The sequence below is a fragment of the Macrobrachium rosenbergii genome, chromosome 56 (genome assembly GCF_040412425.1).
Source record: "Macrobrachium rosenbergii isolate ZJJX-2024 chromosome 56, ASM4041242v1, whole genome shotgun sequence".
Classification (NCBI taxonomy): domain Eukaryota; kingdom Metazoa; phylum Arthropoda; class Malacostraca; order Decapoda; family Palaemonidae; genus Macrobrachium; species Macrobrachium rosenbergii.
The window spans coordinates 24,668,766-24,894,968 of NC_089796.1; the positions used below are offsets into that span (position 1 = coordinate 24,668,766).

A 226,203-nucleotide genomic window follows, 5' to 3' on the forward strand; every position below is an offset into this window, starting at 1 on the left:
TATATTTTTCTTATATTTTAAAGTGTGCTTTGAACGTTTCTTACGTTCATTTCATTCGCAAATGAACCATCCCTAACCTAATCTAACGAAGGGTATGAGGTCCCTACCCTAGTGCATGATGTTAACTTGAAAACATTCCATTAATTACCCGTAACCTGAATGATGACTATCAGTGGGATTAAGGTCCTTGTGTTTCACTCATTCTGTGTCCCCCCCTCCCCCCAAAAGAAATCCCCCTTTCCCACTGTGGACCCCCAAATTGTAGGATATAGCAGTGGGGTCTCCATTTCTGAATGTATTCATTTGCTAAGGCTACGAATGTCAGATCCATTCAAAGTACACATTAAAACAGAAAAATTATATTTTCAAGTAAAAAATGTAATGGGGGTTTAAAGTAAAATAATACCTTACAAAATAGCCTCAAGTATGAGAGTACAATCATTTTGGGAATTGACCACTAGCCTAATTAGGGCTAGCCTATTGATGTTGAGTCTGGTATATAATATATATATGGCATACAGATTTTAGGCCAAAGGCCAAGCGCTGGGACCTGTGAGGTCATTCAGTGCTAAGTGTCTGGTCTAATATGAAGCTAGGCCCAATTAAAGTTGGATTCTGATGTCAAAGAGCACTAGGCCTAGACCTAACTCGCAGCCATTGCTCAGTCCCTCCCCTAGGGTTTTCCGATGTATTTTACTTGGAAAAATAATTCATACTACCTTCCCCTACAACCTTACAAATTTCGTTGAAAATAATTCTCTTCGGGTTGGGCATGATCTTGAAATAATTGACTACGATGGGCTCACATGAAATCATATTAGCATAAATTTAGGACTTACCAGATCTCTCTGACAAAAGCAGAGCTGATCCACGTTCTGCTCAAACTCCAAATAGTTGCTAGTCTTGTCATTTCACTAAACTTTTAATCACTAAAACTAAGAAAAAGGTCGCACTACCCAGTCATAAACTGCATTGCATAAAGTGGCTGTTTACAGACACTCCCCTTAATCATACATAGGCCGCGTAGTCACTTCATAGAGCGCCAATAACACGGAGTTATGACTTAGTTGCCGAGCGTTTGACCTCGAGCGGCCACACTGAAAGACCTGGGCCAGGCAGGGTTGCCAGATGTTTGAGCACAAAAATGGACAGTAGTCATTTGAAAATAGGACATTTGAGATAAAAGACAGATATATATATATATATATATATATATATATATATATATATATATATATATATATATGTGTGTGTGTGTGTGTGTGTGTGTGTGTGTGTGTGTGTGTTTATGTGTATGTATGTATGTATTGTGTTAAGAGGGAGCAGGTGCAGGAAAACAATAGATTCCAAATTAGTATATTTAATCCAATATTTCGTGACCTTTTGTCTCATCATTAGGAACATCTGTAAAAAAACGGACTGGAGGCGCCTCGCCGAGGCGATGCCAAGTCTGACATCCATTGCAATGACTGCAAGTTGTTAACGTTCAAAGTGGTACATGTTTAGCAAATATGGTGACTGACGTATTGAACTGTTAATTCATAGTAGCATTAGTTGAATGGGATGATATGTTTATATTTTTGATGAATTTTATAATCATTGTAATTAATATTTGTGATAACATGAAACTGAAAAGACCTGGAAATAGAGATATAAGAGGAAGTGAACAAGTGACAGAAAAGGACAGTTTTTGACTGTCCTTTTTTTCTTCAAAAATAAAGGACAGGCAGGTTTCAAAGAGGACAGACTGTCCATAAAAGGGCAGTCCTGGTAACCCTGGGTCCAGGAACCAGCTCCTATACTATGCTGTAGAGACGAAGCATAACGGCAGCTTTGCTTTTTTCCGAAATCGCTCTCTCGTGTGATTATTGTCAAGATGTTATTTTTTATAGATAAATTAACCATCACTGTAAAACATATTTCGAAATATTTCTATTCTGAGGTTAGTTGAAGTAAAGAATTTTGCAATCTAATCTGTATTGTCTTAAATATTTGTAAACAAAAACGCGAAAAAGAAGCTAGCACTCATTTCTTTCCATTCTAAGGCTTTGGCCGTAGAACGAAACTGAGAAAGAAGTAAGGAATGCCATAAAGTAATTTTGACTTATTTGGAAGAATTAACAATAAAAATTCATGCAGAATCCATATGCACAGGCCTGGCACTTGCTAGATTAAGATTCTCTTCCTTGCTGTTACCATTCTTAAAGGCCACTTTTTCCTTGCCGTGATGGTTCGATAACTTTTACCATAAATAAATTATTTTTATATATGTTCAAAAACAATTTGTACTTCAGGAAAAGTTTAAATGATATAGCAAATAATATGAGGGAATAGGTCTAGCCTAGGCTATCAAATCTGCGAGACATTTGGGTCGATGAAAACATACATTAAGTCTAGGTTTGTTACACAAAAAATACGAATATTTTTCGCTTCGATTATAGTAATAGCTCTGGTAATAGTTCTTTTCTACGATTTGGTTAAGTCGTCCTAAAATACTTTCACGGTAACATGTTTAAAAGACGAAACTTGTTGACAAAACCAGTAAATACTAAACCTTTTCAATAACGGACAAGCTCGTTTTTACTTTGTATGATGTGGCATATATAAGATGAATGAATTTAAGTGTGACATTTTGACAGAAAGGATTTGCTACAAATAAAAAAAAAACAGCTATTTTAACTTAAATCGAATAACAGTTGTTTTGTTTGCGTCGACCTGAAACGATCTCCCCAGTATCAATCAACAATCAATCATTTCCTGTGGCACCCACGGTGATACATAGGGCGTCGATGAACTCACGCCACCACATTCTGTCCTAGGATAACTCCTCAAGATCTCCCCAACACTCGTGTCGTGCTTCCCGCCTTGTTGTCCTTAACCACGTCTCCTTTGGCCTACCTCTACCTCTTCTACAAAGGGCAAACCACTATGGTGTATCTCATACTATTCCCTGTCTCCTATACACAAGGCCTAGCCACTTCCAGCGCGAGAATCTAACATACTCATCGACAGGCTGCACCCCAGTTACTATTCTAATTCTGTTATTTGATATCCTATCCCTCATATTAAGTCCTAATATTCTTCTGAACGCCTTAATTTCACATGCTACGAATGTATTATCGAAAGTCACTGTACTGTACCATGATTCATGCCCATAAATCAAAATACTTCTAACCATTACCTTATAATTTTTTTATTTTTGTATGCACAGAAATATTGCTATTACTCCAAATATTTTTGAGCATTCTCATTGCCTGATGAGCCTTTTTTAATCCTTCCATAAATTCTGTGCTCAGAGAACCATCCTATCTAAATAGGTACCTAAATATTTAAACATCCACTTGCTTTTACAAGCAAACCTTCAATTAGACAATCTGTGCATTTTCAATATTCCATATTCATGATTCAGTTTTTCAATATCAACCAAAATCAATCTTTCGACCTTCACTCACTAGGGACAATCCAGCACCCTCTGCATCTTTCTGGTCCCTCGCAGATGAAAACCACATCATCAGCATAATCCAAGTCAAGAAGTTCCCACATTCCCCCCCACCAAGTGTATACCTGCATCCGTTTCTCTTTTACCTTCTCATAACGTAATCCACGACCAATACAAGTAACAGAGGGACAGAATGCCACCCTGAATCACACAGACTTGACTTCAAATGGATCACTCAAACACGCATCAACCATGACTTTACAAGATATTCCCTCATGCATGTTCATGATAACCGTCACAAACTTTTCCGGTATTCCATAATAACTCGTGATTTCTCCCATAGTCATTCTCGAGATACTGTCAAAGGTCTTTTCAAAATCAACAAAACAAAGACTCAACGGAGTTGTCATTTCATTTGTTTGTTGCATTAATGCCTAACCTATGAAGATCTGATCACTGCAACCCCGCCCCTTTCTAAAACCTGCCTGTTCATCCCTCAGAATACCATCAACCACTGGCTCCAAACTATTCAACATTACAGAAAATTTTCAAGGCTACAGAGAACAAAGTGATTCCCCTCCAATTACGAAACCTACGCAGATCTCCTTTCTTTGGAACTTTAATGATCACACCATTCTTCCAACCTAATGGTATTAATCCCGTCACCCATATCTCAATGAATAATATCTTAAGACAAATCTTAATCTATCCTCCTCCACTTTGAACATTTCCGGGCATAAACCATCCTCTCCTGGTGTCTCGGATACTACTTCTATCCTGATCTCACCTTCATCAAGTATGGTAGTATGCATTTTGTTAAACAACTCCAACACTCCCTTTGATGTCTAAAACTGAAAAATGATGGCATAGACTGTATTTTAAGAGGTGCTAAATTATGAGCAGGAGAAAAGTTACTGCTACTTTATTCAGTTGTTGTATTGTATTAAGCCAACTCTTGTGTTGGCACGGGCCTTTCCCTTGTTTGGCCCACGTGAGTGATCTGAAATTTGTGAAAGGTCATTTGTTATAGGAAAATGAAGAGATTTAGTAGTGTGAGAAAGTTGTGGATGGAGAAGGATGATGGTTAGTGTGGAGGGGGCCATCATGTCTGGATAGTAGTAGTTTGAAGATGTAAGGCCTTTGAAAAGAAAAATGAGAAACATTGCAGGTGGGGTTGTCAACCCTTTAAACCCTAGAGTCCTGCAGAGTATTCTTAGTGGTAGAGTAGTTTAGTTGGAATAAGACAGAGATGATGTGTATAGGGCCTTACGGTGAGGGGATGGGATGAGTTGAGGAGGATGATGGTGGTAGTTAAAGAGGCCATCTTGGTTTGTAGTGGTAGTATGAAAGTACATATTAAGTGAGTTGTGGCCAGTGCCACTCTGAACACACTTAACATTACAGTTTAATTAAGCTGGAAGTAGAAAGTGAAGTTTGAGTATTCTCACTGCATTGTTCTATCTTGGTGGCGGTAAATTTACCTAGCAGCTGGGCATGTGTGTCGATGTCCTCGACTGCCAGCTACCCAGAGTGTTGCTGCTGTTTAGCTACGTCTGGTGAGGTTACATCCGCTTGTACTTAGCCTCTGAGCAGTGCTGTCTCTGCATTCTAGCAGGTAGTGTAGGAGAGGCTGCTGTGTTTCTTCCTCACAGTGCTCACATGGTCTGACACTGGGGTTAACAATTTCCTAGTAATTTCCTATCCTAGCTTAGTCTGTGAATACATACAGCTAGTTTCGGTGTGTGCCTGTCTATGGGGAGGCACTAGGTCGGTTGCCCATTTGTACCATCTGGCAGTGGGGAGTGATCTGTCCATGCCCGTAGGTTCCAGCATGTTTGCTTTCATGAGCGGTTTTATGGCATCTTTGATCTGTTGTAGTGCAGGTTATGTGATCTGCTCTGTCAATGTACCTTGTGCTCTTAGCTGGATTCATCCTTTATCATTGCCTGGAATTCCTATGTGACCGGTATCCAGTTCATAGTGACTGGTCTTCCTCTTTCACTGTGCTGGTAAAGAAAGTGACTTGATCCCAGCTAGCAAAGGCCTTGTTCTCTTTAATTCTAATTTGTTGCAAGGCCTGCATGGAGGATTTGGTCAGTGTGGATGATGAGGTCCTTCCTCATTCTCCAGAGTACAGTAGTGCCTGTCTTATCGCTACTAATTCTGTCTGCATTGTTGAGGCACAGTTGATGTTCTCAGCATGCTTGGAAATTGTTTGAATATACTGCTGCTCAGTAGTTTTATTCTCCTGGATCCACAGTGCCGTCAGTGTAGTATGTTTGGAGCCCCAGGATTTCAGTGTTCCTGATAGACTGCGTAGGCTGCTCTTAGTTCCTCTCTTGACAGCCTTCTTTTGCTCTGGAAGGCCTGTTGTGTAATGGAATTTTATAATCCTTTTTCCAGGGCAGGATATGTTGCACATCCTCGCTGTGTCTGGTCTCATGTTCAGCATTGCTTCTGCCATATCTAACCTCTTGATGTTGTCACTTTGGTCTTTTCCTGTAGGAGTAGGCCTGAGTCTCTGGATGTTTATTTAGTTCTCTCTTGTTCTGGTCTTGAGATTGAGTCTCTCTGAGAGGAAGATTTTGCCACAGGTACTGGCATTTCTCTGTACTGTGTAAATCCTATCTTCTACTTTTGGCATGTTAGTCTCAAGCCTGAGTTTGCACAGTCTTGTCCACATGGTGCCCCAAGCATGAGTCTCATTGCCTTGTTCTGTATTACTTCAGAGTTTCCTTTTGTGCCTCTGTTAGACTTTATTCAGGGCCTTGAGCCGTTTAGAAGTGGGCAGAATGACGTCACACAGAGGAAAATAATAGAATCTTGGTGACCTGAGGTCAATTACTCTCGACAATAATTTCAATGGATAAATACTAGTTGAGTTAAAAGAAAAAGGACAATGGCTGATCTAACGAAGTTCTAATACATGTGCAAAAGTGACATATACAAAATAAGTTGGTAACAGGTACAAATTTACAGAGATAAGCGTGGTTGATTCAGTATGGCAGATCCTGCTTGACCCGCCCCTATAGGAGCGATATAGAAAACGGGTTGTTCATCATAAAAGACCAGCTTAGCGGGGACTTTACAAATACTGCCCCCTCCAAGACGTGGGTAATGTCTGATTAGTCCAGGTATCTGCTGGGACGTTGGAAAGTGCCGCGGCTCCGCGAAGTGAGCTGGGGGTAGCGGTGTGAGTGGGAGCGGCTGGCTGTGGGTGTGGCTGGTTGCTTTTGGGGGCGGCCCCATGTCCGTCTTTTGAGGTGGCCCGGCTGCGGAGACGACGGCTCTCGAGGAGGGCGCTGCGTGGTGCCGTCTGCTGTTTCCTCCAGGAGTGAGGACTTGAGGCGGTCGATCAACACCCAGTTGTCCTTCCCGTGCAGGGCGAGGCGGAAGGCTTTGTTGTTCCTCTCAAGCACACGGAAGGGCACCCTGTAGGGCCTGGTTAGTGGGGGGCGGACGGTATTATCACTGACGAAGACGTGGGTGGCGGAGGACAAGCCGGGAGGCATGAAGGTGGTAGACCTGTCGGTATACATCCGCTGGCAGGGGGCGAACTTCCCGACTATGTCGCAGAGCCTCTGAACTGATGGGTTGTGACGATTTTCCATGACTAGTTCGCCCGGGACTATGAGGGGCTCCCCGTAGATTTTCTACTCTGCGGATGGGTCGCCATTGGCTCTGGGGGTGGTTCTCAGCCCGAGGAGGACCCAAGGCAGCTGGTACTTCCAATCCCTGGCGGTGCAGCGGGCCATGACGGACGCCTTCAGGGACCTGTGGAATCTCTCCACCAATCCGTTGGCTGCGGGGTTGTAGGCGGCGGTGGTGTGGTGAGATGTTCCCAGCAAGCGTGCCAGAGTGGACCACATCTCAGACAGGAGAGGGGGCCTCGGCACCATGCCGCTGGCGGTGGCTTCCTGCATGGCGTAGCTTCAGGCCCACCTGGTTGAAGCGGTCACGCATCAGTCCAGGAGATATCTGGCCCCACCTGATGGAAGAGGGTCTCACGGCGTCGATGTATGTGACAAACTACCCCCCGGCTGGAGAAACACTACCGGACTTGGTGTGATGCCCTATCTTGCTGGTTTTGGCACGGAGCACTGTCTCACCAGGTCCTTGCATCCTTCCGCATCCCGTGCCAGGCGAACTTCTCTGTCAGCAGCAGCGTCATCCTGCGGGGTGGACAGCCCGTGGATGACGATCAAATACCAGACGGGTAGCGGGAGCCCGGGCACCGTGGGCGAGGCTGGCGGTGTTGGCGTTGCACAGGAGTTTTGGTCCCTGGGGGCGAGGGCCACGCCCTTCCACTTTAGGGACGATGGCGGTGCAGGCTGGAGTCTCTGGGTTGGCGGTCTGCTCCGGGCAAGGTCCTTGTTGTTGATCCAAGCTGAAACCACAGTGAACTCGATTCTGGAGGGCGTCTGCTACAGTGGTTCTTCCTGCCGGGAGGCATTTGATTGAGCAGGTGAACTCCGCGATGGCGCAGTGCCGCTGCTGCCTGGAAGACCATGCATCCCCTTGCTTGGTGAAGGCGTGGACCAGGGGGCTGGTGGTCGTCCAGATTGTGGCGTGCCCTCCAGGAGGAACTTGAGTGCGTGCCACCCGATACACTGCAGCAGTTCCCCGTCGCATAGGTGCTGTAATGGGGCCTCTGTGGTGTTGAACTTTGCTGAAAGAAGGTGATGGGCTGGGGCGCCAAGGCCGATCTGTTCAGGATGGCCCGCAGAGGCGACATTGCTGGCACCGTTGTCAGTTGGAGGGGGCGTTGGGGTCCTGGCGGGCCAGTTGTTTCGCGAGGCGGCCTCGCCAGGAAGGCCTGCTGCTGGCTGGGTCCCTACACTAGGATTTCGGCTGGCTTTCGGATCTCTGTCAGAGGGGACCATGGTGTGTGCGTGATCCCGGATGAACTTCCTGTGGTCGTTGTGCATCCGAGGAATTCCTGGGCGGCCTTGACAGAGTGTAGGGGTGGGAACCTGGTGACGACTCGACGCTGATGCGGCGGGCGGGACGCCTATCCGGGGATATCTCATGGCCTGGGAAGTCAGCTTTTTCGAAGCCGAAGGTGCACTTGTCGAATCTGACGACGAGGCCATTCCCCTGCAGGCGCTGCAAGACTGCCCAGATGTGCCGCAAGTGTTCTTTGGGGGACCTGGAAAAAATTAGAATATCGTCCACGTAGCATACGCAGCGGCGTGGAGGAGCGCGTGATTCTTGGCACAGGGGAGGGTGCGGGTGATATGTGAGGGAGGTAGATGTCTGAGTCCACGAGGTTCGCGGTTAACTGAACGTGGGAGGGAATGTCCGTGTCCATGCTCACTATTGCCCTCTTAATTGGAGTGGGATACTTGCATCAATACGCTCTTGGGAGCACGCCGTGTGAGTCCCCTAATGACGCTGGTGATTTGCCGACGAGAGTCAGCATGCCCGAACGCTGGTTACAGCACCGTCGTTAGTCCGTTAGGGGCGTGAGGTAGTTCATGGAGCCAAGACTAGGTCGTCGTCTGAGTCCATTGCTAATGGCTGGGGAACCACTCCGGGGTCACCACTTTAAGAGGTGCTAAATAATGAGCAGGAGAAAAGTTACTGCTACTTTATTCAGGACACAGGCCGTTTATATAGTGGCAGACTGACGTCACACAGAGGAATACAATAGAATCTTGGTGACCTGAGGTCAATTACTCTCGACAATAATTTCAATGGATAAATACAAGTTGAGTTATAAGAAAATGGACAATGGCTGATCTAACAATATTCTAATACATGTGCAAAAGCGACATATACAAAATAAGTTGGTAACGGGTACAAATTTACATAGATAAGCGTGGTTGATTCAGTATGGCAGATTCTGCTTGACCCGCCCCTATAGGAGCGGTATAGAAAACGGGTTGTTCATCATAGAAGACCAGCTTAGCGGGGACTTTACAGTATCAGTATCATTCAAGCCTATATACATGCAGATAATTCTTAATGACTGACGAAATACAGCAGGCGTTCTCATGCATCACAGTAACATGCTTAAAAGACGAGACTGGTTGACACATCTAGTGTTATACCTATAGGCCTACTAAGCATTTTTAATAAATATATTAAGATCGTTCTTACTTCATATCATGTGGCATGTACATATTCTGATATCAAAATTTAATTACCATTGTATTTATATGCCAAGATAATATACTGAATATGAGAAGTTAGAGAAAGCGGATCTACTGCTACGACGACATATACCAGACTAGCACAAAATTAAGGATAAATAAATCCTATTATGCTTCGTTTATCTGTGAAATGTTATCCCATTTTCTCTTGAAGACTTGTTTTTCCTATTTTGGTAACTATAAATACTTTTGTCATACTATTATTGCAATTGCAATAATTATATATATATATATATATATATATATATATATATATATATATATATATATATATATATATATATATATATATATACATACATACATATATATATATATATATATATATATATATATATATATATATATATATATATATATATATATATATAAATTCCCCAATCACACTAAGGCCCCGTTCAATTTGCGCGGTTACCAGACGTTTCAAGATGCCCGCAAGGCCCTACAAGCGCTGCCCTGGTGGAAGACCACCGAACGACGTATTAGGCCAAAAGCCAAGCGCTGGGACCTATGAGATCATTCAGCGCTGAAAGGGAAACAGGAGGTATGTTTGAAAGGTGTAACAGGTGGAAAACCTTCTAGTTGCACTATGAAATCATAGTTCGGAGAGGGTGGATAGCAAGATGAAGATAATATGAATAGAGTAAAAGGAATGAAAGGGGGTTGCAGCTAGAGGCTGAAGGGACACTGCAAACAACTTTAATGGGGGTTGCAGCTAGGGGCTGAAGGGACACTGCAAAAAACTTTAATGGGGGTTGCAGCTAGGGGCTGAAGGAACACTGCAAAAAAATGTTAATGTTTACAGTGCACCCCGCAATTAGTCACTCGGTCCAAAAAAGCTTAACTGATGTTTTGGTTCTTCGACATTGTTTTTTAGCTATTAGAGTTCACGAAACCGAATGCCACCAAAACAAAGGTCTGCAGCAAAAAGGAAATGGGATCGACATAATTTAAAAACGGATACAGCCAGTATCACTTTAATTCTTACATGACCTTTTCTAAAACTTGACGGAAGACAGAGTTCTGTTTTTCAAATATTTCATGCACGCACTCATATTCAATATATTGGACTCCTATTGCTGGCGTGCGACCACGCATATATATATATATATATATATATATATATATATATATATATATATATATATATATATATATATATATTATAATCCTTTTGAAGTTAAACAACAACTGCAACCTATAATCACAGATTTCAAACAGCTCTCTTAATCACTTGTCGTATACCGGGAAATTTTCAACCTTTTGACACAAAAGCTGCAATAGGGTCTTCTTGGCATTGTTACTGACGACCACACTCGGTTGTTAAGAGCAGCGATGATATAGTCTTTAGATCTGGCGATGATCCTTCCTTCCAGCGTCATACACAGTTAGATTCGTCTGGCCTTGCCTATCATAGCTCGTTTGTGTATGTGTAATTCTTTGTGCTAATTCACATTCATTATTGTAGTTTTGTTCTCTTTCAACATGGCTATCGATTCTTTTTTGCAGAAGTTTGTGATGCAAGTTACAAGTCCTCTGGTTTCTGTGTGTTGAGTAATTATTCAAACTATGATAGCTCTGAATATAGTACAGAATTGCGTGGCTGGCACATTTGACGCTACTGTATAAAAAGAATTTTATTCACCGACATTTTCCAATTCTTCCCAAGGGGCGTGTTACTCTACGATTCTACATCATTACTAGTGCAGTACATCTGGGTCTATTCTCCAGTTAATTTTTAAACCTTAGACATCCAGTCAACCATTGTTTGAACTATTCTACCATTACGAGAGAGAGAGAGAGAGAGAGAGAGAGAGAGAGAGAGAGAGAGAGAAAATTTATAACTTATCATGAATATTAGGTTATAAAACCAAAGCACTGGGGCACTTTCAATCATTAAGCTCTTAGGGCAGTGAAAGGAGGTGGTGGGCAGAAAGAGATCTAAAAAATAAAGATGAAGTACGCGGACCTAACGGTAGAACTGGGAGAAAACCCCACAGTTGCACTAAGAAGTAATAGTTAGAAATGCAAGAAAACGAGACTGGAGAAGGAAAGCGAAAATGAAGGCAAAACTAAAGGCTAAAAGGTGGGCCCAGCCAGGAACTGAAATATAAAATTTAGACCAAAGGCCAGGCGCTGGAACCTATTTGATCATTCAGCGGTGCAAGAGAAACTCAGAGTAAAGGGGTTTTAAAGGTGTAACAGGAGGAAAACTTGTCAAGTTACGTTACAATATGAAACAACTGTTAGGACTGGGTGGAAAGTAAGATGAAAGAAAGATATGAATGGAAGTGCAGTCAAAGGAATGAAAGGGGTTGCAGCTAGGGGCAGAAGGAATCTGCAAAGAACCTTAATTCCTACGTGTACAGCGTGAGGTGCACTGATGGCATTATCCCCTACAGGGATCCGGCTGGAGGTCGAAGGATCACTGAGCACATCCCTTAGTGGAATGGAATATAGATTTTAGGTCAAAGGACCAGAGAAAATTCAGCGCTGAATGGGGAAATTGAGAGTAGAAAGGCATGAAAGGTGCAACAGGAAGAAAACCTCGCAGTTGCATCATGAAACAAGTGTTAGGAGAGGTTGGATACAAAGATGGGAGAGAATATGAACGGAAGTACACAAGAGGAATGAAAAGGGTTGCAGCTAGGGGCCGAAGGGACGCTGCAAAGAACCTTAGGAAACGCTCCAGAAAACATCCTTTAGTAACGTCTAGTGCACAATGAAATGCTATGACGGTAATGTACCCCTACGGAGATTACGGCCTTAGTTCACGTTATCAGACGATCTACAATACTCACAATGGTATCTGTTACTCCTGTCTCACTTCCCAAAGGATTTTCATTGGAACTTTGTCATGCTTGTTTTAAAGGGATTTGGCTTGGTACGAAGTGTAAACCAAATTACTACTTACACCGAAGCTCTCACTTTGTCCCATAATGGGCAGATCTCTACTTATATCACACCATCTTCCTCCTCCACTGAACCATTTCCCACTAGCTCAACTTATTGTGGTGACATTCTACTGTGCCTCAGCTGCAGCAAGTCTTGCTACACTTAGGTAAAATATAAAACTTCCTTCATAGCTTCAAAGACCACTGCCTGCAGTTTCTCCTCCACTTGACAGTCATATTGTATATGTTATTTTCCTTTAAATATGCCTTTTCTGTTTATGTGACGTTGATGGAAGATGGTAATTTTCGCCAATACTGTTTACCCATATTATTTAACTTAGCTACCAGGTACTTATTTCACTGTTTAGATCAACTGAGACTAAGTGGTGATTCTTAGGAAATGGGCCCCTCCCACTAAGGGGAAGTTGGAGGTACAGTATTATTAACTTTCCAGCAATGTTTCATTGGAATTGGAATATGGAATTTAGGCCAAAGGCCAAGCGGTGGGACCTGTGAGATCATTTAGCACTGAAATGTACACCGACAGAAAAACGGTTGGAAAGGTGTAACAGGAGGAAAACCTCGGGGTTGCACTATGAAACAACTGTCAGAGGGTGGTTGGTCAAATGGAAGAGAATATGAACGGATTTACAATAACTGGAACGAAAGAGGTTGCAGCTAGGGGCCGAAGGGACGCTGGAAAGCACCTCAAGTAATGTTTAAGGTGTATCAAGTGGGGTGCACTGACGGGACTACGCCCCTAAGGAGATAATGTTCTATTAATCCTCTTTGAAGCAGAAGCTAGATTGTAAATGATACCATGAACTTGGATATACCTCCTCAGTGCTGCTCAAGATGTAGCCAGCAGCATGCTAGCACAGGCCCTTGGTCCTTGAGCAGCCTGTTTACCTGTCTCCAGTTGGCTAAAACTGTTCCATTTGGCAGATGGACTCTTCTCAGCAGCTCGAGACTTTTTCCTTTACAACTCTCATCTTTGATATGATTATTCTTACAGGCTGGGTCGTTCCTTGAGCGCCCTTTTGAAGTCTGGGACTTCTTAGGACCTGAGGGACTGCTAGGCGAACCAAAAGGTCGGGCCGTAGCAATGCGAAGACCCGGAGGCCTTTGTCACTACCTGGTGGACAAGTTGGTCATTATCCTCAACGCGACATTTGTGTACCGCAGTGTCTACCTCTTCTCAAGTTAAAAGCGGTAGAGCCCAGCAGCACCGGTCCAATCCGAAGAGCCAAAGCCGAGTCCGGGGCCAACATGCTTGGTGATCCAAGAGAGGAGTGTCCCTTCTCTTCAGCACGAAGTTGGCAGACAGGTTTCCCATCTGGTGGGCCAGGTAGGAGAGGGCCCTACACCCAGAATAGCACAGTCTCGCAAACATTGAGTCCTCGGCGGGGTTAAGTCCCCCTGAGGCTGCAATCTTGGACACTTTGAGAGGCCACAGGTCCAGCCAGGAGACTGCCATTGCAGTGGTTTCCAGGGTCGCTGCTGCTTGTTGCGTGAAGACTACCAGTGATGATGTGCATTTCGGTACGAGTACTACTCGGTTTACTCTGTTCCTGGATTTGAGTAATCAGTACTCAGTGTACTCGGTTTTGAGAATTTTGTAATTGAATTGCAAAATTCCATAAAACTTATTACTTCCTTTCGAGTAAAACCATTTTGTGGCGAAGGTAACAAAGACGGAGTCTTGCAAAATGGAAAATTTTCAAGTAACTGGATCTGCACTTGCACGAAAAGTTAACTTTGCCAATTAATTTCTTTCAGCATGAATAAACGGCCTCAATTGAATAAGAAAAAAAAAAAAGTGGAAGGACTTCGTGGCGTTATCTAAACTCGTGAACTGGTTGTTGACACAGCTGTACTGCTTACCATCCCCCTCTCCTCCTCCCCCAGACCCTTATCTAGGGTTTAATGCTTATGCTAAGCAACTGGGTAAAATGATTACTTTTCTGTACCCGGTTTACTCAGTTCTGAAGAGTAACTGAAACCAAATTACTCGGTTTCAGAAAAGTACTCGGTTTGCACATCACTAAAGACTACATCTTCCGCTCCAAGCTGCTGCAGCAATAGACCTGGAGCTAAGCAAACCAAGTCTGGGTCAACCTGTTTCATTGGCAGTGGACCTGTCGAGGGCAAATAATATTTCTTCTGGCGAGGCAGAGGAGGGGGAAGCAGCTTAACTAAGCAGTTCGATCGAAGGGCTCTCCTCCTCGGAGACGAGTTAACCTGATCTAATACACCCTGGGCAAGCGAGGACCAAGGCAAGCCTACAGAAGCTCTGGGTTCTTTTTTGGGACCCCAGTAGACTTCTGGGCCAGAAGGACGATCAATGGATGTTGCAGTGGTCCCTTCCCCCCCCGCCGAGATCGTTACGTTGACAAATCAACGTAACTATCTCCGAAAAGGTCCTCTGTATCACTAAGAATCTGCATCCCGGGGAAGAGGACCCTCTGGCCCTTCCGATCCACAGTTCTCCCTTGATACTCTCCCTGCAGGTGGGAGAACCTCACCAGAGCCCCTGGCTTCCCGCTCAACCACTTGGGCATATAAACAGGTAGGTCTGAGAACCCTGCCCACTTTGTAAATTCTAGCGGTAGGGCTAGGACTAGATACCGAGTCCAAATCGTGAGCCCTTCTGTCCGACTTGTGGTTCCCAGTAAACACCCAGGAAATCGAGGGGGAGTGAATACCCTTACCTGTCCTACCAGAAGCAACGGTACTGACAGGAAGCAGGCCGAAAGCAATCACCAACCCACGGTGAAGGAGGCTTCACGGGTCTAAGAGACTCCCTCCTGTTGCGCGAAAGCGAGGGGGGGGGGAGGGCTTTCCTGAGGAGAGGGCAGAGGTTCATGCGGGCACACACAAAGGCGAGCAAACCCGTTTACAGGCCGGAGAGAGTGGTTGCGCACTCTTGGGAGAGAGATTGTCCCATCCTCATGACGTACTCCAGTCATCTTCGAGGCCGAGGCCTCCTGGCGAGGTGACTGTAAGGGGGACTTCCTCGACGCAACTCCCGGTGAGCAAACTCTCACGGGACCCTTGATGCATACTTGGGCGAGTAGCAGAAGGGGGAGGGGAAGCAACTGCCTGCTTGGACCCTGTCCTCTCTCGCGTGCCTGAGCCAGAACGTGGACTGGTTGAAGAGACCCTAGGTTTCCCAGAAACCTGAGCCCTTTGAGATACACTCGCCCCCTTGGAGGTCCGCATACTCAAAGTGTCCATGAAAGCCCTCTCTGCTCAAAAGTCTGAGGAGATTTGAGTAGAGGCAGGAACAGCACTACACGTAAAGAGCCAGAGCTCCGAGCAGAAGTGCCGAGTGCTTGCATCTCCTCGGAGGTCCACACACCCTCGGCCCCTGAATCAACGAGTCTCAAAGAAACTTGTGATGCAGTCGCTCATCGAATGGACTCCTTGGTGACCAAAAGACTGCCAGGTCTCCCAAAGCTCTTCTACCTTCACGTCTGGAACAAAAGTCAAGTCGGGGGCGCCACCTCCATTCGTGCCGCGCAACACTCGTCTCCCCTCTCACAAGAAATGGAAGCTAATGAGGAGATGATCCTGGTCCAGTTTCCCAACTATGATCTCCTCCCAATAAGGCAAGAGAAGACAACAAAGGCGAAACTCCTCCCAAAGCAGAGGTAGCAAGGCAAGATAGTTTTATGGGGCGGGGAGGGGGGGGGGTGAAAGCATCCAAAGGATTACTTGCCAAGAATGTCATCGGAGGTGTATTTCCTCCTCAACGAATACTTCTTCCATTGCTCTGGAGTCCAGTCACAGCACTCCTTACAAACAGAACCAGTCACACTCAACTCCCCTGCATGTGCAGAGGAAATGAGGATCTACATCAATAAGGGGAGTGATGACGACGGCAAGCCTTAACTGCAGTGCCAGGGCATTTGCGCATGGTAACCGGCTTGCGCTCTGATGGCTTAAATGACTCGTGGATTTGCTCATGTTAAGCAAGCACACAAGGACATAAAATCAAGTAACAAAAGGAAACAATCCCACTGGGAAAAATGATGTCCCAAGAAGAACACAGCAAAAGCAATGGCAAGCAGGGCAGAGGGCAGCGAAGCATATCTACTCACAAGGATGGCCGAAAGTAAAGTGACGCTCTACTGACAAGGTGGGCAGGACTCCCACTCGGTTGTTAACTGCCATAGCACCTTGTTAAAAGTTTAATGGCCGGTTCCAGCTTCGAAGGGGGTAATTCCTATATTAAGGCCAAAAGGTTTGTACATCATGTAGGAATAAGTTTCTTGTACCCTCACCATACAGAGGTACAAGGAGGTAAATTACTTTTGCACGTGTACTGTATCTTCAAATAATTATAAACCGTAAAATGAGGCAATAAAGATGTAAATCAACAGAAGTTAAACAAGCTTCCCAGGGACATGACTCTCACAATACCAGGACTAATGTAATTTAAATAAGATGGCTTAAGCACCTGAACATAAAATATCCTAAGAAAAGTGAACAAAACCAAACAGGAAAAGTAGGAAAACAACCCCTAGTACAGACTTAAATATCATAGCCAAAGCAATACATTATGCCTGGGGTAGAAGTAAACTCGTCACACTTATTCCATAAAACAGTTGTCAGGGGCTTCAAAAAAAAATCCTTAATCAGAACCAAAACAAACATTCCAACTCAACTACAGTGCACTGGTATACCTAGGTTCATCCAGGGAAACTGACCCCTGCAATGTCTTGGGGTAGGAGATTGTCTTAAAGCAACAGTAACTCACAGGTTTCAATTTTTTTTTTTTTTTGGCATTCCAGAAAATAATAGTACAGTACCCTAATTAATGGTCTGACCCTTTTCAGTTACATACCATGATAATGTGGCATATCCCAGTCCATAGTAGCTTCAATGGTGATGCCATGTCTAATAGTAGCTTGTGATTCTTCACTAGAAATGGTCTACATTAAACAGAAAAATAAAGCTAAAGTGTCTAGATTTTCTACTCATGTCAACACTGTTTCTCATTTTGCAGACAGCTTGCTCATCTCATCAGTCAACATACAAATGCAGTATGGCAGCACTGTTGCAGGTGGACTTTGTCTAACCAATGGAGTGTTACGCAGCTATCAACATAGACCAAAGGTTGAAAGGCATCATATTTGACATGGGCTACAAAATTTGGACATCCCAACCATGGATTGTCATGTGCTGTCTTTGGCCTCCTTTAAATTCAGTACGCCTCGAGAGTGTTAGAGGAAAAATAGTCCTTACCCCATGAGCTCATCAAATCTTTTTAAATTTCCTTAGGGGTTGCACCTTTCTTACTTTATTTCACAAAAATTCTTCCAAGGCAGAGCCTTTAATTTTGTTAATTTTTAATGCACCTAGTGACTTTCAAAAGGCCTCACTTGCCTAATTATTTAATAGCACACTATCAACCATATAACTATGGTCATTAGGTTGCTGTAAATTGTAATTAACACCAAAAAATTTCAATATTACTCTTACTGGGACAGGCAAAGACCTTTTTGAATGAGCCTGGTGCTTGAGCTATTGGTCACACAGACCAGAATAATCAGGTTAAAAAAATTAAGACAAAACTATTATTATTGACTATGTTAACCAAACACTTATCAAATAACTGTCATAGGACTGGTCTAAAAGGTTTGTCTTCAATATTTATATTTTATCTATTGCAGTTCCTTACAAATTTGATAATTGGATAAAAGTTACAAAAAAAAAAAAGTGACATTTCCTTATTTCCAAAACTTGTCGTTCACCACTGGATGAAGCTTAGCCATTCCCACAAAACTACGTAGTAAAAAAAAAAATGTAATTCTGTTCACATGGGCAGAGCTGAGATAGCTTCACATTCTCTGCAGTGATAAATATTTATGAAGTACTAGACCTACAGTGGTAAATATTTCTGAAGTATTAAACTGAGGCAATACAACATATAGTATATAAAGAAAATGCCTGAACTGCAATAATTGGAATAGAATATAAAATTCTGGCCAAAGGCCAAGTGCTGGGATACAATAACTGAACTCATAATAGGATACTCTGCAACCTACTAAACTATGAACAATTTTAACTCACTATACCAACACCTTTTTGAAACTTCCATTCTATCAGCCCTTCGTAACTTCTACTTGGAAGAGAACACCAGGTACCCATTCTACTGTTTTACTTTTTAATTGTTTTCATGGAATTATGTCATCAAATTTCCACAATGAATTCCAAACTAGAGTAATGGGTGGACTGCTTCTTACTCTGCCATTCCAAAATAATTTGCATTCACAATATGAAAAACATTTGTTTATAATCACTTGAGCTTTTTGATTAGTTCTAATACTAATAGTGCACTTCAAAAATTTATTCATATCATTGAGAACCCTTCTCCTTTAGTATATTAAAGCATCAGAGGGCCTCTCACAACAGCAATGACATTTCAACCTCTCTCGACAGAACTGACATGCATGTCTTTGAAGACTACTAATTGGGTGATAGTGATGACTTATCAATTTCACTGTGTAAATATTTGTACTTTATTGTTCCAAAATTCTAGGTGTCATTTCTGCATAACAACAGAAGACATTTGGGCTTTTTATTATAAAAAAATAGGCATCAGTAGGAATGACATTTTGTCATATTGGGGAAGAACATCCTCCTCAAGACAAAAATCTTTGGTCTAAAGAGGCTTTGACTACCTTTAATTATTCAATTTCTAAAAGAAAAATACTAAAGACAACTTCCATATTAAAAGTGGTTTCCAATTCTTTCCACTTTTATTCTATAAAACATATCTAGGTTAACAAACTCTAGTTTTTTCATACTCAGGCTACTCTTAGACAATCAATTGGCTATTTGACTAACAGGTTATTGTATTTTCATGCAGTACTTCATGATAACTTATTAACCATTTGCAGTAGTTGTGTTTTGTATAAAACAAATCCAAACTACTGTATACATTATCGTACCTAAAACTACAAAAACAAGTAATCATGACATTCGTAAGAAGAGCTTTACAGTATCATCAACAGCTTTCATATACAGACTACCTTTTACACAATTAGCAAGAGCTTCCAGGCATGAATTACTGTAATTTACATTACCATAAACATTAGTTATACACTGTAAAAACAAAATAAATAAACTTTCTCCAAAGTAACCATACATTATCTTCACTTAAAATTACCAAAACAAGTACTCATTACTTTTGGATAAAGTGCTTAACAAAACTACTAAAAGCTTCCTCATACAAAGACCTTTATCCTTTACGTATACAATTACCAAGAGTTTTCAAGCATGAATCAACTTACATAAAAATCGTTACCCCTCGCTTTACTCCTGCAAAAGTTTTAAAATGTACAATTTCCTGGAATATGGTAAAAATAAAAATAAATAGTAAAAGGAAACCAAACCTCAATTTGTGTCCACAGGTGGGTGGTCAAAGCTTCTTTAGTACCAATACCAAACTATTCAAATGTTTCAATGGCCGTGTACTGAATATAAAATGAATCTTATTAACTAGAACTTTTGGTTCAAACATTTTATATTACAGCCCTTAAATTATGGGCTTATTACACAGACTTGACTTCAAAAATGTGATGACGCTTATTACTATACATAATAATTAGCGACGTGGAGGTCCACCTCTGCCTCTTCCACGTGGACCACCACGTCCCCTGCCACCACGTCCACCTCCTCGGCCACGTCCGCCCCGCCCACCTGCAAAGCAAATTCGTTATTAACAGTAATGGTAACCACAACATTTGTAAGATGTTCAAGTTGATATTAAGAAACCTTATTTCATAGCTTTATATTTTATTCATACAAACTTGTACAATAAAAATGACTTTTTTATAATAAAGTTTTATATATACTTACCAAATAATTACATAGTTATAATTTCTACTTTATATGGCAGCTCAAAAATTCAAAAGTCGTGGTAGCGCTCTCTTGTTTTGGGGTGTAGGTAGACTGCCCCGCCCATTTTCAGGGAAGAATAGGTACAACAGAGCTAAAGAGCTCAATTCGTTTATGCTCTATGTCCATGAGAGGGGAGGAGGGTTTGATCATGTAACTATTTAATAAGTTATATATAAAACTTTATTTTATTATAAAAAAACGTCATTTTTATATCAGTAACTTAACAAATAATTACACAGCTTGAATTTAATAAATGAAAGGTGGATGAATGGACATATAACAACTTCAAAAAAATAAGATATGGTGAAGAATTTTGAATAGAAAATTAGCTAAATTATGAAATGCTTGTTGTAACCTTACCTGGTGAGGGGAGCAAACGACAGACAGGTACTGCCTCTGGTCAAGCTCTCCTCCCAACCTGTAGCGGGCGTGACGGTAGAGCCAAGAGTCGCTTTTCAAAGTGGGTGCTTTGCAACGTAGGGAGTTTATCACAGGCTGCCAAAGCATAATCCAAAAGAGACACAAAATAAATGTGTGTATATGCCCCTTGCCCAGGCGCAGTACACAACGGAAAAATTACCAGATAAAATCTTAACTACACCACCACAAAATTTTAACTAAAAACCATAAAAACAAGGATTGCATGACATTTCTGCAACCCAGTGCTCACCAGATTTAAGAAGTTCAACCATCCTATTCAAGGATAGTGGACACAGGAAAAAGAAGGCATTCCTCCTATCCTTCATTCTCCAATACCATGCCACCTGTGAAGAACGGACCTAAAGTACTGCATTTTTCATAAACCGGTTTGGTCTCACGTAGGTAGAACATAGCGAACACTGACTTGCATCTCCAATATGTTAACTGAAGAGAGAGACAGGTTACGTCTGAAGGCCAAAGACGTAGCCACCACTCCTGTTTCGTGCGCTTTGACCTTACATAAGGGTCCGAAATTACAGACCTTAAAAAGATTGTCAATGCATTCTTGGATAATGGACAACTGGGGTCTTTCATGGAACACCAAAGGTTTGAGGAGGAACCTCTTAGACTTTTGGTTCTCTCAAGGTATACTTGAAAGGCCCTTACTAGACAGAGGACTCTCTCTTGGTCGGTTGGGCCCAGAACTTCAGACAAGATCTTGATCGAAAAGGATATGGCCAAGGGTTAGTCAGGTCCTAATTCTTGGCCAAGAAACCTAAAATCAGAGTATACAGCGTTACTCTGAGTAAAACCTATTCCCTTATCAATAGCATGTAGCTCACTAGCTCTCTTAGCTGTAGCTAAGGCCATCAAGAATAGTGTCTTCTACGTCAGATTCCTAAGCGAGGATGATTCTAAAGGTTCAAACAGCAGTCCTGACAGCCATTCAAGGACAATGTCCAGGTTCCAAGCAACTTCCAAATGTTTCCTTGTTTACTAGTATTAAAAAACTCTATAAAGTCGCCGATGTCTTGATTCAAAAACAGGTCCACTCCTATATGTTTGAATACAGAATTCAACATTGCCCTGTAACCCTTGACGGTGGATGTTGCTAACCCTTCGAGGTTCTAAGAAATAACAGAAAATCTGCAATCTGGGCTACAGATGTCTGAGAAGAGGAGATATCCACTGCACCACTTCCCTAAAGACTGTCCACTTGGCTTGGTAGACTGCAGATGATTGTTGCTTCAAGACTTAGCAATAGCTTCTGCAGCCTTTTGAAAATCCTTTGTTTCTGATTGCTCCCCGACAGTCTGAAGCCTGTCAGAGAGAGAGTGGATAACCCTAGAAGGAATCTGTGACAATGCAGCTGTTTGAGATTTCTCTTCTGAGGATGTAGTCTTGGGAAATCCCTCAGTAGGCTTAGATCTGGAAACCATTCCTTATGCGGCCAAAAGGGAGCGACTAGAGTCACTGACACATTGCTGTAAGTGCTGAACTTCTTCAATACCTCCCTCACCATGCTGAAGGGAGGGAAGGCGTATACGTCGAGATCTGACCAATCCTGCAGCATGGCATCCATTGCCCATGACTGAGGATCCAAAGCAGGAGAACAATACAGAGGAAGACAATGGTTCCTCGATGTCACAAACAGGTCTATCGACGGCTTCCCCCACAGCTTCCACATGTTGATGCACACCTGTGGATTGAGTGTCCACTCCGTCGGTAGAACCTGTTTACCACAACTCAATTCGTCCACCAGGAAAGTCTGCACTGCAAAACACTGACGTGAAGGTTCCTTTCGGTTGGAGACCATGTTCCTGAAACCTCCTTGCCGTTGAGAAGAGCCCCCCAGCCCAGATCTGAAGCGCTTGAGTACAACGTTAGGTCAGGGCTCATTAGAGACGCTTCCCTGTCGCAAACCTGTCCTTCACCAGCCAACACCGAAGGTCCTCTTTGATTTCAGGGGTGATGTTGAAGACAAACGAGTCCGGGAAAAACTACCTGTGCCAGCTGACCTTGAGGTAAAACTGCAACACTCTTGTGTGCAACCTGCCCAACGGAACAAACTTCTTGATGGAAGACAGGGTTCCCAGAAGACTCATCCATGCATTGGCTGAGCCGGATGCGCAAGATACAAAGTCTCGGACTTTTCTGAGACAATTCTGAATCCTTTGTTGGGACGGAAAAGCCAGACAACTCAAGAGAATCTATCACTATCCCCAAATATAGAATAGACCAAGTTGGGACTAGTTGAGATTTCTTGAAATTTATTAATAGTCCTAGTTCTTGAGCAAGTTGAAGTGTCTTCTGAAGGTCCTCCGTGCACTGAGATCTTGAGGGGGGAGCGTAGGAGCCAGTCGTCGAGGTATAGAGAGACGTTTATCCCCATTAGATGTAACCACTTCACCAGAGGGGAGAGAACTTGAGTAAAAACTTGAGGAGCGGTGGAGAGGTCAAAGCACCGTGCCCAAAACTGGAAGACTCTGTCCTGTAACATGAGCCTCAGATACTTCCTGGAATCTGGGTGAATTGGAACGTGAAGGTACGCATCCCACATGTCAATCGTGGCCATCCAGTCTCCCTGGTGGATGGCTGAGAAGACCAACTGGCTCGTTTCCATTCTGAACTTTGTTGTTTGAATGAAGAAGTTCAGAGCACTGAAGTCCAGGACAGGTCTCCATCCTCCCAATGACTTGGGAAACCAAGAAGAGGTGGTTGTAGAACCCGTGTGTCCATATCCTTTACCACTTTGACAGCTTCTTACTCAAGTAAAGCTGAAACTTCCCAAGACAGGGCCGAAAACCTCTCCGAGCCTACTGAGTAGGCCGTTAAGCTGATGGGCGAGGTTAGTACGGGAGGTTTCTTCCTGAAAGGGATTGTATAGCCCTCTTTTAAGACCTTCAGCACCCACGGCTCTACATTTGTTCTTCCACCTGGTCCAAAAATGAAGGAGTCTTGCTCCCACTAGAACACAGAGGACAGATGACTCACTTTCGAGGGGCTGACTTGGTGATAGGTTTCTTGACGGGTCTTATCGTTTGGAGGTGGGATCTAGGACAGGACTGGAATCAACCTCTATTACCTCAAAAAGGCTGTTGCAGCAACGGAGAAGACGTCCTAGCAGATGTGGCAGTTGAAGTAGCTCGTGCTTGAGAAGGTCCTGTGCAGATTTCTTCTGGAGTTCGGCTGTTACTCGCTCCAGTCTCTCTTGCGGGAATAAACTAGTCTTGTCTAAAAGGGTGAACGAGAGAGAGGAACGCTGAGAGGGTGTGACTCCCTTCACGGTAAACGAGCACAACAAGTCTCATTTCTTCAGAACTCCTGTGGTAAAGATGGTCGCCAACTCTTGAGCACCATCTCTCACTGCTCTATCAGCACAAGCCAGAACCCCCAACCAGTCCGAAGCGAAGTTTTCCTGAAGTGTGGTGCAGTCTTCTTTGCTAGAGCCCCAACTGTCCAATCAAGAAAGCTGAGGACCTCGAAGACTTTAAAAATGTCCGTAACAAGATTGCCCAGCTCCAATGCAGTAAAAAGAATTCTCACCGAGGAGAAAGCAGAGCGACGAGAAGCCTCTATGAGACTGAGAAGTCCCCTTGGGAGGTGGAAGAGACTCCCAAAGAAGGGACGGCTGGAGAGAAGAACGAAGGATAGCATACCAGGAAATATCAGAGCAGAGCCAAATAATTCGATGTAGGCTGTTCCTCTCCCACTGGTTCCCCGTCGGAGGAAACAGGTGACATCGGAGGGTCCATAGGCTCTTAAACTACAGGAGCTGGTTTCTGAAGTAAGCTCAGAACTCTATCCAGTTGGAGTTAAATTGGCGCCAAAGATGGGTTTTCCACGATAGAAGGAAACTCGCCTGAAATGTCAGGTACTGGATGCCCTACCTGTGGGACAGCACGCCACGCGGACAGCACGCTTTACTGAAGTGAGGACGAACGCCAATGGAAGCGCCTTAGCGACACTGGGACGCTCGGACACTGGGCGCCTGTGGCGATGAGCTACCCGGTACTCACACGTGATGGGCGCTGAGATCTGACATCCAACACCGAATCTTCCAATATGGAATGTTCGACACTGGCGTCAAAAATAAAAAAGCACAGACACTGAATGCCCATACTATGGCGCCAGGACACAGAATGATCTCTACTGGGAACTGCATAATTATACTTTCAGACTCTGGGTACTTTAGACACTTTATGTCATGTATGACTGGCATACACTCTTTTGGAGTCGGGACACTCGGACACTTAATGGGCGCAATAATCTTTAACAGACGACTCCCAAAAGCTACACAAAGGGAAACTCGCCTGAAATGTCAGGTACTGGATGCCCTACCTGTGGGACAGCACGCTTACGGGCAGGACAGCATGCTTACTGGAAGGAGAACGAACGTCAATGGAAGCACCCAGCGACACTGGACGCTCGGACACTGGGCGCCTGTATGATGAGCGCTTGGCTTCCGGGTACTCACGTGATGGGCGCTCGGAGATTTGACATCCATGCACTGAATCTTCCAATATGGAATGTTCGGACACTGGGTGCCCAAAAATTGGAAGCACAGACACTGAATGCTCATACTATGGGTGCTCAGACACAGAATGATCCTCTACTGGGAACTCATACACTATACTTTCAGACTCTGGGCACTCAGACACTTTATGTCGATGTATGGGACTGGCATACACTCTTTTGGAGTCAGGACACTCGGACACTTAATGGGCGCAATAATCTTTAACAGGCGACTCCCAAAAGCTACACAAAGGGAGTGGGCTACGTTCCCTCTCTAAAGCTCAATTATGAGATGGGACGAATCAACTTCCAACGATGCACCCAGCCTTTTTGCAATGGCCTATTCTTCCTCGGAAGTGGGTGGAGAATACCTACGCTCAAAACAAAAGAGCGCTACCACGATTTTTGAATTTTGAGCTGCCGGAGTAAGTAGAAGCTATAGCTATGTAATTATTTGGCAAGTTACTTATATAAAACTATTTTTTCAGTAAAGGACCATGGGCCTAGCAAAATGCTGTAATCTAGAAAAATCCCAAAGACAAATGAAAAAGGAGTAGGATGAGAGAGTTAGCCAGCCATGAGAAAAGCAACTGACCAACTTCTTAGAGGATAAGGCGTAACAAGTACCTTGAAGAAAAGCAATAGGCAAAGAATTCCAAAAGGAATTTACAGGGAGAGAAACTGTTACTGACCATAGTAAACCAAGTGATTACTGCTATCTATAGAAAAAATGTAAAGATGGCACAAGGGCTTTTACAAGACTGACTTATGGGAAACATCTCCCTTTGAAGAAATAATTATATATAGCAAATTACTGAGTAATTTTTGCAAGCTTCAGTAAAATAATCACCATCATGGCAATGTTCAAACTTAGTGCCGTACACACAATTTGTGACCGAAATGTCTATAAATAGAACAGAAGTAAAGGGCTGTCATTGGCTAACAGCTCTCCATGGTGACCAGCCAGCCAATCAGGTTTTAGCTGTAAAGTATTCTGTCTGTGAAAGAATGTTTTGCTCATGTGACGCTGATGATGACGTAAGGCGTTTTAAATGCAGTACATAGTTTTTAATGTTAAAGATTATTAAGTATATATATAAAACATTTTTTAAAACATTATGAATATACACCCTGTGTGTACATATGTGCTAATACCTATTGGGTAAAGAGACTCAAATTAGCAGTATCTTTTCCTGAGAGAGAGAGAGAGAGAGAGAGAGAGAGAGAGAGATTCATCTTATCCATTTCCGTTTCCTGTTTCCACGAGACTGGAAACAACAAAATACTATACATTTTTAAAACATTATGAACACAGAGTGAGTGCGTATGTGCTAACACCCACAGGTTAAAGAGACTCAAATTACCAGTATCTTTTCCAGAGCAAGAGAGAGAGAGAGAGAGATTATTTAGGATTCTAAGGCTTGGCAGATGTACAATTATTTTATCATCTAGAGATTTTCTATCAACAAAATGTATAGAATCAATTTTTTCCCTACAAAACCACTTTAAAATATCTTTTAATAAATATTATGAAATTAAAATGAAATTTTTGTAATAAAGTTTTATATATATTTACCCAGTAATTACATAGCTATTAATTTCTTTTAACCAGCAGCTTAAAATTTTGAAACTGCGGTTCATGCTAGTTTGTTTTGATTATGGCAACATGCCCTGCCCACTTTCGGGTGGAAGACGAGGTACAACATAGCAAAGAGCTTCAATTTTTTTATGCCCTTATGTCCAAGTGAGGGGAGGCAGGCTCTGATCATGTAATTACTGGTTAAGTATATATAAAACTTTATTATAAAAATGTCATTTTTATATAAGTAACTTACCCCATAATTACATAGCTGACTCCCACATTGAATAGAGGTGGGAAGGTTGGACATATCTACTCCAATACATTATTAATACTAATGAGTTTGAGAATAGAAATTTGCTAACACTGAATCAATGTTGTTGAACCTTACCTGATAAGAGAGCAGCTACAGGTAGATACTGCCTCAGGTTGGGGCTCATTTTACCCAGTAGAGGCAAGGAAGTAAAGCCTTGAGGGCCTACTACTACAGTGGGTGCTTTGTAGCAATGGACTAATTTCCAAGGGCTAACAAAGAAAAACAAGATGGCCCTGCCAGGGCACAATACCACACAAAATAACCAGAGCAAATCTAGTCACCATAACCACCAAAAAACAACTTAAAAACACCAATACCCAACCATTAAAACCAAAAGACTGGAGGGTACTCCCAGTATATAGTGCTCCCAAGCTCCCCAAAAACTCAACACCCCAAGCAAGGTGAAGAGATTAAAGAAAGGACATTGCTTTCTACGCCTCCTCCCTCAACACCATGCCAGCCGCATAAAACAGACCCAAGGTACTGCACTGATTGTAAGAAGTTTCGCTGCCTTAAGTAATGAGATGCAAACACCGACTTGCACTTCCAAAACGTCTATTGCACAATCAACGTGAGGGATAAATTGTGCTTAAATGCCAAAGACATAGCGACCGCTCTGATCTCATGGGCTTTTACCTTGCAAGAAGAGAGAGAGTCTTCGCTCACCATGGAATGTGCTTCCGAAATCAAAGTTCCTGAGAAAGAATGCCAGGGCATTCTTTGACGAAGGTTGAGGGGGATATTTCACAAAACACCAACGGTTCCTTGATGTACCAAGAATAGTCTTCGTTCTGTGAAGATAAAACTTAAGGGCTATTACTGGACAGAGAGCTCTTTCTTCTTCAGACGGGCCTACTATCTCGGACAAGCTCTTGATCGTAAAAAACACGAGGCCATGGATTTGATGGCAATTCGTTCTTGGTTAAAAAGTCCAGGGAAAAGGAGCAAACTGCATTCCTCTGAGAAAATCCAACATTTTTGTCCAAAGCATGGATTTCACTGGATCTTTTGGCAGTGGTCAAGGCGACCAGAAAAAATTTTTATGGTAAGATCCCTTAAAGAGATAGACTGCATGGGCTCAAAACGTGAACTGGCCAGCCATTTAAGTGCCACATCTAGATTTCAGGACAGCAAAAGTTTTTCCTTAAGCTTTGCAGTACCAAAGGACTTAGTAAGGTCAGACAAATACTGGTTAGACAATAAGTCCATCCCTTTATGGCAGAAAACCGGGCTAAACATTCCTCTGTAGCCTTTAATGGTAAGAGGTGAAAGTCCTTTAGTGGAGCATAGGAACAGAAGAACGTCTGTTATTTCTGTTACAGAGGTATTAGAAGAGGACGCATTATTTCGTCTGCACCAAGACCTGAAGATGGACCACTTAGCCCGGTAGACATATCTGATGCCTGTCTTCTGCACTTAACAATCGCGACTATAGCCGCTCATGAAAAGTCCTTCTTTCGGAGCAGTCGCCTAACAGTTTGAATCCTGTTAGGGCCAGAGAAGACAGGTTTTGGTGGAACCATCGGAAGTGAGGTTGCCTGAGTTGTTGCTTCTGTGGCAGCAGTCTCGGGAAGTCCGCAAGAAGCTCCAGCAGATCCGGGAACCACTCCTTTGCTGGCCAGACGGGGCTATCAAAATCATGGTTTTGATGAGACCAGAATTTGTTGATGACTTGTCTCACTAAACTGAACGGGGAAAGGCATACAGACTTTGCCCAACCAGTCCTGCAACATTGCATCAGTCGCCCATGCTAAGGGATCTGGTACTGGTGAGCAGAAGAGAGGAAGTCGGTGATTCCTGGAGGACGCAAACAAATCTATCATGGGTTTCCCCCCCAAGAGCTTCCACAGATCCAGACAAACCAACGGGTCTAATGTCCACTCCGTGGAAAGGATCTGTTTCTGATGGCTCAATTCGTCTGCCAGAACACTCAGTCTCCCCTGGATAAACCGTGTTGTCACTTGAGTGTTGTTCTGGTGTAACCAGAGAAGAAGACCCCTTGCTGCTTCATACAGGGAGAAAGAATGAGTCGTGCTATCTGAATACATGCTTCTGTCTTCCTGCGAACTTCTGAAGCAAAGCACTGTAGGCCCAGAAATATCGCCTGTAACTCCTTTACACTGATGTGCCAGTTTTGCTGTTTTTGAGACCAGGTACCCGACACTTCTTTTAACCCCAAAAGAGCTCCCCAACCTAGGTTCAATGCGTCTGAAAAGAACTCTAGGCTGGGGTTCAGAGGTAGAAGAGATTTCCCTTCTGATAGCCTTTTCCTGGAACTCCACCAACGAAGATCCGCTTTGATTTCTACCACTATCGGGAACACAAACATGTCAGGGTACTTTTTCCTGTTCCAGCTGGCTCTGAGGAAGAATTGCAGAGGCCTCAGGTGTAGTCTTCCCAGAGTGACGAATTGTTCCATGGACAAGAGGGTACCTAGAAGACTCATCCATTGATTGGCCGAACAAGAGTTTAGTTCCAGAATATCTTTCACTGTCTGAAGACACTTGTCTATTCTCTTTGGAACTGGGAAAACCCGAAAACCCCAAGAGTTGGTCATCATTCCTAAATAAGGAATCTCCTGAGAAGGATTCAGGAGAGACTTGTCCCGACTGATGAGGAGATCCAGTTCTTGGGCCAAGAGAAGAGTTATGCACGTCCTCCGTAGATTGAGCTTCCGAGCAGGAACGTAGTAACCAGTTGTCAAAGTATAAAGCAATCTTTATCCCCATCAAATGAAACCATTTTGCCAGGGGAGCCAACACCCTGGTAAACACTTGAGGAGCTGTTGAGAGACTGAAGCACAGAGCCCGAAATTGGAACACCTTGCCCTGAACACAAACCTGAGGTACTTTCTCGAAGTCAGATGCACTGGAATATGAAAGTAAGTGTCCTGCATGTTGATGGACGCCATCCAGTCTCCCTGCCAATGGATGCAAGGACAGATTGGTTTGTTTCCATCTTGAATGTTGTCTTTTTGACAAAGATATTTAGAGCACCTACCTCCAAAACGGGTCTCCAGTTCCCCGATGACTTGGGTACTACAAAGAGACGGTTGTAGAATCCCAGAGAATGAATGTCCTCTGCTACCTCTATAGCCTCTTTCTGAACAAGAGACTCGACCTCTAGCAAGAGAGCAGCAAGTCTCTCTGAGCCTGGAGAGTAAGCCATCAATTCGACAGGCTTGCGGACTAGAGGGAGGAGGTTTGTTTGAAAAGGGGATAGCGTCGCCCTCCATCACAACAGACAATATCCAGGGTTCCACTCCCTTTTGTTCCCACCATTCCCAAAAGTGGAGGAGCCGCGCTCCTACCTGAGTACGGAGGACTATATCTTCATTTCTTGGTGGAAGACTTGGAGGAAGACTTCTTGATGGAACGCTGTGGGAAATGGGTATATGCTCTTGTTCTAGTATATGTTCTAGAACAGCTGCTCCAAAAGGGAGTAGGCTGCAGCAGAGACAAAGATCTGGGAGGAAGAGCCGTAGAATCCTTGGGGCGTCTTGCACATTGCGAGAGCAGGTCCTGAGTGTTCTTTTTCTTCAGGTCAGAGGCAATGTCTAGAACTGTAGTCTGAGGAAAAAGATGCATCTTGTCCACAGGGGAGAAAAGGAGGGACGATCTCTGAGACAGAGTGACGCCTTTGGAAGTAAAAGAACACCAAAGCTCTCTTTTCTTAACCCTGGGTAGGTAAACAGGCCCTATGGGGACTAGTTATGCACCGGCATTTTTTAAATAACTCGATGGAACGCATTTGGTGGGTTCTTGAGGTGCGCAGCAAAGGTTCTCTATGTGCCTCGACTGTGAAGAGATTTTTTGTAATCGGATGCAGAAATTTGCCATTTTAGAGCCATTTGACGTTTTGCTGGTTACCAGGTGGGTACCATATTACCTAAATTGTTCTTGATATGGATTTTGGTATACTCTTATATTTGTTAACATATCTCTATTTGTTATTCGTGGAACTTAGTGATACTGCCTGGTACCAAACCCAGATGGTGTTTGATCTTGCATCAGTGATGTAGGTGGCATGATGAGTGCTGCCACATTTCGTCACAAATTTCATAAAACTGAAATGTGCTTTTTTCAATTTTTCCATATTTCTGAATATGGAGAGGAAGGGCCTGAAAATTGATGAAGTTCATGACATTTTGGATTGGGATAGCAATACTAGTGATGAGGAGACACTGGAAAACCCCATATTATTTCAAGAGAGTGGTGACATGCCTGAGGATGACGTCTCACGAGGGTTGAAAGTAGCAGCAAGGTGAGGCATACTTTTCACTCAACAACCTCTTCAAGCCTTTTTGCCCCACCCATCCGTCACTTCCGCCACTTTTCTGAGAGTGTTAGCACTTCCCTGTATCTTTTCATGGAAGGAAACGTTAGGTGAGGATACAGAGTGCATTGAGGAAGTTAAAGAGATATGTAGGAGACAGTGAAGATGAAGAGGACATTGATGATCCGACCCCTTCAACCCCCTCCAAACGTCCAGCAACGAAGTTAGCCAACACTCAGCCAATGTGTGCCCCATTCCAACAACATCTGCCACCTTCCATGCAACAGAGAATTCTAGTGATTCACCTCTGATTAGTTCAGAAGACATAAGTGATGATATGTCCCGGCCAGTGACCAACATCACCTTCAGTGCTAACCCAATGCCAGCAGTCAGTGGCATCCCAGTGCCAGCAAAAATTTAAAGGGCCTTTTTAGAGTGACATTTACATAAAGAACTTTTTGACACCTTTTAACTGCTTAGAATTCTTTTATTAGACTTTTTTCTTATTCTAGAATGGTAAATGCACAAGTGTACCAAATTTCATAAACATAAATTCATATATTGCTGCCCTTCAGGTAATTGTTAAAAAATACTGATTTTTTCATAAAATTCATTTTCCATTTTTTCACCCGTTACAATTTTTTTTTTTTTTTTTGTGGCCACAGGAGGCTGAAACTTCAAACAGAAAATCCCACACCATCCTACTTGAAGACTGTCAAGCTGTAATTCTGTCAAGACAATTCAAATAATTTATAAGTATTTTTGTATATATTTCCATTTTTCACTATTTTTTAAAAATATTTGTAATAAATATCATTTAATGTACTTCTTTGATTTCCTCCTAACCCTAGATTAAGAATTAGGTGTATATTAACATGAAGAAATCTAGAAATACATGTGTAAAAAATTTTTTTTATAATAGGTCAAAGTGGTGGTCCCCAAAGTGGGACCACATTACCCACGAGGTACCTCAAATGCAAGGTTACCTACGCATGGTTAAGTTCACCCATGGCGTAAAGACCAGCTAACTCCTGTGTACTGTCGCAAATGCCCGTCAATACGGGAAAATACTAAGAGGTCTGTAGGTGTCTTGGGGCAAAAAGGAGCAGTCTAATCTTGCACACTAGTGCGCCCACGATTGCACAATTAAGTCTGGAAGCTCATCACTTCGAAAACCTTAAAAATATTCTTGAGGTGTGCTAGTTCCGAAGCTGAAAACATAGTTTTGGCTGAGGAGAAAGCTGATCTCCTAGCAGAGTCAATAAGGCCTGAGAAGTCTCCCTGAGAGGAGGCAGAGACTCCCAAGGAAGGTGCTTCTTGATTGTATGTTAGTTTTATAAGTTAGTCATTATTTTATTTTCTGCATTGATGAAGTGTATGGGATTGCAGAATGTATAAAAAGAAGGCACATGTTTAATTTTATAAGATGTTTTTATAGCATAGCATTCCTTATGTTTAAAGAGCATGTTATTGTTGTGACGTCATTTGTCCCCACAGGATTTAAAACAGTGGAGGGAGAGAAAAATGTAAACAAACAATGAGCGGGAGTGTCAAAAGCATTGCGGAAAGAGGTAGAGAGAGCTCTCTGAAGGTTAGGTCGTTAATGGTTGGGTTGTAAGTCTGTTTGTGGTTTTTGTTGTCAAAAAGCTGGATTGCATAGAGTAAAAAGAACAACGTGAACAGGTGAGTGGATCACATAATTGAATAATTTAAGGATAGGTTAGGCTAGAGAAAATTTCAAGTGGTAGCAGAGCGTGGTTCAATTAAAAATGGACGGATCTGATGGTAAACTTTGGGAGATGAAATGGAGGAGAGACTGTCCGAGATTTCAACGGGCACAGGGCGATTATAAAGGATGGAGAGGACAAGTCGAAGATTGGCTTGTGGTGTGTGGAGAAGAAGTGAAATATCCGGGGATAGAGATAAGGATGAGCTTAAAAGGGAAAGCTTTAGAAGTAACAGAAGGAATAGATAGAGATGAACTTAAGGATAGCGAGGGTTAAAAGATAATCCTGTCCAAACTAGATGAAGTGTATCTAAAAGATACGTTAATGGAAAATTACAGTAAAATGAAAAACTTAGTGTTCAGATGAGAGATTTTATAATTAGGTATGAAAAGGCAGAGTCAGAGTGTAGTAGAGCACTAGGGAAAAGCATGCTTGAAGGGGAAGCAAAAGGTTTTCATGTACTAGAACAATGAATCTCACAGAAGATCAAAAACAAATGGTATTAGCAGCTTGTGGTCGGGAAAAAGTTGGAATATAAAACAGTGTCACAAATAATGAAAAGAATATTTGAGGGATTGGGAATAGAGAGGAGGGAGAATGGTTAGGATCAGAAGGTTGTGAGAATTTTGGGAAAGGGTGGAAAACCAAAGATAAGGGGGAAAGGTGAATCGAGGTAGAGGTGGAAGAAATCCTTTAAATAGAGAAGGAAAGTAACACTGTGTGCTATATGCAAATCAGAATGGCATTGGGCCAGAGATTGCCCTCAGAATTTTCAGAATAAGAAGAAAGCAGAAACTGGACAAGAAGAAGAAAAAGTTTATATAGGAAAAGTTAGTCAGAATAGAAGAAGAATCTTGGGAAGAGGTTGATGCAATTTTAGACACAGGATGTAAGTCAACAGTTTGTGGGGAATTGTGACTAGTACGCATTGTTGTGGGTTTGAATCAGGAAGAATTGAGGAGAATGAATGATACTAAGAAAGAGTCTAATAAAGTATTCAGTTTCAGTGAGTCATCATAAAAGTCAAAAGGAGTAATGGAAATACCAGTGATATTGAAAAACAAAAGTTTTATTTGAAGACAGAAATTTTGCAGGGTGATGTACCATGGTTAATAGGTAAGAAAACCATGAGTAAAATGGGGATGACCATAAATTTAAAAGAGAATTGTGTTAAAATAGAAGTATTAGGGAAATGAAGGTAAAGTTAGAGAAGACAGACAGGGCCATTTAAGAATACCAATTTTGAGGAGGAAGGTAGAAGAATTATTATTGGAGGGTGGAAGGGAAAGAGCCTAAGGGAAATTAAAGGTACAATGATGAAGTTACATCTACAATTTGGTCAGGCACGGAAGTGGAGATAAAATATGGAAGCTAACAGAAGAAGCACAGTGGAGTGATGGTTTGGGAGAGAAGGAAAAAAGAGGAAATAAAAAAGTTACTGACTGACTTAATTGCAAGTTGTGAAGTATGTAAAAGATATAAAGACATCCAGCTAAACCAGTAGTGGGATTTTCTTGGAGTAAGACATTCAATGAAGTTGTAGCAATGGATGTGGGAGAGATAGAAGAGAGAAAGTTCTTGGTAATGGTAGATATGGCAACAAGGTATTGTCAGGCTTTTGGATAAAAGACAAGAAACCAGAAACTATTATAAAGACTCTTTTTGATGGGTGGTTTGCGATATTTGGGGCACCTTCTAAAATATTATCAGACAACGGGGAGAATTTCAAAATGAAAAAGTAAGGAGGATGGCAGAAAGATGGAATATTAAAGTATTAGCCACAGCATCAGAATCTCCATGGAGCAATGGATTGTGTGAAAAGACAGTAGGCATAATCAAAGAAAGCTTAAGAAAGATGAAAGATGATGAGGAAGTAGATTGGTCCATAGCATTAAGATGGGTAGTGAGTGCCAGGAACTGCTTAATAAATAATGGTGGTTTCTCCCCTAACCAATTAGTATTTGGGAAAAATCCTTCCTTGCCTAATTTAATGGGAGAAGAAAGTTCAAGTCCTGCAAGCAGAGAAAGGTATGGAAGAAAGCATAGTAAGGGATACACTGAATGCAATGCATAAGGCCAGAGAAGTGTTTATCAAAAATGAGTCTTGTAATAAAATAAGAATTGCTCTAAACAAAAATGTCAGAGAACATAAATTTGAAGAAGCAGTAGTGGGAGACGAGGTATTCTATAAGAGAGAAAATGAAAATGAATGGAGAGGACCTGCTCAGGTAGTGGGAGTATCAGGTAAAACAGTAGTGGTTAAACATGGGGATTCTCTAAGAGAAGTAGCGAGAATACATGTTACTAGGATTCAAAGACTATCACCAGAAAAGGAGAAGATACTTAAAGTAGACAAAACACACACTGTGAAAGATGAATCCCTTGCATCAAAGGAAGGGAATATAGATGAGCAGGAAGGAAAGATGATAATTGACTGGAGAAGGAATGCTGATGTAGAAGAGACTATAGAAAGAGATTTGGCAGAGGAAACACTGGAAGATGAAGGGGAAAGTGAGGTAACAGAAGAAAGTGAGTTAATAGAAGAGATACCCAAATTCAGAAAAGGGAAATAGAGTTAGAGCTATAAACAAAAATACAGGACAAGTAGAAGAGTGGACGATATTGAGCCTTGCAGGGAAAAGATCAAGCAAATCTTGGGCTGATTCGTACAATGTAGAAGACTCACAGTCAGGTGACAAGGGATGGGTTGACTTAAGAGATTATAGTCATGTAGAAAAAATTGAAGATGAAGAAGAGGTTTTGCTAGGATTTGAAAATAGAAATGTAATTGAAGCTAAAGAAAAAGAACTACAAAGTTGGAGAGAAAACAAGGTATATGAGGAGGTAAATGACATTGGACAAAAAGCTATATCTACAAGATGGATAGTAACTGAAAAGGTAAAAGGTGGGGGAAAGGATATGTAAAGCAAGATTGGTAGCTAGAGGTTTTGAAGAAGAAATGGCTGAATGGGAAAAGATGCTCCTACATGCAATGCCGAAATTTTAAAATTTTGTTTGACAGTAATAAAACTGAAAGATTGGAATTGTTATACGTTAGATGTAAAAACTGCATATCTACAGGGTGATGAAATACAAAGAGAGGTATATTTAAAACCACCTAGTGAAGATGGTTGGAGTGGATTATGGAAATTGAAGAAAACTGTTTATGGGCTCAAGGATGCAGCAAAGGCATGGTATTGTAAGGTGGTAAAACTGGTGGAGAAGCTTAAAGGTGAGAGGAGTAGATTAGAACCTAATATATTCTTTTGGAAAAAGACAATAAATTGAATGGTATTTTATGTACACATGTAGATGATTTTTGCTATGGAGGAACTGAAGGATTTTTAAAGGAAACAATTGGGAAATTGAAAGGAAATTACAAGTAGGAGAACAAGAAAGTAAAAGTTTTAAGTATATAGGAGTAATAGTAGAGCATAAGGAAAATGGAATTTGTCTTAATCAGTGGCAGTATATAAATTGTATAAGAGAACCAGAAGCCAGAAGATTTACAGGTAATAGAGTATTAGGACAAAAGGAGTTAACAGAATATAGATCAGTGGTAGGACAGTTGAATTGGGTATCGCTACATACTGTGCCAGAAATATCATATGATGTTAGTGAATTAAGTAAAGCTTTTAAAGAAGGAACGACTCAAGATATGAGAAAGCTGATTAAGATAGTGAGAAAAACTAAGTGCATAATGGGAGAAGTGATAATAAGTGAGTTAGAAGAAGAAAAGATTTATTGGGAAGAATATGCAGATGCTTCATTTGGGAATATTGAAGATGGTCATATTCAATTAGGTTATGTGATATCATTGACAGATGGTAAAAGGAGAAGCCCTATATGGTGGAAATCCAGAAAATCTAGAAGAGTAGCAAAGTCCACCATTGAAGCAGAAGCTCTGAGTGTTGGGAGGCCATAGAAGGATTGATATATTTCAAACATTTGTGGGAAGAGATAGTAGGAGGAGAAAATTAGAAGCACTGGTGAAAACTGATAGCAAAACCCTAATGACTGCAATAAAATCAAGTACCGGAGTAAGTAGTAAGAGATTAAAAATTGATATTGCAGCAATAAGAGAAACAATAGAATCTGGAGAAATAAGTGAGGTGAGATGGATAAAGGCAAGCATCAGATAGCTGATGTATTGACCAAAGCTGGAGTTTCTGGGGAAAGCATTAGGAATTATGTAGAGGGTAAAGAATTGGAGATTAGAGGGGATTAGGATAAGAAAAGGCTGGAGGAGGAGGGAGAAGGAGATAAGTGTGATTGTATGTTAGTTTTATAAGTTAGTCATTATTTTATTTTCTGCATTGATGAAGTGTATGGGTATTGCAGAATGTACAAAAAGAAGGCACATGTTTAATTTTATAAGATGTTTTTATAGCATAGCATTCCTTATGTTTAAAGAGCATGTTATTGTTGTGACGTCATAGGAAGTGACGTCACAGGGACGAAAAATGGCGGGAGGAGAAAAAATGTAAACAAACAATGAGCGGGAGTGTCAAAAGCATGGCGGAAAGAGGTAGAGAGAGCTCTCTGAAGGTTAGGTCGTTAATGGTTGGGTTGTAAGTCTATTTGTGGTTTTTGTTGTCGTAAGCTGGATTGCATAGAGTAAAAAGAACAACGTGAACAGGTGAGTGGATCACATAATTGAATAATTTAAGGATAGGTTAGGCTAGAGAAAATTTCACTTCTCCCATTGCATAAAACCTATAACTCGACCTAGACAACTTGGAAGGTGGGAAACAAAAAACTATTTTACCTTGCTCCCTCTTCTTAGAGAACCACCCTTTTACTTCGTTCAGTGCCTTCTTCGCTGAAGACAAGAGAACCAATTTCGGTAACCTCGAAGAACCAGCTGAGGGAGCTTCCATAAAGTCAAAGCAGGAGAGGAGGGAGTAGCTGGCGAAAAGATGCTTGAGAAGGTTGCTAGCAGGAACCTCAATAACGCAGAGTACGCAGACGAAGGAGCATCTTGATCTGGAACAACTTCTTTAGAGGAAACAGGAGAAAGCGATAAGTTCGCTGTCGTCTGAGCTGTAGGAGGAGCTTTCTAAAGCAAACTTAGAATATTATCTAGTTTGCTCTGAATCGGGTCAACCACAGGAGGAACACTGTCCAAGACAACACTACCATGATGCGGTGGGGGAGTGGGCGCCAACAGGTGCTCACGAGCACTGTAGAGACGGGAGCCAATGGCGAAACTTGATGGCAAGCGGGCGCCAGTGGGCACTCATCTGTAAACGGGAGCTTGGGCGCTGTTTGTAGAGGTGAAGGTGCTGAGCACACAACTCCTGATGAAGGGGCTCCCTTACGCAACGAAGAACATCTACGCGCCACAAGGCATTTTGGCACCACTTTACAATCGTCTGATGTAGCAGAGGAGAATTGCTCCAGGCTATCCCAGTGACTGCACAAGGGGGGCGTTGAATCCTTGCCCTTCTTACAAGGAACAGGGGAAGAAATCTTGAAGTCCACTGCACGTCTTTTCAGTGGGCATGACTTGTCCGCATAGCACCATGAGCGTCTGAGACTAAAAGCTTCGGAGCTGGAGGACATACAGTGAGTACTCACTTGAAGGCCTTTTCAATGGCCTTTGGTTGCAGTCTGGGATTCTTCAACAAACTGAACTGAGATGGTGACTGCTCGGGGCAGACCCCACCGACCTCCCTTAGGCTACCAGTTTGACTCCTCCCAGGTGCTGGGGAGTATGTTAGGGACCTTGGCCTAGGAGAATTGGCATGCCAAACAGCCACCTCCTCCACTACCACTGCACTTGCACTGGGCGCCAAGGGTGCTCTGACTCACTTTTATCCATTAACACTAACGCTAATTTAGCGATTGATTGCACAATTAACTCAAAGCGAGGGTCGATTTTTGACTCAGACTGACGATGGTGTTGGAATCAGAAACGTGACAGCCAGGTAAAGGAGAGGATTGCACAGGTGGAGGAGATGGAATGGGATCGGAAGAAATCACAGGTGCAATTGCATCCGACTTAGCGGATGAATCCTGACCAGCAAAGGCTTTACTAGATCCCTTAGCAATAGCTTTCCTCTTCCTATCTCTAGCTAGTTTCTTAAGATGTGAATCTAACGTCTTCCACTTTAAATCCCAGTCGCTATATTCCTCACATCGTTAATCCACTGAACAAGTTTGTCCCCTGCATTGAACACAAATAGTGTGAGTCGTAGAATTCTTTAGTAAGTCTGGTATTGCAGCTTTTGCTACAATGCCTAATACTAGACCTACTAGTGTCAGACATCCTGGAAAAATATAAAGACAAGTCCAAAAAACGGCCAACAAGTCATAAATCAATGATCAAAACTCGCCTAACACTAAATTGTGCCAAAAGGCTACAAAAATAAATACTTCACCAATCATAGATAGAACAAACAACCAGCAAAGTATAAATTTCAAAATTCAAGCTGCTGCCAACCACAGTCCTTCAACCACAGCCGGCAGAAACAAATTGAGGCTCTTTGCCATGTTGTACCTCTTCTTCCACCCGAAAGTGGGCGGGGGACATTGCCATAACCAAAACAAACTAGTGTGACCCTCAATTTCAAAATTTTAAGCTGCCCGTTAAAAGACACTAATAGCTATGTAATTACTGGGTAAGTTACTTATATAAAAACTGTTTTTTCCAAAAATATAATTGTAAAATAGGGGTGCATCATATGCGAGGGTGTGTCTTCTACGACAGCAAATACAGTACTGCCTCCGAAACACTATCACCAGCAATCTGTTTTTTGTTTATCCATACTAACAACAATTTCTCTATTTCATCTATTATGGGAGGCCCCTGTTTTGTCAAACTCATAACCCCCTTAGCAAAAATGGTACTTTTTACTGCCTCCTTAAGCTTTAAAAATAAGTTCAATTGTGGGTCTTACTGTTTTCCTTTTCTGCTGTCTGCAATGGCTTTCTTGGGACCCATGTTTTTATCAAAATACAGTACAAAAAGCCACAATAATTAAGGAAATAGATCAAAACACTCAAAACACAGCTGAGCAGGGTTTAAAAGACACCTTGGGAACAATGCCAACTAGCGCCAACTGACAAACACAAAACACTTTGTTTACAAATATCGTGATTTATTGGGTAAGATTCTGGATTTTTGTTGAAACCCGAAAGCAAACTTTACTCGAAATTTCGCATCGGAATCCAATCATGTCGAGTTCTGATACTGTCAAGGACCAGGGTTCTACAGTCTATAATTCTCTCTAAAATTTGTACACAGCTGCTGGCTGATAAGTGCTAAAAAGTAAAATTATATCTTGATACAGTTTGGGTACCACTTACTGATAAATTATTATTTAATTTAGCATTATCTTATGCTGAAAGAGTTCATTAGTTTTAATTCCATAAAAATTAAGAACCCAGTACAAATATTGGAATATAGTGGAACTGCCCATATATTCTTTAAGGAAATTAAAGATTCTGATAAATCAGCCAAAGATGAACCCACCATGACCAGGTCAAATACAAATACAGTATTCCATCTTTAATAAATGGCATGGTTTAGGGAGCGATGAATCTGATCAATTCAAACTTATTTACCCCCATGCTTATGGCATTTAGTCCCACCTTCAAACTGATCCAACTCATTTGATCAATGAATATTTGATAAAAACATGACACAAGAACTGAATGCAAATGCAAACATTTACAATCATAGATTTAATGCAAGTCCAATTTCCAATCAAAATCAAATAAAGCATAAAGCACTGGAAATAACTTCTTTGAAGAAATTATTACTATAAATAAATTTACTGATCCAGTTAACTGGATCAGTATATTTATAAGATCTAATACATTATACTAAAGCATAACAAATTTGGCCAAGGCCTAAGAGTTGACCATAATTCACCTGGAGAGGAAGCAGTTTGATTTAGTTTGTCGTATCTGCAATGAAGCTTAAGAATCACAATATGATCTCAGATGTTAGAAAGGTGGGATGTCTAGTAAACAATTCATACAAATTAATTTCCAAGTCTTCTTTACACGATTAACAGTATGGTTTCAAAAGCACTCTATAAATTACCAGTTACATAACACTCAACTCTGCCTATAAAGTAGCATGAGTGTAAGCATTAAGTCATCACATATATAGGTGGCACAACAAAGTATGGTTTCATAATTTAATCTGAAGATTTTCAGAATCAAATATGTGTTTCCTTATTATTTAGATAACTCAACTTATTCCTACTTATATGCTTGTTACATGTTATGTAGGCAAATGAAGTTATTAATACTAGGTCAATTCAACAACTGTTCCACCATTTTCAGCACTCAGAAAATTGTGGCCCCACACAGGATTGTGCACACTGAAGCATTCTAAAATTATCAAGTGATACTGAAAGTTATCAAGTAGATTATAAAGCTCAGTAGAGGTCATAGGGTGTTAAGTCATTTTTCTGAGTTAATTCAACTTCAGTAGCTTTTCAAATCAAGTCGAGAGCCTTGAAACAAATTACTGAGACACTATGAGATATTCAAAAGTATACTGGTTCCAAGATTTCAATGTTGTATTTAAGGAGCTGTTATGTACCTGTTACTTATATGATCAATTCTGATATTTACAAAGCTTCATGATCTTGACTAAACTCTCGCAACTTAATAAGATTTCATTAGCCATTTTAAACTTGGTGTTTTGTTCCAATAGTTGCAGGCTGACAAATTTTTCAGTCACTTTTTTTCATAATTTTTAAAATTGAACTTATAAGATTTGCCTAAGCACAGCTTTCTCAATTGGGTGTCAGTTACACAGACAGCCAATTTCAAATGATCTAAGATATAGACAGCCAATTTCAGATGATCTAAGAAGTCTTTTCATCTCCTAATCTACATTTTATATTTATAGTATTTCTTTGTTAATCTTTATTACCGCCTGTCATTTTGTTATATTTCCTATTTATAAAAAATATTGCATCCAAAAGTGTTTGATATAAACTCTGAGACTAACCCTTATGGGTAACCATTTTAATTATAGACAGTGTTTCTCCTCTTTCCTCATCTTGCTTTGTGGTGGTTTTAGGAAACTTTCCTCTTCTAAGGTAATCTTGCTTAACAGGTGTGCTTTCAAACTGGCTTCTAACTCGTGTATCTTTTCTGCTAATTTTGTTTTTTCGGACATTCTTTTAGCACTTGGGAAAACCAGACATTGGTTTTACGCATGTGAAATAAGATATCCTTGGACTAGATGTGATATTCTTGTCCACCGATGAAGTTTTATTTTCCTACATATTTCTTGATGGTCTTACATTCAAGTTAACCACAAACTGAACACAAATCTAGCAACCATGTAATTTTGTCATAACCCTATATTTGGAACATTTTCTGCACTACAGTAATCTGGAACCACGGCGCACAGGTCATCAACAAATTTGATTCACAGTAGGTGAAAATTCAACTCTGTTTATGGGGTCTGCTGATAAGGATTAAAAATTTTCCCAAGTTGCAAGTTCCAAATAGTAAATACCTATAGATTTTAACCCTTAAACGCCAAGCCTCTATTTACAAAAACGTCTCCCGTATGCCGGCGGCGTTCGGGAGCTAGCGCCGAAGTGGAAAAAAAGTTTTTTTCAAAAAATCACAGCACACTTAGTTTTTAAGATTAAGAGTTCATTTTTGGCCCCTTTTTTTGTCATTGCCTGAAGTTTAGTATGCAACCATCAGAAATGAAAAAAAATATCATTATCATATATAAATATTGAAATATATGACAGCGCCAAAAAAAATTTCCATATATAATTTCATACAAATCGCGCTGTGAGCAAAACGGTTAGAGCTAGCGGGTTATTTTTTTTTCTTTGTATTGTACATTAAATTGCAATTATTTTGGTATATAACAAATTGTAAAACGATCAAAGCAACACAGAGAAAATATTATCACAAAATGATGCATGAATTAAATAAATGCAGCGGATGTAAAAAAATTTTTTTTTAAATTCACCATAAATCGAAATATTGTGCTAGAGACTTCCCGTTTGTTGAAAAATGAAGCTAATTGATTGAATATTACTAGACTGTAAGTGTTTTAGCTTACAATTGCAGTTTTCGACCATTTCGGTAGAGTTAAAGTTGACCGAAAGTCGAATTTTTCTATTTATCGTGATTTATATGAATATATTTCAAAACTGATAAAAGCTACAACCATGAATTATTTTCTCTTGTATTGTACATGAAATTTCGCACATTTTCATATATAAAGCTTTATGTAACGACTAATATAAAATGGTGCAAATATTACGACAACGTGACGAAAGAATTTCTGAGATGTTCGGTAGAGTTACCGCTCGGACGTAAGGAAAATGTTTTTTTCAAAAATTCACCATAAATCGAAATATTGTGCTAGAGACTTCCAATTTATTGCAAAATGAAGGTAAATGATTGAATATTACTAGAATGTAAGAGTTTTAGCTTACAATTGTGTTTTTTGACCACTTCAGTCAAGTTAAAGTTGACCGAAGGTTGAAATTTTGGCAGTTATCGTGATTTATGTGAAAATATTTCAAAACTGATAACAGCTACAACCATGAGCTATTTGCTGTTGTATTCTACATGAAATTGCACACATTTTCATATATAAAAGTTTATGTAACGACTAATGTAAAACAACGCAAACATTACGACAACGTGACAAAAGAATTTCTGAGATGTTCGGCTGAGTTACGGCGAAGACAAGGAAAAAGTTTTTTTTTTTTTTTTTAGAAATTCACCATAAATCGAAATATTGTGCTAGAGGCTTCCAGTTTGTTGCAAAATGAAGGTACATGATTGAATATTACTAGAATGTGAGAGTTTTAGCTTATAATTGCGTTTTTGACCATTTCGGTCGAGTTAAAGTTGACGAAGCTTGAATTTTGGCAGTTATCGTGATTTATATGAAAATATTTCAAAACTGATAAAAGCTACAACCATGAGTTATTTTCTGTTGTATTCTACATGAAATTGCATTTCCATATATAAAACTTTATGTAACGACTAATATAAAGCGGTGCAAACATTACGACAACGTGTGCGAAAGAATTTCTGGCGTGGGCGTAAGGAAAAGTTTTTCAAAAATTCACCATAAATCGAAATATTGTGCTAGAGACTTCCAATTTGTTGCAAAATGAAGGTAAATGATTGAATATTACTAGAATGTGAGTTTTAGTTTACAATTGCGTTTTTACCATTTAGTTGAGTCAAAGTAGACTGAAGGTTGAAATTTTGGCAGTTATCGTGGTTTATATGAAAATATTTCCAAACTGATAAAAGCTACAACCATGGGTTGTATTTTGCTGTATTTTACATGAAATTGCACACATTTTCATATATAAAACTTTATGTAACAGCTAATATAAACGGTGCAAAAATTACGACAAAATGTGAAAGAATTTCTGAAATTTTTAGGCCGAGTTACAGCGTGGGTGTAAGGAAAAGTTTTTTCAAAAACTCACCATAAATCGAAATATTGTGCTAGAGACTTCCAATTTGTTGCAAAATGAAGGTACATGATTGAATATTACTAGAATGTAAGAGTTTTAGCTTACAATTGCATTTTTCGACCATTTCGGTCGAGTCAAAGTTGACGAAGGTTGAAATTTTTGTAGTCGGCGTGCACGTGCGTCCCCGACCCAACAGACAATTTTAGTTGACGTATCATACGTCCAGTAGGCGTTTAAGGGTTAATTGCCTTTGCACTCTTACCCATAATCTAATTTTAGTAATATTCATTTCTGAGGTTCTGTTTATTTTTGAGAGGGGCCACAGCTTTTCAGATAGGTGTTGTTCCCTTAACAAACAAGTAACAGTTAGGAAATGGATGTACTACTCTATGATGACTGCCCCATATGAAACCACTCTTATTTGCACCACCATTCGTATCAGAGGGCCTGCCAGTCCAAGATTACATCTACCTCCCCAAGTAGATCTTAACAATAAAACTTTCCTCACACTTGCACTCATCCACCACTAGACAAGTTAGAAAGCAGAAATAGAATGGAAACTGAAGTATATATAAAATGCAAGGTAGAAAGGGGTTACAACTGGAGCACAAAGGGACTCTCCAAAACAGCCCTTTAGTAATGCCTAGTGTAATTTATGAGGCACATTAAAGGCATCACCCTCTACAGGGTGTCATGTGAGGATAATAGTTACAATAGTCATTAAGATAACCAGTACAAACGTGAAAGGGGTTATGTACAGTATCAATGTCAACAAAAGATATAAAGCTGTTATATAAAAAGCTGAAAACTACAAGACTGCTAAGATATGTAGTAGAGCTATAAGAACTAAGTTTGGCTAATGTTTATACATAACAAATGAGGATTGTGCACAAATTTAATTAGCATGTCAAGCCATAACGAGAATGAATGCTGCTTCATCTGCTTCTACAAAATTAAAAACATCGAGATTCTACCACTTACCACGGCCACCCATTCCTCTACCCCTTCTGGCACGTGGACCATCATCAATAAGGAGATTCTCCAATGGCAGAGACTCTGGCAGAATGAAATACCTAATATTGTTTCCACGGATGGTAAGTGTGTCGTAACTAACTGGTTCACTATTTTTCAGCGTCATCTTCACACTTTTTAAGTGTGTGTTCATTGCAACATCCACACCTGTAACAACAAAATATTTTTAGATTATGCAGTCAAAATGTGTTCACTTGCAATACAATTAAAACTGGTTAGAATGCTTTTAAACATTTCAAGGTCCAGTAGATGCCAAAGTAAAGTTCACCAACTAACCTGTAATGGTTCCTTGTACTTGTGTTCCATTTTTCAATTCGATTGTCACTGTCTCATGACTGAGTTTCATAAGAAACCTGAAAAGATAAATGACATGGCATTAGGTGCTAAACAACAATCAAGTTAAACTTTCTCACATGTCAGACAAATAAATTGTTAGTTTCATGCAAGAACAAGGTCTATGAGTATGGTACTCCTTTTAAATACTGTACGCAATTTCAGTTAAAACATTTTTTTCTTGCCCTACAAACTGGAAAAAGGATACAGTATTTCTCCATCCCAGTTATATTTCAAGGTTCACATCAATGCAACTATGGTACAAGTTATAGAGGAATGATATTTTGTCTTGCATACAGTACTGTAGTAGGAAGGTCCACACACAAAGTCAACACTACCTTGCTATGTATAAATGACTAATAAATTTGTGTTAAAATCAGTTCCCGTATATTTCACATTATGTTCCAGATTAGCTTACAGTCAACCCCTGGTATTTGCAGGGGATGCATACCACAACCTCCCTGAATAGCTAAAATCTGTGAACACTTGACACCCCTCTAAAAACCCTTATAACTGCTTATTCTGATGGTTCAAAAAAATGCTTATACCTAAGTATTTTAATAGTTTTATCACAAAAAGTGCATTTAGTCACGAAAATGATATAAAAACATGACAAATTTAAAGGTAATTTGTATTCTTCCTAACTATACAAACCTGAGGTCTTTATTATAGGAATTACCATCAGCGTAGCTGGAACCGGCCGTTAAACTTTTAACACAATGGCATGGTAGTTAACTACCGAACAACCAGGTAGGAGTCCTGCCCGCCCAGTCAGCAGAGCGCCACTTTACTTTCAGCCCAAGTAAACTTGTGTCAGCTTGAGGGGTAGCATGAGGCGGGTATTAAACCATAAAGACCTCAGGCTTGTATAGTTAGCAAAAATACATTTCACTTTTAAATTTGTCATTTGTTCCTACACAATACACAAACATTTCAGTCTTTATTATTGGAAGACTTATTTTTTGGAGGGAGGAAGCTGGGAAAGTCTCTGAACAGACTGGTAGTTTGTCGCAGTCAGGTCTTCTTCCTAGTCGATCAATCAAGAAGAGGACTGTGCCTCTGACAGAATGAACAAAGTATATGAACTGTATGTTCAATTGTCAGACTTTCAGGCACTTTCTTGAACAGATGGGTATAAAAGTAACATCATTCGAGAAGGAAGGCTCACTTGAATCTTATTGGAGACAATGATGCGGCCATGTATAAGCAATGGGTTCACACTGTCAGTCCCTCTCCCCAATTGCTGGAGAGAGGAAATGATCTCCTATATATCTGATAGATCATGGAAAGGATGCTCAGTTATATACCCTCTGCCAGCATGGGAGGGTAATGTTGAAAGGAAAGAGGGAGGGGAGAGGGCCAGTCACTCAAAACACATACACACACACACACACACACTTTCGTCCATAACCGTACACGTTAGGCGAGATGCCACCTGTCCTCTTAGGGGGGCTGGGTAAGGTACACAACTCGTTGAGCAGCCGCCACAGGACCCAAGGAAAACGTGTCCAGGGACTTGTGGGCAATATCCCGTAGGTAGGAGGTGAAAGTGGTCTGACGCGAAAACACCCGCACCTTGAGAACTTGTGGAAACTACAGATTCTTCCCGAATGTGAGGGACGGACCAATGCCCCAAACTTTGTGAGCTCTCGCACGAAATATACTGGAGTTCTCCTTGCCCAACATGAAGTACACCCATTTGATTGTCTCACAAAGCCCAAAAAGATATAGTGTTCTGGACACCTCTTTCTTGGTCAAGCCAGTGCTAACGAAGAGCCATCGACAATCAGGCCGGAGATGGCGAGTCTTCTTCAGATAGCGCCGCACCACTCTAACATCTCGTCTGGATATTTCTAACATAGGTAAGGAATAGCCTTCGAAGTAACTAATTGAACAGAGTCTTAGTCTGCAGTTTGTTGGGTCAATCTTTCAGTAAATAATAATTCTTAAAGAGGTACATTAGGCTAGCCTAACCGATGTGTCCCCCCTTACCCAATGAAGTGGTCTCTTGTATGTAGAATGGCAGGTCAGTCACTCAGTAATACAGAATATTTCTACCATGGGTAAAGAGTAGCCTTCAAAGTAACTAATTGAATGGAGTCTAATATGCAGTTTGTTGGTTCATCTTTCAGTAAATAATATTTCTTATAGGGTAAAGGCTCGAAGTGTGAGACACTGCAACATTCGTCCACTGTTTGGACACTTCCAGAAAATGCATTCGAACATGCCCCCATCAGCATCAGCAAGACTTGTTCCCCCTCTACACAACATGCAGAGACCTCTACTTTCCTATCAAGGTAACAGTTTTCTCTTTAAATGCCAAATAATGGCATATTTCCTATTAAACAGAGGTTCGTTAAGATTTAGCCGTGCACGGTGCTAACTTATCAGCCATGAAACTCTTGAAACTTTTACATAAAACACTTTAAAAGTGGACGAGTGACGCCATCTCGTTATTTGCCAAGTCACTTGCATAAACAAACTGCCCATTTCCTGTGTTAACTCTGCAAAATATTTGTACCCATAGACGCTGACACCGTTTCCTTGACATCAGTGGTAAATGCTGGCACGTTTCGGGACTTGGACAGGGAACTCTAGCGAATTTTTGGGACGCCAGGTCACCAGATATTAAAATAACTAGGTAGCAAAACATAAGAATTAGGTTATAAACTGAGTAAATGTATTATGTGTTCATTATAATTCATTTGAAAATATTTGTTCTCGGGGCAAACCAGATTCCTGAGACAAATTTCAATGCTTTTGCTGTGAACATTACGATGTAGCTATTTTTTATTATTTATTAACATATATTACAGTGTAATATAGATATCACATACACAGTGTAAGTTTTGTCAAATATAATGGAGTTTTAAGTAATAATTTTGGATTTAAAACCTTTATTTCAGTCCTGTATTTTGACGTCATGGCATCTTGACTCTCGTACCAGTTCTAGATAAATTGTCATACTCAACTTTCTTGCATTTTTGCCAAAGTGATAACACTCATATGCACACATTACATGTCTCAGAAGTATACATAGTAATATGGACTTAAATAAATGAAAAGTCCTAACCACAAAATACTACTTTGTTCATGAGACTTACCTGTCAGATATATATATATAGCTGTATTCTCTGATACAGTCCGACAGAATTTCAAAACTTACGACACACGCAGTGGGAGATCAGGTGGTTAGTACCCATTCCCGCTGCTGGGAGGCGGGTATCAGGAACCATTCCCATTTTCTATTCAGATTTTCTCTGTCGCCGGTACTGTCAACACCTGTTTTCAGTACCTCTGTCTTTGGATTTCGTAAACTTGGTTGTCACTTAAGTATTTGTTTGACTTTTGGTTTTTGACTTGGACTTGTGGCTAGGCATACGCAATTGTGGACTGTTTTGGATTTGGCTTTGTTTTTGCTTGGATTAAGATGTCTGAATCTAGTTCTTCTAGTTATAGAGTTTGCTGTGTGCAAGACAGTAAGGTGAGGCTACCGAAAATTTGGTAGATCCTCACACTGTATGCTCGAGTGTAGGGGGCATGTTTGTTTATTTAATGATCGATGCAAGGAGTGTGAGTCTTTGCCTGATGCTAGTTGGAGGACTTATGATTCCTATGTGCGAAAGTTAGGCGTGATAGGATCAGGAGGTCTTCCTCCAGAAGTGTTTCAGTGAGCAGGAGCCAGGGTAGTGTTTTTCACCTGCTAACCCTCCCGTGAGGCGTAGCTTTTCCTAACCCTGTGGTGTTGCCCCGGGCCCCGAGGTTGTGTTTGCGGAAGGAGATGCCCTGTCTGTTATTATGTCTTCCATTCATAACCTGGAAGCTAAAATGCTCGCTCTTCAAAGTGCTGTGAAGTGCAGTGATAGTGTCTGTCCCCTAGTGTTGTGGAGGGGCGTCAGATCGCCGATCGGACGATGGCGCTTTTTGAGCGTGAGTCGCTCCAGGAAGAGAGCTGTTGCTTCCCTGTGAGAAGGAAGAGGCATCCCCTCGCCCCTCGTCTTCTCACAGGATCAGCCCTTCTCCTGAGGAGGAGACTTCTCCTACTCGAAAGCTTCTGCTAGACATGCAGCGGCAGTTGGCTTCGTTAATGGCCCAGAAGGAGACAGATACGTGTCATCGTCGGAAGGATTCCCGACTGCAGATCAAGAGGTCCAAACCGTCCCCTTCTCCTTCTCTGCGTTCGTCTTCTTCTCATGCTTCGCCGCCCTCTAGAAGTCCTTTAGCTCAGCGCTTTACTGGTCTCAGCAGGGATCGCCAATTCCCTCTTTCTGACGCTCTCCATGCTGCTAGGCTTGACACCCCTCGTTATGACGCTCCACTTTTTTCTCGCCACGACGCTTCTCATGCTGCTAAGCATGACGCTTCTCATGCTGCTCGGCAAGACGCTCCCCTTGCTGCTCGACCTCATCGGGACGCTCGTCAGGACGCTCGTCAAGACGCTTCTTGCCGAGATTTTTGCGACCCCTCTCGGACTTCTTCCAAGCAGAAGTCCCTTTTGCGTGTTGGACTGCAAGGGCTTAGACCTCCCGGAGTTTCTCCAGTCTCTTCGGTTGCTCCCATTGAAGAAGGAGAGTTGTCAAGTGCATCGGAACCTGCAGTTGAGGAACAGTCCTCGACTTCATCAGCTTCTTCCGATTACCAGGTCTTGACATGTTTGCTGAAGGACTTGTTTGGGGACAAGTTTCAACCTTCTGCTCCTCGCCCTCCTCCTTCACAGTTAACCTCGTCAAAGTCACAAAAGACTTCAGGTTTTGTGAAAATGGCCACGTCTCTCTCTCTACAAACAGGGCCTTTAAGAAGGTTCAGGAGTGGATGGACTCCAGGAAGGCCCAGTGCAAGACTTCTTTCGCCCTGCCTCCATCAAGATTGAGTGGGAAAGCGGGGATTTGGTACGAGACGGGAGAGGATGTTGGTTGGAGAGTTCCTTCCTCTTCCCAAGGGGACTTCGCCAGCCTTGTGGACGCTCCTAGGAGGTCTCTCCTTTCGTCAGTGAAGGTGTCCTGGACGTTGTCTGAAACTGATCACCATCTGAAAGGTCTCTTCAGGACATTGGAAGTTTTCAACTTTCTGGACTGGTGCCTGGGAGTCCTGGACTTGCAGGCTCGTAGCCCTGACTCCATTAGTCTGGGAGAATTATTCAGCGTCCTAGCTTGCATGGACAAGGCTGTCAGGGATGGCTCCGAAGAGCTGGCTGCCCACTTCTGTACGGGGCTTTTAAAGAAGAGAGCCTTATACTGCAACTTCACTGCGAAGTCGGTCTCTCCTTCTCAGAGGGCAGAGTTGCTGTTAGCCCCAATGTCTAGCCATCTTTTCCCCAGTCCTTAGTCAAGGATACTGCCGCCACTTTGCAAGAGAAGGCTACTCAAGACCTCCTGGTCCAGTCTTCTAGACGTCCAGCAGTCCCTTCGACTTCTTCCCTTGGGCAGGCTTCCAAGATACAGAAGCCCTTTCGTGGAGGAGCTTCTTCAAGATCGTCCTCTCGAGGAAGAGGTCTCTCCAGAGGTAGAGCCCCTTCAAAACCTAGGGGCAAGAAGTGACTCTGTGGACCTCCAGACACCGGTTGGAGCCAGGCTTCTTTCCTTTGCAAGAGCCTGGAGAGAGAGAGGGACGGACAACTGGTCCCTCGAAGTCATCAAAAAGGGATACAAGATCCCATTCCTCGTCTTACCTCCGTTGTGCACGAAGCCCAAGGATCTGTCGCCATCCTATCAGCAGGAGAAGCAGCAGATTCTATTCGACCTGCTCGAGCAAATGCTCGAGAAGAGAGCTGTGGAACAGGTCTCAGATTTACAATCCCCGGGCTTTTACAACAGGTTGTTCCTGGTCCCGAAGCAGTCAGGAGGATGGAGACCAGTCCTGGACGTCAGCAGGTTGAACCATTTCGTTCTGAAAGAAAAGTTCAAAATGGAGACGTCCCAGTCGGTTATAGGAGCCTTAAGACCAGGCGACTGGATGGTTTCTCTCGATCTCCAGGACGCCTACTTTCACGTCCCTATACATCCTCTATCACGGAAGTACCTGAGATTTGTCCTGCGGGGACAGGTATATCAGTTCAGGGCTCTCTGCTTGGGCTAAGCACAGCCCTATGGTCTTCACGGTGTTAATGAGGAATGTGGCGAGATGGCTTCACCTTGCAGGGATAAGAGTCTTACTTTATTTGGACGATTGGCTCATTCGAGCCTCGTCAATGTCGGTGTCTGGAGGACCTTCACACGACGTTGGATTTGACAGATTTTGAAGTCCCTAAGACTTCTGGTGAATTTGAAAAGTCCCATCTGACCCCGACTTAGTCCATCGTTTACCTGGGGATTCAGATGGATTCAGTGGCTATTCAAGCTTTTCCATCACAAGAAAGACAGCAGCAGTGCTTAGACAAAGTTTCAGCCTTCCTGTGGAAAGAAACATGCTCAGTGAGGGAATGGATGAGTCTGCTGGGGACCATTTCATCGCTGGAGAAGTTTGTTTCCTTGGGGATACTGCATCTCAGACCGCTTCAATTCTTTCTTGCAGAGAACTGGCAGGACAAGGAGGATCTGGAAGTTTCTCTGAAGATCTCGCCAAAGGTGAAGGATCACCTAAGGTGGTGGCTCGATCCATCAAAGTTGGCAGAAGGCGTTTCTCTCAAACTTCAGAACCCTGACCTAGTGTTGTTTTCCGACGCGTCCACATCGGGATGGGGAGCAACACTAGGGGGGGGAATAAGTGTCGGGCACCTGGAGAGGGGAACAGGTGTCCTGGCACATAAATCTCAAAGAATTGGGGCGATTCAGTTGGCCCTACTTTTCTTCGAGGGACGAGTCACAAACCAAGTAGTCCAGATCAACTCGGACAACACCACGGCCCTGGCATACCTAAAGAAACAGGGAGGAACTCACTCTCGGTCCCTGTTCGCTTTAGCAAAGGACATCCTGCTGTGGGCACAGGCCCGGAATATTACGATCCTCACGAGGTTCATTGCAGGTGTAGAGAACGTCCGTGCGGATCTTCTAAGTCGGCAACAACAACAGCTACCGACCGAGTGGACCCTGCACCAAGAGGTTTGTCAGGGACTGTGGAGGCTATGGGGACGTCCCTTGGTGGATCTCTTTGCAACTTCCAAGACGAAAAGGCTTCCTCTTTACTGCTCCCCTGTACTCGATCCAGGAGCGATCTCAGTAGATGCTCTTCTCTGGGATTGGACGGGGATGGACGTTTATGCCTTTCCCCCATTCAAAATCCTCGGAGAAGTCATCAGGAAGTTTGCGTCGTCGGAAGGGACGAGGATGACGTTGATCACCCCGTTTTGGCCTTCGAGGGAGTGGTTCACAGAGGTCATGTCCTTCCTAGTGGACTTTCCGAGAACACTGCCCATGAGAGTCGATCTACTTAGACAGCCCCACTTCGAGAGGTACCACAAAAACCTCCCCGCTCTGAGTCTGACTGCATTCAGACTATCGAGAAGCTGGCCAGAGCAAGAGGTTTTTCAAGATCAGTGGCGAGAGCTATTGCCAGAGCCAGAAGATTCTCTTCCAGTAATTTGTACCAATCGAAGTGGACCGTGTTCAGGAGATGGTGAAGAAAGAAGGGCTTTTCCTCTACCACGACCTCTGTGAGTCAGATAGCCGACTTCCTCTTGTTTCTGAGGAGTGAAGTCAAACTAGCGGTCCCGACTATCAAGGGATATAGGAGTATGCTATCAGCTGTTTTTAGGCATAGAAACCTGGACCTGACTAACAACAAAGACCTTCACGATCTATTTAAATCATTGAAACCATGAAGGTGCCTCAGCAAAGGACTCCTTCTTGGAATTTAGATGTGGTGTTACGGTTCCTGATGTCCAGTCCTTTCGAGCCTCTTCATTCTGCGACATTGAGGAACATTACCAGAAAGACTATTTTTCTAACCGCTCTAGCAACTGCGAAGAGGGTTAGCGAACTTCAAGCCTTCAGTAAACATATAGGCTTTAAAGGACATAACGCAGTTTGTACTTTAAGTCCTACCTTTTTAGCAAAAAACAAGAACCCGTCTAACCCTTGGCCCAAGAGTTTCGAAATTAAGGGTATGGCTGAGATTCTGGGTCAAGAGCCAGAGAGAGTCCTATGCCCTGTCAGGGCTCTCAAGGTCTACCTGGACAAAACAAAGGAAAGTCGAGGCCCCTCGGACAATCTATGGTGCTCAGTGAAGAGACCGGACTTACCTATGTCGAAAGGAACACGATTAAAGAAGCCCATTTATGCTGTCAAGACACTGATTTTAAACTTCTGAAAGTCAATGCTCACGAGGTGAGGGCGGTTGCAACTTCAGTGGCTTTTCAGAAGAATATGACACTCAGTAACATTCTGGGTGCCACATTTTGCTGTAACAACTCTGTGTTCGCTTCACACTACCTGAGAGATGTGAAGACGACATATGAGAACTGCTGCTCGCTAGGACCATACGTTTCCGCAGATACAATCCTGGGGGCAGGGAGTGACACACATCCTATCCTATAGAAAATGGTTAGGAAGTGTTTTTTATGGTTGTTGGGTTGACCGCCAGAGGCGGACTTCCCACTCTTTAGCTTTAGTTTAGCTATCCTAACTTAGTTAGGCTTGGTCAGGTGGTTGTTTTTACTTCCGTTTGCCCTCATTGTATGGTCAATATGGTCTAGTCACATCGTGGTCACGCCCCCGTTGACAGATCATCTAGAACTCACCAGCTATACAGGTCACTACCTTGCTGGAGACTCTAGTAAAGCAGAAGCGGACTTGGGTGACAGTAATCACGAAGTCAGCTATGCTAACAGGTAAGGAACCAAGGTGTCAATCACCTACATGTATTATGTTTCCTAAATCCTATTCTGTCTGTACCCACCTCCAATGGTGGTATTCAGCTATATATATATCTGACAGGTAAGTCTCATGAACAAAATGATATTTTAATGATAAAATAAAGTTTGTTCATACTTACCTGGCAGATATATATATTCATAGTGCCTGCCCACCTCCCCTCAGGAGACAGTGGCACTAGAAAATCTGAATAGAAAATGGGAATGGTTCCTGATACCCACCTCCCAGCGGCGGGAATGGGTACTAACCACCTGATCTCCCACTGCGTGTGTCGTAAGTTTTGAAATTCTGTCAGACTATATCAGAGAATACAGCTATATATATATCTGCCAGGTAAGTATGAACAAACTTTATTTTATCATTAAAATATCATATTTCTATCATAAACAGTTCACTAATACATCGTCCTCTCTTGGATGTCTGTGGCAGCCAGATGTACAATAAGGCTGGAAACCTGTTCCTGCCACAGTTTCGCCACTCTGATGGAGTAAAGTACTGTAATCATACATTCTCACGTATTTTAAGTAGTATTGTGAGTGAATTAAGAAAATGTGCATAATTACAATAAAAAAAGGACTGTGGAGCTTCAGTTGTGATGTCAGTATGGAAATAACCATGGATTAAGGGTAAAAATGTGGGAATTTCATGTCTCATACTTTCACTATTACAGTCAACAAAATGTTGTTTTATCGTGCTGATTACAACTAAAATCTTGAGTAATACTTATAAACATTACATATATATGCAATCAGTGTCAGTACACCGTTAAATGAGCGCTGGGAAGGAAGTGTTCAATCGCCTCTCAATTTTGTCTCAGCATTTGGGAAGACGCCATATTGGATTCAAAATTGCCTTCAACACCTATTTTACAAAGACTTCACATGCTTATTTTAGTTCGTAAGGCAGTTTCCTATAGCTCATTTTATTAACGAAGCTTCAATCTTTTGAAAGGTTTTCTTAAAAGGTTTAATTTTTTTGTTATTTCTCCAATTAAATATCAAGTGAAAAGTGAAAATTCTGCCATGCATGTGTCTAGACCAAGATCATTTGGTATTTATTGATAACTAAGAGCCAGCCAATAGAATGACGACACCTACATGAATGAATAAAGCTCATCTTCCTGATTAATTTGATACCCATAAAGTATGCTCTCTAATTAATAATATGCTGAATAACAATTTTAATAAAAAAAACTTAAAATAAAGTGAAGCTTAGCAAAGTCCACAGATCTTTCACACGACCTGAAAACGGTCCTGTAAGTTAGTATGTTTGTCAATCCCTAACTGTTGCTGATAAATAACTCTGCCTACTTTTTCCCCCTCATCGAATGATATTAAACGTTATGACATCACAGTAGTTACCCCTCCCATTTTCTAATCACATGATTTTTTCTTGGAAAACTCTGGTGATTTTTGAAATTCACGTTTTTTTTTATTTATAAACTGACTACTCATAGCCAATCATATTCAATTTGGAAATCACTTTGAATGCCTTCGACGGTTGTAAAAATATGTAAGCCCAACTAACTTTAGATTCATTATGGCTACTGTTAAGTTAGTTGTGCCAGTTGCGATACTATTTCTCATTTATAAAATGCTTTCACTCTGATAACTTGGAATTTTTAAAATACTTGAGTCCCACGGTGTTTTACCCATTGCAGTGACGTGCCCAACTGCAATTTACCTTGTGCTTATAGTGGAATAAGGCATAAATTCAGTTGTGGACAGCGCGCACACATTTTGAAAACTAAGCGTACACACCAGTGTACTTACAGTGTAAGCCTATTCAAAGGCAGAGTTCTTGATAACATTCACCTTCCACCTTGGGAAATTGCTTTATTTGTTAATTACTGGCTTCAAAAAACCTGGAATCACACTAATATTCTTCAGTGCTTAAAGTGGGCACATTGTACTAGTGTTGACTAGAGCAGCTTCTGTTCAGAGGTTACGCAAAAGTGGCTTACCAGTCAAGAACCCATCGGCGGTCAAGGTTGTGTCGTCAAAATCGACGAGACATTATTCATTCAGAGGAAATATCAACGCGGTCAACAATTCAGTCAAGTATGGTTATTTGGTGGCATTGAAAGTGTCCAAGAAAAAAGTTTGTCTTTCCTTTCCTCTTAATCAAGAAGGACAAGAAAGAAGTGCCAAAACTCTCATTCCTATCATTGAACGATACATTCTTCCCACATCGGTTGTGATCAGTGATGGTTGTGCAGCGTACCAGAATCTCGCTAACGAGGGCTTTTCGCACAAAGTCGTTAACCATAGTGAAGAATTTGCAGATCACACAGACAGCAGTGTGCACACACAAAACATTGAAAGGCTCTGGAGAGATATAAAGGAATGGGCTAGGAGACCAGGAAACAGATCCCAATACCTAGAACAGTATATATCTAGGTATTTGTTCCTTGATCGTTATAGTCAAAACCAGTGTCACCATAATTTTTTCATCGAAGTTAGCAAGTTGTATAGACCGCATGGTGATCAATGTACTCAAGTAGAAAGTGATGCCTCATCAACTTCTGATACCGATTCGTAAGGTAAGCCAAGGTCAATGTTTTTCGTAAAACTTTACAATACTTGCGCAGCATAAATTAACAGACTTTTGGGGGTCCAGGGGGCAAAGCCCCCCAATCAGGTAACACCGCCTACTAGGTTAGGTTTGTTAGGTTAGTATGATAACCTGGTAAAATTACAATACTTCCACAGACTATATTAACCGACCTTTGGGGGGGTCCAGGGCCAGTCAGTAACACGGCCTGTTAGGTTAGGTTGGTTAGGTCAGTAAGATCGCATTTATTTCTGGTTTCCTTTCGTCCCCAGCCAGATAACGCAGCGTACTAGGTAAGGTTAGGGGGGTTAGGTTTGTTTGTATTTTCTATTCCTGAAAATGTGTTTTCCCCGTTAATTTTGATGTGCTTTCCTCAAATTTCACCCTCATTTCTGTCAGCAATTTACATATTTTAGGTATCCCCCTAAAGGGGGGATATCTTTAAAATCGTGTATTTCCAACAGAAATGAAGGCAAAATTCATGCAAAACACATCAAAATCAACTGGGAAAACACATTTCCTGTCCCTTTGGAGGTGGTTCCTCCTCCTAACCGAAATGTACCCCCTTAACCCATAAAGTAGCCTCTTCTATGTAGAGTGGCGGGTCATCAATAATACAAAATATTTCTTATATAGGTCAGGAGTAGTCTAACATAGGGTAGATTACAGTTTCGTATGCTGGGCCGCCTAATTCATTCTGCCGTGCCGAGATCCCTCCGCCAAGGTAAGTAGTTCCACCCAAACAGCTGACGACCAACGACCCGAAATGCCCCAAGTCCTGCAGACCTAACCCGACATGCCCCGAGACCTGCCTTGCCCTGCGACCTGCCTCAGTCTCGTCCGAGTTCAAGAGTTGCCAACATGGCTACGTCCGTGTCGTATCCGACCCACGTTGAATTTGCGGCTAAGAATCCAGTGACCCTTATGGATTTAGGTGTTTTGTGTCATGAAGAGCGGTCATTGCTGGTTTACCTAATGAAAAGTGGCCTACTTGGCGACTTCGGCAGGACTTGTGCATATCCCTTAAATAGAGCCGATTCAACACCCATCAAAATGCGGTCTAATTTCGCCGAATCCCAACAATCACGGGACGCCGCCATCCAAACAGATTGGTGAATTCCACGAGGTCCTGTTCCCCCAGTTCCAGTTGTCCAGATCCCGCCGAAAGCAAGTGTCCCAGCGCCAAAACGAAGAAGAATGGAGCCACCGATATCGGCCATTCCAGATTTCTCTGACGATTCCGACTTCAGTGAGGTACGTGCTATTTCGAACAGTTTACGATTTACTAATTCCACGGCTGTTCTGTTGGGGTCCGGGGGGCAAAGCCCCCCCGGCCAGGTAAGGGCACGCCATCCTATGTTTGGTTTGGTTAGTTTAGGTCATGACCTAGGTTTCTGGGGGGGTCCAGGGCAGCGAAGCCCCCCGGCCATGTAAGGGCACGCCGCCCTGTTTTCAGTTAGGTCGGTTTCGTCAGGTTAGGTCACTATCTTTTTGTATACGTCCGCCGATTCTCTAGCCGGTACCCACTGCCACCTGGTGGTGGGTCACGGCTAGGAAATCGGCAGACGGAAACCCACAGCATACGAAACTGTAATCGCCCCCTAACATGTGTCCCCACCTTACTGCATTAGCCTATGCAGCCTTTTGCATGTAGAGTGGCAGGTCAGACTGTCAAGAATGAGGAATGTTTCTTATGCAGGTAAGCAGTAGCCTAGGCTACTGCTTACCTGCATAAGAAACATAGGCTAGTGGTGTCCGTAGCTACATTAAGGTAGACTACCTTAATGTTGTACCCTCTAGTATATAGAGTGGCGAGTCAGCCGGTAGATCTAAGTAGTGGCGCCGAGGCAGCAATTTCCTTCTAATTTGACTTTTCCTACAGTTTTTTGGTTCTTAATTATGGATTTACCTTCAGTGTTTGTCGCACGTTTGTAATTAACCTGTCCGGCAAGTGCAATAACTTGTTAACATATGGGTACCGCCCCCCAAGGTCAGTACTAAACACGGCAAAGGACATTCCAATTGGCCGACAAAACACAAATGCACTGCCAGTATCAAAAGCCCTAATGGTGTAGAAAAAAACCAGTTTCCAAGATAAAAACAGGCACGGAGCTAATACTTAGAATTACCAGTCAGCCTTTTGTATGACGAGAGGCGGGTCAGTAATTCGGAAACTATGAAAGTCGTGGACATCATATACTTGTCAGTTGCCCTCCCCCCCAAAAACCAGTTTCCCAACAAGGTCACCCTTATCATTTATTGTACTGTTGCATAATCATTTACTGTTTACTAGAATTACGCCAAAATAAACGTTTTTCGTATACTTCCTGGCAAGATATAGGTTGTGCAACAGTTGTAAGTTTTACCAAAGTATGTTTCATCCTATTTTCATTTAATTTTCTTTGTGGTAGGGGAAATTAACAGCCAGCAGTCATACACTGGCCCCTACAAATTTTTTCAATTGAATTGCAAAGTTCCTATCACATATGAGAGAGATGGCACATCCAAAACCTGGAATGGGATAAAAATCACAAAATTCAGAGTGAGTTGGATTCACCCTGTAGGCCTCGTTGTAGCCCACCCTTTAGTTCTTGGCTAGGGTAGGGATATGCAACTTGTCCCTGACGAATGAACATAGGCCTAAACTTTAATCATGCATGTTTCATTTTCTTCCTAGCCTAGCCTAAGCAGTTTCAGATCGTTCTACGGTGAAAACGCAAATAACCCCGAAGTCTAATTAAGAGAGTTTGAGTTAGGCTACTTGTGCAGCTGTTTCGCTTACTTTCGTTTCCTTATAGCCTAAAACAGCAGCTTTGGACAAGAAATGATTATGATTTCCTACAATTGACTGGCCATTATCACTGACAACACCGGGTCCCGCCAATTTCACTCAACCCAAAAACTGTAAGTATTGAACTAACGTCTTCAAATATTGATTAGTTACCGAAATTCGACCTAACTACAAGCGCCGAATAACAACTCTTCACAAAATGATAAGCAAATCCCACGAAATAAAGATCTTTCACATATATAAACATCCCACTGGGAATGTAGACTAACAACTCTCTTTAGCCTTATATTAGAAAAAATACCAATCACAGCTGAATATAATGTTACAATAATCGTTTTCAAGGCATTTCAGTTACCAAACTGCGTAAGACAATCACGTAATACCTGACTAATTTCATGATGGAAGGAGATTAAGTTGAAGGTGGAGACTTTCAAATCTTGTCTCACAGACGCCGACTTGGCCGCCGCTAACATATACTGTACACAACGTCTCAAAACATCGTTTGTTTTGATACAGAAATTTTGAGACATGGAAAATATTTAACACTTTTTATTTAAGTAAGAATATTGTGAACTGACACAATTTCCGACATATGGATGGTAAATTAATATAAAAATTACATTCAAGTTACCTTGAATTGCCATGTTCTGGAAGACACTTTCAACTTACCTTATAACTCTTCGCCGCTCCCTTTTCAAACGCAGTTGCGAGCGCATTGTCCTTGTTTTAAAGTTAAAGTGTGTAACAATTTGACGTTTACTAACTCGGCAACACATTATTCTGTCTTTTCTCTATACTTGGTATATTCATGAGCTATTACCTTTTTCTCACTATGATCTGGATTTTCTGTTACCGATGCTGTTTGATTCAACACCTGTACCTCACTTATCCTTTCTCCTTTTGCTCTTTCTCCTTGTCTCATAATACTTGACAGGTTACGTTTTCCTGCTGACAATAGATATTAGACCCTAACAATTTTTCCATTCTGACCACTAACCAAACCAACTTGTAATGCTATTATAATTTAGTTGTTTTTTCTAAGTCACTGGAACCCACTCTAATTCACCCTTGCCCCGGTTATTGGTTTGTGACCCGCGTTTTTCTAAGAAGAAATCAATTTTAATCATAATTTTATAAGGAAAATCTATGGTCCCTAGGGTTATGATGATAATTAATTGCATGAGATGAAGCGTCCCATCCCTTCATTTTTTCCGGATGTCTCCCTTCAGGTTCAATATCATAAATTTAGCTTGCATTATAAAAGCATAGTGCTTTTATCTGCTGGTTTTTTTATTATTCCTTCGAAGAATCTTAGCTTCTTGTGTCCAACGTAATTTTCTATCGTTTTATTTAATTTATTTTTCATTTCCTTTTCCAATATTTGTTCATGATTTCCAAACTCTTCCTATTTTACATTGCATCTATAAGCTTCTGGTCTCACACTCTCCATTAGAGAATCTTATCTGGTCATACGATATATATTTTTAATAACGTGTTCTCCTATGAGACAACGGTAATATTACAGATTCTGTAATTGAACAGCCACCCCTCATCCTATGGATTCTGTAGTGAGCATTCTCTCATTTTTTTGACAACTGTTTTTCTTAAGTGACAGCCGGTTTATATGTGGACCAGTAATGCTGGGACCATCATTTTTTCATATATTTTGCCCCAATTCGCATAGCATCTCTCAAATTTTCCTTACATCCACATAATTTGTGATTTGTCTGTACAGACTCTCTCTCTCTCTCTCTCTCTCTCTCTCTCTCTCTCTCTCTCTCTCTCTCTCTCTCTCTCTCTCTCTCTCTCTCTCTCTCTCTCTTTCTCTCTCTCTCTGCAGCATGTATTTCATTTTATCGGTGTCTTTGTAAAGTCTCTGCTGAGCAAGTTTTCTATGGTGACGTCCCATTTTCTTTGCCTCTACAATTCGTCACACCTGGCGTGACGGGTCACGCAAATCCAATCATTTAAACTATGTATATAATTGTTTACCTGTCTCCGATTTGTAAATCATGTATTCTGCCACTATATAAACCGCCTGGGTCACCAATAAAGCAGCAGTACCTTTTTCCTGCTCGTCTTCTTTTTGCACCTCTTAAATCTTCATTTCTATATCTCTTATAGGTGTTAGATTTTTCCTACTAATGCTCAACTTACTCGTTTCTGTTTCACACAGCTTAAAAAAAGAGACAGGCTATAGTTCTAAGATGATGTCCAATAAACCTTACAACGTTATTGATCTGAGAACTGGGAGACAAATTAGAATTCAGTGATCATGACTAGATTACCATGTTTATTTATCTAAGCGTCACAAAGGGTTCTTCACTTCCGAATGCTCAGAATATGTAGATATGCAATGGTAAAATAAAAGGACAAAATTAAAACAGTAAAAAAAAGCAATTAATAGAAGTGTATGATAGAACTAGCCGATAGAAAAGGCATATTTATAACCATAATTTCAAATAGGGAATGATTGATGGGATTCAACAAGAAAATACTAGGGAAACATATACTCCTCAGGAAATTAAGTGGAATACTGAATCTAAGTGAATATGTATTCCTTAAAAGAAAAAATCACAAAGTAAATGAAAATAAAAATAATCATAATGGGGCACAATTATTTTAAGGTGGACAGGACTCTTGACAACGATGAGGAAAAAAAGTGCCAAAAGTGGGCAAAGCACTTTTAAAAATAGATTAAGCAGAATAAACTATGCGGATTAAGTAAACACTGAAATTGCAAATCCACGTGGTCTAGGATTCAAAATTAATAAAGGTCTATATTACACTATAAGAAGATTATGAAATTGGAAATAAAAATATGATTGAATTAGAAAGCACGTGGCCGTAAGGACAGTGGAAATGATAGCATCAGAAGTGAGACAGAAGATGTATCAAACAGTAATTGTGGTCTCATCACTATTTGCCAATATAGAAAGCTGGAGTAACATCATTGATAAAGGCAGGAAAGAGCTAGAGAAAAAGTATAGGATCCTCTGAGCACTGTATGGACAACCAGACTGCACATTATATTAGTGCAGCAGATAAATGTAAACTATTAATCTAAAGAAATACTGCAAATAATTAACCAGCGCGTTTTGCAAATGCCATCATCAATATATACAGTATAATAATCTCAAATGGGAAATATTTGAGCACGCCTGGTTCTAAAATTCTAAAACAATTCAGTGAAAGAGAATACTTATGGAAATTCCTCACGCAGTATCATATTTATATGAGACCTGTAATGGCAAGAGACCCTGTAGAATAAAAGTGTTCTATGTAGTTCAATTTTTCCGTAGCGTTGATTTTGGAGCCGTTATATATTCCTTACTTCCGTCACCGTGCTCATGGAAGGTGTGTTCGAGCTGCACTTAACAAATAAATAAGGGTTTATAAAAATTTTGCTTTTAATTGTATTTTAGGTGGTTTATAATAATTACATAAAAGTTTTATTTAAACATAAAAAACAAAACTTTTGTGAATTCTTTCGGTAATTTTGATATAAATTTATATACATATATTGTTTGACGCGAGGAAGGAATTCGAACACTGTATTTGTGTTGACAAGCAGCAGTTCAACACTTACATATCGTTTTTATTATTTTTATTTTTACAAGTGGATAGGCCTACAGAACATCGTCAAAATGGGTAAACGTCAACATCAGAAGGATAAAATGTAAGTCAGTTACTTTATAAACTACATTTATAGAGGTAAGGCCAGTGGCCTTGTCTTGGAGCCTAGGCCTTAGGCTACCCAAGATTGGGTAGGCTGGAGACTTGAGTGTTCAGTCGGGTAAATAGCCTATTGTAGGCTATGAATTTCCTTTATTAGGACGTTAAAGATATTCGTGACAGTTACAGACCAAAGCAAGGCTATATGCCAAAATCTGCCTGGGTAATTTTTTGGAAGACTCCAGCCAGCCGTTTTTGCATGGAAAACCAAATTTTCTGGTAGTTTTTTTGTTGTTTAGTTGTGCTCTGATGATGATATCTCGCGCAAATGTATAGTTTGCCCCCTTACTCTATATGTATGCAAAAGGAATGGGTAGTCTCGAGTACGCCGCGGCAAAAAGCGCCGGCGCCTTATTTGCATTTTTTAAAGATTGTCGCAGGCACGTATATATGGCAAGCGGTAATATTGCGCTGCGCGCGCCCGCCACAGGGGTCACAGGACATTAGCAATTAGTCAATGCATAAAAAATGACACTTCTAGACTAGATTTTGTTTCCTTACCTTACTACTGGGAGTCTGATGTTTCAGCAACACCACCAGGGTGAACGTAGAACACAATCCTTGCCACACTTGGGACACTTCACCTTCTTTGGAAGAACGCCGTGATCTATGAAAAATTGTAGATTCGTCATTTTTCTTAAAAAACCGGCTAATAGCCTCATATTCAGTTACAGCACAACCGTCACAATTGGAAGCCATGACTACACTAACTTGGTTTTCAGTCTGAACCGGCTTTTTTCCAACGACATCCTTGGAAACACGAAAGAAAAGTACTGTATAAAAAATATCTGAATTCTGATTGGACGATTCAAAATTCAACTCCAGTAGGTCAGCACAGATAAGGAACAACTGAGGGGGAACATGTAAAACGGGTTGTCGTCGTAAGTAAAACACACCAACTGAAGTCCAGCAAAAAGCAGGTGCCAATAGTAATGCTTTTACTACAGGTACTGTATTCTAATTGAAGAATCTTGTTTAGTGGGTGGAGTCATTGCGCATGTAGGCGAAAATTGTCACAATGCGCATTTATCAGGAGTGAAAACAAACATACGAACGTAACAAGAGCTACCCATCTTAACAGTGAAAACATAAACAATGGACTTAGAAAAACTCGCAACTTATGTAAGTTTAGTATTTTTTTCTCTGTTATTAATCATTTGCGAAGATAATGCATAGAGAAGAAGTTTGTAGTTTTTATGTCTTTTATTCAAGAAAAATATAAATTTTAATGTAGAAGGTGGCTGGAGTCTAACGAAAAATAACCTCTGCCTGGAGGCAGTTTTTTGTGGGGCGTGTAAATATTTACTCTTAAACCGTATAATGTTTCACAGTCGAAAATGTTGTTTTATATTATCAGAACATGGTCATGAAGTTTCTTTTTTTTGCTTTGTCCCAAGTCTCCTTAACCCTTGCAGGCTGGCCCCTCGATTAGGACACCTTGACGAGGTAAGGGCTTAAGGGATCCTGGCATTTGGGCCCGGGTTCTGACGAATCATCCTACATAGTTTTTGGTTTAAATGGCGTGGACATTTCCACATTTGCAAAATTTAATGCTTAGGTGAGTCTGAGAAGGGATTTTTTGTTGGAAGGGGTTCGTATTCGAAGTTAATTGTGGGAATTGTGGTGGTTGAGTCTCCACCCGATATGGTTTAGACCTAAGAGAAGGTGATGGGATTTTTCCCATTGCTATCTTTAGGGTGGAACCATCTCCGGGGATCAGCCCATCGGAACCCAGGGGGCTGGTTTTTGGGGGAGGGACTCCTGGCTTTTGTCCGGAACCCCACCAGTACAGTTGGAGTGGGGAGTCAGCCCCCCATTAGCAGGGGCAGAACTCCCTGCAGGCAGATTGGCTTATACCTGAACCACTGCAGGCATATTGGTGCTATCCTGAAAGGGTAGGGTATGGGGTGGAGTGTTGGGAGTCAACTCTCATTTGTGCCATTGGTGGAGAATGTGAATACCTGACTGATCCAGGCACTTTCTTGATATAACCGAGCATTTTTGGGGTGGGTGGAATGAACCAGTTTGTGTGTGGTGGTCCGATGTGTGCATGCTTGGCATCTTGGGGTCTCTTCGCGGGCTTTGTCAGTGTGTTGGGGTGGGGAAGATGGGCAGTAGAAGCTGCTTAGTTTTCCCTTTTTGATGTGCCGTTGGGGTCTGTGCCGGGGCTCTTGGGTGTCGGGTGCGCACTTTTTGTACTTCTGCATGTGGACTGGTTTAAATTTATAGATTTGGCCATTAGTTCTCCCTCCCCTGGATCCAACGACTTAACGGCACTGGCAACGACTTCTGGCATGAACATGGATATGAGCTTGGCTGTTGGACAGAACCAAACACTGAGACACCAGGGTGTTAGTAAATCTGGTGGATCTGGTTCAAATAATAGAGTCCTTTATTGCACTAATGTACACTTGTCATTAAATTATGAATGTTTATACAGTGTAGTAAAACAATTTGGCAAAGTGGAAAGAAGAAAATTAATTCAAGAAAAAGATAAGCAGTCATTTTCTGCTTTTGTTAAATTTTCCATGGCCACATTCTAAATGACCCAGTTCTCAGCACGAAAGTGTTTTCAGTGAAAAACTTAAATGATGAGCCATTTGATTTTATTCCTAAGACTGAAGAACATGGACCAGCCCCATGTACCAAAGCTCTTCCTCCTCGTTTATGGCATGTTGCTATCTACAAGGAGGGAGGAAAAATTTAATAAAAGCTGCTGAATGCATTGAGAGCAAGGTTGGTAACATTCCCATTGGAAATTTAAAACGCTATAGAAAGAACCCTCTAATAAAAGTTGGTAATGAGACTCAAGCAGTTCTGCTATCAAGTTTTAAACCTCCTGAAAGTGGAAATATTGAATGTGCTTCATCTCACAGATTCTTCAACACACTGAAAGGGGTAGTTTACTCAAAAGACTTGCATGTTTTTAAAGAGGAGGAGATTCTCCATCGATGTCCTCCTTGCGTATCTCATGTTAAAAAACTGGGTGGGGATGCAGCTATCCTTTTAACCTTCTCCTCCAATTACCTACTCAATGCCATTGTTGTTGGCCATGAGAGGATGCAGGTTAAAAAATATAAAAGAAATCCCAAACAGTGTCGCAAATACTTTGAATAATGGCCACATTCAAAACTCTTGCAATAACAATAAAAGATGTTCTGTGTGCTCTGCAGAGCACAATAATTTTGATGAGTGTGAAGCAGCCCGATACTGTTTCCTATGTAAGGGTGATCACCCTCCAGATTCTAGGGCTTGCCCCAGATATAGATTTGAACAAGAAGTGTTGGCAGTGGCTGATAACGAACGTGTCAGCATTAGCGAAGCAAAGCGCGCCGTAATGGGGACAAACAAAAGTGCCAACTCTACCTATGCTTCTGCAATAAAACTTATGAAAAATTCCAGCAAGTAAGGCCACCAACAACTGCATCTGATAGTAGATATCGTAAACCTGCTATCCCTCTGACTGTAAATAATAATGAAAATCTCCAAACTGATCAGAAACTTTCGTCCTCAAGTGCTTTGGAGTCTAATACCAAAAATTGTACTTCCAAAAGCACAGAAAATTTATCTTCCAAAGTCGATACAAATGCCACCTCTATGATAGCTGCCAATTCATCTCCAAAAATAAGTGTGTCAAAATTAACTACTGATTCAGGAAGACGTTCTAAAAATACTTCAAACAAAAATAAGCTAAAGGAATAACCCCAATTAGATAGAGTCTTTCCGCCCTAAAACAAATAGGATTAGTGATGAACAGAATCACAGTAGAAATTCTGAACATCAGGATCATAAAAAATATGAAGATCAACCAAAGACCCTGAATTCCAGTTCAGATGAAAAGGGATTAAGAAAACAATCTTTTATAAAGGAGAATTTCCCACTCCACCCTAGGAACAGTACTTCCCCTCCAAGGAGTGGGAAGTAGCACATTTTACCACTTAGCATTCATGCTCGATATCCTTCAGTGGAACTGTAAAGGTCTCAGAGCCCGTACAGAAGACCTTAAAGTTTTAATGCATGAATTCAATCCAGGGATTATATGCCTGCAGGAAACAATGTTAGGCAACTCTCCTTATAACCCTGGACTAAATTATTCAACATTTAAATCATATCTCCCAATTGGTGATCGTCCCCATGGAGGTGCTGCAATTATTATTAATAAATCTCTACAGCACTCCACAATACAACTAAATACAACTCTACAAGCTGTTGCTATTTCAGTCATTTTGGAAAAGAGGATAACAATGTGCTCCTTATACCTTCCACCAGACCTTGCTCTTAACATTGGAGATATTCAGTCCTTAATTGACCAATTTCCAACTCCTTTACTTCTCTTAGTTGATTTTAATACCCACAACCCCCTTTGGGGAAGTCGGGTTTTAGACAGTAAAGGGAAATTAATCGAAGATATTATTGACAGGAATGATGTTACCCTATATAATAATAATGGATCAGTGACCTTCCACAACATTCACAATAATCATTTCTCTGTGCTGGACTTTAGTTTTTGTACATGCAACTTACCCGTCAGATATATACTTAGCTATAGTCTCCGACGTTCCCGACAGAATTTCAAAACTCGCGGCACACGCACAGGTAGGTCAGGTGATCTACCATACCCGCCGCTGGGTGGCGGAATAGAGCCATTCCCGTTTTCTAATCAGATTTTCTCTGTCGCTGGTTCCGGCAACATCTGTTGTTGGTTCCTCCTGCTTTGATTTTCGTTTTCTCGCTTGCTGAGGATCTGTTTTGGCCTGATTTTGGTGACGTATTGGATCTTTGGTTTGGCATACGCTATTGTGGACTGTTTTTTGGATTTGCTTTTTGGATTGTTCATTAAGATGTCTGATGTTAATGTTTCGCCTGTGTTCCGTGTGTGTGCTAGGCAAGAGTGTAAGGTGAGGTTGCTGAAAGCTTTGGTAGACCCTCACACTGTATGTATGAGGTGTAGGGGGAATGATTGTTCTTCGGACAATAGGTGCAAGGAGTGTGAGAAGTTGTCTGATCAAGAATGGAAGGTTTTGACTTCTTATCTGAAGAAGCTTGAAAGAGGATAGAGTTAGGAAGGCTTCCTCCAGAAGCTCGAGTAGGTCTCGCTCTGCTGAGCACGAAGTAGAGATTAACACAGTAGACTCTCCTAATCCTTTGGTTTCAGCCCCTTCTCCCTTCATCGAACCTGTGGATTCGTCCTCTGAAATGGCTGCGATGAAAGCGGAACTTCTTGGATGAAATCGCAACTGCGTGCGATGAAGGAAGGTAAGAGTGACAGTGATATGTGCAGTGTCCCCAGTGCAGTGGAGGGGGCGTCTGATCGGCTCCGCATTGCTCCTAGGCCTAGACCTCTTCCAAACTCCCAGGACCAGTGGAGGAGGAATGTCGAAAGTCGCAGGGAGGATGTAGAGCATCCCCAACGATCAGGCGTCCCTTCGGCAGATCCTGTAGTTGCGTCCCAGGCTGCCTTGGATCGCCATAGAAAAGGCATCCTGAAGAAGTGTTTTTCGTCGTCTGACGCGTCTTCTCCGAGGCGCGGTTGGAGTTCGCTGAGGAGTCGCGCCTCTGAAGAGATCCTGGAAGGCTCCTAGAGTAGAGCTTTTGGACTCGAGCCCTGAGCGCTTCCTGGAGGATTCTCCTATAGTCAGGAAGAGAGCTCGTAGATCCCCCTCCTCCTCTCCAACAGGAGTTAAGGATTCGACGAAGAAGATTTTGATCGGCCTCCAGGAGCAGTTATCGGCACTTGTTGGATCTCTTGCAAAGGATTCCTCGTCTCGTAGGAAGGATGACTTTCTTCCTATTAAGAGTTCCAGGAAGCTCTCTTCTTCAACTCGTCGCTCTTCTCCTGCCAAGCTTCCTTCTACTAGCAAGTTTTCTTCGTCTCGTAGACGCTCTTCGCTGAGCAGGCGCCCGTCTCCCAGCAGGCGCACTTCTTCAAGGCGCTTGTCATCGGAGGGAAGCGCCTCTTCCAGGCGCACTTAAGCCGCCGCAGTACTTCTCCTTTGGACAGGCGCTCGTCGTCTTCCAAGCTCCCTCCTTCCGGCAGACACCGCTCTCCTGCCAAGCGCCCTCGCTTTAGGGCCTCCTCTCCTGGAAGACTCTCATCAGTGGACAGGACCCCCTCTCCTGTCAGGCGCCCGTCCGGTGTCAGGCGCCATTCTCCTGGTAGGTGCTCTTTGTTGGACAGGAGTGCTTCTCCATCCAGGCTCGCTTCTCCTGATAGGCGCTCTTCTTCTTTTAAGCCTTCCTCTCCGCCTGCTGCATTGGAGGAAGTATCAGAGGAGGAATCTCCTAAAGACGCTGGAGTTTCAGATTACAAACGGTTGGCTTCGGTTCTGATTCAGGAGTTTGGAGATTCTCTTTGTCATGCTGCTCCTCCTTCTCCGGGATCTTTGTGGGACAGCACCAAGTCAGCAAGACCCTCTTCGTTCGTCAAGATGCGCCCTACGATTTCGATGAGGAAAGCCTTTAAAGGAGTCAGAGAATGGATGCAATCTAAGAAGGATGCAAGCAAGACAGTTTTCTCTTTCCCCCCTTTGAAACTTTTGGGAAAGTCAGGAATGTGGTATGAGACCAAGGAGCCTATGGGGTTGGGGCTCCCCACATCAGCTGACACAGATTTTTCTAATCTGGTAGACTCCTCCAGGAGACTTTCTCTTTCTTCAGCGAAGGTGACTTGGGAATGAGCGAAATGGACCATCTCTTCAAGGGTCTTTTTAGAGTTTTGGAGGTATTCAACTTTATGGATTGGTCTCTTGGAGCTTTGGCCAACAGGACTCGGGACCCCGAATTCCTGTGTATGGAGGACTTTGTGAGTGTTTTGTCTTGTTTGGACAAAACCGTGAGGGACGGTTCCACGGAAGTCGCTGCCTTATTTGGAGCTGGTATACTCAAGAAGAGGTCAGTATTCAGCTCTTTCCTCACGAAGTCCGTGTCTCCTCTTCAGAGATCCTCTCTTCTGTTTGCTCCTTTTTCTCCCCACCTTTTTCCTCAAAATTTGGTGAAGGAGATTTCTCGCTCTTTATCAGAAAAGGCGACACAGGATCTTTTGGCACAGTCATCGAAGAGGATCAGACCTGCTGTCCCTTTCGCCAAGAAGGAGAAGGCTCCCTTTCAGGAGCCCTTTCGAGGTGGTCCTTCGTCTAGATCCTCCTTCAGAAGCAAAAGACCCGAGAGAAGAGGAAGGTCTTCCTCTCGTCCGATCAAAAGGACTAAGTGAGGAACGAGTACTCCAGACTGGGTGCCAGACAACCGCCAAAGTCTGGGCACAGAGAGGGGCGGACGACTGGTCCCTCTCCATTCTAAGAAGAGGCTACCTTATCCCCTTCAGGGAAAGTCCTCCCTTAACATCAACTCCCAGGGAGTTATCCGCCAGCTACATGGATCCCGTCAAGAATCAGGCTCTTCTTCTAGCAGTGGAGCAGATGCTAGAAAAGGAAGCAATAGAACCGGTTCAAGACCTCCATTCCCGGGGTTTCACAATCGGCTTTTTCTGGTTCTGAAATCCTCGTGGGTTTGGAGACCGGTTCTGGATGTAAGCGCCCTGAATTTCTTCGTGATCAAGACGAAGTTCAAGATGGAAACTACCTCTTCGGTTCTTTCAGCTCTTCGTCCAGGGATTGGATGGTCTCCCTGGACCTGCAGGACGCTTTTCCACATTCCCATTCATCCCTCGTCAAGGAAATTCCTGAGGTTCGTGATTCAGGAAAAGTTTTTCAGTTCAGGTCCCTGTGCTTTGGACTTTGACGGCCCCACAAGTGTTCACGGGCATTTTAAGGAATGTGGCACGCTGGCTTCACTTAGAGGAGTGAGGGATATCAATGTATCTCGACGATTGGCTGATCCGAGCTCAATCAAAGGAAAGTTGTCTGGAGTACTTGTCGATCACCCTAAATCTGAAACAGTCCCTTGGACTATTAGTAAATCTACAGAAATCCCAGGTTGTTCCAGCAGCAGAGCATTGTTTACCTGGGGATTCTGATGGATTCTCGGGATTTTCTAGCCTTTCCATCCCAGGAGAGAATAGATCGCTGCATAGAAAAGGTGACAGTCTTTCTAAGGAGAGAACATTGTTCAGCGAGGGAGTGGATGAGTCTGCTGGGGACCATTTCCTCGCTGGAACAGTTCGTCTCCTTGGGAAAACTTCATCTGAGACCGCTTCAGTTCTACCTAAAGGAGAGATGGGACCAGAAGTCTCAGGACTTAGCAACTTTGTTCCTAATTTCGGACAAGGTAAAAGAGGATCTCAACTGGTGGTTAGACCCTCGAAAATTAAGCAAAGGACTGTCTCTTCAGTTGCAGAGCCCTGCCCTAGTGTTGTTCTCAGACGCCTCAGAGTCGGGATGGGGGGCAACACTAGGGTCGAGAGAAGTGTCAGGCACCTGGGAAGGAGACCAGGTGAACTGGCACATCAACAAGAAAGAGCTGACAGCGGTACATTTGGCTCTCATCAAGTTGAGTTCTAGTCTCAGGACAAGTAGTCCAAGTGAACTCAGACAACACTACTGCCCTGGCTTATATAAGAAAACAGGGAGGAACACACTCCTTCTCCCTTTACGAAACGGCAAAAACGTTGCTGTTATGGGCGCAGGAGAGGAAGATCAGACTCCTCACCAGATTTGTACAGGGAGAAAGGAATGTGAGGGCCGACCTTCTCAGCAGGAAGGATCAGGTCCTTCCCACAGAGTGGACTCTCCATTCAGAAGTCTGCGGGAAGCTGTGGAACCTGTGGTGAAGGCCGAATATTGACCTATTTGCAACCTACTGGAATGCAAGACTGGAAAACTACTGCTCTCCGATATCGGACCCGAGAGCAGTTGCAATAGACAGTCTTCTCCTAGAATGGACAGGATTAGACGGGTATGCTTTTCCCCCATTCAAGATCCTGGGAGAAGTGGTAAGGAAGTTTGCGTCGTCGGAAGGCGCGAGACTGACCCTGGTAGCTCCGTTTTGGCCAGCTCAAGATTGGTTCACAGAGGTACTGGAATGGATAGTAGATTTTCCCAGATCGCTTCCACACAGGAACGATCTTCTCAAACAGCCCCACTTCAACAGATTTCACAAGAGTCTCCCCGCTCTCAGTCTAACTGCCTTCAGACTATCGAAGGTCTGGTCAGAGTGAAAGGGTTTTCGCACAAAGCTGCGAAGGCTATTGCAAGAGCCAGGAGATCCTCAACCCTTCGCGTCTACCAGTCGAAGTGGGAGGTCTTTAGAAGATGGTGCAGGACCAATAAGATATCCTCTTCCAGTACCTCTGTGACAAACATTGCTGATTTCCTTATATTCCTGAGGGAACAATGCAACCTCGCTGTATCCACAATTAAAGGTTACAGGAGTATGTTATCATCAGTTTTCAGACACAGAGATCTGAATATCTCTGAAAATAAAGACCTTCATGATCTTATAAGGTCTTTTGAAACGTCAAATTCATGACTTGAAACCTCCCAGTTGGAATCTAGACATAGTCTTGAAATTCTTAATGTCTAAGAAATTCGAACCTCCTCATCAAGCTTCCTTCAGGGATCTCACCAGGAAGTCACTTTTCCTCTTTGCCCTCGCCTCAGCTAAGAGAATAAGTGAAATATAAGCCTTAGACGGTAAAGTTGGTTTTAAGGAAGGTTCGGCTATATGCTCCTTTAAACCATTCTTCCTAGCGAAGAATGAAAATCCTTCTAAACCGTGGCCAAGAACCTTTGAATTAAAAGGTCTTTCTTCAGTGACGGGACATGAGTTGGAGAGGACTCTATGCCCTGTCAGGAGCCTTAAGTTCTACATAGAAAGGAAGAAATTACTGGGAGGATCGGTCGAAAGTCTTTGGTGCTCTGTCAGGGATCCTTCACGAGCGATCTCAAAGAATGCGCTTTCCTTTTTTATTAAGGACGTCATCAGGGAAGCGCATATCTCGTGCGAGGATGAGCACTTTAAGCTCCTTAGAGTGAAAGCACACGAAGTGAGAGCCATTGCTACATCCTTGGCTTTTCACAAGACGTTGTCTCTCCAGTCTATTATAGAGGCAACTTATTGGAGGTGTAATTCAACGTTCGCATCTCATTACTTACGAGATATTAGAGTAACGTATGATAAGTGCTTGTCTCTAGGAGCATACGTATTGCGGATTCGGTGCTGGGACAGGGAGCTGAATCCAATCCTATTTAGTTTAGTTAATTCAGTTGTTTTTTTTAAGGCTTGGTGATGTGTGTTTTTATGGTTGGTTGAAAGAGGGTGGTGGAGTTATGCTTCCCCTTTCAATTCTTATCACTAACAAGGTTTAGATTGGTCAGGTGGTCGGGATTGGTTGTAATGTTTCTTGTATTTTTTATGGACACCTAGCTCTGTCATATAAGAGGGATAGCCCCCATTGATACGATTCAGGTGTATGCTCGGTCATGTAAGTGGGTCAGCCCCATTTGACACGATCCGCTATAGGCTCAAGCCATGTTAGTGGGTCATCCCATTTTGATCCAGAAGGGCTGTCAGTCACAGGTCACATCCTCGCTGAAGCTCCTGAGGCAAGCAGACTCATAGACAGTATCCATGAAGTCTTCTGCCCAATAAGGTAAGAACCATGGTTTTTGTTTATCCTACAATATGTTGTTTCCCGTTTTTTAGTTATTTGCTGTCTCTTGCCCTCCTCCAACGGTGCCATTCAGCTAAGTATATATCTGACGGGTAAGTTGCATGTACAAAAATGATAGTTTTATGATAAAATAAAGCTTTGTACATACTTACCCGGCAGATATATACGATTAATGGCCCGCCCAGCCTCCCCTCAGGAGACAGGTGGAAGAGAAAATCTGATTAGAAAACGGGAATGGTTCCTATTCCCGCCACCCAGCGGCGGGTATGGTAGATCACCTGACCTACCTGTGCGTGTGCCGCGAGTTTTGAAATTCTGTCGGGAACGTCGGAGACTATAGCTAAGTATATATCTGCCGGGTAAGTATGTACAAAACTTTATTTTATCATAAAAATATCATATTTCTTCAACAAGTATCCACTTTGATTTCAATTGGTCTGTAAATGAAGATTTAAATGGAAGTGATCACTACCCGATCCATTTGAAGTATGTTGTAAATGCTCCATCTGAAGTTTTATGTAAGTGGAAGGTAGAGGATGCAGACTGGGATAAATTCAGTAAGGGTGTCAATCTAGATAGGGAGTTTGAGTTCTTTCATTCTCATTTAGATGCATATGATTACTTTATTGGATGTACTTTGAAGAGTGCTGAAGGCTCGATTCCAAAAACAAAAGGCAGACCTCATAGACCTGCAGTTCCCTGGTGGAATAAGATGTGGTATTCTGAGGAAAGTGACTAGGAAGTGCTACAGACGTTACAAAACTAGTGACTCTCCTCAGTTTAAATTAATCCACAAACGTGCTTTAGCCAAGCAGCGGTGCTTTTGTAAGGAACCAAAAGAGAATGTTGGCTTTACTATATTAATGGAATAAACTCCGAGACCCCATTAAGAGTGGTGTGGCGCAAATAAGAAAACTGAGTGGAAAATTTGTTGTGTCACCATTACCCTCATTAAAAATAAATGACTCTCTAATCACAGAGCCCACTGAAGTTGCCAATGAGCTAGGAAAACACTTTTCTAAAGTTTCCAGCCCTAACAATTATTCTCCAGAATTTCAAAGAATTAGGAATTCTGAAATGACTCTGAAATTTGATTTGGGAAAATCTGAACCATACAACTGCAAATTTTCCCTAAGAGAATTTCGTAAGGCGCCCTTCTCAAGTGATTCCACAGCTCCAGGTGAGGATGCAATTATATATGAAATGCTTAAACACCTCCCAGATGATGCCAAAAAAATACTTACTCAAGATTATAAACAAAATATGGGAAACAGGAATCTTATCCCAGGATTGGAAAATATCTATAATTGTTCCTATTAAAAAGCCTAATAAAGATGCTTCCCAAGCCACCATCTATAGACCAGTAGCTCTTACCAGCTGTGTGTGTAAGCTGATGGAGAAAATGATAAATACCAGACTAGTTTGGCACCTGGAAACCAAAGGATTAATATCGCCATTTCAGTTTGGTTTCAGGAAAAACCGCTCCACCCTTGATCCCTTACTAAGGCTGACCGACCAAATCCAGCAAGGATTCGCCAAACAATGTCAGACCATTGGCATATTTTTTGACTTGGAGAAAGCATATGACACTACCTGGAGGATTGGCTTCATGAAACAATTGCACAAGATGGGCATATGTGGAAGAATGATCAGGTTATTTATTCCTTTTTAACAGACAGATTTTTTAAGGTAAGAGTAGGAAACTCCCTTTCTCAACCTTTTATGCAGGGGGAAGGAGTTCCCCAAGGATGCATTTTGAGTGTAACACTCTTTTCAGTTGAAAAAATCTCATCCCCTGTTAAATGCCTGCTTTTTGTTGACGACCTTGCAATATACTGCATAGGATATGATTCCTTGTCTGTATGTAAACATATGCAAAGGTCTGTTAATGCTATTACTAAGTGGGCTGATGAGAATGGTTTTAAATTCTCCTCTTCCAGAACAGTGGCTGTAAGATTTACCAGGTGCTGGCATGTGGAAGAGGTTCCCACACTTAGTCTAAAAGGGTCTATCATTCCTTATGAAAATGAAGTAAAATTTCTGCGGATGACTATAGACCATAAATTAACATGGGCCAGCCACATAAATGCCCTAAAGATTAATGTTAAACATTCTTTGAATATTTTAAAGGTTGTTTCTGGATTTAGTTGGGGGGCTGATAAGAAATCCCTTCTAAGGCTATGTGACTCTCTGTGTCGATCTAAGCTAGATTATGGCTGTCAAATTTATTCCTCAGCTTGTAAAACCAGGCTAAAGGAACTGGATGTTGTACACAACATGGGGTTGAGAATATGTTCAGGGGCTTTTAGAATTTCACTTGTTGAAAGCATATACATTGATACAGATCATTTTCCCCTTGATCTAAGAAGGCAAGAGCTAGGGTTGCCGTATGTGGCTAGAATGAAAAGTGCTCCAAAAGTCCCTCCTTTCAAGTACTAAAGGAAATAGACTTGAAATTTTTCTTGTGCAAGAGCTTCTAAACCATTCCAAATTCAACTGAATGAGGATGTTAGGAATAATCTGAAATCCCAGAAAGTCCTGGAAATATCCTGTAAATCCTCCATGGCTTATTCCAGAACCATTAGTATTAAGAAATTATTAACAAAAAGGACTGCACTGAAAAGAGATTAGGGGAAAATTCTTAGAGCACAACGTTACCCATGCTAATTTTACAAAGATCTATACAGATGGATCAAGGTCAGATAGTGGTGTTGGTTGCACTGTTATCCTTGGTGATACAGCATTCATAGCTAAATTACCTGACTCTGCATCAGTATTTACTGCCGAATTAACAGCCATAGTCTCTGCCCTAGATTTAGTTGTTCAAAGTAGCGACTCTAATTTTGTCAAATACTCAGACTCTAGAAGCACAGTTCTTGGCCCAGCAGGAACAACCAGCTTGGCTTTGACAGATGGTCCTTTGTTATCTGTTGTCCTTTGGGAAGCTTGTGCTTCATGGGTGAAGCCACTTTTGTCTGCTTCAGTGGTAACTGAATCTCCATTGGTCATCTTTTAGAGATCCTCCTCAACCCTTGCCCTTGGGTCAAGACATGCGAGTTTTCTAGCGTGGTGGATGGATGACAGAAACCTCTTGTTGGGAGTTCCCTTTAACTCCCCTTCTCCAGAAATTTTTTTGCTCTCAAACACATTGGAAGAGGGTTGGGGCACACATCTGAAAGGCTAGTTCATTTCATGTTCGTGGTCAAACAATACACGTTGTCTGGACATCAATGTTCTAGAGAAGTAAGGAGTGTGACTAGCATTGCAGGCATTTCAAGGGCAGTTGATGAGTCACTCAATAGTGTTGATGAGAGATAACACAACCGTGGGGAGCAGGGAGAGACTGTCTTGGACTGTGTCACTTGGCACTGGAGATGCATCAATGGGCACTTCACCAAGTCATCAAGTTGTCAGCCAGGTACATTCTTGGCAGGAGGAATGCACTGGTAGATCAGCTCAGTCATCAGGGATTGGTGGTAGGGACAAGGTTGTCTCTACACCTTCTGGTAGCAAAGAGACTGTTCAGACTTTTCGGTTTGCGGATGCTCCATCTCTTCGTAACCAGGTTGAACAGGAAATTTGTCTTCTGTTCCCCAGTCCCAGATCCCCGGGCAGTGATGGGGGACACCTTCCAACACCCATGGGGCAACGTTGGATTTTTGTTTCCAACTTTCAGCATCTTTTGCAGGGTAATCAACAGTGTTTTCATCACCCTAGGTCTCTGGATGATCCTGATGGCTAGTCGTCGGCAGCCAGCTGAGTGGTACTCTGATCTGTTGACCCTTCTGGTCGAGGTTCCAAGAAAGATTCCCCCATAACCACCGTCCTCATCAGCCACATGTTTTCAGGTACCACCAGTCAGTTCACTCCTTGCAGTTTCATGCTTGGAGGTTACCCACTGTATCCTTTGAAAGAGGTGTCTTGCCACCTCTGTTGTTCCTCTGCAAATGTGCACTAAAGACAAAGGACCATCTTCTGTAACTTATGTTGTAGAAGGAGTATCTCTGTGGTCGTAGCATCTGTTCAGCAGACTGCAAACTTCTTCTTCTACCTTCATCAAAACAAGCTGTTCTCAGTCTCTACAGTTAAAGGCTATCACTCAGCCTTGTCACAGGTCTTCAAGCTGAAAGGGTTGGATCTCTCCATTGGTGGATTTATCCATGGTAATGAGAAGTTTCATTTGGTCTTAGTCTCTTCGGGAGCTACATCCTCTAGAGAGGGATGTCTCACTCATTCTCTGTCACCTTACCAAGGCTCCTTTCAAACCTCTGTAGCAAGATATCTTGTTCTCAAGATGTTTTTAGCTTCAGCAAAAAGGTTGGGAGTATTACACTGACTATCGTGTTTTGCTGTTTTCTTTTGTTCTTGAGTTCATGGCGAAAACTCAAAACTCGTCCACTCCATACAAGAGATTTGATAATTTCTCAATCCTCTCCCTCCAAGACTTCTTTGGTGGTTGTCCGAACAAGGTGCTTTTGTCCTTGGTTCATGCTGTAAAGTACTACTTGAAAAGGACCCATTCCCAGAGGCCAGTGTAAACGGCTTCTCAGTTGTACAGGAAAGCACAGCCACCAATTAATTACCATGTTACCATGTTCAATAACACCTCGAGCATGCGCTGAACGATATTCCTATATAAAGGCTTTGGTTTGTATACCTAGGAAAAATACAAGTTACTTTTAAAAATGTATTTTTTTATATGCTAAAAGTAACTTACCTCAGCCACCCCACATAGTCTGATTCCAAAAGAAAAAATGCCTGTTTACAGTAGGTGAGGAGCAGATTCCATGTGCTTGTTTGCCCACCTCTGATTAACTACCTTGTTGCCAAGTTTCAATTACTTTTTCCAGCTTTGCTGAGGAATACTCCCATGTAAAAGGCTCTGGTTTGTATACCTAGGAAAAATACATATTTTATATAAGTAACTTACCAAGTACAGTAATACCCCCGAACATGCACGATTTGAGTTGCGCAAATTCACAGACACATGAACTTTTCATTGGAACCTAACTAATTATCATACATGAGTTTTTCACAGACACGCGAACATTTGCGAATGCTGAGAAACCTTGCAAAAGTGTTTATGTTTAATTGTTTATATAATTTAAAAGTTTTCAAGCTAAATTAAATAACATTTAATAATAAAAGTAATAATCTCTCTCTCTCTCTCTCTCTCTCTCTCTCTCTCTCTCTCTCTCTCTCTCTTTTACTGAGATTAGAGAACTTTTATGGTACATGTATATGTTTATTTGTTTTGTATGATAAATAAATTTTTTACCTAATAATAAGTACTAATTTTCAAATAATAATAATAGTAATAATAATGATAATAATAATAATAATATAATAATAATAATAACATAACTGTAATTACAAAATTCAATGTGATATGTATTTTAAGCAAACAAATCTTTTTCCCTCATCTTATGTAAGAAGCTCGAAGGCAAAAAGCTGTCAGACATGTCACTTTAACATGACAAGAAGGGGTAGTTGTATTACTGTTTCTCTGTATGTCTTCAAGTGTGCAGTAGATAATTGTAAATTGATCTAATTTTACCTGTACCGTTTACAAACTGCAAAAGCGCCGTTCTGAAACATAGACACAGAGCATTTCAGAACAAAGAGAAAGAGACAGAATAAAGAAGTTTTTAAAAACTAGTTGTTCCTACACCAATACAAACCCTTGGTCCTTTACTTATATGGGGAATACTTTCGGCGAAGCTGAACTGGCCGCTAAAGACTTAACAAGTCATGTATTGGTATTACGACCAGCTGGGAAGTTGGTTGGTAACAGTGGGAAACCCACGGTACCAACCGCCCGGCTTCGCGCATTCACTTTTACTTTCCGGCCTCGTCTGATGCGGACATGTTTCCCTGCTCTCTGCTTGGACTTTCCTGGATGCTAAAGCTTCAACCTTTTAACAGTGTGTTTGTTCCTGTTTTTCTTTTTGGCTTGTTACTTCAGTATAACTGTGCGTGTTTGTAATTATGGACGATCTGTTACAAACCCATGATTTGGATAAGCCTGTACTCCAGATTTGTCCTGGTAAGGACAAAAAATGTGGCGCTTTCCGCTGCAGTGCAGATTCTGACCCCTACTCCCTTTGCTTAAAATGTAGGAAAGGGAGCAAGGAACCCCCCTGATTTTACTGTTGATGATCCCTGCGATCAGTCATAGGAGGGTAGTGGAAGGGGCACTCAGAGAGAATAAAGTGATAGAAGGAAACAAAGGATTTACCTCAGAAGATCCCATAAGCCAAGCTTTAATATTAAAAGCAGCTAAGATTGACCCTTCTGACCTGGATGTTAGGTCTCCTGCCCAACAGACCAATGGTGACCACTCACTTACCACAAGGGTTAATCCCACTGACCATCAGATCAGGATATCAGACCGACAGGAGGGGATTAACAGCTCTCAAGAGAATGGAAACCAGGACAGCCATCATATAAATGACAGCACAGGGAGAAGAAGTTCCAGAAGATTGCTGGGCCTTGAACCAGCCTGACCACCTTCACATCTCTTGAAAAAGGATCACAGTTAGGACCTGAAAGTACACAAGATTCAAGTAATATGTAAATATTTACAAGTAAACAAGTTATACACAAGAATCTCGTGGGTTTTTCTCTCCATCCTCAGAAGAAAACTGAAAGAAGTTTTTGTACATATAACTTACCTGGTAATTATATATATAGCTGTAGTCTCTGACGTCACGGCAGAAAATTGAAAATCGCGGCAGCGCTAATGAATGGTCACGTGATACCCCTTCCCACCGCCCTCTACAGGTGAGTGAGAGGAACCATAACCCAAACTCTTCATATGTTTCTGCCGTGTGGTACCGGTAAGCCGGTGCAGCTTAGCAGAGAATTATCGCTGATTCTTTCGTTGGACATTGTTGGTGATGTACAATTGTTTGATTTGAATCTTTGGCAGACATTGTTTGTGCTTAGCTTTTTTCATCCCCGCCTTCCTTATTTAGCTTTATGTCGGACACTGGTCCTCGGTGTATAGGTTTTGTAGCAAGGGCTGCAAAACTAGATTAGGAAAATTACCATTGACCCTCATTCTGTGTGTTCGGGGTGTAGAGGACAGGTTTGTTCGGTTTCGTTAACCTGTGAAGAATGTAAGGATTTGTCAGGGGAAGAATGGAAGATTTTAAATGCTTATCTGAGAAGGCTTCAAAAAGAGAGAGCTAGAAAAGCTTCAGCTAGGACTTCCTCTTTATCCTCCCGTGATAGTCAGGATTTATCTTTTTCGGTTACTAACCCTGATATTCCTTCTAACAAATCTCCTATCCCAGACCCGTTATTCCCGAACCCGATACCGTGGCCAGTCTTAAGACGCAGATGGATGCAGCGTTTTAGTGTGATGCTTGCTGCCATGGAGCGGATGAGTAAGTCTTTGGTAGTAAGAAGTGCAGTGTCTTGTGATAGTGCAGTGGAGGAGCTGGCTGTTCGGCCCACTCATTCTCCTAGGCCTGGACCTCTGTCAAACTCCCCAGCACCAGGGAGGAGGCAAGTCGAAAGCCCAAGGGAGGTGAGTGGGACCTGCCCTCGAGCAGTTGGCCCCTCAAGCAGTCCTGTTGCCGCTTCCCAGGATGCAGATGTTAGCCATAGAAAAGGCACATCAAGGAGGTGTATGTCTTGAGTATGTTGAGTGAGGATTCGCCAAGAGAGGTTGGCACCATAAAGATGTCTCGAGACCATTCAAGAGGTCTAGGTTGGCATCTCCTTTGGCAGTTCCCAAGAAAAGAATGGCGCTTCAAGATCAACCTCCTTCGTGTAGTTTTTGGGAGGAGCCCGAATGTTTTTTCGCATTCCGTCGATTCGGGAGGCGAGAGGCATGTGTTGGAAGCGCGGAGACGCTTGCGTAAGAAGAGAGTGGTGTCGTCTTCACCTGTTGTTGCTGCTTCTGGCGTGATTGCTGCATCTAGCGCCACGCGCCATGCGCCATCCTTCGTTTCGCCTGGCTCATCGCGCCATACGCCACGCTACGATCCTCCTGGCGCCATGCGCCAAGCGCCAAAAATTGTTTCTCCTGATGACTCTCGTCAAGCTCCAACACCTGCGGTCACCGTGCCTCGTTCAGTTCCGCATTCTCCTTCTTCCACCTTGCCTCAAGATTTGTTTTTGGCGGAAATGAATAGGAAGCTTGATAGTATTCTCGGCTTTGTGGAAAAAAGTGATCCTTCCGTGAACGAACTGCAAGTTGCTTCGATTTCAAAGGATGCTCCTTCATCGAATGTGCGGCTTCCTACGAGCGATCCTGTGCTGCATTCTCCCCGGAAGACGAATCCTCCTCCATCTAGATCCTTGGCTCTTTCTCCGATTTCTGGTGGTGATGTTGCTTCGGAATCGGATGCGGAGGTACAACCAGAAAAAGAGAAGCCTTTATCGAGCTATAAGCAACTGCTTCAGTAATTTCTGGAGAATTTTCCGGATTCCTTTTCACCAGTATCTCCAGCTTCTCCGGAATCTCTATACGCTCGTGATAATAGGACAGACACTTCGCTGGCTACCAAATTAGTTCTTTCTATTTCGTCCAAGAAAGGATTGAAGAAAATGGAGGAGTGGCTTGCAGAGAAGAGGGAACAAGGGAAGACTGTGTTTTGTTTTCCCCCTTCGAAATTGTCGTCTCATCGTGGTGGTTGGTACGAGACTGGAGAATCTTTTCGTTGGGAGTAGCTGCCTCCTCCCAAGGAGATTTCTCTAGTTTGGTAGATTCGGCCAGGAGGTCGGCTCTTAATTCAGCCAAAGTATTCTTTTCCACATCGGAATTTGATCACCTCTGCAAGAATGCTTTTAAGATTTTGGAAGTTATAAGTTTCCTCGATTGGTCGGTTGGAGCTCTTGGAAGGAAACTAAAAGCTTGCGCCCTTCAGGACGATCAGTTCGCTTCCTGTCCGGCGTGTTAGCTTGCATCGACAGGAGCATTAGAGATCGGCTATGGAACTCTCTTCTGTGATTACGATGGGAATTCTCAAGAAACGTGAACTATGGTGTTCTTTCACCACTAAAGGTGTCTCTCGGTCCCAGAAGTCAGCTTTGTTGTTCGCTCCTTTAGATAGGAAACATCTTTTCCCGAGGGAAATAGTATCTGAGATCGCCGACTCTTCAACAGAAGGCAACTCAAGACTTGCTGGCACAGTCCACCAAGAAGCCTAAACCGTTGCCTTCAACAGTTGCTCGCCTGACAACGTCGACGGAAAAATCTCAAGGTCGGCCCTTTCGTGGAAGAGCCCCTGCTAAATCGTTTCCCAGATCGAGAGGGAGAGGTCGTTTTGTACCTAAAGCGATCAAACCCTCCGACAAGAAGTGAGAGCGCCTCCCTTCACTCACCAGTAGGAGCCAGACTGTCAGCTTTCTGGACAGTCTGGGAAGAAAGGGGAGCAGAACCTTGGACAGTCTCGGTTTTAAAGGAAGGCTATTCAGTTCCATTCTTGAAGGACCCTCCTTTGTCCAGGGAACCAGTGGTCTTAATGGCTTATTCTCTAGACTCAGAGAAATGTTGTGCTCTAGAGAAAGAGGTGTCAGCTTTGCTAGAGAAAGAAGCAATAGAGAAAGTTCTCCCCCCTTTCTCCCCAGGATTTTACAATCGTCTCTTTGTAGTACCAAAGGCGTCAGGAGGCTGGAGGCCAGTTCTAGATGTGAGCGCTTTGAACCTGTTTGTCAAGAAGACAAAGTTTGTGATGGAAACCACTCAATCAATGCTGTCATCCCTTCTTCCAGGAGATTGGATGGTATCCATCGACCTCCAGGATGCGTATTTCCACATCCTGATCCATCCTGCGTCGAGGAAGTTCCTTCGCTTTGTGTTCAAAGGCAAAGTGTTTCAGTTGAGAGCAATGTGCTTCGGCCTCTCGACAGCCCCCCAGGTATTCACCAGAGTTTTGTCATCAGTGGCGAAGTGGCTACATCTGTTGGGGATCAGAACAGTTTTTTATTTAGACGATTGGCTCCTGCGTGCGAAGACGAAGGAAAGGTGTGTGAAGGATTTGGAAAAGACTCTTCATCTTACCGAAGAACTGGGACTACTGGTAAATTGGCAGAAGTCACATCTGGTGCCATCTCAAGAATTAGTCTATTTGGGAGTTCAGATGAACTCAGTAGTTTTTATGGCTTCTCTGTCGGTGGAGAGGGTAGAGTCGTGCCTGTTGAAAGTGCGAGATTTTCTGAAGAAGACCCAGTGCTTGGCCAATGAGTGGATGAGCCTTCTGGGGGAAGTTGTCTTCCGCAGAACCGTTTGTGAGTTTGGGGAGACTACATCTAAGGCCCCTTCAGTTCTTTTTTAAGAGAAGTCTGGGACAGGAAGAAGAGCCGGACTCGTTTGTTTTTCAAATCTCAGAGGAGATAAAGGCAGACCTCAGTTGGTGGAACTCTCCAGAGAAACTTCAGGAAGGAATTTCACTGTTCCAAAGAACCCCAACCTCATCTTGTGTGCAGACGCTTCAGATCTAGGATGGGGAGCCACGTTAGGCAGTTGGAAACAGCAGGCCGATGGAAGGGAGAACAACCGGTGGCACATCAATCTGAAGGAATTAAAGGCCATTCATTTAACCCTTTTAGAATTTTCGAAGGTGGTAAGGAACCAGGCAGTGATTGTCCAATCAGACAATACAACAGCTCTCGCATACATAAAAAAGCAAGGAGGGACCCACTCGCGTTCTCGCTATACCTGGTAGCGAGAGATCTTCTGTTATGGGCGAAAAGAACCAAACGGCGTTGATGACAAGGTTCATTCCAGGGAAGCTCAATGTGAGGGCAGACGAGCTAAGCAGGAGCTTTCAAGTACTCTCAACAGAGTGGATCTTAAATCAAGAAGTTTGCCTCCAACTGTGGAATCTATGGGGTCGTCCTCTCATAGATCTGTTTGCCACCAAGAAGACAACTCAACTGCATCTTTATTGCTCTCCAGTGCTGGACGAGGGGGCAGTCTTCGTGGATGCAATGCTGATGGACTGGTCAGGTCTGGACCTTTACGCCTTTCCTCCATTCAAGATGTTGAGAGCAGTTCTAACAAAAATGTTGTCCCACAAGGACGTGTGTATGACGCTGGTTGCTCCGTTTTGGCCAGCAAGGGAATGGTTCCCGGACTTGATAAGTCTTCTCGTAGACTTCCCGAGGCTTTTACCACCGAGAGTAGATCTACTCAGACAGCCTCACTTCCGAAGATTTCACGGAGGTCTATCCGCTCTTCAGCTAACTGCGTTCAGACTGTTGAACGTTGCCTCAGAGCTAGAGGTTTTTCGAGGAAGGTCTCTAGAGCCATCGCTAGAGTTCGCAGACAGTCCTCCACAGCAGTTTATCAAGCTAAGTGGTCAGTCTTCAGAGAGTGGTGTAGGAAGACTGGCACATCATCTTCTAAGACCACTTTAGAAGAGATTGCAGACTTCCTCCTGTATCTGAGTGTGGATAGGAAGCTGTCTTCGTCGTCGATCAAGGGCTACAGAGCAATGCTTTTGACAGTCTTTAGGCATAAGGGCCTGGATATTTCAAATGATAAGGACTTGTCAGATCTTATCAGATCGTTTGAAGCATCCAAGAATTCCAGAGAGAGATTGGTTTCCTGGAATTTAGATGTGGTCTTGAAATGGCTTGTGGGCAGTAAGTTTGAGCCATTATCGTCTTGCCCTTTCAGAGACCTTACGAGGAAGACAATCTTCTTGGTAGCTTTGGCTACAGCAAGGAGAGTCAGTGAGTTGCACGCCCTAGATAAGAGAATTGGGTTTTCTAGGGTAAGGCAGTCTGTTCTTCATTGTTGAGTTTTTGGCAAAGAATGAGACTCTGTCTAAGCCTTGGCCGAGATCCTTTCGATCCCTGGTCTCTCGGATTTGGTGGGACCAGATGAAGAAGAAAGACTTTTATGCCCAGTAAGAGCATTAAAAGTATATTTCGAAAGGACTCAAGCAGTGAGAGGTCCCTCTCCTAATCTTTGGTGTTCGGTGAGGGATCCGAGTAGGCCTCTTTTGAAGAATGCGCTTTCCTTCTTTTTGAGAGACCTGATTGTAGAAGCTCACAACCAGGTAGAAGATGTGCAGCTTCAAATTTCTAAAGTTAAAGCACATGAGGTGAGAGCGGTCTCAACCTCTTTGGCATATAGGAGGAATCTTTCCTTAGATTCAATTATCCAAGCTACATTTTGGAAATGTAGGTCAGTGTTAGCGTCTCATTATTTGAGAGAGATTGAGACAATATATGATGGATGCAGTACGTTGGGACCGTTTGTGGTGACTGGCACGGTGTTGGGTAAGGGAATAAAGGAAGTCGATCCTTCCTGATGCTTTCTCTTGCTTAAGGGTAGTGTTGTTGTTTTCTGGGATGTCTGGGGGTACATTGTGACTAGGAGTACCCAACAGTCTTACATTTTGGGTAATATTTTTAAGGTACAGGTTATTGGTGACACCCCTTGTTCTATGTGTTTTTCGTGTACTGCGCCCTGGGCAGGGGCATTTATTTGGTTGGTTATCATGCATAGTCCACGGTGAGCCCTCGACTGGCATGTAGCCCTCTAGCACTTAACCCTCAGGTCTATATACCTAGTTGGTGCAAGTTGAGGATAGCAGATTAAGAGGCAGTATCCATCAAATCAGCTACCTCAACAGGTAAGGAACCATCATTGTGTTTTTTATTTTCACAATTGTCTAGACTTTTTCATATTAGCTGCCATGGCCCACCTCCATCAAGGTGCCAATCAGCTATATATATAATTACCAGGTAAGTTATATGTACAAAAATGTATTTTTATAATAAAATGAGGTTTTGTACATACTTACCTGGTAATTATATAATCAAAGCCCACCCTCCCCCTCTCATGGGCAGGTATGGCATAAACATATGAAGAGTTTGTGTTATGGTTCCTCTCACTCACCTGTAGAGGGCGGTGGGAAGGGGTATCACGTGACCATTCATTAGCGCTGCCGTGATTTTCAATTTTCTGCCGTGACGTCAGAGACTACAGCTATATATATAATTACCAGGTAAGTATGTACAAAACCTCATTTTATTATAAAAATACATTTTTGTTTGATTGTATATATTCCTATATTGATTTTGTATTATAAATTGCCATCATAGCAATCAATGTTTTGGTTTGGAAATCGATTACGAGCTAAGTTTATCTCGCTTAACTCAGTTCAGAGCGCTATTATTGCTTCTAGTTAGCGTAAATGAATCTCTAGATTATTTATATGTGGCAAGGATATATTTCGTTATGTTGTACAAAGTGTTTTTAAGTCGAACTATAACATAAATATGGCTCGTGAAATTGATTTAGCTAATTTTTTTCGTTAATAGATGACGTTGGCTATATGGGGGCATTTGTTTCGTGTAAAAAAAATCAAGATTCCATTCGCTATTCACTTTATTTCATCATAATACGAGCTCTACATATTTATCGTTTATTGGCGTAAAAATTGCAGTATTTCGTTCTTTCATACCCAGTAGTTTTGATTAAAATACTCTCTCTCCAATTTTAATTACGGTCGAATTTCATCCATGTTGCAGATGCACGATAATTTAAAGTTGTTAGCAGCTTGAACATTGTTTTCTCAGCTTCAGCTACAACTTGCAGCTTACATTTAGCTGTATATTTCCTTGCCAATCTTTTATCCATAGCAAGTAAGGGTATAATGTAAAAATATATCATTCCTATTCAACTTACAGTACAGTAATTGTTTATTGCCTTACAATGGTTGAAATACCAGGTAAATGGCTGTTGTTATCTGATTCGGTTATAAGCAAAACAACAGTTTCTCGTTCGGTTGTTTATGGCTGTACGCATTTACGCAAGAGTACAATATAACGTTACTAACAATACTTTTATCATTCTCTGTTACCTTTTTAACTAGAAGACGGGAGAAAGAGATGGAGGAAAAGAAGGTGGTCTATTGTAATTTGGTCTCTCTCGCTGCCTGATTGTACACTGCTGCCAGCGCCAGTGCAAAATTTAAAAATATTTCCTAGATATTGTCGTATCGGTATTAATTGCTTCCCCATTGCAAAATTGAATTATAGTAAGGTGAATTATGGTAGCTAGAGCACTACCTGAGTGTTTTAATAGTTTCATCACAAAAAGTGCATTTAGTCATGAAAATGAGATGAAAATACAGTAATCAGTGAATATTTCTCAGTGAAAAATACTGTGAATGGGCGAATTTTCAGTGAACAATGTGCATATATGTTCCATAGAAAAATCCATGAATAGGTGAGTCCGCGAATCATGAGACCACAAATACGGGGGGTTTACTGTATAAGTATTGTATATATATTATATTTATATACATATACTGTATAATATATGTATATACATATATATTTTTTATATATATACATATATATACTGTATTGTATTATATAAGTATATATATATAAATATAATATATATATATATATATATATATATATATATATATATATATATATATATATATATATATATATATATATATATATATATATATATATATATATATATATATATATATCAGGAATTTAAAAAGTCTGCAAAAGAATGTGATGGCACTTTAATCTTCAATCTTTGTCTCAGATTGATCCTTAACCATTATTTTATATATATATACAGTTTCTAGGTTCTGTTCCTTTTATTGAACAAATTACCAAAAGAAAAAAGAAGGCAAGGTAAAAAAAGCCACTTCCTAATGAAAAGCTAAGGTTGCCAATGTTTATTTTTATATTTTGGTTATTTTACATTTTATATATTAGCATTCTTTTTGTTTGCAGGTTGATTTGGTGATGAGGGCCATAAGAAACAAGCCTCAATATTGTTCTAAAATAAGAGGCAAAAGCGGGTTAAGGGTTTTTACATATTGTACAGGGCCAAGATACACAAGCCCAGTACGTACCCAAAATTAAAATTCCCTGCCAGATAGTCCTAAGCCACAATGCACAACAACCTAAGGCTGCCTCTATTGCTAGAAAGAATATGTGCCACTGTTCTATGAAAATCTTGGGAGTACTATCCCAGTCAATTTACCCCTTGACTGGTCCAAAACATATGCAGTACGTGATGTCCTATATGTACATGTGTTCATAGAGAGCACCATGCACTCTATAGTTATTGGTCCACACATTTTTTTATACAAACATTAACTTATATTCTTCTTTTCAGATAGAATAATACAATCTCATACAGAATGTCTAAAACGTCAACTATTTGTGCTGATGTTTTTGCTGAATTATATATTGCATTCCATTATTTCATTCTTTTCTTATTGTTTAATAATATATTTATTCATTTTCACATACTGCTGCCAAATGGGGTCTGCATACATTTCCCTTTCTTTATGTTTTAGATAGAAAATTTAATATTTTCATATACTTACCTTTTTCAAAATATTCTGCATTTCTTAAAGGTAAATAAAGATTGGGGTTAATTTCTTGGGGAAATACAAGAGGCACTTGTTGTCATTTCCTATTTCCTCATGTTTATTTTTAGAGACACTCTCCGCAGCCATATCCTGTCATAAGTCAGCATAAGTCTAGCCTGACTCCAGGGCAGTCATTTGGGACTTGTGGTTCCCTTGAATACCTGGTGTCAAGAGGGAGGGCAGAGGGTGGGGGCAGGTTAGTAGAAGGGCATGCTTTATGAAAGAGAGGAGGAAGTCGATGCATCACTCTGCCTTATCAAAGGCTGTGACCTTGATCTGGTCCTGAAAGGAGGAATTGTGATGTATTGAACATCAGGTCTTAAGAGGATTAGACTATGTGAGATTGGTGATTATGGCACTAAGAAAATTGTATTTTTATATTTAATTCCCTTTTTATTTGAATATAACTGACTAATTTTTCATTTTTACATATTTGGCAAAGGTAATTTTATTTAAGGGAAATATATTTACCATAGGCTCTTTCATATATATAAAAGCATTGAGACTAGGTACATGGATATATTACTGTTTAAAAATGTTGTCTATATTTTGCCGTAGTTATAAACATTTAAGTTTATGAATTCGGAATATCACAATAAACACTTGATAATTCTCGTATTTCATGAAATTCATGAAATAACATTTAATACTGAGATTGCAAATATTTTAGTTATAATGGATTTCTAAATGGCACTGATATGTAAATCAATTATGTGAAATTTATTTGTTGATCTATTTTTATTTATTTATTTAGGAATCGTTTAATCCACATCAAAAAGAGCAAATTGCGTTGCATAATTCCGGTGTTTCATGAAATTTATTTAACATTTATTATTAGGCTATCAAATACTATGCATTGCTTATAATGCTGGTACTCTGAAATCTTTGTGCTAATTAATCTCATGTAGTTACCAGTTGTATAAGTACTGTAGAAGTGATACTCCAAAGAATAGGATACCATAATACCATGTGTCGTTGAAAAAATTTTCTAATAAAGAAAAACTATCATACTCTATTCTCTACATTTTTTATATGTAAAAATGTTTGCCTACAGTTACATTAAGTACATCTATTTTCATTATGTCTTCATTTTATTCATGCCAGAAAGTTGTTTTTTATGAAGGAAATTTAACATCAACCACATATTTTGTTTTTTTATTAACTTTTCCATAATTGTCCCCTGGAAATTATGATAATGCAGTCAAACCTCATTGAGACAGATGAGTAAGTAAAGCAATGAATGATGTCTAACATATCCAAAGGAGACTTGTGTAGCTTTAATATCATTAGAGTTGTAAGTGAATGAGTACCTAATGGACAGAGGTGCGTACACATTGGGAACTCATCATGATAGGTATGCACCAGATATACAGGCCATTTTGTCAGCATGATATTGTGATATTTATAATCTCTTTTCATCACATGAAACTACAACCATTTCATATATTGACCAAATATCATATTCTCCATGTTATTTGTGGGACGTACAGTCTGGAGAATGAAAAAACATGACTTTCTGCATACCTATTGGTTACCTTACTATATATATATATATATATATATATATATATATATATATATATATATATATATATATATATATATATATATATATATATATATATATATATATATATATATATATATATATATATATATATATATATATATATATATATATATGTATATATATATATATATATATATATATATATATATATATATATATATATATATATATATATATATATATATATATATATATATATATATATATATATATATATATATATATATTATATAGATGTATATACACAGGCAGTCCCCGGGTTACGACAGGTCCGGCTTACGGCGTTCTGAGGTTCTGACGCTTTTCAAATATGTTCATCAGAAATTATTTCCCAGTTTACAGCGCATGTTCCGGGGTTACAACACTTACGACGCCAATCCGACGGAAGAAATATGGCTACAAAATGGCAGAATAATCAAAATTTTGAGGTTTTTTGGATGAAAAACTCAATAAAATGCAGTTTACATCATTTTCAATACACCCTATGCATGAAAAGTAAGGTTTTCTTAGGATTTTCAATGATTTCCGACAATTTTTCGGCTTAAGATGCTGCATAGGAACAGAACCCCCGTCATAAACCGGGGCTGCCTGTATATATATATATATGTGTGTGTGTGTAAATCATTTACATCAAAATCGGCAGGCAAAACGGCTAAAATATCGTCAACATATGTATACCACTTTAAAGGAGTATTAATGATATTAGGAAGTTCCTCGTTGGGCAAGTCGGTAGAGTTGTGGGCTAGCACTCGCTAGGCCCGAGTTACACTGCTATTTATTTTTCTAGAAGTGGTAAGTTCATCGTCGAGAGATGGAGAAGTTAAAATTATATTATTTGCAAGTTACACTGATAAATGTGCATATTTTGCCAACCCTAATAAGAGCCTTTTCCTCCAATCCTAATAATATAAGCAAAAAACTTAATTCTGTTATGCACGGGCACTGTTCGCCTGTCACGTGCGTACGAATTTGCCTTTCCTCTCATGTGCCCTGAAAAAGATATTAACCTCTTGGGTTTGTGCAGCTGACAGCTCAAGGTCGCCTGGTCAAGGGCAATGACCAGCGTGGGAATTTTCATGAGACTAACCCCGCTTATACAAACAGATTAGTAACTGCAATTATGGTTTGTTTAGAAGATAAAGTTTTTCTTAGGCTTACCCAAAATTTCTCTGGGAACAATGTAAAGACCACATGGCCACAGTGGACTTTAAGCAAAACAAAAGATAACCACAAATAAGCAAAGAGAAAAAAAAGGTTCCTTACGCTTATGAATGAAAAAGCAGGCGGTTATTGAATGGAAACGCTTTGAAATGAAACAGAATTTATCACATGCGGTGCTGTATGGAGGAATGTGTACAAATAAAATATGAAGCAAACAAATTTTACGCTTTCTGAGATTTTACTCTACAGTGTTTGCCTAACGGATTCCTAACCTCTACAAGAGAGAGAGAGATTAAAGTCTCTGAATTCTAGCGATAGGGAAATTTGCTGATTGATCCACATGGGATCTAAAACATGTGCCCAGCTGTTCTAAGATGACAAATTGTCTGGATAACACAAGGAGGAAATACACCCTTGTTTCCTTTTTTTATTTTCAATGCTTCATAATTCCCTAGATGCCTATGTGAAAAACATGCAAGCCTTCATACAGGAACTATCAAAACTTGTGTAACGGATACTAACTCTCTCTTCTCAATGAGTGGATTGCATGCACTTGCCTAACGTTTCCCTATTTCTATTTTCAGTCACAATTTTGCTTCCTCTCCTAACATAAAATAAAAAGACTCACTGTGTGGAACTCCTTGACTGTGTGCATGTGGAATTTACGCAAAAGGTTCATTTCTTTGTCTTACACCAAGCCTAGCTTTGCTAGTCGCTGATAGGGCAAGTTGCAAGGGGGCAAGGATTTAATCTGCAATGTGTGAATTGCGAGATCTAGGTAGTCGGTCGCCATTTTTATGATTTTATCTGGGGAAATGCTTACCATGAGCCAGTTATAGACTCTAAGTGAATGATTTCGTTAATTACAGTACCTCTATTTTTGTTTAAAATCTGACTGCTGTTGATTCAGGAAATCGTAAAAAACAAGGAAAAAGGGGAATTTATCTGAGCTGAGGGCTCTACTCACAAGGTATTTGTAAGTAAACACGTTAGGGTAAGTTTAAAATTATGTGTATTTACATGAAATGAAATATCAGAAGATGAAATGGACTACTGTAATCAGGCATGCAAGGCCTGAGAGGTTAATTATAACTGGGGAAACTTGAAAATATATCCGTTGGTGTGATGATGCTAACACATGGCACAGTCAAGAGAGATTTCCACGACTAACAAACCCTCTGTAAATGGAGAAATTTACAAATTAAAAGCCGGTAAGGATGCAGTAAAATATACATAGGACAAGGTGAGCATAGAGGGTGCTAAGAAGCCTTGAACACACGATTTTATGTAATTATTTAAACAGTCATTTACATAACACTGCCCTAACAAGGCAAGATTGATATGGAAATACTGGCACTTAGAAATGGAAATAGAAAGTTTAGTATGAGAATTAAAACAGTGTGACTGACTGGTAGAACTTTGCAACAGATCACTTTACCTTGTAGAAGAGGTGGCTCCAGCGAGGGTAATAGCGGCGGAGGAAGGGCTAAGGGCTTCACTGGTAAGAAGGCTAAAGGTCCCTACAAGATAGGACCACGTGGTAGGGCAGGGCTCTCTGAAGGTGGCGTGAATGGAAGGGGAAGATGTGTCTCGCTCATGCCCAGCAGTGTCTCTCTCTCTCTCTTGTTCCTTCGGTGAGACCCTTATGTGACTTCGGTCAGGAGGTTATCCCCAGGTAGCTTGGTCATTTATAACTCAAGTTCCAGGTGTGCATGCCAGCTGTCCTTTTCTCTTAATCTGCCTCCAGCCAGGCTTAGGATTCTGAAAGCAAAGTCTCCCACAGTCATATGTTCAAGAAGAGAAAGTTGAAAGGTGATTAAAAGATTAAGGGAGGGGCCTATATTCCTTTTGCCCTTCCTTGTCAGGCAGTGCCCAAAATGAACTGTTGTATTTTCCAGCTTTCAGCGAAGCATTTGGTAGCTGGGATTCTTGGGAAAATATAATATATATAAATTATATATATACAGTATACAGTAAACAGTATTCGTGTTCTCATGATTTGCGGACTCACGCATTCGCGGGTTTCTCTGTGGAACATATCTAGCCATTATTCGCGGAAAATTCACCCATTGGCGGTATTTTTCACTGAGAAATATTCACCAATTACTGTGTTTTCATATAATTTTCATTAATAAATGCACTTTTTGTGATCAAACTATTAAAATACTCAGGTATATGCATTTTTACAGGGTTTTTCTGTGTTTAAACTATCAAAATGGGCAGTTCTAAGTGTTTTTAGAGGGGTTGTAAGTATTTGCGGATTTTAGCTATTTGCGGGGGTGTGTGGGACGCATCCCCCGTGAATACAGGGGGTTCACTGTATATGTGTATATATATATGTATATTACTAAAAGGACCTCATTCAAACTGGATGGTATCTAACAGAGTTTTTTTTATTCAGAAAAAGTTACAAGCTTTCTTGGACAAACAGTCCACATTATCAAGTAACCGTACAATGAGGTCCTTTTAGTAATTCTACTAATGCACAGAACAATTGTGTATGTGATAAAGTTAATATATAATATATATATATATATATATATATATATATATATATATATATATATATATATATATATATATATATATATATATATATATATATATATATATATATATATATATAAATTCATTTATTTATTTATTATACATGCACACACACACATCCTGTGGAGGGGTGTGAGAGGTGCAAAAGAAAGAGCAGGTAGACATTGACTGCTAGTTTATTAAGGGAGCAGGCCGCTTATAAAGCAGCGTGCGGACGTCAGTACAAAGACTTACAAGGACATACAGGTGACCCGAGGTCAATTGTTCTCGATGTGAAACAGGACAGGTAAATACAGATAACGTGAGAAATAAAATTAACAGATTAGACACAATAATGCTCTGACACATGTACAATACAAAAGGGCACAAATGAGTAAGTGATAAATGCACATTTACATAAATGAAACATGGCTAGGTATCCCAACCTAAGGTCATGGGAGAAGGCACCGTAGAAAACGGGAGGTTCACTATAGAAAACCCGTTGAGCAGGGACTACAATACTCCCCCCCCCAGACGTAGGTAACATCTGATTAAAGCTGATCTGCTGGGGCGCTGGAGAGTGCCACGGCTCCGCGATGTCAGCTGGGAGGTGCGGTGCGTGCAGGAGTGGTTGGCTGCGGCGCTGCCAGGGTCCGGGACCTTACGGGGGCGGCCACGCGACTTTCTTGTGGGTGGTGTGGGCTGGGGGGGCGACGTCTCCTGCAGAGGGCACTGAGGGGCATCGCCGACGTCCTCCTCCAACAATGCGGGCTTGAGGCGGTCTATTGACACCCGGTCATTCTTCCCGTGGATGGCCAGCCGGAATGCTTTTTTTTTTCTCTCCATATGAGGAAGGGGCCCCTGTAGGGCCTGGTTAAGGGTGGGCGGATGGCGTCGTTCCTGATGAAGACGTGGGTGGCGGAGGACAGACCGGGGGGTGTGAAAGACGACGTCCTGTCGGTATATGTCCGTTGGCAGGGGGCGAACTTTCTGACCATGTCATGGAGCCTCTGGACTGTCAGGTTGTGGCGATCCCCCGTGATGAGCTCGCCCGGGACTACGAGAGACTCCCCATAGACTTTTTCTGCTGCAGACGGGTCACCATTGGCTCTAGGGGTGGTCCTCAGCCTGAGGAGGACCCAGGGCAGCTGGTACTTCCAATTCTCGGCATTGCAGTGGGCCATGAGGGATGCCTTCAGGGAATTGTGGAACCTTTCCACCAACCCATTGGCCGCAGGGTTGTAGGCGGTGGTGCTGTGGTGAGTGGTCCACAGCTCGGAGAGGAAGGCTGGGCTCCTGTCCGTTGTTATATGGTCCGGGACACCGAACCGGCTGATCCAGCTGGAGAGGAGGGCCTCGGCACATGCACTGGCGGTGGCTTCTTCCATGGGTGTTGCTTTGGGCCACCTGGTGGAGCGGTTGACGACTGTCAGGAGATACCTGGCCCCGCCTGATGGGGGAAGGGGGCCTACCATGTCGACATGGATGTGTCTGAAGCGCCTCCTTGGCTGGGGGAAGTCGCCCACCCCCGACTTGGTGTGGCCCCCTACTTTGCTGGTCTGGCACCGGATGCACTGCTGCGCCCAGGTCGTCACGTCCTTCTGTATGCCGTGCCAGATGAACTTCTCTGCCAGCAGCTTGGCCGTCATCCTGCTAGAGGGGTGGGACAGCCTGTGGATGATGTTGAAAACCAGACGGTGGCAGGAGGTGGGTACCAGCAGGCGGGGGTGGCCAGTGCTTACGTCACACTGCAGTGATGCCCCCCCAGGGCGAGGGCCACATCCTTCCACTTGAGCGACGTGTTGGCGGTGAGGTAGGCTGGAAGCTCTGGATCGATGGCCTGCTCCCGGGAGAGGTCCTTGTAGTCGATCCTGAGCTGTACTGCATTGAGCTCGATTCTCGAGAGGGTGTCTGCTACAGGGTTCTTCCTGCCGGGGAGGTACTTGATGGTGCAGGTGAACTCCGCGATGGCCGCGAGATGCTGCTGCTGCCTGGAGGACCATGCATCCCCCTGCTTTGTGAAGGCGTGTGGTGGTCCGTCCAAATTGTGAAGGGCGTGCTCTCCAAGAGGAACTTGAAGTGGCTTACCACCCGGTACACTGCACAGAGCTCTCTGTCGAAGGTGCTGCAGCGAGACTTGGTGGGGCTGAACTTCCTGCTGAAGAAGGCGATGGGCTGGGGGGCTCCAGCAACGACCTGCTTCAGGACGGCCCCACAGGCGACGTTGCTAGCGTCCGTCGTCAGCTGGAGGGGGCCGTTGGGGTCGTGGTGGGCCAAGGCTGTTGCCTAGGCAACGGCGGCCTTCCTCAGAGAGAAGGCCTGCTGCTGGTCCGGGCCCCACACTAAGGTCTTCGGATGGCCCTTCAGGATCTCTGTCAGGGGGGCCATGGTATGTGCAACCTGGGGATGAACCTCCTTTAATAGTTGACCATCCCGAGGAATTCCTGTATGGCCCTGACGGAGGTAGGGGTGGGGAACCTGGCGACGGCTGCGACCTACGATGTGAGTGGACAGACGCCTCCCGGGGATATCTCGTGGCCCAGGAAGTCAACTCTTTCAACGCCGAAGGTGCATTTGTCGAATCTGACGACGAGGCCGTTCTCCTTCAGGTAATGCAGGACCTTCCAGATGTGCCACAGGTGTTCTTTGTGGGATCTGGAAAAAATTAAAATGTCTTCTACGTAACAGATGCAGAAGTTCAGGTCCCCCAGGATGCTGTCCATCAGTCTCTGGAAGGTCGCCCCCGCATTCCTCAGTCCAAAGGTGCAGAAGGCGAAGACATAGGACCCGAAGGGCGTGATGATGGTGGTTTTGGGGATGTCCTCTGGAGCTACTGGTACCTGGAAGTAGGATTTTAAAAGATCCAATTTAGAAAATATTTTGGCCCCGTGGAAAGAGGCCATGAGGTCTTGCATGTTTGGGAGAGGGTAGTAATCTGGTTCTGTGACGAGGTTGAGCCTCCTGTAGTCGCTGCAAGGTCTCTGGGAGCCGTCCGGTTTCTGCACCATGTGGAGGGGGGAGGCCCATGGGCTGGGGGCCTTCCTGCATATGCCCCTACGCGCCATCTCGGCGAAAGCGTCCTTGGCCTCCTAAAGGCGCTGAAGGGGAAGCCTCTGGAACTTTGCGTGCGTCGAGGGGCCCTTTGTCTTGGTGTGATGGTAAACTCCGTGTTCGGCAGGGGTCCCGGGCACCTGATGCAGTTTGGGCTTGAATACCTCGGGGAACTCCTTCAGAAGTGAGGCGTACTGGTGCGGGGCGACAGAGCAGACTGTGGGCGCGCTGGGCCCCGTCGCCAGGGGAAGGGACTGGCAGGATTCGGTGTCCAGCAAGCGCTTGCAGCCAACGTCGACTGCCAGACCGAAGTGGGCCAGGAAGTCCGCACCCAGGAGTGGGGTCCTCACGTCCACAATGATGAAACTCCACTTGTACCTCTGGCCAAGGATGGAGACTGACAGGAGCTTGGTGCCGTATGAGAGGATGGGGGACCCGTTGGCGGCCGTCAGGGAGGCAGCTGGGTCCGACGGGTGTTTGCGGCCCTCTCTGGATGGCAGGAACACTGAGCGTATGGCCCCAGTGTTGATCAGCATCATCCTGCCGCAGATGGTGTCGCGGACGTAAAACCTACTGGTGCTGGGCTCCTGTGTGCTTCTGCTGCCATGGCGGCCTGTGCTGTTGGCTGCCGCCGCCCCTTTTTTTTTTTTGGATGGGCGAAAGGGCAGGGGAGCTCACAGTTCCGGGCATCCTTGCCGTACCGCCGGTGGTAGTGGCAAGGCCCTGGCAATTGCTTCTTCTGGTGATGGGTTGGTTGCCTCCTGATGATGGCGTTAATCTCCTCTTCTGTGGTTTCCTCTGGCTGGAGGGAGTTGATGGGGTGTGCAAGCGTGGATGCCCGCTTCGCTGCCCTCGTGGAGTCCGTCAGCTGCTGTGCCGTTTTAATCAGGTCCTCGAGGGGCAGGGTGTAAGGCTCTAGGATCTGGGTCCGAACCTCCGTGAGGAGCTGACAGAGGAAGATCTCCCTCGACAGGCTTATCTCCATGTGCCTGCCGCTGCCGTCCGTCCCGGGTAGGATGAGAAGGTCCTGGATGACGTTCCACGTCTCCAGGAGGTTCTGGTCGTGCCGTGGGTTGTTGGCGAGGTCGAGGGCGCGGGTGGCTCTCTTGGAGATCGGCAGGGAGCAGGTCTCAACGAGAGAGGTTTTCAGCTTTTGGTAGGTGGCAGGACTTGCAGCAGACACCCACGGGGCGATCTTCCTGTAAACCTCCTCCGGGAAGGCATTGATTACGATGTCTGCCTGCAGCACTTCATCGGTCAGTCTTGCCAATCTGAACTGTCCCTCGACCCTGTAGAGCCATGATGACGGGTTGTTGTGTGTGAACGGTGGCAGCTTTATGGCGAAGGCAGACCTTGGTTGGTCCGTCAGGAAGGGCAGCACGTGAGGAGTGGGTACCGGCGTGGAGGAGCGCGCGAGCCTCGTCGTGGGGGAGGGCGCGAGTGGGTTTTGCACGAGGGAGGTATCAGACTCCGTGAAATTCGCGGTTATTTCTATATGGGAGGGAATGTCTGCGTCCATGCTCGCTTCTGCACTCTCACTCGGAGTGTGAGTTACACTCGCGTCAATATACGCTCGGGAGCGTGCCGTGTGGGTCCGCTAATGACGCTGGTGATCTGCCGACGAGGGTCGGTACGCCCGAACGCTTTGTTAAAGTGCCACAGTTAGTCCGTTGGGGGCGTGGGGTAGTTCATCGGGCCAAGACTAAGTCGCCGTTTGGGTCCGTTAATGGCTCTGGGAACCAATCCGGGGTCACCATTGTGAGAGGTGCAAAAGAAAGAGCAGGTAAACATTGACTGCTAGTTTATTAGGGGAGCAGGCCACTTATAAAGCGGTGTGCGGACGTCAGTACAAAGACATACAAGGACATACAGGTGACTCGAGGTCAATTGTTCTTGATGTGAAACAGGACAGGTAAATACAGATAACGTGAGAAATAAAATTAACAGATCGACACAACAATGCTCTGACACATGTACAATACAAAAGGGCACAAATGAGTAAGTAATAAATGCACATTTAAATAAATAAAACATGGCTAGGTACCCTGACCTAAGGTCACGGGAGAAGGCACCGTAGAAAACGGGAGGTTCACTAGAGAAAACCTGTTGAGCTTGGACTTTACAGGGGTAGTGACGTCAGTGCACATCATGCTGTATGTTGTAGGCATTACGTACTAAGGGTTCTTTGCAGTGTCCCTTTGGCCCTTAGCCGCAACCCCTTTCATTCCTTTTACTGTACCTCGGTTCATATTCTCTTTCTTCCATCTTACTTTCCACTTTCTCCTAACAATTGATTCATAGTGCAACTGCAAGGTTTACCTCCTATTACACCTTTCAAACATTTTTACTGTCAATTTATGATTCAGTGCTGAATGACCTCATAGGTCTCAGCGCTTGGCCTTTGTCCTAAATTCTATATTCTGTTCTATATTTTAATTTTGAAACACTTTTGAAGTAGAAAGTAATGTATAATGGACATTGTTTTATTAATTTTTTCCTATAAACCAACATTACAGAAAAGAATGGTTAAACATAGCACTACCCTGTTTTTTAGACTTTTTAGTTCCTGTAATGATTGACATTATACACAGTATAGTATTTGAAATCTTGACATTATACACAGTATAGTATTTGAAACCTTGACATTATACACAGTATAGTATTTGAAACCTTGACATTATACACATTATAGTATTTGAAACCTAACCCTCTTGCAGGTACTTGACCTCCACAGAGTGGTCAACGCTGTATGGAGGCTATAAAGCTGCATCTCATTCTGGATCAAAAGCAGATTTCCGCCGGTTGCCCCTCACGCATTGCACTTTATCACTGGTACCTTTCAATCATCCATATGTTGATCAGCATGGGAATGTTTTTGACCTTGAAGCACTACTTCCATTTCTTCGAAAGTTTAAAGTTAATCCTGTTACGGGTGAGGTGAGCACATGATTTTACGGCCACTTAAATTATGAAATATTAGATATAGCTGCAAACTTTAGGTTGTGTTTAAAATAAAACCTTAGTAAGAATACAGTAGCTGGAATTTTGAAAAAGTACATATTACTATATTGTGTATGTTGTGGTACTGTATTTTTTGTGAAATTAATTGTTGGAACCTAAGTCAACAAGATGGAGATTGTATATGTTGAAAAATGCATCAATATAATTGACACCTTTAATTACATTATGGGGTAGAGTGTAAAGTTATTTGTGATTTCTGATACTAATACAAGATACAGAATCTTAAAGCTTATGAAAAATGCAGTAATACTGTATTCCTTCAAAAAAGGAAAGTATAATATTTATGTAAATTTTAGTTTATTTTAGACAGACTTCTTATAAAATTTTTGTCAGTTTCAGGGCAAAATTTTCAGTTTATCTAGCTTTCATTGTAGGTACAGTACCATTTTTTGTAACTTTCAAAGTAATTACTTGTTCTTTATAGTTAACATATGTTTGTGTTTCACAGCCTTTAAGTGAAAAACAGCTTACAAAAGTGATATTTCACCGTGCGAGTGGTGGAGAATATCACTGTCCTGTACTCTACAAGCCTCTAACGAATACATCACACATAGTAGCTATCAAGACAACTGGAAATGTATTCTCGTATGAGGTAGGTCCCAAGTCTTATATAGCACTTCTTTTTTGTGGCAGATGTTCTCCACATGGCTGTAATAAAAAGTTGGTAAAACAGAAAGCAGTACTGCCTAAAGTACGTGTCTCTTTTCAGCTCAGGGTATTCTCCATAATGACAGTACAATATGTGAAGATCAGTATTACCAACATAAATCGGAGATACATTCATTTACATGATGATAAAGCCTGAACAATCTCATAAAAGTGTAAAGCAGGTGCTGTACAGGCAACAAAACCATAAAAGTTTTATTTTTTTTAAATGAATCTTACCTCTCTGTTATGATAGCTGTATTTCCCACATCAGGTGGGAGGACGATAGAGTGTGAAAAGTAAAAAATTAATAGGGTTGTTTAGTTTGAATCATCTATTGACCCATCCCTTTCAGGTGGTTTTGAGCGTCAACAGTTTTCCATTCAGTTTCTTATGTATTTGGCCTGTGAGGACACATTAGAGAGTGTTTACATGATTTCATTGATGATTAGATCGTTATCTAAATTTGGTCTGGTTTTTATTTGTCATTATATAGGATGTCACCCAAAAAGGAGAAAAACAAGTCATTTCAAGTCTGCAAGGTAAGAGGGTGTAATACCCAGCTTTACTTTTCAGTTTACGATGGTCACAACGAATGTTTATTTAAAATGTAAACAGAGGTGAGAAGCAGATAAGAATAGGAAAAGACAGAAAGAAAGATTCTTTTACACCCAGGATATGAGGTTAGGAGTAAGAATTTACCATCTTTTCACAATCTTTCAGATAGCAGCTCTTCCCATTCTCTGTTTTCCTAGTAATGCTTCTCCTTCAAATTTTCTTCTCCTCTCAGAGCTCCCTGTGCTCTCCGGGATATGAGGTGTGAAAATTAGAAGCTGATGTAACTAGTCTTAGGGCTGTGTTTGAAAAGTTTAGTTTATGGAGGTAACCTCGGCACATGCTGCTTTACCGGCCCAATTTAGTCGTCCTTTTATTTCAGGTTTCCCCCTTGTGGTAGAGGAGGTGCCAGTGCCCTCCTTCCCTGTTAGCCATACCCAAGCCATGTCCTGTGATACTCCTTTTGCTGTTGGAGGTAAAGGGAAGTGGGATATGTCTGGGAGTGAAAGCAGTTTGTGCCAGTTGTCTTCTTCCTCTGGCCAACCTGGCTCGCATCGTCTGACTGTAAGTTTTCTTGCTTGTCTTCCTTCCGTTTTATGTCTTTTAGCGGCTTCAGTGCATCTTGTCTCGCTTACCTTATCATCTCATCCCTATAGTTCCTCGCTGAACGAGTCGGTAGAGTTCTCGGCTAGCACTCTGCTAGGCCCGAGTTCGAGTCTCCGGTCGGCCAATAAAGAATTAGAGGAATTCATTTCTCGGTATAATGTGGTTCGGATTCCACAATAAGCTGTAGGTCCCGTTGCTAGGTAACCAATTGGTTCTTAGCCACGTAAAACAAATCTAATCCTCCGGGCCAGCCCTAGGAGAGCTGTTGATCAGCTCAGTGGTCTGGTTAAACTAAGATATACTTTTTTTTTGTATTAGGTAAGGGCCTTCATTCTTTTACTGTCGTTGCTCTGCTGGCTTAGGCACAAGGCCTTGTGTCCCACTTGCATCGGAGTGTGAGTGGTATCCCTAGCAAAGAGCCTCCAGCATTGTTCAGAGGTCTTGCTACCTAATGAATTAGTCCTTGCTTGGCGGCAGTACCAGCAGGTGGATGCTAATCATTAGGTAAGTAGTGTCTTATTCCTAGTGGAATTTTATGGTTTTCTTGGGTGTTATTGAGTTTGTCCTTGCACCTTTCCCACCTCCTTTGCTCAGTGCGGGAATCAGCTGTCATAATACTGTAGAGAGGTAAGATTCTTTTCAAAAATAGAAATTCTTTGATAAAATTTATTTTTTAAATACCTCTCTATTATGTATCACCCCCACCTCCCCACCCCTCTCATGTAGACAGAAGAAAACACTGAATGGAAAACTATAGATGCTCAAACCACCTGAAAGGGGTGGGTCAATAGAATGTTCAAACTAAACTATCCTATTAATTTTTTATTTTCACATCACACTCTATTGTCCTCCAGCCTGATGTGGGAAATACAGCTATCATTAAATAGAGGTAAGTATTTAAAAAATATATTTTGTTATGAAAATTTCTATAATTGTATAATTCATGTTTTTTATGATCCATTTAAAAGTGTTTCCACATAACTGTAAGTTTCACATTCAAGCAGTTTGCATTGGCTTTAGGGGTCTTTTAGTTTGCACAACTTGATACTGTATTTATTTACAGGCAGTTGAACAGTTAAACATTAAAGTCAACAATTGGAGAGAGCTTCTCACAGACAAACCTTTCACACGTGCTGATATAGTAGTCATTCAGAATCCTCAGGATCTTGAAAAATTCAACATTAGTAAATTCCATCATGTCAAGAACAATCTTAGAATTGAAGATGAAGGTGAGTGGTGGTACATTTAATGCAGTAAACTTTTACATGTATTTAATTCTTGTTGGTCCTGATGTTCGTAACAAAAATAGGGTGTTTACTGGTTAAAAATGTTGATTTATAAAAAAAAATGGAAAAATAGCATGTGAGTGAACTTTCATTTACAGTATTCTTTTTTATCTTTGCCTTTGAATTTCAGTTACTGTAGTTTTATAATACCAACTTCTGTTCTGGGAGAGCATTTGTTATTTTATCATGTAGAACTTCTTTGTATTTAACATATCTACAGTTTTAACTGGTAAATTTCAGAAACTGTTCAGGCTCGATCAGATGCAACAAAACGTTTGAAAAATGTAACCCAGGATACACAAGAAATCTTGGAGGAATTCAGCCGGACATACAAAGAGGAAGAGAAAAAGAATGAAGTGGAGGAACGAGTAGCTGACAGGTTCAATGCGGTAAGGAATGTTGCATTAAATTGCAGTTCAGTGATTATATTTTGATTATTATTATCATTACTGTTTTTTAGTATGGTATAGGTACTTAAAATATTACTTTTATTCCATTTATTTACAGGCTCATTATTCTACTGGGAAAGTTTCTGCAAGTTTCACTTCTACTTCAGTTGATGTGGAGACAAAACATGAGCCTGCAGTATTGGAGGATGAAGTTGTTAGATATCAGCTCGTCAAGAAAAAAGGTATTTAGGAATGTTTATTCTGATTATTAATTTTCCATTCAAACAGAGGGGTTTAGAACAGCATACTAATGGATAAGGATTTAGAAGGGATAATGTAGTGAATCTAATGTATTCTAGATACCTAATGTAGTATTTTAAGTAGATGTAATTAATTATGTTTGTATTAAGAAGTTGTTGAACCAACTGTAATTATTGCATCCGAAGATGCAAGATATATCTATTCACAAAGAAATGCTTGAGTACAATTTATGCAAGTATGTTTGAATAGTAAACAAACTTACATACGGTTACCTGGTTTTTATGCATTTTCTGATAGGTACATGCTTTACCCCTAGTCCCCAGTGTAGCCTGGTGGTAAGCATCTTAAATATTGCAAAAGTTAGATTTGAGTTTGCTTTCTGTCAACGTGTAGATCTGAGGTTTAAGGGAGCTCTTCATAATCTTCTGTTAATAGGTCTATTTAGGTTCCATGTTCATTAATAGGCTTTTAAGCATATTGCAATTACCAACTGTGGGGTAGTGCCATCAAGTACACCTCATGCAGTGCACTGTAGGCATTACTTAAGGTTTTTTGCAGCATCCCTTTTGCCCCTAGCTGCAACCCCTTTCATTCCTTTTACTGTAGCCCCATTCATAATCTCCTTCCATCTTGCTATCCACCTTCTCCTAACAATTGTTTCATAGTACAATTGCGAGGTGTTCCTCCTGTCACACCTTTCAAACCTTTCTACTGTCAATTTCCTCTTCAGCACTGAATGACTTCATAGGTCCCTATGCTTGGCCTTTGGCCTAAATTCTATATTCCTTCCTCCCCACTGTGCCAGTTACCTAATACCTAATAAAAAATTACATTTAGGGTTAAATACAAAATCAAAGACATTTCTCGTAGAAGTCATACATTTATTCTGCAATCCATGTACATGCATTGTTTGGGAATAATTTTATTTGATTTAAATAGCAGTTGTAACAGTTGTTCTTCAAAGTCACATTCCTACTTGTATGTTCATATTCTATAACTTTGGTGATTACCACTCATAAACAGACAATTTTTTGAAGTGAAACTTACCTTCTATCATTTGCTTTATCTGCAGCTTCTTGGCGCAGGTTTGACAGGTGTTAAAATTGAAACAATCATTAACAAACGCTCTCGATAGTTACCCCCACTCTTTGGAGGGTGGGGGTAAGACAGTGAATGTTTTGGTTGTCATTCTTCTCATGTTGGGAAATAAGGTTGGGTGTGTAGACAGTTGCTCTGAAATTTGGGTTTGTTTTCTTGGTTAACGAATCGGATAATCTGGTTTGTGTTTGTGTTTGGCATTATGGAGTCTCTCGATCTTCCTTATCAAAACCTGTTAGACTTTGTAAGGTAAGTGGTTGTAAGACCAGATTGGGTTAATTGTGATCATTGCAAGGATTGGGTTAATTGTGATCATTGCAAGGATTGGTCTTTGGAAGAGATAGAGATGATAAATTGCCAAATTAGAAGGGTAGTAGGTTAAATTTAATGTAATTAGATATTGACTTGGTTAAATCTAGAATTGAATTTTGTGTAATAATTTGAGTCTTTTGCATCGATAGTGTCTACAGTTGACTCCCACCTATTTGCAGTTTGGGATTTGAGGCTTCACCTATTCGCGGATTTTTATGTGGAACTTATCCCCGAATTATTCGTGAAAAATTCGGTAATTCCTGGATTTTTTCTTCGAGAAATATTCACTAATTACTGTATTTTCATGTTATTTTTGTGACTACAGTAAATATGTTTTTTATGATAAAAAATTATTTTCCAATTTTCAGATATTAATATTAAAGTAAAGACAGCAAACTATCAATAAAATATATTTTTTTCAATGCACATTGAATATTAAGGTACTGTATACAGTACTTAACTTCCCAGTGTTTCCCCATGTACTGTACAAAGAAAAGGGGAGTCCTTCAATACTGTATGAGAGAAAGTGGATGTGCTTGAAAATAAGAGTAACTTGAATAGTTTTCACACTTAGCTGTAAGCCTATATTTTTAAGGGTAATGTTGTAAGATGACTTTGAAATGATATTAAAGTGTTTTAGATGTTAGTTTAAGGTATATTCTGTGTAGGATGATAGTTTAAAGTATGAGAGAAAATGGATGTACTTGAAAATAGGAGTAACTTTAATAGTTTTCACACTTAGCTGTAAGTCTTATATTTTTAAGGGTAATGTTGTAAGATGACTTTGAAATGCTATTAAAGTGTTTTAGGTGATAGTCTAAGGTATATTCTGTGTAGGATGATAGTTTAAGGTATACATTGGGTGTTTGAACTATTAAAGTAAGCAGTTGTAAATGCATTTAGAGGGGGTCTTTGGTATTTGAACTATCTAAATAGCCAGTTATAAGCATTTTTAGAGGGGAATGTCAAGTATTTTTGGATTTTAGCTATTCACGGGTGTTTGTGGTCCCTATCCCCTGCAAATACTGGGGGTTGGCTGTAGTGCATTAGCAGGGACAGTGTCCCCTCTTTCCTTTGGCCACTCCACGGATGCAGCCTTGCATGTCACCTCGGCGTCCTTGCCAGCAGGCCTGGTAGTCCCGGGGTTTCCAGCCGAGGATTAACATCCCAGGATGGTTAAGGACTGTACCCTTTGCTTTTGGTCCTCCATGGACAGTTAGATCATGGTTGCATAATGACAGTTATTGTAGGTCTAGATCTTTGGGTTTTACAGTACATCTAGATCTTGTGTTTGACGCCATTGTCTCACGGTTATTCTAGTGATTCGTCCAAGCCAAATAACTGATCACAATCTGTAGTGAGTGCTACCATTGTGCCTGCATCCATCGCTAGGAGCCCTGAGTCTGTAGTTAAGCAGTCAGGAGGAAGCATTCATGCTAGTTCTCCCCCTTTGATCACTGATGGTCCAAGTTTTGTTTTTGACAAGGCCACTGTTATGTCCATGCCCAGGCTTTTGTGGCTTTTATGGACTGCCTTTCAAGCTTATGCTAAGCCTTCTAGATATTCGCATTCACCTGTTAGTCCATCAGTTTCCGCATCGTCGAGGCCATGTAAGGTGTTATCAAGTTCACACGAGGCATCAGTGAGTCCGCATGGCAGACAGCGAGTCCGCACGGCTGGCAGCGAGTCTGCACAGCCGCCAGTGAGTCCACATGGCTGGCAGTGGGTCTGCATGGGCATCAGCAAGTCTCCATGTGAGTCCACATGGGCGTCAGCGAATCTGAATGCGCATCAGCAAGTTCACACGGGAGTTAGCAAGCCCGCACAGCGTTAGCAAGTCAGCACAGGCGTTAGCAAGTTTGCATGGGTGTAAGCAAGCACTGACAGGTGTTGGCAAGTCCGTAAGAGGCATCTGCAAGCAGTAGTGGACCTCACCTGATGAAGAACCTCATCTGACAAGTGCTTGCCATGGGATCGTATGCATCAGGTAAGCAATGATAAGGATATTTTTAATATCTGATTATTTTAGATGAATCTTACTTACAGTTGACCTCTGCTATTCGCGGACTCAAGATTCGTGTACTCACCTATTTGTGGATTTTTTCTTAGAGCAATATTCTGTATTTTTATGTAAGTAACTTACCAAATAATTACTTAGCTAACGATTATGCTCACATGGCATCCTAAATTTAAAATTGGCGGTAACATGTTGGTTGCAAAGGTGGGTGATAGGTCCCACCCACTACAACAGGGGCGTAGGGGTGACTTACCGTCAGCGGCGTCATTCTTTTTTATGCCGCTCTGCCGACAGCACGTTGCTCTCTGCAATCCTGCCTAATTCGCTGGTTCATGATTGCTTGTCGAATTTGGGAAGTATCCGCTTTTGTTTGTCAAATTGTTGCATTTTTTTATTTCTCTTTTTGCATTAGATTCTTACATCTGTAATTATATCGGATTCATTTTGTTATGATGCATGTTCCATGTACAATAAGTGTAGTGGGCAGGAGTGTTTGACAGAGAACACATATTCAGGGTGCAAGGACTGGGATGACCGTAAATGGAAGGTGCTCGAATCCCATCGAAATAGACTAGAGAAAAATAGGATTAGAAAGGTGGCTCGAGCCGATAGTAGGACCTCTGTAAGTAGGGATTCTTCCCCTAAACCTAAGACTGATTCTAGCCTAGCTCTTCCTTCTACTCTTAGACATACTCTCTCTCCTATTCTCAGTCCTCTGTCTATTCCTCCACATACTTCTGTGCCTAGCTCCCGTGCTGCTGACCCCGATGCCATAGCCAGTCTGGAGTCCAGAACTGAGTCCAGATTCGACAAGAAGATTACTCTGGTAGTGAGTTCAGTGTCGTAGATAGGGGCGTCCCTACGTGTGATTATGGAAAAAGTGTTCTGTGACAAAGTTAGTGATAGAGTGTTGAGTGAACTGTCTGTGGAGGAGGTGGCTTCCCATCCCATCAGTGCTCCTAGACAGAGGTCACTGTCCCGCTCCCTTGTACCTGGGAGGTCCAAGGGAGGCTGGCGGGCTTTGCCCACGGGTTGCTGCCTCCTCAGTTGAGCCTGTTGCTAGATCCCAGGCTTCGACCTGACTGCTGCTGGAAAGGCATCTCAATGGATGTGCACCGCTTGTCTTCTAGCTTGGACTCAGATTCCTACTGCAGGTGTCGTAGACTCTTCCTGGATTCGTCCCGGCTGTTAAAAAGGCACACGGGCAACTCAACTCTTGCTTCCCTGTTGCCGATCAAGTGTCACAGGGACATCCTCGACAAGCCTGCTTCCATCTTGCAGCTACGATGTGGATCCTTCAGTTTTCGCCTCATTTCAACTTCTTGCACCCATGGGGTTCCCCTATTTCAATCTTTCCAAAAGATGCCAAATGCTTGAAACATTGGTCTAAGCATCTGTCGCCTGAGGCCCCATCTTGTCTCGAAGCGCCCATGCCCGAGAACCCTGTTCCAACTCCCGTGCTTCCAGTTTCTGCTCCCTGCACCCAGCTCTTGCTCCCGCGCACTCAGCACCTGCTCCCGTGTGCCCAGCTGTTGACTCCAAACTCCCGGCACCACCATCCAGACACCCGATTCCTTCTCATCAACTATCTTCTCACGATTGCCAAGTTTCCATCTTGGAACCAGACGACACTTCGTTGGCACCCATCAAGGAACAACTTTCGGAAATCTTGAGCTTCATCAGGAAAGCGCCCTCTTCTAAACCTCCTCAAGATTTGTACCTATCTCCGGTCTCTTTGGAAGACGAAGAGGAGATCGAACAAGATGCTTCTCCTCCCTCAGCTTATGCATCTCTTCTGCAATTCCTGCTGGTGAGTTTTCCTTCCTTCTTCGCCCTGGCTGCTCCGTCATCTCCTGTTTCTACCTTCCTTATGAGAAGCTTTCTGGAAAAACGCTCTCGGCTGCCCAAGATGGTGCTTTCTTCCTCCTCTAAGAAAGCCATGAAGGATATTGAAGACTGGCTCTCAATGAAGTGAGAGCAGGGCAAAGCAACTTTTTCCCAACCTCCCTCTCATCTGATCAAGAGGAAGTATCAGCCATATGTTACCGGAGAAGCTCCCTCTCTGGGAGTTGCTGCCTCTTCCCAAGGGGACTTCTCCAGCCTCATCGACTCTTCCCTTCAGTCAGCCTTTGCTTTGGCTAAAGTCTTCTTCTCTTCAGAATTGGACCATCTTGTTAAGAACCCTTTCAAGGTTTTTGAAGTTTTTAGTTTTTTGGATGGGACTATAGGAGCACTTGCTAAGAAGATAAAGGACTTTAGGGGCTTGGACGAACTCTTCGCTGCAGATCTTTTCAGTGTTCTTTGTGTACTGACAAAGGTATCAGGGAGGCTCTTAAGAACTCGCAACTCTTTATGCCTTCGGAGTTTTTAAGAAGAGAGAACTTTAGTGCTCTTTCACCACCAGACGAGTCATGTCTTCACAGAGATCTGCCTTGTTCTCTCCGTTGGATTCTTCCCACCTATTCCCCCGTCGATCGTGGAAGAGATAGCTTCTCAGCTGCCTCTTCCCAAGGGGACTTCTCCAGCCTCATCGACTCTTCCCTTCGGTCAGCCTTTGCTTTGGCTAAAGTCTTCTTCTCTTCAGAATTGGACCATCTTGTTAAGAACCCTTTCAAGGTTTTTGAAGTTTTTAGTTTTTTGGATGGGACGATAGGAGCACTTGCTAAGAAGATAAAGGACTTTAGGAGCTTGGACGAACTCTTCGCTGCAGATCTTTTCAGTGTTCTTTGTGTGCTGACAAAGGTATCAGGGAGGCTCTTAAGAACTCACAACTCTTTATGCCTTCGGAGTTTTTAAGAAGAGAGAACTTTAGTGCTCTTTCACCACCAGAGGAGTCATGTCTTCACAGAGATCTGCCTTGTTGTTCTCTCCGTTGGATTCTTCCCACCTATTCCCCCCGTCGATCGTGGAAGAGATAGCTTCTCACCTTCGGAAGAAATCCACCCAAGATCTCCTTGCACAATTGTTTAAACGCCCCAAGAGTTCCTCTTCTTCGTCGTTCATCCCCAAGAGGATCTCTCTGCTACAACAACATCCCTTTCATGGGAATAAACCCATATTGCAAGTTAGACCTCGCTCCAATCTCCGTTTCCACTCAAGACCTTTTAAGAAGAACTCCCCCTCCAAGCTACCATCCAAGAAGTGAACCTGAAGTCCTTTGTGCCCCAGTAGAAGCCAGGCTTCTCTTTTTCTGGGAGAAGTGGGAGCAGGGGAGCAGAACAATGGATCGTCAAGGTGTTAAAGGAGGGCTACTGCATCCTGTTCTAGGAGAACCCTCCTTTAGTGTCCTCTCCCATCGCCTTGACGGCCCACTCAAGAGACTCAGAGAAACATTTGGACCTTTCGAAGGAGGTATCCTCTCTCCTTTTAAAGAGAGCTATAGAAGAAGTCAAGGACTTTCACTCCCAGGGCTTCTACAATCGTTTGTTTCTAGTTCCCAAGGTGTCAGGGGGTTGGAGACCAGTCCTGGACACAAGCGCCCTCAATCTCTTCGTCAGGAAAACGAGGTTCAAGGTGGAGACGAACCAGTCAGTCATGGCCCCCATTCACCTGGGCGACTGGATGATCATCCTGAATATGCAAGATGCATACTTTCATATCCCCGGCCATACAGTTTCCAGGAAGTATCTGAGGTTCGTCTTCCAGGGAAAAGTCTTCCAGTTTTGGTCCCTCTGCTTTGCCCTCTCCACAGTCCCTCAAGTTTTCTCCCAAGTTCTCTCCCCTCTCGCCATATGGCTTCATCTAGTCGGTATAAACATCAGCCTTTACCTGGACAACTGGCTTCTCTGTTCCCCTTCAAAGGAGAAGTGCACAGAGGATCTTCAGACAACTCTACAACTTTCTCAAGATCTATAAATTCTTTTAAATCTCCAGAAATCCCAATTAGCCCCTGCACAGGAGATCCTTTATTTGGGGATGATTCTCAACTCTCGGACTTTCCAGGTTTTCCATCCCCCAAGAGAATTGCAAATTGCCTCAAGACCATTCACAGTTTCCATGCCCTATTGTCATGTTCAGCTCATCAGTGGATGAGCCCTCTAGGGACTTTGTCGTCTATCAAGACTTTCGTAAAGTTGGGCAGGTTGCACACGAGAGTTCTCCAATTCTACCTCAAAGTCAAATGGGACAGGAAAACTCTACCGGACTCTGTCGTCTTTCCCATCACTCGGAAGATAAAATTGGACCTCCAGTGGCGGCTGTCCAAAGGAAGACTCTTGCAGGGAAAATCTCTCCACCCTCCGAGCCCCAGCCTAGACTTCTACTCAGATGCTTCTGATCGAGGCTGGGGAGCCCTTCTAGGGAGTCAAGAGGTTTCCGGGACGTGGTCCCTGGAGGAAATCAATCTTCATATCAATGTTAAAGAACTGAAGGCCATTCTTGTAGGTCTCCATCATTTTGCAACTTCAATTTACAACAAGACAGTTGTTGTTCATGTGGACAGCACCACCTCTCTGTCATATATCAAGAAACAAGGAGGCACTCGTTCTTTTTCCCTCTGTCAGACTGCAAAGGACCTTCTTCTGTGGGCACACCAGAATCAAGTGACTCTAGTCACCTGTTTCATTCAGGAAAAACTAAACATCCTGGCAGAAGAGTAGAGCCGTTGGAAACAGGTCCTCCCTACCGAGTGGACCCTGGATCACAGGATCTGTGTTGACCTTTGGAGATTGTGGAGCAAATTGTCCATAGACCTGTTTGCTACCTCAAGAAACAATTGCCTTCCTCTCCTCTGCTCTCCAGCCCCGGACCCCTGGCATGGGCGATGGATGCCATGCGTTTAGACTGGTTGGGTCTGGATCTTTATGCCTTTATGCCCTTCAGCTTGGTGAGTGAAGGAAGCCCTCAACAAGTTCTTGTCACACCGCAACGCTTCTATGACTCTCGTAGCTCCATTCTGGCCCACGAAGGAGTGGTTCCCGGACCTTCTACTTCTTATGGTAGACCTCCTAGGGCTGCTTCCCCAAAGACCATGGCTATTCAAACAATCTCACTTCAAGAGATACCACCAAGGATTGTCCACTCTTGCTCTGACAGGCTTCAGACTGTCAGGAAACTCGTCAGAGTGAAAGGTTTTTCAAGAGCAGCTTCAGAAGCTATTGCAAAGTGCAGACGACAATCTACAGTACTTGCAACATCTACCAGTCAAAGTCAACAGTGTTTCGTCAGTGGTGCAACAGACATCACATTTCATCTTCTGAGACATCTTTAACCCAGATTGCAGACTTTCTCCCTTATCTGAGGACCTCTAGAAGTCTTTCCTTGTCCACCATCAAAGGATACCGAGTGATGCTTACCTCAGTGTTTAAACACAGAGGTATGGATCTTTCTTCTAACCAAGATCTTAATGACCTCATTAAGTCTTTCAACACTTCCAAGCAGAAGTCTGATGTAGTGTCTTGGAACTTGGATGTTGCCCTTAAGTGGCTTTCAAGCCCTCCTTTTGAGCCTCTCAGTTCCGCTTCCCTCAAGAACCTTACACAGACGACCCTCTTTTTTAGTAGCCCCGGCTACAGCCAAATGTGTTAGTGAGCTGCACACAATTGACAAGAGAGTAGGCTGAGATGCAGTGTGCTCTTTCACCTTAGGCTTCTTAGCCAAGAATGAGGAACCTTCTAAGCCTTGGCCTTGCTCCTTCCATATTAAGAATTTAATTGATATCCTGGGCCCAGATGAAGAAGAGAGGTTTCTTTGCCCAGTCAGAGCCCTGAGGTATTATCTGCATAGGACCAAGAAGATCAGAGGACCTGCTAGCAACCTCTGGTGTTCTGTCAAGAATCCTTCTCGTCCCCTTTCAAAGAATGTTTTTCATTCTTTATTAGAGAGCTCATCTCTGAAATGCATTCCCGGATTCGGGAAGACTGATTTCCCTTGTTTAAAGTTAAAGCTCATGAAGTTAGAGCAGTGGCTACCTCTCTCGCCTTCAAGCACAATTTATCCCTCTCATCTATTCTTCAGTCAAACTTTTGGAGATGCAAGTTGATCTTCGCATCTCATCATTTGAAAGAAGTGGAGACAGTTTTTGAAAATTGCAGTACCCTTGGACCTGGCATGGTGTTGGGGGAAGAAGCATAGGAGAGATCCTGTCTCTTCTGTCTCTTCACCTTGATGTAGGGTGTCGAGTTTTTTGGGGAGCCCGGGGGTACTTTGTGCCTGAAGTACCCACCAGTTCTTTGGATGGGTAGTGGTTTTTCATGTCAGGGCGGGTGACAGTGAATTCTGGTTGTTGATATGTGGTACTCCCTGAGGGCAAGGGCAACTTTTTCTTGCATATGTCGTCAGCGATCAGGCACATCCTCCATTGCAAGACTTCCACTGATGTGGAGGCGACTCTCGGCTCCTCACTGCGCCACTACAGGTTAAGATGAGCACCAACCAGAGGCAGTATTCTCCTGCTGTAGCTTTCTTACCAGGTAAGGAAGCGACAAGCCTTGTTTCAATGCTAGCCATTCTTTTCTAGTTCAAGTCATTAGCCCTTTAATGTTTTGTAAATAGATCAATCCATTCATCCCACCCCCCTTGCAATGTGGGATTCAGCTAAGTAATTGCTTGGTGTTACGTACAGTAAACCCCCCGTATTCATGTTCTCACGATTCGCGAACTCACGTATTCTCGGATTTCTCTTTGGAACATATCTAACCATTATTTGCGGAAAATTTGCCCATTCACAGCATTTTTCACTGAGAAATATTCACTAAATACTGTATTTTCATCTCATTTTCATGACTAAATGCTTTTTTTGTGATAAAACTATTACATTACTCAGGTAATGCTCGAGTTACGATAATTCACCTTACGATAATTTGATTTTGCAATGGGGTAAGCAATTAACACCAATACGACAATATTATTTATAAAGTATTTTTAAATTTTGCGCGGGTGCAGGCAGCAGTGTAATCAGACAGTGAGAGAGACCAAATTACAATAGACAACTTTCCCTCCATCTCTTTATCCCATCTTCTAGTTAAAAAAGTAAAAGAGAATGAAAGCATTGTTAGTAATGGCATACTCTTGCGTAAAAGCGTACAGCCATAAACAACCGACCAAGAAACTGTTGTTTTGCTTATAACCAAATCTGATAACAACAGCCATATACCTGTATTTCAACCATCGCATGGTAATAAACAATTACCGTAGGTTATGGCACAAATGATGTTAAGTAGAATAGGATTGATATATTTTTACATTATACCCTTATTCGCTATGGATAAAAGATCATCAAGGAAATATACTGTTAAATTTAAGCTGCAAGTTGTAGCTGAAGCTGAGAAAACAATGTTCAAGCTGCTAATGACTATACTGTAAATTATCGTGCATCGGCAACATGGATGAAACTCAATCGTTATTAAACTGGGAGAGAAAATATTTTAATCAAAACTACTGGGCATGAAGGAACACATTACTGTTATTTTACGCCGATAAACGATAACTACGTAAAGCTCGTATTATGATGAGATCAAGTGAAAATAGCGAACAGAATCTTGAATTATTTTACGCAAAACAAATGCCCCAAATGGCCATCGTCAATCGTCATCTATTAACGAAAGTAATAGACAAATAATTTCACAACAAAACATATTTTAGTTATATTTCGACTTAAAAACACCTCGTATAACGAAAAATAACCTTGCCACTTATAAATAAATATCTAGACTCTACAGATTCATTTACGCTAACTAGAAGCAAGAAAAGCCCTCTGAACTGAGTTAAGTGCAGCGAAATAAACATCGCGTAAACATTTCCAAACCAAAACACTGATTTCTATGAAAGCAATTTTTAATACAAAAGCAATATAAGAATATATACAATATTATTGGATACAGTGAATTAAGGCATAACATTTTAAAAGATCCATGGAAAAGATGCATATTCGTTGTGTTGACATGTGTATAATACGATATGCGAATATACTGTAGAGTACAGTATAATGTAGGCTACGCTACCATGTATGTATACAATATACCATAGTGTAGGATAAGCTAATTCTTGTTTGTTATTCAATTTCTCTTTGTATTGAATTATCATAAGTCACTTTGCATGAACCTCCAGAATTAGCTGATATTAATAATTACTATACGTGTATGTACCGTGTATGTATAGAGTATATTTTATAGTGTAGGCTAGGCTACCATATATGTATACAGTACATGTACCGAATACCCTAGTGTAGGCTAGGCTATGTTCGAGATACGTTTTGGTATTTATGTTTTTTCCAACAAACAATGGTTTTTTTTTTTTTGGAACCTAACCCCATCGTAAGTAGGATGCTAAGCATTTTTAGTTTGTTTTGTGTGTGTTTGAACTATCAAAATAGGCAGTTCTAAGTGTTTTTAGAAGGGTTCTAAGTATTCGCTGGCTTTAGCTATTCGGGGGGGGTGTGGTACGCATCCCCCGCGAATACGGGGGGTTTACTGTATATAAAAATGACATTTTTATAATAAAATTAAATTTTATATATACTTACCAAGTAATTACTGAATCAGAGCCCTCCCTCCTCCCGTTTTTTAATGGACTGTGCAGCAATAAAATGGAATGATGCCGCTGGCGGTAAGTTGCTCCTACGCCCCTGTTGCAGTTGGTGGGACCTGTCACCCCCTATTTGCAATTGAGCGTTATAGCAAATTTTGAGTTTAGGAGGCCATGCGAGCATAATCATTAGCTAAGTAATTACTTGGTAAGTATATATAAAACTTAAATTTATTATAAAAATGTCATTTTGAGTTCAGTAGTATTGTCAGCGGTGAAATTCCATTATTGTACGAATTTACAGGTATAACCATTTTAGATATAATAGATGAAAAAGTACTAATTTCAGGAAAGCTGGGGTTATAAGTTCAATAAGTCTTTTAGAAGAACGGTATAATGAAGGGTGAGTGAAATACCACTACCACGGAAATATACTCGAAAGATCTCTCCTTATCAAAACCCCGTAAAAGAGCGGTGAGCCGTTACAGCTCCCACACTCAACACCCGCCAGGACGGCGACACTCAGCGCCACCTACTACATTCCATTTTCTAGCACGTGATGTTTCGCTTCTTTTGTGTGCTCGTATTTTTTGGATTGTTTTTTACTTCATCTACAATGGTTTTGAGCACCTTTTCCATCTCTAAGTTAAGTACCATCTTCTTGTGGGGTTTTGATCTGTTTATGGCTGTTTTGGTCTCGTATTTTCATAAATATTGGGATCTTCTTATGACGCCTTTGGAGTGAGGCGTCCCAGGTCAGCCATGTCGATCATGAGGCTCGACTCCTTCTGTTCTTTTGTCGGAGTTTTCTCCTAGTCGCTATATATATAGATAGATTTTAGCGCTTGAATTCCTTCCTGGTGGTTCCGTGCGGTGGCTCCTCTCCAATTTTAGTTTTTGTTTTGCATTTTTGGCCTGTCGGCCTCTCTTTGGGAGTTGCTCCGTCCAAGTACCCCCCCTCCACCAGGTTGGGTTCTTTTTCATTTAGTCTCATAGGCTATTATGTTATACTTGAAGATGGTGCTCTTCTTTTAGTTTTAGTATTTTTATTTTTATTTGTTTATTGTTTTGGTTGTGTAGTTTACCTCTGGTGGGCCCCGAGGTAGGCTACGCTCCTGTGAACGTAATTTTATTTTGATTGTTTTTATATGATGGTTGTAGTGTGGGCTCCATCCCTTGCCCTGGGAAGGAGATCAGGTTGAGGGAGTTTTGGTTGCTGTTTCCACCGGGATCGTTTTTTAGGGTCAGAGTGAGCCCCTTAGTCCTCTTACTCCAATTTGGGGGAATCGAGTTCTTTGGATGTGTTTCCTCTAGGCTAGTCGCCTACTTATCCCCTACTCGTTCCTGGTTGGCTCTCGGCACAAAAATTTCTCTCCTGTTGGTTCCTCCTCTCCTTTTACACCCCTTTCTCCTTCCTAACCTATACTAGGTTAGGTTTATATTAGGCTACGCCTAGGAGGAGTTGGGCTTTGGGCTGTGTAGCTCCCTGAGGTAGGCTTCCCTTCCAAGTTCATTTGGAAGGAAGGATGCAGTTGAGCGGGTGTCATGTTCTCCTTGTCTCCTCTCCCCTTCCGGTAGCCTACTCCTCTTCACCCCCCCCCCCCCTCAGAATTTTGGGAGCTCGTACACACTGGTGATGCTAGATGGCGTTTTTCTCCCGAGTCAGGACTCCTCCTATTGGTAGAGGATTCGCTCCCTCCCATATCGTCCCCAGCTTCGCTGTGGTGGGGTGGGGTGGGTGGTTGTTTGTCTCAAGTCTCATCTCCCCATCGAGACATGAAGTTAGGGTTTAGGTGTGGCCCGCAATGTATGTTATGAACATAGATCCTTTACCCATTTGTTTCTCCGGCGGGGAGGTGAATGTGGGGTGATTCTATGTCACGCTAGCGTAACGGACTCCTCCGGTCTCGGAGTGTTACCATCATTGTTATTTTTGATTATTGTTATTATTATTATTTTGTTTTACCATATATCGTGATTCGGTCCCACACCCGGGCTCCGCGTTAATTTTCTGGCAGCCCTTATGGTTGGTTCCTGGTTTCGTTCCTTCATTCCCTGGAGTCTTCCGGGGTCTGAATCCTTACCTTCCACTCTGTGCATTTAAAGCTTATTGGCCCAGTTTATATTGGTAGTTCTTCTACGCGGAGTATTCCGGTTGTAGTTGAGTTTCCGGCCTTGCCCGCTTTATTTTGCTTAGAGTGTGAGGTTCATGTACTGTTACCTTTACAGACTGTTCGCTGTGAGGAGCGGGGTGTACCGCCTCCCTTCAACAACCCTACGGACACGTAGTGTGCCGGACCCACGCTGGTTGTGCGGTCCGACTGGACGACCTGGTTGTTTGGCACCCGATGGCTGTGAGGTTTGCTTTGCTCTCTCCTCAACCATCCAAGACGAGTCGGTAAGTGAAAGTCTTCTTTCCTCCGGTCCATGCTCCTCATACGTATACGTTGTTTATATTCTCCGTCTGACTTTTCATTCCTGACTAACTGCAGGTTTCCTTGCAGGCGGATGAAGCTTCCAAGAAGTCTGCCTTGGAATCCCTCCGGGCCTGGGTGGCTGGGTTGGCAGGAATTTCGGGAAGCCCTCGTCCTCGACGCCAGGTTGAGGGACTTGCTTTACCCCGCGCACGGGTGGGCGCTGCAGTGCCAGAAGAACTTGCCACCCCTATTATTCAACAGATCCGTGATGCGACCCAGCCACCTCAAGTGGACATCATGTACGCTGAGGTCTCGGAGGATGTTGCCGCCTAAATCTCGACTTGGAACCAATGAATCGGAGCAGGACCAGGTGGTAAGTGGTGAGGTAAGTGAGGATATTGGGGCGGGCCCCCCTTTGTTTGACTCCCCTGCTTCATCTGTATCTTCATTTGCAGGCTTTGTGAAGTCTTCCTCTTTGGGTGATAGAGCTCCGTCTGCTATCCCCAAGTTGAAGACTTCATGGAAGGCGAAAGGGCTATAAGTCCTCGACTTCCAAGAAGGCATTGCCCCCTTCCCCGTCGAAGGCTAAGGTTTCAGGACCGGTAGCCTCCGGGAGTAAATCTAGTTCCTCCGGCAAGGGCGCGAGTAAGAGGGCGGCAAAACCAAGCCCTCCTCGCCAGCCTCTTTTGATGAGTTAAAGCCCTGGCCACTGAACTGTACAAAAAGTTCACGGAGGACCTAGATTCTAGGTTTGAGAAGATCTCAGATAAGTTTGCCAACTATGACAATATACTGGCAGGTTTGGCTCGCCAACCTAAGGCAGAACCGCAGTATTTATCCCCGACACTGCGGACCTCCCCGCCGTTTGATGTCGGAAACCCTTGGCGGTTCGCGACTCCGGGCCATCCAACATGATGGCAAACTTACCTTGACGGTCTGGGCACGAGACGGTTGGAGGAGTTGGAGTTCTTCCCCCCGATCTCTTGCCCCCTTATCCTGGCTTCGTGAGGCTTACTGAAGAAGCCTGGATTGATCAGACAAGGTACCTAGGGAGACTGTCATCATCCCTAGAGACCAAGCCCAGTCGGCTCTCCTGCGCACTCTGACGGAGTGGCAGGCAGTGAACACAAAATTGACCCCTTTCAAGGGCAATTTCACGATGTTCACCCTGGGAGAAGATCTTCCCACTCCTTGTATGGACAAAGTTGCTCTGGCTACGGCCCGAGCATGCTTTGACGGGAATCCCTTTCCTCAATTAAGGGAAACAGACCCTACTTCACTGGTATTCCCAGGAAGTAATGAGTTCTGGGTGGACGCCCCGTCCACTTTCACTGTAGGCAAGCTGGACCCTCTTTGCGCTTCCACGCAGTTTAGCGAACAACTCCCTAAGCTGCCGGAATCTTTGTTGAAGGCGGAGTTTGAGACCCGGACTAAGTTAGCCCGGTCCTTGAGCTCCGGCTGTCTTACTGAGGCTACTGCCGTCTCCGGCTCGGACGAACCCTTTTTCCAGGTCCTAGCTGAGTCTTTCCTGGCGAGCTTCCAGTTAGACTTGCATGAGTTTGTTATGGCTAGGCTGGAATGCAGAAAATTTATTTTTGCTGACGCTACAATCCGCCACGAGCCTAACAAGCTCATTAAAAGCTCAATCTGGGGACCTAACCTCTTCCCTGAAGGAGAGGTTACATCCGTCATGTCTGAGGCTACACGGGCCAATCAGAGTCTGCGCGCTCGGTGGGGAATTCCCACTTATAAGCGCAAGACCCCAGAATCGGCCGGCCCCCAGACGAGAGGAGGAAAAAGGTTCAGGAGACATAAGAGGCCCCATCAGGCGGTAGTTCAAGCCGTCCCGGTCTCGGCAGTGGCCCAGCCATCTACCTCTAAGTCCCAACCCCAACAGTACGTGTTGGTCCAACCAGAGGCGCCTCGCCCTATGTATCCTCACCAGCATACAACCCACATATGAAGGCCGTGGATTTTTCACGGCCTCAATAGGGTTGCAAGGGGGAGGAAGGGGCAAGGCCCCCACAGAGGAAGATCTAACACCACCCCCAAGGGGAGAGGACGTGGTAGAGGGAACAAACCGCTCCCTCCCACTGAGAGAACGCTTGAAGAAGTAGGCGGTCGCCTGTATTGGTTCAGGGACCAATGGACCTTCAGCCCTTGGGCACACAGCATTGTGTCCAAGGGACTGGGGTGGAGCTGGATCAAGAATCCTCCCCCTCTAAACAGATTTTACCAGCCACCCACATCAATCCTACAGGATTATGTAACAGAATTGCTCAACAAACGGGCAATAAAGAAAGCAAGGCACCTAAAGTTTCAAGGCAGGCTATTCACTGTTCCCAAAAAAAGACTCCGATCAGCAAAGAGTGATACTGGATCTATCGCGTCTAAATCTCTACATAAAATCGACAAGTTTCGCATGCTTCCGGTAGCTCAGGTTCGGACTCTACTTTCGGCGTGGAGCCGTCACCACCTCTATCGATCTTTCAGACGCTTATTATCACGGCCCCGGTTGCGCGGAACTTCTCTCAGTTCCTCGGTTTCAGACAGGAATCAAGCCTACTCCTTCAGGGTCATGCCCGCCGGTCTGAACATTGCACCCAGGATATTCACCAAGCTGGCGGATACGGTAGTACAGCAGCTCCGGTCCCAAGGAATTTCCCTAGCAGCGTACCTGGACGACTGGATAATCTGGGCTCAACTGTTCGGAGTGTCAAAAAGCCACGTCCATAGTCACCAATTTCCTAGAGTCATTGGGTTTTCAGCTGAACAGGAGAAGTCCCGCCTGACTCGAGTCTCGGTTTCAGTGGCTGGGTCTTCAGTGGGACCTGTCCTCCCACACGTTATCTCTCCCTCCTTCCAAGAGGAAAGAGATAGCATCTCTCACCAAGAGGTTTCTCAAAAATCCGTCAGCATCCCGTCGGTCCCAGGAAAGGGTCCTCGGGTGAGACCAGTCAATTTGCCTCAGTGACAGACCTGCTCTTGAAAGCCAAATTAAAAGACATAAACAGAGTGTGGCGGAGTCGAGCAAACACCAAGCTCAGGGACAAGGTCTCCTCTATCCTCGGATCTTAAAGACAAGACTACGGCCTTGGACCACAGTCAAGGGCCTGTCCAAAACAGTTCCACTTCAGTTTCCCCCTCCGGCACTAGTTATCCACACAGACGCTTCTCTAAGCGGCTGGGGGATATTCACCAAAACAGAAAGTACAGGGAACGTGGTCCACAATGTTTCAGCAGTTCCATATAAACACCCTGGAAGCCATGGCGGTCTTTCTAACGCTGAAGAAAATACGCCCTCCCAATCGGATTCATATCAGGTTGGTGTTAGACAGCGCAGTGGTAGTTCATTGCATCAACAGGGCGGCTCCAAATCAGGTCGAGTAAACCAAGTGATGGTAGCTATCTTCTCCCTGGCGAACAAGCACGGTTGGCACCTGTCAGCCACCCACCTAGCAGGTGTCCGAACGTGGTGGCGGATTCCCTGTCCAGGACTACCCCATTGGAGACGGAGGGTCCCTGGATTCGGAATCTTTCCAATGGATTTGCAGCGGGTTCCGGGACTCCAAGTGGATCTGTTAGACAACGGAGAGCAACTTCAAGCTCCCCTGTTCGAATAGCCCCCAACCTGGACCCTCAGGCGTTCGCCACAGACGCAATGACAGTAGATTGGAACAGTTGGGAGAGAATTTATCTGTTCCCTCCAATAAATTTTGCTGCTGAAAGTTTTACACAAACTAAGGACATTCAAAGGTCAACCAGCTCTGGTAGCCCCCTATTGGCACGAAGAGCAATTGGTTCCTCTCCTTCAGGAACTGGGCTCATGGAGTCTTCGGATTCCCAAGCCCATTCTGACCCAGACAGTACAAACCAAGACTGTGTCAGCTTCCTCAAGGATTCAAGATGCCCTAGCTTTATGGACTTTATAAAGTTCGCAGCTCAAAAAGGAGCAAACATTGACCCTGTCAACACTCTGTTTTTAGAATCAGATAAAAGAGATTCTACTATTAGACAATATGACTCAGCAGTCAAAAAGTTAGCCTCCTTCCTGAAAGCATCTGAAGCCAAAATTATGACGACTAATTTAGGAGTTTCTTCTTTAGGTCACTGTTTGAGAAAGGTCTGGCTCCCGCCACTATTACCACAGTCAAGTCGGCATTGAAGAAAGTATTTCTTTACGGCTTTAAAATCGACCTTACAGATTCTTATTTTTCATCCATCCCCAGAGCATGCGTTCGTCTGAGACCAGTATCACGTCCACATTCGGTTACTTGGTTTCTCAATGACGTCCTTAAGTTAGCGTCAGAGTTGGATAACTTCCATTGCTCATATCAGGATCTGTTAAGGAAAACCTTATTTTTACTTAGTTTGGCTTCAGGTGCTAGAATTTCAGAGCTGTCAGCTCTCACTAGAGGTGATAATTTTGTTAACTTCCTCCCATCCGGAGAAGTCCTCCTCTCCCCTGACCCTAGATTTTTAGCTAAGAACGAAGACCCACAGGACAGGTGGTCTCCTTGGAAGGTGGTGCCCTTCCTCAAGATCAATCTTTATGTCCAGTCCATACACTTAAATCTTACCTCTCAAGAACTCCACAGAGTAAGTCGGGTCCTCTTTTTATCAGGGAGAAAGGTGGTACTCTTTCTCTTAATGGTATAAGACAACAAATTCTGTATTTCATTAAACAAGCCAACCCAGACTCAGTTCCTAAAGTTCATGATATTCGAGCAGTGGCTACTTCTATTAATTATTTTCATAATATGGACTTTTCAGAGTTATCAAAATATCGGGGTTGAAATCACCTCTAGTGTTTTAAACGCCACTATTTAAAATCACTCAAGCCCTGAAATATTCTACTATAGCAGTGGGAAGTGTCATCTCCCCACCTTAAATAATTATATCCTTTCTTTCCCCCCCCCATGCCTACCTCATTTGCTTCTCTGCTTATTCTCCTGGTCGTTTTTATGCCTCACTGCCTAGCTCTTCATATTGATATATTTGTATTTGATGATGGAAAACTGTAATCTGATTAGCCATAATTGTTTTTCTTTATGGGTACTGGACAGTTTTTGTTTGGCTCCACGTACCCCGGATAATTGTGTGTGTTATTTTCATTAGTCTTGTCTCTTACATGTTTAAGCCTAAGTTTACATATATAGTTTTAAGGTTGTTTTTCTTGTTCTGTGCACATTTCATGTTTCACTACTTTTAAGTAATTTTAAGATTTTGAGGTTTTTTCCCCATCAGACCGGGGACCTCCAGTGTTTTGTAGTGTTAAGTTTATTGGTGTGCCTTAAAATTAAGTTGCCTTACTTTTAAGTATTCTTGCTTCATGGAAGAGATTCCTTAATTAAAGTTGTTTTGTTACAATTTTGCCTTTTCTTCAGGTTACCCTTTTTTTTTTCCAGTAGTAGCAGTCTTGGCATGATTCTCTATCACTATTTCACCGGCTGACACGGGACTGAACTCAGAAAGGGATTTTGACAGAGGAAAAATCTATTTCTGAGGAAGGTCCCGTGTCACCCGTGACCCTCCCTGTCTAGTCTAGTACTCCCTCCCCTACTTGCACATGCCAAGTCTGGGGTTAGTGCTAGCATGGAATGAAGTAGGTGGCGCTGGTGTCGCTGTCCTGGCGGGTGTTGAGTGTGGAGCTGTAACGGCTCAGGTGGTTGGTCGTTGCTCTTTTACAGGGGGTTTTGATAAGGAGAGATCTTTCGAGTATATTTCCGTGGTAGTGGTATTTCACTCACCCTTCATTATACCACGTCTTCTAAAAGACGATCGACTGGGGTAGTAACCCCAGCTTTCCTGGAAGCTCTTTTTCTCTGGTATATCTAGCATGGTTATACCTAGAAATTCGTGCTGTAATGGAATTTCACCGGGTGACACGGGACCTTCCTCAGAAATAGATTTTTCCTCTGCCAAAATCCCTTTTTTGTAGTATATTTTTCTTGGCTAAATACTGTATTGTACATACTTATACATTTTATGATAAAATAATTATTTACAGTACTAATTTCAAATATATTAATATAAGTTTAATAAGATTGAATAATAACATTAAATAATAAAAATAATAATTCTCTCTCTGTCTCTCTCTCTCTCTCTCTCTCTCTCTCTCTCTCTCTCTCTCTCTCTCTCTCTCTCTCTCTCTCTCTCTCTCTCTCTCTCTCTCACTGAGATGAGAGAATTCATATGCATATATAATATGTATGTTTTGTTTTGCATGATAAAAAAATGGTTTACTAATTTTCAAACATTAATATTAATGTAAACACAGCAAAATATTGATTCATTAAAGAAAATATATAGTGAATTAGCAAGATTTAGTTTAATACATTTTTTCCCTCATCTTTTCCCAGTCTTGTCTTTGTAAAGCTGAAGTGAGGGGGAGGTGTAGACCTGTTCAAATATGTCAAATATCTTGACATATTAGTGGAAGGATAGAAAGATTTCTTATAAAGTGCTCTCTCTCTCTCTCTCTCTCTCTCTCTCTAGAGTTCTCTCTCTCTCTCTCTCTCTCTCTCTCTTGGCAAAGAAGAATTAGAGGAATTTGATAGATGATAGAAAGGAGAGTGGTTGATAGATATACATAATATATTCTGTATTATTGACATTTTTTAATTGTTTAACTTCAGGAGGTAGGAGAGCTGTTAATCAGCTCAGTGGTCTCTCTCTCTCTCTCTCTCTCTCTCTCTCTCTCTCTCTCTCTCTCTCTCTCTCTCTCTCTCTCTCTCTGTTATTGGCTGGAAGGGTTAAGTATTACCTTTATATTTTTAAGGGTAAAATGTTTAAGATGACTTTGAAATGATATTTATGTTATCATCTACAAAGATTAATACTCTGTAATAGGATAATAGTTTAGAGCATATTTGACAAAAGGATGATACAGAATTAAGTACAGTATACATTTGGTATTTGAACTTTCAAGATAGGCAGTTATAAGCATTTTTAGAGGGGTTGGGGTTTAAGTATTCACAGATTTTAACTATTTGCAGGTGGTTGTGGTATGTTTTTAAGAATACAGGGTAACTGTATTTATTTCTTTCTGTCTTGTTGTTAGTTGTTAGGAAATTCTGCTTTTGAATTTTGGGAGCATGAAGGTACACACTGGTATATAAGAGTGTGATTTCATTTAAACCCAAATTTTAATGCGATTTGAGTTTCACAAATTGACAGACAACGAAGAATAACTTTCATTGAACCTAACTAATTGTGTTACACAAGTTTTCATAGACAATTGAACATTTTTAACAAATATTAAGAGGGTTTGCAAAAATGTTTATGTTTAATTTTTATGTAATAAGTTCTCAATAATATATATGATAAATTAAATAACATTAAATAATAAAAGTAATAATTTCTCTCTCTCTCTCTCTCTCTCTCTCTCTCTCTCTCTTTTACTGAGATGAGAGAATTTTTATGGTACATGTATGTTTATTTGTTTTGTATGGTAAATAAATTTTTTAACTAATGATACATAATTTTCAAATATCAATAAGATTAAATAATAATAATAATAATAATAATAATAATAATAATAATAATAATAATAATAATAATAGTAAAAAACTATAATTACAAAATTCGTGTGTGATACTGTACTCATTTTAAACAAACATATCTTTCCCTCTTTTGTAAGAGAGCTTGAATAAAAGTTATTAAAGACATGTTGATTGATTATGGAAGAGGAGTGTTGCTGATTCATGCTTTGTGGTCAAAGATTTCAGAAATTCTCTCTCTCTCAACTCTCTAGAGTTTTCATGTTAGCATTTATTTCTTTTTTAAGGGTAATGTTCGAGTCTAACTTTTATGAAGAATTAGAGTAATTTATTTCATTGGTGAAGAAATTCATTTTAGCAAATAATGTGGGACCATTCCATTAGGTCATATTTAGGTCCCATTTTAGTAATTTTTGGTTCTTAGCCACATAAAATAAGTCTAATCCTTCAGGCCAGCCCTGGAGAGCTGTTAATCAGCTCAGTGGTCTGGTAAAACTGTATATCTCTCTCTCTCTCTTCTCTCTCTCTCTCTCTCTCTCTCTCTCTTCTCTCTCTCTCTCTCTCTCTTGTCCATAATAATTCATAAAAGTTTCACTCTCTTAAGTAAGGACAACTTTTATCTCTCTCTCTCTCTCTCTCTTTCCTTGTAAGGTTCTCTGACAGGTCTCACTATTACTGTTTCTCTGCATGTCTAACTGTACAGTAGATAATTTTAAATTGGTCTAATTTTACCTGCACCATCTGCAAAATGTAAATGCTCTGTTCTAAAATAGACAAGGAATTTCAGAACAAAAGGAAAGAGACAGAATGAAAAGTTTTTTTAAAACGAGGCTGAGAAGACTTCTAAAAAAGATCGTGGAATGGGAAGAGAGAGGGAAAAGGATCTTCATTCTTCACATTATCCTATATTTTAACAGTCAGGTATTTATTTCTTTTTTATACAGTGGTATTAAGCTAACTTTTAAATGACATTACAGTAACTTTTTCATTTAAACATGTTAGTTTTATACTGAATTTCATCATTTGAAATCTATGCGGAAGAATATCTCTAAAACTATCACTCTCTCTTGCATTTTATTACTCTGTTCCATAATAACTTTATAAATTGTTTAACTTATATTTTTAGTTTGCACAAGGTATTTGACAGTTAAAGCTGTCTCAATAATTTTTGATAAATAATTTTGCATTCTCTTAAATGGGTTCTCTCTCTCTCTCTCTCTCTCTCTCTCTCTCACTGTTAAGTTAGCACTCACACATTTTTCAACTTATTATTTCTCTACTTTTTACCTATACAGTAGAAAGTTTAAATTATTTCTGCCTACATCTTTATCCTAGTGCAGTGGTCTTCAAATTTTTAAGACCATGGCCCTGTTTAGGCATTTCCAAATATTCATGGCCTAAATGCCCTTCAGATTTAGCATATAAATTATGTCATAATAATAAAACATATTAGATACCAGGTCCTTAAGGAACTTTATTACATTTTCTTAACATGTTCAAACAGAATTTTCATAAATGCATTATATGGTAAATGTATCTAAGAAATTTTCAAGAAAGTTAAAATAATAATCCAGAAATCAATGACTGAACTTTGATTTTTGTAAATAAAAGTCATATACTTAACTTTTACGGCTTGAAACATGGCCAAAAGATAAACATAAAACGCAACTTCTCTGCTGTTCATGGTAACCACTGGCTTAAGGCAGCTAATGAGATGGATGTACTTGTTTCATATCTAAAAGCTTATCAAATCGGGGAGAATTTTGGACAAGGCACATCGCATGTCATCCTCCACCTCTAGTAAGTTTTTCTTGCTTTTGTTTAGATTTGAAGTATTGTACTAGAAAAGCCTGATTCACATAAGTGAGTGGAGGAGAAAGGTAGAAGTGTTTTTAGCGCACGCTTACCAATTCTAGGGTATGGTGCACTTACTTGAGCCCAGAATTCCTGTACAGGGAGCTCAATTTTTGCAAACACTTTATACCAGAATCAAATTTCACAACAAGTATTCATCTTGGTCAGGGTCTTCCACAGAATCTGGCTCAATATTAAATGGATCTGAACACTATAAATGACAGATCTATGGACTCAAGATCAGTGGAAGTATCTGGAAAATTAACTTGACCCAAATTTTGAAGGTGGTTAATTATTTCATTTTGGAAACAAGGATCTAATTTTTTTCACCTTCAACTTTTATGTGGGAACTTCACAAAAATTCTGAACATTGCAAAATTATGGCATTAATTTTCCTAACACTAGTTCTGGATCTTAGCAATGAAGGCACGCAATGAGTCAACAAAATGAATTACAGTTTTGTCTTTACACTGAAGTTTCAGATTTTTATTTCTTTTGTTTTTATTTTATTTTCTTATTTTTATATAGTTAATTTATTTTTTATTATAATCTAGTTAAATGTCCATGGCTAAATTGAAAACCAGGCCATGGCTTCACCAGTGGGCCATGGCCCACAGTTTGAAGATCACATCCTAGTGGATGGTCAGGAAGAATTTTGACAAGAATGTAAACATTCCAAGGCCACTTGGTGGGAAACAGGTGATTACATAGACAGTCCTAGCAGGTTAGCCAAGTGTTATTTTGATTTATTTTGATTTTCGAACACCAGTCACACCCAATGGCGCAAAGATATAAGGTAACTAGGTGAGTATCCAAATAATTCATTTTATCACAAGAATTTTTGTAATCTGTTTATAGGGAAATCTCTTAATCTTCTCCACCACTCTCAAATGATAGAAGGTAAGTTTCTCCCCAAAAAAAGGATTTTGACAAAGGAAAAATCTGTTTCTGGGAGAGACCTGTGTCACCCAGTGAAATATCCTTTCAGCACTTATTTCTAGGTAAAGCTATTGCTAAACATACCAGAGAAAAGCTAAAAGCTAAGCGGAGTTACTACCCCGGTGCGAGCTCCATGATATGGAGTCGTGTATGAGAAAGGGTGAGATGTCACAATCACAGGCCTCCGCCCTGTAAACATTCCCAATGTCAAAAGTCCCACCGAGTGAGGTGCCGTTACAAACCCGGCACCACTCACGGACTGTAAACAAACCGGCGCCACCAACATTCCACATTAGCACCCCACACTGGAATGGTATTTTACCAGGGGGAAAGAAGGAATCAAATGGGTCACCGGGTGACACAGGTCTCTCCCAGAAATAGATTTTTCCTTTGTCAAAATCCTTTTTCTGGGTTTTCCGACCTGTGTCACCCGGTGAAATAATAACAGAGAAATCAAAATACCATCCTGAAACAAAAGGAGACTTGTAGAGGAAAGTAATAAAACTAAATTTCCACAAGAGTTTTAATTATCCCAGTAGCAAGATGTGGTATTAAGATATAATAATGATATAATAAATATACTTAGTTTTAATGCAATATTAATGGTACATGAACACAAAACCATATTAGATTAAAGAGTACATAAAAGTGCAAATTTAGGTACTAATCATATACTTAAAACTAAGGTGGGGAAACTATGTCCCACAAGATAATACATGTAACATTTAAATTAAACAAATAGATAGGACAAAACTATGACATGGTCAGGAGAAAGGCTGTGAAGCATGCCTGACCTGGAGATGACCTAAGGGGAATAAATGAGGCAGGTATGAGGGAGGAGAGTGACTGAGTACAAAGAAGAATTAAATTGAGGGGGGAACTATGTTCCCTGCCGCCACTGTAGTGAATTTCAGAGCTTCTAGTGATTTCAGGTAGTGGTGTTTAAAAACTACGGGAGATCCTCGAAATTCATATAATGAAAATAGTTAGTGGAGGTGGCCACTGCTCTAATGTCATGTACTTTTGGGACTGAATCTGGGTTTGCATGTTTAATGAAATACAGGATCTGTTGCCTAATGGCTTTCAAAGAAATGGTTCCTCCCCCTTCCCTTACAAATAGAGGCCCGGAAGTTATGTGTGAGGTCCTGTCTAAATAGGCTTTCAGGGTAAAGACTGGGCATATAGAGGCAGGTCCTGTGGGAGGGGGATGACCTTCCAGGAGACCACCTATCTCGAGGATCTTCATTTTTAGCTAGGAACTTAGGGTGAGGAGCTAGCAACACTTCACCTGATGGAAGGAAATCAACATGATTGGGTTCTCTAGACAGGGCAGACAGTTCAGAAATTCTAGCACCTGAAGCTAAACTAATCAAAAATAAGGTCTTCCTCAATAAGTTAGTGAAAGAGCAATTATGATTATCTATTTCTGAGGCTAACTTAAGAACATCATTTAAGAACCAGGAAACCGAATGTGGACGGGTTACTGGTCTCAAACGAGCACAGGCTTTAGGGATAGACGAAAAATAAGAGTCTGTTAAGTTAATCTTAAACCCGTGTAAAAATATCTTTTCAAAGCTGATTTTGCTGTAGTAATGGTACTTGAGGCCAGACCTTTCTCAAATAATGACCTAAAAAATGAAATAGCTAAATTTGTGGTCATTACAGTAGCTTCAGATTCTTTTAAGAAGAGTGCTAATTTCTTAACTGCTGAGTCATATTGTCTAAGAGTGGATTCCCTTTTATCTGATTCTAGGAACAAAGTGTTAATAGGATCAATATTAGCATCCCTTTGAGCTGCAAACTTCATGAAATCCACAAAGCCAGGGCATTCTGAATTCTTGAGGAAGCTGACACAGTCTGAGTTTGTACTATTTGTCAGTTTTGGGTTGGGAATTTGCAAACACCGAAGCTTCAGCTCTAGAAGAAGTGGGAACCAGTTGCTCTTCGGCCAGTTGGGAGCTACTAGGGCTATCTGACCCTTGAATGTCCTGAGCTTGTGAAGGACTTTCAGTAACAGGTTTACTGGAGGGAAGAGGTAGATCCTTTTCCACTTGTTCCAGTCTATGGACATTGCATCTGTGGAGTGAGCTAGAGGGTCCAGGTTGGGAGCAACATAACAAGGTAGTTTGTGGTTGCATTCTGTTGCAAAGAGATCTACCTTGAGACCCGGAACTTGATTGCAAATCCACTTGAATGAAGTTTTGTCCAGGGACCATTCCGACTCCAGCGGAGTTGTCCTGGATAGGAGTCTGCAATGACATTCCGGATCCCTGCAAGGTGGGTAGCAGACAGATGCCACTGGTGTTTGTTTGCTAGAGAGAATATTGCTATCATAACCTGGTTGATCCGTTCGACTTGGAACCTCCCTGTTTAAACAGTGTACTACTACTGCGCTGTCCAGGACCAATCTTATATGAATCTGATTGTTCGGACGCAGTTTCTTCAGGGTTAGAAAGACTGCCATGGCTTCCAGAACATTGATATGAAACTGGCGGAACATGGTAGACCAAGTCCCCTATACCTTCTTGTGTTGGGAGTATCCTCCCCACCCTCTTAGGGAAGCATCGGTGTGAATCACTAGAGATGGCGGAGGAAACTGAAGGGGCACTGATTTCGATAAGCTCTTGACGGTCGTCCAAGGCCGGAGTCTCTTCTTCAAAATCAGTGGAATCAGAGATATTTTGTCTCTGAACCTGACATTGGCTCGACTCCGCCATACCCTGTTTATGTCTTTCAGTTTGGATTTCAAAAGAAGGTCTGTTACTGAAGCAAACTGAAGAGAACCTAAGACTCTTTCTTGGGTACGACGGGAAGCTTTCTTGTTCTTGAGAAACTGTCTGGTTGCTTTCGCTATTTCTCTCCGTTTGTCCGGAGGAAGAGATAGTCTGTGTGCACACAGGTCCCATTGGATTCCTAACCATTGAAAGCGACTCTTCGGCACTAGGCGGGATTTCTCCTTGTTTATCTGAAAGCCCAGTGATTCTAGAAAGCCGATTACTATGGCTGTTGCTTTCCGGCATTCGTTAACGTTGGATGCCCAAACAATCCAATCGTCTCAGGTATGCGGCTAGCATGATCCCCTGAGACCGGAGTTGCTGAACTACCGTATCCGCCAGTTTGGTGAAGATTCTGGGAGCTATATTGAGACCGAATGGCATGACCCTGAATGAGTATGCTTGACTTCCTAGTCTGAACCCCAGATAAGGAGAGAACCTTCTCGCAATCGGGACGTGATAATAGGCGTCTGAAAGATCTATAGAGGTGGTTACGGCTCCACGGGCAGTAGGGTCCGAACCTGTAGATTGTAAGCATTGAAACTTGTCGCATTGAATGTAGGAATTTAGACGAGACAAGTCTAGAATTACTCTTCGCTGACTGGAACCTTTCTTTGGAACACTGAACAGTCTGCCCTGAAATTTCAGATGTTTCGCTTTCTTTATTGCCCTCTTTACTAATAGATCTTTCACAGAGTCCTTCAGAGCCTTGGAGGGTGATTGATGGAACCTGACTTGAGGGGGAGGACTTCTGCACCAACTCCATCCCAGTCCCTTGGAGACTATGCTCTGGGCCCAGGGACTGAAGTTCCACTGGTCCCGAAAATGGTATAACCTCCCGCCTACCTGAGATATCTCACTGTGCGGGAGAGGGCCTGCCTCCTCTGGATCCTCTGCCTCCTCTTCCTCTGGAGGAGGAGCGGGATGTTCCTCTACCTCGGAAGTACCCTCTAGCTCTCGTTCCCTTTGCATTTTGGATAGACCGAAATGCCCCCTGGCTTTCATAAGAAGCGTTATAAGCTGGGGAGGAGACGTATGAAGGGGCAGCGAGAGGTTGATGGGCTGGTTGGACCAGCACATACTGAGGTTGAGGTTGAGGTTGGGAGGTTGAGGGATGACCAGGGACGGGGACCTGGACAGCCTGCAATACAGTCTGAGTCGGGAGCCATTTGAACTTTTTGAACTTTTTCCCTGGCTTGGGATGAGTTCCGGTGGGCTCAGACTGCTTCCTCTTAGAGGATAAACCCCAACGGGAGCGGAGACTCTGGTTGGCCCTAGTTGCCTCGGCTAAGACTGCATCAACCTCTTCCTGGGGGAAGAGGTTAGCTCCCCAGATGGAGCTTTTTATGAGCCTGTTAGGCTCATGACGGATGGAAGCTGCCGAAAAGATGTGTTTCCGGCAGTTCAACCGGGCCTTGACGAAGTCATACAGGTCCTGTTGAAAACTCCCCAAGAGAGATTTCGTCAGTACCTGGAATAGCGGATCTTCACTATATACAACTGACGTTGCCTCTGCCAAAGTCAGAGAGTTTAAGGACCTACTGAGCCTGTCCTTAGACTCCGCTTCAGCCTTCAGGAGCGACTCCGGGATTCTAGGGAGTTGCTCACTGAAGAGGTTAGAGGCGCAGTCAGGGTCCAGCCGAGTAACAGTGAAGGTATCCGGAGCTGCTGCCCAATATTGAGAATCTCCGGGTAAGACAAGAGAGATGGGATCTGTCTCCCGGAGATGAGGAACTGGTTTACCCTCTACACAAGCTTGGTTGGTGAGGGAGGCCACTTTAGAGGTGCACAGGGTGGGGAGAGCTTCTCCCAGAAAGAACATTGTGAATGCACCTTTTGCCGGAGTGAGCTTAGTGTTCTCCGCCTGCCACTCCGACAAGGTCCGTAGTAGGGCTGACTGGGCCTGGTCCCTCGGGAAGATGACAGTTTCCTTGGGGACCTTATCGGACCGAATCCATGCCTCCTCAGTGAGCCTGGCATAACCTGCGTAAGGTGATTTCAGGTTGGGAGGGAAGAATTCCAATTCCTCCAGCCTGCGAGTGCCTAGGCCCTCGATAGTGAGGGTACCCTCATGCTGAGGGGCAAAGAGGGTCAGGCGCCAGGGGTTTCCTTTATCAAAAGGAGGCAGGCTGGAAGTGTCCGGGACGGAGAAGGGTTTGTTGGCCACTCCGCCACTCATGAACCCGGAGATTAGAGTCCTTTGCGACTTAACCTCCTCTGACAACGAGAGCACTGAAGCATTTGATGAAGACAGCTGACTTGAGAGTTTGCGACAGCTTGTCGTCAACCCTTTTGTCAAACTGCTTCATAAGAAGCTCTGCAAACGCTCTCGCATCAAAGGGAAGGAGGGTGGGAGCCTCCCTTACTATGTTTGGCTCGTGCTCCCTTCCCAGAAGTAGAGGCCTTGCTCAGACGGCACGGGCTAGGGGGCCGTGACGTCTTCGAGGGAACCTCGGAGCGGACTTTCTGGGATTTTAAGGTCTTTTTCTTTACAGTTTTGACCTTAGGGACGGTAGACCTTGCACCGTCCATAAGGCAAGAGGATTTCACAAATCCTCGGAAGGAAGAAGCAGTAGAAGGAGAACTGAAAAGAAGGTCACTTGCCTCACTTACCCCCTTACCTGTCTGCAAGTCCAGGTCCACATTCATAGGTTCAAGGTTGAGGTTAAGGGCCGCAACATCCTCGGCGACAACTCCGCATGGAGCGACTTCTTCCTGGGAGGGCTGCGTCATCTCCCGGATCCCAGCGATCAAGGGGGCGGCTATCTCGTCCGCAACCAAAGCCGAGATCCAGGCGCCGGGGAAGAGAACGTTGCAGACATCCTTGGACAGGATGTAGGGCTTCCCTGCCCCGACGTTCCTCCCGGCCGCTGACCCAGGTCTTAAGGGTCGACAAGGAGGAGTCCCGAGAGCTGCGGTCAATCTGGAAGGGGGGAGAAAGTCAGGTGACTGAGCCTCCTAAAGGGAGAATATGTTACAATTATCCATAAAAGACAAAACTGAGGGTAAACGTGAATCGGAAGTGGGAAACTAACTTACCGACTCATCTAGAACCTGTTCATAGAGGGCGTAGCACACCTCACAACCATCAGGGTGCCAGACAGTCAGGTCCCCCACGTGGACTGCACAACCGGAGTGGGACCTGCACACTTCATGCTGGCTGGCTTGATTCAGCACAGCGGTGCACCCCTGCTCCTGACAATGCACCATCTGTAAGTTGACCGGTAAATGAGTATGCTAATAGGACTGCCGGAGTAGACTGCCGGAGCAGTGTCTTAGTATAATACTTATCCAAGTAGGTCCCGCCGGAGTTAACCGGGAAAATAAGGGGCTACTTGAACGTACACGATTAACTACCTAGAGGGACCGCGCAGAGTTAATCCGGAGCGACGGGGAAGGTCCCAAAAGGACCGTTAATCTACAAAACAATAAATAAATAATAAATATTAAACATATATATATATATATAAAAACAATATCCAGATAGGTCCCACCGGAGTGAACCGGGAGGTTAAGGGCCCACTGGAACATGCAAGAAAACCTAAAGGGACCATGGAGTTAATCCGAGAGACGGAAATGTCCCAAAAAGGGTAGTGTATAAACATAACATAATATAATATATATATATATAAAATGAATAAACATATCTGCAACTAGGGAAAGGTCAACTATAAAAGTGGATATTTCCGCTTGGAGCCGGGGGGAGTCCTGTACTTCAATACAGTGACGGCGGAGGAGGTGTAGTGAGCACCGTCCGACCAAACACCATACCCACCGGAGTGGAATGCGACAAGGACATCCGACCACCAAGCAGAGAAAACACCAAGATAGCTAGCCGGCGGAGAGTAGATACTGGGACTATAGGTGTTCTAAGTGAAAAGAACGAATATAAATGTCATAGTGTTGTGAACGACGGAAGACAGTCAGGTGGGAAACACTAACTGGTAACTGAACACAAATTCTCTCCACCCGAGATATTGTTCTAAGAACGACTCTCGGTTGGGAAAAAACGCGTACTGACACTAGGAGGGGAGGGGGGAGGTGGTATAGGCCATGAGTGAAGGATCCAGGGTAGCGACCGGGGGGTGGGTAAGCACACCCTGGGCGCCATGAGATCCAACCTTCTCCCTGCAATCGGACGAACATGAACGAATGATACTGAGAGAGAAGAAGACGGGGAACACTCAAGGCCAAAAGCAAAGAAAGGAATGGGAAACAGGGGTGTGGTAGCACCCCCGGTCCCCGACTGTGGTCTCAAAGGGTGTGACCGGGTAAGGTCGGGACCGTAACGAGAGAACAGACCAATCAATGCAGAGGATGGGGATATAAGGCTATGGCGAAAGGAATAGGATAAAACTCTCGGGCCTTGGTAAGTTAACATATAATATGAAAGCGAACCAAGGGTGGGAGAGGGTGGGGGAGGGGGGAGGAAGGAGAATGGGGTAGGAGAGGGGGTAAACATGAAGATGGAGAATAACCCGAAGATGTGGTTCGGATGAAGGTAGGCTACGCGAGAAACCCTCGCTATTCCAGCTTAACCTTATTTAGGACTGTAGAGTCTAAACGGAAAGGCCGAAATAGGGAGAGGGAGAAGCGCAAGCCCAACTCACTAACCAAACGCCACATAAGGGGAGCTCCAACTATGGACCCTCCTACACACCAAACCTTCTCTCCTAGCAAGGAAGAGATCGCCAAAGCAACAACCTAGGCTAGCCTAACACAGCCAGTGGCTGAGGAAGGAAGCCCAGGGGAAGTATCTACTCCACTAGCCTAAAGTTAACCTATCCTAGGCAAAAATAATAATGATCTAACTAATCATAAGAACATATGTAGAAGGGAAGACCAAGCCCAACGCGATATGAGCGCAGAGGGAAAATGGCCGACCTCTCAGATAAAAATTACAGGATATAATCCCAAATATCAAAGACATCCGTAAGCTTAGGCTTAAAATAAGCTAGATAAGCATAATTGTACCATCTCAAATAAAATATCCAAGCACTGGAGGAAGTGAAGGTCCAAATTATAACACGTATAATAATAGATAAATAGCGGATAGGCCCGAGGGGGAAAACTCGTAGCCTAAACGACAAGGACCAAAGCTTCTCCAGAGAAGGATAAAACAATAATATAAAAAACCCAATTGAATATATATATATATAATAAGCAAAAGGGTACAACAAAAGAAAAGGAGGGGGAACGAAGCCCCGACATAATCCCGCACCGACTGAAGGTCACATGGGGTCGGGAGAAGGGGATGAGACGGGCAATTAAATCCCTCTAATTATTAAATTAGAGGGAAATAAGGAGCCTCAACTGCCTAAAATAAAATACAGAGATGGTACTCAACTTAGGTGAAGAATCCAAGGAGGATGCCATAGCAAAACAATCAAATAAAGCGCACACAAGAACAGCACAACAATAGCGGATGCGTGCTAAAAGTGGAATGTTGGTGACGCCGGTTTGTTTACAGTCCGTGAGTGGTGCCGGGGTTTGTAACGGCACCTCACTGGGTGGGACTTTTGACATTGGGAATGTTTACAGGGTGGAGGCCTGTGATTGTGACATCTCACCCTTTCTCATACACGACTCCATATCATGGAGCTCGCACCGGGGGTAGTAACTCCGGCTTAGCTTTTTAGCTTTTCTCTGGTATGTTTAGCAATAGCTTTACCTAGAAATAAGTGCTGAAAGGTTATTTCACCGGGTGACACAGGTCTCTCCCCAGAAATAATGGTTTGTATGATACTGTAGAATAAAACTTTTAGGTACTTACCTCTATCATTGACATCCCTCCCTCCTTCCCTTCTGAAGAGATTAAGAGAAGAATGAAAACCAAAACATTCGCTGTCATACCCCCACCCTAGGAGCGTTCGTTAACAATTGTTTCAATTTTAACACTTGTCGAACCCACACCAAGTAGCCGCAGATAAAGCAAATGATAGAGAGTAAGTACCTAAGAATTGATTTTGCTGTAAAAATCATTATACTGTACTGTATTGTAGTTAACTTGGTTGTGTTTCACTGGTAGTTCTATAGGAAGTTGTACATCCTAGAGGGAAACTGTGTAATTATGTATTTTTAATGTAAATGTATTTTAGGAAGTTAAGGACAGTATTCTTATATTATTAGTAATGTTTTTATAACTAAGAAGTTCTAATAGAAACACTGAGTAGGTTATACTTTAAAAATTTGTGGCATAGAAATGTTTGACTCTTAAGATTTATAATTTTTCTTGAATGTTGCTTATCAAAAATTATTTACTATATTAATTTTCTTTGTAACAGGTTATGTGTCCTTGAAAACAAACCTAGGAACTTTAAACCTCGAAATATACTGTGACAGTGTATCAAAAGCCTCAGAAAACTTCTTGCGTCTTTGTGAGAGAAAATACTATATTGGAACCAAGTTTCACCGATCCATACGTCATTTCATGGTAATGTTATTTGACGTGCTGTATATTATACACACATAAGAGGGTACCACTTGCAACTTGCACTTGCACCTTATGTAGGACTTTGAGTTACATTACTTTCTACCTTTTACTTTTCATCCAGTTCTTTTGATCTCTTGCCATCAAGCTATCCAACTTCATCCCATTTCAGCTTTCATTTCTCATTTAAGAACAAAACCTACAGGTGTATCCTAGAAAAGACTAGTAGAAATGTGACTAATCTATCCTTTGAAGTATGAAAACTCTACAGAGTATTTAGGCTCTTGCCATAAATTGTAATAATGCAGCCTTTATGCCTAGATTTGTTCTTGTTCCATAGAATAAAAGGTAAAATCCCTTCTTACATACGTAAGTGAGATAGGATATCGTGTTTCATCTGTCCATGTGTAGCACAAAAAAGTAATTAGTGAGAGTTTTTATTTAAAAAGAAAGTTTTCATTTTGCACTATTCCTGAAAATTACCAGAAAAAGAATTTGCTAGATTTGGGCTTGAGCCTGTAAGCTAGAAGTGACATACTCAGCATAAATTCACTTTAGATTTTCAATATTAATTATTGCATAATTAAAAATGAGTAGAGACTAACACTGCTTAGTCGCCTCCCTTAGGAAGGTGAAAAACAGGACTTCACCTGTACTCAGTGAGTGCTGATTGTTATTATAATTATTATACAGTAATACCTCGAACATTCACGAGGTTAGATTCCAGAGCCTGTTGCAGCTCAGGAGGAATTGCAAGTGTTTGGTACGAGTCACTAAAAATGCTAATACAGTGGGTCCCCGCTAGATCACGGATCAGCAATCTCAGCTTCAGTTAATCACAGGTTTTTCTGTGGAACTTGTCTCCAAATATATCACGTCTCCAAATATATCATGTAAAACTCACTAAATCTCAAATTTTTTGCAGAGCAATATTCACTGATTACTGTATTTTCATTTTATTTTCATGACTAAATAAATTTTTTATGATAAAAAAATTATTTACTGATCTTCAGATATTAATATGAATGTTAACACAGCAAAATATCAATAAAATGCTAAATTAAAATCCCGCAAAATCACAAAACAGCTCACCAATGTTCATAAACACCTCTCTCTCTCTCTCTCTCTCTCTCTCTCTCTCTCTCTCTCTCTCTCTCTCTCTCTCTCTCTCTCTCTCTCTCTCTCTCTCTCTCTCTCTCTCTCTCTCTCTCTCTCTCTCTCTCTCTCTCTCTCTCTCTCTCTCTGTAATATGTATAAAATACTGTATACAGTATATATAATACAGTATGTATAAAAAACCGATCATCCTGACATTTGTAATTGTTTTTACTGTAGGTACGTGTTGCCATATTTTTTCTTTCTCTGAGTTACTGAAGCGTATTTCAGTACAAGTTTAGTTGACTATGATTATCACACATATTATAACTGTACACAAGAGAATATTTTATCACTGTTGATGTTTCATCTTGAATCACTGTAAAAATATTTAAAATCCGAATTTCATACATAAACAACACAAGGTTATACTGTGCTCGCCTCCCCAGACTGTCAAGTCAAGTCTTCTCCCCAGCTACTGTGCTAAGACTTTATTTGTATACTCCAGTTCTCTCTCTCTCTCTCTCTCTCTCTCTCTCTCTCTCTCTCTCTCTCTCTCTCTCTCTCTCTCTCTCTCTCTCTCTCTTGAAATACTTTATCATAAACTTTTATGTACAAAATTGAAAATAATAATTCCTTTAATACATACGTTTCTTTTAGCAGTTGAAAAATTATTTTCCTAATTCTTTCTGTAGCAGGCTCAATCAGATGATTCTCAGAACGTAAACTTCTATATAAGTAACTTACCAAGTAATTACATAGCTATTAGTTCACTTTACATGGCAGCTTGAATTCAAAATTTCACGGGTGACACTTCGCAGGTCTGTGTAGGTGACCAGTTCCGCCCACTAGCGGGGATATTAGGAATTACTTTAGCAGATAACCTCAATCTTTTCCTGCCGTGCTCGGGTGAACACCGAGTATGGCAGCAGCTGCGTTCATTATTTTCCTGATATAATATCTGGATTTCGGTGGTGTACACATCCACTGGAACGCGTATTAGCAACCTTTGAAATCTCAGGATGAGTTTTTTCCTTGTTTTTGTTATTATTAAATTGATTATTATCAGAATTTTTGTGTAAAAGTCTTTTGTTTACATCTAGGCTTGTGAGCTGCCGATAATAACTCTGCCCTTAAGTACAGTAAACCCTTCGTATTCATGGGGGATGTATACCACACCCCCTGCGAATAGCTAAAATCTGTGAATACTTAAAACCCATCTAAAAATGCTTAGAATTGCCTATTTTGACAGTTCAAACACAAAAAACCCTCTAAAAATGGCTGTACCTGGGTACTTTAATAGTTTTATCACAAAAAGTGCATTAGTCATGAAAATATGAAAATATAGTAATTAGGAATATTTCTCAGTGAAAAATACTGCGAATGGGCGAATTTTCTGCAAATAATATGTATATATGTTACATAGAGAAATCCACGAATAGGTGGGTCCGTGAATTGTGAGGACATAAATACGGGGGGTTACTGTAGTCCTTGTATGTGTTATGCCATTCCTTTGGGCTGAATCTTTTGCATTATGTTTTGTTTACCGGGTCTCTCTTACTTGCAAGCCTTCGGTATAATTTTGCCCTAAAATTAATTTTTGAATGGTGTTTTCCCAGCATAGACACTCGCAAGCTGCTGATATAATTGCTTTAAAAGTAGTTCTTCAACATTTCGTCGTTCTTCTAGGCTACTCCAGGCAAAACTTGGCTGATGCAGTTTTGCCCTCAAATGTAATTCTTGCAACTTACACGGATTACATGCAAGCCTTCAGTATAATTTTGCCTTAATATTAATTTTCAAATGGTGTTTTCTGGACATAGGCACTCGCTAGCTGCCGATTATTTGCCTTAATGTAATTAATTTTTTTTAGGCTAATCCAGGCAAACTTCTGTTTTTTTTGCCTTGGCTACTTGCAAGCAGCTGATCAAGTTTTGCTCTAAAAGTAATTTTTGCATCTTACACCATTCCTTTAGTCCAAATGTTTACATCAGTGGGGTTTACAGGGCATAGACTGTTCGCAAGCCGTCGTTATATAATTGCCTTAAAAGTAATTCTTGGATGTTTCGTCATTCCTTTAGGCCAAAGATTTGCATTTTATATTTGTTTGCCGAACCTAGTATACTTGCTAGCCGTCGGTAAATAATATTACCTTAACCCTCACATTTTCCCCTTGCAGAGAAGTGAAAGTGTAAGGACAGAAAATAGTAAGGAGAGAAGGGTGCTTATCTACGCAGCTCCTAGATTATATAGCAAGCTTCCTCTTGAGCTGAGGCAGTTTGAGGATTTGAAGTCTTTCAAACAAACTTTAAACTGGAATATCACACCGAAATGCTGTGATGATGCATGCTCAGGGCAATACATCTGATGAATAAACTTTTAATTTGGTAATGGAAGCCCTGCAAGCACTTTAGAAGTGTGTGAGACCTAGATTAGTATCAACAAGTAACAAGTTATAACAACACTATCGTCAGCCAAGAATCGGTCTCAGTATTTGCCTCGTCAGTGTATTGTGTAGAGTACTCGTTTTGTTAGCATATTTACGAAATTGTACCTTTTTTCTGAGGAGTTTCTCATTTCTCCTGTGCAAGGATATCACGCATCTAGGTTGATGCGCAGATCGTGAACGTTTCACCACTAGCACCATCTACCGGCTGGCGCCAACTCATGCTCTGAGCAGCCAAAGGCTCCCAAAAGTGCCCGAGTGCTCACAGGCGACTCCTACCATCTGGCGCCAGCTCGTGCTGTGTACAGCCAAGGCACCCATAAGTGCCCGAATGCCCAAGTGCACTCACGGATGGCAGCTGTAGCAGTCAACCAGGCATGTACAAAGCTGACATACCCTTTTTTCTCTCCTACTAGTCCTATGTGTTTATCCACTTGCATATGCGCCTGGCTCCTTAGCTTCCTTCCCATACCATCGCCAGTCTTATGTCTGAGTTAACAGAAAATTAAACTTGCAAGTGAGTGTTGTGCAGTGGAGGAGGTGATTATCCGGCTCGCCGGTTCTCCTAGACCTAAGTCACTGTCATACTCCCCTAGAACTGGGAGGAGTCATACTGAAAGTCCAATGGAGGCTGGTGGGAAGTCCCCCAGGTAGTTGCCCCCTCTGTCGAACCTGTTGCACAGTCCCAGGTATTGACAGACAGCCACTGAAAAGTCGTCTTGGTGGATGTGTAGCGGAGGAGGTGGTTACTCATCCTGCTGACTCTCCTAGACGAAGGTCCTTGTCAGACTCCCCTAAACCTGGGAGGAGGCATACTGGAAGTCCAAGGGAGGTCAGTGGGGTTTGCCCACAGGTAGTTGCCCCCTCAGTTGAACCTGTAGTACATTCCCAGGTATCGGCAAACAGCCACTGGAAAGGCGTTTTGAAGGATGTATAGTGTTAGACAGACACTGGAAAGGCACCTTGATAGATGTGTAGTGTTATCATCTCTCTTTGAATTGACATCTTCCTGAGCACCTGGTGCCATCCTACTAGTGTCTGTCGCCAGTTCCTGTTCTCTCAGCACCTATTCCCGGACGCCTGACACCAGTTCCCAGGCACTCGGCATTCTCTTTAGTACCTGGCGCCAATCGTCAGAGCTCCCATCGTCCACTTTCATGCGCCTGGCGCCAGCCTTCTAGTGTCTGGTGTCAATTCCTCTTTAGTACTTGACTTGGCGCCCGTCTTTGCTAAGAATACTGCTGTTCTTTCTTGAGCGCTAGTCTTGGCTGGCACCAGTTTCTGATCACCAGTATCAGACTCCCGCCTCTGACCGCCATACAGACCGCTCACAAGCATTTTGGCTCTCTTCAGTCTGTCCCACCTTTGCTTAGGGTTCAAGATGAGTCTATGTTGCTCCCTTTTTGTTACAGTTAGTGTCTCGGAGTCCTGTCCTTTGCAGACGGACTTTTGTGTCCCGAATTTATGAGCTTGTTGACCAAATCTCCTTCCTCTGGTGTTTTGTCTTCGTCATCCAAGGGTCTCCCAGGGAGTTTGGAGTTTGACTTTTGTTGAAAAGGGAGCATGACAAGAGTCTTTGGACTTAGCTTCGTCTGGTGCTTCAACGGAACAAGACCTCCTTGTTGCAGATCTTGTCAAGATTTTGAGGTAAAAGGTTTTTTCTTGACTAGCAGCAGAAGCACGGGCTGGCAGCAGGGGCACAGGCTAAGAAGATAGAGGACTCCCAAGTGTTTATCGAGAGACATCGCCTCAGATTGTCTTAGTCCTGTCCTGTACGAACAAGGACAGTTGAGATGGGTTTTAGAGCTTTCCACTCTTCGCTCTGGACACACTGAAAATGTTTATATCTAGAGTTTAAACCCTAAATATGACCCAAAGCATGTTCCCAAAGCACTTTAATTTCATGTAAAAGTTAGCATAATACATTACCCTTAAAAAAAGAAAAAAATGGTTGCCGTAAAAATAGAATACAATATCGCCTAATGGGTAATTAGCCGCACTAGCTCATTTACAGTATGTTATACTAATGTTACCCCATGCTAATTCATTGGCAGCCGTTTTGTTTTGCATTCACAGTAAGGTAAGACCTGGTAACAAATCGAACTGTAAACTTAATGACTGATGTTTTCTTTGTCATTGTCAGGAAGGTAAACTAGATGAACTTCATATGTCACAGAAGTCATATAATGACGGTACAATTCAATAAAATAAAGAAAACATATACGTTCTGTATTTAGAGGTTATAAGTGTTCAATCAAATTAAAATTGTGTAAAGACGTACAGAGAAATAATAAGTTGTATAAATATGTGTGTGCGTTAACTACGAGAGAGAGAGAGAGAGAGAGAGAGAGAGAGAGAGAGAGAGAGAGAGAGAGAGAGAGAGAGAGAGAGAGAGAGAGAGAGAAAACAAAAATACATATGCACATTAAAAATATAGTAAAGCATCTGAGTTACAAGCCAATCAGCAACTAAAAAATCTGGTACCCTGCTGTGTGATTGGCTACTTCCAACCCTTCCAGCCAATAGTGTGTCGTAATGGAGCATCTGAGCTACAAACCAATCAGCAACAAGGAAAGCTGGTACCCTGCTGTGTGATTGGCTACTTCCAACCCTTCCAGCCAATAGAGTGTCATCATGGATCCTGCGTCATTGCCCAAACCTGATACAGTAGGCATTTGCTGTGAACACTAGCAGAACATTTATAATTTTTGCATTGAATTTACGTCAACATTATTTACTATTACAAAATAGTAAATTAACCACAGTCTTCTTCTTCATCTTCTTTTAACGTGCTTTTATTCCCATTTTTGTATGGGGTAAGCACGATGCCTTCTTTTGAAGGACTTTTTGATTTGGCTTTGGGGTAGACCTGTGGTCTCGATCGGCTGCCCTGCCTGACATCGCTTAGACCCCGGCACGTATGGTTCATGTATCATACCCGACCCAACGCCCTTTCTTCCCAGCAGCGAGAAGTTATTGCGCTGGTATGGGGAGAGTTCGAGACGTGTGAGATGTTTGTTATGTTTTTAGAAGGTGTTGTAGTGGCTTTGTTTTGTGTGTGTATTTAGTCTGTAACATCCATTTGCTTTTAAGCAAACCTATCCGTTGATTACATATATAATCCCAGGATGTCTACATGGATAGCAAAGTGTCTGCCTCTCTGATCAGTCGGCTGCGGGTTTGAACTCGCACCACAGACCTCTACGAAGTCCGAAGCTGCTGCTGTAACCGACTGAGCCATCGAGGCTCTAGTAAATTAACCACAGTATTTTCTAATAATTATGTAACCATTGCATCTTGTAAAGGTACAGCATAGTACTTTACATAAAAAGGAATGTTTCAATAGCAAAGCAAGGTTTATCAAAGGAATTTCTTAACTGATTTCTTGTATGTCTTTAACTTCCCCCCCAAAAAACAGTAGAATTTTCATTAAAATTTTTCTTACCAATTTTACACTTAAAAGCATGAAAACTTATAAATTGTTTAAAAATTAAACAAACACATCTGCAGGGTTTTTCAAGGATTTTGCAAATTTTGCAGATCTGGAAAAATCACAGATGCAAATTAGTTAGGTTCCAATGAAAATTTCGCGAATCCAGAAACGAAAATGCATGAGGTATTACTGTGGAACTGCTTATAGGGCTGGCTTGAAGGGTTTGTTCCTAATAAATATATAGTAGTCCTCTTCACATGTGTGGATGACACATTCCAGGACATAGTGAGGATGGCAGAAATTGTGGATAATAACTACCATATATGCTGGCGTAGAAGGCAACTCAGCTCATAAGACAACCCCCCATTTTTCATGTAAAAATGTAGGTTTAAAGGTATGCTTGCTGTATAAAATGACCCCCAATTTATTAGATTAAATAACACCATCAGCTGATGTAAGTTAGTTGGTACATAAATAAAATCAATAATTATTGGAATTATTGTATAAAAAATGTGTAAAATCAGTAGCTTCAAGATTTTAAAATGTTTGGCAAAGCTCATCATTATGAAAAAATACTTTTGTATTCCGTTAGGAAACATATAAACGTCACGACAAATGCTCAACGCCTGTGACGTCATTATCGGCGGAGTAATACCCGTTGGAAGTAGATCCACATCAGTGTACAGTATGCCTTTAAAATTGGATAGAACACCAATATTAAGGAAAACTGGGGAACTATCGATATCACAAAACCCTTTAGTTTGATTATAAAATACTACCAAGGAAAGATTGGCCTTTAATAAACAACAAGGCTCGTAAATCAAGCATGACTGGGAACTATGAACACGGCTATGTTTCGTAAGCAAGAAAGTTAGACTACCCCGATTTACTCTTTCACTAACTTCAAGTGTCTATCAATGTTAAAAGGGATTGTATATTAAGTATCAATAACAAAACTGTCTAATATTATTGTTTTATAATAATGTTACTCTGGATAAAGCTGTAACAAAGTGAGAGCTCGCTCATCCTAATGTCTAATTATGGCAATTACCTACAGTAATTACTGTAATTACAGTTGTTTACAGTATTGATAATTGTGTTGCTAGCGATTCATTTGAATTACCTACGGTTTATACTGTAATTATAGTTGTTTTGTTTACAGTGTTGATAGTTGTGATGGTAATTAACTATCGACACTTCAGTAGTTAACCCATCATTAAAAATCTCAGCAGGATTTAAGGTTTGCTTTTTATACTCAGGCTGGGGAGTTAAACAGTGGGCCTAATGACACACTGGCCACATGTCATAGGCATTGGGACCTGCCCCCCCCCCCCACTGGCTGTTGGCCTAAGAAACAGAGATCAGTGCTTGCCCTATGAGCCTACAGAGGCTCAGGAGGACTTTAACTTTTTTTTTAACTTTTTATACTTGCCGTATAAGACAACATCCTATTTTGGGGGAGACTTTTTAAGGTTAAAAGGTTGCTTTATACAGTCAACCCCGGTATTTGCAGGGAATGCATACCACTACCCCCCACGAATAGCTAAAATCTATGAATACTTGACACCTCTAAAAATGCTTAAAACTGCCTATTTTGATAGTTCAGAACACAAAAAACCCTCTAAAAATGCTTATACATAAATATTTTAATAATTTTATCACAAAAAGTGAATTTAGTCATGAAAATTATATGAAAATATAGTAGTTTGTGAATACAGGCAGTCCTAGTTATCAGCGGGGGATCCGTTCCAACAACATGACAACAAGCGAAAATTGCTGATAACCAAAAGTCGCTGGTTTTCAACGCTTATTGGCACCAATAACTGGGTATCAGCACCGATAACCGGAAATCGGCATTGATAACTGGGTATCAGCACCGATAACCAGAGATTGGCACCTCTGTTAGGTATGTATTGGCACCAGTATCCAATTATTGATGCCAATAAGCGGAAATCTGTGATTTTCGACTCCGAAAATCACCGAGTTTCAACGCTAGACAAGCCTTGTAAAACCTAATCGCCGATAACCAAGTCCTCCAATAACTGGGGACTGCCTGCACAGGTATTTCCCTATGAAAAATACTGTGAATAGGCAAATTTTCTGCCAATAATGTGTATACAGGCAGTCCCCGGCCAATAAGGTTACAACGCTTTTCAAATATATTCATCAGAAATTGTTCCGCTTACGACGCATAAATCTGCGTGCACGCCAATCCGACGGAAGAAATATGGCCCCAAAACGGCAGAATAATCATAATTTGAAGGTTTTTTGATGTAAAACAATAATAATGCAAGTTTACGTCGTTTTCAATGCACCCAGAGCATTAAAAGTAAGGTTTTCTTATGATTTTTGACGATTTTCGACGATTTTCCGGCTTACGACGATTTTCGTTACATATACGCCAAGAAGAACGGAACCTGTTTACTGTGGCCAGAGAAATCTGCAAATAGGTGAAACCACAAATCTAGAACTATAGGCGGGGGTCCACTTTTATATGGTAACTGTTTACTGGCCCCATGCACGGTACATATTTTTATATGTTACAGTTTATGCAGAGTAAGCTACCCAAGTTGAATAGTTAAAGAACATTTATACTATCCCAACCCCAAGAGACTATGAAAGCAAGGTGAAATTATATTCTTTTTCCCGCCTTGTCATTGACTTCCCCCGCCTTGTGTTCTTCTGCCTCATCTTTATTTAGGAAGAAAAAGTCCCAGGTGTCTCACATGAAGTCCAGATCTTTGAGTAAGTACCTCCCCTTGACATAAGGAGAGGGCAGTGTTCATTTACCTGAGTCACCTCCACATGAGATGTCTACTGTAGGAGGTAGGGTTGACTTAAAGGTCCAAGAGTATACTTGTGACCTCTCATCTTCTCATTCTTTCTTGGGAGAAGAGTGCATCCTCAAACTCAGTCCTCGCTGCTGGTATTTCACCAGAGGTATGATTGAGGTAGTCTGGTCCTATGCAGTCATGTTTGCCAGAACCTGTTCATAGGGATCAAGGGTTCACACAACAGGTTTCTGTTTTGCGGTCATTTTAAGTATTGTGAGAACACTCAGTGTGCTTGTTTGTCTGACTCTTCCTTTGGTGTGTGGTTGTATGACAGTGCTTGTGGCTGCTCACCTAGGTCTAATGCTAGTTTGGTCTTTGCTGATCATACGGAGGTGCCTAGGTCTTTTGACTATGCTTCAGATAATGCTTCAACTGTTCTGGTATCAACTTATCATTGTGGTTCTGTGATGAGCACCTGTAGGTCTGATTGTTCATGTCTGTGATCCTCAGAGCAGTCACCGAGTTGGGTTGGTGTGTCATCTTTCATTCAGGAGAGGATACTTCTCAGTCTGAGAGAGATTGGTTATAGCTGAGGGTTCTTTTACAGAAAACATGCAGGCTGAATTGGAGAGTCATTTTTGGGAGATTACATGGCTTATTTGTGAGTGGGGTGATATCAGGGAAGATACCATGACACCTTTATCACAGTGCCTTCATCTAACTGGATCTTTATCTATCAACAAAACTTAAGGTACCCTCTGGAGGTGAGACCATTATTTTTTTATTGCTGTGGTCTCTGCCTGCTAGGGGTGTTTTGGAGCAAGTGAACAGTTTGATGTGTGGATAAGAAGGCTCCCCAGCCCCCAGGTAATCCAGTAAGCTGCTTCCCCTGCCTATTATGGCATCAACTCATCAGTCCACTGGGTACTGGCTGAAGAACAACCTCCCCCTGGAGAGAAACTGAGCAGGAGTTGGTCACCATAGACTCCTGTTAGTTAGTGTTGTAGTTTGACTTGTGGTTGGAAATATTTGCTGTCTTTGCCATCAATGGTGTCATCTTTGGATGGCAGATCAAAGTTTAAGAGGTTGTTTGTGTTGAGAGGAAAGGTGCTGACTTTCCTCTCTCACCAGTCTTCTAATCTGCAGGCGAACTTCATCCTGAAAAGGCATTACGCATTTTCTACCTTTCTCTCACGACAAGTTTTGACCAAGATTAACTTTAAAATGCAAAATAGATGAGTTCTGAATTTTCCTGTACTGCCCTTGAAGAGTAAATTTGATGTGTCAGTGAAGAAGTGTCTTCCAATTGCTAGGACACAATTCCACCACATGTTTGTTCTCTTCAACAGGGGTGTTATTTCAGATCTTTGTTGCGGGGGGAAAAGATGGTTTGGCGAGTGAAGCGAGCCTAATCAGCTTGGGGTTTTTGATTTTGAGCTGTTTTATGTGCTTTTTGAAGCCACATGAGCAAGGTATTTCAGCAAAAATTGTATACTCCCACTACTGTTTATTTATCTCATCATCACTGGTAGCTAGTAGACAGACAAGGATCAAGAAACATAACATTTCTGAGAAATTTCATGTATTTATGATTGCACATTTAAAAAGAAAACATGACTTTTTTTTTACAGTTTAATGAAAATATACTATATTAACCCTCTAACGCCGAGCCTCTATTTACAAAAGTGTCTGTTGTATGCCGGCGGCGTTCGGGAGTTAGCGTTGAAGTGGAAAAAAAGTTTTTTTCAAAAAATCACAGCACGCTTAGTTTTTAAGATTAAGAGTTCATTTTTGGCTCCTTTTTTGTCATTGCCTAAAGTTTAGTATGCAACCATCAGAAATGAAAAAAATATCATTATCATATATAAATATTGAAATATATGACAGCGCAAAAAAAAATTTTCATATATAATTGTATACAAATCACACTGTGAGCAAAACGGTTAAAGCTAACGATTTATTTTTTTCTTTGTATTGTACACTAAATTGCAATGATTTTGGTATATAAAAAATTGTAAAACGATCAAAGCAACACAGAGAAAATATTATCACAAAATGATGCATGAATTCGTAACGAGCGGACGTAAAAAAGTTTTTTTTTTTAAATTCACCATAAATCGAAATATTGTGCTAGAGACTTCCCGGTTGTTGCAAAATGAAGGTAATTGATTGAATATTACTAGACTGTAAGTGTTTTAGCTTACAATTGCAGTTTTCAACCATTTTGGTCTTGTTAAATTTGACTGAAAGAATTTTTTCTGTTTATCGTGATTTATATGAAAATATTTCAAAACTGATAGAAGTTACAGCCATGAGTTATTTGATGTTGTATTCTACATGAAATTGCGCACATTTCCATATATAAACTTTATGTAATGACTAAAATAAAACGGTGCAAACATTACGACAAAGTGACGAAAGAATTTTTGAGATCTTCGGCCAAGTTACTGCGTGGACGTAAGGAAAAAGTTTTTTTAAAAATTTCACCATAAATCGAAATATTGTGCTAGAGACTTCCCGTTTGTTGCAAAATGAAGGTACATGATTGAATATTACTAGAATGTAAGAGTTTTAGCTTACAATTGCGTTTTTCAACCATTTTGGTCGAGTTAAAGTTGACCGAAGGTTGAAATTTTGGCACTTATCGTGATTTATATGGAAATATTCCAAAACTGATAAAAGCTACAACCGTGAGTTATTTCTGTTGTATTCTACATGAAATTGCACACATTTCCATATATAAAACTTTATGTAACAACTAATATAAACCGGTGCAAACATTACGACAAAGTGACAAAAGAATTTCTGAGATGTTCGGCAGAGTTACCGCGCGCGGACATAAGGGAAAAGTTGTTTTAAAAAATTCACCATAAATTGAAATATTGTGCTAGAGACTTCCAATTTGTTGCAAAATGAAGGTACATGACTGAATATTACTAGAATGTAAGAGTTTTAGCTTACAATTGCATTTTTCGACCATTTCGGTTGAGTTTAAGTTGACCAAAGGTTGAAATTTTGGCACTTCTCGTGATTTATATGGAAATATTTCAAAAATGATAGAAGCTACAACCATCAGTTATTTTCTGTTGTATTCTACATGAAATTGCACACATTTCCACATATAAAACTTTATGTAATGAATAATATAAACCGGTGCAAACATTACGACAAAATGAGGAAAGAATTTCTGAAAATTTTCGGCCGAGTTACCGCGCGGACGTAAGGAAAAAGTTTTTTTAAAAATTCACCATAAATCGAAATATTGTGCTAGAGACTTCCAGTTTGTTGCAAAATGAAGGTAAATGATTGAATATTACTAGAATGTAAGAGTTTTAGCTTTCAATTGCATTTTTCGACCATTTCGGTTGAGTCAAAGTTGACCAAAGGTTGAAATTTTTGTAGTCGGCGACGTACGGTACGTCCACTCGGCACCCAACAGACAATTTTAGTCGACGTACGATACGTCCAGTCGGCGTTTAAGGGTTAATCAAAGTATAGTGCCATCAGCTGGCAATGCTGAGCATCAATGAAAATTATGAAACAACTGCATCATTAGTGTAATAGAATTTATATACATACATACATACATATATACATAGGTACATACATACATACACACATACATATATATAGACAGACAGATAGGCAGACAAACAAATAACAAACACACAGACAGACAGACAGACAGAGAGATAGACAGACAGACAGACAGATAGATAGATGGATAGATATAACTTAATGTGATGACACATTTGAATTTCAGTAGGAATAATGGATAACCAGCTGCTGTTACTTCTTGGGGCTTAGGGGGGTGAGGGGGGGCAAGTTAAGGCTTGGGGGGCAACTTGAGTTGGGGGGGTGGCAGTTGCCCCACCAGCCCCCCTACATGACGCTCCTGCTGTATAAGTCATCTGGCACATCATACAGAACTGAAGCCAAGCCTTTGAGCATGGCTGTCCCTAATGTGTCAGTTCAGTGAAGGCTCAGATCTTCTCTGGACCATGACAGGGAGTTCAACCTTCTCCCTCCTCATGAAAGGGCCTGGAGCCTCTGTCCCTTTCAGCCACCCTTTTATGCGCTCACCTGAAAAAGAGGCAAGTGGAAGGAGTTAGAAATTCATTATGCCATTGGGCAATGTGGCAGTTACAGGAGTTGGAGTCTTGGGTAGCTGTGTCCTTTGGGATGGTTATAGTCTGCCTTTTGAGGACTGCTGCCCTCCCCCTCTTTCCTACCAACCACTAGACAGCCAACCTTCTGGGATTGCCCAAAGCTTTGACCCAGTTGACAGAGGTAAGGCTAATGCTGGAGAAAAATGCAGTGGAAGTTATGGATGACTGTTCCCTGGTTTCTAAGGTAATTTATTTCTGTATGGGAGAATGAATGCTGGCCATCAACTCCTCTCCACTGAATGACTTGAGTCAAGATGAAGACAAGATGCACCATGTTGGACTTCGTGGATAAACTAAACAGTCCTTAAATATTGGCTACAAGAAAAAGAAAATTTTTAATTACAGTACTTCTAGGTAGTCACTATCAAACTTGAGAATCAAAATGAAAAAATAAATATTTCAAGCTTTCTTTCACAATAATACGCACTAACAAAAATAGTGAAGAAGGCAGAAATAGACTAACATTAAATTAAAATGTAATTGAGAAGGGAAAACAGTGCAAATTTTTAAAGAAAACAAGCTGGGAGACCATAGTCAGGTTGTGCTGACTGGGCAGATAATAACATTTGAGATTGTTAAAGGGTACCAGAAGGTCCAGGTGGCAATAGTATCACCAGAAAATGCTCCTCTCCTACTTTAGCAGTGTCATTGACTGTGATGAGGGCATATGACTGATGGGGTTGTTTTTAGATTTTCATTGAAAATTAGTTTAAAGCAAGTAATGTGCGAGAATTGTTCCTTCACATTGGTTTATTTTATGTTATTGTATTCTAGATACAAGGGGGTGATCCAGAAGGTACAGGAAAAGGAGGACAGTCAATATGGGGGGAACCTTTTAAAGATGAATTCCGTGCCAACTTGTCACATAAAGGTCGGGGCGTACTCTCCATGGCCAATTCTGGACCAGACAGCAATAAGAGTCAATTGTAAGTTCCTTTCTTAAAGATTTTTTATATATTTGTCATTGTCAGATGTTGCACTTTAATTGCATACTTTTACTTTGTAATTTGCTCTTACACCACATCATTAAGAGTGCAGCATAAGTAGGTTATACACTAACATATCATTATTGTTACAACTGATTGTGAGATGTGCTCTTTGGTTGTTCAGTATTTGCACTTTTATTGCATAAGTATCTTGTTTGATATGTACCTTTTTCAGTTTCATTACATATCGATCCTGTACCCACTTGGATGGTAAACACACAATTTTTGGGCGTGTAGTTGGAGGATTAGCTACTCTGTCTGCAATGGAGGCTATTGAAACTGATAATAAAGATGTACCAATTGAAGATATAATTATTGAGGATACATCCATCTTTGTGGATCCATTTAAAGAAGCTGATGAGCAGGTAAATGTTACTGTATGATGATATACATACATATATTTAATGCAGTAACTCATAAGCTGTAAGGAAAGTTTTAATTTTTCATTTTATTGTGATTGTCTTCTCATAGAATGATAAGTAATTAAGGGGAAAGGTTAGCTTCATTTTTAAATCCCTCTGGGAAGTTACTGAAATATGTAGATAGCAAATTAGTATTAAGAGTATTGTAGATTATGATACCTACTAAGATTATGATAAACCTTTACAGCTTGCTGAAGAAAGGAGACTGGACATGGAGAAACGTAAGGCTGAGGAGGATGAGCTGAAGAATCACAAACGTCCCAAAGTTAAAGATGATGATAAACTTAAAGTTTTTCGCTCTGGAGTTGGTAAATTTCTTGATCTGTCAAAAGCATCTGCCTCGTAAGTTGAAGTACTGCAGCTGAGATTTATTGTGTACTTTTCAAAATCTAAAACTTTCCATGGCACTTATTAGGTGGCTTATTACCAGTTTACCTCAACCTGTGGAGTTGCTTCATTTCATGGCTGGAGACTATCCAACGTCTTGCACAGGAGATGTAAGATGTTGTCAGTAAGCCCAAAGCATATCGCAGTTTCTCATATACTTCTACCAAGACAGCTCCTCTCTGCTTCTACTGTAAATTGCTACCACTCAGCTGTTTTGCATGTCTTCTGGCTTTAGGGCAAGGACCTGGAGTGGTTGAAGTCTCTGTGCTCTTGATGAGCTTTGAGCTGTCTTGCCCACCCATGAACTCAGGTCTTTGGCATGGGATGTGACTCATAATCTCTAATCTTTAAAGGCTCATTCAGATGCCGTATGAGTCCCATGAAGTAGACTTTGGTTAGGAATGCCACACTCAATGCTAGTCTTAGCATTGGCAGAGAGTACGCGAGCTGCACAGTTTCTTTTACCCAGTGTGGCACTCAGAGGGATGGGGATTCCTCTTGTTCTCATCTGTTCCTGAGTTCTTGGCAGACTCAAAACCCTTCAGTCCCTGATGAGATTGAACACTTTTTTTTTTTTTATCCCCTCCCCTCCCTTCAAGGTTGTGGGTGATGATCATGATGAGGTACTGTTGTGTCCAGTGAGATTTTTATGGTACTATCTCACCAGACTTGCCATTTTATGCCTGATCATTGACAACTGTTTATCAGAAAAGGGAAGCACAAGAATGAAGTTGCCAAGAACAGTGTCTTGTTCTGGGTTTTTGAGGTCATCAAATAGCTGTTTGTGCTGTTTTGCAAGAGCGACAGCTCCTTACTACAGGAGAGGGCTTGCAGAGTGAGGACCATTGCTCAGCCTTAAGCATTGGGAAGAACGCCTTGGTGACATTGCCAGAACGTATTTACCTCTTGCCTAAGGGATGTTTTCCTTAAGTCCTCAAATACTTTCTCTCAGGGAGTTTTGGTGACTTCAGCATATTGTGTGTGTCTGCCTGAGTTCTGTTTGTTAAGGCTCCATGACTGTTCAATATTTTTATTTATGGGTGATGTGAGAACTCAGGAGAAATGACAGATGTAGGTGATGGTTTATAAGATACGAAAATAGAGTTCTGAATGGAGTTTGGTAGGATGGTGTATGCAGATTGTGGTGTGGTTTAGTGGTATAGTAAAGAGAAAGTGCAGAAACTAGTAAGAGTTCTAAAATGTAGATAAAACACTCAAAAGTGTTTGCAAGAGGAGAAAGCTGAGAGTAATGTGAACAAGTATAAGGTAGTGAGGGTTAATATAAGCCAGGAAGATGGAGCCATGAATGTTAATTTTGTCAGTGAAAGAATGGAAGAACTCCAGTCATTCAAGTGTTTAGGTGTTAATATAATGAACAATAGTGTGGAGTATGAAAAAGTTGGTTTGTATGAATTAATATTTGATTTTTCTTTTATTTATATTTTTTGTGTGGGTGTTAGTGTATGGTTGATTAATCTTTTATTTTTCTTTTTTTATTTGGTTTGGTTGAGTGGGTTAGTGTAGAGTGAGGAGTTCCCTTTCACCTTGCCTGAGTTGAAAATAAAGGAAGGAATAAAGTGGAGAAGTGATAAGAAACATAGGGAGAGAATGCAAAGCTGCCAGATGGCAGAAACAGAAACATTTGGTCAGGCGTCCCTTCTCCCTGTTCCTCCATATATGACACTAAATCCCAAAAGGTGCTGATCTCGACACACCTGCAGCAAATAAAGTTTAACAGCAGTTGGAAAGGAACAAAACTAGGCGTTGACCTCTCCAGTAGGAAGAAGGATAACAACGAAATCCTAAACTGGCTGGTGTTGAGCAAGCTAGCTCCCAATTTGAAGAAGTCTCAGAGACCGTAGTTGGGGGAACATTATAGTATTAATTCCATATTCCAACATTAGGCTTGATCTGTTTTGATTTGTTACTGTAATGTTCATTTTTCCATATATTCTTTCGTTACCTCTTAAACCCATAAGTTGTTTAGAGATGTTATATAAACACCAGTAGGAATATTTATGTGTGATCTTGTTGTAGCAGTTACAGCTTTGGCTTTTATTGGCATTTTCATTTCCTTTAATGCCTACTTGGCCAGGAATCCAACATTATTTGGAATGAATATTACCTACTGTTAAAGTTAGCTTTATCTTCTCGTCGTTTGTTGCGATCTACATTTTAAAAAAAGATCAGAATACTCTTGGCTAACCCGTGAGGACTGTCACTGTAGTCATCTGTTTTCCCACCAGATGTGCTGGAATGTTTACTTTCTTGTCATATTTCTTCATGCTGACCTGTTATACTGACGGTCGGATTGGCATTTGTAATATTTTGTTGATTTCTGGCTAATTTTCTCTTGTATGGTACTGTGCTTGTTTCTATTTTTGCTTTAGGCCATCTACAACAAGCAGAGATAAAAGCATTAGGCTGTATACGAAAGACTTTGTGAAAACTCAAGATTACCTCATAGCCTATGTTAGACTAGCTGCTCAGGTATGAGGGTGGTTTGCTTGATATGTAGATTTTGAGTGATCTTATGTGAGGATGTGAATTTTGTGTAGTATCGGAAGATGTTAGAGGCTGATATTTACACAAACAATTAGTTAGGGCACACCAGAAGCATTACCCAGTACTTTCGTTTTGTCTTCCGTTGTTGCTTCTCCTTCATTAACCAAAACTGGACGGGCATGATCATATGAGGAACTATAACAGGTTTGAGTGAACACGGATGAAATTAGCGGGAAAAATGTTCATAGCACTTCAATGAGCCATAAATGACTTATGGCAAATGTATTAGCTCAGTTCCGGAGAGAGGTAGATCAGTCAGCCTTGAGATTTCATGGGGGCATGTCCTGCCTCTCCATAGCTCCAGGATGTCTTTATTTTATGTGCTCATAAATTTACCCAGGGATTGCTGTTGGTTGTAGTTCTTATCTTTTATGATAGTAGTTCAGATATACAGTAATTGTAATTTTCATAGTAAAGTACAAAGAAATGTTAGAAAAAATATGTGTACCTCACAAAAAGGTACTGCATCTCCCCATCTCAGTAAATTTAGTAAATATTTTTTGTTAAATATACAGTACGTCATATTTTCACCCGGAATTCCATGTTGTTATTGACTTCGGCGATTCAATTTTACAGCGCTTTTTCAGCGCCGCAAGCACTGTTGACAGCACTAACAGTAAGAATAGGCATCAAGTTAACAGCACTTACAGCGCTGTAACTTGATGTAACATCAAGTTACGGTGCCATATTTCAAGTTATGGCGCCGTAAGCTGCGATAACGAGAAAAATCTACTTACGGTAGAAATCAACTTCCGTTGCTGAAATGGATCCCCTACTGCAAGTCAGCACACTGTACTCAGAATTTGTTAATGCTTTAAGTTCTTATCTAATGATGTTGTGTGACCTGTAATTGTAATTTCACAAAATAAAACAAAATAAAATAAATTATTAGAAAAAACATGTACTGTACAGTATAACTTTTTTAAATTAGCATATTTTTACAAGAGTTGTAAAAGAGGCCCCACACAGCATTGTAGATAGTCACTTTCAACTTCCTGTGTATTGTACAGAAAAATGTTTAGTATTTTTTTTCTTACAGCATGTGCACTTGCATATTTTCCTCTTTCCATTGGTGTGTTTTTTCTTAAATGGGCTAATCTTAAAGTTTGCCCAGTCTGGGGCTGTGCTTAATATATATTTAGCCCATCCCGTAAGGGTTAACCTACCCAATAGCCTAGGTTAATTGCTCTCTCTCATTCTGCTCCGCCTTCTTTTGCTCCCCATGTGATTCAGGAGAAAAGTAATTATTGATATATATTTCATTAGTTAGGATTTCGATCGAAAATACATTAGGGTCAATATCGTCCCCTCCCAAAAGTTTTCCTCCCTTTTTGGTTTCCCCCAAGGGAGAGAAGGTGTCAGAGCCTTGGCATCTGTCTGTAGCACGTCCTCTGGACTGCCCTGTGTCGGTTGTCTCCTCTGACAGGGAACCAAGGCGTGTCTTGGGACAAGGTTCTGTGCCCCTCGACACCTCTCTCTCATCCATTTTTCCCGGTTTGGGTTCAGCGCCAAACTTGTGGCAAGTTTAGCGGTGACAGTTATTCCTTTTCGTATAGTGGCTCTTCCTCTGCCTATTTAACTAGAGTGAGTTAGCCTGATTTTAGCACAGCTTTTCGATAATCACCTCTTGAGTGTTGTGCAGTTTCTCAGACTGTCGTCAAGGTTATGTGGTGATGTCATACATGAATACTCTCCCTTCTCCACCCAATTACCTTTTCCTCCACCTGGTATTTTCACCCGGAATTCCATGTTGTTACTACTCACATTCCAGCTGTATTTCACCTCCTCTATCTCAGTTCCTCCATTTGGACTTGAGGAGTTTCAACTGTGTTTTGGTTGATTCTCCTTCAATATTTAAGTGATGGATAGCTCGCTTTGTTCCTTATTCTCTTCCTTTTGCCAAATTGAATCCATTAACCGGGGCTCTTTAGTTTACTTCTAGCTCGGCTCCTGCTAAAACAAGTAAGAAGTTAACTCTGATTTTGGTAGGGTACGTTCTCATGAAGAAGAGCCTTTGGGAAATGTTACTATATTTTTAATGAAAAATGTAGCTAGGTAACTGTTTAGTGTATAATAGCTCTACTCCTAACATGAGCAGTATTTTGTACTTGCAACTGTTTGTAGATTGAGCTCTTAAGAACCAACCAAACTAGACGATGTGCCGACATGTTGCTGACTTAATCTGTTCTTCAGAAGTGATCTCAGAAGTGTTCCCTTTATGCTGGTTCTCGGATGCTACTGCATCTTTTCCAGTTTTGAAGTTGCTTAGAGCTGGGTTAGGACTTGCTTACGATATACGTTTTTCACCTTCCTCTGTTCAACTTGCAAGTTTCTAGTTCTTGGACCAAGGAAGTGAAGTCTTCTGTATAGGTAAGGTAAATGGGGCTAATTGTGAGGGGAAAGTACCTTTGATTTCAGTATTTCATCCTAGCACTACAGCTCAATTACTGCAAGTGTAATACGTATAGTTTGTGATCATGGTATTTTATGTGTATTTATATACTTTACAGTATATATGTATGTATATATAAGCATATATGTGTAAAGTTTTTGCATGCATGTGCAGATATGTATGTACATGAATGTACGTATGTAGATACGTATAAGATAATTATAAATATTAGTCCTAAAGAGGCAGAGTTTCTTTATGATGTGACAGAGTTATAGTAGACCTACTGCCGAGGCTATGGGAAGAATGTCATTCCTTTTACAACTCAGTTTTTAGTAACAGAAATAGTTGTGTAAATTATATTAGGTAGCCCTGCTCAACCATTAATAGCTGTTTTTGACGGTGGCCCATCCTGTCTTCTTATCCCCTAAGTGTTTAAGGCCATCACCTAAAATGTCTCGAATTAGGAGATTAGCAATTCCTAGCACTACCTTTGAAGTCTTCACTGTAGGGTCTTGCCCCTTCAACCTTTTTTGCACAAAAGTTCCATATAGAATTTCCCAATTTACTCATGAGTTCTGCTAAAATCTTACACATATAACCATAACTGAAGTTTTGAGCTCTGTAGTTTACTGCGCTACCACCCTTACAGGTTACTTTCTTCACTTTTATATATAGCCCTCAACAAAGATGATTCCCTCTCTGGCAGGCCCTTGTATGTTTTCAAAATAAGGTGCTTCTTATATTTTGTAATTGTCTTTAAGTGTTTTCTTGTCTGTATTGTAGCTCCTGCAGAATAGGAGAGTCAGGTTCTTTTTTTAAATTTGCTTTCTTCTTGTATGATCTTCACTTCAGGCTGTATTTTGTTGTGCATTCTTGGTGCGCAATGCACAATGGCAAACATTGCATTCGTTGCTGAACTAATTCTTATGTTTGAGACGTGGTACAAGTAAGTAATGTAATAATGTAAACATTGCATTAGTTGCCTTTTTCGAATAGAGCAATAACATATTTTTGTGTTCGCTACTGGGCCGTCATTTCTTTTTGGTAGTGAACACATATCTGAGAGTTTCAGTTAATTTCTAATATATTTGAGCAAACTTACGGTAAAGGTCAACTTTCCTTTTCCGAGTAGTGTAGAATCTTAAATTTTGCATTCGTTATCTTGTTTACCGATTAGTGTAACAAATATAGAATTTGCGTTCTCTCCTGAACCAATATTTTCTGTATTGCTGCATGTCTGCAGGTCTCAATACAGTAATATGTAATAGTAATTGAGATATGTATGTATGATGGTACTCTGTGTACTTCAGTTATGGTCGGTATAGGTTAATTGCCTTTACTGAGTAGCGTACTGAACGTTAATACTGTATTGTGTTCGCCACCAGACATATATTTTCAGTAATGATATGCATATCTGCAATTCTCAGTAGCAGTGTCTCAGACTTCTGCTACAGATCAGTTGATGGATTTAGTGAGTTCAATGATAGTCAAACAGATAGAGGATAGGATTGCAGTTAGTAAGGAAAATTCAATAGCTAGTCGTCTTCAACATTTCTCAGATAGGGATGATAGTAGTATTAGGATGTCTAATTCTTCTTCCTTTTCAGCTCCCCTGCCTGTTCCAGAACCAGCCCTAACGGGTGCTGAGGGTAATGGCTGAACCGCAAGCCTCCGAGTGGGTAGGGTCTGCCGGCCCCCTCGGCGCAGAGCAGGCAGTGAAGGATTCCCTCCCCAACCCCTTGTAGTATTGATAAATTTAATGTTGATAATGTTAGGATGAAGATCTAGGTGTGATAAAGGAGGATAGGTTTGGGTTTGGTAGTGAGTAGAAGGTATTAACGGTGCAGTGTCGTTCTCCTGAACGGGTTCCGGTTTTGGGTTCGAGTGGTTGCTCTGACGAGTTTCTCCATCTCTTCTTTTGACCTGGCTCAGTCTCAAGTCAATGTTTCAGTTACGGCTGGGCAGAATCCTTCTGCTTTCGCTTCTATCTCACTTCCTACTGTTTTCTAAATCTCCTACTGTAGTTTCCCCCTTCCCTGTATTTTCTACTCCTCCATCTAGTAAGGCGGATTGTGGTGTGTCCTCGGCTTCTAAAGTAATTTGCAGGACCTGCAATTGGATGTGGCGGGTTATAAGACGGATGGCCTTTTTTTTTTTTTTTTTTGACTGGTATAGACCTATGGCGAGAGGTTATATTTTTTCTTGAATGTTTTCTCTAACATTAGAGAGTATGTGAGACAGTAGTGTCCAGAATTCATGTCGGATATGTTTTCAGGATTATTGAGGGGGGGCCAGATTTGGTGTACCTTCTTTCCTTTTTGTTCTAAGTTTTCTTCTTTGTTATGTGTCGCTTCATCTCCTGCTCCCACATTCTCTGTTACTCCCTTTTCAGTCTCCTCTTCGGCCTTTTCTTCTTCTGCTCCGGTCTTTCCTGCGGCTTCCGCATCTTCCATTTTCCTCCTTCTTCGATTTTGGTTTTCCTCCTCTCTGGTAACTTCTTTTTATGCGTCTGCTATTCCTATGCCTCCCGCCTTTCCCTTCCTTAGTACAGTCTTCTCCGGTAGGAGGAGCTTCTGGACAGGCGAAAACCCTGTTTCGGCAGATTTTGGCCGCGGGGGTCTCTTGTTCCATCCCTTCGGGTATGCGCAACCCCTTGCTTCCACTTCATGCGGCTGTTCCAATAGTATCAGGTATTTCACAGGGTTTTCCTGTCGATTCCAGTTCGGGTTTGCGCTCCGTTACATAGGAAACATTTTTATTTATTGGATTTTACCCCTTGATTGCATACTTTTATAATATATAATGGATATATATATAACATATATTACCGTAGGTAACATCTTTATTAATGTTTTTGTTGATTCTGTTGGTAAGAAACAATGTTTACAAATGAATGTGTTGCAATCTATTGATAAACCTATGAGGTAGCTTTCAGCAGCAGACAAAACATTCAATCGTAGTAAATGGCTGATTGTATAATACATATTTTGATAAATATAAATATGGTAAATAACTTCTTTATTAATGTTTTTGTTGATTCTGTTGGTAAGAAACAATATGCATATGATAACCTAATACTGTACTACAGTTTTTACTTACCAAAATCATATGAGCATAGGCTAGGAAACCTTATTTTTTTTCCCTCAATGTCCTGCTGAAATTGGGATGCGTCCTATGCTGATATGCGTCTTATAAGCCATCAAATACGGTAATTTGTTATTACATTTGATTTATTTGCAAAAAATAGAAATACAAAATACATTACAAAAATATGAATCTTTTACTATTTTCGAACGACACAAACACACTGAACGCTGCGTAAAGCTGAGCATCTCTCGGATATGAGCGTGCTGCGTAGCGGGGAAAAAGTATCAGACGCTGCCTTTCGACGTATTTTAGCAAAATATAAAATTAAATATTATATATTATTATATTGTCGAGCCGCCGGAAAGTCGGTCAGTCGTAAGTCGATAGGAAGTCGACATATTTGTCGTATATATATATATACGATATACCTGTAATATATATATATATATATATATATATATATATATATATATATATATATATATGTGTGTGTGTATAACTGAATCTCGAAAATATGGAACATGATGAATATATAAATAAAGTTAAAATCCACAAAGGAAACGGAAACACTGGAGTGCTGCGAGGTCTTTCGACGCTAGGTCCTTTACTTAGCAGACTGAAGAAATATAAAAATATGTTTACAAAGAAAGCTCATAAATGACAGATGGGGATTATAAAGGAAACATATGTACCTGAAATCCAACACAATTGAAGAATTAGTAGAACTGCCAAAACAGGATTAAATATTTAAGAGGTTTTTTTACAAAAGATTAGGATCAACCGTTCAGGAGCAGGGACAGGACAATTAAAGGATTATACATGTTTGTGACTGACCACCTAAAAAAATTTTTTAGTACAACACAGTAATTCTCTTTTTTTTTTTTAAACAATAATAACTTTTTGCAAGATGAACATTTTTACAAATAAAAAAATATATTAAACATATGGATATATAGAAAATATATATCAAGCAGCTAACTTGTAATTAAGTCAGTGATTTTATCTTTTAGGTCATTCTTGAACATTTGTCTAATACAGGGGTCCAAATAATACATGCCAGGGCTAAAGATTAAAAATTACAACTGGAAGTAAGCTGAACATTTGATAATAATACATGCCAGGGCTCAATAGATTTCTTGAAGAGAAATCTTTCGATCTGGCGATCACTGAACTTTCAGTTCAATTTATCCTGTGAGAGTTTTCACTTAAATGAATGAATATAGCATTGGATACTTGTCCAGTTTTGACTGAATACTTATGTTGCTTAATATGTACATCTAAATCTTTGCTAGATTGGCCAATATAAAAAGAGGGGCAATCCAAACATGGAATTTTATATATTATGTTGTTGTTTTCTTTAGGACTATTTTTTGTTAACATTCTTTTGAGTGTGTTATTATAAGAAAAAAGAGGTTTACATTAAAAGGTTTTAACAATGATTTTATATTTTCAAAACCACTAAAATAAGGCAAGCTAAGAATGTTCTTAAGGGTTTCTTTCTTCATGTTACTTTCACTATAAAACGTTTTGTGGGCTTTGTTATAACGAATATCTAGTATATGTGAAGGATAACATAAATCTGTCCCTATTTTTCTTATGTATTCAATTTCTTTATCCAAATACTGGGGACTGACAATGTGCAAGGCTCGTAAAAACATAGAGGAAAAAATTGATATTTTGATGTTGAGGTGATGGCCTGAATAAAAATGGACATAAGTTAAGTTGTTGGTTGGTTTCCTATAAATACTGAATTTACATTGAAATGGTTTTCTATGTATTAAAACATCTAAGAAAGGGAGGCAATTGTCTTTTTCTAATTCTAATGTAAACTTAATGGAAGGTACCTGGTTATTCAAATTACAGAGTAAATCATTTACATCAATACCAGCAGGCAAAACAGCTAAAATATCGTCAACATACCCATACCACTTTAAAGGAGTATAAATGATATTAGGTATATATCGTTTTTCAAAGAATTCCATGTACAAGTTTGATAGGAGTGGGGATAAAGGGTTGCCCATTGCCATACCAAATATTTGTTGGTAAAATTCACCATTGAATATAAACTTACAATCACAAATGCACAACCTAGTGAGAGAAATGATATGACTTACAGGTAGAGGTAATTCGTGATGGATTAATTCATTACTAAGATACTCTAAAATACAATCTATAGGGACTTTAGTAAAAAGAGAACAAACATCAAAACTAACGAATCTATCAGTGGGGCAAAAAGTGATTTTGTTTAATTTATCAACTAAATCTAGACTGTTATATATGTGAGAATCTGAGATAGTTCCAAGTAACGGAGACAAGAGTTTGGTAATATATTTCGAAAGTTTATATGATATTGAGCCAACAGTACTGATAATAGGCCGCATAGGATTGTTTTCTTTGTGTGTTTTTACTAATCCGTACAAGTAAGGTAACGAGAGAAATTTTACCGACAACTGACCTATTAGTTCTTTTTTATCTTTAAGGATTTTTTTCACTGTGCTGTTGAAACTTTTTATGACTTGATCAAGGTGATTTTTTGTTAGTTTTGTGTATGTCGTATCATCATCCAGTAGGGCTTGCATACATGATATGTAGTCAACTTTATCTAAAATTACAATACTATCGGATTTATCAGCTTTTGTGATGTGGATTATATTGTCTTTTTTGTAAACATACTTTTATATTTCTTCAGTCTGCTAAGTAAAGGACCTAGTGAAAAAGGCCCAGCACTCCAGTGTTTCCGTTTCCTCCGTGGATTTTAACTAATATATATATATATATATATATATATATATATATATATATATATATATATATATATATATATATATATATATATATATATATATATATATATATCATATATATGGTTATTATATATACTAATCTCAAGATTATAAAATATACTGCACATATCAAGTACCTGGTTATTACACAACTAATCTCAAGATTCAAAAATATACTGCACTTCACAGATACCTGAACATAACATAAATTAATTACGACTTGAGTACTCTAAAGGTAACAGTGATCCCTTAAGAAAAACTTATTTATTACTTGAAAAATCAAACTAAGTTTATCAGAATATGTGTGAGGTATCAAAAATTAAACTAGAAATATTCTAGAGTAAAAGGGCATCACTCCATCAAAAAAACTGTTTCCCTGGTCTTAATTCACTTTAGCAAAACTAAAAGAACAAAACCTGTTTATCACTTTGCCTTATGCACACACAATCAATCCTATTCCCTGGTGATCAGTAAATGAAACACTGTTTTTCTAAAAATGTTAAATACAAAGATTTATTTTTTAATTCAAAGTTTATAATTAGAATTCACCATCTGAAAACTTTATTTTTACTTGAAAATAACACAATACTCAATTAATTCTTGAATTAAATTATGAAACAAAACTAATTCACAAAAACTTTATCAGGAATTTAAATTAATCAAGCAAAATTTAAACTATCAAGAATTACTCAAGATTTAAAAAGAAAATCTTAACAAATGAAATATTAAATCAAGTATGCAATGTTAAATTACCAAGAAATATTTAAAATGCTACGTAAATAAATGTTACATCACAAACATATAAAATGTAAAAATATGAAGAGATTGTAAACAGAAAAACACACAAAAATACACATAATATTTATCAATAATGATTTCACTCAGTCAAAATTTCCTAACTTATACCATGGTATTAATAAGTGAAATTCACGTTACCTTACACAAACTTGTGAAAACCTCTGTAAATCACTTCCTGCAGCTGCGTTACCACAAAACACACTTTTTTACCAGGCGCCGTTACAAACTAGATAACTTTACTAAATTCAGATCTCAAAAGTTAATGCTAATACGTGACCACAAAACACTACGTTAAAAGTAATCTCTTTCTAAAAAGAGAGAGAGAGAGAGAGAGAGAGAGAGAGAGAGAGAGAGAGAGAGAGAGAGAGAGAGAGAGAGAGAGAGAGAGAGAGAGAGAGAACCAAATTAACTGGTCTCAGAAATCAGAATGAAACAGATTTTAGAATTCCAGTAACACGTGAAACAATTACATGATGTCATTAAAGCATTTTGGGTGCGAGATACAAAAAGTTCAAGAGGCAGGGAGGTGACGTCATTAAAGCATTTTGGGTGCGAGATACAATGGAGAAATTTCTAGAAGGAAAGTGATGTCATCCCAGCAAAACATTTTGAACGCAATCTTACAAAACATGGCGTAACTGATCAAGACACATATTTTTTCTCTCAAAGTGGCGTACGTGACTCGAACAACACATGTAACAACATAAAATCACTCGCCTTGAGCTCGTATGGGACGAATCGGCATTTGTTATCCAAACCTGTCATCACGACCCAAAACAAAGCGTTCTCTCTTATCTCTACTGATGACAATTGAAATGAAACAAGTCTTTGCTGGACACACGTGTTCATATACTGCGCTTTTATCAAGAAAGATATTATTCATTCTAAACTATGTTACTATTAAAACTGTATTAACAATTCTAAATTATGCTATTAAGTTACTTAATCATTAGTTCTTTTGAGATCTGATGCCAAACTAAATATGACACTTCAACAATCATTATCATTACACATAAAACATGGTAAAAAAAGTAAATATGTCAAAATTATAGGAGGATATATGTATTACAAGGCAACATCATGAATATATATATATATATATATATATATATATATATATATATATATATATACATATATATACATATAGATATATACATAGATATATACATATACATATATACATATATATTTATACATATGTATTTATACATTATATTTATACATATATATTACACACACACACACACACACATATATATATATATATATATATATATATATATATATATATATATATATATATATTTATACATATATATATTTATATATATATATATATATATATATATACATATATATATATATATATATATATATATACATATATATATATATATATATATATATATATATATATATATATATATATATATATATATATATATATATATATATATATATATATATATAAAGTACATATATATATATATATATATATATATATATATATATATATATATATATATATATATATATATATATATATATATATATATATATATATATATGTTTATATGTTTCTTGTGCAGGTGGATTTTAAGTCTCCAATTTTATCACTTTACTCTACAGGGACCTTGTAAGATAACCAGGAGCATTTAAAACAGAAAACAAAAGGAGATAAACAGGAGCTTAAGGCTCTTTCTCAAAGGGAAGATGCATGAAACACGTGGGTACAAAAATAGGTATATTTACATAACAGACAAGTTCAAAGGAAAATGAATTAAATAAAAGTTAAATTGCTGCTGCAGTTGAAAGTCCTCCCAAGGGGGGGGGAGGGGGAAGGAAAAGCTTGTGAATGCCAGGAACATGGGCCAAGGAGAATTACGCTACTATCGTCTTTCTGAAACAATATGGAACACAGGTTGCGGTCTAATGCCGGAATTGGAGAATGATAATTTTCTACTCGAGGGTGCGCTGAAGGCGCCAGGGACAACCTCAAGGCTTGACTAGTGACTTGAGTAAGGGGACAGTGAACACGTGGGCCGGGATTAAATCAAGAAATTCAGGGGACAGCCAAGACACGGGCCCAGAAGTCTAATGAATGCACAAGGGCGAAAGTCCAGCGCTGATGTTGACATTGGGGCTTCGTTCTAGTCCTTCCCAAAGGCATCAGCAAGGGGTCTACGTGTGTTGTAGACAAAGGCCACCCACCAAAGGTGTATTCGTGGGTTGTAGATCGGTGGAGTGATGGAGGGGTGCCCTTGTGATGATAAAGGGCTGCAGTATTGGAGTTCCGCTCCCTCTGGGATTGCACTTCACAGTTTTGCAAAGGATCCTGGACACGTGGTTGGGTTACAAAGCAAGGGGCAGCGGTCCACGTGACGGCAAAGAGTGGGGGTTGGTGACAGACGTCTTAACTAGTGACCTCCTACATTCAGGTCCGAGCTGTGTGTGAGGGCGATCGTAGGGCATCGTGGCCTTTTATTGCTTCTGCTCGGGTGTAGGGGAGGCGATGGATTGACCCCAGGTCGCTGGTCCTGTACCAAAGAGAGAGAGCCCAGCAAGTTACTGCCCTAGGTGAAGATTATCTCCTGAGCATGCCTTAACACCCTCTGGAATATCTGGATTTACAGCCTGAGCCACCCTGAACCACCCCGAACCAGATTTCAATACCCTTACACAGGTTCAAATAGACAGTTATTAATATTTTTGGCTACAAGCAAAATCAGAAAGGAGGATGTTTTATTAGCTTATTTTGACGCCTAATATTTACTATAAAAGCAGAAAGGAGGATGTTTTATTAGCTTATTTATATATATATATATATTTATATATATATATATATATATATATATATATATATATATATATATATATATATATATATATATATATATATATACATATATATATATATATATATATATATATATATATATATATATATATATATATATATATATATATATATATATATCTTCAAATTAAACCTGGTATCTAAGTGCTTGATATTTGATTACCAAACTTACCATTTATTTGACTATTATAATTACCTCACAACAGCCAGACACCTGAACCCTCATCACATATACAAAACGACTGATTTCTCTAAAGGCAACAGTGATCCCTTATGAAAATTATCAATCATGAAAGAAAGCAGTATACCGTAAGTTCATTAAGACAGGTGTGAGGTAAAATCAAAGGGCATCACTCCAATAACATTATAAAAGTCTAAGTATTTTTATTTCCCTGGTTTGAGCTCACTTCAATTACTTGAAGGAAAACATCTCACTTACCACTCTATCTCTAATTCAAATCAAAGTTACTGGTGGGTCAGTAAATGAAACTCTGATATAACTATTTTAAATACAAAAATTTATTTCTAAATTCAAAGATTGTACATGACATTAACAGTCTCAGGGAAATTTATTATTACTTGAAAACAAAACAAAATTAGATTAAATCTGAATTAATCATCAGTCAAAATTAAATAAGAAATTAATTTATTAATTAATAAAAAAATTATTCAAGTAAAATTTAAATTGTTAAGTAAAAAAAGTTGATTGAAAGGAAATACAAGTAAATTAATTCCCATGTGTTAAACAAAATAAGGCAGTTAAATCAATCATATAAAAATGTGGATACAAAAGACACAGAAATATACTCTGCAAAAATTAAATATAAAAATGTAAAGCAAAACATTAAGGCAATAGCAAACACACCACATATATATAAAATTCTTCAAAAGATAAAGCATAAAACATACAACATGGAAAAAGTATTAAAAAGGGAAAAAGTATCTGTACGTACAATCACTGTAAATATTATTTTTAGTGCACTAAAAACCAATAATTATGTTACAATACCTTGGTACCAAATGCTTCGTGTCTTTAATCAGGCGCCGTTACGTATGTACACTCAGTAAAATACGCTGTTCAGATAACTCAGATATATTTACTAAGGAATTAAACAGTTAAAAGTAATGAGGGACCCTTGTCTACCAAAATTATCAATTACGTTCCAACAGGACATATGAAGTCCGAGAGAGAGAGAGAGAGAGAGAGAGAGAGAGAGATCGCAGCTCCTTTCCGCATGGATAATGGTCTCTCAATGGGCGTCTATATACGTGATAGAATTTTCCACCCAACAGTGTTTTGAGCGAGCCCCAGTGGAATGCATTACTTCAGCAGTTTTGAATATTGACTAAACAGGTTGCCTCTTTATAGAAACAACCACTCTCTGTCTTTCTCTCTACACGCCATGCATCGTCCTTCTCTCAAACCATACAGTATTTAATCACTGTAACTTTACTCTAACTCTGTTATGGCTTATGCACATCTGAACATAAACCTATACAGTATACAACAATACACACATACACACCATGACTGAGGGTAGATTACTGCATTATGAAAAGCACAGCATAAGAAAATATATATATATATATATATATATATATATATATATATATATATATATATATATATATATATATATATATATATATATATATATATATATGTATATATATATATATATATATATATATATATATATATATATATATATATATATATATATATATATATATATATATATATATATATATATATATAATATAATATGAAAATTGGTGCCCACCCTTGAAATTTTTCTGGATCCGCTAGTGTTTTCAGGAAAGGAAAATTAGTTTATGCCCCTACAGAAATAAAAACCAACACCTTTTATATAGGAGTATCCTTCAGTGTGAGCTGGAAATTTCACTGAGCTTGATAACCAGGTAGTTAATTGGTGGTTGCAAGGGTTCAGTGGGGAATATCCCTCACTTACCTGCCATCTCTAAGCACTTTTTCTTCGGCCTTCATCTGCTGTAGAGGTTTTGTTGTGCTCTCCACTAGACTGTTCATTGAACTTTTTATGAGCATCTATGTTCATTGTATAATTATTAACTAGTATTTTTTCACATTTGTCATGGTGATAAAACAAGACCAAAGGCATTTTGAGCATCATGAGTGGTCATGTAGGTGTTTCATGTCCCTTGTAAGTGCAGTATTTATCCTCTTTAAGTATTGTTCCTTTTGCAGGGGTGTCATGCACTATTCTTTCCCCCTGTAAGGAGTACTCAGGTTGCTCTTCCTCTCTGGAAAGAGAAGATGGTAGGAATAGGAAAAAGCTTAGGAAGCATTTCTTGGCCTCCTCAGGGGGGAAGGAGGGATATACCCCTAGTGACACTGCTGAATCCTGCCAGTTTCATACTTCTCACCCCTGCTGTAGTCCTCCCCTTGCCATCTGCGAGTACTGCTCCTTGTTGGTCAAAGGGTTTTACTTGTAATAGGAATGGTACCTACCACTCGCTGTCTTCAACCCACACACTCCACTTGCCATCCATTACACCTATTGATATGTCTGATGTTCCAGGTACGCTTAATATTCTTGGAAGTTTTTTTTTTGCAGGGTTCCTGGGTCACCCAGCTGTGACTAAGGAGGTAAACCTGCTTCTGCTGCTATTGGTTCAGTTTCTGCTAAGTAGCAGGAAAGGGAAGAAGCATTCCCACCATTCCTCCTTGCCAAATTCATCTTCCTCCTCTTCATTTTCTGCCTCCTTTCATAGGAGAAAGAAGAGTGGATATCCAAGAACGCCACTCACGGGTAGTCCCGTAAGGCTTCAAGCAAGCACTATTTCTAGTCTCAGGAGGGCGGTAGCTCTTGGTCACCTGTGATTGATTGACTAGCTTCTGGCTGGGCTAGCATGGGTCTCATTTAGCATGCACAGCACTTCGTCTTGGCTTGTCCTCTTATGTTTCGTCAGAAACACTCATGGTTGAGCCAGTATGGCCTGTTCAATCTGCAGATCGTGTATTTGCGAGCACCAGGGTTTCTTCAGAAGCACACTGGGTTGAGCCTGCACCACCAGCTTGCTTGGTGCATGCTTGGTCCATTGACCATGCTTGTGTAGGTAGTGGGTTTGGCTCTTCCACTCGTCCTTCTTTAGAAGTACTATAGGTTGAGCCTGCACTACCTGCTTTTTCAGCACTTGCCCAGTCTCCAGATCATGTGCATGCCAGTAGGGGCTTCATCTTCCAGTATGTAGAATCTCCTCTGGTGTTTAAATTCAGGAGAAAGGCATCAGGGAACTGGCTGACCATGAAATCAGTGTGTTCATCTGGCACAAAACACTACAAGCATGCTGGGACCATGGCAACCTGAAAGTCTGTCTTGCTTCAAGATTACTTTGCTCACAAATGAGCATGATAATGTGAAAGTGCCATGCCAACTTGGCTTACATATCAGTACCAAGATGATTGGTTTGTTTGTGACCATGCCACTTCCTACTGAGCTCAGCTGTTCGGCAAAAGCTCAAGGAATGTGTTTGCATGTTGTGTATGCCTGTTCCCCTGTACTTTCCACTAGCTCATCTGCTATTGGGTATAAGGAGTTGTACAGCTAGGTTGGATATGATTCAGAACTTTGTTCATGGAAAGGATCTTCCATGACACATGCTTCCAGAAACAGGCAAGGGAGCAGACATGTATACCTAACTCTCTCTCAGGAGAGGACCCAGCTCACTTAGCTGAGAACCAGATGGAACCAAATGGCCCTTTTCATCCAGAACCTCAGCAATTGAGCTGGCTTTGCACTTTCAGGAGATTATCATGCTCATTTGTGAGCAAAGCAATCTTTAAGCAAGACCATCTTTCAGATTGCCTTGGTCCCAGCTTGCTTGTAGTGTTTTGGGCCAGATGAACAGTTTGATCTCATGGTCAACCAGTTCCCTGATGTCAAGTAGATTGAGCAAGCTCTTTCTCCTGCCATTAACACACCAGAGGAGATACTACATTATGCAGTAGTATCATTGCAGAGACTTCCCTTAGTGTTGAACTCATCAATCTGTGGGCTGTCAAACGTCCTCCCATTGGAAAGACACTGCCTTGAGGGTACATCTGTTTTGTGCTTCTGAGTGATCATGGCTTCTTTTCAGGCTGCTTTGTGGCTTAGCCTATGATCAAGCTCATTGGCAGACTTGAGTGTTACAGGTGTTCCATCTCAGGATGAGAAGTTGAAGTTCAGAAGGTTGATTGTGTTGGGGGGAAGTCATTGACTTTCCTCTCATACCAGAGTGCCACCCTTTGGGAAACTTCATTTTGAGAAGGCATGACATGGTTTCATCCCTCTTTTCATGGTGTGTCACTAAGAAACAGTTTAGTGTTGGGCTTGCTATTACTCTTTCCTTAGTTTAACATGTAGACAGCTGTGGAGAAGAGAAGATCAGATGCACCACGCAGTGTTTTTAAAGCCCCCTGCAGGTTCAGAGACATCTATGGTGAAACCCTCTGGTAAAGCCCACAGGGTTGTGGACTGAGAGGAGGCATTTTCTTCCTAAACCCAGCCCAGTAGCCTAATCTTCTTCTTCAAGATTGGTGGGGCAGGGGATCTTCTCGCCATTCTCTCTGCCACTGTAAGAAAGGAGGGAAAGTGAAGAAGAAAGAAAGGGGTCATTGAGGATGGCAATCCCCCTCCTCAGGTGCCATGAGTAGGTGGATGCTTATCTAGCCATTGGGCAATGTAGCAGAATTGAGTTGGAGCCCTGGGTAGTCTCGGTTCTTTAATTCAGCTACCATATTCCCTTCAAGGACCACTACCTTCCCTTTACTAGAGCACTGATACTGTTCTGGACTTGTCCTATAGATTTTCAGAAATCTCTAGCCTTGTCAGTGGAGGTGATGATGGAAAAGGGTGCCATAAAAATCATACGAAACCAGTCTCTGGGGTTTTACGATTTTAGTGGAGAAGGAACTGGGGGCTCAAGATTGGTCATCGATCTCATTGCTGAATGAGTTTGTGTTAGACTTGCTTCAAGGTGGAGATAGCATGGTCAGTGCTAGATTCCATCAGAGAGGGCAATTTCATGCTTTCAGTAGACCTGAAGGACTGTCTACCAGTTCAAAGCTTTCTGCATCAGCCTGGCAACAACCTGACTGGGGTTACCCAGGTTTTCACCTTGGTTTCAGCTTGGATCTACTACATTATCTGGACAGTTGGTTGGTTCTGGCATCCTCCAAGATGCAGTTGCTCTAGAACAGAGATTGCCTCCTGGTTTTTTGCCATGTAAGCTGTGGTAAACTGGGAGAAGTCAGATTTTATTCACAAGTAACAGACAAAGTACTTGGGCATGGGCATGCTCATAAACTCAGCAGCAGCAAGAGTTTTTCCATCAGACTCTCATGTGGAGAAGCTCAGGAAGGTGTAAGGCATTTCTGGTCTTGGCAGGAATAACTAGCTCAGCTTTGACACTTTTGCATTGGCCACCTGTTGTCATTGGAAAAACTTTCTGCAATAGTATATCTGTCTGTGTTTGCTTCAGTGGCACCTGAAGTAGCACAGGTCTGCCATGAACAGTCCTCCCTCTTGACTTGTGTCCAAGTGGGGAGATCAGATAGGTGGGGAGACCAGAGAGGATTTTGCTTGGTGGCTGAATGGGAGTTACATTGAACTCTTCCTCTCAAAATGTACCTGTTCATAGATGCATCAAAGAAGGGTTGGGGCACTTACCTGAATGGCTCTTTTGTTTCAGGTGTGTAGGAACAGGACATAACTCATCTCTATATCAATGCGCTGGAAATGCAAACAACATTGTTAACCCTGCAGGCATTCAAAGAATGGTTGATAGGTCACTCACCAGTGTTGATGAGTGATGCCACCATAGTGGCATTTGTCAACAGGCAACAATTTCTCTTCCTCTCTGTCAGTCGGTAGTGCAGGTGCAATAATGAGTGGTTCATCAGGCCATTGAACTGTCAGCCAGTGTATTTCAGGCAGGCCAAATGTTCTGGCAGACAAACTCAATCACCAGGGTCAGTTTGTAGGGATGGGGTGGTCCCTACACCCATGAATGGAGGAGAGGCACTTCAAACACTTGGGGACACTAGTGCTTGATCTACATGCCACATGGTTAAACAAAAAGCTCCTGTTACAGATCCCCTGGCAGTGATGAAGGATGCCTTTCAACCCCCCTCCCCCCCAACAGCCTGGATATTTATGCCATACTGCCTTTCAGCCTGATTCATCAGGTGTTCAACAGGGTCTTTTAGCACTCCAAGTCTCAGGATAACCATGATTGCTTCTTGTTTGCCACATGCCAAGTGGTTTCCTGATCTACTAAATCCTGGCCAAGGCACTGATAGAGATTCCCCCATGGTCTACTCTCCTCTGTCAACCACGCATGCAAACTGTTCACTCCCTCCAGCTTTGCATGTGGAGGTTATCCAGTGTATCTTGCAAGAGAGGCTTTTGTCGCAGGACTGTGAGGGAGGGTGGGGGGATGTCTTGGTACATCTGTTGTTCCTCGTTGAACATGCATGAAGGAAAGTGAGCCATCTGTAGTTGGTCATAGAAAGGGTCTCTCTCTGATTAGAGTTCATAGAAAGGGTCTCTCTCTGATTAGAGTGTCTGTTCAGCTGATTGCAGGCTTCTTAGTTTTCCTTCAGTGAGACAAACACTGTTTCTGTGAAAAAAAAAGGTTATCACTCAGTCTTGAGCCAGGTGTTATAACTGAAGGCCTTGGATCTTCCCTTATCAGTAGAGTTATCCATGCCCATGAGATTTAAGTAGTTATGTTCTCCTTGGGACCATCATCCCCTAAGTTAGATGCGACCTTCATTGTCTGCAGCCTAACCTGAGGCCTTATGAGCCCTTAGGGGGAAGCATCAGACTGAGAGCTTAAACTCAAGACTATCTTTCTGCTAGCTTCAGTGCATGCAAAGTGTATCAGGGAGTTACATGGCCTCCCAATTTGTCTGGCATTCAGTGGAATGGGATTCTGTCAGTTTCTCTTAGGTTCATAAATATGTGAAGAGCACTTAGAACCTGAGGTTGTTGACAAGAGATTTGAGAGGTTTTTGGTTTCTTCCCTCCAAGACTTCATTGATGTTGACCCAGAAGAGATACTTCAGTGATCAGTGTGAGCTGTAAGTTACTATCTGGAAAGGACCCATACTCTTTGCCTGGTGTCAATGCTTTTACAGTAGTACAGGCAAGCATAAGAAAGAGGTACTGTACTCTGGAATGCCCTTTCTTTATGGCTTTGTGAGGTTTTCAAAGGAGTGAGGATGTCAGTCATTATACTCATGAGAGTCCGTAAGGTAAGGGGCGTGGGATAGTCCCTTGCTTTTCAGAGGAACGTCTTTGGTTTTCAAGCAATGAGAGCTGGTGCCTTTGTGTACCAGACAACCTCCACTTCATTCTACCTGAGGGCTACTTAAGGGACATCACCCACAAGTTCCTGGATACATTTTCCTTAGGACCTGGATGGCTGCTCAACAAATTGTGTAGGCACCCAGCTGTGTTTGGACAGAAAACTATTTTGCTAGTATCAGTCTGGGGTTATGAATGAGAATGACTTACCCTCCTTCTTTCTCTTCTCCTTAGTGGAGTAGCATCTAGGTCGAAGTACTTGCTGGATAGGACCAAGATAAAGGTAGTGACACTTTGTGCACCCATTCTTAAAGCTCCTTCTTTAAGATGCATCTCCCCCTCCTTTTTCCGTCAACAAGGTGGGGAGGGGGACCCAGTTATAGAGCTGTGCTGTATTCTGAACCCATCAGTTTGTATTTGCCAGAAATACCTGTCTTCCAACATGTATTCTCTTACAGGGGAATTACATGGTTCTTCAAAACCTTTCCTTACTTGAGTGAGGCTTTATACCCTCACTCAGGCCCAGGGTCCTTCTCTTCAGTCATCCCTATTCCAGACTGAGTAGGAGGTTACAGGAGTCTGCATCTCTTGCTTGCTATCATGACTGGAATCATAGCATTTGTAGGGTTGTTTTCAACTTCCTTTCAGTTGATAGAGATGACCTCCTACCAGAGGGAGTGATTCTCATATATAAAAGGGGATGGTTTTATTTCTGTAGGAAAAAATAACAGATATTTAAAGTAATTTGTATTTTTCTTAAGCAAGTAAGAGCCTTTTAACACAATTCCCACCTCAGCAACTCCACTCCATCTCTGATTCCAAAGGAAAAAATTCTTGGATTGGCAGGTGAGTGAGGGGTATTCCCCCACTCACCTGCTTTAACTAGCAGTTAATAACCTTGTTACCAGGTGCAACAACTGTTTCCAGCTTGTATTCAAGGTTATTCCTATATAAAAGGCTGGTTTGTATACCTAGAAAAAATACAAAACATTTGAGAAATTTGTTAAGATTTTTTGAGTAATATTGCTGCAAATCTCATGCCTGATGAAGATTTGGACCCATCAGTATATATCGCATAGTGTGGACTTTAAATTGTATATGTTCTATTGCTTGTGTGTGAGGTTCAGGGTGTATGTATAGTTTTAAATAAATATTTGAATTGTGTGTAAGTTCATATGTTCTGCATAGTCCAAGAGGAGGTAGTATTTTTTCCTCCCCTATGCATTATTACCAGGTCAGGGTGAAGTTAGAGGTGGCTCACCACTTACAGTTTGGATGGAAGAGTTTGGGGAAGCTTACATATTGGCAACCCTGTATACTTGGTACAAGAACATATAAAAAGAAAGTAGTTTTGGAACCAGAAAAACACAAGGTCAATTTTTTTCCAGTTTTCCTTGACATACAGTACTAAAGAATTAAAAACATTAAAAATAATCATTGTTCAGGTATCCCTGACATACTGAACAACAACCAACAAATGAAAAAATAAAAATTTAGAAAAACTTCAAATTCAAGTGGAGTCGATGATACAGCAGCAGCAGATCTTGTGACTTGACAACAGACTAAGAAAAAGTGATTTCAGTATTCTAGAGGTAATGATCACATTACCAAGCTTCAGTGACCAGACCAACTGTCGCCGAAGTTTATCTATATAAAAGACAAAGGTTTTTATTGTTCTGTTTAAGCATATAATAATTTTGCAATACAGTACCTAAAACCTCTGGATATGTGGATGATGAAGTCACATTGTGAGATACAGTAACACCCAGTTTGGTTTGCCATTATTATATTGGGAACACCCTGGGCCCCAGTGGACATTTTTAAAAGTATAGTATATGGAATCAAGGTCTAGAGAATATGAGGTTGCCCACCACAGAGGTCAATTGGGGGACATCGAGGGTAAGTTGGGTTGAACCTTCTGAAAGGTAAGTTCTGTGACATCAACAGTGCCCACTATTGAGAAGCCAGCAGTATATAATGCTTATTATATTTTACTAACAGTTTAATACTATCGTTAGTCTTTCATAAAATATGGATTTAATTAATATTTGTATCCCAGAAATTTCCATACAGTGGCATTAGAAAAATATTTAATTTAAAAAAGTAGATATTCAAAGATACATGTCTTCTTAGGAAAATTGATGTAATATCTATGTACAACCAATTGTTGGTATGGTTTCCCTGCACAGTAGAGGATAAGCTTTGGTCACTGGTGGGTTGACCTGCATTCTTTAGACCTTGTGTGGTACTTCAGGAAATTATTCCCAGATTGGCTGCCTGAACATAATCAGTTTTCCTCTATAATCTGACAGGTATTTATTTTTAAATAAAAAGATATAATTTTTCATCAGACTTAATTTAACTTGAGATTTTGTTTGTATCTATGAATACTATGTAGTTCTCTAAGTGCCCTTTTTTAATGATTTTGTAGTTTATTTTTTAAAGTTTAGAAAGATATTGATTTCTCTTTTTCTTAATCTTTCAGGAAAGAAGAGATTCAAGTAGCTTCGCAACAAAAGAAGAAAAAGAAAGATGCAAAATATAATTTCTCAGACTATAGTGTATTTTAGGAGGATTTTTTATGTAAGGTACATGAAAATTAAATTTCCAATTTAATATAAGTCATTTCAGTGAAAAAGAGAAGTGTATAAAAATTAAATGCTTAAAGGCTTGATGATTCTTTTACAGGAGATTCAGAAAATTTGATAGGGAAAGGCACAGAGGCACTAATAAGGAACTACAGTAACATATCCATAGCACAGATATATTTTTATTATTTTAATAGTTTTAATGGTGCTTCAATAATACCTCCAGATTTGCTGATCTTATTTATTGCTTGGGTAAAGTGAAAATGTTAAAAAAATTCTGACCAAGTTTTTGTAAGAGGTATATTTTCCACCCTTGATATTCATTGTTGCTGAAAATTGGACTGTCATATAAACTGTGTTTAACTGTGTTTTTTTATTCTGAGATTGGTTCATGTTTAACTGTGTTTTTTTGTATTCTGAGGTTGGTTCATGGGGGTTATTCATCTCATACCCAGGGGTCAAACAGTTGTGACAAATTCAAAGATGGAGACAGAAGGTTCGCATGTGGCACATTTTTGTTTTTGTAATGAACACACCTGAGTGCAGTAGTGGATTTAATCTTTTAATTTATTATTATAGGATTCTTGCTGTGGTTTGGTCATAGTAGCTGTAGCTTTGTGCATTATTACATTGTTTGGAATGAATATTACCTACTGTTAGAGTTAGCATTATCTTCGCGCCATTCGGTGCAATCGGCATTTAAAAAAAATCGAAAATGCGCTTGGCTAACTCACTATGACTATCTTGGTATTCACCTGTTTCCCACCAGATGGTGCTGTAACGTTTATGTTCTGTCATATTTCTTCATGCCGTCTTGTTAAATACATGGTCATGATCAGCTTTAGACTATATTTTGATGATTTCTGGCTCATTTCTCCTGTGCTGTTGGCGGGTGCCTGGCAAGCCGCTGGGCTGTGTGGCAGTTGCAAGGAGCGGAATGGTGGGTAGTGGATGCCCTTTGGGTAGGATATCTACTTCCATTTGACTCCCCTCCTCCTCTCTCCAGTCATCCTGTCCTACACCTGACTTATGCCCAGGACTCTCCAAAGCACTCAGCTCTTCAGGAGGAAGTGAAGAAGATGATGGACAAAGGAGCAGTGGAAAAGATAGTCCCTCCTTCTGCGGGGTTCTTCATTCAGATTGAAGATGAGGTTCAGAATGGAGACGCCCCGGACAGTCTTAGCAGCCGTAAGGGACAACAACTTTATGTTAACTATAGACTTGAAGGATGCCTATTTTCAGATTCCTATCCACCCTTCGCCCAGGAAGTTCCTCTGCTTCAGTCTTGGGGAGCAAGTGTCCCAGTTCAAGGTTCTTTGCTTTGGATTGACAACAGCGCTGCAAGTGTTCACAAGAATCTCTACCCTAGTGTTGGCGTGGGCTCATGCTCAGGGGATTCACCTGTTGAGATATCTCAACGATTGGTTGGTCTTAACAAGTTCCCAAGAAAGGCTGATTTGGGACAGGGACCATCTTCTCCAGTTTTGTCACATCCTGGGTGTCTTGATAGATCTGGAGAAGTGCAATCTTCTTCCCAGCCTGAGGATTCTGTACCTGGGTATGGTAACAGACACAGCCTCGTTGAGGGTTTTTCCATCGGATCAGAGGGTAGAGAGGTTCAGAGCAGTGGCTCGCTCCTTCCTTTTAAGGGAGGAGCAACCAGCTCACCAGTGGCAAGTAGTTCTGGGCCTCTTGTTTTCTCTGGAGAAGTTGGTCCCTCATGGGCATCTCCATATTCGGTCCCTGCAGTGGAGACTGAAGGACTTTTGGTCCTCAGCAGGAGATTCCCCTCAGCTCCAGGTCCCTCTGTCGGCAGAGGTGAGAAGCGACCTCCTGTGGTGGTTGGATGATCATAACCTGACAGTGGGAACTCCTCTTCATTCGCCCCTTCCACATCTTCTGTTCTTGGATGCATCCTCTGAAGGTTGTGGAGCCCTCAGGACAAACAACTCCACATCAACATGTTGGAGTTGAAGGCTGCCTTCCTGGGTCCTCAGGAGTTTCAGGAGAGGGTGGTAGGTCACTCCATTGTTCTGATGTCGGACAACACTACAGTGGTGTGTATGTGAACAAGTGTGGGGCACTGGTGTCACGCCAACTTCACTCTATGACGGTCGAATTACACCAGTGGACGATCAACAACTCGGTGGAGCTCATGGCCAGGTACATTCCAGGCAAAAGGAATATAGTGGCCGACAAACTAAGTCGTCAGGGACAAGTTCTAGGTGCAGAGTGGTCTCTGCATCAGGACATAGTGGGCAGGCTGTTTCGTCTATGGGGAAGACCCATGTTAGACCTCTTTGCCACAAGGTTCAACCGGAAGCTAGAGGTTTATTGTTTGGTGGTCCCAGATCCTTCACTGTAGTGGAGGATGCTCTTCAACATCCTTGGGGCAACCTGGAAGTTTACGCCTTCCCTCCGTTCTGCCTGATCCGTCATGTCCTGAACGTAGTGATGAGTTCCAAGAATATCAGGATGGCCCTAGTAGCTCCTTTGTAGCCTCAAGCAGAGTGGTTCTCAGACCTTCTGTCTCTGCCCTCAGCGGCAACGAGAGAGATTCCCCCTTGGCACAATCTTCTCTGCCAACCTCACGTAGAGAGATACCACCAATCTGTAGGGTCCTTGTCTCTTCATGGCTGGAGGTTATCCATTATCTCATATGACCGAGAGGTTTTCCTGGCAGAGCAGCAACTCAGATGTCTGGCTACCTCAGGAGATCTTCGTCAGCCGTTACCAGGGCAAGTGGGCTGTCTACTGTGATTGGTGTCGTCGTTGGGGTCTCTCCACTCAGAACTTCTGTTTAACAGATAGCTGACTTCCTAATCTATCTCAGGACAGAGAAAGGCCTTTCTGTTTCTGCTATTAAGGGCTATAGGGCTACTTTAGGATTAGTTCTCCGTCTGAAAGCTGTGGACATCTCTTCATCCTGGGAAATCTCTGTTGTTCGAGAGCTTTGAGCAATCTTGTTCTCCTAGGGAACTCAAGCCTCATATCTGGGACCTAACTCTGGTACTGGGTAGTCTCACTCGAGCTCCGTTCGAGCTGCTGAGTCAGTCGTCAGACAGGGATTTGACTTTTAAAACAGTCTTCCTCCTGGCCTTAGCTTCTTCGAAGAGAGTTGGCGAGCTCCATAGTCTGCATTGACATCAAACACACCAGGGTTTGGGAGTTGGTTGCTTTCGAATTTGCCCTGGAATTCGTGGCTAAGACTCAAAATCCCTTGGTTCAAGATGGCAGATTTGCCTCGTTCTCCATTCCTTCCCTTAGGGATTTTGTTGACACGGTCCTCAGGAGTTACTGCTTTGCTCCATCAGAGCACTATGTTGTTACCTGAAAAGTGCTCGTCACCTAAGACGTAGGTGCCATAGACTTTTCGTTAGCACAGGCCGAATCAAGAAAGAAGTTTCCAAGAATACCATTTTGTTTTGGCTATGTGAGGTTATTAGACAAGCCTATGCCTCATCATCAGGTTCTCTCCATTACTATACATGCTAAAGCACATGACATCAGAGGAGTAGGTTCCTCTCTGGCATCTAAGAAGAACTTGTCCATTCATAGGATTTGAATGCTAGTTCTTGTCTCTTGTCAGACTACTTTCACTTCCTTTTACCTTAAGGACATTGCCCACAAGTCCTTGGACACTTTTTCCTTGACTTTTTGCTTTCTCTCGTCTTCCTCTGTGTGGAGGAAGTGAGGAGAGAGCTAGCTTTGTAGCTAGATGAAAGGAACCTCTCTTTAGGGTACCATTGGGCACTCCCCCTCCCATGGTGCTCTTGTTTTTCAGACGCATATGCTAGGGATAGAGAGCACACCGAAGAATATTCATTACAGGTGTGTGGGACCAGAATGACAGACACCCCTACATGAGGGTTCTGGAACTCAGGTGGCTCTTTTGGTCCAGCAAGAGTTTTGGGCCTGAGTAGTGGGGCACTCCATGGTGTTGACGAGCAACCGCACTACGGTGGTAACATACGTCAACAAGTAGGCAGGATTGGTGCCCTTCTAGCCACACAGGTTGACAATGCAGGTACATGAGTGGGCAGTAGCACACTCGGTGGAGCTGCCAGCCAGTTACATTTTGGGGTCTCGGAATAGGGTGGCAGGCAAGCTCAGTCACCAGAGCCTAGTTTTAGTGATGGAGTCCCTATACCAAGGCATTGTGGAGAGACTCTGAGTTATGAGGAGTCATAGCCATGATCTCTCCATAAACGGTATGACAGAAGTAACTGGGGTGATCAACATGCTCTGATCACCCCGAATTTCGGTTTGACTCTGGTGGCTCCCAGTGGCCACTCACTGACTGGTTCCCAGACCTGCTGACTCTATTTTATGAGAAAGATTTCCCCAGGGCAGAGCCTTCTGTACCAGCCGCATGTAAGAGGTATTACAAGGCAGTGGAGGTGATGGCACTTCACACCTGGAGACTGTCCAACATCTCCTGCAAGCAAGAGGGTTGTTTCTCAGCGCATACCAAGGTGATGTCTGGATACTTGTGGAATATTCAGTGGCTGTACCCAGGGGAAATGAACAGTCTTCTGTAGTTGGTGTAGTTGATGAGATATCTCTCTGATCAGAGCTTCTATTCAGCAGGTAGTGGACTTTCTTGCCCTTCTGCACCATGAGAAGCTTCTCTTTGTCTCGGCCATTAAGAGGGTTACAGCTGCCCTGGGCCAAGTCCTTTGGTTAGAGGAAATAGATCTCTTGTCCTCGTGAGGGATCTTTATACTTTTGAGAAGTTTTGAACAGTCTTGCCCAGTCAGGGAACTCAGGCCTCTGAGTGGATTGCGATTCTCGTCTTAAGGAGCCTAACTTTTTTGCCGTACGAGCTGTTGAGAGGGTCATCAGACAGAGTTCTTACTCTAAGACTTTTTTTTACCCTTCCTAGCTTCACTCAAGAGAGTAGGGGAGCTTCATGGCCTTTGATGATAAGCAAGTTGGTCCCGGAATTTGTAACCGAGACTCAGAATTTGTAGGCCCCTGATGCTGGATTTGAGTCTGTTTCAATCCTCTCCTAAAGGATTTTGTAGGTATGATAGGAACAAAATGCCACTTTGTCTGATTAGAGTGCTGTGGCACTACCTTAAGGAATTCGGCATATGTGGCCTGAGTGTCAAAGCCTCTTTGTTAGTACCGACTTAGCCAAAGAAGAGGTGTCCAAAAGCACATCCTCTTTTGAGCTTCGTGAGACAGCAGTGGGCTTGCTCTTTGTCTGACAAGGTAAACGGGAGTTTGGTCCGGACGAGAGATCGCAAAGTTAGGAGCATCACCCCATCCCTTGCATTCTGGAAGAACCTGTCAGTTCAGCAGGTAATATGGGCAGGTATGTGGTTGCACCAGACCACATTTACCCCATATCATCTTCTGGACTTGCCCATAAGTCTTTGGACACGCTTTTCCTTGGATCATGTGGGGGCTGCCCAAAAAGTTGTCTGGTTCATCTGGCTCCCTTAGGGGACATCTGCATCTCATCTAAGGTGTTCGGTAAGTGGGAGAGAGGAGTTGTGAATGACTGGTCTCCTCCCTTCTCTCTTTTACCTGTCTCTCTCATTGGACAAAGACAGGTAGATGGTTTGGATGCATCTCCCCTGTCTCTTTAGACAAGGGGAGAGAGGGATAGACAATAAACTGAGCCTGTTGGTGTTTTAACAAGTTTTATTGTCCCCAACACTCTTGGGTTCTTCAAAGCCTTTTTCCAAAGCACAGGCAGTCCTAAGTTTACAACGGGGGTTCTGTTCTTACGCCGCGTCGTAAACTGAAAATTGTCATAAAGCAAAAATCGTCATAAAAATCCAAAGAAAACCTTACTTTTAATGCTTTTGGCGCATTGAAAACAACGTAAACTGCATTTTTATTGAGTTTTTCATAAAAAAAAACCTCAAAATTTTTATTATTCTGTCGTTTTGGGGCCATATTTCTTCCGTCGGATCGGCATCGTAACCCCGGAACGTGTCGTAAACCGGGAAATAATTTCTGATGAATATATTTGAAAAGCGTCGTAACCTCGGAACGTCGTAAGGGACTGCCTGTAATGGTGCAACTCATTACTCTAAGCCCAGAAGTCTACCAGTTGCATCATCCTTTATGTCCAACATGCTAGAGGTGTGGGATTCCTTCCTCAGCTCTTCCAGACCAGGAAAGTATTCCCAGGTGGGTAGACTCAAACTAGTTGGTGCAGAGATTTACTCAGATTCCACCCTCCAATGGGTAAGTCTCCTATGTGAAGACTGAAGGTTTGTATTTGTGTAGGAACAAATAGCAGATTTTTAAAGTAATTTGTATTTTTCCTACCATAAAAACCTGAAGATTTTTACATTTACAGCCCACCTCAGCTGCCCCTTATTCTGAAACCTGGGCCAAAAGGCAAAGTGGAGTGCAGACCAATGAGTGGGCAGGCTTCTCCCCCTACCATCAATAATTAACAACTTGTCTGAAAGTTAAATGGCTGTTCCAGCTCGCATCCACAAAGGTAAATCCCTATGTAGAAACCTTCAGGTTCGTATGTTAGGAAAAGTACAACTTACTTTAAAAATTTGCTATTTTGATAGTGTGGTTGCTTGTTTCATCTTCAACGAGTTACCCTTCCATGGTCTACCAGAGCTCCATGATGACCACACTAATATCAAAGAATTCTCTTTTAGCTGGTCTAGTGGCCGGGTATTGTGTCACAATGATAAACACTATAACAGGTGATGGAGTATGTAATGGGCTCAAAGATAAGAGGGCACTTTCCCTTGTCTTCAGCGAAGCTGAATCCAGTTTTCCAATGTCAAAACCTGCTAGAAGAAGAAGTAATTATTGTGCATGCGCAATCTGCCATATTGTTGACAAATGTACCGGCACATGACCAGGAAGCCATTACTCTTTCGTGATCATTACAGTGCAGTTTACTGATAGTATCAGTACCCCAAAAACATGGCTTTTCTTTTTTTTCATTAGCGAATATCTAAAGATGCAAGTTAGTGCTTAAGTTTGAGTTCCAGTTAAAATTTTAGTTTTAGACTTTTGGAATTGGTAATTAATTTGTGTGAAAGCTGGAACCCGGCGTTTCTTGTTAACACATGATCGGCGCTTCCTTATGATGCTGATTGCTAGTTGTTCCTACACAATATACAAACCATCGGTCCTTTACATTAGGAATTACTTACAGAGGAGCTGGAAACAGCCGTTGAACTTTCAAACAAGGTGGTTAGGAAGTTAACTACCATCCGGGAGGTGGGAGGCCTGCCTCCCCAGATGTAAAAATTCCAATTTGCTTTTGGTCGTCGTGTGGTGCAGACGTGTGTTCCTTCGCTCTCTACCCTGATTGTCATTTTTTCCCAGTGGGATCTTTCTTTCTTTGTTGTTGCTTGTAGTATAAGTGTGTTTGTGATTTTGATCATGTAAACCCACGAATCTGACAAGCCTGTTTGTAAGGCCACCTTCCCTCAGTGTGTGTATCCTGGGGTTGGCGGCAAGAAGTGCGGTAATTTCCACTCCTATGTTGAAGTTGATCCTTATGCCATCTGTACCTCCTGCAGGGGACGGGATTTTTCTCTTGATTCTACTTGTGCTGAGTGTTGCTCCTGGTCGGCTGACCAGTGGGTGAAGTTTGAAGGGAGGAAACAGTATCAGAAGAAGGCTGCCAACCCTTCTTCCTCGTTTTTCTCTCCCGGCAAGCTTCCCCCTTCTGGCTGTCTCTCCTTTTTCTTCTTCACTCACTTTGTCGGCGTAGAACGGGGGTTGGTTTCAGGACGATCTGTTGAGGGGGAATTTTTTCCCTTGAAGCCAGAGGAGTCTCACACCCCTAACCCGACCTTTTTTCCTTCAGGTATGGTGGTCGGGCATCTCCTTGGTGAGCAGGCGATGGATTTGAAAGCAGCTTGGCTCTCCTTGGGGCTTTCAGGCCCTCCTTTCCTGCAGGGCTTCCAGTCTCACATGGTGAGCTCTATGGTGGTGACCCACGCTGCTCCAACCACAACCACTACCACGGTGACGATGACAGCGTTTGCGAGGATGCCAGTGACTGTCTCCATGCACTTCCTAACTCAAGTGTCTTCTGTCTCAGCATCCCAGCATGCGTGCCCTTGCCTCCGGGTTTCGCTGTGGCCATGCCTTCCCATGCTCTACTGTCAATGATGGTCACCTCATCTGTACCCCGTATGGTGGTTCCTGCTGCTCTGCAATCTCTGCTCTGGGCTGTTGTTGCTGCTCCTCCTGCCCTGGCTGTCCTGGCCGCTCTAGCTGTTACTGATGCTCCTACCGCCTGGGACACTCCTGTTGCCCTGGCTGCTCCTGTGATGTCTGCTGCTCCCTCTTGGATGGAGGACTTGGCCGCCAGCCTAAAGAAGATGACGAAGAGGAAGTCGAGGAAGAGGTTCCGTAAGGTGTCGTCGTCGTCGTCTTCATCGACTTCGTCTTCATTGTCTGTTACCTCCTCCCCTTCCTCTTCTGAGGCTCGTCGGCCAAAGAAGAGGAAGGCTGCCTCCCTCCACAGGGGAAGCAGTGGGATCTCTCGTTGGCTCTTCCTGACCTTAGGGCTCAGGAACCGAACCGCTTACCACACCAGAGTCTTGTGTTTTGGGAGCTGCAGGCACAGACCTTGGTTTGCACTCCCATCGCCAGTCCTAAGAAGCCCACTTCTAAGACTGGTGCTGTGTCGGGTGCTTGACAGAGTCAAGTCACTCCAAGTGCTCAAGTCTCTATGGAGTCTCGAGCATCCCGAAGTGGTGCCAGAGAGACCTCTCACCGTCCCGGTTCAGGCACAGGGTGAGAGAAAGAGTTGAGACATGCAGGTGTCTCGGTTCTTCCTGCGGGCACTACCACCAGTGCTTGGCCAGGTTCCTAACCTGTTGTCTTGGTCCCGAGAGTCCGAACACCTGGAGAGACAGAGAGGAGCTCCCCTGTTCAGTCTTCTTCTCTCAACCCGAAGAAGACTGGGGCACGTCAAGAGGACAGCGCAAGTTCTCACCAGCCAGCCGTGCATTGGACCCCGGCCAACCCCTGCAGCGTGGCTCTGATCGCGCGAACCTCTCCACTCTCCTTGGGACAGTGCTTCACCAAGGTGTAGATGCTCTCCTGGACCCATGTTGCTGTCATTACCGCTGGTTGATAACTGTGCATGGCCCGCCCTTCCTGCTGGTTCTGCTGGCAGGACAGGTGGGAGTGCCCGATCCTCCTCACCTGTCCCCTCTACCTCCTGGTAGTTCAGGGTGGATCTAATGGATCTGCCCAGGTTTTCTCAACTACCGGGAGAGTAGAGTGGGAGGGCCACAACCTGGAAGGACTCAAGGGTCCTCTTCCTCAGGATGGGGACACCCCTGAAATACAGAGGACCTTTGCAGAGATCATCACGCTGATTCGTCAGCACAATGATCTCGGGGAAGTGGCCACGGCTGCTTCTGTGGATTGTACTTTGTGCCTTGAAACCTTTTAGGGCCCTAAGAAGGAACCAAAGGTTTCGGTGGGGCTGCCATGGTCCTTGCTTGTCGAGGGGGTGCTTGACTAGGTGAATAATCTTGTTCCTGGGCAGGAGAATTCGCTTTGGTTGAGCTGCACGGACAAGCTTGTTCCCCCCTCCTCTGCCTTGACAGAAGTGATTTTACATGCCCTCAGAGGGGTCCTTGCAGACCAAGCAGGTTGACCTGGACCTGGTTCTCTAGGTTCAGGTCTCTTGCTGCACACTTTGTTTCAGAAGGTGTTTCCCTTTCGCAGCAAGAGGAAGCAAGCCTGGAGGCTACCACCATGGCAGCCCTCCAGGCAGTCTCTTGGCTGGATCTGTGGTCATTCACAGTATCCAAGGTGGCTGCCTCCTCAGGTGCTGTTGTCCCTGGAGAGGACTCCACCTTCAAGAGACTGTGCCAGTCTGAAGGTAGAGCCATTTCCTGCCTTGCCCATCAGATGGCAAACCTGTGGGCAAACCCTGGTGTTGAAGAGAAGGGATGCTGTCCTGACTCGGATCACCAGGTCTCTTGGTCCCAAGTCGGCATTTAACCTTAAGGAACAGACCGTTGCTGGGTTCTGCCTCTCTTTCTTCCCTAGAGAGTTGGTGGATGCTGCGGTGGACAAGTGTTGGGCCAAAGACAGTGACTGCCTTGTCCATCAGGCAGTGGCTAAAACCTCCAGGTCTTCGCGTGCCACTGTAGCCGGACCTTCAGGTTAGGCTAGCACTTTCTCGGCACCTGTGGGAATACCCAGCCTTCTTCTTCTGCCGGAAAGGGCGCGCAGTTGCGCTCCTTTCAGCCCGCTTTCCAGTCCGGAAAAGGGGGCAAGGGGAAGAAGAAGGAGAAACGTAGGGGTAGCGTTCCCTTCTAGCTGCTGCCATTAGTGGGGGTTACCTGTTGAGCCATTGGGCAACATGGCAGTGATATGGAGCCAAGACCTGGGTAGTGGATGTCCTTTGGAAAGGATATATACTCCCCTTTGAGTCTCAGCCACCCCTCACCAGCTCACTGGTCCATCCCCCAACCTACGTTCCTGGGTCGCCGAAGGATCTCACACTCAGGCAAGAAGTGCAAGCCTCAACGGGGTTGGAGACCGATCATAGACCTCTCTCCCTTGAACCGATTCGTTCACCAGACTTGGTTCACGATGGAGACGGCATGCTCTGTGCTCACCTCCATCAAGGAGAACAACTTGAAAGATACGTATTTCCAAATACCCATCCATCCATCCTGCGAGTACCTTTGCTTTATCGTTGGGGAGACGGTGTTCCAGTTCAGGGCAGTCTGTTTCGGGCTCTCAACTGCTCTTCAGGTGTTCACACAAGTGTTCACCCTGGTGTCAGCGTGGCCCCGTTCGCGCGGGATACATCTGTTAAGGTATCCCAATGATTGGCTTGTCCTGGCAAGCTCCCACTCGCAGTTGCTTCAGGACAGGGCTTGGCTCCTCGAGTTTTGCTGCAATCTAGGAATTGTAATAAATCTCGAGAAGTCTGATCTCACCCCCAAGCAGAGAATAAAGTACCTGGGCATGCTGATAGATATTGTAGCAGCAAGAGTCTTCCCCTCAGACTCTCATATCAGCAGGTTCAGGAAAGCAGCACAGCTGTTTCTGTCTCGATGGGAGCAGCCAGCTCAGCAATGGCAAGTCGTCATTGGTCACCTGTTGTCCTTCGAGAAGCTGGTCCCTCATGGGCATCTGTGCAGTAGAGACTGAAGGAGTACCGGTTGCAGTCTCGAGACCCTCAATCCTTTCTCATTCCTCTCTGAGGAAGTGAGAGAGGATCTAGACTGGTGGCAGGAACCTCTTAATAGGAGTATGCCTGCATACTCCCCCTCTGGACATGCTTCTGTTCTCAGATGCATCGACTGAGGGATGGGGCGCACACTTGGAGGAGTTGCTGACTTCGCAAGTGTGGAACCGAGATGACAAGCACCTTCACATCAATATCCTGGAGCTCAAGGCGGCCTCCTTCCTGGCCCTCCAGGAGTTTCAGGGTCAAGTGATGGGACACTGTGTGGTGTTGATGAGCAACAACACCACCGTGGTGGCATATGTCAACAAGCAGGGGGGGTCTCGTATCCCTTCCGCTGCACCAGTTGGCGATGCAGGTGCACGAGTGGGCAGTGGCTCACTTGGAAGAGCTGTCAGCCAGATACATTCCAGGTAAGAGGAATGTAGTGGCAGACAAGCTCAGCCGCCAGAATCAAGTGATAGGGACGGAATGGTCTCTTCACTCGAACATCACCAAGAGGTTGTTTGATCTATGGGGGCGTCCAGTCATAGATCTGTTTACCACCCAGTACAACAGAAAACTTCAGGTCTTCTGTTCTGTCATGCCAGACCCATGGGCTGCTGTGGAGGACGCTTTTCCAGCGCCCATGGGACAACCTCAACATCTACGCCTTCCCTTTGTTTGACCTGATTCACAGGGTGATCAGCCAAGTGCTAGTCACCCCGAATTTGAGGATGATTCTGGTGGCTCCCAAATGGCTGCAGGCCTTTTGGTATCCCGGCCTGTTAGCTTTGCTCTCCAAGGCACTGAGAGAGATTCCTCCCTGGCCCAACCTTCTGTGTCAACCTCACGTAGAGTGTTACCACCAGGCAGTCCCTGTGTCTTCACGGCAGGTGGTTGTCCAGCATCTCTTGTGAGCAAGAGGCTTTTCACGCTGCACAGCAACAGGGATGGCTGGATACCTCAGACAGTCCTCTGCAGCTGTATACCAGGGAAAGTGGGCCGTCCTTTGTAGTTGGTGTTGTAGACAGGGTCTCTCTCCAGTCGGAGCTACTATTCAGCGGGTTGTGGATTTCCTCACCTTCCTTCGCCGAGAGTAGCTTTTCTCCATTTCAGCCATGAAAGGCTATAGGGCTGCGCTTGGCCTAGTCTTGCGGCTAAAAGATGTAGATGTCTCCTCTCTCAAGATTTCGCTACTGATGAGAAGCTTCGAAAGGTCTTACCCACCCAGGGACCTCAGGCTCCCTGCGTGGGATGTGACTCGTTTTGGGGAGCCTGACTTGTGCACCGTACGAGCCTTTACGAGAGTCGTCAGACAGGGATCTGACCCTCAAGACCGTCTTCCTGCTTGCTCTGGCATCGGTGCTATCTGAAGAGGACTCGCCATCTCGGCCTGAGTGTCGACGACTCTTCGTTAGTACTGGCTTGTCCAAGAAAGAAATGTCCAAGAACACAATTTCTTTCTGGCTTCGTGAGACAATCAGGAAAGCGTACTCTGCTGCTGGCGAAGAAGACACCGGTACGTTCCGGCCGAGAGCTCAAGAAGTCGGGCATTGGTCCAATCCCCGCATTCCAGAAGAACCTGTCGGTTCCTCAGGTACTGAGAGTAGGGTTGTGGTCTCGACAGACCACCTTCATCTCTTTCTACCTTCGGGACATCGCCCACAAGTCCTTGGACACTTTTTCCTTGGGACTTTTGGTTGCTGCTCAACAAGTTGTGTAGCTTACCCGGCTCCTCTAACAGGGCAGGGTTGCTTCTTGCCTAAGATGTTCGGTTGTGGATGTGAGAATGAATGCGGAAGTGACTGGCCTCTCCTTCTTTCTCATCCTTCCTCTCTTCCTTCGGGCAGAGAGTGGAATAGAGCTGTTACACAATGGAACTGGCATCAATGCAAACCCACTCCTTCCTGTAGCAAGAGGAGGAAGGATACCCTGACAATAAGGCAAACCCGATACTGTACTTGTATTTGCCTTGTCTCCAACTCTTAAAGGTTCATCTTAGCCTATTTTGGTATGAGGTTGTGTTTTCCTCTCTCATTCGAAAAGGCCCAGAAGTTTGACAATTAATCATGCGTTTATCAGTTTGTCAGAGGCAGGTTTCTCTTCCTTACTCTCTTGACCAGGAAGAGAATCCCAGGTGTGGCAAACTCCAGTCAGATCATAGAGACTCGCTCAAATTTCTCCCTCCAACCAGTGAGTCTTCCCCTAATGTAAAGGACCTATGGTTTGTATATCGTGTAGGAACAAATCACAGTTTTTTAAAGTACTGTAAATTGTATTTTTCGTAACTATACAAACCTGTGCCACCCCTCAATCTGATACCTGGACCGAAAGGCAAGTTGGAATGTTTACAGCCAGGAAGGTGGTCCTCATGCCTCCTGGACAGTAGTTAACTGCCTAACCACCTTGTTTGAAAGTTCAACAGATGTTTCCAGCTCCGCTCTTAGTAATTCCTAATGTAAAGAACCTCGGGTTTGTATAGTTAGGAAAAATACAATTTACTTTAAAAAACTGTGATTTTTTGAAAAGCACAAATTGTTTTAAAGAATTTGTGGTTCTGATAAGAGGTTTTAACTAAAAGAAATGTTCCACAATTTATCATTAATAATATAGAAAATTCTTTCAGATTATACAATGCATACAGTAATCTAGGAAGTAGCATACATCAGATTAATGAGAGTACTATAATTTAGAATAGCTTAATAGTGGATGTTGTCTGTAGCTTATAACCTAGGATTACATATCCTTAAGTGTGAACTAAACCCGGATTAGGTAGTAACCTAAATTCGAGCAAGAACCCTTTAAGAAATACCCTATTAGGGCCTAGGCAAGAGCCTAGCCTAGACCAAGGACCCTAGGATTAGATAATAGCAACAATCTGGGAAAGATAAAATGGTAGTTTAGTTATAAGGCAACATTTTAGTAAAATTTTTTTTATTTTATACAGCCCATACACTTAAGTGTGATTTAAATAATATGGTCTAGGCAGCACCTTACATTGGGTTAAGTGATAACCTTTTACAAAACATCCCATTATTGGACTGATGGTAGCATAGCTTTAAGACTACATATTAAGGTAATTGTGTTTTACGTAACCCATACCCTTAAGTGTGAATGAAATAATCTGGATTAGGCAGTATCCTAGATTAGAGTAAGTGATAACCTAGCTATAAGGTTATACATTAGCGAGTTACTGTTTTATATAGAAGACCAAATAGCCTAGGATTAGATATAAATAACAACCTGGGTTAGACAAAAGTGGTAGCCTAACTATAAGATTACGTATTAGTGAGTTTCTGTTTTTATATAGCCAATATGTTTAAGTGTGTTCTATAATAATCTGGATTAGGCAATACCCTATACTAGGCTAAGAGAGAACATTTTAAGAAATATCCTATTATTGGTCTAAGCAGTAGTTTACACCAAATAGCCCAGGATTAGATATAATAGTATCCTAGGAATGATGAAATGATAACTTAGTTTTTTTACGACTTGGTAGCTTATCTGTAAGGCTACATATTAGTGAGGTTCTTAAGTAGCCTATAGCCTCAAAGACTATATAAACCTAGACCAGGCTGTAGCCTAACCAGATTAAGGAGGAATCCCTTTTAAGGGAATATTGTACAATTAGCTTAAAGCAGTAGTTCAAATTAAATTAGGCAATGGCTGAATATCAGATAAAAGGTTGTCTCGGCCAGATAAAACAGCAAACTAGATTATAAGAGGGTTCTTTCCTGTATAGTTTATGTCTGTGATTTAAATAAGCCTAGACTAGGCAGTGGCCTAGAGTAGGTTAAGCAAGAACTCTCTAAGAAATCCTCAATTCTTAGCCTAACTTACATTATGCTAGAAGCATTAACCTAAGCTATATAAAACAGTAGCTTGGGTTAGTTAAACAAATTAGTTGAACTCCAGTAGCAGATATTTAACCTTTTCTCAGAACAAGACCTATGTTTGGGCCAAACCCAGTAACATCAGTCCCCAGTACCTCCCAGGTTAAGCCCGTGGAGGAAGTAGATGAATCTTTATATGGGGGTGACATTCTTACTAATGAACACGAAGTGGACATTGCCACTGAAATGGCTCTGCTGAACCCAGAATGATCAGGGACATAAATTTCAGCTAACCATGGGAGAAGTATCCCAAAAGGGATTCTAGTATCCACCTAACCCCAACTGAAATGACTGCATTTTCGGAGGGGTATAGTAACTTCCCAGGGCTTCTGCCCATTGTTTAACAGGCAGTTACAGTTCAGTTGTCAAAGCTCAGTCAGATTGTGCAAGCTCCCCCAAAAAGGGGTACACAGTTTGCAGCATTTGATCAATTCCATAAGGAAATTATGAGTAACATCAAAGATGTCCTTGCCACAGAACAGCAATATATAAGGGATATGATACATGATTCCAAAAAGGAAATTAAGTTAGACATGTACATCCCAAAGTATAAAAGTACTGCACCCTGTAACCGAAAAGTGAAAGTGGATACAAATTCTGCCCAAACAAGGTCTAATGTTAGAATTCCGACTGGAAATAACAAAATGGCCAGTTCAGACTACAAAACTTCAGATCAAAATATAATAGGGGCTCCAGTATTCACCCCTGATGATACTGATAATCCTTGGTGAGACGCCTCAGTGTGCATTTTCTCTCCCGATGGTATTTAATTAATGAGGTAAAAACTATGATCGCAGTTGTACATGTAGAATTTAGAGACAAGGCAGCATTCCCTAATACGGAATGGCACCTAGTACCGTTTTCTTACCTGTAGCATTAAAAGCTATAGACGACACCCTTTACCAGGTCAATGGAAAATGGATCTCTACTTCCATTTTGAATAAGACCCAAGTTGCTCACCAAGAAGTCCCATCCTTCTGTCCCTTCACTTTCAAAGTAATTAATCATGTGAAGGCAGATTTTCAGAATTGTGTAGTGACTAGAAAATGAGATACAATGGCAGAATTAAAGCCATTTGCCAAGACCATCCCAGTTTCAAAAAATTCCACCAAGGAATGGGCAATGCTACAACTTCCTTTTGAAAGGAAAAAGCTCCCTTTAGATATAGCTACTCAGCATTTTGGGACCCCTATGGAAAGAATCTTGAGGGGACAGCCTTGGCAGAATTTCGTGCTAGGATCCACCTCCTTAGTATTATAACCTCTACCACCTTGCTGGAAGTTGCCACCAAAAGAATTCCAGAACAATTTTTGCTGTTGTGGCCAAAAGTCTTAAGAGAACCCTATGGGAAGCACTCTGTGACTTTCTAGAGTGGCGCATGAAAGTGGGAAGGGAAACATTGGAGGGCTCCAACAAGTCACTCCCCAATGTAACTTCATTATTACATTCTAATCCCTTCTGTAAGGACCTGTTTGAGAACTCTGTTGTGGCTCGACTTAACGAGCAAGCCCGCCAACAGAATTGTACAGTGTACACTCTTCTGGAAAAAGGGGAATTCAGGAAACTAAAAACCCAAACAAGGCTCGCTATGATCAAAAATCATATGAGCCTTCAGTCACCCCCAAAAGTTTTCCTCAAAAACAGGTTGGTGGTCAGAAGGGACAACTCCCTACAAAGGGATAACAACAGCAAGGAAATCCTTTTCACAAGTCCAAAGACCCTCTTATAGTAGAAAAGAAAAAGTAACACCTGGATTGCCTATCAGCGGCAAAGGCAGAGGAAGAGGCAGATACCAATAGGAATTGTATGGTCGGGGGTCGGCTTCAACAACATCACAGATAATGGAAGTCTTCCCCTTTGAACTTTGAGACAGCATTATTTTCAGTGGGCTGGGGTGGAAATGGTCTCATCCCCATCCACTCCCTTAAAGGGGGTTCTTCCAAAAACCAGACCCCTCTCTGGAAGATTACATGCAGAAGGCCCTGTTAAAGGGAGCCATAGAGAAACATGCGTATATGCACCACCAAGCATGTCTCTTCTGTGTCCCCAAAAAGGATTCCTCCGACCGAAGATTGATCCTCAACCTATCAGCCATGAACAAGCACATTGTTTGCCAAAAGTTTCAGATGACTACCGTTGCCTAAATACATTCAATCATTCCAAAAGGGACTTGGACAGCTTCTATAGATATGAAACATGCATACTGGCATGTCCCTATCGCTGTTCCCTTCCTCCTCTTTCTAGGGTCCGGATAGCGAAAGATACATACAGGTTCAAAGTCATGCCCTTTGGACTAAACATTGGCCCAAGAATTTTTACAAAATTAGCAACAGTAGTTGTTCAAGAACTCAGACAAAAAGGAATACAACTAATAGCCTACCTAGATGACTGGTTAATCTGGGGACCCACAAGAAAAGTGCTTGAAAAACCTAAGAGCAGCGGGCAACAGACTCCAGTCAAAAGGTTTCATAATAAATTGGAAAAAGTCCTGCCTCATGCCCAGCATACACTTTCAGTGACTGGGACTGTGCTGGGATACTCCATGGCCTGTTGTCTCTCCCAATCAATACTCAAAACAGAATAAGGAAAGACCTCAAAACGTTCCTTGCACAACCCAGAGTTTCCAGATGGCAATTAGAACGTATGATGGGCCTGCTGCAGTTCACATCAGTAATAAGATCCAACACTCAGGTTGCTATTAAAAAATGTGAACAAATTCTGGCTATCACATGCAAGAAAAAAGATACAAGACTGACCTCATCAAAAGAATAAAAAAGTTGGGGAGATACTTCAGCCTTGGACCCGGAAGGATATCTGGCGAAACAGGTCACCCTCATTCCTCCATCTGTGTGAGTGACAATATACACAGATGCCTTGTTGACAGGTTGTGGAGGACAACGGGAGGATCATCAGGTGGCAGGGAGGTGGTCAGCTACTCGGAGGAATTGTCATATCAATTTCCTGGAGCTGATAGCTGTGTTTTTCTCTCAAAAAACTCACACCTCCAGAAGAGAGACACATTTTTTTGGTTCTAAACGTCATGACTGCAATGTCCTGCATCAAGTGGTTGGGATCACGTTCACCTCCTCTCAATATGATAATGCTAGCCATCCTTCAGATGGTGCCAGCAAGGAAGTGGCACTTGTTTGCAATTCACCTCCCAGGGTCTCTCAGTGTAAAAGCAGACCCCTTATCAAGGAAAACAACAGCCTCAACAGAGTGGTTGTTGGATAACCACTCTTTTTAAACAATAGGCAACATGCCTCCACAACCGGAAGTGGACCTGTTTGCCACATAAGAGAAGCACAAACTTCCAGTGTATGTCTCTCCAAACTTGGACAGTCAGGCAACAGCAAGAGATGCCTTCCTACAAGACTGGAACAAATGGAAGACAATACTGTATACCTTTTCCCTTCATTTTGCCAGATTTCAAAGGTTTTGAGCAAGCTTCTAAACTTTAAAGGAACCGCTTACTTAATAGTTCCAAATTGGCCAAACAGGCATTGGTTCTTATCACTTCAACAACGGGCGAAGAGAACAATTCTACTACCGTCTGCTGTTCTATCCCAGACAGTAGGAGGGAAAGTCATCTACGCATCCTTTTCTGAGCCGAGACCTTCATGTTTGGATTTTTTAAATATTGTCTGACATGAAAATTACTCACCCAACATTGCTAGGTACCTAGTGCATAAACTACGGACATAACCTATCTGAAAATACCAGTCCATATGGGAGATATGGTTAGATTATCATATCCATACTGAGAACCTGGTTGAGATTTCTATGGGAACACACTTAAATTTTTTTATGTACCTTTTTGAAGACAAACGCCTTGTGGTTACAGCAGTCGTGGCATACAAGACAGCATTAATGGAATCCTTGCTTTATGGATTTGGGATTGACTCTAGTATAGAAATTGTCAATGCCCTTCTGCGGTCTTTTGCACTACAAAGACCCGCTCCTGAAAGGCTTCCAATTACTTGCTCCCTGAATAAGGTGTGTAGACTTCTATCAACCCCACAATTCAGCAGACCCAATACAACCACAACCACAACCCACAAATTGCAAAAGGCGATCTTCTTGATTACGTTACCATCAGGAGCTCGAATTAGTGAACTGGGCTCTCTTAGATGGGGACAATACATCAAGCAAACAGCTGACCATCAATCATTATTGTTCCCTGGCCCATCATCCCTGGCCAAGAACGAGAATCCTTTAAGAATGAATCTATTCTGGTAAGAAAACTCAACTTAGCAGACAAAACATTATGTCTGGTTCAAGCACTTAAGTTTTACCTAGATGTCATGGCAAACATCCCAAAAGGTCCGATTTTCATACACCCCATACAAATAAACCACTCTCTCCATTAGGGCCGAGAATAGTTTTAGTGTCCCTCATTAAAAAGGCAAATCCACAATCCTTTCTTAGGTCATATGATATTAAGAAAGTAAGTACGTTTTTGGTCTTCTTCAGAAATGTCTCTTTTGAAGAAGTCTCCAAATGTAATGGGTAATCATCAGTGACAGTATTTTTTAAAACATTGCCATGAGCTCGAATAAATTTGACTACAATGTGTATCAGTAGGTGGTATGGTTAGTCCTGACCCCATAGGCACTGCAGCAGAAAACCAGGGGTCTTCCTAATTGGTGGGTATACTGAATATCGCTGTGGGAAGGTATGACAATAGTGCAATAAGACCCAGTATGCTTAGGTAAGTCACTGTAGAACTGTACCCTAAAAACATAAGTTTGTGTTTAGTTTTTTGTTCTTTGTTACCAAAACCTGAGGAGTATTTGGAATAAAGAATGGGGCATGAAACTTGCAGCTTGACCTTGGATCAGAAATGCTTTTTCTTTGGGTTGTTGGGATTAAAATTTGAGAGCTTAAGCCTTTTCATCACCTGTCAGTTTCTTTGTATAGCTCCTTGAGGATGAAACAAGTGACTACACTATCAAAAAACAGGTTTTGATGGAGGAAACACCTATTTTTGGTAGTCATTGTTGAGTCCTCAAAACCCTCCCACTTCCCTGATGAAAAGGCATGGGATTTGGGCAAGGGATCATCCTGCATTGACCAACAGAAAGTAGTGGTTTCCTGGTCTTGTGCTGGTACGTTTGTTGACAATATGGCAGATTGCGCATGCACGATAATCAATTTTTCTCCTAGCAGGTTTTGACGTTGGAAAACGGGGTTCAGCTTCACTGAAAATAAGGGAAAGTGCCCTCTTATCTTTGAGTCCATTACATACTCCATCATGTCTTGCAGTGTTTATCGTTACGATACAATACCCAGCCACTAGACCAGGTAAAAGAGAATTCTTTAATGCGTATTTGTGTGGTCACCATGGATCTCTGATAGACTGTGGAAGGGTAACTCCTTGAGGACTCAGCAGCGACTGTCAAAAATAGGTTTTTCTTACATCGAAACTTTTTTTTTTTTTTTACATTTTTTTTAGTAAGGGCTATGTTTTATGTATTTGCTCCTGACCATAATCCAAATATTGATGACTATATATGACTGTCTCTTGGAGAGGATTAATATGGCTCAGTCACAGGATAATGTCTCTTGGAGAGGATTAGTATGGCTCAGTCAGAGAATAATGTCTCTTGGAGAGGATTAGTATGGCTCAGTCACAGGATTTAAAATATTCATTATTTCCGGAAACTGCAATGCAAAGCAAAGCAGTTTGCTTAATTCAAATTCCACTGATCAAGATGGCTGGTCTGCTCTCGAGTTCTGTGTATCGTTTGAGTTTGTCCAGGTAATTGAGGGACTCATGCATTTTTCTGGTAATAGATTAGACCTCATATTCACAGATGTTCCAGCTATTGTCATGTCCAAGGTCTGTGAGTACATAGGCACTTCTGATCATTTTTACTACTGAGATGGCTATATCTGTCAATCAGTACAGTATATTCCTAATGCCACCATTGGAAAAACAGTCTGGCTGAAGTCTAGATGCAATTGGGATCACATTATTGAAGCTTGTCAGGCATTTTATATTTCAGATACTATATCTGATCCAAATCCCAAGAGGAAGTTGAATGAAATGCTGATGGCTATTTTAGTAAGGTATGTCCCTAGGAAGGTCATCAAGATCAGGACAAATAACGCGCCATGGTTTGATGATACATTTAGATGAGCTTACCATGACAAACAGACCAGATTCAATGCATTTTTGTTGAGTATCGCCATGCTGCAATTAGCATTTACTGTATAGCTGAGAGAAATTACAATAATTCCCTAGAGGAAACTCAAGAAATTACCTGGCCTCATCTGTGGTGGACCAGATTAGAATCTTCTGTCTTTGGGTCAGGCTTGTCTTCCATCCCACCGCTACTAACAGATGATGGTAGTTTGTTTACTGGCAGTCACCTATGGATGCTCCTCTCCCTGATACTTGTCATCTTGAACCTATTACTGTATAAAATTTGCATTTCGCTCTAGGGGTGTTAAGAAAATCCTAATGGTTTCTCCCTTTTGTTTTTTAAGTCACTTCAAGTATGTGAAATCAAAAGGATTGTTAGCTAACAATCAGTATGCATATAGGAAGCAGTTAGGTAACTGTAATGGTCTTTTAGATATGACATGCCATTTGCAAAAGAGCATTGATAAGGGTTTGGAGTGAAGAGTAATTCAAATAGATTTTAGTGCTGCTTTCGATTTAGTAAATCATAAGGCACCTATTTTTAAACTTCAGAATCTTAGAGTGGGTGGATATGTTGTAGGATTACTTCAAGATTTCCTTACAGGTAGGCAGCAGCGAGTTCCTGTTGATGGGATTTTTATCAAAGCAAGACCTATTGTGTCTACTGTTATTTTTAGCATATTCAAGTGATATGGTTGTTGGCCTGGATTATTCAGGATTCTGATGATGCAATACATGTGGGTTTAAGAGTCTCCACTTATGAGAAATGAAGCTGCCCTCAGTCTCAATTGTGACATCGAGCAGATTAGTGAATGGTGTAATTGGTGGGATATAGTGTTGAACTGCAGTAAAATAAAAACACTATTGATTAGTAGATCTCTCACTAATTTTCCACCCTGTCTTACCCTTCAAGTGGATGGGATTCTGCTGAATGTGTCTGAAGCTTTGACTATACTTGGTGTAACTTCTGACTCACATCTTACTTTTGAGAAACATCTAGTGAATGTGTTGGCAAATGCCATATGGAGGGTAGGTATTATACGTAAGGCCTCATATATTTATAACGATAAACTCATCACAGCCTGTTTTAGGTCATTTGTCCTTTCTTTATTAGAGTATCATTCTCTGGTGTGGATGTCTCCTCCTGCCAGAGATTTATTTCTTTTTAGGCAGAGGGATGGTCTCTTGTTTGTCAGTTTTTCATAATTTGTATTTTAACAGAGGACTTACACTATCACAATTGATTCCTGATTGTCTTTTCCTGCTGGGAGTAACCAATTTCCCTGACAGCAGAACCAATATGCAGTAAATGTGCCATGCTGTTGAAATTCTCAGTTCAAGAGGTGTTTTATTCCTCACACCATTCGACTGTGGAACAGTCTCCCTGAAGATGTGCAATTAGTACTTAAAAAGTTCAAGCATAAATGCAATGCAGTATTATCTTAAAACAGTTTGCCTTATATTTTTAATAATTTATATTTTTATTAATTTATTAGCCTTTTTTTTCTTTTCTGCTTTTCAGATATATGATCTCTTTTTTTCTTAATTTCATATTATCTTCTGTAACTTCTTGCTAGTTAGTTAGTTAGTTATAAATGATTTGTTTAACCAGACCTCTGAACTCTTTTAGGGTTCTTCTCAGGCTGGGAAAAGAATGGGGGAAAGAGTACATAAAAAATTAAGTAGTTAACTAAATAAATAAATAACAAAAAAAGGGGGGGAATTAGAAAAAAAAATCGAGAAAAAAAAATGGGAAAAAAAGGGGGAAGATTATATTTTACTTATCAATTTAATTTTGTTTAAGAAGAGAATGATATTATTAATTGAAAAGTTATCACCTTCTGCTAGAATATCCTTTATTGATTTATTTTGTAAATGAGTCTTTCTTTCATGATGCCATCTGGGACAGTCAATCAAGATGTGTTTGATTGTTATTGGGATGTTACATCTTTCACAAGTTATTGGGTTTGTGTGCGGAGTTGACATCAGATGACCATGTGTGAGTCTGGAGTGTCCTATTCTGAGTCTTGTTAAAATAACTTCATTAATTCTTTGCTTTTGGGTAGAAGAATGCCACTTTTTAACTTCGTTCTTAATTTGTTTTAGTTTGTTTTGTGGGGGTATATTTGTCCAATCATTTTGCCAATCCCTATAAATTAAGGGTTTAACTGATGCTAGCCAGTCTGATATGGGGGCTTTCATAGTAGTTGGGGGGATTGTACAAGCCAATTTTGCAGCTTTATCTGCTTTCTCATTACCCTCAATGCCTACATGGGCTGGGATCCAACAAATTTGAATTTGAAGGCCGTTTGTAATTAACTGATGTATTTCCCGTTGTATATTTTGGACAAGGTGATTATTTGATTTAAATGATCCTATTGCTTCAATTGCACTTCTTGAGTCGCTCAATATGAGTGCTGAAGGAATTCCTTTTTGTTATAATCTTGAGAGAGCCAATTGTATGGCTGTTAATTCTGCTGTAAATACTGATGATATTAGAGGAAGGCCCATTTGGATAGTTTTATCACTTGAATAGGCTGATGAGCCCACTCCAGCTTCATTTTTGGATCCATCTGTGTAGATTATGAAGGGATTACCCTTCCGTCTTATGTGTTCCATGGCATGATGATGGTACATTTCTGTGTTGGACATATATTTCTTTGAAAGATATGATAAATATGTGCATATTTTTGCCCTTTTTAGTGTCCATGGTGTGACCAGATTTATTTCTTGGGTAAATTTGGGTATCATGTTATGTAAATTCAATAGATGATTAGTTTTTTAGTAAATGAGTTTTGATTTGGGTTATTATTTGTATTTTGATTGAGAAATTTATTTGATGCAGGAGATGTGCCTGCTTGAAGGGATAAGCCTCTTCTTAAAGTAATTAGATCTCTGTAATATTTTAGAGGCAGCTGGCCTGCCTCTGCTAGGATAGAGACAGTTGGAGATGAGCGGAAGGCTCCTGTACATATACGTACTCCCTCGTGATGTAAAGCATCTAGAGATTTTAAAGTTGTTTCTGAGGCAGTTGAATAAATTGGACAGCTATAATTTATAAGTGATCTTCTTGCAAGTGAACATCATATTCTTTGGAAGCTTGAATTTCAAGCAAATGGCCCCTGTAGACTTGTTCCATGAGTAGGAATTTATCTTATGAATAAAAAACAACATAAACTATTTATAGATGTTAAGGAGGTTATGTTAGCAGTCCGTTGGCATATCTCTGCCATATTAAAAGTTTTGAAGAGTAGAAACAAATTTCTCATGTAAGCTAGAGAGGCACAGTGGATGTGCTACAATTTACAGTGGCCCCCAAAGCCCTCTTATCATGAATTGTATGTTGCTGGTTGTTAGACAGTTACCTATCTCTCTGGATTAAACTCCTTTGGAGAATCAAACTATGTCTTTACTCCCCTTGCTGACTGTTAAGACATGATGGGGATGTTATTCTTACCCTAGAAAGTATTAACACTAGTTTTTAATGGGATGTTCAAGTTCTTGCCTAATTGTGATGGTGAAACTTTATTCCAGCATGGCAGAATTTCCAGCTGTTTTTGAGGTCACAAAGTTAGATTGCACACCCTTTCCTGGCCACTGAACTTATATCACATGACTTGACCTTAGTGATGGGGAAATACACCAAGCTCTTTGACCTAATTGTGGCGAGCAGAAATTGGTGGGAGCCAACATTACTGTCTCCCTTTTTGTCTGAGCTGTTTTCCATTCACCTTTAGATTATAACACTTATAATATACGAGGGTAAGTCAAAAAGTTCCAGGAAAAATTCAATTTACTCTTTATTTAAGGAAATTCAAACATCATTTTTCTACATATCTACCATCTAACTCCATACACTTTTCAAGGCGCTTTCCCACCTCTGCAACCCTTCTTTGTAGAAATTTGGGGCCTTTCTATTAAACCATGTTGAAACTGCATGTTTAGCAGCATCCAAAGATTCAAACAGGACTCCTCTTAAGTGTTCCCTTGAGTTTTGGGAACAGGAAAAATTTGAAGGAGCAAGATCAGGACTATAAGGAGGATGTGGAAGAGTTTCCCACCTAAATTTCCGTAGGACTTCTCTTGCAACCCTTGATGAATGTGCTGGAGCGTTATCATGATGGAACAAAATTCTGCGGTGCAACTTTCCTCGACGTTTTTAGCCAATGCAGTCTTCAGTTTTTGCAAAACCCTTTGTAGTAGTTCCCGGTGATTGTTTTTTGTCCTTCAAGGAAATCAATCAAAATCACTCCTTTGGAGTCCCAAAACACTGTTGCCATAACCTTCTGGGCAGATCTCGCCACTTTGAACTTCACTGGTGCAGCTGAACCTCTTGGTAACCATTGCTTTGATTGAATTTTACTTTCTGGGTCATATTGATGGATCCAAGTTTCATCTCCAGTAACAATCCGGTCAAAAACTCTGATTCATTTGATTCAATCTTCGTTAAAACTGCAAGAGAAAGTTCACCTCTTTGATGCAGTTGGTCTTGGTGCAACGCTTTTGGGACCCAACATGCTGAAAGTTTACTCAAACCAAGATTTTCATTTAAAATTGAAAATGCAGAACCATGGAGATCCCAGTTTCATTAGCTATCATATCGATAGTAATCCGACGATCTTCATCCACTAGATTCTGACCAAAGCCACAATTCTTTCATTTTTGCAGTCGATGGTCTTCCCTCTCTTGGTTGTCTTTGAGGTCCATGACCATCCTTAAATCGCTTTTATCCAATCATAAACAACTGATTTAGATGGAGAAGAATCTCCATAAACTTGTTGCAAAGCTTCAATAATTTTTCCTGGTTTCCAATCAAGCTTGGTCAGGAACTTGATGTTAGCTCTCATCTCAAAATTTTTATTTTCCATGGGTTCAAAAAGTTACTTTTCTGAAGCAGATGTTAACACCACGGTAGCAAGAGGATGACTGAGGTAACAAGTCTATATGGATCACTACATCACAGATAATTGTTTACCAAGTATTTGGGTTGTTTCATTCCTGTGTAAATACATCATTCAACAATTTTTCCTGGAACTTTTTGACTTACCCTCGTAAGAGCCTTACATGGCTGATGGTGTCTTGTGTAATCTTTTACCATTTCATGAGGATTTAATATTCCATTGTGCAGTCTGCAAATTATGTCATGATAGCAACTGGAGTGATGGTAGCAGGAAAGTACCACTCTCAGTCCTCAACCATTGCCTGAAGAGTGAGTGAGCTCCTCACCATCCAGCCAGGCATAACACACTAAAAACTATCTAAGTATAGATCTGTTTTGCATGCCAGGATAAATGGGTCAGATGCAGACACCTTTCTCTTTCCCTTAGTCATACCTGTACTTCCTGTGCAGCTAACTTAACAAGGAGACCTTGCCCTATGCTGTCGGGTATCACCTCCTATCTATTCCTACCATGTGGCTTGGTGAAATGCAGTTTCTTCAAACACATTTCCTTTTTGAAGTGAAAGTAATTTTAGGCGCTTATTCATCCACATCTAAGTACAGGGTCAAGGGGCATGAGGTCAGGGCCACAGCATCTTTGGTTCTTTTGTAGTCATTTCAGAGTGACTACAGCTAAACTTGCTACTTGGCACTCTGTTGGCAGCAGGTCAAGTTTGGTCACAACTTGAAGAATGGGGTGAGGAGCCAGATTCATCATCCTCACAAAGCCTCCCCTGACCTTTAGGCATAGTTATCTTGATTAACTGCTAATATGCTTATAAGAGTGGTACACATTTTCACTTTTGCTATACCCTAACACTCACATTAGGGTACACCCCTGGCTTAACAGGCCTGGTCTGTATCATGACCTTTTGTTCAGCTCAAGACTTGTGTTGCTACTAACCTTTAGCCAAAAGTTCATTGGCCTAGAGCCTCTAGAAGTTCTAAAATCTCTGAATATTTATCTGGCTTCAAGTCCATCCTGCCTGAGTAGCTGCTCAGGTTAACATAAAATTGAATGAGATACGTTAAAATTAATGTAAATATAATTACCACATTAGATTAACCCCTTAAAGGACCTATTTTTTTAACATAATGTGTCAAAAAAGATTCCAATTATTTTATTTAATTAATTGAAAATATAAGTTGTTTAGACATTATACTTTTCTTAATTTCAACCTAAAATTATGTTTATGTAAAATAGTGGTTTTTAGAAACCCAATCTGAGACCTTTTTATGGTCATTAACGAGTTATCTTGTACAAATTATACTTATTTTGCACGAGATATCTCGTATGCTTAGTTTTAGTAATTTTGAAAATAGGCATTTCAAGATCAGTAAATGATTCTTCAGTATCACTGTCGTCTTGGTAACTTGCCATAACTGGGCTAAAATAATAAATAAATAAAGTCAAGAGACTAACAAATTACATGACATCAACGTAATAAATCAATAATATATCATATAAGAAGTCTAAAATGACAAATAAAACAACCAAACTTGCCTAAAAACAGTCAAAAAGAAGAAACAAAACAAACAGATTCTCAAAGTCACCACTGGAGAGCTAGTAATAGTGTGTACTTGGCGTAAAAGAAAAAAAATGACATTTTTATGATAAAATGAAGTTTCATTATACTTACCAAAACACTGTAAAAGCTTCAATCTCTTAAATTTCGACACGTCCGAGATATATTTTTTCAAACTTTGTTTGGAACGCTGATATAATTGGCGGGAGACCCAGCGCCACCGGATGCTGGTTGGGGGAAGTGGAAGGAGACTCGCCCAGTAAACAGCTTCAGTTTCAATCTCGGCATACACAATAAGTGATAGCCTGAGATAACGCCTCCCCCTGCAGGGAGGAGGAGGCCTTTAAGTTACAGTGTTTTGGTAAGTATAATGAAACTTCATTTTATCATAAAAATGTAATTTTCATTATAATGCCTTACCAAAACACTGTAAAAGTTGATTCCACATTTAAGGTGGAAGGGCAGGGGATGAGGTATCAGTTATCGAAAGGGTACACATCATAAAAAAGGGACAAACTCTAAACATGGGCATCATATGGATCCCTACCAACAAAAAGGCAGGTGTCTCCTTGCCTGGTAGATGGGCTTTTGCAGGGAGGTACTGCTGCTGGTTGAAGCTCCACTACCTGCAGAGGCATTGGGCGTAAGCACTGCTAGCTACTCTGCTCCATAACACCCCTAGTAGTCAGGGAAGTACACCGCTGACTAAGACAAGGGGTGACTTTCCTTTGCTCTTGCCCTGAGCAATTGGAAAGCAACCAGACTGAAAACAGGCCTCACCGCCTAACCTAAAACTAATTGAAAACAAAACATCCCCTTCTCTGTACCCTCTATAGCTAAAACTAGATCGGAGGGTACTCCAGGTGAACTGAACACCCCCAGCTTCCCTTTAACTCAGCAACCATAAAATCACAAGGAGAAGGTAAGATAAAGAACCTACCCCCCTAGTGTGTTTCCCCGAAAAACGCAAACGGTCCTGGTACGCAACTTCGACCTCCCTAAGGTAGTGAGACGCAAACACTGATTTCGATCTCCAGAAGGTGCTCTGTGTGATCTGCGAAAGTGACTTATTATGACGGAAAGCCACTGAAGTTGTCATCGAGTGCACTTCATGAATGTGAGACTTGACTAGGCGTGCGTCCTCTTCATTGATGTGCCTGTGCGCCTCTAAAATGAGTTCCTTGACGAAGAAAGCAAGCGCATTGTTGGATAAAGGTCTGGTTGGGTCTTTCACTGAACACCAGAGGTTAGAGGAATCTCCTCTGATGTTGGCAGTTCTGGCTAAGTAAGCCTTGATAGCTCTAACAGGGCACAAAAAAAGCCGCCTCTAATTCTTGAGGGCCAGCCACTTCGGAGATATTTTGAACTGTAAAGGACTGAGGCCAAGGATTGGAAGGAGACTCATTCTTGGCCAAAAAATTCAAGGTGAAAGAACAAATAGCATTACCTTGTGAAAAACCCACTCTCTTGTCAATGGGCTTTCTTAGTGGGGTCTCTGAGAGAAAGTTCTTCTAAAGGTTCGTACTTTGGAGACATCAACCCTCTCAAAACTACATCCAGATTCCAGGCAAGGGAAGGTTTTGGGGTCTTAGCTGTGTCTAAAGACCTGAGGAGATCTGACAAGTCTCGGTTATTCGACAGGTCTAACCCTCTATGGGAGAAGACGGAGGATAGCATGGCTCTGTAACCTTTGATGGTTGATGGCATCAACCTTCTTGAATCTCCTAAGTAAATGAAAAAATTGGCAAGTTGAGTTATAGACGTCGAAGAAGAGGAGATGCTATCTTTTCTACACCAATTCCTGAAGACTGTCCACTTGGATTGGTATAATTTGCTAGAGGAGTCCCTTCTGCACCTCGCAATAGCTTCTGCAGCCTTGCTTGAAAAACCTCTCGCTCTGATGAGCTTCCTGACAGTCTGAAGCCTGTCAGAGCGAGAGTGGACAATCCCTGGTGGAACTTCATGAAGTGGGGTTGTCTGGGAAGAGACTTCCTTTGAGGAAGAAGCCTTGGGAAGTCTATCAGGAGATCTAGCAGGTCCGGGAACCACTCCTTCCTTGGCCAGAATGGGGCAATAAGGATTAGTTCGACGTTCTGATGGAATTTCATTTTGATCACTTGCCTGATGAGCCCAAAAGGAGGAAAGGCATAAGCAAACAGGTTCGTCCAGTCTAGGAGCATGGCATCCACCAAGTGAGTCAGAGGGTCTGGAATTGGCGAGCAGAACACTGGGAGACGATGGTTCTTGGAGGTAGCAAAGAGGCCTATCATGGGGGTGCCCCACAATTTCCACAGATCTAGGCACACTTGTGGGTGCAGGGTCCACTCCGCCGGAAGAATCTGGTTCCAACGGCTGAGTTGGTCCGCAAGAATGTTCAGTTTACCTTGCACAAACCGAAGGAACAGAGCCACCCTGTTGCTGTCTGCCCACAGAAGAAGGTCCCTCGCAGTTTCGAACAGGGAGAAGGAACGGGTACCTCCCTGTTTCCGAATATAAGCTAGAGCTGTAGAGTTGTCGGCGTGAACAGCAACTGCTTGGCCTGAGACGTGGGCCGAAAAATCCTGGAGAGCGAGGTGAATGGCCAACAGTTCCTGGGCGTTGATGCAGAGCTTCTTCTGTTCGGTCGACCAAACCCCTGACATCCTGAAGTTGCCTAGATGTGCTCCCCAGCCAACATTGGACGTGTCTGAGAACATCTGCAGAGATGGTTGTCTTGGGAGGAGATCTAGACCCTCCGAAAGTCTTTCCAGTGATTTCCACCAAAGAAGATGTCTCTTGACGTCGGGGGGAATGTTGAAGACCGTGGAGTCCAGTTGGGTTCTTCTGTCCCAAGCACTCTTCAGGAAAAACTGCAAGGGTCTCATGTGTAGATGACCTAACTTGACGAATTACTCCACTGAAGACAGAGTTCCCAGGAGAGCCATCCACTGATGGGCGGAGCAACTGTCCAGGAGAAACTTCTCCACCGTAAGAAGGCATGAGGAAACCCTTTTGAGGGACAGAAAAGCCCGAAAAACTAGACTGTCCAGAGTCATCCCCAAATAAAGAATCCTCTGCGAAGGAATTAAGCTCGACTTTTCCGTGTTTACCAGAATCCCTAAGGCTCGAGCTAACCTTAGGGTTCTGTGAAGGTCCTCCATGCAGCGGTCCCTTGATGATGAACGGAGTAGCCAGTCATCGAGGTACAAGGAGATCCGAACTCCCTCCAGGTGGAGCCAATGACCTATCGGGGTGAGAACCCTGGTGAATACCTGCGGGGCTGTCGATAGGCCGAAGCAGAGAGCCCGGAACTGGTAAGCTTTGTCCTTGAAAACGAACCGAAGATACCTCCTGGAGTCTTGATGTACTTGAATGTGGAAGTTGGCAGCTTCCATGTCGAGGGTCACCATCCAATCCCCTCGAGTTAGAGCCTGAAGAATGGAGCGGTTCGTTTCCATGGAAAACTTGGTTTTCACTAAGTACAGATTGAGAACACTTATGTTGAGAAATGGCCTCCACCCCCCTGATGACTTGGGGACTACAAACAGGCGGTTGTAGAATCCTGGGGTTGACACGTCCTGTACTTCTTCGATGACTGTTTTCCTTAAGAGAGACTGGACTTCTGTCTCTAGGGCCAAAGACTTGACTGAGTCCCTTGAGTATGCTGTCAAGGAAATGGGAGAAGTGGAGACAGGAGGAGGTTGGACGAACGGAAGGCGGTAGCCTAGCTGGAGCACTTGAATCACCCACTGATCTGCACCTCTGTCTCTCCATTCCTCCCAATCTGTTAAGAGGAGATACCATCTTGGTCAAAGGAGGGGAGCAGGCCTGGGTTTTAGGTTTGGAAGACATAGACAGGATGTGCTTGGCGCCGTCTCTCTTATCCATGGCTGAAAGGACGTCTTTCACTATCGCTTCTGGGTAAAGGCCTTCCTTGTCAAAAGGTGCGAACATCAAGGCTGTCTTTTGCGAAGAAGTCACAGCCTTAGATAAGAAAGAGCACCAAGTCTCCCTCTCCTTCAGAGTGGCCATGGCGAAGAGGGAGGAAAGCTTGCCTGCCACATCATGGATAGCAATGTCGGTGCAGGTAAGGAATCCCGTGATTCTCTCCAAGACACCTTCTGTGATATTAGCCTGCTCAACTTGTCTAAAAATAGCTCCCATCGACCAATTGAGAAAACTGACAATCTCTAGGAGCTTGTAGAGGTTCTGGGAAGGGTGTTCTACATCCAGGGCAGAAAAGAAAGTCTTGGTAGCTTCAAAGGAAATGTGTCTTGAAGGGTCCACCAGGGAGCCAAAGTCCCCTTGTGCTGAGATTGCAGAGCCTAGTGAAGGAGAAGTTCCTGTGCTGTAATAATTTTGCCTCCTTTTCGACAGCTTTGAAGGAGGGTACGCAAAAGATGCTTTACCAGAGGATCTCTTAGCTTCCAACCAAGCCTCTACCTCCTTCAAGGCTTTCTTGGAGGCGGTGGAGAGTACTAATTTGGGAAGGGAAGTGTCAGGACACTGCTTTCCCAGTAGCAACGTGGAAGTCGGTGAAGAGGGGGCTGTCGGCTGAAAATGTTGAGGGTACGACTGCAGCAGAAAGTTGAGCAGAGAAGCGTAATGAGAAGAAGGCACTGAGTCAATGGGACCTTCCTCTTCACCAGAAAGAATCGGTTCCGTGCCAAGATCGTCCAGGAGTTGAGGAAGAACAACTTCTTGGTCCCCAGGAATACAAAGGACTTTGCGGACTATCTTTTCTAGCTTCTCTTCCAGCAGACTAGATTCCTGGGAAGGTGAGGATGAAGCCAAAGGAGGAGACACTTCCTGTGTAGGAGGAGGAGGAATAGGCACGGGAACTTGAGGGAGATCCTTCTGGAGAGGGCTAGGCATCTTGACTGACCTAGGTGACTTGGGAGGGAGCGTCTGAAATGCATCTTCTTGATCGGAATCCCATGCTGAGTAACCCGGTGTAGGGCTAGCTGTCCTTTTCTTACAGAGTTTAGAGTCCCTAGGGCAGGAATTATCAGAAGATTGCCTCTTTAAGGGTCGAGAGGCATGATCCCACTTGCGATGATGAGGAGGGGGAGGATCTGAAGAGCTGGAAGACGAAGAGACTGAAGATGAACTACTGCTACTCTCAACTGAAGAACTTACACCCTTAGGGAGTGATGTTTCGAAGCCGAACGACTTGACGAAGATTCTGGGGACACGATCCTGTGATGTCGACGATGGCGAGAAGAGCGACGAGTCGATGGAGAAACACTACGCGAACTTGTGCGTTTACGACTCTTCGAAGCCTTGCGACACACTTTTGCGACTCTTCGAAGCTTTTCAACGCTTCGACGAGGAGTCAAGCTTACGCCTTTCAACATAAGGACTAAAGCTTTCCAGTGTCTTGGAGGACGAGCCTGCTCATGGGCAAGAATTTCTGACCTTTTCGTCAGCGCCGGACTGTCTTCTACCCTCAGAAGGCGAGCGGGACAGCTGCCTTTGCTCAAAAGAGTCAGAAAAACGAGCAGACTCGCCTGAAACACGATCACGAACAACAACATTGTTATCACCAACATTTACATCATCACCAACACTAACGCCCGGACTATGGCGCGAACGCACTAAACTTAAGACAGAATCCAAGAAAAAGTTCATTTGCACTTCCATTTGAGTTCTGAAAAGATCAAATTCTGATTTATCAGCCTGGAGGCTGGGCTTGGCTTTAGGGAAAACATACTGGGAAGCTGGTGAAGAAGAGGGGGGAATATGAGGAGGGGTAAGAGCAGCGGTAGAGGAGGGAGGAGGAAGGAACAGCCGGTAAAGGGGATGACGCTTGACGCCACCCGCGAAAAAGTTAGCCTAGCTTCCTTACGCTTAAAAGCCTTCCTACCCCTATCCTTAACCAGCTTTACCTGATGGGAATTGTACGTGTGCCAAAACTCCTGACTCCATTCAATACATTCACTGCATGTGTTCTCCTGGGAACACTCCTGACCCTTACATGCCGTACACAAAGAGTGACGGTTGTACTTAAGTTTAACAAGTTTGGAAGAGCACCAAGTCCCTGCGCAAACTCTAGATCCAGAGAAGCTGGAATCCGACATGGCTACCTATTTCACAGAGATAAGCTAGCTAGATTAACAAACACGACACTGAGTACTTCACCAAAAAGAGACGCCAGAAAGAAGCGCATCGAGATGAAGTTATCCGAACAGTTTGAAACGAACGGATGCGCGAGATGCGTTCATAACATGCCTGAGATTGAAACTGAACTGTTTACTGGGCGAGTCTCCTTCCACTTCCCCCCACCGGCATCCAAGATATACTTTGAAAAAATGTATCTCGGACGTGTCGAAATTTAAGAGATTAAAGCTTTTACAGTATTTTGGTAAGGCATTATAATGAAATTATATTTGATGTATCACAGAATGGTCAAGAGACTAACAAGACACGACATCAACGTAATAAAGCAATAATGTAACATATAAAAGTGTCTAAGATGTCAAATAAAACAACCAAACTTACCTAAAAGGCAAAAAGAAGCAAAAAACAAACAAATACCCAGGATGGCCAAGGAAGTGCTACTTATGATGTGTAGTCAGTGTGAAAAAAACAAAAAAGTCATTCTCCATAACTCACGACTTCCAGCAGTAAGTACTACTGCCAAACGTATGATATAACACAAGATATCTTGAGGAAGCCTTATAGCAAACGTTGTGGATCACGAGACATCTCGTATTAGTCCTATATTAGCATTTAACTTTTTTATGAGATATCTTGTGGGAAGTCCAAAATTTTTAGAACACTGATCACAAGATATCTCAGGTTAGTCCAGTAAGGGGTTAACATGATGAGTTTGCATGTGGAAAAATTGTGTATTTTTTATAAATATAATGTTATCAATTTTTGTAATTGAAGATTCTCAAATTGTTCAAGTGGTTTCTGTTAGCTACTTATTTTGTCTTTTTATTGTCTAAATAACATGTCTTTTGATTGATGTCATAACAAAAAATTGTCCAGTTTTAATGGTGAAACACTTTTCTGTTTCAAGCTCTGAAAAACCTTGTCCAATTTTTGCTCCCAAAGTCAGAATGAATCTAGAGTTTTTGTTTTCTTCTTTTTCTTTTTATTTTCTAAGGTTTTAGGGTCTTACACTGTGCATGCATGATTTACTTTGTGTTTATCTATCTGTTTTCAAGGAAAGGTTGTCAGTTTGATGGGATATGGATTATTTTAATTTGTTCTGGTAGTTCCTATACCCACCACAAAGCTGCTATTGAAGGTATATTAACAACTTCCACAGCTGCCCTAAGGCTTATATTTACATATATACGCAATCCTCTTAAAGCTTTTAGGGTCGGTCATCAGTTAAGACTGGACTCAGCATGAGGATCACAGCCTGCCATCAACCTCCCCTTTTGTCTTGTTCTAAGAGTGATCAAGTCAAGGTCATATTCAAGACCATCACTGGTTCAGTAATGAAAGGTCAATCACAACAGGGAAAGAATAGGAAAATTTAGTTTAGAGCATCTAGTAAGGGCTGAGACATGATTCAGGTCTTAGTAGTTGCTCTCTGAAGCATTATTTGGTAGTTTAACCAGACCACTGAGCTAATTTATTTAGCTCTCACAGGGCTGGCCTAAATAGTCTGTTTTTATTACTGACAGTGTTTCGATTTTATCTGTTAAATGCAGCTCAAGAAAAATTTTATACAAGGGTTAATTGAAAAACATGGAGATTCTGACAAGGGGCTAGGAGTCTGGGAGTTTCCATTCTGTAAACAGGAACAAATGATTAAAGAATGGTTTTGACTAGCACAATGGACAGTCAACAGGTTCATAAACTTCATCAACATAGTTTATGGTACAATTGCTGAATAATCTGTCATGCTTGGAGGAACTGCATCCCAAGGGCAAATTTTAAACAATACTTATTGGCTTCTTATACAGTATGATATGAATCAATCTCTTTATAATCAAAATGATCAACCTGGAACTTTGTGTAAAAGGAAAACTTAGATTTCAAATTATTAACTATAAGTGAATTACCTGCAATCCCTTCCATAATAAGGGCAGTGTGCCATTTTAGGTAAATCAAACTATTCTGATGATAATAATCACAAAGTGTATTGTGCTAATGCCTAACACTGGTCTACAATCTAGAGCAACATGTTAGAATATAAAAAAATTTTATCTTAGCATACAGGGGGTTAAAATGGTAGAAAAGAATGCGATTGAAATTCTACGAACTTTGTTTTGTTTCTGAGATGATTCCATTGCACATCAGATAAAAATCTTATGTAAACATTGGTATATGTAAACAGACTTGATATAGTTTCTTTATCAAAACTGGTTATCAAAATATTGGAAAAATTTTTTGTCAATATATCAAATGCAAAACTTTATGTTCAAAGGTTACAAAAGGTGGTCAGCACTTTACCAAGAAGAGAATATTACAGCACGGTATGTGGAATCTTCTCTTTCATTATAAAAAGGGTTAAATACAAAGAAAAATGGGATCAGGAGCAACTTTAGGAACGCACGGAGGAACTGATAAGCAACACTTCATTCTCATAATCACAATGCCTCTGTTAGCAGTTAAAAAATCTATTGTTACTGTCAAATTTGAAGTTCTCAAACCTTCATGTTTAATTATATGAGGATTCTCAGGGATGTTATGGCAAAGGCAGAGGTTCACAGTGCTCTTATTTTCTTTGAAATGGGCTTGCCAATTTCCTCGCGTAACACAGTACAAAATATATGCTTAAGGATTTTTTTTTATAAAAAGACAACTCAACAACAACTACTAAAGATAAACAGCTTTTATGCGGGTGTTTTGAGTATTTGATTTTAGATTTTTGTTTACACTTTACTATCTGTAATTTATACTGACCCCATATGGCTTGTTCAACAATAACTGACAGCATGCTTTGAAAATACAGTACAGTATATAAAATAAAATCACTATAATTATGCCTCAGCGATGTTGGAATAACTTGCTTTACGACATATGCATCACTTTCAAATAGGAATAACATAACCCTAAATATAAAATTTAAGTTATTCTTTTAATATGTACAGATATAATATACACGATGATAAAAGTATTCTAAGAAGACAGGACAAGAAGTAAACACTGATAAATTAGCGGCTGATGGATATTAGACAAGTGACGGGGTAGAAAAATAGCAACAAATATATGACACACTTTTTATAATTCAGTTTTTTATCCAATGGGATGACTCCTACACAGGTCCTTCTTTGAAGAATACTTACAAGTATAGAATGATAAAGCAGACAGATGATATAAATAATAAAAAATAAACTGAAAATTTCTCCATGATTTGTACATAGCATTTATAATTCTGTGCACTTTATTATTTGATATTCTATTCCGTATTGTAAAATTCAATATTGCACAATTTAAAAATCCCCCATCTTGATAATTAATGGGCCCCAGAAATACTATCAGCATCAAAACAATAACATGGGACCGGCTTCTTGTTCCAAACTAAGAGAATTACATTAGAGAGCAAGTCCCTCCCAATATGAGGTGAATCTCTTTACACCTGAATCTTATTCAAACCAAATCTCAATTGCTGCAAACTGCAAGTATTTCTACCAAGTGAAATTAATTGGCATCATATATGGGATAAGGGTTGTTGTACTATCTTGGCAGTCTAGTACATGTACTGGCACAGCTGCCAAGTCTGCATACGCTTTTTAATACAAATACAGTAAAAGATAAAATATCTTGGTGAACAACGATTAAAAGCTAAGGAAATAGTTATCTACATCTTAATGTACATACCATTTACAAGATTGCATTATTAGCATAGAACAAACTAGCATCAAAGGAAGCATACCTGTCTATCAGTTGCAACCTGGATATTTACAATTATAAAACCATTCATAATGCAAATACTAAAAAAAGCAATTATATATTAAAGAGCTCATGATGAAAAATTATATCACCATAATCCAGAGAGCAATTGGCAGATTAGCATGAATCATGCATTCCTACAAGGCAGCCAACAACAACAACATTTTGTTTCTTTTCAACTGAAAAATATTTGCATGGATACAGTATAATGACCAGTCTATTTTCCTTTCAGATGAGAGGGCAGCCTGTATTTGTACTTGAGTCCTAAAAGAAAGAAAGAAAAAAAAAAAAAAAAAAAAAAAAAACGCACACACCATGAGAAAGGCCAAATGGACCGTCAAGTATGCAAGGTGAATTCCTGGAAGTACATCGGTCACAAGTACCTACAAGTGTTTGGGGACAGGTTTCCAGTTTTGAGAAATTGTTGATACAGTTTCATGCTATAATTTGCATTTAGTTTCCAAAGTATTCATGACTGAAATGAGAACTTAACTGATTTACAGTGTAAGATGGGGAAGGTAAGGGAGGAAAAAGGTTTCAACTATTTATGCAATGTGATGAAGCCATGTGATTACATGCAAAGGTGTAAACCTACAAAATCTGCAACAAAATTTGTCAACATTGTAAATAGAACATATAGTGTACAGTATAAGGATATTTTGACTGAACACATTGGTTATCAAAAGTATATACACCATGTTAGCAAAAGTGTATTGTTTTTTTGAAAAAACACAATAGGAGAATATGGAGTGGTATATAAATAATACCTGAAAACAACAGGGGTAACATATCCATGTCATTGGAGCTCAGAAACTTTATAATTTGGTAACATATCCGTGTCATTGGAGCTCAGAAACTTTACAATTTGCTGTCTTGTAAGTACATAAATAAACTTTTAATGTACCATTTGGTAGCCTTTGTACTTTTCTCAATAAATATTTGTTTTTATGTAACTTTTAAATCAATAGGTTTTGTTAAATAATTTTTCTTTCTTCCCTTGTTAAATTTGAAGATATGAATTATAATATAACTGGTTTAACAAATATTTTTTCAATGGAACATTCAAAACAATAGATTTTGTCACATAATTTGTTTCCTTTCGCCCCTTGTTAAATATAAAGTATGTTACTAATTATAATATACTTGGTTTAGCAAATCTGTATCTATGGAGTTACAACAGTTTGTAAGGACTATACCTTAACTAAAAAATGTGCAGTAGGTGAAAACAATCTTTACTCCCAAAGGAAATATTATAAAAAATGAGTTTGTTTCAAAATAATCTATACTGTACCTGCTCACAGAGTACCTGTTAGCTAAAGCTATTTCTAAAATTAGCAGTTTATCATTCCTTTCCTTTCAGGATTAAATCCTGACAAAAAATCCCAAGTAAAGGTTAAGAAACAAAGTTAAGTTAATTTTCTTAGCACTACAGTCTGCAGAGCACAATATTCCCCAATAACAACACTACAATCTGCAGAGCGCAATATTCCCCAATAAAAAATTATGTTACATAACTTGTTTCAGTAGAATGTCTGCAAAATCTGAAATTTTTATCTGTATGAGAAAAACTGATGTATTCAGACTAATTTTTGTTGTATTTACATGGCTACAAAGCATCTGACATATCTAAAAATCCTTATAGTTTTTACTATTGTACAGTATAAGGGAAACAACCAAAATGCTTGAAACTCAAAATTAACTGCACAAATATGGAACTTCTATAAAATTTATTCAGCTATAATTGCATACTAATGGTCATTTTCACTATCATTACCATTTCTTGTCATATTTTCACCTTACAGTGTTAGACATATTTTCCATATCCCTTTTGCCTCCAGAAATATCACCCATAATTATTTTATCAAAGCAGTGGAATAATTCTAAATTACAGGGAAAAAATTTAAATACAGAAAAGCAAACTTGGACAACACAGTAACAATGTGTTAGTCTTACTGGCCAGAACCAAAATGGTTCATATTTATAGAGGAAGAAACTTGCAAACAATTCTTGCTGAGTGAATTACAACTAAAAAAGCATGATTTGGATGCATTAAATTTAAAAGATGTGTCTATGATTCACTGACCATTGGAGTTAATACTGCTGTTGGGAAAAATTTACAAGGCATTCCTTGGGAAATTGACGATGCTAACTTTCAAATCGCACAAAATAGTGTGGAGTAAAGGGGGGAATCATATGCAGGTTTGGGCAAGCAGTTTTGAATGGGGTATTACTTGTCCACAAACATAGGGCAACAAATAAATAATGAGTTAGTACAAAAGTTGTTTGTTACAAAAACATATTACTAACTGCTCATAACATTTTACGGAAATAAAGTTTAAAAACATCAAAAATTATTTATTGACATTTTGGAACAGAAAAGCATTACTGCTAAAATGAAATTTTAGAGGTTTATTGACAACTTCGCTCACTGATTTTATGGCTGGTGCCTATAGCTGAATTTCACAAATTTATAAAAAACTGGTTAGACATTTTTGGACGGCTTAATATTCAAATAAACACATCTTTATTTAAATGTTACTTCTAAAAAATGTTTCAGAGGTTTATAGACAATTTTGTTCTAATTTTATTGAATTACTTGCATTAAAATGGAAATAAAGAAAACTGATATCAAGGTAGGGTGACTAAGGAAATATTACAACTTCCAGCTAAATGTGATTAGATCATAAGAATTTTTTATTTAATTTGTTACTCATGAGGATTATACATTACATTCACTTGATGATAACTTACATTAAGGGGAATTACATTTCACTGTGAATTTCTTATATGAAGAACTATTCCACTGGAAAAATCAGCTATCCACCCAACAGTTTCAGTTATTATACAATAAACAATAAGTTCTTTCTTTGGATATTTTCTCTGAACTTAAAATCTAAAGAGGTAAAAATGAACATCTCAGGCATGATGCCACAGAATCCAATATAAGTTTTGAGAGTTAGTAGTAAAACTATTTGCTGGTGAATTTGTTTGGAAAAATATTTTGGGTTGTAACTTTTTACATTGAATTATGAAAAATTTCAATTTTTCTAAAATAAATTACATAAACCTAAGAGGTTGAGCCTTTTGTTTCTTAAGGAAAAATTTTTAATTGTTGGTTTTTATATATTTTTTATATATATATATATATATATATATATATATTTTATATATATATATATTATATATATATATATATATATATTATATAAATATATATATATTGTAAAGTGGGGTGCAAAGTATGATGGAAGAAAGAGAATATGAACTGAGGTACAGTAAAAGGAATGAAAGGGGTTGCAGCTAGGAGCTGAAGGGATACTCCAAATGCCCTTAAGTAATGCTTAGTGTACCACGTGATGTGCACTGATGGTAAAAATCCCCAATGGAAATTTCAATTCTGATGAATCAGTACTAACAGAAGTTCAGTTCTGATTAATCAATACTAACAGAAGTTCATTGCTGATGAATCAATACTACTTCTGTCATGAAAAGGCTTGTTCTTCAGCTTTTTATATCTTGACATTGTTCAAAGTGACAACACTCCTGTTCCTATTACAATACCCATCTTCTGTGCTGTTCAACTTTCATAACAACTGCAAGAAAACTAACCTATAATTCCTCCCTTATGAAGTCTGCATGACACTTGCTACCTTGGAGAAAAATGTATCAAGCCAGAATGTATTCATGATTCCTTAAGAGATTCTCTAACTACGGGCTCAGGTGCTGTGAACTTTTCTATTTCTCAATTTTTGAAATGTTTGCTAAGTTAGCCTATTTCAACACAAAATAATGGTCTACTACTTTATTTTCAAATATTGATAAATAACACTTAATTCACTTTATGAATCTTCTCCTTTTCAATATATCATTACTTCTTTAAAGTATGTGCTAATATGGATCTTTTGGTCAAATGTTTTAGCAATATTAAGAAGACTGACAAAGGATTCATGGAATGTCAGCAAAGGTGGCCCACACAACAGTTTGGCATTATTAATGTTTTAACCAAACATTGTGCACATGCTCACAGTTATACTCCTCCTTTCTAGATAACCCATTTCTAGTGTTTTGCATTAATGGATGTACATATTTTGATGGCACAAAATCTGTTTCCTTCCAACTGCAAGCAGTGTTTCTTCATAACTGCCACAAACACTTTCTACCTACTAACCTCCTATTCCTCAATTCTTCTGTTTGAATGACAAAGACGTTACACCACTCTTCGCTACTTGAATTTAAAAACTGAATGACAAAGACGTTACACCACTCTTCACTACTTGAATTTAAAAACTGCTTTGAACTTCTTTGAAGAAATCACATATTTCAAGATTTAATTTTCTTGAAATTGTTTTCGTTGATTTTATCATGTTTCTTTTCTTTCCCTTCCTTACGGGACTGAACCAAAGATATCTAATCACCTCTTTGGAATCTATCTCTAATGCAAAACTGCATCACTATCTTTTTATTTGCCACTTTGATCATGGTCTTAATTACCAAAAGGGTTGAATCCTCCTCCTATCAATCATATAGTACCTAAGGGAAAAACAGTATATGCACTGTGAGCATCAGCAGTCCTAGATTGAGCTGCATTACAATGACTTTTTTCTCTACTGCCAAGCTTTAGAATTCTTCAACTACTTTTGTTTCAAACAATTCTTGTTTCCCACAAAATAGGCCACATTCCTTATACTTTCAGTCGGGCAAAATTATTGTAGTTGAATACCTGTTGCATTGGCCTTTGTATAAAAATATATTCCTCTCATGAGGTTCCTTCAACATTAGCTAGACTTGCCCCGTGGCTTGGGCATCAGTTCTAGAAACTGATTCGAAAGAGTAATCTCTAGTAATCCAAATTCAATCGTAGTAACTTCATTCCATGCATACTGTGGAGAAAGTGAGACCTTGAATATCATCCAGTCATGTCATTATAACTCTCTTTTCACATTTTGAAGCCAGTCATAAATGAACATTTAGCTTCTTATAGTGGTAGTTTTGCACTAGTGGATACATCATGCTAAAAGGAACCTGGTAAAAAATTTTGTAGTCAAAATATTCCCCTCCATAGAAAAGGAATAACTCTAAACTTCTGCAGTCTGTAGTAGATCTCTTCCAAAAGTAAAATATCTACAGGAAAATAAAAAAACGATCTACAACCAACAAATAATGGAAACTGAAAAACTAAAGGAACACCCAATATGTCCACCTTAGTGCCTGTCCAATGAACCCTAAACTTGAGTGATGATCTGCTTACAACCTCAAAAACTATAAAATAAGACTAATTACAAAACACAATATCAAACTAAACACTTGCAAGTTTTGCATAATAAAACTCAAATCTTGGCAAGAACCTAAAGCAAATCTTGGCAAGAACCTGAAGCATTTTCACAAAAAAAAAATTAACAAATAAAAATTACCTAACACACCACACTCTGCCTATAATACTGACTAACCTGTGCATCTCTTCCTTAAAAACCATCTATGACATCAGTCTAAGAATATTATTATATATATATAAAACTTCAGAGACATCACTGTATCACATTTGGTAAATACTGTATAAAACATGATACAATAAACTTGCAGCCCAAAAGCTGTGGAAATAAAAGAATCCTTTGAATGTTCAATTCAAAAACTTATTTCTTTTCCTCTACAGCCAAACACCAGAATACCATAAAAAAAAAAAAAAAAAAAAAAAAAAAAAAAAAAATCATATCCACGTATCCAGAACAGATACAGCAATGTGTACGTCCCAATGATTTTGCAATACAATACACAATTCTCGCACCCACTCCCCCCAAATAAACATTGTAGTTATTAAATCACTGAAAAAGACAAGACCATTCTTCCTGATCCTCTTCATATACTGTAGATTGGATAAAAAATCTTAGTTGAAAGAATCAAATCATTAACATCTGAAGATCCAAAAATTAACACTATATTTCCTTTAGTGAAATAAGTTCCAAATTCTGAGGGAGAAGCAATCTTAAAAAAAAAAGATACTTTATCAAGAAGCATAACCACAAGAGACGTATTCTAGCTTTTCTAATAAAGAACCATCTAATTCTTCACTTGTATAAAATTTGTGTTGTAAAACCATAAAAAAAAGTTAGGAACTTTCTTAATGTTGAGTTTTCCATCAAGGACTGATAATCAAGTAGTTCAAGGTGGAGTGAATAATTTGAATTTTCATGAGTTTTGTCCTGGATATCAATGTACTCACTTGCAAGTTGCTTTACTACATTGGGTTAACTGAAAGAATATTGTTACCTCATGAGTAATGAGTCATAAACAATGAAAAAAAATTACACAAGGAGCTCTGACAAACCTCATTACTAAATATTCTGATCTCCCATACTGAACTTGAACAATGTTATCTCATTCCAACCGATTGGCATTTTTTTTAAGACATATGCAGATTTTGCAAGTGGTCCTGGCTGATCAAGTTGCAATTCTCAAGTTGATTATAGCAATAAAAATAATTATGCCGACTTTAATAAACAGGTAACAAAATTTGAAATAAGATATGCAACTACTATATTAAATGACCATGTAAAACAGCAGAAAACCTCTATATTAAGGTACAGCTAATACATCAGTTTTTTGTGAATGGTGCTTATGATTTGAATTAGGTACACTAAAAGCATTTAAAAAGAGGACTACAACTGTGAACAAATTAAATGCAACTGTTATGAAGATCTACACTACAAACATGTTGCTAGTGAAAATGTACATGGGATACGTTATGAACACTGGAAACACATATTCAGTTATGAGCAGTAAATGGCTTCAAAATAGAATGAGGAGCCCATAAAACAGCTCTCATGAGGCTAATTCATAAGTATTAAGATTTAATAAACTTTTTAAATTTAGGGACTACAAGAAGCACTTCAAACTGCTGCCTTTTGATGCTAAAGAGTGCTATTATTAAGCCAGTGGAAAAACTTATATTTCTTACAAAACATGCTACATACATATATTATATATATATATATTATATATATATATATATATATATATATATATATATATATATATATATATATATATATATATATATATATATATATATATATATATATATATATATATATATATATTAACTGGCTCCTCATGTTACACAGTTTTGGACAAGGGCTTACATGATATACCAGTTAAAATGACTGATCCAAGAATTCTTCAGTTGTTAAAAAACAATATCAAAATAAAACAAGACATGCAAATATCAGGTACAGATGACCAAGACCTTCACCTACACACCAACACCTTTGTAATGTCCTTTAGAGTGAATTCTTTGTCACTAAGATAACTTTCACTGTAACAAATTCCAAGTGAATATATGCAAAACAGATATGTTGGGAGAACATACACAACAGCATAAAGGAATTACCAGTCTGTAGAATCCAGAAATAACTGTCAAAAAATCCTTGCATTTCAACATCTTCCAACAAAGAAAAGGTATATAACTGCGATTGCCTCTAAAACCAAAATACTGTATGTTAATGTTAATGTAATGTAATGTGAGTAGACATGTAATCAGCACAGTGAAATGGAAAGAAAAAAAAGTGTCATAAGACGACTGGTTCATTTCTTTTTGCACCGAGGAAAAACAAGTGGACATGATATGGAAGAGACCTTATAATGCTTTTGGCTTTTATTGTGGATAATCCTTTACCTAATTTCTAGATGTTACTTGTATCCTCCCATATGATTCTATGCTGGTGAAATTGTAGAATACTTTGTATTTAACAAATGCTTAGTTCTACAACTTTCTTTTTCCTCATATATATAAAGGATAATTCAACCTGACCTTAAGTTTTGTGAGGCTTAAGCTATACAAATAATTCTTATGCAAAACCAAAATATGTTAAGCAGAAAAATCATAAAATGCTAAACAAGAGGCCCCTAAAAAAGATTTTATTCAGGGAAACATATTTCATCATCTCTTATTTTCAATAATGAATAAAGTTCATAAAAAATCCCTTAACCTTTCTTATAATTGCATTGCATGGTAAATTTATTCCTCATTCTGAATGTCAGGGAAAATTATTCTTATAAAAATTAACAACTCTACAATGGATACTTTTGATGCAAACCAAGGAAACATATAAATAACACCTAGGATGAACAAATGAATTTGGTACATGTTATTAAGTTTACCAAAACTTTTAAAGCACAACACTATACAACATAAAGATGTCTGAAGGCAGTTGCTAAGAAAATGATAATGCCCAAAACTGATACCTAACATTGATAGAAGGATACCAACTACAGTGAGCCTTGTCGAGTGTATGGTAGGCAGTACAATTGTTAGATTCACTGCAGTGTCCCTTTGCTTCACGAATACATTGCTTTCTCTGCTACTTTACAGTAGTTCTCACTGATCTTTTTCCACCTAACTGTCAAACTGCTTTAACTGTTTCCAACTCTAACTGTCACCCCTTAAGAACAAATCCTTTCAGACAGCCCTAAGATTAGAAGTGATTCTGTGGTCTGGTCACTCCACATTATATTACCAGCCTAAGATTTGACCAATAAGATACTTTATTTTAAGTCCTCAATTTACATGATTTCAGTACTTAGCACCTCTTATGAGTTTTGGTAGGCAACACTGACTATGCAAGTTACAACCTTAAAACACAAGAGCTGCAAACTTGGACTACTGATAATAACTTGTAAAACTTTGAAACAGTATTTAATAGTCATGGTATATGGTGTGATAAAGGGGATTCAACCGCTGCTGCTGTCATATCTCATTAATGAAGATAAAACATAAAATTGAATTAATAGTCCTTTGTTTTCCACATATACTGTAAACAGTACTAAAAATTCCTTGCACCATCCCTTCAGCACCCCAACTGTACTGCTTATATGGCTGTCTCTTCCCAAATGGTTGTCTAAACATTCTAGTCAAATTTCTGCTTCATCATTTAACTGCAAAGCCTTTATGACATCCCTAAGAGTCTAGAAATTTGACAGCAATGTGGTTGATCTACTTTAGAGTAAAAATCCACTAACAAATTCCAAGGCTGGCATATCTAACAGCCCCAACAGCAACTGTTTTCTTGAATAAGTTTCTTAACAATTATGACAAAAACATGAAAACATAATCATTTTTAAAGTGTTATCAATTCTTCTATACATTTTCACATGTACAATACACAATATCAATTACAACATTGTGGAAGGATTCATTACCATATGGTTAATGATTGAACGATACCAAGAAAATTTGTTTGGGTTCAATGCTGTAAATATTTTCTCCTTTTTTTACATTTAAAAAATTCATTTCCTAAACTTGAAGGATAGCATTTCCTTGTGATGCTGTCAGCACTCGCACTAATACTCGGGAAAAACCTATATATGTAAATGTATGGTAAGAAATAGCCAGGGTACCATATGAAAATGAAAATATGAAATCATAAATTGATTATAACCTTTTCCAGTGATATTCATGGATAGATACCCAAGGCTTTGATAAAACCAAATATAAATGCACTCAAAAAGTCAACTATAAAAATTGTCAGAACAGCATAGGATAATGAAACATATGGTCACAAAGATACTAGTCATACAGTATAATAAGATTTATAAGTACAAATTACTCAGATAAAGAAATAGACAATACTTATAGAAAAAGACTCCCAAATCATCTGTTTGATATACTCACTTGGAATAAACATCAGAATACTGCCAGACACAATACAGCTGGTCTTAGACCAATATAAAACCTCAAATGACACATACTTTCAGCATCTACATTTTTCTTGTAGTCCAACAAAGCTCTCTAGCGACATAGCACAAAGAATATGGGGTTATAAAGGCTGTCCACTCAGGGTTCCACT

General features: G+C 41.2%; 2 protein-coding genes across 2 annotated transcripts; one reads left to right on the top strand and one right to left on the bottom strand.

The window, feature by feature from the left end:
- Positions 1-18,132: 18,132 nt before the first annotated feature.
- SmD1 (small ribonucleoprotein particle protein SmD1) lies at positions 18,133-60,705 on the bottom strand. Its single transcript, XM_067099990.1, has 4 exons — positions 60,572-60,705; positions 45,981-46,057; positions 45,654-45,851; positions 18,133-20,198 (listed from the first exon to the last, which is right to left on the bottom strand). The coding sequence occupies exons 1-4, from the start codon at positions 60,583-60,585 to the stop codon at positions 20,104-20,106; spliced, it is 384 nt and encodes a 127-aa protein (XP_066956091.1). The 5' UTR covers positions 60,586-60,705; the 3' UTR covers positions 18,133-20,103.
- Positions 60,706-63,506: 2,801 nt separating this feature from the next.
- On the top strand, positions 63,507-217,452 carry LOC136836065 (RING-type E3 ubiquitin-protein ligase PPIL2). The gene is made up of 12 exons (XM_067099991.1): positions 63,507-63,867; positions 100,899-101,118; positions 101,651-101,794; positions 104,072-104,237; positions 104,535-104,683; positions 104,802-104,925; positions 138,605-138,753; positions 153,442-153,593; positions 153,829-154,018; positions 154,263-154,417; positions 178,767-178,869; positions 216,597-217,452. Exons 1-11 carry the CDS (start codon positions 63,836-63,838, stop codon positions 178,849-178,851), a joined length of 1,566 nt encoding a protein of 521 aa, XP_066956092.1. The 5' UTR covers positions 63,507-63,835; the 3' UTR covers positions 178,852-178,869; positions 216,597-217,452.
- Positions 217,453-226,203: the final 8,751 nt, after the last annotated feature.

Excerpts from the sequence above, each read along its gene's own strand:
- SmD1 (XM_067099990.1), bottom strand. Across the intron at positions 45,852-45,980 it reads AGTACAAGGAACCATTACAG|GTGTGGATGTTGCAATGAAC; the intron begins GTTAGTTGGTGA and ends TTGTTGTTACAG. Across the intron at positions 20,199-45,653 it reads TAGAGGAATGGGTGGCCGTG|GTGGGCGGGGCGGACGTGGC; the intron begins GTAAGTGGTAGA and ends TTTGCTTTGCAG.
- LOC136836065 (XM_067099991.1), top strand. The coding sequence starts at position 63,836 with ATGGGTAAACGTCAACATCAGAAGGATAAAAT. Across the intron at positions 104,238-104,534 it reads TCTTAGAATTGAAGATGAAG|AAACTGTTCAGGCTCGATCA; the intron begins GTGAGTGGTGGT and ends GGTAAATTTCAG. Across the intron at positions 104,926-138,604 it reads TCAGCTCGTCAAGAAAAAAG|GTTATGTGTCCTTGAAAACA; the intron begins GTATTTAGGAAT and ends TCTTTGTAACAG.